Source organism: Pelophylax lessonae (assembly GCF_965119305.1).
Source record: "Pelophylax lessonae genome assembly, chromosome: 12".
Classification (NCBI taxonomy): domain Eukaryota; kingdom Metazoa; phylum Chordata; class Amphibia; order Anura; family Ranidae; genus Pelophylax; species Pelophylax lessonae.
This window is the reverse complement of record NC_138779.1, coordinates 115,346,643-115,635,000: the sequence shown is the minus strand read 5'-3', so window position 1 is coordinate 115,635,000 and position 288,358 is coordinate 115,346,643. Positions and strand designations below refer to the sequence as shown.

Genomic DNA, 288,358 nt, shown 5'->3' with positions numbered 1-288,358 from the left:
ACAGGCAGTGTTCGAGTCGAACTTAGGTTCAACTTGAACACGAAGCTCATCACTAATTCTCACTGCAGTGCCAGCGAGGGACAGATGCAGCATCGGATTGATGCTGCATCTACCTGGGTGAGTATAATTTTTTTTTTTTGAAAGTTCATAGTTCTCTTTTAAAGATTTTGCAGATGCTAAGTGCAGGAAGAAACATATTTTGTAAATATTGTAGTGTGCTGCATAACTGTGATGTAAGACTTGCCCTTTTTAATCACCTGTGTAATGTGTGTTCTTACAGTCAATAAGATTGAGAAAAAAAAATCAAACAAGTGTCTTCTTTGGAACCCAAACTATAAATTTTTTTTAGAACAAACACGGTTGATCATTCATTTCAAATCACTTTTTCTATTTGTCACATAATTGAATTGCTATATTAAGGGGCCCCTAACTTGAAGTGCCCTGGGTAACCCAAGGTCTAAATCTAGCACTGGTCGCAAAAGCGGTAAAACAGGTTTTGGTAACCCCCAACTTAAGATTTATATTTTTGTTTCTCCATGTTGTTTAAAAATATGTTTTTGGCTTGACACACATTTTCATATAAAAAGATAGACTATCTATCTGCCCTCCAGAATGGGATTGTGATGTTAGTTACTTGGAGTGGAGAAGAGGGGGGCAGCCATTTTACAACCAACAAATGGTGCTAATATATCTTCTGTTTTGTATCTGGATTTGTAAGTTTTTACTTTTTCAACAATATTTTCAACATTTGCCATTTGAAATATAAGTAGGTTAGCACCAGTATACAGTAGTTAACCATAAGTATGGTTGGCATATTTCATATTTAGAGCTGAACTCCAAGCAACCCACTAAAAAGAGATAATATTTATGACATGGAATACCTCCTAAAGGATTTGTATTTCTACCCATTCGGTTCAGAGATTTACACAGCACAGCCCTGTCAGGGCAATAGATCTGAGTTTTCTCTACTGCAATAACACTTGCAGGTCTTGTCCTACCCCAAGCCTGTGACTGGACAATGAAAAGAGAAGCAACACACTGATGAGCTCATCTCTACATTACTCTACTCTCTTCTCCTGTCAGCACAATCCTTGCTAGCACATGAGCACTGTAGTGCAGTTGATTGGCTTAGTTTCCCATTCCCAGTCTAAGCTTTGCTGTACAGGGACAGTATAAGGCCGATACCAAGTCAAATAAATGTTTACATTTCAAATAGAAATATATTGCTAATATAATAATGAATAAAGAGTTGTGCTAATTTAGTTTAGGCTGACGTTCCAGTTTAAGATTAGTCTCAGTTGGAGAACCTACACTAACTACTGTATATTAGTCAGAAGTGAAGGAAGAACACAGAGCTGATTGCCACTGCAGTTCTTGAAAAAACATTTTCTTTTTATATTCAATTTTTGAGTAAGTGGACTTTCCCTAATGAAATCCACATGGAAATTTGTTTGAGAACAATTTTTCGTATTGCTCCTTTGAATTTTTTTTGTCACTGCAGTCAAAAAAAGACCATCACTTTCATACAACTAATGATTAGAAAATCGAATAAACATTCTTAACCACTTGCCGACTGCCGCATGACTATTTACGTCGGCAGTCAGCCCCTCAGTAGGGCTACGTCGCTAGCCTGTGAGGGTCTAGGGAGCGAGCGTGCGCCGTCGGAGGCGCACTCCCGCTCCTGCACGGTCACGGACCCCCCCGTGCGTGTGACCGGTGGACCCGATGTCTGCCGGTCACTCACGATCGTCTGTTAGAGCGGGAGAAAGGCAGGCGGCTAATGTAAACAAGCCGCCTGTCATTCTCCCCTGTGTATGAATGGTGATCATACGGTTCTACTACGTTGATCACTGTTCATACACCTCAAGCCACAGCCAATCACAGTTATAATCACAACGCTAGGGACACACATAACCCCTCCCTCTCAAAAAAAGTTAACCCCTTCACTGCCAGTGTCATTTTACAGTAACAGTGCATATTTATAAAAACAAATTGGCCTAAAATGTTAAAAAATTTTGATTTTTACATTTTTTGGGGGGGAATTTCATATAAAAAAATGTGAAAAATATTGTTATTTTTGCAAAATTGACGCTCTTTTTTTGATTATAGCGCAAAAAGTAAAAATCACACAGGTGATCAAATGCCACCAAAAGAAAGCTCTGTTTGTGGGAATAAAAGGACGTCAAATTAGTTTAGGTACAGCGTCGCATGACCACGCAATTGTCCGTTAAAGTCACGCAGTGCCGAATCGCAAAATATGCCCTGGTCAGGAAGGGGGTAAAATCTTCCGGGGCTTAAGTGGTTAAAATGAGAATTGTTCGAAAAATATTCCACTAGTATAAGGCCAACTTTGTTCTTTCACACTAGTGGCTGGTAGGCAGTAAAAATAGGTGGCTTAGCCACCCATCCATGCACTGTAATTCTAACATTACAGCCTGACAGGGCTGTACACATGCTGTGGGTGTGATGCTTTGCTTTATGGCTGCAGCAATTTTAACTTTGGCTCTAGAGTTTACAAGGTGTCACCATATGTCAAACCAACTCAATAGGATCAATGGGGCCACACCACACCCGCAAGGCCAAAAGATTGGCTCACAGTTGCGTCGCAGTTCCTCAATGTAAAATTTCAATTTTGGCAAAACAAGCCTCAAGAGGTGACAATATTGCCTCCTGAACACCTGCTAGCCCAAGCAATTCTGCCTTCTGAAAAACGATCCATCGCTAACATTATTGCCTGCCTGAAAGAATGTTTGAAGGGTGGGGCTTTGCAGGAATTGAGCTGTAGAATATTTATAAAATATCATGTGTGATGGGACATTAGGTGTTGCCTTGGTGGAGGTGTAGTGTGATGCACATATAAATTCATTTCATGCTACCTTTTTTCTCTAGTGTCTATGCCAGCAGCAGCCCTGAGTATTCAAAACTCTGTCGCTTTCATTCACGTCGCTGTCTGCCTATTTCAATCACAATTATTTTCTGTGCTTTGGAGGGGTATGGAATGCTTATTTAGACTGCAGGCTTGTGTCACAGGGTTATTTTGTGACACAAAGAATTAACTTTGGCATAGAAAATGGTGTCACAGCCATTAGGCAAAGTCACATGCCATGGGGCCACTAATAGAATAAAGAGCTGCTCCTTTAGAAAATGAAAAAAAAAAAAATTTTTCAGGTAAATGGTATCCATTATAATAACTTGAAAAGGAAGCTTTTCTTTTTTTTTCTCCTTTTTTTTTTTGTCTGGAGTTACGGGTGTATCCTTAATCAGTAGCAGACACTATAGCCCCTATTACTTCCAGCAGCAAGGAAAACCGAATCCATTGTGGCTGCATAATGATTTATCCAGGCAGCAATAGCATTTGTTGAATGCTTTTGATTTAGGCTAATAAAAAAAATATATATACATATATATATATATATATGCAGCCGCCAAAGTAACACTGCAAAAGTACTAAGTGTTGATTTTAGTTTTCTATACTTAAGAGTGGTTATCTTTAGTAACATGGATTTTACCTTTGGAGAGATCTCAGGGGTCCTATATTGATTTCTTATCTCACCCCATCATATACTATATACTCATCTGTGTGATGTTACTAATTTAGTGTCACTAGTGATGACAGCAACATTCAGTTCTTTCTTTAAATATATAATCAATTTGTTCAGATAATTGCCTGTGTACGTTCCCAAATACTTAGATATGTGTTAAGTTCTTTACGTCTTGCTTAGTATAAAAGGTCACACTGACAAGCAGCAGTCATAATGTTCACACTCTCAGTTTACAGCAGTTGATGGTAGGAGCTGACAGTTTGCATAATTGGGGAATGAATGTGCCATATTATGTAAGAAACCCTGCGGATTTGTTAAGGTTAAAAATGGCAAAAATCTGCATAAAGAACTGCAATAAAGTGATGACTCAACAGAAGAACTCTGAAGCTCATAATTTTTCTGAAGGGCAGCTGTCCAATCCTCCGTGAAAACACCAGGAGATGGAATGGCTCTGGGGAGCAGATGCTTGATGGAAGTATAAGTGGATTCAGAACCAATTAACCATATTTGAGATTCAGCTTTAGCATAGAGCTTTGTGGATTTATTATGAAGGTGAGTAGGGGTCATTCTATTATGGACACATGAAATCCACCTCTCTTATTTTCGGTGTCTCAGGCTTCTCTATTATGAACAAACATGACACTTTAGTGCGCCTACAGAGACTCTTTGATGAAAATAACAAAAAGACGCAAAATAGAGTGCCATTAATAAGGTGACTGGCCAATGCTCACCAAATGTTATAATCCCAAATGCTTCAACTCAGTAGTCTGACAGTCCCAAAGGAAAACAGGTCTGGTCAGAAGTACATCTCCTGCTGAGACGTTCTCATTCAATGCTGCAGCAAACCTAATATAGCAAACAAATATGGCAGCACCCAGATGGCATCTTGCAGTGAAGGAATCAGCTATAGATGATAATAGATAATCTCTACTTTAATCCTTAAGGCACATTTTAGTCCTAGGCTGATCTCAGATGGGCCACTCTGCCACTAGCAATATTGACAAATTGTAAGCAGCAGAATCACTAAGAGGTGGTCTTTTTTGTCCCTATGGAATCGCTCCTTCTGTAGCCAAGATTCAACTGCAAAAGACCAGCATCTTGCTGTGTGTGGTTACAGAGGGACCTATTTCATAGGAGTACACAGGCAGCCTTTTTAGCAAGTCATTAGTCTTACTGCGCATTTTGTTTATTTTTGTGTTGCTGAACTTTGGTTTTACATTTTCTCAGTGTAGGTGTGAAAAAAGGATTCTCTGACACTTACTGGTGTGTCAGGTTTTTCTCATTTGAGATGCCCTCTGCTGTTCCATCTTCAGTCCCTATGTGAGATGTATGTGACTATTGCATTAGGGTGTGCACCCCAAAATTCAATTGCACATGCGTGTGTGTGTGTGTGTGTGTGTGTGTGTGTGTATGTGTATATATATATATATATATATATATATATATATATATATATATATATATATATATATATATATATATATATGCATACACACACAGAGAACCAGTGTGAATGAGTCCTACATGTTTTATTTTTTTTTACATTTCTAATTATTTTTAAATTTTTTTATTATTTGTTGCAATTTTTTTATTTATTTTTTTTTACATTTTTTTTTCTCACAATGATTTTTGGGAGTGGGGGGCTTTGGGGAAAAATCAGGGAGTCTAAATGGACCCCTGAAGTCTCACTTTTGAGGCAGAGGAAGGGACTGAGGGAACACATTCCCCAGTTCCTTTCTGCAGCCTAAGCCACACAGAATGAATGAACGCAAAGAGCTCTACACAGCCTTCCTGTTCATTCATAAACTGAAGCATAGCAACATACTATTTAGTTATGAATGAGGACAGTGAGTGATTGGTACTAGGGATAGACCGATATGTTTTTTTCAGGGCCGATACCGATATTTTGGTCACAACATATCGGTATCGGTCGATATCGGCTGATATTTTGTACATTTTAAGTTTTGAAAAATAAAGACAATTTTTGACACAAATCTGGTACTGAACATGTTCATTTTTGTTTAATGCTTAATGGCTAGCTTGCTGGCACTCTGTGGTGTGTGACTGGCTGGATGGCACCTTGTGGCGGGTGGCTGGATGGCTAGCACCCTGTGGTGGGTGGCTGGCTGGCACCCTGTGGTGGGTGGCTGGCTCGCACCCTGTGGTAGGTGGGTGGCTGGCATAGGGGCTGTGGATGGCTGGCTGGTACAGGGCCTGTGGGTGGCTGGCTGGTACAGTGCCTATGGCTGGCTGGTACAGGGCCTGTGGGTGGCTGGCTAGCACCCTGTCTGTGGGTGGCTGGCTGTCTGGCACCCTGTAGTGGATGGCTGGCACCCTGTGGTGGGTGAGTGGCTGGTACAGGGGCTGTGGGTGGCTGGCTGGTACAGGGCCTGTGGCTGGCTGGTACAGGGCCTGTGGGTGGCTGGCTGACTGGCACCCTGTCTGTGGGTGGCTCGCTGTTTGGCACTTTGTGGTGGGTGGCTGGCTGGCACCCTGTAATGGGTGGCTGGCACCCTGTGGTGGGTGAGTGGCTGGTACAGGGGCTGTGGGTGGCTGGCTGGCTGGTACAGGGCCTGTGGGTGGCTGGCTGGCTGGTACAGTGCCTGTAGCTGGCTGGCTGTTACAGGGCCTGTGGATATGGGTGGCTGGCACCCTGTAGTGGGTGGCTGGCACCCTGTGGTGGGTGAGTGGCTGGTACAGGGGCTGTGGGTGGCTGGCTGGTACAGGGCCGGTGGGTGGCTGGCTGGTACAGGGCCTGTGGTGGTTGGCTGGTACAGGGCCTGTGGGTGGCTGACTGGCTGGCTGGTACAGTGCCTGTGGTTGGCTGGCTAGTACAGGGCCTGTGGATATGGGTGGCTGGCAGGCACCGGGCTGCTATGGGTGGGTGTATGGCTGTGAAACACTCCCGCAAAACTAGTCCCGACTCCAGACGAGGCTGTCCAAGGTGAGGGGGGCGGCCTAGGAAGGCAGAATGACATCACAAAAATATCGGCAATATCAGCCAGTTCCGGGGCCGATACTGATATATCGGGGAAAGTGCATATCGGCCCCCGATATATCGGCCTTGCCGATAATCGGTCTATCCCTAATTGGTGCTGATCACTTACTGTGTTCATTAAGAAAATTAATGGGCTAGTAAATGACATGTTTATTATCTGCTTACAAACTCTGCATCCTGAAGATCCCTGTGTGTCTACAGCAGCCAATGGGAGAGGAGGGAATTTGGCAGTGCTGAGAGGGAGGCCAGACAGTAATGCTAATGCACATAGGGGGATTTCAGTGTGTCCAGGCACACTTAGTACACACTGTGCACACGCCTATGGACAGTGCTAAGAGTAGGAGAGCTGCTTCTGAAAACAGCATCAGCCTATGTGAATGACCAGGCTAAGGCTAAGGCTGTAATCAGGAGGACTTTCACTCCTACACATAGGAGCAGGCTAATAGAAAGATGTGTGAGTCAGGCCTTAGCAACAACCTCTGACACTACTCATAAGGGTCTTTTATCTAATTATGACTTATTTTTTATTATAAATAACTACTGTCATAATAGGTTCTGACATAGTCCTATGCAACACAATACATAGATGCCTGTCAATGAGACTTATAGCTTTCTGGAGGCCCATTGGGAAGCAAACACAACTGTCCAGTCATCTGTTCTTCCAGAGGAATGAACATGACCCCACCATACTGCCGAATGGCCATCTCTCCTAAATGTCACAAGTGGTTAGAGGTCCTATAAGCCTGTAGCTCTGAAAACCAAAAAAAACTGCAACCTCTTCAATCAAATAATTACTAGCTTTTTAGCATAAGGTGCACACGGACAGATCTTTCACAGAACAATAATAAATATGGCCCAGCACATTTAATAGAAGGTACCGAATTCAGAGGTTCTGCCATAATAACCCACCCAAAAGAGCCAGCTAGAAAATTACAGCCTTGGCTTGAGCGCAGGGGGCACCTAATGTGTTATATTTGGTCAAGTATTGGCATGTATTGGAACCATGTAGAGAAGCATCCCTACACCAGCTCTGTAACTTTCCTGCACAGCTCTGCTGTAAAAAGTTTTGTGACACCACTTCTCCACTTTAAACATTTTGAGACTCTTATAAAAATTCAGAAATCTTTTAAGGTATTTAAATGATATATATGCTAATAATTTATTTTTGAATGTATATACAGTATTTGGAAAACATTAACTAAATACATCCAATCAGATTGCAGTTCTGTCCCGTATACGCTGACCTCCGATTTGCAGTTATATTTTACTGCATATTACACGTACATGCTTGTCTTACCTGGTTTTAAGGTCTGGTCTTGCCTGAATGAATGTGCTAGTGATATCACCTCCATATGTAATACTTCTTAAAATAAACATCCTTGAGGAATGATCTGTGTCAGGATTTAATATTTTAAAATGTCAAGATTCATTAATCTAAAACCAATAAAGATACTTTCTTGTTAGCACTCACTCTCATTATTGTCTGCTCTAATAAAAATGTATGCATTATTATGTGTGAGCATAGCTGATAATGCATATAAGAATTAACTCTTGGAATATGTTGGTACTTGCTTTTCATTTGGGTACATTTTAAGCTGCTCAAATGCAAAACAGAGTGGAATTGCTGCCTGTAGCCAACAATCAGCTTTAATCTTTAACTTTAAAATAAAGTTGTTTGCTACAAACAGGTACTTCACTTCCCTTCATGTTGTGCACACACTCAGGATTTGCCCGTAGTCCACTGCTTCCTCCCATTGCTTAAGTTATTTTGTTTTAGGCTTCCAACATGGCCACAGATTGGACAGATCTCCCATTAAGTTTGCTGGTTTATGAGAGTTTTGTCCATCCTTGCTAATATCCTGTGTCAGCAGTGCCCACGGTGATCTTCTTCCCAACCAAGCTGAGAATACAATCAGTCACACATGGAAAATTATTTGTTTCTATTTTGCAATATCAAAACGGAAAATATGGTGTTTGGGCCTACAGAGATTTTCCAGCTTGTCTTTTAAGTGGAACTCAACCCAAAAGGGGAAGGTTCGCTTGTTTGCCCCTCTATCCCCTCAGCTGCCACATTTGGCACCTTTGCTTATGAAGCTGTGTAGTTGCAGACTGGACAGGTTGCCCATGTTGACCAATGTCTACAGCCAGAAGCACCTACAATAGGCACGTGAGCATTGGAACTGGACCACAGAAGCAATGGAAGAAGGTGGCCTGGTCTGATGAATTCAAGAATGGTTTGAATACCACAACAATGAGTTTCAAGTGTTGAATTAGCCTCTAAGTTCTCCAGATCGCAATCCAAAGAACATCTGTAGGATGTGCTGAAAAAAGAAGTCCAATCCATGGAAGCCGACCTCACAACTTGAGACTTGGTGCCAGATGCCACAGCATACCTTCCGAGAACTAGTGGAGGCCATGCCATGAAAGGTTACGGTTGGTGCCCATAATATTATGGCTGATCGGTGTCGTTTTTGAGTTGCACTGTTTTATTTGTTTAGGCAATTTACAATGTACTGTAAACAAGCTCACCTAAATATTACTTCAAACAAATGTTTGGTCCTTTAATTATTTCCATTGTCTGCACGATTTCCAGTTACATTTTTTGATCTCTATCATCATTTTGCATTTCCTAATACAGAAAAGAATCTTAAAAGCTTTTGAAGCTGCAGTTCTGTCATAGAATATTGTCATAAAGTTCATAATTTACAAGAACACCCAAATCCTTCAACATGAATTGACTTATTTTTATCATCTCGCCATGATACTAACTGTTGTCTGCAATATTTTAATGCAGATGCACACATTTTTACATTTATCCCCATTGAAGCTCATTTTGCATGTGGCTGCTCTCAGTCAATATACATGGGTTAGCCTGGAGTAATTAGGCAAGAACTGTTTCTCAAGTCTCAGTTCTGTGTCATCAGCCATCATACTAGTACTTTCCTTCCAAACTCTATCATTTACAAACAAGATAAGGAATAATTAATCCAATACTGAAACTTGGAGTACAGCACTTAAAAATGAGTGATATCAGAATAATAAAAACGAATCTTGAGTTTAAGGCCCACATGGGAACATGCACATGTGAACATACACGGCTATCAAATTGGGAGCAGTGACTGTGCCTGTGCCTGTGCAGTCACTGTGTCCCAATTTACACAAATGGGACGGCAAGAAAAATGGTGCATGGAACACCTGTGCATGCTATGCAGGCAAAACATGGCCTTTACATGGGTATGTGCTTAAGAGCACCTGTGTGAACTAGGCCCAATGCAGTCTTTAAAACAGCATTCAACTCAAAACCAAAAAATGGATTACTATATATTGCAACTTGCCAATCTTTAGATGTGGTTGTTGCATCAGTTTTCTTTTTTTGTTTTTTTTTTTCCCCTCTGTTTTCACCTCGTGATCTGGCCAGTAACATTCCTCCTGTATTGGTGAGACAAAACTCTGGAGGAATCAGCACATGAGGTAAAGCAGACAATAGCATTATCAGTCTCAGGGGGAGGAGAGGAGAAAGCCAGTAACTAGCTAGTGTGAAGACAGACATCTGCTCTAAGAATCAGGGCACTGATCATCAGTGTCCTATCAGTGTCCTAATTATCAATGCAGCCCCAACTCTGCCCATCAGGGATGCCTATCAGTGCCCATCAGTGCTGCCAATCAGTGCCCATCAGTGCTGTCAATCAGTGCCATCTATCAGTGTAGCCTATCAATGCCACCTAGCAGTGCCCATCAGTGCTGTCTATCAGTGCCCATCAGTGCTGCCTATCAGTTCCCATAAGTGCAGCCTCATCAGTGCACATCAGTAAAGGAGAAAAATTACCTGTTTGCTAAATTTTAAAAGAATTTATAATGAATTAATAAATAACATTTTTAAAAAATAAAAAACCCTGTGGTGATTAAATACCATCAAAAGAAAGCTCTATTTTTGTGAAAAAAAAATAACAAAAAAATGTAATATTGGTACATTGCGTTATGACCGTACAGCTGTCATTCAAATTGTGACAGCTCAAAGCTGAAAATTGGCTTGGGCAGGAAGGGGTTAAAAGTGCCCAGTAGGCAAGTGGTTAAAGATGAATTTCAAGAATAGATATTTTTACATAGTTACATTATTCAAAATTGCATTTTCTAAATGAATGTAAAGTGTTCTTTGACTAGACGAGCTGGGGATTGTGCTTGTCCAATCATAGAATACTTTGCATCAACTGAAAAATGCAAGGTGTTTTCGGAATGGCGCCTGTGCCCAGCGGGCAATATCCTGTGTTGTGTAATTGGTAGTAGGGCAGCCACACAGCATGAAGCCCGGTAACTAGTTGAGATCACTGGAGTAGCAATGCTTACTAAAGTGATTTCCAGCTTCCAGGGGGATCGGCCAGGTGTAGTATATGCATAGTTATATTGGTCCAAGCTGGACTAATGTAAGTATTTAAAAAACATCCTTACTTGTGATTTATTTTAAGCTATCAATTTAAAATGTTGGTTCTCTCTCAAACTTCAATTCACACATTAACAGTTAGCAAGTCATTGTTTTAAATGCTTAAGACATTCCAAAAGTACAACATTCACAGCCACCAATCTGCCCAATTTTCTGTTCATTTCCTTATAAAATGATAGCAGCTTTCTTTGACATCTGCATTTCATAAACCCATGCTGGCTATCACTTAAGATATTATCTTCCATAACATACAGTATATTTGTATGCAGTCCATTACCATCCCCTTAAATACCTTTACCAGAATAGAAGTTACAAATACAAGTCTATAGTTACAAGGTGAAGACCTTGGTACATTTTTTTAATATACCATGTTTGCTCTGTGCCAGTTCCTTAGTACAAAGCCAGTTAATAAAGAATCTCTAAACATTACAAACATCAGAACAAGAATAACTAGGCTCAACTCTTTTGAATGTAGATAATATGTATGCTGCTTCCTCTTTTCTACCGCCGCATTTCTTTTTTTAAACAAACATGTTAAAATCTGCATTTTTTTGCTAGAAAATTTAAATACACAAATAAATATAATTTTTTTTTAAAGCAGAGGCCCTGTAAAACAAAATAGTAGTAGTTGCAATTTTTTTTTTTAATGCCGCATGATATTTGGGCAACATAACCATATTTTTAGGGGGAAAAAAAAAAGAATACACTTAAAATAATTTTTTCACAAACACATCATAATACTCATTTTGTTTGTAAAATGAAAAAGATTGGGTTGCATTGAGTAAATAAATACTAAACATGTCAAGATTCAAAATTGCATACCCCTGTGAAATATTGAAAAGCTACAGTAACTAAAATTTTTCCATAGGTGACACTTTAAAAGCCTTTACATGTTACCAGTTTAGAGTTAACCATGAATTATGGCCTTGGAATTATGGCTTTCACTCTGACATTCATGGTGATACCTCACATCTGTAGCGCAATAGCTGTTTATATACACATATGCTTGCTTTTGCTTTATTGTGTATGCATGGGGAAGGGTGGGGTGCTTTTTTAAAATATCGTTTTTTTTAACTATTTTTATTTATTTTATTACCATTTCATTAAAAAAAAAAATACCTTTATTGCTATTAAAAGGAAGCTAACAACACCCCTATGTAATAGCATGGGCAGGTGACAAGCCTCTTTATGGATATCAGTAGTCTATTAGATCACCAATTTACATCCCCAAACCCCAACCCCTCCCCCCCTCCCGCCGCCCTCCACTGCAATTAATCAAGTTTGAGTTCTACTTTTTTTGAGAATCTACTTTCTCAAACCTATTCTTTTATGGGGATTTGTCTCACTCTCTTGAAATAGAGAGTCCATCAGTCTATATCCCTGGTGCCCAACCTGCGGCCTGAGAGCCTCATGCAGCCCTTTGCTATATGATGAGTGGCCCTCAGACTTTAGCAGTCTGTAGTGGGAACATTGATTAGGGTACTAGCATTGATCTCTGCTAGCCTCATGTAACATGTTCTCAGTTTCATATTGTCATGTCCACACTCTCTGATTTTTCTGATTCCATATATTGGACATTATGTGCAGCCCTTTGATGATGTCAGGGGCCACATTTGAGGCCTCCTATAGCTCATAAGTTGACAACCACTGATCTGTATGATGATACTCCTAGCTACTCCTAATCATTAGCAGAATTCATGTGACAAGTGCCTAGGCTAGGGCTTCATATGTCCAGCACTAAAAGTGGTCTGGAACTTTATTTTATCCAGGTAAGGTAAATATATTACCATACTTTTTGCTGTTGTTTGTAGGTTACATCTTAGAGCTTGGTAATAGTACACTATATACTGTTTTTTACAGGTCTTATACAGAGGGAGAAGAAGGTGAACCGGGTTAATATACGGGTCACATACGCAAGAGGATGGGGGTGAAGGGGCTAATGTGTAGAAGGGCAGGATAAGAATTTGAATGATTTACGTAAAGACAGAATGGAGATGAGATGGGCATGAAAGGGTTAAAAAAATGATGTCAGTGTCAGGGAACATAAATGAATTGATCAGTAGCTGCTGCTGCAGAGCCATTCATTTACTTCCCATTCATAGAATACTACAATTCCTCTGTTGTATGAGGAAGGACAGGGATCCTCATAGTAAATAGTAGTATGTGACCACCAGTACTGGCTATCACAGTGATTTCATTATATCAAGCCCTTGGATGGGCTTTGTACACTGTGTCTGTGTACCGAGCCATTTGTTACCTGCTCTGTACTCAGCAATTTGCAAGCGGAATGGTGCTAGGGAAATAATGGTCCACCAATCTGTTGTTTATAAACTTACACTAGTAGAGAATAAATTAAGTCTGACACCCAGGGCTGCTGATGGGGGGGCACCAGTCCTCTTGTAGGGGGCCCAAGCATACAGGAGGGCCCACACAGCGAGGGGGATTAGTGATTCATGACAATTGCAGAACTCTTCCACCAGCAGCTAAAAGCTGGTTACCCGCCCCCCCTGCTGTAAGCTTTTTTCTGCTGAGGGAAAAAACAGTTTTCCTGCCATAATCCCACTCTATGTGTGCCCCCCCCCTCCCAGCACTGGCTCTAATGTTAGCTCTGCTTCTGAGTTTGTTATCTCTGTAACTTTGTTTCTCTCCATCTGTCTCTCTGATCCCAGAGCTCCAAGTGCCCAGCCTGTATATTTTTTTCATCTCATCTTCGTTTTTATTTATTAACTCAGTTTTGTCTTTTAAAATTAACAGGAATTCTGTGAGTTAGGTTCTATTTGTGTCTGCTAATAATGATTTTATTGTATTTTTAGCAAAATAAAGCTTTCATATTTTCTTTGGGGGGGCTGTCAGGTAGTCTGTACGGGGACCCGCAATTTCTATTCTGACATCCTCCTGCACAAGCCCTTAGACTTACAGATAGTATGTGATAATGGATCATAACACAACTGCAATTCAGTTACCCCATCAGAGACATATGTACCTGTTGTGTGGGTGTGCAGTATTTTACCCAGGCTGTTTTCTGCCACTAAACCCTCTGTTCCTGATCTCTTGCTAACATATTGATTTCAGACTATACCAAAATGACCATGAAGGGGATAGGTGAGAGTACTTTTTAGAAAAAGGTAGCGGATAGATGCTTCAGGGAGATGTCCTGTTGGATTACTCAGTCAGATTCCTGTTTGTTCTTGTTGCTTATATGGCCACACAGAGGAAGGGCTCTTTCACACGGTCTGCCTCCGTAGGCGGATCCGTGCTGCTCAGCGGGGATCGATCCGCCGATCCCCGCTGAGCCGGCGGATGACAGCTCCGTCTCCGCTTGCAGTGCGGAGAGGGAGGTGTCACAGCCCCCGCTGCTCTCTATGGGGGATCGGATGAGAGCGGACCGCCTGTCCACTCTCATGTGATCCGATCCCTGAACGGATGGAAAAATAGGGTTTCCATCCGTCCGGATTTCACGGACAGGATCTGATACGGATGGCAGCGGGTGTCAGCGGAGGTGTCTCCGCTGACATTCGCTGCCACATAGAGCTGCATGGAGGATCCGATCAGATCCGCCTAAAAAACTGACAGGCGGATCTGATCGGATCGCCCGTGTGAAAGAGCCCTAACTGAAATGGGTTCCACCTGTTTCTTCTCCCTGCCTAAAAGGACTGAGGAGGGCTGACTGCTTAATTGTAAGTGACACATGGGCTCTGTAATGAAGTTCCTTATGCTAAAGCCACTGTCTTTCAAGTTTCTAGAATTGCATTACTCTGTTGCAACACAGAACTGCCATATCTTCAGTTATTTCTTCATGTACCAGGGAGGATTTTTTTCCCCCGCTGGAGCAAATTGGACCATGCTTTTCTGGGATTTTTCGCCTTCCTCTGGACCAACTGTGGGTATAGGATTGTGTATATGGGATAGTATGGTTGTGTTTTGTTTTTTGTTTTTTATTGGTTGAGCTAGATGGACTTGTTAGTCTTTTTTCAACCTGACTAACTATGTAACTATGTAGCTATGTAACTATTTAACTATCTCAGCAAGAAGATGTGTGAAAGACTGTTATGGTCAAGAAATTGTCAAGGAAAGACTGCTCAGAGGATAAATACAGACAATTGCTTTGCAGTAGTGTCTGGTATATAATGTAAACTGTCTGTGTCTCGCTGCATACTCCACTGGAAACTCTCTACAGAAAATCTATAATTGGCATCTCACTCCCTCAAAACTCACACGGATCTACCCTAATTTTTCGAACACCTGCTGGAGAAACTGTGGACTTCCAGGGACCTCTCTGCCAGTGCTGTATCTTGGCCTAGGCCGACAAGGCCTAGGGCGGCACTTTGCAGGGGGGCAGCAAAAAAGCTACACACCACATGAAAAAAATAGCCTCCTCCCGGCTCCCACAAGAAAAGTGTCCCTGCCGGCTTATGCTACACTTTTAGTTTAGTGCCAGTCCAGGAGTCAAATCAGTCTGGCACCCCCATAAAGCAGTCACACTGCTACCTGAGGGTATGATAGGCTGCACTAATGGGCACTGATAGGTTACACTGGTGGCCACTGATGGGGCTGTACTGACGGCCACTGATGAGGCCACACTGATATGCTGCACTGATAAGACTGCACTAATGGGCAGAAATTAGATATCACTGATGGGCACTGATGAGGCTGAACTTATGGGAACTGATAAGGCTATGCTGACGGGCACCGATAGACTGTGGTCTGTGGTGTACAGATGACAGGGCGGGTCATAAACCGGAGAGGGTGTGGCCTTTACAGGAAAGGGTGGGTCATATTTAAATTAGGGGGTGCACAAACAGTCATGCCTAGGGCAGCACAAAACCTAAATACACCACTGCTCTCTGCATATATGGTGGAACTGCCCAGAGCTTGCCATTTTCTGGTCCTCAGTCAACAAATTTCTTTCCTCTCCCCTCTCTGTTCCTGTGCCACTCTCCCCCACAGCTGGTCCTATTGGGTGTAGGCATTGACTCCTGGTATTACACTTTCCACAGTATACTATCCCATGTTTTCATAGCTGTTAGACTGGCCATTGCCAGAAAATGGAAATCTCCTCTTCCTCCTTCTATTACAGAGGCGATATCCATTTTAAATAATCATTGTCATAAGGTCTACATGTTTCCCAGAGCCCACTTTAAAATTCCAATATTAAATACATATTGGGACCTCTGGCTTACACACCCTAAGTATATAAACTTTAAGCTAAGTTTTCAACTTCCTAGTGGGAAAGTTCTTTCCCCACACCTATTATGACCATCTGTCCACTCGCCTCCTCACTTGGTTTTGCTTTTACTGTTACAAGTGACACCCCTTCTCTTGACCGTAATGTCTTACCACTAGCTATGTTGGCAAGTTTTATTAGCCTATTTTGGTTTATATATTATTTGCTCTGATTGAAAATTATACTCGGATAGTACTCTTTAACTTACGGAGCCTATTCATGTATTTTCTTTTTTTTTTTTCTCTCTCTGTATTGCAAGTTTGTTTGATGTAATGCTGTAAAACCTCTATGAACTTCAAGTTTGAAAAAAAAAAAAAGTAAACTGTCTGGGAAGAGAGACTTTGGTGGATCATCTTGTTGACTGGCTCAGTCCCAGTGCTTTGAAAGAACTTGTATTAAGAAAAAATGCAGACAGTTTACAAATAACCTGGTGGGAAGGCAGCTCTGCTGGGTGCACTCACAGTTCCAACAGCATGTAGACAGCAGAATGCAGCCAAGCTTACCATGTCTGTAAAGAGGGGAAGAATGCGGCCTGACAATCTTGTGCCCAAAGCACAAGATAGCCAGGTGTTCAGAAAAGTTGTGAGCCTCAAACTTCCCCTCCTCATCATGAACCTTTCCCTGAAACTTGTTCTGGCCCTACCAGGCAAGGGTACCTGTCCCCACTCTTCACAATTCACAAATGCACACCAAACCTGGGAGACAGGGCCTTAAATAGGCTCTGCCTTGCCCAAGATGGCTGCCAGGGGAAACATGGGGTGGCAGCTTCAAATTGAGTGCTTCCCCAGTAACTCAAGAAACCATAGGGGAACTATGATTATCTTGAAATCCTCTCCAAATGTAGCGTGCCACTTGCAGTAAAAAAGAAGGCTGCAACTGCCTACAATCTTAAAGGGATTGCATACTTCTTTTAGTGTGTATTATCTTAAAGACACTGTGCATTGGCTGCTACTTTGTTGCTTTTGTAATTGTACAGTTTTTCAGAGCCTCAAGCAGAACAATAAGCTCACCCATAAACAAGTATTATAGTTAGATTAGCTAGATAAATTAAAGTGACCTGCTATACCACAATGGTTGATGTTCCAATATCTATACTGTGACTCCATTTAATTTTAATAATTACCACAATTGTTTCTCTGTTTGTATAAATCATTTCTCCTACTTTTAGTGTGCAGCCTTTACTGAATAAAGTTGAACACTATTTACAATTGTCTGTCTCACAGGATTTTGAAAGTGTCACCATGTTCAGATAAGAGCAGGACCAAAAAAAAGTAGAAATATAGGCAAAACTTTTTTTTTCTTTTTGGATACAGTAAGGGGGAGTTATAACCCCTGTCAGATTTTTTTTTTCCATCTCTGTCCCAATAAGCAGATTTACTTTGACTTCCTGTCCCTTAGCTAAATCAGGAAATGGGTCGGAAATTGGGGGCACAGACAGCAGTAAAAACATAATAGGTGTTCTAATCCATGTCCCCTCTATCCAAATAAAAAAATAAAAAAAACTTTTGCCTTTAGTTAAATTTTAAAGCCAACACATATGATAGCACCAAAAATGCTTAGCTGGTTTTGCCGTGTGTAAATAAAACATTATGAAAGCACCCACATACAGCACACATGTACATCCTTCTTTTCCATTTTAACACTAAACATCAGCACATCATCAATTTTAAAATGCGCGTCAGAGCCATAAATATCTGACCCTGGATTTAAATTAAATTTAATTACAGTAAAGCCCCGCTCCATCGCGGTTCAGTTTTTGCGGTCCCGGTATATTGTGTTTTTTTCTGTAATGTTATTTTACTATTTAAATCATTAAAAATTTTATATTTTTGTGTTTTCCATAGCTCTTGCTATGTCTCTTTAATGTGTTTAAATGAGTTTCTATTGTTTTAAAAGTGTGTTTAGAGACCTCAAAATGCTTTTACACGTACAGTGACAGTAAAAAAAAAAACATGCCTACGGTGTATTTTAATAGGGTTTTTCTATTTCGCGGATTTTCAATTTTCGCGGCTGGGTCCAGAACTTAACCCCCCGCAGTGGAGGGGGGTTTACTGTATTTTAAATATATAAATATATATATATATATATATATATATATATAGTGTATACTAGTAAATGACATACAATGTGTTGCCTGGCATAAGAGATTCCTACTCTTCCACCACAATTTCAAATAACAAACCTCCCATGAGGGTTCAAACATCTCTCACAAATTTTCAGACAGCCAGTAAATTAATACAAATATGTTTGGTCAGTGAGCCAGGAAAGGCCTTGCTGAGACCAACTACTAAAAACCAGAGACTGACCACACATACACCCCGCATTGCTAAATGTATGGATTTCACTTGAAAAGAAACAGACACCTTGCCAGATGTAAGACAGTGGAAGTGAAAATTTATGGCTCATGCATGGCTTTAGTAAAGACAATGTGGAACCAGGTGTGAGAAAACCTAGGATAGGAGCATCATATCAATGTAAAAGAATCTAAGATTTAGAAAACAGTTATTTACTAAGGCAAAAAAGCCAGTTATAACTTACCATAATCATCAGAAATCCTCAGTAGATGCAACTATCATGTAAAACTATTTTTTGAGTATTAGCTAGTGATTCGGGGCTAAGAGCACCACATTCTGAAAATCCAATAACAGTTATTTAAAAAAGGCACAAGAGTGATGTTTAAGGTACTGAGAAAAAATATCAATGCACAACAGATTTTTATAAGTTTATACATTTTTTTTTTTTTTTTTTATTATTATACATTTTATTCCCCCATGTACACTGTGATTGTGATCTGCAGGGTCGTAACTTAGAAAGGCTAGATATTCCAAGATTAAAGTCAAATATTTTTTTAAAAACACCAACGACAATTTTGTTACCTTGCCCTCCTGTTGGCAGCCATCTTGGACATGTGCAGACTGCTGCCTCTTATAAAGATTGCATCATTACTTATCTGCTGCCTGGGTGTTGCACAGTGATGATGCTGCACACCTGACTATATCTATCACCTGATGGGTTGCAGTCCTTGCCCTTGCGTTTGTGCTCCAAGGGGCTTCACTGCTAGCAGTCTTCTGTTCTCCGTGTTCCTCCATGTCTGACCAGGCTATGCTGATGACTCTCCTGCCTCGCGACCCCGCATCGGCAGACGACCAAAAAAAAAAGACCAACAATTTTGAAAAAAAAAACCGCAATATTTTTTACTTTCTACTATTAAACATATTCAATAAAAAAATTTAAAAAATCCAATTTCTTCATCAATTTAGGCCAATATGTATTCTGCTACAAACTTTTAATAAAGAAAATCCCAATAAGTGTATATGGATTGGTTTGCACAAAATTCATGACGTCTACAAACTAGGGGATATAATAATGGCTTTTTAATTATTTATTTTATTTTTTAACTAGTAATGGCGGCTATCAGCGATTTTTAGCGGGACTGCGACATTGCGGCAGACAGGTCGGACACCTAACTGACACTTTTGAGGGAACCAGTGACATTACTACAGTAATCAGTTCTAAAAATTATTGTTTCTGTACGAATGACACTGGCAGCAAAGGGGTTAACTTTATTGGTGATTGGGGTTAACACCAGGGCCGATCAAAGGGTTAAGTGTGTCCTTAGGGGATGCTTTTTAACTGTGTGGGGGATGTACTCACTAGATGAACACAGAGATCTGTATTCCTAAATATCAGGAACACAAGATCACTGTGTTCACCTCTGACAGAACAGCAGTCTGCCTTGTTTACATCGGCAGACCGCTGTTCTGTCTCTCTGGGGAGTGATCGCAGAGAGGCAGCAGACATCGCATCCGCCATACCCACTGATTGGCTCCCCCTCCGGTCAATCAGCAAATGCACTCCCCCGCTAGCTATTGCATGAAACGACGCACAGGTACGTCATTTCGCACAATAGAGCCACTTGCCACAGTATATGTACTGCTGGCGGTCGGCAAGTGATTAAAGTGGTTCTAAAGCCTAGATATTTTTAACTTAATGCATGTCCTGCATTAAGGTAAAAACTGTTTAAGTATAAGTATCGCCCCCCCCCCCAATACTTACCTGAACCCTCACTTGATAAAGTTCTATGCCCGTCTGCAGTGACCCCCCCCCACTCTTATAGGCTTTGCTGAGGCAGTGGGAGACCTTAGCTTCCTTTGCTGTCAGTCAAATCTTGTGACCAGAGAGTGGGGGCGGGCGGGGCTGAGCCACGCTGTGTGTGCCTATGGATGCAGGTGGTGCACCTCAGAATTAAACCCACAGGTGTGCCACCATAGGTACTGGCTTCCTATGGTGGTACATCGAGAAGAGGAGGAGCCAAGCATGATGGGGGGGACCTCAAAAGAGGAGGTTTGGGGCCATCCTGTGCAATTCTTTTGCACGGAGCAGGTAAGTATAACATGTTTTTCCTTTTAACCCCTTAGCACCGGGCGCATGCAAATATGCAGCCTCTTGGCTGGTGGTCTTTGGCACCAAGCTGACGCATATTTGCGTGCATTTATGCAAATACAGCTGTGCTGAGAACGCGCGCCCTGCATGCTCCTGGCACAGTTACCGGCGGCTAACGGAAAGCTCCTAATCGCTACTTGCGTTTGGGAGCTTTCCAATCATGTAACTGCTGTGACAGCCAATCATGGCGGCCACATGATCATAAACCCCACCTGCCAGTATTATAAACCCCCTAAAGGGCCGTGAGTCATCAGCTTCAGGGGGCCAAAAAAAAGTATACTTTACAACCACTTTAATTGATGAATGGTCTGACACAGTGTAAAAATACATATAGTGCCTTCTTTAGCATTGATAGGCCCCATTAACTGGTGTGAAAATGAATGAAGACAATGTTTGTTGAGCATAGTAAGGTATTTCTAGTCAGTCAGGGCTCATGTGAGCTGCAACAACAGCTTAGAACTGATGCATGTGAGGTGCGTGTCTCAGCCTTTTTGTCCATGAGCAGCAACATGGCAATCCTCACTGAGTAATAGTTTGAGATGTGAAGGGACAGAAGTAGTCCCTCTTTTGGGAGACCTCTGTGTCTGAGCTAAACAAGTGGCAGCCTGTGTGTGAGCAGAGTTATTGGTCCAATCTGATAACTGAGGGAACTACTTCAGCATAGAGCCAAAGACTGAGCCACAATTGTTTATAGGAGGATTAGACCGAGTTGTGTGATAAGTAGCCATGATGCAAAAAGATTTTAATGTTCTTTACTATGCTAAACAACCCCATTGTGTTTTTGGTAATTTATAATGTTTTATACATTCTCTCTGAATTAACATTTAAACATGTTGAACTGCTTTATAAGTAATATCAGATGAGCCATATGAGAAATCTTTAACAAGGTTGTCCAATCTTTTTCATAATTGTTGAACTTATCCCTCAAGGAATGATACATACCTTGAAATATTTGTTATTGTGAAGAATGTAAGTATTTTGATATTGATTTGATTTTAATGCCTGAGTTTTGAATTATTTATTACATTTACTTTAAGGCTCGGTTCACACTGGGACGACTCCTTACTACTTTGGGGGCGACTTGTGCATTCCCATGCACCACGACTACGGAGCGACTTGCATGGAGTTCACATAATGGAAGTCTATGCAAGTCGCTCCGAGGTCGCCCCGAAGTAGTACAGGACCCTTTTTCTAAGTCGGAGCGACTTGTGTCGCTCCTATTAGAACGGGTCCTGTAGCGGTCAATGGACCGCGACTTGTCAGGCTGACAAGTCGCCTGACAAGTCGCGCTAGTGTGGATCGACTCTTAGGCCCCATGTACACTGCTGCTGATAAACGAATGTTTAGGAGCAGTTGGGCATTTTTCTCAGCATCCCCTGAACTCTCCTCTATGTTATCTTATCAGTCCATGTACACTGAGACGTTTATAGTCATTTAGAGGCAGTTGAGTTTAGTAGCATTTTTTTTAACCACTTGCTGACCAGCTGCCGTTGTTATGCAATCGCTGATTGCCGCCATTACTAGTAAAAAAAAAAAAATTTACATAAATCTTTCCCCTAGTTTGTAGACGCGATAACGTTTGCACAAACCAATCAAAATACGCCTATTAGGATTTTGTTTTACCAAAAATATGTAGCAGAATACAAATTGGCCTAAAATGATTAAAATTTTTGATTTTAAATTATTCTTTTTGGGAATGTTATATAGCAGAAAGTGAAAAATATTGTTTTTTTTTTTCCAGAATTGTCGCTCTTTTTTTTGTTTATAGCACAAAAAATAAAAATCGCATAGGTGATCAAATACCACCAAAAGAAAGCTCTATTTGTAGGGTAAAATTGTATAAATGCAACTAAACGCGGTAACTCTCATTTAAAAGCATTTCGTTTATAAGTGTTTTCAATGAGGATACATTTCTGACCATTTTACAATGTAAAAACGCTAAGTGCAAATGCCGCTAGACGCGCATAAACGCGGCACAACGGATCCCTCGGTTAGGGATTTGTACAATATTTACCTTATTTTGAAAAACTTTAATTTTCCCAAACTCAGGATGTCCAGTTGCATGGTGCCAGGTTGTTCTTTTTCCTGGAGGACACAACAACCACAAGCAATGCTACATGTCTTTCCAAGAAAACATAAATAAACTATCACATGGCGTAGTGCATACTGATTTTGTTTAATGCATTTTACAGAGCTGGCTTATGAACAACAAGACCTGTTGCACATTCCGATTAGCAATGCTGTTATTATAGAATATTTATCAACAGAATCTACACAGCTCATGGAGGAGTTATGAGATTATAGTTAGGGCTCTTTCACACGGCCGTTCCGTGTGAAAGCTCCGCTGCGGGACTTTTTTTTTTTTTTCACGGAGCGGATGACATTTCTGTCATCTGCTCCGTGTGTCCGCATATCATCCCATCCGTTTGCGGATGATAAGCGGACATAATGTAAGTCTATGGACATTGCGGATGTCAGCGGATGACACCGCTGACATCCGATTTTCCTTCCTTTCCGTTTTTTGAACGGAACAAAAATAGGGTTCTGTTCCGTTCCAAAAAACGGAACAGAACTGAAAGGAAGAAAATCGGATGTCAGCGGATGGTATTCCGCTGACATCCGCAATGCCATAGACTTACATTATGTCCGCAAATCGTCCCCAAAAAAATAGGATGATTTGCAGACAAGCGGAGCGGCCGTGTGAAAGGACCCTTATGCAAAACAGAGAAGCTATCATGTAAGCTCCAACAAACAGGACCCTCTGATTCCTCCTGTATTGAATTGTATTGTAACTGTACTGTCTGCACTCACGTTTTAAAGTGCTGAACAAGCTATTGGCGCTATATAAATCCTAATAAAAAGAAAAGAGAAGGCGCCTGGCCCTTTAAATAAAAGATTGTTGAACCTGCTGCCCTTTTAATTGTAATAAAACAATAAATAGGTATATATCATAGGTAAAAAGGCGCTGGTAATCTTAATATATCACGTGTTATAAAAATTAATAGGTGATTTAAAGTGTAATATATGTGATTAAAAATTGCTACAAATATATATATGATCTACTATTGGTGCAATTAGCAAAGAAAAGTGCATACCAGTGCAATTTCAATTCAGAAGTGTTTGTGCTTCTCAAAGTAAATTAATCCACAAAGGTGTGGATCAGTGAACCAATAAATAGATATATAAAGAATTCCATACAAAAATCACATAAGAATATATAAAAATATAAATATATAAATGTGCTCCAAGTAGTGTTTAAAAATCCAGGCAATAGCATGCAATCAAAATTGTGCTTGGTGGATTCTTATTAATCCCTTCACAGTGCTCCAGGTGCTGGGATGTGACAACCGTCAATTAAGAAGTGCTTGTGCTTCTCAAAGTAAATTAATCCACAAAGGTGTGGATCAGTGAACCAATAAATAAATATATAAAGAATTCCATACAAAAATCACATAAGGATATATAAAAAAATCACATAAGAATATATAAAAAAGTATAAATATATAAATGTGCTCCAAGTAGTGTTTAAAAGTCCAAGCAATAGCATGCAATCAAAATTGTGCTTGGTGAATTCTTATTAATCCATTCACAGTGCTCCAGGTGCTGGGATGTGACAACCGTGGCCTCTTACCAGCTAGCAGCAGGTCACAAGGACCCCCAACGCCTGTGATCCCTTTATTGGGTGGATCAGACCTCTCCTCGATTGCTTGGATCTCTGGCTCCTATATTACTCGAGTTGGACCATGTAGTCCCCCCATACACATAAAGATATAGAAGAACAAATAGCCTCCAATAGTGAAATACTGTTTTATTCTCCAAAAAACATACACTATAAGGTGACAATTAGCCTCTTACTATTTGTTGTGCCCTCCTGGCACTGGGCAATTCGGCAGTACAAAATCGTTTTTTTGGGTCTTAGGAAGATATTCTCCGGGGATCTGCAGCACCCTGTATCTCCTTTCCCCCTTTCTTTGTATTGCAGCGGTGGATGTGTATCCCAGCCTCTGTTCCGAATGCCTCTGTGTGTTACTTCCGGGTTAGCATTGACCACAATGCATTTCGCTTAACGAGCGTCCTCAGGCAGTCTCTGCCTGAGGACGCTCGTTAAGCGAAATGCATTGTGGTCAATGCTAACCCGGAAGTAACACACAGAGGCATTCGGAACAGAGGCTGGGATACACATCCACCGCTGCAATACAAAGAAAGGGGGAAAGGAGATACAGGGTGCTGCAGATCCCCGGAGAATATCTTCCTAAGACCCAAAAAAACGATTTTGTACTGCCGAATTGCCCAGTGCCAGGAGGGCACAACAAATAGTAAGAGGCTAATTGTCACCTTATAGTGTATGTTTTTTGGAGAATAAAACAGTATTTCACTATTGGAGGCTATTTGTTCTTCTATATCTTTATGTGTATGGGGGGACTACATGGTCCAACTCGAGTAATATAGGAGCCAGAGATCCAAGCAATCGAGGAGAGGTCTGATCCACCCAATAAAGGGATCACAGGCGTTGGGGGTCCTTGTGACCTGCTGCTAGCTGGTAAGAGGCCACGGTTGTCACATCCCAGCACCTGGAGCACTGTGAATGGATTAATAAGAATTCACCAAGCACAATTTTGATTGCATGCTATTGCTTGGACTTTTAAACACTACTTGGAGCACATTTATATATTTATACTTTTTTATATATTCTTATGTGATTTTTTTATATATCCTTATGTGATTTTTGTATGGAATTCTTTATATATTTATTTATTGGTTCACTGATCCACACCTTTGTGGATTAATTTACTTTGAGAAGCACAAGCACTTCTTAATTGACGGTTGTCACATCCCAGCACCTGGAGCACTGTGAAGGGATTAATAAGAATCCACCAAGCACAATTTTGATTGCATGCTATTGCCTGGATTTTTAAACACTACTTGGAGCACATTTATATATTTATATTTTTATATATTCTTATGTGATTTTTGTATGGAATTCTTTATATATCTATTTATTGGTTCACTGATCCACACCTTTGTGGATTAATTTACTTTGAGAAGCACAAACACTTCTGAATTGAAATTGCACTGGTATGCACTTTTCTTTGCTAATTGCACCAATAGTAGATCATATATATATTTGTAGCAATTTTTAATCACATATATTACACTTTAAATCACCTATTAATTTTTATAACACGTGATATATTAAGATTACCAGCGCCTTTTTACCTATGATATATAGCTATATAAATCCTGTATAATAATAATAATAACAAAACAACAGAGGGAGGAGGTATCCCTCATATACAATCAGTTTCTGTACAACATTGTGTACCTACGTGTACCTCCTACTTCCGAAGGAGCCCCTGGATGTATTGTGTTCCTTGTTCCTCTGCCCACAACTTTGCAAATTGCAGCATGCACTCTAACACGCCTTGCTGGGTGGTGAATATTTATTGCATATGTACTATATACGCAGTATCCCAATAATAAAATAAATATAAAACAACAGCAATAATGCAGAAAACAGTTAAACTATTGCAAGCAATGTATTGCAAATAGGGGAACAGTAGAGAGAAATAAACAGTAAAAACAAGTACTGGGTGTAGAGAAAAATGTCTCCTAAACCCTATAGTGGGGAAATCCTAGGAATAATTGTTGCAACTCCAACAGTTCAGCAGTCTTTAATATACTCTCCTATGCTGGCCAGTTCATTGGGACCCAATTGTTATGTCAGAGCACTCAGAATAATGTCCCTTTAAGAAATTATGATGACACTGACACTTTAAGCACTGCAAAATTCTCTGGCTATGTGATACTTGCAGGCAACACTGTCCCTCTTTTGTTAAAGTGCAATGTGGATTTAGCCATGGCCTCTCGCCACCTTCTTGTGTTAGCAGGTGGTCTTGCTTTATATACTGGGTAAATCATAGCCGGTCTGTGTCTGCGGCCTCCTTTTCACTTGATCAGGCAGCAGCTCTATCAGCATTCATATTGCTGTTTGAGACGAAAAGAAAAGCGCTCTAAGTGCAGACACATTTATTGTAAAATAAAAACAATAGCTGTAGCGACTCACAAGATGCAGCGGAATTCAAGCTTTTTTGCATCAAATATGATATGAAGCTCTTCTAGGTGGTGCCATCTATCCACTCTACAGGCAGTATACACTGAAACACCGTCCGTCACATGGGAGGAAGAGAGCCGGCTATCTCTTAGCGGCGTCCGGGGAGGCAACTGCGGTGTGGAGATGAAGGAGAGAAGAATGCGGCCACGTCACCAGCGAGCTGGAATGCTTGGTATGATCAGCATGCCGAATATTTATAAAGTTCAAGCCAATTCCTAGAGATGAGTGTCCAGTAGGGGTCTGGAAAGGTGATAAATAGGCTGAATCACTGGAGAGGGTTCCAGAGCCTAATGGAATCCTTCCTTCAAGCAGCTCATAGACTATGCAGATGTTTAGAGCCCTTAGCGGTGTCAGGGATGAGGCCCTGAGTGGACCTTGTTAGAAGCTGATTGCAGGATCGCACCACTAGAGATCTGGTTTAGAGATGCACTGTCTCACTCACTGGACCATGTCTGAAGGAGGTTGGAAGGTAGCAGATGTCCAGGGGAATTGTGAGTCAGGGACCTAAATTGTTTCCTGTGATTTTGTATTGTTCCGGAAATTGCACTGGGTACCAGAAGTTGTGAATTGGCACAAGGTAACCAGATGCCAAAGAGACTTTCCTCATGGTGTTTAGTTGTGAGGCCTTGGACAGCTCAGAGACTTGCCTCATGGTCCCCAGCTGTGAGGAATTAGACTGTCCAACACCCACAAATGCTTAAGAAGAAGACTGTCCGATTTCTAAGTACTAATCGTTTCGGAGTATCCAATGCCCTAAGCCCTCTCCTGTTGAAGTTTCTTTAAAGAGAAAGTAAACTTCCATCTATTGTTTGTACCTTTAGGTAAGCCTATAATAAGGCTTACCTATAGGTACTATAAATATCTCCTAAACATACACTGTTTAGGAGATATTTACTGTTTATGCAACCGATGACGTCATCAGCACATACACTCTGAAGGAACGCCACCCAAGCCGTGACTGGCAGCTCCTGAAAGGAAGACGGGTGAAGATGGATGCGGCCTGCAGCGGTGACAACAAAGGCTTCCTTTGCAGGTAAGTTTCACATAATGTGCTAGTATGCAATGCATACTAGCACATTATGCCTTTACTTTGCAGGTCATAAAAACTTTAAGCAATAAATCTTAAAAAGACATCTCCTAGACTGTGTTATTGGAGAAAATGTAAATGGTCTGGTCACTTGCTGAGATAGGCAGAGTCAATACTTTTACGAATGTTCCAATTCTTACCAGCAGCCCTTATGGATGCAGCGACACACTTGAAAAGTTCAAACTGATATAGCACAACTTATTTAGCATCCCCATGGGCCTCACTGGAGACTGGGCCCTGCGGCAGCTTTTATTGTAATCCATTGTTGTCTACAATTAGCACAAATAGAAAATATTTTGGTGTAAATATGCATATTGGTAACTGTTATTCAAAAATTGCTGTCTGTAAAGTAGACAGACATATTTCTATCAATAATAAGATATGCAGAATACAGTATTTATTGAAACAGACTACCATATGGAAATCGTGTATATTCTTAGAAAAACAGTGCGAAATCAGAAAAACAGCTATTGCCATGTTAATAAATTTAGCATTTGGTCAGAAAATTTATTTTCAATTATCTTTGGATAGGAAGAGGTTAAAGCAAGATAATACTACTTTTTTTTTTTTAAATGACCACACAATGCAATCCCCTGGTAATAGCAGATAAAAACTAGAACCCAAGAGTGCTACTAAAGCTTGAGTTGTACTTTTTTTTCTGAGAGGATACAGAAAGCCTACTACTGTGCATAATGATTTATTCAGACAGAAAGATGACCTGAAAAATTATTTCAGATGAAATGATTATATATACAGTTGACATTCCCTTAGCAGTCGTCTATAAAAGCAATCAGCATGCTATAACCTTAGTTGTTATTTTAGAACAGGAATGTAATGGAATAGTCTTTAAAGCCCAACTGAACTTTTAATTGAATTCAGTTAAATTCATTCCAGGTGCCTTAAAGCAAAAGGTGTGCCGTCTTAGGGCCTAGTCATATCTAATGTGTTTTCTTTTTAAACCAATGGAAACGCATCAAAAGCATGTCAGTGTGTATTCGTATGCAATAATGTGTTGTTTTGCATTTTTTATTGTGCATTGCAATGCACTTTCAGAGTGCATTAAAATGTTTTGTGGCAGGATGAGGCCAAGCCACTATGTGATAAGGCAGTCTGGGCCAGGTTTTGGAGAAAACAGGCCCACTAATGGCATGGGTGTGTGCTGTTCTTTTAGGAAAGATAGGATCAAAGGTCAGTTCCCCACCCTACCAAAAGGGTCAGTAATTGTAAGGAAGACAAGAGGTGCAGGTCTACACCGTGCTGTCCAAGATGGAACAGGCAAATAAGGGGTCTCACCCAGGGGTCAGAGGTACCCCAAACCAGAGGCTAGAGTCTGAGAGAAAGAAGTCAAGAGACAGGGTCTTATCTGGGGTCAGAGGTGTCACAAACCAGAGGTCCAGGTCAGAGAGAAAGAAGTTGAGATACAGGGTCTCACCTGAGGGTCAGAGGTGCCACAAACCAGAGACCCAGGTCTGAGAGAAAGAAGTTGAGAGACAGGGTCTCACCTGAGGGTCAGAGGTGTAACAAACCAGAGGCCCAGGTCTGAGAGAAAGAAGTTGAGATACAGGGTCTCTCCTGAGGGTCAGAGGTGCCACAAACCAGAGGCCCAGGTCTGAGAGAAAGTCTATGCGAGATGGAACAGCTGGGAGTTGTAGAGGAAATACACAGAACTGGCAGAGGTACAGCGTTTGTGTACTAGCACTGGGGATGGGTGCTAGATGGTCAGGAGGACCGAGACACGAGGCCTGAGCCACAAGGCTGACAAAGAGAGTTAAAAGGCTTGTATGTTGTTTTGTTGTATTGCTGGCCCCCTGCGTTGGAAGATATTGATTTAAGAGCTTTTGCTTTCCTTTAAATAAAATTCCTACCAAAATGTGATGCGCCCGAAATATAATAAAAAAGTGATGACTTTCAATACAATAAATCATATCCAGTTCATAAGGCACATAGCAATGTGTGTGCTTCCAATAAAGTGATATGAAGAGTGTCCCCGTATCCAATTGAAGAAAATCCAGTGATGAAAACAAGTTGTAAACACCAATTAGTGAATCCCTCCACCAGGTGAAAGGAGCATTACGCTCGACGTAACGCGTATAGGGGGCCGGAGCGTGCGTGGCCGACGCAGAGTCTCTCTCTGGTAACAGATCGCTGACATCGCTTATACAGCAGGCACGGCTGAGTGCCCAACAAATGTGAGTTGATCTGCCTTTCTCTAATAAAGCACACCCTTATTAGTAAGCAGAGAGCACTAGATTTCTTCATCTGTTTTTTATATGTCCCAGGATCCCTCGAGGTGCAATACCGTGTGGCTCTTTCCTGGAAGTTTGATCCATGATACATGTGATTGCTGGCCCGTTTGGGTCCTTTAGGAAGGTGAGAGGCTAATTCACCTGGTGGAGGGATTCACTAATTGGTGTTTACAACTTGTTTTCATCACTGGATTTTCTTCAATTGGATACGGGGACACTCTTCATATCACTTTATTGGAAGCACACACATTGCTATGTGCCTTATGAACTGGATATGATTTATTGTATTGAAAGTCATCACTTTTTTATTATATTTCTGGCGCATCACATTTTGGTAGGAATTATAGTTTATTGTGATTTGTGAAACACGATTGGTGTATGCTGCCGGATACCATTTATATACTTTCACACACCTGATTTATGCACAGTGAATTGAGGTTGAGTTATTTTATCACATATATTGGGTTTGTGCTGATAGTTTTTTTGTATTTCTTTAAATAAAAGTTGGCAGGAAAAGCCCTGAAATGTACTTCTGGCAGGGCCTAAACTCACTGTATAAACCCATCTACCACAAGAGCTAACTACTCCATGTCAAAGCATGTTAACGCATGTGTTGCCACAAGTTTCCATTGATTTAAACAGAAACTGAAGTTTTACTGTAAGAAACAGTGATCAGGCAGGCTGTTATTGCAGAAGAGACATGCAACGTCTCTTCTGCAATAAAATGCCCCAACCTGATTGCTCAGTATATTCTCAAGTGCAGATCAGCTTACAGCACTGGGCCAGCCTCTGAGTGCTGGAATGACTGTACATGTACATATACACAAGTGGCTTCACCCCTCGCCAGCCAATGAAGAGGCCTGAAGACTGACACCGAAGAAGATGCTGGCACCAGTGCAGGACCATTAGACAGAGAAGTATTGGGCCACTTAGGTATGCTTTAAATGGAAAATGCATCAAAGAAGAATGCATGAGTGTGAATAAGCCATAATAGCTCATTTTATTTAGACAATCTGGTCCCCTGCTAGCATACTGGGTCACAGGAGTGCAGAACTACGAGGAGTGTTTAAAACATTTTTGGAATGGTCAGATAGAAGTGCCACCTAGCGTAGAATACATGTGACAGTCAGGGTAAACCTGCTGCGGCAGTTGAATGTAGTCAGTATTAGAGGAAGGGTCACAGTGCAATGGAGCAATGATTGAAAATCAAGTTCTGCTTTAAATTGGGGAAAACAGGGACAGAGGTGCATGAAATGTTGGTGCAAGTGTACAGGATGGAAGCCGTGAGCAGAAAATGTATTTATGACTGGTTCAAACGCTTTCGTAGTGGGAAGGAAAAGACTATAAGATACGTTTCAGGCCAGCCGTTGACAAGTAGTGATGTCGCGAACCTAAAATTCGCCGTTCGCGAACGGCGAACGCGAACATCGGCAAATGTTCGCGAACCGGCGAACCGGGCGAACCGCCATAGACTTCAATAGGCAGGCGAATTTTAAAACACACAGGGACTCTTTCTGGCCACAATAGTGATGGAAAAGTTGTTTCAAGGGGACTAACACCTGGACTGTGGCATGCCGGAGAGGGATCACGCAAAAAAAAGTTCTTAAAAATTATAATTTTTTGATAGAGAGCCAATTGTTGGAAAAATTAAAAAAAAATAATAATAAAAAATTTCTTTGGATTTAGCATCTGGGGGGTCTAAAAAGTGTACCTGTGAAGTGTCAGCTCTGTAGCATGTCCAGAACCCCTAAAAAACAGCATTTGTCTTATATTTTCAGGAATATGGCTTCTCTGCGGCTGGCTTTTTCTCTTGCAGGCATTTATCGGGCATTTTTTTAGGCAGGCATGTCATTTTTTGTATTCAGTGTCTGGGGGGTCTAAAAAGTGTACCTGTCAAGTTTCAGCTCTGTAGCATGTCCAGAACCCCTAAAAAACAGCATTTTTCTTATATTTTCAGGAATACGGCTTCTCTGCGGCTGGCTTTTTCTCTTGCAGGCATTTAGCGGGCATTTTTTTAGGCAGGCATGTCATTTTTTGTATTTAGTGTCTGGGGGGTCTAAAAAGTGTACCTGTCAAGTTTCAGCTCTGTAGCATGTCCAGAACCCCTAAAAAACAGCATTTTTCTTATATTTTCAGGAATACGGCTTCTCTGCGGCTGGCTTTTTCTCTTGCAGGCATTTAGCGGGCATTTTTTTAGGCAGGCATGTCATTTTTTGTATTTAGTGTCTGGGGGGTCTAAAAAGTGTACCTGTCAAGTTTCAGCTCTGTAGCATGTCCAGAACCCCTAAAAAACAGCATTTTTCTTATATTTTCAGGAATACGGCTTCTCTGCGGCTGGCTTTTTCTCTTGCAGGCATTTAGCGGGCATTTTTTTAGGCAGGCATGTCATTTTTTGTATTTAGTGTCTGGGGGGTCTAAAAAGTGTACCTGTCAAGTTTCAGCTCTGTAGCATGTCCAGAACCCCTAAAAAACAGCATTTTTATTATATTTTCAGTAATACGGCTTCTCTGCGGCTGGCTTTTTCTCTTGCAGGCATTTATCGGGCATTTTTTTAGGCAGGCATGTCATTTTTTGTATTTAGTGTCTGGGGGGTCTAAAAAGTGTACCTGTCAAGTTTCAGCTCTGTAGCATGTCCAGAACCCCTAAAAAACAGCATTTTTCTTATATTTTCAGGAATACGGCTTCTCTGCGGCTGGCTTTTTCTCTTGCAGGCATTTATCGGGCATTTTTTTAGGCAGGCATGTCATTTTTTGTATTTAGTGTCTGGGGGGTCTAAAAAGTGTACCTGTCAAGTTTCAGCTCTGTAGCATGTCCAGAACCCCTAAAAAACAGCATTTTTCTTATATTTTCAGGAATACGGCTTCTCTGCGGCTGGCTTTTTCTCTTGCAGGCATATATATCAGTGGTGGGTGGGCAGTGGCACAGAACACTCTCTGTGGACCTGACAGCAGTCACTGGCACCCAGGCAACTGCAATTTAAAAAATATATATATATTTTTTTACTTTGCAAGCTGCTGTGCCACTTTATATATCAGTGGTGGGTGGGCAGTGGCACAGTACACTCTCTGTGGACCTGACAGCAGTCACTGGCACCCAGGCAACTGCAATTTAAAAAATATATATATATTTTTTTACTTTGCAAGCTGCTGTGCCACTTTATATATCAGTGGTGGGTGGGCAGTGGCACAGTACACTCTCTGTGGACCTGACAGCAGTCACTGGCACCCAGGCAACTGCAATAATAAAAAATATATATTTTTTTCAATTTATTGCAACAAGATGCTGTGCCACCGTATATATATCAGTGGTGGGCAGTGCACTGCAGTGGGTACAGTGCACTCTGTGGCGGGCATTTTTTTAGGCAGGCATGTCATTTTTTGTATTTAGTGTCTGGGGGGTCTAAAAAGTGTACCTGTCAAGTTTCAGCTCTGTAGCATGTCCAGAACCCCTAAAAAACAGCATTTTTCTTATATTTTCAGGAATACGGCTTCTCTGCGGCTGGCTTTTTCTCTTGCAGGCATTTAGCGGGCATTTTTTTAGGCAGGCATGTCATTTTTTGTATTTAGTGTCTGGGGGGTCTAAAAAGTGTACCTGTCAAGTTTCAGCTCTGTAGCATGTCCAGAACCCCTAAAAAACAGCATTTTTATTATATTTTCAGTAATACGGCTTCTCTGCGGCTGGCTTTTTCTCTTGCAGGCATATATATCAGTGGTGGGTGGGCAGTGGCACAGAACACTCTCTGTGGACCTGACAGCAGTCACTGGCACCCAGGCAACTGCAATTTAAAAAATATATATATATTTTTTTACTTTGCAAGCTGCTGTGCCACTTTATATATCAGTGGTGGGTGGGCAGTGGCACAGTACACTCTCTGTGGACCTGACAGCAGTCACTGGCACCCAGGCAACTGCAATTTAAAAAATATATATATATTTTTTTACTTTGCAAGCTGCTGTGCCACTTTATATATCAGTGGTGGGTGGGCAGTGGCACAGTACACTCTCTGTGGACCTGACAGCAGTCACTGGCACCCAGGCAACTGCAATAATAAAAAATATATATTTTTTTCAATTTATTGCAACAAGATGCTGTGCCACCGTATATATATCAGTGGTGGGCAGTGCACTGCAGTGGGTACAGTGCACTCTGTGGACCTGACACAGCACTCACTGCAATTATGACAGAGGAAAAAAAAAATATTTTTTAAAATGCAAGGTACTGTGCCTGTGCCACCCGAAATGAGTGTGGTGTGCACACAGTACAGTCTGTGGTGGGTCTGTGGCCTCTCACACACAGCGGGCAGGCAACTGCAGTGTACAATAGATATATATAGATATATATATAAGGAAAAAACTCTATTACCTTACCAGCCCTTAAAAGGGCTTTTGGGGATACTATATATATATATATGTATATATATATAAATAAAAAAAATCCTCAATTACCAGCCCTTAAAAGGGCTTTTGGGGACACTAGATAGATATAGATATATATATATATATATATATAAGAAGAAACAACTCAATTACCAGCCCTTAAAAGGGCTTTTGGGGACGCTAGGTATATATATATATATATATATATATAAAAAAACCACAAATACCAGCCCTTAGAAGGGCTTTTTGGGGTGCTGATATTACAGCAGTAGTGGACCAAGAACACTGCAAGACCAGGAACACTGACTAACTGTCCCTAGCTTAACAGCAGCAGCAGCAGCAGCAGCAGCAGCAGCAGCTCTCTCCCTACTCTCACTACACACACTGCTTCAGAATGATCTAAGATGGATGCTGCCCTTGCTTATTTATAGGAGGTGGGAGGGTGTGGGAGGGAGGTATGCTGATTGGCTGGAAATGTGTCTGCTGACTGTAAAGTTCAGGGTCAAAGTTTGCCTCAATGATGTCTTATGGGGGGCGGACCGAACATCGCATATGTTCGCCGGCAGCGGCGAACGCGAACATGCTAAGTTCGCCGGCGAACAGTTCTATACATCTCTATTGACAAGCAAACCCCAGACATGAGCGAGCAAGTGTGACAAATGCTGGCACGTGATCGGCGACTGGCTTTATGATTGATAGTGGAGGAATTGGGCATTATCAAGGACACAGTACGCACCATCGTTTGCAAAGATTTGGGTAAGAGGATCTAGACCTCTAGAGATTTCATTACCATGTGTGACCAGGATCCATCTTTTCTGTGAGCCATCCTCATGGGATGAGACCTGGTGCTACTAGTTCATGGCTCAGTGCAGCGTACCTGTTCTCGATCATCCACCGTACTCCCCTGATCCAGCACCTGCAGACTTCTTTCTGTTTCCCCACCTAAAGAGCATCATGAAAGGAGCACATTTTGCAGATGTGGTGGCAATCCAAGAATGTGTGACAGCGGTTCTGTGATCAATTCCTAAAGAGGCCTTTGCTGACAGTTTCCAGAAGTTTTATAAACGTTGCCAAAAGTGTGTTGTGAAGGATGGCCATTATTTTAAAGGCCAATAAAGGTAATTTGTATCTTCTGTTATCTTATCTTCTATTGTATCTTCTGATCCCCGCTGAAGAAGTCCAGGCCCATTCGGACGTAACGCGTACGGGGGATTGGTCACACGATCCTACGACTGCAAACAACCAGGAAGGAACTCGGCACAGCCCAGCACGCTGCACACTCTGCAATCCACATATGTTCTACACTCCGGATACAATGTAAGTGCAATTCCTATCTATATAATACAAAAGTGCAGCGCTAAAGATACCAATATTTACAAAAATTATGAAAAGAATGGGTAGTGTCCAAATAAATGAGTCCCACATAAAATAGTGTAAGGTAAAGATGAATCCGCATGCAGGATATTCCAGGGAGGGAACTCTTTCCCGTGACACCAAGGATAAGTGAAGGAGGGGGACACCTCTGTGATCAGATATAGTAAGCAGCTTACCGAATTTCCGTGGCTGCTCAAATGAATGAGTCAGCCTCTCCCGGCTAATAATCAAACCAATATGGTCAGATGTTAGACAAGTATTCCAGAGCTCCGTAGTTACTTTTTCCAAATAGGAGGAATCGCCTCTCCAGATGTGTGGTGGAATCAGTATGATTAGGGGATGTTAAGCTTAGCACTCCTCAATAAAAATGTAACGGATGATAACAGGCATATCAGAAGCTGAACATAGGGTAAAAGGTGCGGCGTCCCGCAGATATCCCAGGCAGCAAACAGTATGTCACAGAAAGGCCGGCTACTTCCAGGGGGCGTGTGGACGTTGCACGCCCAAACGACGTCTTTTGATGATGAAGCGTTGGCGACTCCAGACGCAATGTCCACACGCCCCCATGGACACTACACATTCTTTTCATAATTTTTGTAAATATTGGTATCTTTAGCGCTGCACTTTTGTATTATATTGCTTGTTTGAGTCACTGTTAGTTGATTTTGTGCTGGCTGCTGTTATATTTTATTTGTTTTTTCTCACTCATTACATCAGCGCGGAAATTTTCTACATTATTTTGCATTTTGGTAATTCGTATCTATGTTAATAAATTCTGGGAATACATACAGAGAGCACTAGATCCCTTTTTTATTCCTTATGTTGGGGGACGTATCTGGAAGTGTGTGTGTATAAGTCGCATGTTCTGCGGTAGAGGATTGCTTTTCTAAAACCTGCTGGTTTAGTGCTGGAAGCTGGGATCCTTGATTATTGGAGAAATAGATGCTGCGTTCCTTGGAGAAATGTATGCTTTTTGACCCCGCAGGGTCGAGTTATTAAGGTGAGAGGCAGATAATGCTTGGTGGTGGGAAGTTGTGAGCACAGAAGTCACACCAGTTGTTATTCACCAGACCACAAGTGGACTTTATCTTTCTCCGCTCTTTGTTCTACATCATCTTAAGCTATGGTCTCCTGCTTTAAATGAATTGGTTTTTAAAAATTGGTTTTAAATTGTTTTTTTGCTGATTTTACCATTCAGATTATTTATTCATCTTAATTGGGGTTCATAAGACTGCGCTGCACTATATTTTATGATTAGGTATCTTCTGTTATGTCTGTTTTCTGATACCATTCACCAAACTTTTTAGACACACCTCATAAGTGCACTCCTGTGACACACAGGAGAGGAATGGCCAAAAGAGCTTTGGCCATACTTCTCCTTTAAAGACCTAAAATGATCCTCATCTGATCTGTTCTGGAAGTACCAGCCGAGTGACTCTGCAGAGACCCTTGAGCATTGATGAGTACATAAAAGAATTGCTGTGAAATTTGGGGGTTACCATCCACAGCCTGGAATGAACATAACCTAAATGCAAAAACAGTAACGACGTTTAAAGTCCTAAATTTGTATTTGTGTGGGTGTCCCTCAAACCTCCTGTCTCCTTGTAATATTTGTATTAGCCAACTATTTTAGAAACATCCTGTTCTGAAAAATAAATAAAATCATTTTTGCACCTGGGTATGTAACCAGGTGCTCCCTCTGTGATTGTGCCTTTTCAAATGTTATCTGGAACCTGACCAAAAACTTGCTCATTATTCAAAGGTTGTCATCTGTGAAAACAGCCATGGCTCGAGAAGAATAGACACTACTAGAAAGAAAAGGTCTAATTCTCACATTTTCTTTGCTCACGCTTTACAATTGAAACACATATTTGTTCCTAGCACACCTGTCTTAAAAGCCATGGTGGTTCTATTGTGTTATCTACATATAAGGATTATATAGCATAACTATAAGAGAAAATGTAGATATTGTTTTAAAAGAGAAATCAGCAAACAAGAACCAAATGAAAACTTTTTTCTACATTGCTTGTAATGGTAAAGAAGGTAATGTTCCAGATTCTGTCAATCTAAAATTCTTTGTCTACAGCAACATACTCTACAATCTACAACATCATGCTGATTGACATACAAAGCTAAATAAGAAACGTAGCCGGAGAATGGTCACGTACAAGTATGTTCTAGAAAGATTATTTCACTGCAACACAGAATATTTCAGATACATTATATATTAAAACAATATTAAAAGCAAATATTTATTATATTGCAGATTATTAAATCTGATGGCTACATTCATTTCCTTTTTAAGCTTTCTTTTTTTCTATTTTCATCTGATGATCCAGCCAGTACGTTTTTTTTTTTCTCTTGGAGTTACAGGAATAGGACTGACAGGGACGCTTTTATTTATTTATGTAAAACCGGTATCCCAAAAGGAAAAAAAAATGTTTACTGTAACTGGAGTTTGACTTCAATTTGTTAGCGTATTTAACTTTACTAGTACATCTAACACTCCCCTCACCCAAGACAGACAATGCTGCTGTCCAAAGATGTCTCTGCGCTCCTTCATCTAGAGCAGGGGTGGGGAACCTGCTGCCCACAAAGTCATCTGGTCCCGTCCCCATGCAGCTGAGTCTGTGTCTCTCAGCTGATCTGTCAGAATTGAGCCGATGCTTCCTGTATAATTCCAGCTCTGTTCTGACAGTCTGAGTGAGTCACAGGTGGAGTGATATCAAATGCACTCTGCCTGTGACCAATACAGGAAACATCGCCTCTCCAGCGTGGCGCACCTACACTTCTCCTAGCCAGCATTTCCCGCCAGCAGCACACACAGCAGTACCAGTCAGAGCCAGCAGTACCAGCCAGAGACTGCAGTACCAGCCAGAACCAGCAGTACCAGCCAGAGCCAGCAGTACCAGCAAGAACCAGCAGTACCAACCAGAACCAGCAGTACCAGCCAGAGCCAGCAGTAACAGCCAGAACCAGCAGTACTCACAGCAGTACCAGCCAGAGCCAGCAGTACCAGTCAGAGCCAGCAGTACCAGCCAGAGCCAGCAGTACCAGCCAGAGCCAGCTGTACCCACAGCAGTACCCACCTGAGCCAGCAGTACCCACAGCAGTACCAGCCAATAGTACAAGCCTGAGCCAGCAGTACCAGCCAGCAGTACCCACAGCACAGTACCAGCCTGAGCCAGCAGTACCCACAGCAGTACCAGCCAGCAGTACCTACAGCACAGTACCAGCCTGAGTCAGCAGTACCCACAGAAGTACCAGCCTGAGCCAGCAGTACCCACAGCAGTACTAGCCTGAGCCAGCTGTACCAGCCAGCAGTACCCACAGCAGTACCCTCAGCACAGTACAAGCCAGCAGTACTGGCCAGCTGTACCCACCAGCAGTACCAGCCAGCAGTACCAACCAGCAGTACCCGCCAGCAGTTCTTTTCAAAACTTACCACCACAAAGAGTCCACTGCGCTCCAGACTGACTGACGCAAACCTGGAAAACCAATTGCAAGTAGCAACATCATCAATACCAGCTAACATCACACACCTCACCAAAGAGAAGCAGTTGCAGCCATCACATTAGGGGTGAGTTAATTAAATGTTTGACCAAATATAACAGGCACGTTTTTAAGTTGATAATTTTGTACAGCCCCTGAACAATTTTCTAAATACCCAAATGGCCCTTGACAGAAAAAAAGGTTTCCCACCCCTGATCTAGAGTGTAGGCACTCTTATACAGGAGTTGCGTTATTGGCCAGATCACCTGGTAAAAATGGAGGCAATAAAGCCTAAAAAAGGAAAACGAATGCAGCCACCACATGTAATGATTGGTAAGTTGCAATATACACTACCTGGCCAAAAAAAGTCGCCACCAAATAAAAAGGTCACACACTCTAATATTTTGTTAGCTTTGATTACGGCACGCATTCGCTGGGGCATTGTTTTGATAAGCTTCTGCAATATCACAAGATTTATTTCTGTCCAGTATTGCATTCATTTTTCACCAAGATCTTGTATTGATGATGGGAGAGTTCTGGGCTCTGTGGTAGCCAATCCATGTGTGAAAATGAGAGAGTAAAGGCAATATTTGCCAAAGCCTGGAGAGGAAGGGACCAACAGGCTAGGACAAATTGGGGGGTGAAATGGGGGGGGGGGGGGGAGGGATTTTTATGGTACCATTTCACATAGAAAAAAGAGCAGATGACTGCAACATGGTCCTGCCCAACGAGTTTCGCGGGTATATACCATTCTTCAGGAGTTGGTCCCTTTCTCTCCAGGCTTTGGCAAATATTGCTTTTACACTATCAAATTAATTGAGATGAGGGTACCCATTATTTATATTGAATAATAACACAAACACAATCGCCTTTTCCTTCCCCATATGTAAAAATTATGTCTCATGCTCCCTGAACCACTCTTTCACACTTTTAGCCCGATGAATCCTGGCATTGTCATCTTGGAATATGCCCGTGCCATCAGGCAAGAAAAAATCCATTGATGGAATAACCTGGTCATTCAGTATATTCAGGCAGTCAGCTGACCTCATTCTTTGGGCACATGCAGTAACTATCCAAAAATTTGAACTGCTGTAAAGAAGAGAAGACTGCAGACAGAAAGGTAAACGTATGTAGGGGGATTTGTGTCATCTTTGTGTATGACATGAGGCCAGTCGCTTCACTGGGTACTGTATATGGGAGGGTTTACAACAACCACTTAACACTCACTAAACCTCCCCCAACACTTAACCTCTAACCTAAAACTCAAGTAGTAAACTTAGCCAAATCTTTATTTTTTTTTTCAGTTGTGGATAGAGAAGGGAAGATTTACTACCCCTATAAGGCTTTCTTTTTCATTCCTGTGTACTGTTGACTTTCATGTCCTGTCCTGAAGAAGCAACAGTAAGGCCCCTTTCACACATACGGTCCGTTTGTCTGTTTTTCATCCATCCGTTCATGGATGAAAAACGGACATCAATGCATCTCTATGTAAAAACGGATGACAACTGATGATCATCCGTTAATATCTGTTTTCATCCGTTTCTGTCAATGTCTGTTTTTTGGAACGGATGAATGCCCTATTTTTCATCTGTCAAAAAAACGGATCAGAAGAAAAATGACAAACGGTCCGTTTTTCATCTGTTTTTGCATTGGTAGTGGATGTAAAAAACGGATTAAAAACAGATGAAAAAAACGGATGGAAAATGAATGAAAAACAGGTGAAAAAAAAGATGAAAAAAAACGGATGAAAAACTGATACATTTTGACGTGAATGAACTGATGAACTGAACGGACCGTATGTGTGAAAGGGGCCTTAGTGAGAGGAAATTACTTTAAAATGAGAGAAACCTCCTCTTAGACAGCTGACACAGAAAAAGATGTCCCTATTGGAAGATTTTGTCTAACCATGTGCACCAGTGACAACTGTCATTTTTTTGAATTTCCCATCAGTTTTTGTCTTGATGTCAATGGTCACCAGGACAAATATAAAGGGTGAATTTCCCCAGTATAGACACAAACAGCAATAGCGGAGTTACAGCCTGTAAAAAAAAATAAAAATGAAAAGTCAGCAGCTAAAAAATACTGTAGCTTGTAACTTTTAATATAAGGACACTTACCTGTCCAGGGATCCCTCAATGTTGGCACCCCCAAGCCAATTCCTTCATCAGCTTTGGGTGGCTGGCAGTAAATCCTTCAGGCTTCACAGCCAGTTTCCTACTCTGCATGTGCAAGCCGTTCTACACTTTCTGAATGGTCCCGTCACCTTCTAGGACACACACAGGTCCCAGAAGGCAGCAGGGGGAAGGAAGAGTGGCTGTACATGATGCAGATTGCCATGCAGCGATCTTACCAGGAAGTTGGAGCGGGTACCTGTCAAAACCAGGTACCTGCTTCCCCCTTCACCCAAAACTTGCCAAATGTGGCAGTGGAGGGGTGGGGGGTACGAACAAGTGGAGCATCCCCTTTTGGGTAGAGCTTCACTTTAACCATCCTCCTTTAACCCAAACAATTGACCCAACTCCTAAACCTTTGATACATAGCCTCTTCTCCTACAAAAACCTAAAATTCAACACTCTAACCTTAACAGTAAACTTAACCCTCAGGCCTCATCCACACTGGACATTTTGCTAATTCTCCTAGACAGGCAGAGGAGTTTTGGCAGCAAAAAATGCTTGAGGCTTGTAAACTTGTGTAACATGTTTAGGCATATTTATGCACATCAAGCCTTTGGGAGTTAACTCATTTATTTGGCAAGAAAATTAATTTATTCTGGCCATTAAAATTAATTATTGTTCACGTGCTAAACATGCGTAGCACTTAGGCGCATTTAGGTTCGTTTACATGTGTTTAAGCACGTCAAGGGTTTTTTATGCCTCTAAACGCTCCTGTCTCTTTAAAAGCCTATGTGTGCATGGAAAAATAGGCTAACATGCAGGGGCAAAATAAAATTGGAATATATAACTGTTAATATATGTCCACTACCTGTGCATCCTAAAATAAGTGACTAATTAAAAATATGACCAAAAACAAATATAATGTGAAGCTGCTGGTTGTGAGGCTAAAAAGCCTAAGTAGATGTAATATCAAAAAATCCATCAATTTATATTAATCATTCTCTGACGTCATTAGGGGTCACATGCAGGGGCGTATAATTGCAAGGGTAAAAAAAATGCCAAACGCCCCTAGGAGCAGCAGAAAAAGGAACATCTAGTGTGTATGAGGCCTCAACCTTTACCTAATACTATAAACCTCTAACACTAACAATAAACGGAGCTAGCGTAAAACAAACTCCTAATGCCAAACTGGGCCTTTAACAAAAAACTTATCCTATCTACTGCTGTTCTAAATCACAAAGTAGGAGTACAAAATCCTGTAAGTAATGCTCCAATAAAAGGACTATAGATACCCTGCACTTTTCCGACAAGTGGGTCTTAACCACCCCTACTTTTTACATACACTTTGATGAGTAACAAACTTGAAATATCAAATGAGCCCTATGCAAATCAAGGACAATAAATAGTAGAATACTCAATGTGTCATAAAGTTAGTCTCATTCTTTGTTACAGGGAAGCCAAAGGCTGTCAGCTTTTTGACTTACACAATATCCCTTAAAGCCAAACTTCAGCAAAGATTGTTGTTTTAGGAAAATAAAGCATTAGGAAATGTCTCTCGTGGTAATACAGACATCAACAGCACATTATTAGTACAGTGGGGAAAGACTTGAACCTCTGTGAGGTTTTTATAGCTGTCTGGGCCTTCCTGTTCAGGTGACCCTATTCCCTCATTTCTTGTCCAGGGAATACAGGGGTATCATTGAGACAAACAGTGAGGCCAAATTTCCCCAATGGAGTCACATATAGAAATAAAAACCTGATAGATATTCGAAACCCACCCCACTATATTCAAAACTAAAAATAATGGGGTGGATTTACTAAAGAGAAAAAGGCTGTGCACTTTGCAAAGTGCAGTTGCTCCAGAGCTTAGTAAATTACATAAAGCTTCAATTTGCAAAGTATATTCAATCACGAGCAGATTTGCAAACCCAGTGTTGTCTGAAGATATCACTGTATAAACAGAATTCTGAGGCTGTTTCCCCGATAACTGCAAAGTACAGAGCCATCCTTAGACAGCTTTGTACACACAGACAGTAGGGATGATTTACTAAAGGCAAATAGACAAAGTTCAGTTGCACTCTGCACTTGCAGTTGCTCCAGAGCTTATTAAATGAGGTAAAGCTTCACTCTGCAAAGAATACCCAATCACATGCATGGAAAATAAAGAAATTGCATTTTTGCTTGCACATGATTGGATGATGGAAGTCAGCAGAGCTTCTGCTCATTTACTAAGTTCTGGAACAAATTCCCTTTGTAAAGAACACAGTCTATTTGCCTTTAGTAAATCCACTCCATTATGTCTGAATTTGGGCTTTTTCCTTATAGAGATAATTTCTAAGCCCATTGCTAAGTCCATAGTGCCCTTGACTTGCCTGATAGCAATGTCTGAGCCTGCGATCCTAAGAAGGAAGGAATTTTTAACCACTTGCCGACCGCCCTATAGCAGTTTTGCTGCTACAGGTCAGCCGCGCAGGATCACATATATTCCTGCATTTCCGGGATCAGGCACGAGTTTGCATCACTGGAAGCTCACTTCTGCTGTAATTCTACACAGTGGGAGCTAATCAGCAGGTCGTTCAGGACACAGGCAAAACGGCGATCTGCCTATGTAAAAAGTAAGGAAGGCATTGATCCTGTGTTCCTGCAATGCAGAGACACAGGTCCATGCCTTAACCTAACTGCAATATTGCGGCAAACAAATTAGACACTAACTGACACTTTTGACTCTTTTTTGGGGACTAGTGACACTAATACAGAGATCAATGCTAAAAATATGCACTGTCACTGTACTAATGACACTGGCTGGGAAGGGGTTAACATCAGGGGCAATCAAGGGGTTAATTGTGTGCCTAGCTGGTGTTTTACTGTAGTGGGGAGACCCATTTGTGTTGAGACTTGGCATGGCCATGTCCAAGAAGTCGTCCCCCATGTATGATAGTAATATTGCTAATAGGAAAGTACTATCTATTATATTTGAAAGAAACTATAAATGCTAGGTTTTGTACCTGCTGGCACGATCCCATTTTTTTCTGGAAAAGGAGCCATGTTTAAACGCTGTGATACCTGTTCATATCAAACATTGAATAATGTAGGTGATCAGTTTCGGTGGACACGGATACATTTCTTATGTTATATTATTTTTAATCGTTTTTATGGCAGATCTGGGAACATGATACCTAATAGTCCAGTTCTTCGATGCAATATTTTTCGATATAATAAATATTTTTTATATTCTAAAAATTATGTGGTCTGACGCTCTGAGTTTCTTCGCTTAAAAGTCCCCTTCTTCTTTTTTAATTATTTGGAAGTCTGGGCATTGTAACACATATAGCCTTATGTTTGTTTAAAATTTGACTGAGAAGAATATTCTGCAAGAGCTCAACCTTCTGTTATACACAAACTTTCGATCCTCACCGGCGACAGGATTGCTATGCAGGGTAGAGAAATATCCCCTTTGCACTGGTCTCTCTCGCTGGCTGGATGAGTGAGATATCGCTGTCTTGCTGGTGAGTGACATCCGTCAGTGAGGGACCTACCCCTCATTTATCCAGCGAGTGACCTGGAACAGGTACAATTTTTAGCGATCCTGCCACCGCCCACCAAAATATTTCTAATCAGAGCAAAAAATTTACAGAGGGAATTTACTTTATGTTGGCTAATTTAAAAACACCAATGGTGTCCATACCTCTCAACTTTTTGAGATGGGAATAAGGGGCACCTATTAGCAAAAGTATGTATGCATAGGAATAGGACACACCCCTGCCCCCCCCCCCCCAAGTTTTTTTTTTTTTTTAACACTACTATTTCTTCATATTGGCTTTTTAAATTTTACAAATACAGTTAGAAATTGGATGAAAGGTTTAGCACTGGGAAACATTTTTTTAATAGCCAAAAAGTGCACTTCTTATACAACTATAGAGTTTAGACCAAAATGAGGAACAAATGAGGAGGACTTTGTCCCAAATCATGGATGCTTCCTCGAAATCAGGGACAGTTGGGAGCTATGGTTGCCACACGTGCCAAGCAATTGTTAGCTTTTACTTTCAAACTTGCACCAGAGGATCAAGACAGCCAGTATCTTATCGGGTTCTGCTGGCGATTCTTTACCTTATCTTTTGCTCACAGCATTTTTCAAACATATTTTTCATGTCATCAAGCAATACTATCTCTTTGACCCTATTGGCTATTACAGTAAAAGACATGCAAATAAGATTAACAGTGTCTGGACCGACAAGCATATGGCTCAGTCAACCGGGAATTATGGAGCTGACATGAGCTCATTCTCCCAACAGTATATTTACAAAACCATCACCTATACTAGTGTTCCCCATCTGTCTTCCTCTTTCAGTATCACCCCCCCCCTTACACAGACACACACAGCTAGAACTCCACCCAGTCCCTCCTGTGATGCAATTACTTTTGTGCCTCTGAATGGTACTACCATCCAACCCCAGTATCAAATAAAACAAACCCTCCTCAATAGGTTGAGCTCTTCAAACATTTGTGCCTAGAAAAGGAATACACATTTCAAGTCTATCCACTACACCCATCCATCCAGAGCCTAAGCTGTGTCAGACATGCTTCCAGAGATGCAGGAGGGAGGGAAATGTTCTGTCCTGAACTCATAGCACAGATATGGGTGATTTAAACCAAATGAGAGAAAATTAAAACCACTAAAATCTCAACATTTCAATGAAAGCAGATGTCAGCAAAATGGTAAGTGACAACGCGGACTTTGCCATGATGTTTGCTGCCAAGAATATACTTTTTAGCTGTGTTTATTTGTTGGATCTTTTTTTTTTTCCTGCCTGTTGCTGTTAACTCCTTCTTGTCTAAGTCCTGAATAAGCAGTGTCTGTCCTGTTTTCACGCCACAGTAAAGAAGTCGGAGTTAATTGCATGTGAAGCACTTTCTTTTCACTTAAATAAATCTGGAGAGACAAAACTTTGTGCACTCATACACACACCTTTTAAAGGTGGAGAGGAATCATTAACGCTTTTTATTGAGTGGTTGCTTCAATGAGATTTGGTTAATGTTTTCCAAAACATACATCACTGTATAAATCTATGCTAATAACCTGCCTGTTTGTAAATCTATTATAAGTGAGATATTTATCACTCTGGAAGTAGAGGAGGTTGTAATTACTTTACTCTTTAAGAAGTTCTATTAATCACAATGTTGACTAACAAACAAAGCTACGGTGTTTTTTTTTTTTTTTTTAACTGAATGGCTTTCAGGGTGCAATACAAATTCATAAATTTAAAATTAAGAAACAAAATAAAACTTCATGGGTATTAACTAATATGCCCATTATACTTAAAGGAATATATATATATATATATATATATATATATATATATATATATATATATATATATATATATATATATTCCTTTAAGTATAATGGCCATATTTTATATATTTTTATAACATAAGGAAATTTACACTATTGGCTTAAATCTTGAATGGTGTTTAATTATTCACCAAATATCTATGTATCTATCTATGTATCTATCTATGTATCTATGTATCTATCTATCTATCTATCTATCTATCTATCTATCTATCTATCTATCTATCTATCTATCTATCTATCTATCTATCTATCTATTTGTGTTATATTTATTTTAAATTTATTTTAAATTTAAAATATACACTATATTGACGGTACTGATAAAATCCTGTTTGACGGTACTGATAAAATCCTGTTGCCCCACTTTACCATGTTTTCTATCTATTTATCTATCTATATATCTATTTGTGTTATAATTATTTTATATTTAAAATAGGTACTCTATTGACAGGACTGATAAAATCATGTTGCCTCACTTTATCCATTTTTTCTATCTATCTATCTATCTATCTATCTATCTATCTATCTATCTATCTATCTATCTATCTATCTATCTATCTATCTATCTATCTATCTATCTATCTATCTATCTATCTATCTATCTATCTATCTATCTATCTATCTATCTATCTATCTATCTATCTATCTATCTATCTATCTATCTATCTATCTATCTATCTATCTGTGTTATATTTATTTTATATTTAAAATAGACACTCTATTTAGAATAATTCGCGTCTCTATTTAAATTATCTGTTTTATTTACCTAAAAAATAAAGCAAGGTAATATCTATTATTTTGATACTTACTAGCAGAAATGTAGCAGGGTTGCTTATACGCACGAACGGTTGCTTTTGCACATCTACCAATAGAAAAACTTGTATTAATTAGCCATTTTTTACGTGACAAATAAAAAAAAAAAAACACTTAATATCCCTATACATTTATATTCTGTATTTGCATGTTCACTAGAATGATGTAAATTCTATTGTTTTAAATGTTCTCGTTTTTTTTTTTTCCACCAAACATGGGCTAATTTGTGAACCAACGCAAAGCTTTTTGGTAATCCTTTTAAGGCTAAAGGTTTTGGAAACTTGATTTTATTAGTTTACATATTAACTGCAATGGGCAGGCAATGTCCAAGCTTCAAAGGGAGAACCATGGTAAACAGTCACTAGACTAGTGTTTGGAAAGCTTGTATTGCTGCCTAATCAAATAGAGTTGTTATGAATGAGAGGTGCTGGAACGATGTTTGTGCTTGGAATTCCAGGCACAGGACTGTGGACTACAACTGTGAATATATTCAGTATATTTATGTGCTAAGGCAAAAATGATTGCTAAGTATATTTTTTATTATGATCACACAGAGTTATGCTATAAAAAAATCTATATACTTTAAGTACAATAAATCAATGGAAATATTTAAAGTTTCAACAGTGCAAAATAAAAAAAATAAAAAATACAGCTAAACAGATAAAATATCAACAGTTAGAAAATAAAAAAGAAGTTTATTATTGATTGGAAATGAAAAATTGACAAGTAAATGAATCATTTCAATATTAAAGTGTAAACTAAACTATATCAAACAGTAGCAGTGCACCTGAATTGTGAAATCTGAATTCTACATGTATTGTAAATTCTAACTTTAACCTACTTGGGTACAGTATAAACAATGAAAGGTGTACATAGAAATGGATTATTAAATATACCCATGACATTATAATGTTACAGATTGTGTGCCTGAATTGTGTAGAATAAAAGAATTAGCATTATCTGCTCTTTCCTTAAATGTACATCCCTTTATTTATGCCATGCATAGAATCCATAAGTGATAGTAAGATCATCCCATAGAATGACCTACTACAGCTCATCTCAAAAGTTTTCCTTGACACATCATAAGTATTAATCTCTCATTTCATGGTAACCAGTCATTTCCCTGGTTCACATGCAGTTATTTTAATTTTCACCACGGTAGCGGAAATACAATTCAGACTAAGTGAGGCAAAACAGCATAAACAGCCAGTGATGCAAAACAGAATACATTATTAGAAAGAATGGTCCTAAAGATGAGCTCTGGTTTTACGTTGTGGTTGTGTGAAGCACACCCAGTAACACCGTGATTTCACAGTCGATCATTCAGAACAATGTTCCGTAACTTGGTAACACAAAAAGCGACCTCAGAAATGGTCTTGTTTTCCTGGTATAAATGTCTCTTGCATGTCCTCACATTCGTTTTCTGCCTGAGAAAATGTACAGTAGTGTAAGCGGGACAGCCCCTTTGAATTCAAAGGTTTCAATTCTCTTTAAACTTGGCAAACATTCCAAATCTTTAACATCCTATTTTTGTAACTCAAGCACTGAGTCTTTTCAAATGGAAAGAGGATGACAGTTACATAAGGGCACTGGACTCTAACATAGTCAGCAACATCAATTCTGTAATCCCAGGCTGCCCGTACTGCTCTGCAAGGTGTCTGCTGCCAATAAAAGGGTCAGTTCTCTTGAAGTCTCTATTATTCTTCTTCTTCATAAAATGTAAAAAAAAAAAAAAAACTATATGGGATCATAAATGTGGGTTTTTCTATCTATCGCTTAGGACGATATATAGCATATATATATTTAAATTATTAAATTAGAGGTTAACGTCTTATACATTAATTACAAAAATGCTCAGAAGAAAGTTTTGGAGGATGTCAAATAAAAAGCCCAGTATTTTAGTTTTCATGAAATTAAAATTGCTACTGGTTTTTTGATCAAACAGTTTAACACCACTTAAAAACATCTGTAAACAAAATGATCACACCCAACCCTATGCCCTAACCATTCCTCTTCCTTTACAATATAACCCTTAGTCTACCCCACCCTCGGCAACCATAAACCCTAACCCAACTATTACATTGGTCTTCTACACCGATACCCACTATCTGTTAAACTATCATGCTGATACTAGTGTCAAACTTTTTAAAGTAAACATAATGCCAAAACTTTTTTTCTTAGTTTCAGATAGAGTAGGGAAGTTAAAGGCTCCTATCAGTTTATTTTTTGCTGCCCATGTTCCACTGCAGAGACTTCCCTTCATTTTCTGTCTTACAGACGCAACAGGAAATGAAAGGTAATTTCTCAAGGGGAAGAAAGTTTCCATATTAAAGAGCTGTCACATGAACAAGTTTACCCACAGAAGGGTTTTCCTGTAGCTCTTGCCCTGGTAACAACTAAAATTGTATTTGAATTTCAGTTCACTATCCCACTCAGTGACAATGGTCAACAGGTCAAACAGAGTGTGAATCTCCCCAACCGAGACAAAGACAGCAAAATAAATTTGACCAAGGTTCTAACTTTTCCCTACCATATCCAAAAGTATAAAAACTGTAACTGCACAATAAAAATGTCAAAATGACGGCAGTAAAATTCAGTATGCAGTTGATCAGTTGTGTAGTTGTTCAATGAAGGACATGCAAAAGTGGAGAGAACATGTGAAAACCATGATTTAGGATCCTGATGACTTTCAACTTCAATATCTCAGTGTTGCATTGAGACATTATGCTTTAGTTTGATATATTGCACTGATCCGTTGTTCAGTGCTTTATGTGTGAGTGGCTTAGATATTAAACATGGTGCCACCAACCTTATCAGAGAACAAGAATTAAATGATAAAATAAATTAAGGTATGAACCATGATTTTATTCCACAATAGACATAAATTATATGGAGCTTTTTTCCATAATATGCAACAATGTAACAGTGTATTTGGGATCTTGGAAATTAGTATCAGTCTGAACACTCTGGGGCCAGCAAAATTAAAGTAAAACTGAAGGCTCCTGTATGACAGTCTAAACAAGTAACACATGATATTACGTTAACTTATGATTTATAAGCATCATAAAGTATCAAAAATCCTTCTTTATTTCCATGACTGAGCCAAATCCTCTTTCATTTATGTCTCAAACAGTCCCCCCCTTAGACACTGCAGCCAAAGCAGATCATACATAGTTCAAATTCAAAAAAAATTTTCTTACGAAAAATCGTATCTAAGAATTTTCTTTCAGATTTCAGAAATTAGTAGGCTGCAGCAACGGCCGATTTTCATGTGGCCATCAAATTTGAATGATTGGTATGTTGGAAATCCTTTGAAAAGTTAACTAATTTCTAATTAATGATGGGAGAATCCTGCGAGCAAATCAATTTATAGAAAGAGATATGCATGAGCTCTGACCTGAAAAGAAAAGAAGATTCCCGGCCACAAAAATTATTTTCTGTAGCAACATGAGGTGAAATTGAAGGCTTGGTCGAATTATAATGAGTATAACATATCAAACTGAAGCATAATGTCTCAATGCAACACTGAGATATTGAATTTAAAAGTCATCAGGATCGTCAAAGTATGGATTTCACATGTTCTCCCCACGTTTGCGTAGCCTTCATTAGAACAATTGCACAACTGATCAACTGTAGACTGAATTTTACTGCGGGCAGTTTGGCATTTTTATTGTGCAGTTACAGTTTTTATCCTTTTGGATATGGTAGGGAAGAGTTAGAACCTTGGTCAATTTATTTTTTTGCTGTCTGTGTCTTGGCTGGGGAGATTCACACTCTGTTTGACCTGCTGACTATTGTCACTGAGTGGGATAAGAAAAGGAAATTAAGAAAAAAATGAAGTTGTTATCAGGGCAAGAGCTACAGGAAAACCATTCTGTGGGTAAACCTGTTCACATGTCAGCCCTTTAGGATGGACATTTTCTTCCCCTTGAGAGATTTCCTTTCATTTCCTGTTAGGTCTGTAAGACAGAAAGTGAAGGGAAATCTCTGCAGTGGAACACGGGCAGTAAAAAATAAACCGATAGGGACTTTTAACTTCCCTTCTCTATCTGAAACTAATGAAAAAAGGTTTGGCATCATGTATATTTTAAAACTATTGTCACTAGTATCAGCATGATAGTTTAACATATAATGGATATCTGTGTAGAAGACCAATATATTGGTTGAGTTAAGGTTGAAGGTTGCCGAGGGTGGGGTAGACTCTGGGTTCAATTGTAAGGAAAGATCAATGGTTAGGGCATAGGCTTAGGTGTGATAATTTTTTTACAGATGTTTTTAAGTGGTGCTAAAACTGTTTGGCACCATTGGATGATAACAAAACACACAACATTTCTGATTCCTGAAAGAAAATTATTTTGGGATTCAACCCATGTATGGCCGGCTTAACAGTGGGAAGGCTTCCGTAACAGAGGCAATTCTGTCAATCTAGAAAGCAATGAGCAGGATTATTTGTGGCCAAGCTTGTGAAGCAGCAGTGACAATGCCTATAGCAACACCCTCACAAAACATTTTTCATCTTACTGTAGTGCAAGCAGACACATTCTACTTGAGAGTGGCAACTCTGTTCTGAATTCAGGGCAGTGCAGCAGCATTGCCTCAACATCAGCTGCATTAGGCTGACTTCACTGGAAAGCTAAACAGGTAATTGTGGGGCTTTGCAAGTGGGCTAAGAGAAAATTGTAAGTACTATAGCACATATTTCTTTCAAGTCAATAGTTTTGTGATATTTTCTCCACAAATTACTGCAATCTACTTTGTTAGTGGAAAAAAGAAAGACCAAAAAATCAATGAGTTTACCTAAATCTCATCCCACCTTCTAATAGTAAGGAGAAGGAATAACAAACATGAAAAGTAAAAACCAATAGAAGCAAACTAAAAATTGTTCTGGACAGGATGTGTTATGGTGGTTTGAGACCTGACATATTAGTAAATAGAGGATTTCTGTCTAAAATGAAATAGATAAAATTATTCCTTTTATTTGCGTGCATCTCTACAATGCACGGGATGGGAAGCATCAACCCTTTTCACTAATAATATACAGCATTGTTTTATATGGCTCACCAAACATTGAGGGATTGTTGCAAAATCTGATTAATTATGGTCTAATCATGTGAAAGACTTGCTGTGTATGAAATATTTCAGCGATGGGCCTTTAGAGACCAATATCCTTCTAATAGGAGCAGTTCTTAACTCAAATGGTTATTTATTTATTTATTTTTTCTTTGCTGCTTTTTTTGCAGATTGAGCAAAGATGCTGCTGTACATATGGGGAAAACAGAAAATTACTTTACTTTAAATATGGAATAAATGTTAGGTGAAAAGTGTTTAAGGCTTTTGGATATAAACTATATAAGTGTGGTTGGCCTAGACCTATTTAAAGTTATCTAATAAACAATAGTGTATGACAGTGCTAACACTGTGTTCTACTTTGTGTGCCATTAAATAGTAAAACTGTGCAATAGATAAAAAAAAAAAACAAATTACAGTTGCAATGTTAAAAATGTAATATTTATCAGTTGTGAATCTGTTATTATTGTACCATTCTTTGCCATTTGAAAAATTATATTTTCTTAATTTATGCTTCATCAAAATCATTACTGGAAAGTACAGATGATTTATCATTACTATAACTTAGTTTTAACACATACAAATGTTCCATCACAATTGGCTCCAGGGGAGTTGAAAAGAAATAACACGCATATAAAGCATATTAATATTCTCAATGTGTGCATGGTAACACACTAGGTCAGGAGACTTTCATTTTACAGATATTACAATTATTCATACTCTCAGTAAATAGGAGCTGATGCTGCACAGACATATTCCAGTTGACTTGTCATTTTTTAAAACTTTCCCCGAAAGCTAAATACTTCCTGCTCTCAGAAATTAGCTGCATCTGCATAATTCTCTAAATGTGATTTGATAAATCAGTATGAGAATAATAATATCAAAATAAATAATAATAAAATAAAATATTTAAAAAATATATTTTTTTCTACTAAAGTACAACCTACAGTTCATGTTCTGCTTCTTTTTACAGAGTTGTACATAAAATAAATAGTTGAATTCTTTCAGATTATTACTTAATAAATCAACTAGGGAAATAAATGTAGCTTTTGTAAACATGCAGGATACTTCCATAAAAGCAGCATATTCTTAACACAGGACAAATATTTTCCAAAGCATACAGCATGTATTTTTCATAAGTGCCTATGTTGATAAATCACAGTTGCATTCTTGTTGTTGTCCGTGTTGTATCAATGTCAAAATCAGCCAATCAAAATCAAACCAACTTGCTTTTAAAGGCAACCAAAGAAATACTAGAGATTTATACTTCCAGGCTACTCAGCACTTTACATGAATTTAATTTGGAAATAAAACAAAATACATCATACTTGCATTGGTAGTATAAACATTATTTGCTAACTGATACTGGTGTCCATTGAAAGTCCCAAGCTATGGAGATTTTTCCCTAGAAATCTCTAATGTAGTAAACAGATATGGTGGGCCTGATTTAGTAATGTAATAATTTCAAACATTCAAAGATACAGAGAAGCTTTTTTTAAAATCACAGGTTGGGATTGCTAAACTGAATACATTTTCAATTCACTTTACTGCATTTCACCTCACCTTTACTAGATGAGGTTCAAAGCTAGTATATAAAGCAGAAGGCTGCAGAAGGAACATGCACCTGTAATAGTTTTGTCAATGATAATCATTTTAATTATTGTAATAAGCTGTACACAGTTACACAAAGATTTACTAAAGACAAATAGACTGTGCACCTTGCAAGTGCAGTTACACTTATTTTCCCCAGAGCTTAGTGAATGTGGTGAAGTTCTGCTGGTTTCCATCACTCAATCATGTTCAAGAATTTTTTTTTATCTTCCTTACACCTGATTGGGTAATCTTTACAAAGTGAAGCTTTACCTCATTCACTAGGCTTTGGGGAAAATGCGTGCAAGCGCACTTGCAAAGAGCAAAGTCTATTTGTCTTTAGTAAATCAACCCTCAGTGTGTTCAGTGTGACTTGTACTTTTCCTGTGCATGTATGATTTTCAATTGTTTTGTAACCTGACAGTTTTAGTCTGTAGAGAAAGAAAAACTTTACCAGTCCATGCGCAGATCCTTAACTTGAGTTTGTTGCATTTATCTAATAAAACGGTTTTATGCTAGGGCGGCTGTGCGCTTTTTCCTTTGTCTTTTATTGCACAGTTTTGTTCTGTACCTACTGGCTTATAGAAACATGGTAAAGTTGAACTCTAGGAAAAATGTAAACTCACCCTTGCGTGTGTGTGTTTAGGGTACTGTTAAAAGGCAGTTTTATTTACCTTACACATTGTTAACCCAGCAGCCGGTGGGTGAGCAATGGGTAAGGTAAATAAAACTCCACTTCCCTTTGATGTTCCAGATGGTGGGTGGGCCCTCACCTAAAATGCAGAACTGCTGGTCCAACAATGTATGTGATGACAACAGAAGAGAGTCCTGAAAACTCTGAATGGTTTGGGTAACCATTTGCATGGTGAAGAGGACGCCTGGGGTGATGACTAGGTAAGTAAAATTGCATATAAAGGTACTTTAGACAAAAATTTGCATTTTACCTTTAAATTGTGGGGCTAGCCCTCCTGCAAAGGTGGCCTCGAATTCAGTCCTAAACATTTCTATTGCTACAACAATAACAGGTTATAAATCTAATACTAAAAGGAGGCCACTAAATTTAACATTAGACAGTAGTTAACAGGTGTTCCCCCTGAAAGATTTCCTCCTTACCCCCTGTTCCAATGACAACTGTAAAATTGTATATTTCCCATCACTTTCTGTCTTGGTGACAATGTTCACAGGACAGATAGAGAGGTTGAATCTCCCCAGCACCAGGCTACAGCAAGTAGGTACATCTGCAATATAATATGACTGAAGTTCTAATCTTTCACTACTCTATCAAAAATGAATAAAAGTTTTGGTTTAAGACGTACTTTAAATATTTGGAAAGAGTCTTTTTTACCAAACTTTTGAAAAATAAATCTATTATTTACTACATGTCAAGTAAGTTCTCTATTACTGCCTTTGGGACAGTTTGTTGTGGCAATGGCTTATGTCTGCTGCATTATCAAATATAAAAGCTAATTGTTGAAAATGTTTCCAGTTTACCAGATCTGCTCAAAAATTACTCAGTGGTGATCAATTGCACCCCACACAAAATGAAATTTTTATTTGACCACTCTAAATCTGCTGCTATCTTGCAATAATTTATTTTCAGGCATGGTCAACCTTTAGACATTAGGAAGACAAGTACATGTTTGCTGAATAGATCATCCCTTGGCTTCTGATTCTTACCTTCCTTTTTCCCCTGTTGCATGTTCCATTAAGATTTGTATGTTTTTATGTTTTGGGTTGGTTATATGTTAGAATTTAAACATGGTTAAGGAACTTATACCTCCACCATGTCACAGTCTTTGGGCTTGCTGATTGGTTACTTACAACACTCTTTCCATACCTGGGTCACCAGATATTTCATGAGGTCCTGGTAGGGAAACAGTTAAACCATCCAGTGAACCTGTTACAATATCCTGAATTGCCAAAGAGCAGATGCACTTTAACTAAAACATTTTACGCCACCCACTTATAAAAAATGTAAATATAATATTGTCACCTTCAAATTTCCCAGAATAGTTTCTTTAAAACTATTACAATAGCAATGTAATAATAAATGATTACTTTGGCTGTCATTATGTCTTGTTCTTGGGAAAAAGGAAATAATATTTTCAATATTTCAATATAAAATTCACTATATAATTATAATTCAAATAGGTTACAAAAAAAAAAATAAAAAATCAGACATCATAAAATGTAGGCTTTCTTTATTTAAACATTTTGAAAACAGGGCAAGAATACAGAATGAAATTGTTTAGACTATGAGATTTTCCTGTATAAAAAGTTTAAAAGTAACACAGGTCAATACAATAGGAAGACACAAACAACGATTGCCAGTATTTGGTTAGGAAAAACTGTGCATCCAGTGAAAACATAACACAATAGACATTAAAGTGCTAATTTTCTAATAAAAAAAATTCACAAGAGCAACAAATCACTGTTTGGTTTGAGTGGCCAATAATATTATTAAAAAGGAAACTTATCTTTAACACGATTAGGAGATTGATGCCCAAGTACGTTTATACAGCTGGTTTACAACATTTATCCATTAGTGAATTATCCCAAATTAAGAGAGTGCCTGAGGAAGGGCTATGTCATGATAGTAGCTTGTAAAATATTCAAATGTATTAAATTACCATTTATGTCAACTGTTTTACAATGTGTTTTTTGTAGAATGTTTTGGATATTTACTGGCATATGTGCAAATGATCAATTATAGGTTTAATTTTTGTATGATAAGGTGAATTTATTTGATGTATAAGTGGATGGCTATTGGATTGCGAGGTTTCTCTTACCTCATGTCTTTTTGATAACAATGCATAATTATTTTATACACTGCTGTAAAGGGCCACATAATACAATACTGCTATATAGAATAGAATAGAATAAAAAAAAATATATTAAGATGTACAAAACTACATTTAGAACAAAATGGATAGAATTATATTTCTCTTTTTAGTACAATAACATAGTAAAACTGTTAATGTAATACCCTTGCATAGTTTCTTTATCACTAAATCTGACTAATAACCTGCAAACTTTGTAATTAAGTGTAAACATTTGCTATTGCCCAGAATATTCAAGTCACAACTATCAGTCTTTTTTACTTACAGTGTATTTAGGAGTATAAGTTGTTTTACACCAGGGGGGTTCTAAAAAAAAGTATTTCTTAAGTATGCTCAAATTATTTATAGAAATTATAAAACGTATAGACATTCACCAATTGATTAATTAAATAAAAGGGAGGTATAAAACACATTTTAAGCAGTTATGTGAATTAGGCTTGTCGCTTTCCTTTCCTTAGCAGCTCAGAGAGCATGTTATCTCAATATCTTCATAGGTCATTTTGCTTCAATTATACTTGCTACCCCGTGATTAGTATCGTTTACTGTTTTCAGTGTTAATTGTTACAGAGTGAATCTGATTTTTGCAAATTTGTAGTAAATGGTAACCTGAGTACCTGGTTAATTAGGAATGCGTACCAGTACTGCTTCCTTATCTATCTTTTAGGCAAACCGTGTAATGTGAAAACAGGAATGAAATGTCAATAAAGGTTAGTTTTACAAACTGAATTAAAATTCTCATGTCTTCAGTACTCAATAATTAGATGGCTCCCTAGTGCAGGAAACTCACCAAACAATCTGTGGAGCATATTAAATGTTCATTACATCTTGTAAGAATAAACACATTTTTCATACTTTTGTCTATTAATTTTTAGAATATTTAAAGTTGAAGATAACAAATCTAATACTAATTACTAATTTTACCTGAATAACCTCTATATAATAAATAATTTATGCACACAGGTACACCTAAGGACCAAACCTATTTCTGACACTTGTTGTTTATAAAATAAAATTTGTATTTTTTGCTAGAAAATTATTTAGAACCCTCAAACAGTATATATATATATTTTTAGCAAAGACTCTGGAGAATAAATTGGTGGTCATTGCAATATTTTTTTGTCATGCGGTATTTGCACAGCGGTCTTTGCACAGCGGTCTTTCAAATGCAATTTTTTGGGGAAAAAATACATTTCACTGCATTAAGAAAAAAACTAGACAATTTTTTTTATATAATGAAAGATAATGTCATGCTGATTAAATTGATACCAAACATGTTAAGGTTTAAAACTGCGCACACTCATGGAATAGCAACAAACTACAATACTTAAAAATCTTCATAGGCGATGCTTCAAACATTTTTAGTGGTTGGTTACCAGTTTAGAGTTACAGAGGATGTATTTTTCTAGAATTATTTCTCTTGCTCTGACGATCACGGCGATAACGCACATGTGTGATATGAACACCGTTTTCATTTGCAGGAGCGACTTACATATGTGTTTTCTTTAGTGTGCAAACTCATGGCAACGGGGCACTTTAATTTTTTTGTTTCTATTTATTTTATTTCAGTTTTTTTTAGCACTTTTTTTTTTTTTTAAATCTGATCACTTTTATTGCTGTCACAAATTCAATGTAAACATCCCTTGTGACAGTAATAGGCAGTGACAGGTACTCTTTACGGAGGGATTGGGGGGTCAAAAATAACCCCAGACCCCTCCATTGTACTTCAATGAATTCAAAATGCCGAAATCTGCATTTTTGAATACTGATATTTTTTTTTTAAATCGGCGCCATTGGCAGCTGAGTAAACTGGAAGTGATGTTGTGACGTCACTTCCGGGTTACATGATCGGAGACCCAATAGAAGCTGAATCCGGCTTTGTTCAGGACTCCAACCAGCCAGTGGATGTGCTGCCTGGTTGCTTGGGTCTCCAGGTGGGACGGGAGAATCAGGCAGAGCTGAGGAAGGTGGAAGAGGGGGGGACGTTCCCTCCTGCTCGCTGGGATAATGGGTAAGCGGCTGCTGAGCCGCATTAGCTGTTATCTCCTAAAAGCCGACCGCCGGCTCTAAAAAACAGTACCAGGTTGATGCCTGCAGCTGCAGACAGTATCATGGTACAACCTCTTCTGCAAGCTGACGTACAAGTACGTCGGTTTGTGGGAAGTTGTTAAGCAAAAGTTACAAAAAGCTATCTATCTAGAAAACCCATATAAATGCAAAATTATAATTTCACATCAAAGATGCAGAAGAAATTTGTATTTATTTATTTTTTGTTATATTTACCTTTTCAGATTGTCTTGTATGTTAATGTGTTGAAAATTGTTCAATGTTGCTACCTCTTTTATGCACTTTAGGCTTTGTTGATGTAAATATGAATATATGTATAATATTAGTAAAAGAATTTACATAAGTAATAAACATATATTCATACTACAAAACCTTTTCAGTGTAGGATGGCAAAGCAGTGTCATTTTATTTAGAAAGTTAGATAGCAAATAATGTATTTGACACAGAGAAGACTAGAGACAAAATTCCTCTTAAAAAATATAGTGTATATGTATATATATATATATATATATAAATAAAAACTTTCTATTCAGATGGTACAAATAGTACTTTCCCTTGGATATAACATGCTTTTGATCTTCTTGGTTCTAAAAGGGGTTTATTATCTTTGCTATTCGCTATTTGTTACCGACATGCCCGCTTGGCTCTCCAAAAATTCCAAAACCCACATATGCATCTCACAGTTACTAGGGGCTGTGCATAAGCATGTTAAGGAAATAAATATGTTTGCTGTTCAAATATTTCCACATGACAACAGTCTGGAAGGACGGAAGATGTCAGCTTCCTAGCTGATGACCCATGAAAACTGTTTTTGATTTTTGTTTAATGAAAAAGGCATTCCTTAGATGATGATTTGCTGTGGTTCAGCTATCTTACACCCTTTGAATTCAAATGTAAATAAAGTAGTAATACAAATTTCAGAATGTGAAGAAGCATCTTAGAACTTTTACATTCTTATGTTTGTAAAAAGTTCAAAGTACATTATCTATTGTGCTATTGTTTGATTTACATGAATTTGTTTATTTTTTGTTCCTTTTCTTTGGGTTTGAAATTAAATGAAATTCACTTTTTATACTACCTGAATTGTTGTTTTAATCCTTTTAGACAGTAAAAATACTTGGTGGATATGGCAGGAGTACTAACTACTAGAGTAAGGGATTGTGTGTAAAAGTTTACTGGTAGCAGTCTCTCTGATTAGGGCAGGCCATAGGTGATACGATTTTCTGAAATTGCCACAGACAATAATCACATCCTAAAAATATAACATGCTGGTTGTACCCAAGTTGATTGATGGATTTGACTTGGGTACAATCAGCCTGCTAATACATGGTCCGAATCTCAGCTGGTCCCTGCCATACTGGCCGAGATTCAAAATGTCTATGGCTGGCTTAAAGCAGAGTTCCGGGCACAAAATTGACCCAATCGATTTTGTGGCCATCCGCTTGCTCTTCTTCAGCTGAAACAGAAATGGGTAGTTAGGATTTTTTGTAATTGAAGAAAGAAAATACTCACCTCTCTTCCACTTCCTCCCTCGGCCGCACGGCCCGCGCCGTCTCTTCCGCTTTGCAATGATTCCTGGGAGCTGAACGTCATCGCTCCCAGGAATCAATGCGACAGCACCGGCCCCGCTCGTCACTTCCGGTGCGACGCCGCATTCCCTGCTAAACAGCTTCTGGGCATGCCCAGAAGCTGTGTAGGAATGCTGCGCCGCACCGGAAGTGACGAGAGGGGCCGGTGCAGGCGCATTTTGGGAGAAGAAGACATGGAAGAGGACGCAGAAGAGGATTGCGCTGGCTTCAGCTGCCCACAACAGAGATGGCAACGCTGGAGAAGAAATTTTATAAGTGAGTATTTCTTCTTGCAGGTAAGTGCGAACCGGGACAGATCAGAGGCTAGCCATTGTGGAATGTACTAGCCCTGACTGTCCCGGGGGTATGTTCATTGAAAAAATGTTTTTGTGCCCGGTATTCCGCTTTAACTAATAAACCATATCTTCCCTCGGAAAGCGTCTTAGGGGATGAAACAAATTAGTGTCATCACTCAGGCTTGGACGGGCGTTGGTTTTAAATAAGCTGTCCATTATCTTTTTCCACATTTAGTGAGTATATATGCATGGTTTAAAAAATATTTAAGCAAGAAATGCTACACTATATGGTTTTCTTTGTTCCTCTCTGCACTGGGGATCTTATAGTGTGCCTTGTGATAAATATTGCTGTATGCTGAGGAGAGAGCTATCCATCTTGCCCAAGGCCAGCATTAGGAGATTAGGTACTGCTTGTGGCTGTTATCATCTTAAGGGCATGAGTCAGTCATTCCAGCCTGGGATTAGTTGAAAACTTTGTAGGAACTCTTTTGCAATGAAGGTTTACTTTCCCGTAAGGTAACACAGGTGGTCGTGCAAGCACTGGATGTGGTGAAACGTTAGCAAGAGTGTATTTTATCACAGTGGACTTTCCTGCATGATTACTAGGGATGAGCTTCGAATTTGAGTTGAGGCTCAGTTCGACTCAAACATTGGTCGTTGAATGACAAATAAATGTGCTTCTTCGCGGGAAATTTGAGTTTCCCATAATGCACTGCACGCGCGATCTCTGCCATGATTGGACTAAAGGCAGGCTGCCTTTATCCAATCATGGCTCAGGGGCCAAGTACACGCCCCACACTACATAAAGGCTGCTCGCACAGCCGCAGCATGTAGTGTCATTGTGCTGGCGATGAGACAGGGACAGGCACGCAATTGAGGCAGGGAGAGAGAAGTTTTTTTTTTTGGAGTCAGACAGTGCAGAGAGACATTCCTAGCAGTATTGGGAGGGCCCGGTTCCTGTGTGAGGTAGGGAGAGATTTATTTCTTTACATCATATCAGACAGTATAGCGCCAGTGAGTGAGTAGCAGTGTAGGGCGGGCCAGGTTCCTGTGTGAGGTAGGGAGAGCTTTCTTTCTTTACATCAGATATCAGTCAGAGTATTGTTCATCGGTCAGTTTCTCAAACATTCTATAATATTCACAGACCTTTAGGAATAGAGATCACTTCAGATATCAGCCAGAGTATTCATTGGTCAGTTATGGAACATTCTATAGGCATCACAGACCTCTAGGAATAGAGATCACTTCAGATATCAGCTAGAGTATTCATTGCTCAGTTGTGGAACATTCTATAGGCATCACAGACCTATAGGAAAAGAGATCACTTCAGATATCAGCCAGAGTATTCATTGCTCAGTTGTGGAACATTCTATAGGCATCACAGACCTCTAGGAATAGAGATCACTTCAGATATCAGCCAGAGTATTCATTGCTCATTTGTGGAACATTCTATAGACATCACAGACCTCTAGGAATAGAGATCACTTCAGATATCAGCTAGAGTATTCATTGCTCAGTTGTGGAACATTCTATAGGCATCACAGACCTATAGGAATAGAAAGTAACTGTGAGGCCTTGGTTACGGTGTTCAGGCACCACCTATGGCAAAGGCCCAATTTTTGGCACTTGTATAGCACATGCAATTTCAAATTTGTATGCAATTCTTACCAGCAGGTCCCGTTCCTGCACCCAGCAAGAGTAACTGCGAGGCCTTGGTTATGGTGTTCAGGCACCAACTATGGCATAGGCCCGATTTTTGGCACTTGTATAGCACATGCAATTTCAAATTTGTATGCAATTCTTACAGGCAGGTCAGGTTCCTGCACCCAGCAAGAGTAACTGCGAGGCCTTGGTTACGGTGTTCAGGCACCACCTACCACAAAGGCCCAATTTTTGGAACTTGTATAGCACATGCAATTTCAAATTTGTATGCAGTTCTTACTAGCAGGTCCTGTTCCTGCACCCAGCAAGAGTAACTGCGAGGCCTTGGTTATGGCGTTCAGGCACCACCTTCCGCAAAGTCCCAATTTTTGGCACTTGTATAGCACATGCAATTTCAAATTTGCATGGAATTCTTACCAGCAGGTCCCGTTCCTGCACCCAGCAAAAGTAACTGTGAGGGGTTGGTTACGGTGTTCAGGCACCACCTACTGCAAAGGCCCAATTTTTGGCACTTGTATAGCACATGCAATTTCAAATTTGTAAGGAATTCTTACCAGCAGGTCCCATTCCTGCACCCAGCAAGAGTAACTGCGAGGCCTTGGTTACGGTTGTTCAGGCACCACCTACTGCAAGGGCCCAATTTTTGGTACTTGTATAGCCCATGCAATTTCAAATTTGTATGCAATTCTTACCAGCAGGTACCGTTCCTGCACCCAGCAAGAGTAACTGCGAGGCCTTGGTTATGGTGTTCAGGCACCACCTACCGCAAAGGCCCAATTTTTGGCACTTGTATAGCACATGCAATTTCAAATTTGTATGCAATTCTTACCAGCAGGTCCCATTCCTTCACCCAGCAAGAGTAACTGCGAAGCCTTGGTTACGGTGTTCAGGCACCACCTACGGCAAAGGTCCAATTTTTGGCACTTGTATAGCACATGCAATTTCAAATTTGTATGTAATTCTTACCAGCAGGTCCCGTTCCTGCACCCAGCAAGAGTAACTGCGAGGCCTTGGTTATGGTGTTCAGGCACCACCAACAGCAAAGGCCCAATTTTTGGCACCTGTATGACAAGTACATGCAATTTCAAATTTGTATGGATTTTTTAACAGCAGGGCCTGTTCCTGGGCCCAGCAAGAGTAACTGTGAGGGGTTATGGTGTTCAGGAACCACCAACAAACAAGGCCCAATTTTTCTGCACCCGTATAACAAGTACATGCGTTTTGAAATTTGTATGTATATTTGTACATGACATTTTTTTGCTTTAGAAATGTCAGTATTGCTGCAGCAGGCTACATACATTGTAGAGATGCACTACTTTACAGGCACATTCAGGGGACCCCCCAGGCACGAACGATATTTGAAGGAATTTTTCATTTTTATAGTTTCACTTTAAGTTTCACATTAAAATCAGTAAATCAGTGCTCATTTAAAAACAAGCGTTTTTAAAAACTTTTTTCCATTGCTACATGTTCCCCAGGTCAGTACCTGGACCCCCATACACTTTTTTGGGGCAATAACTTGCATTTAAGCCTTCAAAATGAGGCCGTTTGATTTTCATGGTTCGGGTCCCATAGACTTCAATGGGGTTCGTTTGTTCGAACAAAATTTTCCTCTGTTCGCAGTTTTCTGGTGCAAACCGAACCGGGGGGGGGGGGGGTGTTCGGCTCATCACTAATGATTACTTTTGGGGATTTTTTTATTTGTGGTTTACACTGAAACTTTTATGGTTATTGTAAACAGTGCAACACATTTTTTTTATATATATGTGATTTTTGGTTTTGAGTTTTTCAAATGTCTGGGAGTGTTGCTGTTAGGTTGATCATGGTTAGGAGGATTTAATTGAATTGATTTGTCTAGCGCTAAGCACAGGTTTTGGTATATTGGAATGGGATGACTGTTGGGTATATACATTCAAAGCCACATACCCACCTGGCTTGAATGAAATTTTAGGTTTCAAGCCTTTTTGTACTTACACATGAAGTTCCTATAAGGACTCATCAATTTAAGGACTAGAAAATAAGCATATATAAACTTGCATTTGCAATTTTAGACAGGGGGTCATCAGTCTATGTTTGCCCCTTTTGGGGGGACACTTTTAAAACAGAAAACAGCTTCAACCATGGTCACTTGTAGGCACACAATGCACAGTGAATATGCTAGTGAGAATGCCAGGGGGTACATTTGTTAAGCACGTGGGCATCATCCAGTATTCAAAGTTTAAGAGTTGTTGGCCATATGTAGTTTAGCTTGCAAAGGTCAAAAAAAAAAACTATCTTCCTTGTGTATATTGATTATACTTATTTTAAGGCATATCTTCTAAAAACTATTCAACAAAGGTTATCTCAGGCCCAAGTAAAGTCAGGAGCATTGGGGCTAATTCCAATATATGGTTGCATTCCCAGAGAGGTAAAATATATATTTTATTTTAGGTTTAATAATTCTGGAGACAACCCCTAATAGAGAAGTTTTAATATATAGTGTATGTAGATTATGTACATATAGGTGTATGTAGATTATGAAATAAAAACGTACAATACTGCGCTAACACAATAAAGTGTACATAAGATAAAAAGCCGCCAGCACTACAATGGGCAAACAATTGTAAGCATAATCAAAATGTAAAAGTGCAGCGCTAATTTATAAACATACAGTATATATTAAAATATATATGTTAAAATGTGAAAGTTCATAATAAAGTCCACATAATTATGACAAAAATAATCCAAAAGATAGAATAAGTCCCCATTCCAACATAGTGCTCAGGTGAAGATATTGAAGAATCAGAATTGCAAACATAAATATCCAGATGTCAGTGGTTACCAGTGTGACAAGCCCACCACCACAGATGTAGAAGTTACGCTTACCAGAGGTATTGGACCCAGGTACCATACAATAAATGGGTCATACAAGCAGGAATGGTTAACCACGATATATGGAACCCCCGGTAGCTCAGAAATCATCAATTGGAATAGTCATAGATGTGTCACCACACTCAGATGAAGATGGATTTTGCCTTAGCTGTACTGTGTCTCCCGGTTTAGGTCCTTCTAAGGTGCCGGTAGTGTGATTCCTTGGCGCCTGGCAGCTCCTCCTTGGCTGCTGCAGGCAGGGGCACTGATACCTGACTGCCATTAGGTATCGGGATGAAATCCTTGGACCCATTGTCAGACCCTACACTGGTGCAGTAGGTCTTGGGTTCCTCCTTGTGCACGACAATGCCTGGCTTCATGTGGCAAAAGTATGGAGCCAGTTCCTGGAGGATAAAGGAATTGATACCATTGAATGGCCCCCCATGCTCGCCTTACCTAAATCCAAAAGAACACCCCCGGGACATTATGTTTCGGTCCATCTGACGCCGCCAGGTTGCACCTCAGCCTTTCAGGAGCTCAGTGATGCCCTGGTCCAGATCTGGGAGGAAATACCCCAGGACACCATCTGCCGTCTCATTAGGAGCATGCCCTGACATTGTCAGGCATGTATACAAGCACATGGGGGCCATACAAACTGCGGAGTACCATGTTGAGTCACTGCAATGAAAATTCAGCAAAATGGACTAGCCTGCTGCATAATCATTTCACTTTAATTTTGGGGGTGTCTTTGAATTCAGCCCTCTGTCAGTTGATAATTTTCATTTCCATCAAACAATGTGGCATCCTTCCCTTCCTAACACATTGCCCAATCCATATAAGTATAGATATCCAGCATGATTTTTTCCCCAATGAGATCTGATGTGTTTTCAAAGTGTTCCTTTAATTTTTTTGAGCAGTGTGTGTATATATATATATATATATATATATATATATATATATATATATATATATATACAGTGCCTTGCGATAGTATTCGGCCCCCTTGAACTTTTCGACCTTTTGCCACATTTCAGGCTTCAAACATAAAGATATAAAACTGTAATTTTTTGTGAAGAATTAACAACAGGTGGGACACAATCATGAAGTGGAACGAAATTTATTGAATATTTCAAACTTTGTTAACAAATAAAAAACTGAAAAATTGGGCATGCAAAATTATTCAGCCCCTTTACTTTCAGTGCAGCAAACTCTCTCCAGAAGTTCAGTGAGGATCTCTGAATGATCCAAAGTTGACCTAAATAACTAATGATAATAAATAGAATCCACCTGTGTGTAATCAAGTCTCCGTATAAATGCACCTGCACTGTGATAGTCTCAGAGGTCTGTTTAAAGCGCAGAGAGCATCATGAAGAACAAGGAACACACCAGGCAGGTCTGAGATACTGTTGTGTAGAAGTTTAAAGCCGGATTTGGATTCAAAAAGATTTCCCTAGCTTTAAACATCCCAAGGAGCACTGTGCAAGCGATAATATTGAAATGGAAGGAGTATCAGACCACTGCAAATCTACGAAGACCTGGCCCTCCCTCTAAACTTTCAGCTCATACAAGGAGAAGACTGATCAGAGATGCAGCCAAGAAGCCCATGATCACTCTGGATGAACTGCAGAGATCTACAGCTGAGGTGGGAGACTCTGTCCATAGGACAACAATCAGTCGTATACTGCACAAATCTGGCCTTTATGGAAGAGTGGCAAGAAGAAAGCCATTTCTTAAAGATATCCATAAAAAGTGTCGTTTACAGTTTGCCACAAGCCACCTGGGAGACACACCAAACATGTGGAAGAAGGTGCTCTGGTCAGATGAAACCAAAATTAAACTTTTTGGCAACAATGAAAAACGTTATGTTTGGCATAAAAGCAACACAGCTCATCACCCTGAACACACCATCCCCACTGTAAAACAGGGTGGTGGCAGCATCATGGTTTGGGCCTGCTTTTCTTCAGCAGGGACAGGGAAGATGGTTAAAATGGATGGGAAGATGGATGGAGCCAAATACAGGACCATTCTGGAAGAAAACCTGATGGAGTCTGCAAAAGACCTGAGACTGGGATGGAGATTTGTCTTCCAACAAGACAATGATCCAAAATATAAAGCAAAATCTACAATGGAATGGTTCACAAATAAACATATCCAGGTGTTAGAATGGCCAAGTCAAAGTCCAGACCTGAATCCAATTGAGAATGCTGTGAATCATTCTTTGAAGTCAGGGACACAGAGGTCCAGTGGAGAGAATTGGTAGAACTTCAAAAAAGTACTTTATAAGAAATTATATCAAGTACATAACATCAAAACTGATTGTAATGTCCAACATCAGTGCATTAGATAGTTTTTACATTTGGAAATAATCTAGGAAAATTACACCAATATTGTATAGGTGAATAAAAAATATACAATTTTTACATTGAAACATTAAGCCATGTCAGGTATAGCCTTGCAAGTGTTTTAGCAAGGCTCATTACATACCTGCTGATGTTTGGTAGAAATGCACATCTGCATTTCATTCACTTTCTCCTGTTGTAAGCTTTGTTCACACATGTGGCTCTCACTGCCACACCTCTTGAAAGTGATCAATGATCGTTTTTCAGAGATCTTTGGCAGACGGCATCCTCACAGCCTAACTGCTGTAAATGCTGTGCCACCGTGCCACAATTATGTGTGTTGCAAAGGGTTGTGGGGCAGTTGCGGAGCTGCCCTAATCCTTTAAATGGGTCATGTGCGGTGGGCGCAACTGAATGTGACAGGAATTGAATTCTAGCCGTGGCCACTAAGTAAAGTATTACGACAGAGACAAGTGTACACCCTCATCCTCTGCCTTGGTACTGCTCCCACCCATCAAAGTATTAATAGGCCCTTAGGGGGGTGGTTTTTCTCCAAAGACCCATGATCAGTTGCAAAGTTACTGCTGGTGAAAGCAGTTTACAAATTTCAAAGGCAATAGTAAAATTTATTTGGGAATTCTGTACTGAGTTATTGCTGACTGCAGATTTATATGGAAAATCAAAGCAAAGGTTTGCTTTAAATTAACCACTTAAGGAACACCCCAAGTACATTTACTATGGCAGAAAGGCCCTAAAGCGCAAAATCACTTACCTGTACGTGATTCAAATTTTCGGCTCTGGGGCACGTACTCGTACACGCAAAAAGAAAACACATTGGCCTAAACTAATGAGGAAATTAGCTTTTTCACATTTTTTTATTGGATATATTTTATAGCAGAAAGTAAAAAATATTGTTTTTTTTTCTTAAAATTGTCGCTCTTTTGTTGTTTACATCGCAAAAAATAAAAACCACAGAGGTGACCAAATAAAACTAAAAGAAAGCTCTATTTGTGGGGAAAAAAGGACAGCATTGCACGAATGCGTAATTGTCAGTTAAAGCAACGCATTGCCGTTTTACAAAAAAATGGCCTGGTCAGGAAGGGGGTAAAACCTTCTGGAGCTGAAGTGGTTAAAGGTATCAAAATGACTGACAGATGTTTTACATACATATATGCTTACTGCTTTACTTGGCAATGATTTTGTAATTTTGGACAGTCATTCTGATTCAAACACCATTGAGAAGGTCGAAGGTGACATAGGAAGCTGAATTGCTCAGCCAGGAAAGGGTAATTGCTTAATCAGGAACTACATGTGTCAGCTACTTAACTGTGCAGAGTGAAAAATATGTGTACATCAAAAGATTGTCTGTACAGAGCTACAAATCCTTAAGAAGGAAAACAGTCAACATATATACAGTATAAAACACAAATACACACATACAGTGTATATGTACCATATATATACAGTAAGTGCTTTAATGTTAATTCATTAGTAACAATATACATATTGCAAACCATACCAGGGTTTTGCTGAAAGTGGTGAGGTCCCACAACACGACAGCCAAGAGAATGACATCTCACAAATGGCATCTCTTACATATAGAATGTCAACATGATGTATGGAGCTTTCACACTTATATTGTATGTTTGTCAATGAAATGACAAAAATATGCTCCAGCTGTATATCTTCACTATATAATTGTCTTTCATGTTAAAGAAAGCTCAGAATATTTAATTTCAAATTAAAATGTTTTCTTATTCCAAGGCTAGCATATGAGCTCAACAGTCTTCAAAAGTCAATTAAAGGAGAACTTTGGACTAGGGTCAACTGACATGACAAAGCAGGGCCGATTACTCACTAGGCGTCATTTACATCAGCAGTGCTTGGAAATGCCCATCATAGACTAGCATTAACACATGGGAATTTATGAGCTTTTCAAGCATGTTTAACATCTTTTGTAATGCTTTAGAAGCATTTCATAAAAATATTGTCAAATTTTTTGAAGCATAATTGAGTTGTGAACATTTCTGTAAGTCCTTGTGACAAGCATTTTCATGCACATTGTGGGCATTCAGACTAAAATGATTGGTAAAAAGGCTTGACTAAGGTATTAAATATGGCTTGTGATAACACTGCTATACCAATACCCCCACCCTTTAGAATAAAAACCACATACAACAGATTTGAGTTAATTGGCTACAGCAACCTTTTAATAACCAAAACATAAATCACAAATAATAACAATCAATAACATAACATGAACACATAGTGCATAAAAAAATGGAGCCACAAGGTCCTAATAGGCATCAAAACCAAAGAACAGTACCTGCGTGCCACTTCTCAGGCCTCCAGCCATTAGAACCCCTGGCTCAGGGAAAACTCACAGATAGGTACAGCAACCTTTTAATAACCAAAACATAAATCACAAATAATAACAATCAATAACATAACATGAACACATAGTGCATAAAAAAATGGAGCCACAAAGTCCTAATAGGCATCAAAACCAAAGAACAGTACCTGCGTGCCACTTCTCAGGCCTCCAGCCATTAGAACCCCTGGCTCAGGGAAAACTCACAGATACACATCCCACCACCAGGGAGCCGTACCTCAGATGGGTCCCTACACCGTACCTTTTTGAGCCCATATTAACCTAAAATGACCTTGCACCCTGCCAAATTCCATACCTGACTTCTCACCACTTCAGATACCCAGCACAGCATATCAACCACCAAATCTAGGGTGGGAGGGTGGGAAGCTGTTCCTTGCTGTCTGTCCTCCAACTGAAGACCACCCTCTTTGTTAGCATAATACTTCCTCCAAAACTCCTCCCTTCCCAAACTTTTCCCCAATCGAATTAATTCTCTTTACCTAAATATATTACAACCTTAACTTCCTTGACCCCCCCATGTCCAAGCCCTTGTATTCCCTGTCATGCCGGTCCTTCGTCTATTGTTTTACTTATTTAACTCCGGGCCTTTCTTGAATATGCTAAAAAAGTTCAGCATAAAGGAGATTTTCAAGATATTCGAAGTACAATGAACTTTAACATTTATATGACTCCTGAAGGAGAAAAAAAGAGGCAATGCCCACAGTGTGCTGTGGCAAGTTGTGGGTGTGAGAATATAGTGCAACCAGTGGAAGGGGCTCAAAATATAAGCCTATGGACTTTCGGAGGTCAGAAATATATAAGGTACAGAATGGAAGTTTTTGGAGTATGTATATATTGTGAGAGTGAAGTGGTCTGATGTATGTAATGTACAGAGCATAGTGGTCAGTTGTATATATGGTACACAGACCAGGAGTCAGAACTACAGTATATACAGCCCAGTACCCTTATTATTTATTTCACCATATATCCATAGCACAGCAGTACCCTCTATCCACATACACACACCGTGGGGGGGGGGGGGATTTACTAAAACTGGAACGTGCAAAATCTGGTGCAGCTCTACATAGAAACCAATCAGCTTCCAGATTTTATTGTCAAAGCTTAACCGAACAAGCTGAAGTTAGAAGCTGATTGGCTACCATGTATAACTGCACCATTCTGAGTGCTTCAGTTTTAGTAAATGTTCTCCTGTATAAACACACATACACACACACATAACACATTCTGCACCCACACCAGTGGCGTCGCTATGGGGGTGTGGGGTGTGGACCGCACCCGGGTGACACCCACCAGAAGTATACTGGGGGGGCATGTGACCAGGCGCCACATCAAGATGGGCTGCACTGGCAGAAATCCCAGGAATGGAATGCGGGTCTTACCCAGGTCTTGCCTGCCATGCACCATTCTCCCCACCACTCCCTTGGGACCGTGCCTTCCCCTCCTTGCCAGGAGTGCCTGATATGCCCACAGTGTTGTCGCTCCCTGCTCCTTGGCGAGTGGGGGGTCCATGGCATCCCTGAGAACCAGTGTCAGGGAGAGCTAGCAGCAGAGTAAGGAACCCACTCTCCATTTTGGAGCAATGCAACTTCACCTGTGAGCCATGCTGCCTCTGCTGTCATCCATCCTGGGGACCGCTGGAAAACATTGCCTGGTTCTGACCACCCTCCCATTAGAACCAAAGCATGTACTGTGTCTGTATGCAGTGCAAGACCCCATGTGCTGAAGGAGGGTCAGTACCACAGCCACAATTTCAAGGCTCTGGGGGCCATGTGGAACCTGTACAAGGTGAAAGGGGGCACTGGGGGAGGGGGAAAAAAGGGGGCACGGGTAAGTTATACAAGGTGGGGATTGCTCAAGGGGAAGGGGGCACAAGGTAAGGTGGCGAGGTGAACCTGCACAAGTTGAGGTGAGAGGAGGGTACACACGTTTGGGAGAGAGGAGGACAAGGTTAGGGGGGGCAAGGGGGAGTTGGAGAAGCTGCACAAGGTTGTGGGGTTGCACAAGGTGGGAGGGGAAGGGAAGTTGCACAAGGTGAAGAGGTGCACAAGGTGGGGGGGAGAGGGAGAAGCTGCACAAGATGAGAGGGGAAGAGAGGGAGAAGGTGAGTGGGGAGGGGAGGGGGGGCACCATGTATTACCATGCCAGGTGATACCAACCCTAGTGATGTCACTGACACACACTGTATACAAACACTGTTAAGCCCATATATACTGTATATACTATGCATATTCATATTTTTAAACACACACAATTACTTCCCATCTAGTGACATGGACATCTGTTCTTTTCCTGGTATTACAGAATGAGGTGGTGGTGCTAAGGAGGAGTGACTTGATGGGCTGTTCCCTGTTTAACCACTTGCCGATCACCCCACGTATATTATATACTGTGGGGCAGAGGCTCTCCTGTGTGAAATCACGTACAAGTACATAGTTTACATAGTACACAGATTACAAAGACAATAGTCTATCCAGTTCAACCTGTGTAGGTGTGTGTGACCCTAATCATCTCTCATACCCCTTAATGTTCTGATCCTTGAGATGTATGTCCAAGAGTCTTTTGAAAGTAGTCATACTTCCCGCAGAAACTACCTCTTGTGGTAGAGAATTCCACAATCTTGTAGCCCCAACAGTAAAGAACCCCCCGCGTTGCCTGAGGTTAAAACTCTTCTCCTCTAATCGCATTGTATGTCCACATGTCCTCATGCAATCCTTGCGACTGAATAGCTTTTTTTCTATGCTGAGATCACCATTGAGGTATTTGTAAATTGCTATCACGTCCCCTCTCAGGCGTCTTTTCTCCAGGGAGAATAAATTAAGTGATTGTAGACGCTCTTCATAATTAAGATCCTCCAATCCCCTCCTGAGGACTGGCAACCAGAACTGGACAGAATACTCCAGATGCGGTCGGACCAGAGTTTTATAAAGTGGTAGAATTATAGTTTTATCTCTGGAAAAAATCCCATTCTTTATGCATGCTAATATTCTTCAGGCTTTGGCAGCTGCCACTTGACATTGCATGCTATTGCCTAGTCTATCCTCTACTAAGACTCCTAGATCTTTCTCCATTTTTGATTCCTCCAAAGGTTCCCCCCCTAAAGTGTATTGTGCTTTTATGTTTTTAGTCCCCAAGTGCAAAACCTTACACTTACATGATTTTGCTCTTCTGGCTCTGCAGCCGCTGGTGACCAGCTCATGCTGTGAATGGACACAATCAGCGGGTCCGCGTGGACCCGATGTTCGCCGGGACCCCTCGATCATTCGAGAGAAAGGCAAAATGGAGGTCTGCCTATGTAAACAAGGCAGATCGCCGTTCTGCTAGTAGGAAAGATAGATATCCTGTGTTTCTGCTACGCAGGAACATGGATTTCTGTCTTCTCACAGCCAAAGCACCCCCCGCACAGTTAGCAAGCACTCTCAGGGGACACATTTAACCCCTTGATCGCTATGATGTTAACCTCTTCCCAGCCAATGCCATTAGTACAGTGACAGTGCACTGATCACTGTATTATTGTCACTGGTCCCCAAAAAGTGTCACATAGTGTTAGATGTGCCCACGGCAATGTCGCTGATTGCTGCCATTACATGTAAAAAAAATAAAAATTCCATAAATCTATCCCATAGTTTGTAAAAACACTATAACTTTTGCGCAAATACATTTTGGCCTAATCTGATGAAAGAAATTAGATTTTTTACATTTTTTTATGTTATAAATATGTTTTATAGCAGAAAGTAAATAATATTGTTTCTTTTTTCAAAATTGTCAATCTTTTTTTGTTTAGAGTACAAAAAAAAACCGCAGAGGTGATCAAATACCACCAAAAAACCCTCTATTTGTGGGGAAAAAATATGGCAAACATTTTATTTGTCTACAGCGCCACATGACTGCGCAATCATCAGTTAAAATAACGCAAAAAAAATGGCCTGGTCATGAAGAGGGTAAACCTCCCAGGCCTAAAGTGGTTAAGGAATATCTCCTCATGTCTATATAAAAATAAAGTAGCTTTCCGGAAACAACATTTAAGGCAGCCACAGGCAACAGAAAAAATGTTTGGTGGTGGCATTGTTCCCTTCCCCAATGTTTAAAGGCATGTGGCCCAGTCTGGTTCAGGAGAAGTGGGGGTGTGCCCTCACTGGCCTCCCAGGATGCATGCCTGGATAAGGGCCTGATTGGAATTCCAAAGAGGAACCGCACACCATTTTTTCATATTTTTTTTTGTCCCTATATGATACTGTTCTATAACAACACTTTCAGGCATCCCCCAAACATGGTATTTGGGGGTCCATAGGTGTGCACAGCACCTCAAAGCTCAAAGTCATATGGGTGTGCACGTTTATATATACTGATGGTGTCAGTAGGGCAGAGATTGGTGTCAGTAGGGCAGTGGATTGTGTCAGTAGTTTTTATTTGCATTATTTTATTTTATTTTTTACAAATTTTGTATGAGCCCATTAGGTGGCTTTGGTGAAATATCAGGGGTTTACACAGGGGAAATTTGCGCACACCTGGCATACCCTGTGCACATGCCTATGTAGGGGTCAGTGTATTTTAAAATTTGCCCTGCTAAATGGTATTTTATTTTCAAAAGTTTTGCTTTGGTATGTGTTCCCCATAACAGTTCCTTGCCCCCAATTCCCCTTTTCAAACAATATCTTGCCTTTTAGCTTTAAAAGGACCAGAAAAAAAGCTTATTTTGTATCCCACAGAATTAAGAGACTTCCCACTGGGTTTGATGAAGAGCGATTACTTAGAAGAATTCAAATCAATATGAAGATCAGTGCCTCATAATGTCCTACATCCCAGTTAAAAACTGTTACTAATCCAGTTTAGTAAGACCTCATCTGTTCAGTTTGGTTCAGTTTTTGGCACAAGTTCTCAAAAAAAGATATTGGGGAACTGGAGAAAGTGCAGAGAAGGGCAACCAAACTGAGAAGAGGCATGGAGGAGCTCAGCTATGAGGAAAGATTAGAGGAACTGAATTTATTCTCTGCTGAGAAGAGCAGATTGAGGGGGGATATGGTCAACATTTATAAATACATAAGGGGTCCATATAGTGACCTTGGTGTTGAGTTATTCACTTTAAGGTCAACACAGAGGACAAGGGGGCACTCTTTTTGTCTAGAGGAAAACAGATTTTGTCTCCAAATACGGAAAGATTTCTTCATCATAAGAGCTGTGAAAATGTGGAATAGACTCCCTCCAGAGGTGGTTCTGGTCAGCTCACTAGATTGCTTTAAAAAAGCCTGGATTCTTTCCTAGGTGTACATAATATAAGTGGGTACTAATATTTATAGGTAAAGTTGATCCAGGGAATATCCGATTGCCTTTCGGTGGATCAGGAATTGTTTTCCCCTGCTGTAACAAATTGGATCATATTTTGATGGGGTTTTTTTCGCCTTCCTCTCGATCAACTGCGGGTATAGGATTGTGTATATGGGATTGTATGGTTGTGTTTTCTTTACAATTTTTTGTTTTTTACTGGTTGAGCCAGATGGACTTGTGTCTTTTTTCAACATGGCTAACTATTTAACTATGTAATAACATGAATGAATAGAAAGGAAAGGTAAGTGGGACTTTCAATGTGCTTGAAGTGTTATCCCCCAGGAAAAAACATGCATGCATGGGGGGGGGGGGGGGGGGTTAGCACCTTGAAAGTCCCTCTTACCTTTTCTTTCTATTTATTTATTTATTTTGCAGAAATGTCTTCACTGTTCAGACCACTGCAGCAATGTCAAGTGCTATGTCATTCTGAGGAAAAGAATGGACAGACACAGGAAATAAAATAAATTTGCAAACATGTATCTCCCAGTTAGCAGCTGGGGAATACTGGGCTCCCTCCAGTCACCTGTCCTCCACCTATCCATCAGATTACATGTTCTCCCATTGTGGAGTCTCTTTAAAGGTAGATTTAGGGACTGCAGATATCAGGGTGCCTTGCCGGGGCCTGCAGCTTACGCATGTTTTTGCAAATGTGCACAAATAAACCCCTGTTGTTAACGCATACCGTTAGACAGATGAATGTGGCTGGTCACAGGCTGGTTGGCAAGTTGTGATTGGAAATCCCTTGGCTTTTTTGACAGACGGAGGATACTTTCAACATGAACTATTTTTTTAATAAAGAATCGGGAAAAGTGTTTCTGATGCTGCATAGTGGTCATCTTACGTAGCCATTTTAATTAAAATGAACATTTAGCCCTAAAAAGTACAAAACTTCTTAGTTCAGAAAAGAAAAGAAATAAATATTCAAAAACCTACAGATGATTTAGGATTATACTCAGTGTAATTTGTAATACATCCCTCCTATGAATCTTCCCTTTAGTAGCCTTCCGTTTTTTTACTGTGAATGTTTTCTGAACAGTTGAAATGCTTTAGTCTTATTATTTAAACAGATGTAGCTTTGGCTGAAGACATTACATTGATTTTTACAATATGTATGTTAACCTTACAAGCCCCAAAGTGCAATCATAAGTCTTTTCAAAGTTCTAATTGTTTTCAATTGGTCAAGTCTGCTAGTTCTCATTGCTTAGTACAAACAGATAACTGTTCTTGTTGCTGTTGCTTACACCAAAGATAAAGGTTGTGACAAAAGTATATTTTTATCAAAATTAACTGTTTAATAATCTAGATAGGTATTAAAAAATTATAGACTTGAACCTACCCTTATGGCACGTACACACGATCCGAAAATCGTACGACTAATCGTCCGTTTTTATGTTGGTTGCAAGTACACTCTAAATAAATCGCAAATGAGAGAGGTTACTAACAATACGAATTTTCTCGTACGATGCTCCATGAAAAATTTCCATCTATAAACTTTTTATTGAACAAAAATTGTATTGGCTTTCAAAGAACATAAAACATAATAGCTTTCATCCAATGAAATGACATTTTGTGATTTATACCTATTTTTTTTTTATCCCTGGCTTTTCTCCTGGATCGCTCTTTCGGTCCTGCCCACTCGCTGTCTACCGCTCTCAATTTTTTTTGTACGAATAATTTCTTTCATGCTTGCCCGATCCAATAATTTCAGATGACCTGTCGTGATCGGTTCTCGAAAGCTGTGTACTAACTATCCGATTATCATACGATCGCTTAGATAGTGGTATTTTTCATACGATTTTTGGATCGTGTGTACAGGCTATTAGTGCCGGTTCCCATTGGTGTGATGCGGGAACCCTGCAAATCCACTGCGGGTTCCCGCATCGCACCCAACTCGCAGGCAGTTCACACTGTCATATGCAAACTGCTGGGAGTGTCAATACAAAGTTAATGACACCCCCAGATCAGTTCGCATATCGCAGTGTGAACTGTCAATTCGGACAGGAATCGGATCGCATAGGTGTGAAACCCATGTGATCCGATTCTGGTGCGGACCAAAAATAGGGTCCTGTGTGTACTCACTTTTGTTGCCAGCGGTTTAGACATTAATGGCTGTGTGTTGAGTTATTTTGAGGGGACAGCAAATTTACACTGTTATACAAGCTGTACACTCACTACTTTACATCGTAGCAAAGTGTAATTTCTTCAGTGTTGTCACATGAAAAGATATAATTAAATATTTATAAAAATGTGAGGGGTGTACTCACTTTTGTGAGATACTGTATATGGGATTGTATGGTTGTGTTTTCTTTTTTGTTTTTTATTGGTTGAGCTAGATGGACTTGTGTCTTTTTTCAACTTGACTCACTATGTAACTATGTACTTATCTCATTGTGGAGTGCATGGAATACCTGATGTGTGTGCAAGGGGGTATTTAAAAAAAGGTTTTTGTTTATTTTATCATGTTTGTTTTTCATATAACTTTATTGCTATCATAAGTGGACTGATAAGCCCTCTATGTGATATCACTTTTTGAGTGATGGGCACTCCTAATAGAGATATCAAGGGTATTTTGGTGCCCTGATGCCTTCCTGGTACTCAGACAAATCTGATCAAGCATCCTGGATCAGATGCATCACCTGGATTCTCTAGCCGGGAACTGACATCTCTGGGCCTGGAAGTACTCAGTGCTGAGCACTTTCACGTTCATACATCACAGGATAGGTGATAAACTGTGATGGAAGGGATTAATAAATAAAATATTAATTACATGGATTTTTTTTTTTTTTTTTGTGAATCTCTATGGATTTAGAAAAATTATAAAATAATTATGGCACTACTATGGGAGGGGGCAGGAGGGGCACATGTTTTGGACACAGTATTGATATGTAGAGGGGGACACATTGGGAGACTCAGTCTGTTCTATTGTGCCTTATTGACAGGAGTCAGTAAGTGGCATGAGAAATAATGCAGAGCAATAATGCAGAGACTTTTTTTCACCTAATACTTTGTCATTGCATAGGTACATAATTCACAAGTTTAAAAAAAGACAGTCTAGCCAGTTCAATCTATGTGGGCGTGATTTTTATTCTCTAACAGTTCTTATAGCCTAGTATATTCTATTTCCTAAGTAAAACATCTACAATTTTTTTGAAGTTGTTGAATCTCTCAGATTTTACCAGTTTCTGGGGGACAGAGTCCCAAATTTTTACTGCTCTAAAGGCAAAGAATCCTTTTCGCAATCTAAAGTCTAACCTCCTTTTTTCTAACCTCAATTTGTGGCTGCATGTTCTCTTTAGGTACCTTAGAGTAAACAGTTTATCACAATTACTGGAGTCATCTTTGATTGTAATCATTTCCCCTCCTAGGCACCTCTTCTCCAGAGTGAATAACTATAACCTATGTAATCAATTTTCATAGCTTAGGTCCTCCATCCCCCTTATTAATTTTGCTGCTTTCCACTTAACTTTCTAATTCAACATCTTTCCTGAAGATTGGTTGACCAAAACTCAACTACATATTCAAGATGAGGCCAGACCAATGTTTTGTAAAGGGGAAGAAGTATTTTTTTTATCTCTGGAATGTTTGCCCTTTTTAACGAACGACAGTTGGTTGTGCTAGCTTTGTTAACTGCAGCTTGTCATTGCATGCTGTTGTCAAGTCTGTGATCTACAGGGCAGCCCCTCCTAATGTGTATTTTGCATGCATATTTTTGTCATCCAAGAGCATAACTTTACATTTCTCAATATTGAACCTCAGCCACTATTTTGTCAAGGTCTATCTGTAGTGATGCGACTGTAAAGTCTTTCCCCTGGATAATTTGGTATCAGCTATTGATTCCAACCTCTTTATCATTAATAAACAAACTAAACAGCATTTCACCTAAGACAAAACCCTGCGGTACACCACTCACGACTTTAGACTATGCAGAAAATTAATAATTTATCAGTACTCTCTGGACCAGTCACGTAACCAGTTTCCTATCCATATTCAGACAATTTGATCAAATCCAACATACCTTATTTTATAGGTTAAACATTTATGAGAAACAGTATCAAATGTCTTAGCAAATACTAGATATATTACATCTACTGAACTTCCATCATCCAGTTTCTCATTTCATAGAATGATAACTAGTTGTTCTTGTACCTTACCTTTCCCTCAAATACCGTACATACTATTGACCTTAGACTGACTGGTCTGTAGTTTCCAGGTATGCATCTCAATAATTTTTTTGTAATTTGGTACCATGCTTGCTCTAAGCCAGTGGTCTCCAAGTTGCGGCCCGCGGGCTAAATGCAGAACTTTGCTTGCCTTTATCCGGCCCTATTCCATTGACACCAACAATGAGGCTCTATTCCTCCCACTGACACCAAAGAAGGGGCAGTTATTCCTTCCACCGACACCAATGATGTGGCACTATTCTTCCCACTGACACCAATGATGGGGCACTATTCCCCCCACTGACACCAACGATGGGGCACTATTCCTCCCACTGGCACTGGGGATGGGCCTCTATTTCTTACACTGATACCTACAACTGACACTATTTAATCTCCTACTGACCAAGGTCACTATGTAATTTATAATCCCACTGACATTTAAACCTGAGGCATCATTTACTCCCACTGATGTCAGGGCATTTTCTTCCACTGGCCAAAGTCCATCCCTCCTAAGGTCTTAAGGACAGTAACCTGGCCCTTTGTCTAGAAAGCCTGGAGACCCCCTGCTCTGTGCCAATCAGTTGGCATCATTCTAGCCATTGACAGACCATTAAAAAAGTTATCAACAAAATAGTTCACTGGAAAAAAAAACAGGGTTTAAAATACACATAGCTCAACGATGAACATGAATATTTACATGTAATATCTATTTTTTTTTTCAGCACAAAGGGAGCCATGCTCCAGTGTCCAAGTTCTGCACCACCGCCTGCAGCACTTCCAAATGATGGGCAGACACTGACCTTCATGATCACAATGCCATTAGAGAAGATGCTAATCTGTTTAGGTACCAAGTGGAAATGGGAGAATTTGGGGTAGCGCATAGCTTAGAGGTCAGGGTGTACACTGAGCCAAGTGGTAACACAGATAGGGTTACTATATGCCAGAAAGAAAGTTAAGCTCCAAGATAAAGAAGAAATGTATGTTTTAAGAGAAAACATCTCCTGTCTTCAATGTGCAGTAACGTTGTAGTAATGTGGTAAAAATTAGGTACAACATGAACCCATCTTATCTTCATCAATCCACCACATCTTATCTTACTGATCAACACGGCACACTAAAGTTGTCAAATGTATTTTGTTTTCAAATTTAGTTCCAAGCTTTGCATGCCTGTCCATAAAATTGCCCATGGGCACTGAAGATTTTTTTTAGTGTAGCCCTCTTTTGGGGGGTTATGATAAATGGCCCTTCCTAAAAAAGATATTGTGCTAAACCTGTAGATAAATAAGAGAACCAGAACCTTTGCTAAGTGGAAGAGTGGGTTTGAAAATAAAGTTGGCAGTGCTTCCACCCAGGAAAGGCCCTCTGTGAACAGAAAGGATTCCCTTTCTGTAAAATTACCAATAATATAATGAAAGTAAATGGGGAAAAAAAGAACTACGGCAACCAGTATATACCATAAACCATAAGTATAAAGATGCACACCAGAATAGCAATTATTGTTAGCTTTAAATAGTAAAAGATTTATAATATTATATACATCAAATATACAAACAGATATTATCAGCAAAGGCACTAATAGTCCTGATGGGATTGTGCACTTATACCTGCGTATATGAAGTATTTTTGGGATACCTCCAGAAGTTTGTTGCAGCAAAGTTCAGTTGCAGGAGCCCCTGAGGATAATCAGAATGCAATATTTGTCTTGGTGTTGGATACCTGAAGACAAGATCTGCAGTGTTGAGGAGACCCTCAAGCTGTTGTCTAACCTGGAAAGCAGCTTCCCACATGAAGAAAACATAGCGTGGCACTGCAATTCAGAGTCAGCCTATCTATCAGAGCTTTAGTCCTTATTAGTTTCTAATCTGACCTACAACTGAACCTCTAACAGATGCCTAAATTGGACTGAGCCAATGCTAGTTATTGAGCCCTGAGCCTAAACTAGCTATAGAATCCTAGACCAGAAGAGACAGGCCTAACTAAAAAAAGAAAAAAATTTCCTACATATAAACTCTATTGCATTAAACAGGTTCACCTAGTATTATACTGGAAGGTGACCATGTAAGATAATAGCAATAGGACAGAGATAATGAGATACAGTCAGATATTCAGATACATGCTCAAGATGTTATCAGCAGCTGCACCTAAACTTCTAGAAAATATAAATAATTGCATAATAGTTCCTTCTGAAATGGATTTAGCAACATGAACAGAACAAGTGATGGAGCTCTTCTCTCTCTCCACTTCTTCCTTCTGAGGTTTTCAAGCCAACCCCCTAGAGACAGGAAGTGCTAATTAGCAGCTAACAGCAGAGGGCAGCAGATCCCTACACCAGAATTACTGTTTTTTAGAATTTGGAGTTTGGTTTTATACTTCTTTCCGGACAGCTTTGTTCATTTGCCTTGTGTCAGTCATTCATAAAGGCAATTTTCAGTATTTTAGAATGTGAGAGTACTTTATTAGGTTTTACTAAACTAGTTTTTAGCAGTGTGCGCTATGGTTTTTTTCTTTGCTTTTTTTTTAGCATTATCTTCTCATTGTTTTTCCCTGGATGGCATTACCATGCTGGATAATTGTTCCTTGTAAGCCAAATAGAGTCATGCTGTTAGCCCATGATGAGGCAGACTTGGAGGGTTATCATTTCTGTGTCCATTACTAAGCACCTTACTAGATCCTGGCACAACAAAAATGTGCGCTGTAACCTTTGTAATGAGGGTCAAACCTTCAAGTGAGTATTTACTCTTAGTCCCGGTTCACATTTGTGCGATGCGGGAACGCTGCGAATATGCATCGTGATCCCGCATTGCATCCGCACCCCTGGTAGTTCACAATGCCATATGCGATACGCAGGGGGCGTCAATTAACAGTTAACGACACACCCAGTTGCGATCGCATTTCGCAGTGCGATCTGCAAGTTCGCACAGAATCGGATCACACTAGTGTGAACCACTATGTGATCCGATTCTGCTGCGGATAAAAAAAAAAGAGTCATGTGCGTGTTTAGTGCGGATGCGGTGTGAATTCAGCCATACAAACTGTATGGCTGAAATTTGCACCGCACATGAGATCGCGTGTAATTTAGGAGCAGTGCACTCCGAATTACATGCGATCTCTGTGATCGCACTAATGTGAACCGGGGCTTAAGGGGAAGTTAGCTGTTACCCCTAAGAGGACAGTGGCAGTTATTCATCACCTTGGAATTTTTTTTTTTTTTTTTTGCACAAGACTTTCTTGATTTCACACCATTCAGATATTATAGCACACCATTTGTTTCACTTTTAGTTTATGAAACTTATAAATATATCTTTGTGTTTGTTTTTTTATATTCACATATTTATGCTTGCAGATGTGCGCTTTTTTTATATATTTTATGTTATTATATTGAATTGAGAGCTTATTAGGCATTTTGAGCGCAGCACTTATCAAAACCCATATCAGAATGATTTTGTCACATTCTGCTAACAGCCTATTATTATTTTGGGCTGTTTGCAATAAAATTATTTATACACAGGATATCAAGATACTATGGCTTGTTATTACTTAATACTTTAAAGCATATTTTATCCTCTGGATTAAATTTCAAGCTGAAAGCGTACACACACTTATCTTGGTAACCAATTGTTTGAACATATTGCTCTTCTTGGTTATTTGCTACACATCAGCTAAATCCCCAAACACAATTTACAATGTTGTAACAGCGTGTTAACATTTAAAGTAATCTAAATCATCTTTCAAATTTCGGTAATTCCGGAGTACGATATTATGGAAAATTATTAAATTCTAACCTCTAAAATCTAATAACTTATGTGCATGTGTATTTCTAATGAATCCTTAGGTATTATTAAAAATGTCAATAGATGTTATTAGCTATGAGGATAGATTAGAGGAATTGAATTTATTCTCTCTTGAGAAGAGGAGATTAAGGGAGGATATGATCAGCATGTAAAAAATACATAAGGGGTCCATATAGTAAACTTGGTGTTGAGTTATTCACTTTAACCACTTACCCACTGGGCACCGAAACCCCCTTCCTAACCAGGTTTCAGCATCAGTGCTCTCACATTTTGAATGAACATGTAAGACTGTACCCATATAAAATGTTCATCCTTTTTTTCACACAAACAGAGCTTTCTTTTGGTGGTATTTAATCATCACTGGCTCTTTTATTTTTTGCGCTATAAATGAAAAAAGACCAAAAACTTTGCAAAAAAAATGCATTTTTCTTTGTTTTGGTTTTAAAATTTTGCAAATTTAGTAATTTTTCTTCATACATTTTGGCCAAAATTTATACTGCTACATATCTTTGGTAAAAATAACTCAAATAAGTATATATTATTTGGTCTTTGTGAAGGTTATAGAGTCTACAAGCTATGGCGCCAATCCTTGAAAATTGATCACACCCGATGTACTGACGGCCTATCTAATTTCTTGAGACATAACAAGCCAGGACAGTACAAATACCCCCCAAAATACCCCTTTTTGGAAAGCAGACATTCCAAGGTATTTATTAAGAGGCATGGTGAGTTTTCTGAAGTTGTATTTTTTTTTCCACGAATCTTTGCAAAATTAAGATTTTTCACAAAATGGTCATTTTACCAAGTTATTTCTCACACACTGTATAAGGAAACTTGCAACTACACCCCAAAATATATTCTGATACTCCTCCTGAGTATGGCGATACCACGTGTGTGGGATTTTTCCACAGCCTGAACACATACAGAGGCCCAACATCTAAGCAGCACCGTCAGGCATTCTAGGAGCAAAAATTACACATATTATTTCCTGACAACCTATCACAATTTTGAAGGCCCTGGAGCACCAGGACAATGGAAACACCAACAAAATGACCCCATTTGGGAGAGAAAACACCCCAACACATAATCTAGGAGCCATAATGCGTCTTTTGAACATGTAATTTTTTTCCACAAGTTTTTGGAAAATGTAGAAAGAAAATGAAAACACACTTTTTTTTACACAGAGTTGTCCATTTATAAGATATTTCTAGCACATAGCATGTACACAGCAAAAATGACACCCCAAAATACATTCTGCTACTTATCCTGAGTATGGCAATACCACATCATGCGTGACACTTTTACACAGCCTGGCCACATACAAAGGCCCAACATGCAGGGAGCACTGTCATTTCCTGACTTCCCATTACAATTTTGTGAGGCACTGTAGGGCACTAATAAGCACTGTAGTGGCACGGATGAGCACTGATGTGGCATGGATGTGGCACAGATGAGCAATGATGTGGCACAGATGAGCAATGATGTGGCATGGATGTGGCACAGATGAGCAATGATGTGGCATGGATGTGGCACGGATGAACACTGACATGACATGGATGTGGCACAGATGAGCACTGACGTGGCATGGACGTGGAATGAATGAGGCACGGGTGAGCACTGATGTGGCATGGATGTGGCACGGATGAGCACTGACATGGCATGAATGTGGCATGGATAAGCACTGACATGGCATGGATGTGGCACAGATGAGCACTGATGTGGCACAGATATGGCACAGATGAGCACTGATGTGGCACGGATGTGGCATTGATGTTGCATGGATGAGCACTGACGTGGCATGGATGTGGCACAGATAAGCAATGCCGTTGCATCGATGAGCACTGACATAGCATGGATGTGGCACGGAGGAGCACTGACGTGGCATGTATGAGCACTGATGTGGCATGGATGAGTCACAGATGAGCACTGAGGTGGCATGGGTGGGCACAGATGAGGCATGGATGAGGCACAGATAAGGCATGGATGTGGCATAAATGTGGTACGGATGGGCATGATTCAGGTATGGAGGAGGCAGACGATGAGTGCAGGTTCAGTTTCTCTCCTCTCCTCTCCGATCACTTTGTACAGCGTGCGAGGAGGGCAGAGAAATGAACTGGACATGCACAGGTTTGTTGACAAGTGATGACTTGTCCAATGACGGAGCGATCACGTGGTAAAGGGCCGCTGTCATTGGCCCTTTACCACAATCTGTGATGCGCCGGGTTCTCGGGACCCGGTGAGCATGGACACTTCCGTGTGCATGCCTCAGGGGGTGCTCGGGAAGGGCGATTCTGGGAGGACATCATTGTACACCCTCCCAGAATAAGCCTACCGCTCTGCAGCCGTCATTCGGCTATGGCCCCGCCGGCCAGTGGTTAAGGACAACCAAAATGACAAGGGAGCACTCTTTATGTCTAGAGAAAAATTGATAATATCTCCAAAAACGGAAGGGTTTCTTCACAGTAAGAGCTGAGAAAATGTGGAATAGACTCCTTACAGAAGTGTAAATAAAAAATATATATATATATATATATATATATATATACAGTATATATATATATATATATATATATATATATATATATATATATATATATATATATATATATATAAATAAAGTGCTTTGCAAAATTATAAGTAATTAATAAATAATAAATATTGTGTGATATATATATAGCATCTATATATCGAGTGCCAAATAATTCTAAAATACACACCACATCTATATATCAAGTGCCAAAAAAATTCAAAAAATCCATAAACTGAATATTAAATATTGTTTGTACCTCTAAGTGTATCAAGTATACAGAATACATTTATAAAAATATATTATATATGCATAAGTAAGATTCACAATGGTGTTGAGAAAAAATAAATATAAATAAAAAATATTGTCTGTGTTTCCAAGATGAAAAAAGTTATCCCATTCACTAATGCTGCTAAACTAGATAGAAATAAATTTTGCTATCCATGAACTGTAACTTGTAAAACATGTTTCCAAAAGTGTCACCTCTACTCTTGTGACTCCCCTCAAAGTGTGTTTTCACCTTAAGAAGCATGACCTCGCTAATAAGCTTGGTCAAATATCGCACTAACAAATCCCTGAGGATAAAAGGTGGATCGTCTCCACCAGTGTGCTGCCGATCAGCTTAATTAGACGGGCCTAGCAGTTCACATATATGGAAGAAAAATATATAGATCCATAGTGCAAATACCGTTGTGCTTAAAAACAATTGTTTATTAAAATATAAATAGGTCACACACATTTGTGAGGTGCATAGAGCGCACCAAACTAAACAAGCGGGATGAGGTTAGATCTTTACAGTGACACAAGAAGCCTGGTAATCCAATCACTGTTAGGATTTGGCTTTCCTCTCACTGCCGAACAGCGGTTCACCGACGTGGACTTGGCCCCTCCCCTACGCGTGATGACATAGGGACTACGTGTCTTCCTCAGGGAGATGTGGACTCAGGGGATTTTGGCCATTATTTTCATTCTAAAACATGTGTGCATAATTTAGACAATCATTCGTATTTAGCAAATGGTGGAAATACAAACAATGTAGAGAGAGCAAAATACTCAGAGAAAACAATAGGTAATTATATGAGATTTTTAACATTTACATTTACTTTGATCCTTCATTTTGGTATGTCTGATGCTGTCCACAACTGTCTGAAATAGACAATGATCATCCTGCATCCCGAAAAAGAAATACTTGTCCTCTATCAGTGGAGGAGTTTAAGACTGGATTCACACTTAAACTAATTGGAAGCGGGTTTCGCATGACAGGAGATATGACATAGCTCCGGCTGTGGTCCGCACTGGAAAAGGGTCATGTGCATCTTTGGCTCTGTTCCAGGTCCGAATGCCGGCAAAAACTCAGACCTTATTCGCATCTGAAATGGTGAATAGGGACGCACCGGACCCCCTGCTGTGAGACGTGGCCGCAGTTAGTTTGAACCGGGCCCTAATAAAATGACATATATGTTGGTGTGCCATTTATGTCAACTAAGTGGGCCATACAATTGCAAAATATTTCAAATCCATATTAAAACAAGTTTAAACTATAACTCCATTTGACAGTTAGACATTTTTCTTCTATTTTTTAACTTGGTTTATTTCAGAACATGTTTATTTGCAGTGTACAAACAAAAAGGTTCCATTAAAACTCAAGGCTTCAAAGCAAGTGAAAAATGAGTGGCCTCTGCAGAAAGTTCTGTTTTTTTTTACATTGAAGGAGAGTGCAATAATGTCTTTGCCATACTATTTTTGCTGCTCATGCTTTATGAACCACAGCTTGTGCAGTCATGTTTCTTTGTGTATTCTAAGCCAGCTTTCCATTTAAATGTTATTCAGGTTTGCATGGCTATGGATGATTTATTAAAGCGAGCACATTAATTTCAGCCCTCACAATTTGAGAATGTCTGCTCTTTTTAATCTTTTTACAGTACAGATGTAAATGGATTGTTTCCATATATTTAATAATGTAAGGACTGAAAAAATATCAAGTCAAGTAAATATGAATTATAGCAATGTAATATTTCACATTCTGCCTTTGAGCCAACAGATGGAGCTCTAGTTTCCTTTGCATGTCTCTCAGACACTCCGTTTGTTTCTTTAATGTAAAGCATGAAAGAAGCCCATTGTTTACAGAACTCGATTAGAGTTTTATAGTCAGAGGGTCTGCAGAGAATCAGTTGGCTAAACATCACACTCCTTGTTCCTAGCTTCAGCACCAGGTCCTTCCCTCTGGGTGCAGCCACCAGCTTCCAGCCAATCCCAACTGGGGGTACTGTTTTAAAAGGCTAGCGGGTGGATTTCTCAGTGTTCAGGCAACATTTCTACATGCTAGCAGCCAGGCTCCCTGGGTGTCCCAGTGATTGATTCTGTGTTTTCACTCTGCTTCTCTGTATTACATAGTTACATAGTTAGTAAGGTTGAAAAAAGACACCAGTGTGTGCGCTATAAATAGTACATCATATACCCCTTTATGTTGTGGTCGTTAAGGTGCCCATCTAATAGTTTTTTGAAACTATCGATGCTCCCTGCTGATACTACTGCTTGTGGAAGAAAATGCCACATCCTTACTGCTCTGATGGTAAAGAACCCTTTATGTAGTTTAAGGCTTTGTTGCCCTTCTCTGGACTCTCTCTAGTTCCAGTACATCCTTCCTGAGGACCGCTGTCCAGAACTGGAGGGTATACTCTAGATGCAGCTCTAGAGGTGAATTCCCACGAATCTCAAAATAAGGTGCTCACATAGTACAGTATTGCCATGCTAAATACGTTTATTTAAATAAAATATAGTACACTCACAAACAGATGAAGTTTCTTTAGCCTTAATCTGAGTACAGACAGCCACGGACCTTACTTCCGCATTCAAACGTCACTTCCGGTGCTCTGCCCTGAAGAGATTTGTGGGAATTCTGGAGGGATCCAGACATAAGAGGTGACCACCATCCCCTGATCATGGAAAGAGAAAAGAGAGGAGATGAATGGTATATCCATATAATAAAGAGGCGCATTTCCATATATTTTGAGGTGAGCGGCTGGCACATATAAGGATTAAGAGGCACCCCATATTTCCACACAGTGAAAGGTGGAGGTTGAATACCTGAAAAGAGGAGGGACACCGTTTTGCGGTTTCCGTGTTTGGGACACTTTAAGCACTTTATAAATTCTATAAGCACTTTATGTTAAGATTGTACAATAAGAATACTCACCTGCGTATGTATTGAGCACTAAACACTTTACTGTCACGTATATGAACATATATTTTTTTTAAGATATTAGAGATATTACTTTTTAATTAAGATTTCCCTTTTATTATACAAGCACTGTTGCACTTTATATCTATATATTGATTCCGATTCACAGAATATCTTAACAACATATTATTGGATTTGCAAGTACTATTGTGAAATTTTAAAAGATATTACATATTTATTTAAGCACCACCACAGGAACTTAACTATTGATTTGGATTGTTTAAATTATTATTTATATTAATATATCATTTCCCTGAAGTGCGGTACCCCTCCCCTTCAGCACTTTATTGTAAACTGTATGGTTCACAGAACTGGTACACGCTGCACTAAGGGGTGTGTTACCCACATATTCTCCAGACAGCGCGAGACTCACACCATTATACATATCTAGCCACCATGCCTAAGTAAGCTGCAATATATAACATTTTTGTTCTTGGGTTCAGATATTTCAGATAGACTCCATAAATCCAGGCAAGCAGCAAAATACAAAATGTATACATCCAGGTGACTCTCCAAGTTCAGTTATTACAAAATAGATGGGGAGTTGATTTCCCCCTATCTGCTTCCACTCTCTATCCTGACAGCATTTCCTGTGGTCCCAAGCTCTCTTAAAGAGCAAAAGAGCCCAAGACCATGGAGGGTGGCAGATTTATGGTATCGTAAATACAAATGCTGAAGCCACCTGAAGGAAATTTTACCAAGCTCATGACTGCTGCTTTAAGCATTTGAAATTTTTCTTTCAAGATCAAATTAATATAATTTTGATCTTTTGTCACAGGGCCCCTAAATTATGTGGGACCCATATGTCGGTGCCTGCTCCTCCTTTTTGGTAATCCGGCAATGCCTGCAAAGTGCACAGTCTATTTGCCTTTAGTAAATTAACCCCATAGATTTAGAAGTCATCCTTTGCAACAAAATGCTTTTTTGTGCTTTTTTTTTTTTTATCTCACAAACACTATTGGGGGCAATTTTTTTTTCACTTCACATTTCATCTTTTAAATCTCTATTCAGTGATTATATTTCCCTAGACACCATATTAACAATCTATCATTGGGGGTTGGAGCGGGTGGCACCGGGGCCATGTATTACACCTACTTTGCATCTTGGCACTGACTCTGTAGCCACCACCTGGATAACATAAAAAGCAAACCCTGGATGAAAAAAACAATACAGCAGCTCCTGGTAGCAGCCACTAGCTTGTTCTAACCCCTTGAGTACCAGGTTGTTTATAAATGTACTTTGGTAGACAAGTTATTAAAGTAGAAGGAAAGGTTAAACTATAAACTGACTTTTAAATGTGGTCCCATTGCCCCACATACATTTTCTAATAAAATACAATACAAATACTTTTCTCAAAGTTTTTCTATGAGATCACATGACTGCAAAGCTCTGAATTTCACTTTTGCTGCAGCTGGTGGGAGGAAGCTAAAGGCTGATAATGCCTAGAGCAGTGGAAAACTGTGGGCGACTTCACTACTCTGTGGATTCAGCCCCATTGTTGGCCACCCACATTACACAGACAAGTTGGGACTTGAAAACATTATATTGAAGTTTACACAACTTGATTTATAGCTTAGATTTACCTATGTTAACTACCTACCAACCATACTATAGACGAATGACAGCTTCAGCGGGATTATCCAGTTCTGGGAGGGCCTCTAATGATGTCCTCCCAGAACCATAACCCCCCCTTCCGCGTGACTAGTGTGCTCTGTGTCTAAAGGACACTGCTGATCACAGATCAGGGTAAAGAGCCAATTACAGCAGATCTTTACCATGTGATCAGCTGTGTTCAATCACAGCTGATCACAATGTAAACACACTTGTCAGTTATCAGAATCCTGAGAGAGCCATTAACTGGCAAGTATGAAATGGGATATCTAAACTGAGAATAGCAGCACTGCTCAATGGTGTCCTGATTATCAGTGCAGCCCCAACAATGCCCATCAGTGCCGCCTATCAATGCCATTCAGTGTCCATGAGTGCTACCAATTATAGCCCATCAGTGCTGCAAATTAGTGTCCATCAGTGCTGCCAATCAGCGCCCATTAGTGCTGCCAATCAGTGCTTCCTCATCAATGCCACCTATCAGTGTCCACTGCCCATCAGTGCTGCCTATCAGTACCCATCAATGTCACCTATCAGTGCTCATCAGTGCTGTCTATCAGTATCCTTTAGTGCTGCCTATCACTGCGCCCATCAGTGCTGTCTATCAGTGTCCATTAGTGCCACCTATCAGTGCCCACCGCCACTCTAGTGGTCAAGTGACCAGCCTGAAGAGATCTGAAAAAAGGTATTTAGAAGCTTAGTTTTCAACAACACTTATACAGTGTGTTATGGCTGGATAAAAGAGAGGTGCTGGCAGTAAGATTTTTTACAGTTTACTTTGCTACTAATAGCAGCAGGTGGGGGCGGCAGAGACAACTCACACACACACACAGGAGCTGACAGGCAGGGAGGGAGGGGGAGAGAGGAGATCAGCGGATGATGGAGGCACATAAACTGATCAAGGTAATCAGGGCTAAGCAGCCTTAATTACCATGGTCAGTACACAGAGGGGGACACAGAAACAGGCAGGATCAACCAGGTATTTTACAGCTTAGTAAGGGCAGATTAGACAGCACAAGCACTGTGCTGTTTAATCTGCTATAAGGGAACAGGATCTCTTTTTTTGTTGGGGGGGGGGGTTACAACCAAATTTAAAAACTCCCAGGAGCAAACATTTGGTAGGTAAAGGAAGATTGTATGCACAGAAGTTATAAGAAAACGTGTCAATGGATGTGCACACAACTCTGTATGGTGTGTTCAAGGGCCATCATCTGTTTTCTATAACCTGCAGATTTAGAATCTACATCTTACATTGCTGAAGGGCTACAACCATACTGTTTGGATCAGATTTCTATAAAAATAAAGAACACATATCTAAAAATGAGTACGACTTGGTAAAATGAATATTTATTTCTCTGCGTAGAGATATTAAGCCACATAAACCATAAAGACAGATAGATAGATAGATAGATAGATAGATAGATAGATAGATAGATAGATAGATAGATAGATAGACAGACAGACAGACAGACAGACAGACAGACAGACAGACAGACAGACAGACAGACAGACAGACAGACAGACAGACAGACAGACAGACAGACAGACAGACAGACAGACAGACAGACAGACAGACAGACAGACAGACAGACAGACAGACAGACAGACAGACAGACAGACAGACAGACAGACAGACAGACAGACAGACAGACAGACAGACAGACAGATAGACAGATAGATAGATAGATAGATAGATAGATAGATAGATAGATAGATAGATAGATAGATAGATAGATAGATAGATAGACAAATAGACAGATAGACGATATATGTATATCTTCAGCAGGACAATTGTAATAGTTGCAGCTAGTCTCAAAACTTCTCAGTAAAGGCACATACTCTGCCTTCTTGATAGTATATGTTAGCTGTAAGATTTAATTATTTCTTGAGTTAATTATTCCACCCATCATTCTTAAACAGTAATATATATATATATATATATATATATATATATATATATATATATATATATTATGAACCCGGTTTGCTTACAGGTGGGTGGGAGGATGCAACAAAAAGCCTGTCCACTCGCTGCTGCTGTAATTTTGTGATTAATAGAAAAGGCCTTGAAGACTCCTGGTAAGTATGATGATGATATCTCAGGAGTCTGATGCCTTGAGAAGTGATATAATTTTGACTTTGGCAGGAAAGGCTGAAGTCGGTCAAAAAACTGCCTTCAAAAATAATTTAGGAACAAAAAATATATAAGTACTTATCGGTTTTTAAAAGAGAAATTGAATATTTATATAAATAATTCTGCAAGATTTAAGCCCCACCTTAAATCAACAATCATAAAGCCAATAAATATATTGTTGAACAGTTAAAATATATGTATTAGAAATCTGTAATTATTTCAAGTTCTGTTGATTTACTGCATGTCATGATATATATATATATATATATATTATGAACCCGGTTTGCTTACAGGTGGGTGGGAGGATGCAACAAAAAGCCTGTCCACTCGCTGCTGCTGTAATTTTGTGATTAATAGAAAAGGCCTTGAAGATGGTAAGTATGATGATGATATCTCAGGAGTCTGATGCCTTGAGAAGTGATATAATTTTGACTTTGGCAGGAAAGGCTGAAGTCGGTCAAAAAACTGCCTTCAAAAATAATTTAGGAACAAAAAATATATAAGTACTTATCGGTTTTTAAAAGAGAAATTGAATATTTATATAAATAATTCTGCAAGATTTAAGCCCCACCTTAAATCAACAATCATAAAGCCAATAAATATATTGTTGAACAGTTAAAATATATGTATTAGAAATCTGTAATTATTTCAAGTTCTGTTGATTTACTGCATGTCATGAGCAAGATGAGGATAGCCACGAGGCTGAGTTAATCAGGCGTATTGAGTGCTGTCGATCTGACATTGGAAAATTTCTTCCATCAATGTGGTAGGCCAATAAGGATGTATAGTGTGTGAGAAGGAGCTGTCAAACTTCAACATTAACAGGAAGTGGGACATTTTGGCCTGGTAAAAATGGCCATGGCATCCAGGTGCAGCAAGAAGGAAGGGAATAGGGATAGAGAGAGGAAAGGATCAATGAAAACTGCAGCAGGTGTATGAAGGCAAATTCTTAATACTTGTCCACACATTTTTATTTTTTTTTTAAATGCCACATATGCATACACTTATTTTGTTTATAATAGTATAATATCTAGCTCCCGTTGTTGTTTAGCTGGTTGGTGAGCATGGAGGAGGAGGGAGGGAGTGGGCTGTCATTTACCACTGTGTATACGCCCACATGTGTGACTCTATAGTCACATCCCCAAATTTGATAGGGAGGAAGTGCTCAGCATAGAAACTCACTGAAAAATGAGCATGTACAGAGTTGCCACGACAGCTGAAAAATCCCTAGCTGAATTGGGACATGAACAGAAGGTGTAGATAGAGAGCAGCAGGATCATCCAATTTTTTGAAAAATACAGAAAACTAATCTCATAGAGTGAGTATGAACAGCATGTAATACACCATTTATTGATATTTTTTTTATTATGTGGGTTTGGTGACACTCTAAGGAAAACAGCCTCTTTTGTGATTACTCATTAGAAAACCTATAGTGTTCTATATAAAGCATAAAAATGGAGAGAAATCCAGAACCAAAATATTGTTTTTAGTTTTGGATAAAGTAGGGAAGGGGTGAAATCCTTTTTTTGACATTTATGTTTCAATGGGGAGATTTCTTATCACGTTCTGTCCTGGGGGCAGACCAAAGGTGGAAACCAAAGGAATGCAATCTAAAATGCTTATCACTGGGCCATTTTTCCCAGCTAGAACATTTTCTCTTTATTCCTGATCTGGTGACAACTTACTAAACCAACATTTTCCCACATTATTTTTTCTAGTGACAGTACTAACCAGGTCAAAAAGAGAGGGCATATTTCCCTAATGAGAACATAGAAAGAAAAAAAAACCTGACAGGGCTTCCCACACACGGCAAAAACAGCTAAAGTAAAGTTTTGTTTTTAGATAAACTTTACATAAAACAGCTTCACAGTATTGAAAACACTAGTCAATCTCTATCGAACAAACAGATTACAAATGAAACAATCGCACCTAAAAAAAAAAAAAAAAAAAGAAAAGTTAAACCTCCAAAAATAAATCTTGAAAGTATAATTACAGAAGCACACACTTCTCATTTAAAAAAATCTCAAAGAGGCTTAAAGTAGCTGGAAAGCTAATCCTCAAAACTTACCAATGGCACTTTTCCCAGTGCTTTGTTGAGTTTGTTATACCATTTTGAAAACAAAAATTAACTTTTATAGATCCTTCTTTTATTCATTGATTTATGTGCAGTAATGTAGCCAAAAACTCTCTGTTAACTGTCCCTTCCTATGAGGATGGTTAGCCAGGATGAAAAAAAATAGTAAGTGGCCTAATGCAAAGTAAAAATAGCTAAAGGGAGAGGCAGACCAGACCTGATACTGCTGGAGACTTCTGAATGAAAATGCTTGTTTGTTGGAAAAAGCGTCAACCTTGCCTTTTCATGACTTATGCAAAATATACAGGGATCACTGGAACATACCTATTGTCCCCGGTATTGGGGAATAAGTGGCTGAAATTAATCATATAATGAGAATGGAGGAGCTCACTGCAAGCCTACAGGAACAGAACCCAAAATTTACAGAACCCAAAATTTACAGAACCCAAAATTTACAGAACCCAAAATTTACAGAACTGGATGTAATGCATAGATGGTCGGCACCAGAGCCTTTGTCCAGACCCAGACTCCCCCTTTTCTTTGTATTCTACTCCCCCATTACTTCCCTCTTTCTTTTTGCCTTTTCTTTCATCTTCTCTTCATTCTATCCCTTTTTCTTTTTTTTTCACGCCACTGTTTTATGTCTCAGTTCACACTGGTTTACACCAGATGAATGCACTTCAATATTCTGGGTTTTTATTGCTTGTTCAATGTTTGTGATCATGTTAAAGCAAGAGATTTGTATGCAGACAGGCACACAATGACCACAGAAACATAGAAAAGTGAAAGCAGAAAAAGATAGAGTAGTTCATCGAGTTTGCCCAATTCATTTTTTTTTCTATATTTCTATTTCATTTTTTTTTTTTGTTAACTTTATTGTGTGAGTACAGATCTATGTTTGTCCCAAGCATGTTTGAGGTCATTTACTGTTGACTGTATCACTGCCTCTTTAAGTAGTTTAATCTAAGCATCAGCTACCTTTGAACTTTCCTCCAGTTAGTTAGAGATCATGTTGTTGATATTGGTTTCATATTGAAAAAACTGCCCTCCTAAACCTTATTCATCCCCTTGATATATATAAAGGTTTAAATCATGTCTCCCCTTTCTTTTTTTTCCTCCACACAAGGGGTCTCCAAACTATGGCCCTCCAGTTGTTCAGGAAGGACTATTCCCATCATGCCTAGTCATGTCTCTGAATGTCAGAGTTTGACAATGCCTCATGGAACATTGGAGATCCCTGCTCCAGACTGTACATATTAGGTTCCTGAAGTTGCTGTTGATATTTTGCATCCCCCAGACCTTTCACCGTTTGTGTTACCCGTCTCTTGACTCGTTCTATTCTATCAATATCTTTCTGTAACTGAGATCTTCAGAACTGGACACAGTATTCTAAATGAGGTCTTTCGAAAGATCTATATAAAGGAATCAGAACCTCCTTCCTCTTGCTGGCTTGCTTGCTCTCAATATGAGATCCAAAGAGCTGTCACTATCAGTGAAGCAAGCCATCATTAGGCTGAAAAAACAAAACAAACCCATCAGAGAGATAGCAAAGACATTAGGTGTGGCCAAATTAACTATTTGTAACATCCTTAAAAAGAAAGAATGCACCGGTGAGCTCAGCAACACCAAAAGACCCGGAAGACCATGGAAAACAACTGTGGTGGATGACCGAAGAATTCTTTCCCTGGTGAAAAAAACACCCTTCACAACAGTTGGCCAGATCAAGAACACTCTCCAGGAGGTAGGTGTATGTGTGTCAAACTCAACAATCAAGAGAAGACTTCATTAGAGTGAATACAGAGGGTTCACCACAAGATGTAAACCATTGGTGAGCCTCAAAAACAGGAAGGCCAGATTAGAGTTTACCAAACAACACGGTTCTGGAACAACATCCTATGGACAGATGAGACCAAGATCAACTTGTACCAGAGTGATGGGAAGAGAAGAGTATGAAGAAGGAAAGGAACTGCTCATGATCCAAAGCATACCACCTCATCAGTGAAGCATGGTGGTGGTAGTGTCATGGCGTGGGCATGCATGGCTGCCAATGGAACTGGTTCTCTTGTATTTATTGATGATGTGACTGCTGACAAAAGCAGCAGCATGAATTCTGAAGTAATTCGGGCAATATTATCTGCTCATATTCAGCCAAATGCTTCAGAACTCATTGGACGGCGCTTCACAGTGCAGATTGTCAATGACCCAAAGCATACTGCGAAAGCAACCAAAGAGTTTTTTTATGGGGAAAGAAGTGGAATGTTATGCAATAGCCAAGTCAATCACCTGACCTGAATACGATTGAGCATGCATTTCACTTGCTGAAGACAAAACTGAAGGGAAAATGCCCCAAAAACAAGCAGGAACTGAAGACAGTTGCAGTAGAGGCCTGGCAGAGCATCACCAGGGATGAAACCCAGGGTCTGGTGATGTCTATGCATTCCAGACTTCAGGCTGTAATTGACTGAAAAGGATTTGCAACCAAGTATTAAAGAGTGAACGTTTGATTTATGATTGTTAATCTGTCCCATTACTTTTGGTCCCTTAAAAAGTGTGAGGCACATATACAAACTGTTGTAATTCCTACACTGTTCACCTGATTTGGATATAAATACCCTCAAATTAAAGCTGAAAGTCTGCAGTTAAAGCACATCTTGTTTGTTTCATTTCAAATCCATTGTGGTGGTGTATAGAGCCAAAAATATTAGAATTGTGTCGATGTCCCAATATTTATGGACCTGACTGTATGTGCCCTGGGTCCCTATGTCCCACATGGCCACCTGATATTTTTTCTATTTCACCGCCTATCAGACCTACAGTACAAAGCCAAGGGGAGTGCCCTGAAATGCTTCTTTAGCTGTCTAAGTTAGCTCAGATGTCTAAGTCAGCTCAGATGTCACCTGCCTGCATGCTGCCTAATTGTTATGAGACCAAGTTTGGTGACTAAGACTCTTCACGGAGAAGTACATAATTGGTGGAATTTGGTACCCTAAGATATCTCCTCCCTTTCTCCCTTTTCCCCCTCTCTCTTACCTCCCACCTTTCCACCTCCATATTATTCTCTCACCCCTCTCTCTCTGTTTCTCTCCCCTTTCCTCCCCCCCCTTTTCAGAATTCTCTCTATTTCACCCCCTTCTCTTTCTGTCTCCTCAACCCGACCCCCATTTCTCAATCCCCCATTCTTTCCCTATCTCCCAATCTCTCTCTCTCTCTCTGTAACATTATCTTTCTCTTCTCCAAATCTCCCCCTCTTTTTCTGCTTCTCTCTCTCCCCCCTACCCCCCCATTTCTCATACCTCTTTCTGTCTCGCCCCCTCTATCCCCCCTTCCTTTTCCCTCTCTCTCTCTTTCTCTCACCCCCTTTTCCCACCTTTCTCCCCCTCCCAGCAGCATCATTTATCTCCTTAGTGTGATTAAGTGTCTTCTGGTCTATCACTATCCTAGTTTCACCCTGGTGTCAACAACACTGAGGCTAGATGTAATTCTAGAGAGAGCAGTGTCAATGGAACAGGGGTAGGCAATTGTTGATCTGGAGACTGCTAGGATCAACGAGTAATTGCAAATCATTTAAATAGTAAGCATATTACTAATGTTTTCCTATTAAGGAGTTTTATTAATCAAGTGATTTTCATCTCTACTTGGAATGACACTTTAAGTTAAAGATACAAATCCATTTAAGTTATAAAAGGAGACATGCACTATGCAAAGAAATCAGCAGCACAGATGAGTGATAATGCCAAGTGAAATCCAGAGAGCCAACAAAAAAAGAAAAGAAGAATGGTACAGATTAAAAGAGTGTGAGTGTTCAAAGGTTAGTCTGTTCAGTTGGTTAGAGCATTGAAATCACCAGCTTTACAAATATAACCCATATGGTGAACTTACAGCATTCCAAAGCCCCTCTGTGCTTTGCTAAGCCACACACAGTACTAAGCTTTAAATATCGTTTTATGATTTCCTCTGACAAATACAAATACAGGTTCTTGCACTGTCCGTGTGGTCTTTATTTTTCTAAAATTCTGGGGTAGAAACAAACACTGCATGTTACTTAAAATCAGTCTTTATAAGCAGTATAGGATAGTCTGTGTGAGCCCAGTGGCACTCTAAATAGTAAGTATAGTGTTTCTGATGAAATGCGGATCGCAGCAGGTAGCTGGCAGACATTCAATACTATCTTTTGTCATCTTTTACTTGGCATGTGATTGAGGCTAAAAAAAAAAAACTTGTAAAGTGTATCAATGGGTACTCGTTGCTTTTCACAACTATCTGGTATAGATTACACATTTTGGCATTTGTTTGGAGACAACAATGGGCTAAAACACAAATTATTTTATATTTACACTCATATTAGATATATCGTATACAAAATATTGTTGTATTTTTTTCAGTAATGACTATTTGGGTAATGAAAGATTAAAGCAAGCTAGAAAGTAAAAACTACATTTCACAAAGAGCAACCCTAGCAATCCATGCGCCCATTATAGAATAAGGTGTATGTCAAACCAAAACTTTGTTTTTTAATTTTAGTAGGGAAGGATTAAAACCCCTGTGTTGTTTTGCCCACTATCTGTTACCCAGATAGAGAAATTTCCCTTACTTTATGACCTAATGGCCATGGCTTTACCAGACAGAGAACAAGCTAAAATCAGTGATGGGGACACAGCAGAAAATCAGACCTGATAGGGGTTCCAGCTTTCTCCTGATCTACTAAAAAAAATGTTTTATTTTTTATTTAATTATATATATTCATTCTTTATCATTTTCCACAATATACAAAATACTGTATTTAATGACATCCATCTCCCCCTCCACCACAACTGAAGACAAAAAAAAATGGTCCTTCCTACACATAGGATGATGTCCCAAAGATTCTCTCACTTGTTCCTTAACACTTCCCTGAGACACTTCCCAAGGGATCCTAATATTGCCCCCCCCCCCTAAATTATTTACAAATTACTATTGAGGTTCTTGAGTGCTCCTCTTTCCCAAACTACTTACTTTAAGCTATCCCATTATAGTCCTCATTTGGCTCCCCTCCTGCCTTCCTGCTCCCCTCCTGCCTTCCATGTCTGCTGCACCCCCCTAATACACCCTTATCCAATCCAATCTTTAATTAAGGTAGACAGAGAAAATCACACACACAAAACCAACCCCCTTCATACACCATTAATACTCTCCTAACATTAACTTATCAAATCTGTATAAGCTTCTGACCTCTTAAAATGCAACAATGCTGCACACATTTAAAAAAAATACATCAACAGAATATTTTTGCAACTGCAATAATTCCTCTTTAAAGATAAATAGTCTACTTTTGTGAACCATTCTTTTACAGGAAGAATATCCTGTGAACCCCAGTGTTTCAGAAAAAGTCCTTTTGTTGTATTAAGAAAAATTGGAATGAATGATCTACTATACTGTGACACCAAAGCCCATCTGATCCTTATGTATCCATTGGGTCATCATTGGCTTCAACCTGATTTCGTTCCTATATTCAGGAGAGATATTGGCCTATAACTCATACCATGGGGTCTTTGTCCTCCTTTAACCACTTGCTGCCCATCCATAATACTGCGAGCGGGTGGCAGTTACAGGCTCAACAATGTACTGGTACATCACTGAGCAGCAGTGCACTGGCGTGGCCACTGGGGCACGCAGAAGTGCCATCCCATGACCACTGTTTTGGACACAATGTATCATGGCCCTCAGTACCCGACCACTGTGAGCTCATATGATTGCTATGACCAATTGTATCGATCACATGATTACAATGTAAACAAAACTATTGTGATGCTGTGTTTGATCTGCTACCCTGTACCGTGTGATTAGCTGTAGCCAATCACAGATCACAATAGTAAGCAAGCGGTCATGAATTAAAGCCATTCATGACAACGAAAAAGAATTGCTTATAACAGTGATCATCGCTGTAATGAGCAATAGCAGAGTAAAAAAAAATCCCTGATCAATATTGAAAATTGAAATATATATATATATATATATATATATATATATATATATATATATATATATATATATATATATATTTTTTTTTTTACATACGGTCACCAGTCAAATGATGATGTTGTACTGCACTGGTGACAGTATGTAAAAAAAAATTCTTAATTTTCCATATAATTGTGACAAAAAATTACAACTTCAAAAACCTTGCAATGCATTGGCCTGTCTACTTTGCAAAAAAGGGGTCTTTCAGGGAGTATTTATATTGTCCTGGTATTTTAGGTCTCAAGAAAGGAGATAGGCCATTAGTACACCAGGACTGATACATTTTCAAATAAATATACATATACACTATTGTTTGTAAACTCTATAACTTACTTACAGACTAAATAATATACACTGATTTGGGTTATGTTTACCAACTGCATTTTGGCCTAAATTTATGATTATTTGTTTTGAAAATGTTTTTTCTTTTTCAAAATGTTTGGTATTTTTTTAGTTCATATACATACAACCCAATACAACCAAATCAAAGCTCTATTTGTGTGAAAAATTTATACAATTTTCATTTGCATACATTGTTTCATGACCAAGCAATTCCCAGTTAAAATATCATAGTGCTGAATAACAAAAAATACCTTGGTCACGAAAGGGGTAAAACCTTCCAGTGGTCAAGTGGTTAATAAGATAGTAATACATGATAACAACGATTTTCTGTGCATAGTTGTTCCTTCTAAAAAGTGTTTTGTTTTTCTCTGTCGGTATTGCCGTTGGAGAGTATTACGCACTTTCTGTCTCCTAAAATATTACTTAAAAACGTTATCTTTTTGTAAAGTAGAGAAAAGCGTAAAGAAGCCCTGGATAGTATTAAAATTTGACAAGGGTACTATTTCCCTGCTCTATCCAAAACTAAGAATTTTTTTTTTTAACTTGCCAAATACTTTAGGCCATATATTTGTTTTGTATATTATAGTGTGTAGCTAACTGCAAATCACAAAATCGATTTTTTTAATTTAGTGGCAACTATGTTCTGATAAGATACTGGTAATAGATCCATTCTTCTGTATTTTAGTAATGACAACAACAACACTGCTGAGCATCTCCATGGATTATCTTAAAAGTTGTATCAGATGAGGCCACACAAGGCTTACTAAAATACATCAGACTGACATTTCCCCCTAGCCATCCCCTTGGGTAGAAGGGGTGTTTTAACCTGGTCCATGATTACAAAATGTCTTCACTTTTAAGTGGGCGCATATTTAAAGTGTTACTAAATCCAGTAAACAGAAAAATCAGTCTGTACAGTATATGCAGTAAAGCATGTTTGTTGAACTCACTGTGGAACCTAAGGGGTTAATCCTCTGAATTGTGTATAAAGCCTGTTTGAGCCTGTCTTCTCTGTTCCCCCCCCCCCCTTCTTCCAGTGTCTCCAAATGATATCCAGATATTATAGAGGCTAGGGGACAAGCTGCACATGCTCTGTTTGGTGTGTATTGCTGGAGAGTTTTTTTCTTTGGAGAGTGCATTTGATAAGCACAGGGCCAATCAGCACTGTCCAGATAGAGGGTCAGGGGTCCTGCAGTCTTATAGGACAGTAAGAGCAGAATGAAAACTCCTCCTGCAAGTTTTAACCAGACACTGATAGAAGTCACAAGACTGCTATATATTTCTGATGAGAAAAGGTATTTAGCAGTTTATATTTACTAAAATAATTGCATTTCCATGTTCTGTGTACTATGGGAGACCAGATATAGTGAATGCAGGGTCCTGGGATTAGTAACGCTTTAATTTATTATTTAAACGTGCATGTTTTTCTACAAGTTACTGTCAGGAAGCTGATACTTCATCTGAAAATCCTTTTTTCTGTTTAATGTTACACAAGCCAACATTAATATTTTTTTTCTGTGATCGTATTCTCGTGTGAATACCTAAAGAACAACTTTTATTATTTATAAATTAAACAGATCTGTCTTAAATTCTTGTGAACTTCATTGTACTACAGGTGTCGCATATAGTAAGCTGCATTTAACCAACCGAATCCTAACATAAATTGCATTTACCATCTGCTTGGATTGATTTCACTGTAAATTGTGTATGTATAAAATGTTATTATCCATGCATGCCTATAACTTCCATGACAAAGGGATCCAGTTGTTTTACTGCTGTCAGTGCTGTATCTCTTGCAAAAACAGTAGACATTATATAGTACTCAGACACAATACATGAAAAAGCTTTGTTTTTTTATTGTTTCATTAAAATTAGTGAAAAGTTAGAACTACAGCCAGTGACATTTTTATGAACAATGCTGGTAGTTGTTAAAGGGTTTAACACTTTTTCACAATACACTAAATTGTATATTCTGTTATACGGTTGCAATTGTATATTCTGAAAAGCTTCACAAATACCAGCAAACTATTTCAATTATTATTATTATTATTGGTTTTATTAATCATTTATATACTGTGTTCTCCAAAGTTCAGGCCTCGCTTCACAAATTTTCTCTGTCTTTGAATGGATTTTTGTTTTGGTCTCCAAAACCATCTAGCCTGGTAACTAATAGAAGACCACGCATGCATTGTAGAATTAAATGTAAACAGCATATATGATTTCCAAACTGTCCAGAGATGATCAGAGACATGTGTACCCTTCATTTATTAGAGAAATGAGATAGGGTTGGAAACGAAGTCCTGAGAATTTAAATCTAATAATTGTGACTAGCTATCAGGAGAATTACCAACTATAGTTTATTTTCTTTTTGAACTTTCCTTCATCATTTTCCAGTGCCACACACATCTGCTATTTAGGATCTGTGTAGCATCCTTTATATTTACTGCACTGACTACTCCTGTGTATTTTATAGCTGACCCTTGTAAAAGATGGTGTGGATGCCAAATTACGCACATGCTGTGCTGTAAGAGGAAAGTGAACAAAGACAGTTCCGTGTCAATACTGTATAAATTAGCCTTAGGCTACCTCACGCTGGAAATTGTAGTTTGATTGATAAAAGGGGATGGACATAATTAAAGGAGGAAAACCCTGTATTTAAATAGCAGTAAAACCAAGATACTGTATAGTCTCATCCATACTGTATTATGCTAATTTAGCATTCTTTGTGATTTAGTAAAATCCGTCATGGAGAATGAACCCCCTTTATAAGAGTCCTCTTGTAAGATGTGTCAGGGATTCAAAGGCAGAGATCACAATACTAGAATTCTTGACATGTAAAATATGTATGTGGGGGTTTTAGCTTGCAAAGCATACAGAAAGTTGAAATAACAAATAAATTCTATTTTATATTGTCACTAAGAGATACTTGTAAATAATTAAAAATCCGTTCCACAGGCATTTGCCTAATCAGTTCTCAGGAGTCCATATGCTGAATGTTTAATCCACTCTTTTTTATTTTTATTACATTTGTTTTCGAAGGTAAATTCAATTATGTGGTACAGGTCATGTGGGGAAACATATTGTAAAAGATCCCACTGTCCTAAGAAAAGTCCTAAGAGATCTCACTGTCCCAAGAAAAGTCTTTAGAGATCCCACTGTCCCAAGAAAAGTCCTTAGAGATCCCACTGTCCCAAGAAAAGTCCCAAGAGATCCCACTGCCCCAAGAAAAGTCCCAATAGATCCCACTGTCCCAAGAAAAGTCCTAAGAGATCCCACCGTCCCAAGAAAAGTCCCAAGAGATCCAACTGTCCCAAGAAAAGTCCTAAGAGATCCCACTGTCCCAAGAAAAGTCCTAAGAGATCCCACTGTCCCAAGAAAAGTCCCAAGAAATCCCACTGTCTCAAGACTTCCTATCCCTCTCTGGTAGGATCCTTTAAACTCACAGGAGTTGTTTTCCTAAAGGCAAGTAGGGCATCGTTTGCAAGGGAACTTTCACTTTACAATGGAATTTTCTCTTAGCTTAGTGAATGTACTAAAATTTTACTTTGGAAAGAATATCCACTAACATGCAAAAAAAAAAAAAAAGTAGTATTTTTTCTTGTGGATGTTTGGATGATGGAAGCTAAGGGAAAATTCCCTTGCAATTTGAAAATCCCCTTGAAAAATGAACAGCCTATTTGCCTTTAGTAAATCTACCCAAATATCTCTGCACTACAGCATAAGTAAAGTAAAAGAAAAATACTTTTGCTGGCCATACACTATATCAAAAAATTATTCAAACTAATTTTCGAAAAACGAACATTCTCAGCCGTGAGAGCAGACGATCGTGCCATCATGTAATGACCGAATTGTGAATGATAAATCATTCAATGGACATAAATGAATAAATTTTTCCTTCATTTTGTCACATGTGCTTAGTGCAAACAGTTCGGACGAGAAACACATTAACCTTTCAATTTATCGTTCGTTCGGCAGAATTTTCCAAACTGTTCCTTTGATTTTTCTGCTCTGAAAAGTTAAGACTGGTTTTCTATTTGTGCTTGTTACCTGGACGAAAAATGAATAAACTGACCAAATGACAGATTTTCGAACTATTTTTCGGCTAGTGTATGGCCAGCTTAAAATTAGCTTTAATAAAATAAAATAAAAATAATAAAAATACTGCCCACGGTATTGTAGAACTTTTGGGTTTTCTAGCTTTATTGTCAAATACCAGGTCCATTATTTATTGAAAAAAAAAGTTTGAATACACATGTTAACTTTCAGGAGGGCAACCTCCTGAAAGCCTACCCAACAAGGCATGCTCACCCATCCAGGCTCTGTTGAACCCCTTGCGCTGGCTGCAAGCTGGGGACTGCTGTCTAAAATGGAACATGTGACTCTCCCTATGTGCAAGGGTTCTGGCCTGAGCAACCAATTACCAGGTCTAAACAGTAACATGGTGGAGTAGTAAGGTCATCCACCTATGTCATCCATCTACTCTAATACTATTCAACATTAGGGCTTAGTTATGTAGCTGTGAAGTGGTGAGGGTGTGAATGAGTGGGGTGGGGGGGGGGGGCTTTACCTTGAATGGGTAGGTGAAAGTATCTGTTTACATTTGTGAGAGCAAAATTTCCACGCAGTAACCAGATTTTTTTCACAACCACAAAGACTGATTTGAGGGTCCATGTGGCATCCAAATCCGCAAGTGATCTTAACAAAATATTTTTATAGTAACTTCTCTTGTGCTTTTTCTCAAATAATACGGATACTTTGGTTCCAATTCATACTGGTTTAGGTAAATATGGTATCTTTTTACTGGTTGTTTTAAAAAAAAAAAAGCGATGTCTAAAATTGTCACTTTTTTCATTAGCCAGGAGATGCTCCATTTCACACCAAAAGTCTGATGGCAGAAACACGAATGCTGAAAGACATAAAAAGATTTGTTGGAAATTCCTGTAAAACAAACATTACAGGGCTGTAGGTGCTGGTGGAGATGTCTGTTATGGTGCGGGACTTGCTTTTAGTGCAGTTCACCATGTCTGTTATCCTTTTAGACAAACATCATTTGCAAAGAGTACGCTGTTTGCTGGTAAAATAAACCATTTACAAGTGCACTTTATTTGTATATGATAACATGACAGTGAAAAGTGTACTGAAAAAATGTTTGCAATTTTCAATTAAACATCCAATAGCACTAAAGGGAATTGTAATTTGCATTTAGTTCTTTCTACCTGATTGAGATTGAAAGGAGGTGCATATTTGCTTGACTAGCGAAAAAAAAAAAAGGTTATCTTGTAATATATTTTATTGATCCTTCAGTGTCTTGTCTTACGGATTGTTGAAATAGAAAAATTACTCAACTTATAGATAGAGAAGTGTAATGCAAACTACCTAAATGAACCATGTAATATGCTGTAAGTACAGAAGCAACATAATTACTGCATTCTTTTCAGTGATAACATATCTTAATAGACAGTAAAATAGTTTATACCAAGTTCATAACTCATATATAATTTAATTCATTCATATCCTTACAGGCAGCAACATCTGTTGCACAGATAAAAAAAAAATCTGTTCACATAAATGCATGAAATGTAAAGGGAAAAGAGCGAGCTGGAATTCCTACAACTGATAACTTTCTACATGCATGAGGCTTATTTAAAATAAACACAGACAGCCTCATCACTTGGGGAACAAGATTTTCTGTGCCTGTCAAAGAAATATTCCTTGAAACAGCCACAATCTGCAATTCATTTTACTATTTAGGGAAGGTCCCATCAAAAAAAAAAAAAAATGGCATTTCTTTTTAACTTATCTTTAAAAAAAATATGTTATAAATAGTGTTGAGCGAACACGGACTGTATTATTCGTGTTCGTACCGAATAATTGGATTTTTGTTACCCGAACACGGACCCGAAAACTTTACTGTATGTTCCGATTTAAAATCCGTGTTCGGTCATTTTATTTCCTGTTTTGTATGTAATGGCGCGCTTTTAATGGCGGGCTTTCAACAGCCAATCAACAAGCGTTTAACTGGTGTGCGCCATCACAGCCATGCCTACTAATGTATTAGTAGCTGTGATTGGCCATCTGAAGCATGTGACCATGTCTTTATAAGTTCGAGAGCCCCAGCGCGTCGCGTCATTCTGCTGTAGTTTAGGGACAGAGCACACATCATACGTGCTGGCTGCTGATTAGGGACAGACAGTGATTCTGTGAAAAATTGTGTCCGAAAAGAATGCAGGGACAGGTCAGAGTGCAGGCAGGGAAAGTTATTAGAGCATTTTAGGGCCAGGCTGGAGATTAGGCAGGGTCAGGCTACATCGATTTTGCTGTGTGGGGGGTGGTGCAGTGAACGATCTTATTGAGCATATTAGGGCCAGGCTGGAGATTAGGCAGGGACAGTCTACATCGATTTTGCTGTGTGGGGGGTGGTGCAGTGAACAATCTTTTTGCCCTCACTTGAGCCCACTGAGGAGGAGGAGGGAGAAAAAAATCTATTTTTATCAGTCTGTTGTGTGCAGCGTTCAGCTATATTTCACTACAGATTGCTGTTCTAATCTGCTATTAAAAAATTTATTTAAAGGGGAATTATTTTTAAGAGCACTTGCCATGCTCTTAACTACATTTTGCTGCCATTTGCAGCACTCTAGCCCTTTCCATTGGTGTTTTAGAGCCATTTTAGTGCCTGAAAGTTCGGGTCCCCATTGAGTAAAGTTCGGAAAAAGTCCGGGACACGGACCCGGACTTTTTTTTCAAGTTCGGCCGAACCCCCCGAACATGGACATCCAGGTGTCCGCTCAACTCTAGTTATAAACACTTGTGTGTAATATTTTGTATTAGCTGTGCCCATAGGCTTTGGAAGTCCTGGCCGTGTCCAGTAATAAATGTTAAAACATGGAAGTCTTTTTATAAGCGTCCACAGCAGTGTGTTTTTTTAACCTTTTTTTTATTATTTATAATTAACCGTTAATTTTTGGATACTGATTCTGAATGGGAGAGCCTTTTCCATTATTGATCAACTGTTGCACTTGCAGGGCTCTAAGGAAAGCTGGAAGGTCTGCAAGCTTTTGAGTTTATTAACCCTTTAGGGGTATCTTACTAACAATAAAATTTTAGTTGCAGAGGATGCCTAAAATCTGACTAACTTAACCACTTGGCGCCCGCGCTATAGCGGAAAGATGGCTACAGCACAGGTTTAAATTGCTGGGAGGGCGTACATGGACATTCTCTCTTGCACGGTGCACTCTGTCCGAGTCCTTGGGACTTGGCTGATCACAGATAAAAATAAAGGGCCGATAATGGCCCTATACCACGTGATCAGATTTCAGCCAATGACAGCATAAGGAGAAAGAATGCTTTTCCAGAACTGGTCTGGCCTTTTTAGATTTTAAAGCCTTACAATGGCCTGTTTCACGTGCATGGAAGCTCCTTTGAACACATATTGTAAGTTTACAGCAAAATATTCCAAACACAAATATCAAACCTAAAATCAACTCCAGATCTTTTACCTGCTTTATTGATGAAGAAATAATGAAGGAGTAGCCCAAACCTGGCCATGAAACAGCTTTTGATTAAATTGTCCAATTACTTTTGGTCCCTTGAAAAGGGGGGAGGGGGGTTGTCTTTTCTTAAGAGCTGTAATTCCTAAACCCTTCCTCTGTTTTGGATGTACATACCCTCAAATTAAACCTCAAAGTGTGCACTTTCAGCCCATATCCATTATATAACTATAGTTTGAATATGTTTTGGTAAATACCTGAAAAAATCTAAAATTGTGCCTGTGCCCACATATACAGTATCTCACAAAAGTGAGTACACCCCTCACATTTTTGTAAATCTTTTCATGTGACAACACTGAAGAAATTACACGTTGCTACAATGTAAAGTAGTGAGTGTACAGCTTGTATAACAGTGTAAATTTGATTTCCCCTAAAAATAACTCAACACACAGTCATTAATGTCTAAACCGCTGGCAACAAAAGTGAGTACACCCCTAAGTGAAAATGTCCAAATTGGGCCCAATTAGCCATTTTCCCTCCTCGGTGTCATATGATTTATTAGTGTTACAAGGTTTCAGGTGTGAATGGGGAGCAGATGTGTTAAATTTGGTGTTATTGCTCTCACTCTCTCATACTACATATTACATTGTAGCAAAGTGTAATTTCTTCAGTGTTGTCACATGAAAAGATATAATAAATATTTACAAAAATGTGAGGGGTGTACTCACTATTGTAAGATACTGTATATGGACCTAACTGTAAGTGCCCAGTAAACGAGTGGTTAAATCAGACTTCTGGGAAAACCAGCCAGCCAAACACACAAGCAGGAGATTACATTTCTTGGGGTGTTCCATACATCAACTGTGTATACAACACCTCCAGGTTGCAAAAGTGCATTGAATTTTACAGTACTTACTGTGCTGCAGATTGAAAAGGAAAGGTAATTTTTTAATAGCATTCAATTACAATATGGTTTGTGTTGCAATTATACATGTTAGATTTTTTTTTTTTTTAATTTGCTAATTTTTTTACTCAAGTCAGTGGAGTTACTTTTTTTAAGGGTAAAAGAGGTTATGTTTTTTTACTATGTTATATATGTCTGGTAACAAAATGCAATAAGAATTTTCTTGGCAATACAGAGAGTTAAATTAAATCACACTAAAATTTAGGGACAAAAAAATATGTAAGATTCAGTATATCTATAAATATTTTTTCAGGGACTGCTAATCAAAATCAGAATAAGTCTGTCTGGCGTGTCTCCAATGTGCTTTGAAACCTTTACCATGAGATTATTTTAGATTTCTAATATTCTATGCAGTTTTTTGACTTAACAAAAAAAACAGCAAATGTGAGTCAACTCTTGCTGTTTTTTTTTTTTTTTTTTGACACTTACCTTAGTAAACTTCAGTAACTCAGCCCTGTGCAAGTAAGACTTAAAGATTTTCAGTTCCTGCCCAGGTGAGCTATTGTTAGGAATGAGTATAGGTTTAATAGAAGTGTTTGCTTTTTTAACTTTTAACCATGCCCCTGTGAGTTGATTTACTAATGGGGCAAAATGCTTCCTTTCCATTTGATGTTGTGTATACTTCAACAATCATGTGATAGGAACATTCCATTTTTTATCAATTCCTTTGCACGTAATTGTAATTTGGCATATCAGCTTCCTACTTCTTGTGTAAATCATACCCCTGCATTCTCAGCTCTCTCGCATGAGTGGCAAAAGTATAAATAATTCATGAATAGAAAAAAAGAATGTAATCATGTAATCAATATTCGTTATAAAATTATTTTATTATCCTCCCTTAGAGTATCAAGTATGCCACGGAGGTAGAGTGCACCTTTAACCAGTTGCAGATTTACTGTGGCAGGGCGGCTCGGCTGTGCATATTCAGGTAGTACTACATGATTATGTGCATGCGCTCCCGCTGTGTCTAATCAGGCAGCCGGAGGAGTGGCATCATTTTAACAGTAACAGTGCATATTATTTAGCACTGATTACTGTAGTAATGTCACTGGTCCCCAAAAAGTGTCAAAATGTCAGTTAGAGGTCCGATCTGTCCGCCACAATGTCGCAGTCCCGCTAAAAATCGCAGATCGCTGCCACTAATAAAAAACGAAAAATAGATAAAAAGTTCAAAAATCTATTCCGTAGTTTGTAAACTTTTGCGCAAACCAATGAAAATACGCTTTTTGGGATTTTTTTTACCAAAAATATGTAGCAGAATACCAATTGGCCTAAACTGATTAAAAAATTTTGATTTTTGGGAATGTTTTATAGCAGAAAGTAAAAAATATTGTGTTTTATTTTTTAAATTGTCGCTCTTTTTTTGTTTATAGCGCAAAATCTAAAAACCACAGAGATGATCAAATACCACCAAAAGAAATCTCTATTTGTGGGTAAAAAAAGGACATCAATTGTATCTGGGTACAGCATCGCACGATCGCGCACTTTGTCGTTAAAATAACGCAGTGACGAATAGCAAAAAATGGCCTGGTCATTAACCCTCTTAGCGGTATTCCCGAGCGTGGCTCGTGGTTAAATCTCAGAGCCAAAAGCGGTAACCCTGAGCCACACTCGGGGTACCGCCAGAAGCATCGCTTGATCCTGAAAGCAGGGTTACTTACCTTGTCACCGGGATCTAGCGATGTGTCCCGGCGGTGTCTCGCGGCGGATCTTCCTCCCGATCGTCTCCGTGCCCCGGCTTCCGTCTCCTGCGACGTGACGTTCGCAGTGGGGTGGAACCGGCGGCAAATTCAAATGTAAAAACACACCAAATACACTGATACTATTCAAAATAAAAAAAAAATCATATTAGTTTGCCCGCCAGTGCCCTTTCCTGCAGTTTTACTGTACTTTTTATGTATATATATATATATATATATATATATATATATATATATATATATATACGTATATATATATATATATATATATATATATATATATATATATATATATATATATATATATATATATAATAAATGTATACAGTTGGTTTGGGCTTCTCATTCACAAGAATTACATGCAAAATAATGGTACCGCTTTCAGCACCTAAAATCCAAAAGAATCATATCTCCAGGGAGGTTAAGGGGGTAAAACCTTCCAGAGCTGAAGTGGTTAAAGCAAGGAAAAAACAAAAAGGCAATATATTGTAGCTTACTAATGATTGGATGTGGTGGCTACATTTAGTTGCCTTTTTTTTCAGACTCTTATTTCTTTATTTTTACAATAGAAGACAAGTATGGGTGGTAATACAGGAATTGCAGGCTGTACGGCCAGGATAGTGTTATAATAAGATAAGATACATGTAAATGCAATATTGGTCAAATAACCTGACAGAGATCAATATAGATAAACAGAAGCCAAAGAATTTTTTGTTCATAACCACAAAGCAAGTTATCCTGTTGGCTACCATCCAAGCATAGGGTCCCAAGTGTAGGGAAATAGGGGATGATGAATGGTGGCAGACCTAAGTATGTGATTGTAAATGTATGAAGGGTAGAATAGGAACATCATGGAAGGGAGGCATTTCATTTCAGAAAGCAAAGATAACATTTTTGTGCATTCTATGCTAAATAAATTCCTTTATTTTTACCTGTAATCAGTCAGTAGCACATCTTTCTGTCTTAAGAGAGCCACATTCACTCCTCCACTGCTTCTATGGAGAAGCAATGTAGCCACCCTTGGGCAGCAGCGTTGTCAATCAGTGGAGAGGGTGGTGCTGAATGAAATAGTACATTTAGATAGACTAAGGCTGGCCATACACTATACAATTTTCTTATTCAATTTCCTTTAGATTTACCTTAAACTATGTAGTGCAAGGGCCTGCCTGACTGCATACAAATTGACAGTGTTTAGGTTTGACCCTATATTACATGGTTTTGGTAAATCTAAAGGAAAGTTGAACAAGAAAATTGTATAGTGTATGGCCAGCCTTACATTAGTGACTTAGGATGCTCTCACACGAGCGGTGCACCCGGCGGACTCAGTTTTGCTCAGCGGGGATCGATCCACTGAGCAGGCGGATGACTGGTCTGTCTCTGCCTACTTTGCAGAGACAGAGCTATCAGAGCCCCACTGTCCTCTATGGTTATTCGGATGAAAATGGACTGCCTGTCTGTTTTCATCTGATCCTATCCGATCCTCCAGACGGTTGGAAAATAGGGTTTCCATCCGTTTAGATTTCACGGACATTATCGGATTGGATAGCAGCGGGTGTCAGCAGAGATGTCTCCACTGACATCCGCTGCTCCATAGGGCTGCATGGAGCATCCGATCAGGTTCACCTGAAAAAGTGACAGGCGGACCTGATCGGAAAGGCGGTGTAAAAGGGGCCTAAGAATGTAAAGCCCAACCCTAGCTAATACTTATTAAGCAGTTACATTTATTTTTTTCTCCTTTTGAGATAAAGGTTTTACATAAATGAATAAAAGCTGAAGACTGCAAGCACCCCGGTCAGCGTTAAATGGTTTGTCTCAACCCTCTAACTGCCACTTTGCAGAACAGTTTGGTCTGTTAAAGGAAGCTGAAATCAACAGATATATTAGCTGGATCACCAGGCAATAAAACTATGTTACAGTTGGACTAAAAAAAAAACTAAAAATTGCTGGGTTAATGCTACTGACAGATTGTATCACATACAGTATGTCATTTTGCCCATAGTGTCACTTTAAGTATTGAAAAAAAAATAAAGTAAGCAAGCAAATGTGTGTCCTTTTATACACTGAATTAAAATAAAAAGCTTTAGCTTTTAAAAAAAAAAGGCTGATACATTGTTTAAATTCCATCTCTGGATTTGTACCCTAAAATCTCTAGCAGAAAACCACAAACCATTAAAAAAAAAACCTCATCTTTCTCCATTTGACAAGGATTGTTGGATCAATGCACCAAGCCTTAGGAAATAGCTCAAATTGATTTTTCATGTTGCACTGAAAAATTCTTTTGACCAATAGAGTCTAAAGGATTAGGTTTCAAAATGTTTTACTAATTCAATATATTGTGAATCACAAGACGTTCTGAGCGTATTCATTTCCATTGGATATATAAATACTACATATTAAGGGAAAATGCTTAAACATTCTTTTGTCAATGACATAATTATATTTAATTGCCAAAGCACCGAAGTGCAGCTTAGAATTTCTTGGCAGCTTAATCCTGAAATATCATCCAAGAATAATAATCAGAAAAAACAATTAAATCTAAAGTAAGTGATAGGTATACACTGGAGCATGTATGGGCTGTTTAGTCAGCTGTTTATTTATTATAATACACAATCTTTGTGGTTTTAAATGATTAGGCACTTATTGTAAGATAATTAAAGTAATATTAAAGCGATAGTAAAGTTGTGACAAAAAAAAAAAAAAATCTGGTCCCTGAAAGATAATGTCATAATGTACGAGTATGGATCGCATACTTGCATATTATCAAAGACTTACCCTAAAACTAAGCCCTCCAGCAGCACACTATCACCAATGACAGGGCTTCCATCTTCACCCAGTCCTCCTTCTGGGTTTGCGGGCTACGGCCATTTGAATGCCTGAGCTGTGATGACATTACTCCCAGGTATCCCATCCATTATGAGTGCAGTGCACATGTGGTGTTAACATCACCGGCTGCATCTAAAGTAAGTATCTCCTAAACTGTGCATTTACTGTACCTATAGGTAAGTCTTATTACTATATAGGCTTACCTGTAGGTATACCTTCAAAAGCTGGATTTCACTGCCACTTTAAAGCTTGGTAGATGTCTACTGCTAACCCAACTGAAAAATGTATGTAAATATATGCTTTCTGAAGGATATCTGCATAAATCTAGGTATGCCTCTGCTAAGTGACCTTGTCCGAGCCTGGTGGTTAGCTGCTCAGGGCTAACTGCTCTGTAGGAGGTAGTTAAATATTTCACTAACATGTTTCATAAATGCTTTTGGGCTAAAGTAGTGAATTAGGTCATTACCACAGGGAGTGCAGACATGATAGGAAGAGGAACACTGGATTGATTTACTAAAGGCAAATAGACTGTGCAGTTGCACTCAGCAAGTGCAGTTGTTCCAGAGCTTAGTGAATTAGGTAAAGCTTAACTTTGCAAAGAATACCCAATCACATGCAAAAAAAATAAATAAATAAAAAATAAACAAAAAAGAAAACAGCTTGCTTGCTTGCACATGATTGAATGAGGGAAGTCAATAGAACTTCTGCTCATTTACTAAACTTTGGAGCAACTGTCTTGCAGAGTGTAACTCCACTTTGCAAAGTGCACAGTCTATTTGCCTTTACTAAATCAACCCCTCTATGTCTTTGATAAACTTGTAGCATTACTTTATCTTTTTAATGAATGAAGATTAATTTTTAATGTTTTGCCTATACTATACTCCTAAAGAGCTATTTAATCACAACATCTTTCTAATTTCTGTATGCTGCTGATATATATGGCCCACCAGACCCCTTTTTTTTATTTTCTTAAACAGGTGTGCTGATTTTGACAATCAGTTTTAAGGCTCACCCACCTTCCATGCAAGTACAAATAGGTTTTCACACATTCCACCAAAAAAAACAAAAAGGGGAATTCACCAGCCTCTTACATTACCTCATATACCATTTATCGTATAAAAAACAGTTCGAAGGGCCTGATAAAGAGGGCATGTCCCTGAAACGCGTAGGCTACTGCATCTGCCATGGAGTGTTGGCTAAGTCTGTCTCATCACCAGGGTATGTGTGATCCACAGCAATGCTGACTTTTCTGATTTTCTATACGTTTGTAAGGTGATTTGTGAGTATACTTTTTATGTTATCTATAGAATAAATGGCATCCAATGTAATTCACAAGGCTAGTGTGCCCCCTTTTTGTTTCTCTTTAGTTTAAAAGAGTCCCTGATCTGGAGAGGGCAGCAAGGCCGGAGGCTTCCCTGGCTACCTGTTGAAATAGATGGATGGTAATATCTGTTCTGCACATTCTTTAGTGCTTAAGTTTTCCTTCTATCCTTTCACATGGTCCAATTCACATGTTTGATGCATTTTAATAATATAGCAAATGTAGAAATATAAGTACTAACTATTCTTGCAGTTGCATATTCCATGGGGTGTAGGTGCTTAGAAACTTGAGCAGATAGACTTTGCCACCAATGCAAGGATACAAAAAACGAAAGTATTATTTGGGTTAGAGTTAGGAAACTGAAAGTGTTAGGGATAGAGTTAAGAGGTTTAGACCAATTTCCCTGCTTGTGCTTTGTATGGTACAACATTCTACATTGAAACCATGTACCCAGCCTGTAACTCAATGTTATCTTTAGGGTCCATGCACTCTGGGCTTAAAAAAAAAAAAAAAAAACACTGGTTTCCTTGGCAGGAAAAAAAACGAATATAGAGGTTTTTGTACAAGGTTTTAGGAGCAATTAGGAGCATTTAGTTAGGCGAAACACAAAACTCCTGTAGAAGCAGTATGTTTAAAGCTCGGTATGCATAGACTTTTAAATTGGTTGTAACCCGCCATATAGACAAATTATGGCAGACGGGATGCTCTCTTATTCTGGGATGGCTTCTAACCGTGATTGCTTGCCTGGGACACGTCGCAATCCCAATCTCGGTAAAGAGCCAATAATGCGGCTCTTTACCTATGTTATCAGCTGTGGCCTACCACAGCTGATGTCAGGTAAACAAGGAGATGTCATTTATTGGCTCTCCTCACCTCACACTGACAGAGTGTGAGGAGAGGAAAGCCGATCAGCAGCATCTTCTTTACAGGGTGGACCTGTACGTATAGTCATGTGGTGGCAGTCAGCAGGAAGATGTAGTAGCGAGCAGGCTGGTAGAAGGCAGCTGGAGGCAGGACTGGGCTGATAGTTGTAGAAGGTCGGATGAGCAGGAAGCAGGGTCAGACAAGCCGGGTTGCTAATGGTCGGGCAGATTAGACATAGACAGTAGACAGCAGGCTGGTCGGGTTACAAGGCAAGTCAGTGCCAGAAGAACTGTAAAGCAGGATCAGAAAGTAGAAGAGAAATCCAGTAGACAAGCCGGGGTCAGAGTATGAAGCAGACAAGCACAAGTTAGGGATAAGCTGGATCAAGATCAGAGGTCACAGGAACAACACACAGAAGCTGCAGGCCAAACAGCAATGAGTCCATGCAGAAGGCCTGTTTAAATAGCCCGCCTGCACCATCATTAGTGACGGGTGCGCGCATTGATGTGCGAGTGTGCATGTGCGTGCACCGATGCGCCTATGCGCGCACCCTAACCCACGAGTAAGAATGTCTGCCTGACCAGTTGCTGGTCTGCGCGCGCCGAGGAACTCCATCTACCCTATGAATCTGACTTCTCTGACAGTTTTTCCAAAATTTCAGTAAAATGTAGACTCAATTTTGCTCAATTCAAGTTACTAGTTAGAATTGCTTTTACCAAAAGTCTCTTTTAAATGTATAATTTCAGCAGGTCTGTGTAAATGAAATATGCACTTTGCCAATGTGCCTCGTTTTATATTTGCACATTTATAAAATCTTGCTTACTCAATAGTGGTGAAATGTGAGTAAATATTCGGCAAAGAGCATTTCTGTGAAATTGAAACAAAAAAGATATAACTGCAAAAAAAGTTAAAGATAAAAAATGTGCATATTGTAATGCAGTGAATGAAGTAATGTGCGCAATCAGATGAATTAATGGTAGAGCAGATTTTAATAGGTTTGCTCATTACTGCTAGTTAACTCCATTTTTTTTTTTTTTTTTTATCGTATGACTCTTTTGATAACTTATAAGACATAAGAAAAAGTTTACTTGTAAGTAGTTTACCATCAACTAATTTGAATTCAAAAAAGCCTTTGTTTCATTAAGAGATGCAATTAACATTCTGCCCGTACTCAGAGCAACATAAGGACATCAGCTCATGTCTTAGCTTTCTAGACAGTGAAATTAATACACTCTCCTTCTTTGAAAGGAGCATAAGGCTATGAAGGCCAAGGCAAACTTAGCCAATTAATTCCATTAACAGAAGGGGTGTAAGTATATGTTTTATCCTACTTTATTGCTTTACTATAATCTTCAACAGATCAACATGTTTTACACCACTCACGTATTAATTTTTAAATCAGTGGAGTTAACACGTTTACCCAGAATTAAATACACATACCATTCATGAAAAGCACACAAAGCATTTGGATCTCAAAAGATATGTCTCTTGTACTCTACCGTTTCTTTTTATAATCCTTTGCATGTGGTCCAGCTCTTACAGCAGAAACTCTTAATTAGTGTAAAGCAAAAATCAAAGGAAACCGACACTGTGCAGCTGCTAAACTGACATCCCCCAGCATGCTAATGGCTAATTGTGAAAAAAATAATAATTTAATGCAGTGCTAAAAAGTAGATGTTGGTAAACTCTGAACTAATTTGGAAGATTTATGGACCTGATGATGCATAATCCAAATTAACTAACGTCCAATATGTTTCTCATTTGATGTAATTAATTTAATTAATCTCCACAATAGATGCGGTTATGTAGCTAAGTTTGAGTGCTTAGGATACCTGTTGATGTAAAGCATTTTACACAGATCTTTCAGAAGCACAATTAAAGCAAGGCTTATGAACACAAAAAGCTACTCTACGGTCAAATATAGTACAATCTAATAAATATATATAAAAAAAATTATTAGCTCAAAGAAATATTCTTTTCTTAAATACACACTTTTTAGAGGCTAGTACTTTAACATCAAAATGACCTGATAAAGACTGTGTAACTCATCCATGCCCTTCCTGTACCCCAACTAACAGAAGCAGGGTTGTTTTTTTATGTTCAAGAAAATTATCAATTTGTTCCAACCATCACAGATTTGGTTCTGAAAAGTTAGATCTGCACAGAACTCTGCTACAAAACACAGCAGCAACAATGTGCATATAATTACACACAATTCTTTAAACTTGGCATTGTTGTATTTACATTGTTAAATTATAAACCGGTATGAAGCTGGTTTATAATCTGGCAATGTATTGCCACCAAAATTATACAAAAAAACTCCAAGAGCTGCAGGGGTATGCAGGTATCATTTTTTTTAATTAATTCCCAAACCATACCCTTACCCAGGCATGCAGGCCGCATGGCCAGGAAAGGAGAAAGCTTGCAGCACCCCTCCCTGTACTATACCATGTATTTTGGCTTGTAAAATTGGATGGGTACCTTGCAAGGTGGGGAGCAAAGTCTATCCCCTTGCAAAGCACCCTGTTTCACTGTTGAGGGATGAGGGCCTTTTCCCCACCTCAGTTTGCCTCATAAAGGAAGTGAGGGGTTATAATAAAATAGCAAACTTATGGTAAAATCTGTAAGCCCCTTTACCGGGTGACCAGATAAGTGCCCCCTCCCAGTGGAATAGGCACAGGTAGAGCTGCTGGACATCATCCTGCATAGCAGCATCTAATATATAACTATCAGGGCTTTTTTTCAGCTGGAACTTGGTGGAACTCAGTTGCACCACCTCTGGCCCAGGCCCTCTGCTCCTTGCTCACCACTATCACTTGTAAAACCAGAAGTCCAGCTTCTGGGTTTACAAGTGACAGCTTGTCTCCCAATGGCTCCCACAGATACTATCTCCTGAGCGGCTCTTACTGAGTGCAGGATGGGGACAAGGGGGATGCAGGTGCCGTGCAGATGCCGACACCCCCACTGGATAATCTCCCTGTAAGTGAGAGAGTTGGAACCACCTACCATGTGGTCGTGGTTGAGTTCCTGCACCTATTTTCTGAGAAAAAAAGCCCTGTAAATAATATATTATATTTTATATATAGATATATATATATATATACTGTATAATGTATAATATACTATTATAGTTTATATAGCGCTACTGGTAATATATAGCTGTCTAACCAAAATATTAAACTATGAGGTTGCTTTACTAAAACTGGAGAGTACGAAATCTGGTGCAGCTTCCATTTTTTTTCTTTTGTCAAAGCCTAAATGAACAACCTGAAGTTAGAAGCAGATTAGCTACCATGTACACCTGCACCAGATTTTGCTCTCTCCAGTTTTAGTAACCCAACCTCAGTGTCTATAGATGTACATCAAAGCTGTAGATTGCAGTGTATATACTGTAGATGCAGATCAGAGTGTCTATAGATATTGAGATCACAGTTATACAAAATGTGGTTTGCAACATCTGTGGATTTAGCAGTGTCAGTGGATACATGACAGTGGATATATAACATGTTGCGGTTATAGTGTAGATCACAGTGTCTATAGTTAGACATATCACAGTGTCTATATCTACAGATCACTGGTATAGATCACAGTGTCTGGGGATATAGCAATCACAGCATCTGTGGGCCACTGAAAATGGGGTAGTGCCAGCCCTCCTGTCCGGAGCCCAGCCCCGTCAATTCAACTGGAGCCCATAGGCAGAGAGGGGGCTCCCCACTTTTGGGCACTGGCAGAGTAATATGTACTCTTTAGCAATTAAAAAGAAAACTTTTTGTTCAGTAAGGGGCTGGGGCAGGAAGGGAACTATTCAATTATTTTTGGGTGCAGATGCACTAATCTGCTGTGTTGCGTTTCCTGACAATTAAATTAAAGTCCTTGCCCTGGTGGATTGATATAAAAGAGGCTGGGGCAATAAATAACAAACGTGATCATTTCTGAAATATCAAATGATAGATATAGAATCATAGCAAAATCCATATACATAAAACTTATGAACAAGAATATTCACTAAAAGTCCAAAGTAATGAAAAAATAAATAAATTGTGCTCAGGAAGGAAGAAGAAAATCTTAACCCAAAGTGACACCAGCACGTGCTTATATAATTCATGCATTAAGAAAATTCCAACTGATAGGGAAGAAAGCAACACCCGGTGTAAGGACATTCACTACAGCTCCTTACCATATTACAGTGACCCCTGTGTACACAGATAAGTCTGGCAGAGCTTGTCTAGATAGAGTGGTCACATCTAGTGCTGAGCTGAACACCCCCCTGTTCGGTTCGCACCAGAACATCTTGAACAGGGGAAATGTTCCAGCGAACATGCAAACTCTATTAACCACTTGCCGACTGCTGACAGTAATCCTACTGTGGCAGTGCGGCTCCCCTGGGTCCAGCGGCATAGACCTACGTTGCTGAACTCCTAGTGGTCTCGGCGGCGCGCTCCCGCTGTGTTTAGACACAGCGTGAGTCGGGCCGGAGGAGGAGAGGCGGCGATCGCGCCTATCTTCCCCGATTGTCAGGGAAAGTGTGAGAAGACCCGCTTGCTTATGTAATCAAAGCAGGCGGATCTTCTCAGTGACAGGCAGGAAGAGATCACAGGATTCAGCATAGCTGAACCTGCAATCTCTGTCTGTGTCACAGAAACCCCCCCCCCACACGTCAGTAAGCATGATGCATACATTTAACCCTTTGAGCACCCATAGGGTTAACCTCTTCCCTGCCAGTGTCATTATTACAGTAACAGTGCATATTTATAGCACTGATTACTGTAGTAATGTCACTGGTCCCCCCAAAAGTATCAAAAATGTCAGTTAAGGGTCCGATCTGTCTGCTGCGATGTCGCAGTCCCGCAAAAAAATCGCAGATTGCCGCCATTACTAGTAATAAAAAAACAATAAAAATGACATAAATCTTTCCCATAGTTAGTAAACACGATAACTTTTGCGCAAACTTATCAAAATATGCTCATTGCAATTTTTTTTACCAAAAATATGTAGCAGGAAACAAATTGGCCTAAAATGTTAAAACAATTTCGATTTTTAATTTTTTTGGGGGGGGAATGTTATATAGCCGAATGTGAAAAATATTGTTTTTATTTCAAAATTGTCGCTCTTTTTTTGTTTATAGCGCAAAAATTAAAAATCGTACAGGGGATCAAATACCACCAAAAGAAAGCTCTATTTGTGGAAAAAAAGGACGTCAATTTAATTTGGATACAGCGTCGCATGACCGCGCAATTGTCCGTTAAAGTACCGCAGTGCCGAAATCACAAAATAGGGCCTGGTCAGGAAGGGGTTCAAATCTTCCGGTCTTAAAGTGGTTAAAGTCTATGGGACACGAACATGACAAATCAAAAGTCCTAATTTTAAAAGCTTAAATGCAAGTTGCTTAACCAATAAAGTGTATGGGGACCTGGGTACTGCCCCCCTACTGTGGGACATGAATCAATGAAAAAAAAACAAAAAACGGCAGAGATAGAGGTTAGTTAGTTAGGCAGGCAGGGAGAGTGTGTTCAGCTTAAGCAGGCTTGACGGTGGTGTAGGTGGTAGAATACCAGGCATACAATTGAGAGGTTGTGGGTTTGAATCCCTTGGCCAGTGAGTGATTTATAAGTGGAATTCCTTCAGGGAGAGTGTAGGGAGTTTAACAGTCGCCCCTGAGCCATGATTGGCTAAAGACACCTGCGTTTGGCCAATCATGGCACAGATGTTTTGTTTGGCCAAAGCATGGAGGGCAGAGTCCATGCTTTGGCCAATCACATAATGCACTGCCAGTGCGCAGTGCATTATGGATGCGGGAACTCGAAGTTCCCGCAAAGAAGCCAATTGTTCGTCATTCGGCGAACGGGCTGTGTTTGAATCAAAGCCCATCCCTAGTCACATCCGATGTTTAACATCCTCTAACAGATAGACCCAGAAACATGTCTCCTAATTCTCTCAAAAACAAGATGCAAGAGATGCAAAAACATTTCCCAAAATGTTTTAAAAATGCAAATAATAATATAACTCACATTAGGCAAATATGACAATCGCATTTAGATAGTGGCATTCCTGTAGGTTGCGGCAACCGGGACTTTGAGACATTGCCCGTCAGCAATTTAGACTCACTGTATGTGATGAAATCAAAGTTGTAGGCCCCACCCATCCTGTTTGACCACTAAATTATGTATATTACACACTCCGGCATTCTAAGCATTGCCCACTCCTGACCTCTTCTGAACTATGTACATTACACACTCCTGACCCCTGCACTCTATGCGCTATCCATTCACCATTCAGGACCCCTGAACTATATACATTACCAACTACTGACCCCTGCTATCTTTATATTACATACTCCTAACCCCTGAACTATGTACACTACTTACTCAGGACCCCTGCACACTGTACAATACATACTCTTGACCTCTATATGCTGTATATTACCAACTCTTAACTCCTAAACATTACCCCCTTCTGAACCCTGCACTTTGTATATTAAACACTCTCAACCCCTGAATTATGTACGTTACCCACCTATGACTCCTCCACACTATACAGTACCTACTTCTGAAACCTGGAAAAAAGGGGGTGCCCCTTTTTTTTTGTACAATTATACAGTGCCTTGCGAAAGTATTCGGCCCCCTTGAACTTTGCGACCTTTTGCCACATTTCAGGCTTCAAACATAAAGATATAAAACTGTGATTTTTTGTGAAGAATCAACAACAAGTGGGACACAATCATGAAGTGGAACGAAATTTATTGGATATTTCAAACTTTTTTAACAAATAAAAAACTGAAAAATTGGGCGTGCAAAATTATTCAGCCCCTTTACTTTCAGTGCAGCAAACTCTTTCCAGAAGTTCAGTGAGGATCTCTGAATTATCCAATGTTGACCTAAATGACTAATGATGATAAATAGAATCCACCTGTGTGTAATCAAGTCTCCGTATAAATGCACCTGCACTGTGATAGTCTCAGAGGTCCGTTTAAAGCACAGAGAGCATCATGAAGAACAAGGAACACACCAGGCAGGTCCGAGATACTGTTGTGGAGAAGTTTAAAGCCGGATTTTGATACAAAAAGATTTCCCAAGCTTTAAACATCCCAAGGAGCACTGTGCAAGCGATAATATTGAAATGGAAGAAGTATCAGACCACGGCAAATCTACGAAGACCTGTCCGTCCCTCTAAACTTTCAGCTCATACAAGGAGAAGACTGATCAGAGATGCAGCCAAGAGGCCCATGATCACTCTGGATGAACTGCAGAGATCTACAGCTGAGGTGGGAGACCATAGGACAACAATCAGTCTTATACTGCACAAATCTGGCCTTTATGGAAGAGTGGCAAGAAGAAAGCCATTTCTTAAAGATATCCATAAAAAGTGTAGTTTAAAGTTTGCCACAAGCCACCTGGGAGACACACCAAACATGTGGAAGAAGGTGCTCTGGTCAGATGAAACCAAAATCAAACTTTTTGGCAACAATGCAAAACGTTATGTTTGGCATAAAAGCAACACAGCTCATCACCCTGAACACACCATCACCACTGTCAAACATGGTGGTGGCAGCATCATGGTTTTGGCCTGCTTTTCTCCAGCAGGGACAGGGAAGATGGTTAAAATTGATGGGAAGATAGATGGAGCCAAATACAGGACCATTCTGGAAGAAAACCTGATGGAGTCTGCAGAAGACCTGAGACTGGGACGGAGATTTGTCTTCCAACAAGACAATGATCCAAAACATAAAGCAAAATCTACAATGGAGTGGTTCACAAATAAACATATCCAGGTGTTAGAATGGCCAAGTCAAAGTCCAGATCTGAATCCAATCAAGAATCTGTGGAAAGAACTGAAAACTGCTATTCACAAACGCTCTCCATCCAACCTCACTGAGCTCGAGCTGTTTTGCAAGGAGCGATGTGCAAAACTGATAGAGACATACCCCAAGCGACTTACAGCTGTAATCGCAGCAAAAGGTGGTGCTACAAAGCATTAACTTAAGGGGGCTGAATAATTTTGCACGCCCAATTTTTCAGCTTTTTATTTGTATAAAAAGTTTGAAATATCCAATAAATTTCGTTCCACTTCATGATTGTGTCCCACTTGTTGTTGATTCTTCACAAAAAATTACAGTTTTATATCTTTATGTTTGAAGCCTGAAATGTGGCAAAAGGTTGCAAAGTTCAAGGGGGCCGAATACTTTCGCAAGGCACTGTATATCATGTCTTGAACTCATATATTATAGAAACTCGACGCGTTTCGTGAGTCTTTAGTAAGCTCACTCATCAGGAGTATATACGAGGAAGTGTATCTATGAATAAAACAGTAAATCGCATGTTAATATGCATGAAGTAAAAGCAGCGAGTGTGAGATTTCAACATTTGTATGTAAAAACCCAAGTGGGGAAATCGCACTCACATGCGGCCCTAAGAATGGTGGATGCATACTACCATGAGGTAGGGCCTTCCAGAGTCTAATCCGGGAGCTGACAGGACATGAAAATATGGGGGGACGTGGCTTGGCGCGCAGCGAGGATGGCTGCCTGAAGAGAGAGCTCCGGACCCACACGGCTCTTAACACACTCTGCGGCCGCTTAAACAACCTGATCCACTCAAATATGGGCAGATTATCCAAGCCTATTTCCCAGAGCAAACAAATAAAGTCCGCTAAGGCGGTAAACGGCAAGATCATAGCCGATATTTTCAAGACACAAGCTCCGGCCCGGAAGAACACCTCAGGCCTCAAGATGGCGCGGAGACAGGCGCGGGAGGAGGACGAGGAGTACGATGCGGAATCCATTGCAGCATCGGAAGACACAGTAAGTGACTCCCCACTAATCGATAGACAGCTTACCTATAATGACATGACCGCTATAGCGGCGGACATTAAGGGGTCATTTGCTGCAGCCATCACCGATTTGAAAACTGATATAGCCAGACTGTATGAACAAATGGCGGGGGTGGAGAGGTCGGGCAAATGCAGGGATAAGGCGATAAAAAGACTAGAGGAAGTAACTAACACACATTCCAACCACCTCATCTCTATAAACAGACACCTCGAGGATTTGGACAATCGTGGGAGAAGGAACAATATTAGGATCAGGGGTCTGCCTGAATCTGTGGAGGGGGGAGACATCAGGCATGCTCTGACATCAATTTTCAACAACCTACTGGAAAGACCAGCGGAATCCCCAATAGAACTGGAAAGAGCACACAGAGCATTAAGACCGAAGGCCCCTGATCCTTCTCCTCCCAGAGATGTGATATGCTGTTTACTGAGCCACACGCTTAAGGAGGAAATTCTCCACAAGGCAAGACAGAACGAACAAATTTTATTCAATGAGGTACAGATACAACTCTTCCAAGATCTATCCCCAATCACTTTAAAAAATAGAAGAGCTGTCAGACCCATTCTGGACGTTCTCAGGGAGAAAAACATCCCTTACAGGTGGAAATACCCATTTGCTGTCCAAGCCACATATCGTGGTAAGCAGTACCTGCTACGCACGCCAGAGGACTTGCCTGCCTTCTGCACTAACCTACAAATCGACCTGATCGCCTTACCAGATTGGTATGCCGAATTCCTCTTACCGCCATCCCCTGCTATGCATTCCAATGGCCCTGGAACTCCCAGTGACCACAGATCGCCTTTTGCCAAAAACAAAAAAGCAAAGAATAAGGGGAGTCATCTCCCCTTCTCCTCCCCGCCAAAAACACCCAGATCTAGAGACTACAACTGAGAGACATTGGATCACGTTATCCTAGACGGGACCTATGGTCTCGCTGGATGAAGGTTGCTTTCTTCTTTTACCCTAGAGCACTTGATCGATCTTACTTAACTCAGGGCCTTTTCTTCCTCTGATATCCCGAAGACAATCTCTGACTTAAGCTTCTGCCATATCAAAAGGATATATGATCTCGTCATGGAAGCTTTATCTTATAGAAGGATCGCATACTTGCATGTTTGCCTTGTAGTTATGCTGGAATTACTTGCCTCTGATAATGACATTTTTATTTTCAGATGAGTTGTTAACTTTCTCCAGCAGATGGCGCACTTTCATAACATATTGTTCGGATTCCTCAGACAAATCTAGCCTCACACATCCAGCCGAGAACAAAGGGATTTGGACTGATGAGTCGAGCGACCCTGGAACCTCCAAAGTGGACAACCACCATTAATCCGGACTATAGAGGTACTTATGTATCTGCCCATCTCACGACACTTAGACACTGAGGTGCCTATGTTGTAATTTGCACCCACACAAGGACGCAATCCGGAATAGGTACCTTCTATTTGAGGTCTCTCGAAATGGCCCTATCATAAATGTTACAAGTTGATCTACAATCTTATTGTATTATGCAGTGTATACAAGCCATATCATTATGGTCTCATTCTTCATGTGCTAGTTGCCGACATTCAGTTTTTCTTGTTGGCCCGCTCTATGTTATTTTTGGCCGCAGAGTTCTTTTTCTTTTTTTTTTTTTTACTCATTATGCACTCGCTCATTGAGCCGATAGTGTGGGTTTGGACTAAATGTCCTATTGTTTGTTATCTACCTTGTTTTGTGGGACGCCTCCTTTTTGCGCTTCTCCCGCTGTCCCCAAAAGGCATTTTTGTCGGTTTTTTGTATTTTTTCACAGAAACCCCGTAATATCTAAATAACTTACGTACAATCTTGCCTGCTGATTAGTGAGCGTTTGGGCTTTTTTCCCCAACCGCCCACTTACTACGATATTTGTCTTTACTTCCTTCCTCTCTGTATTTCTTTTCTCTTACCTCTCTGTGTCCTTTCTTTCCCTTACCCCCCATCCCCATCCCATCACTCGAGATATAATCATGGTTTTCTCACACCTGGGTAGACATCCCTTGATCATATCTCTCAACATTAATGGTCTTAATATCCCCGAAAAGAGGAAAAAAGTTCTTACCGAACTCAAAAAGAGCAAAGCACAAATAGTTTTCCTTCAGGAAACCCACTTTAAAAAAAATGCTGTCCCTAAAATGACAGATAAATACTTCACGGTAATATACGAGGCATCAAACCCCTTAGCCAAGACCAAGGGTGTAGCAATATTGATGAGCAAGGACGCTCCATTCGTGTTGGAAAAACAATATCTAGACCCGGAAGGCAGATTCATCTTCCTCTCGGGTACACTTTATGGGCGTCCTTGCACATTGGCAAACGTCTACTTCCCCAATAGAGCACACGTGTCTTTCTGCAACAATCTCATATCTGAACTTAAAAGCTTTGCCACGGGTTGTGTTATCCTGGGGGGGGACTTCAATGTCCCACTGGACCCTATACAGGATACCTCCTCTGGCAAGACTTGCATAGCGTTCAAATTGTTGAAAAGAATTAAAGATATGTTGAGATCTATGTGTCTAGTCGATACCTGGAGAACCTTGCATCCCACTGAGAAGGACTACACACATTACTCGGCTCCACACGATAGGTATGCAAGGATCGATCATATATTTATCATTTAAAGAGACTTACCAGATTTGATGGGGGCTGAGATTGGAATCATCTCAATTTTTGACCATGCTCCGATATCAATCTCCATCTCATCTAACTCGAACTGTAAGCCTGTGTTCAATTGGAGATTAAATCCATCTCTCCTAATTGACCAGGGGATTAAGGCAGACATTCACGCCACCCTGTCAAACTACTTCCGTGAAAACACTTCTCCTGAGACCTCCCCGATTACACTTTGGGAGGCTCATAAGAGTGTGATCAGAGGGGAATTTATCAAGTTCGGAGCCAGAAAAAAGAGAGAAAATGACAAACATATCTCTGATTTAGTGTCTAACATTGCCCGTTTGGAATCTCAGCACAAGCTTTCATTAGCCAAGACCCTACACAAAGACTTGATCAGACTCAGAAACGAACTAGCAGATATTTTAAATAAAAAGACCAAAAGATCCTTATATCTAAACAAGGCGATCTACTATGAACATGGAAACAAGAGTAGCAAGTACTTAGCTAGAGCGCTTAAAGACTTACAGACAGCCTCACACATACCATGCATCAGAGACAAAAACAATAGCAAATTCTATGACTCCAAGAACATTGCGGATTCATTCCGCCAGTTCTACGAAAAACTTTACAATCTACCCCCCCACGCTCGACCCCCCGACTTGGTTGGACCTAGGGACCAACTAATCCGACGATACATTAGAGACAGTGGATTACCTATTCTGGAACATTCAGACATATCTGAGCTAGAAAAAGACATTACCCCAGCCGAAGTCCAATCAGCCATTAAAGACCTCAAAAATGGAAAGAGTCCAGGTCCGGATGGGCTAACGTCCCAGTATTATAAAGCATTCGACACAACATTAGTGACCCCCCTTACTGACGCACTAAACATCCTCTCTAAGCAAACCAAACCATCCGCAGATTTCCTCACCGCACATATAACAGTCATCCCAAAAAAGGACAAAGACCCAGCGGATTGCGCCAACTTCAGACCCATCTCACTTTTAAATATTGACGTAAAGCTTTTAGCGAAAATTCTAGCCAACAGATTAAGACCCCTACTGCACCTTATCATCGGACCTGAACAGGTAGGCTTTATGCCTGGCCGCGAGGCTAGAGACAATATTATAAAATCCCTCAATCTGATCCATGAAACTCGTAGAGGTGGACTGGAAGGCCTTATTTTATCCACAGATGCCGAAAAAGCCTTTGACAGGGTGGCCTGGGACTACCTGTTGGCCACTTGTAAGCACATAGGTTTGGGCAATAACATGATGAATTGGATCGGATCTCTATACACTGACCCAATTGCAAAGGTCAAAGTTAATAACATCCTTTCATCTCCCATACACCTGCACAATGGGACGAGACAAGGATGTCCTCTTTCTCCGATCCTCTTTATCTTAGCCCTAGAACCCCTGATCAGACATGTAAATGCCGAACCGGCGATTCATGGTTTCCAAATTAGAGGTAGAGATTATAAGGTATCAGCTTATGCGGATGACCTACTATTTTACATTACCCAACCCCATATTTCTATACCTAATTTGAACCTCAAATTTCGAGATTTTCGCTATTTATCCAATTTCAAGGTTAACCACTCAAAATCGGAAGCCATGGATATTTCTCTGTCCGATAAATTAAAAAAAATGACTCAAAGTAATTGTCCTTATAAGTGGGAACCCAGATCCCTTAAATTCTTAGGTATTAAGCTCACCCCCCATATTGAGTCCCTCTATGGTGCGAATTTTGAACCACTTTTGAAGAAAATTAAGGGAGATCTACACAACTGGAATTCTAAGAATTTTTCCTGGTTCGGAAGAGCCGCAATATTAAAAATGGTTATACTACCCAGGCTGCTTTACCTGTTTCATGCGCTCCCCATTAAAATTCCCGCTGCGTTCTTTAAGAACCTCGCTCACACCCAGAGACAGTTTATATGGGCACATAAAAAGCCCAGAATTAAATTACAAAGACTGCACATACCTAAACCCAGCGGAGGCCTAGGTTTACCTGACTTTATGAAATATTACCATGCCACTCATATTACCAGGGTAGTAGACTGGCATTGCCATGCTCACCAAAAAGACTGGGTGGATTTAGAAAGGAAGTGCTCGAAATTTCCAACCCAAAACCTGATCTGGTCGGACCCCTCTAATTACCCTGTCGAGGTCAAGCATCACCCACTAATATTTAACACGCTATCAATCTTCAATGGATTAGCTAACAGACACCAACTAGCCACGAGTCCAGGCCCCATGACGCCAATTATTGGCAACCCAGATTTCCCACCTGGCGCAGACTTTAATTATAAAAATTCAGAGGCCCCCATATCAGATTCCATTTTACGGGTTAAAGATTGCTTTCAAGGAAATAAGGTACTATCTTTTGAGGAGTTTAATAGAAGTAGACCTGTGGACAACAAAATTTCTTTTTGGAAATACCTCCAAATCCATGACTTCATACGAAACCACAAAAACAGACTTGCTCTAACAAAACCTCTTACGGCTTTCGAAAAACTTTGTGGGGACCAGTCACCTTGTTACAAAACCACTTCACAAGCATACAAATGGATTATGTGCAATCTGACACAGACTCCAGACAAATATAAAATAATGTGGGAAAAAGAGTTAAATTGCTCAATTTCAGACAAAAAATGGGAAAAAGCGTGCGTTTTTACGTACAAATGCTCACTGAGCACGAAAATTCAAGAAACATCCTTTAAAATCTTGGCACAGTGGTATATCACCCCGGTGAAGCTACAAACCTGGTCCCCGCATCGTTCCGATCGCTGCTGGAGATGCCTGAAACAAAAAGGCACGTTTGCACATCTTTGGTGGTCATGTGATTTGATTAAACCCTTCTGGAACAGGATCATAGATCTTATTAAACATATAACTGGCACTTCTATAGTCCTTGATGCTGCCTGTTGCCTACTCCATGTAAACAGCCTCTCATACAAACAATATAAACACTCCTTGGTTAGGCATCTACTAAATGCTGCCAAAGCGGTAATACCCATTCAATGGAACACACAAAACACCCCTTCTGCCAAAGATTGGGCTGATAAGGTAAAACTTATACATGATATGGAAGAGACCGTTGCTATTAGAAAAGAATCAGATGCTGCCTTTCATGAAATGTGGAGACCTTGGGTAATTTTTACACTGTCTGCTGATTTCCGCACAATGATTCCACACTAATCGGATCTAACACTTGACCTTACTGTAGTTTGATCCACTGTCACTTTGCTTATTGATCATATAAGCTAAAGATTGAAATTTTGCTATGACTTTACAAGATTACTTTGATTAGAACCCCCGACCCTCTTACCTGCTCTTATCACCTCCTCACTCTCACCCATCTTACTCCTTCTCTCTTCAATCCTTACCTCTTCTTCTCTCTTTCTTCCTTCCTTCTGGCCTTCTAGGCCTCCTGGTGTGGTGGTCCTTACCAATCTACACCATTACTGGTCACGTTGGTTGCCTACTGGTTGACTATACTAGACTTGTCAGTGTACAACGCTAATATTACATATTCCTCATTTATTATGTACTGAAACGTCTAAATATTTTATGCTGATGTGCTACCATACTGTTTACATCATTATTTGTTACTGTTGACTAATTTTCTCAATAAAGCTTTTATTGGAAAAAAAAAAAAAAAGAAAAGATGGCGAAAAAAATGGGAAGCCAGGTGAGGAAACGTGGATTGTAGAGTACAGAACTTCTGCTTGATAGCATAGCATTGGCTGGAAATAAATGAATATACATCTCAAAGAGGTATGAAAGTAGGATCATTGTATCACATAGTGATATCAAAAAAAGTGAAAATGTATATGTGTATATGAAAGATCTCAGTACATATGAAAATAATCCAGCCAAAGCAGATAGTGAAGGAGAAAGGAAAAGGAAAAGCTAAAAAGCCGCCAAAGAGTGCCAGGCTATAGGAAAGCCAGTGAACAGATGTGAAACAGCGAGGGAAGAAGGGAGAAAGAGAAAAAAGAGAAGAGAAAAAGAAAAAGGGTGAGGTGAATAAAAAGGGGGTCAGGTATAGATTGGTATGCAAAGGTATACTATGTTGGCTTTAATGCTAATTATGCAGGTGGAGTACTGTATCACTGAAGTGATACATGAACAGTATAAGACTATATAAAGATATGGAAAAGAAGGGGGTTTTAAAATCAGGAGTGATAAGAAAATCAATGAAAAGAAACCAAATGGGGAAAAGTGATGGTTGAAACAAAAAGTGGATAGTAGGTCAGCCAGAAGTAGACTAAAAAGTGAAAAGGAGGGTGAGTCTCAAATGAAAGAGGTAAGGGAACAGAACACATCCCTCTGACGTGAAACACCATGGTGAAAAAAAGAGAGAAAGGAAGGGGGCAGAGATAGATGGCAATTGAAACATGATGTTGATCCTCACCTGAAAACCCACAGCATAAGCACATAGATTCAGTCCCAGAGCGCCATGTGTGTGGTATTACCACACATGCCGTCCAGTGGTAAGAGCCAGCAAAGCTGGCAACCACAACCACTGATCTAAAACACCCGCCAACCTGTGCGAGCACCGGGACGGCGTTCACACGTGGGGGGAGGCATGGCGCCGATATACAGGTGGCCCTGCCCCAGGGGGGGAGGGGGCAGCCAGGGAGAAAAAATCTCCCTGTTCGTATATCGCAGCTCCCGGAGTAGATCAACAACCACCACCAGGGGGAGCACGATCATCAAGAGAAATGTGTTGAGTATATAATGTGTTGCTGAATAGCTATGTGTGTCAGAATAAGACAGTGCAGGACCATAGGCGGGCAGTGGGTGTCTTCCACCCGGGTTCAGGCAAATAAATGGAATGGTCTCGCACTGTCAAATGTAATCACCTCCATCCCGAATTAAATACAAGGATTGGGACTTTAAATGAGGTAATGACAATAAGTAACCATGATTGTAGAATGGCAGGTTTTATTGATGCAACCATACAATAAATATAAAATATAACAACAATCATAAATATACAGCACAATGGGCATATAAAATAATAACATCAATGGTACGATTATATATCATGTCTTGAACTCATATATTATAGAAACTCGATGCGTTTCATGAGTCTCTAGTAAGCTCACTAATCAGGAGTATATACGAGGAAGTGTATCTATGAATAAAACAGTAAACCGCATGTTCATATGCATGAAGTAAAAGCAGCGAGTGTGAGATTTCAACATTTGTATGTAAAAACCCAAGTGGGGAAATCGCACTCACATGCGGCCCAAAGAAGAATGGTGGATGCATGCTACCATGAGGTAGGGGCTGCCAGAGTCTTATCCGGAAGCTGACAGGACATGAAACTTCTGAAACCTGCACTGTGTACATTGCAAATTCCTGACATACTTTTTACCCCTGTGCACTGTACGTACTGTAAGTTTTAAACCTCTCCCATTATTAGCACAATTTTGCCACACCCACATTTCTTTACAGTGCACAGTGCATTCTGCCTTCACCTTCTCTGCTGGCTGCCTGCTGGCTAGAGGGAGGGGTGGCCAGGATCAGGCCCTGGTTCTGTATGTGGGGGACCCTGTCGGGTAGGTTTACAGGGCCCTGTGATTTCTAACAGTGGTCTTGTGTAGTGTTGAGCGAACACGGACTGTATTATTCGGGTTCGTACCGAATAATTGGATTTTTGTTACCCGAACACGGACCCGAAAACTTTACTGTATGTTCGGATTTAAAATCCATGTTCGGTAATTGTATTTCCTGTTTTGTATGTAATGGCGCGCTTTTAATGGCGGGCTTTCAACAGCCAATCAACAAGCGTTTAACTGGTGTGCGCCATCACAGCCATGCCTACTAATGTATTAGTAGCTGTGATTGGCCATCTGAAGCATGTGACCCATGTCTTTATAAGTTCGAGAGACCCAGGGCGGTGCGTCATTCTGCTGTAGTTTAGGGAGAGAGCACACATCATACGTGCTGGCTGCTGATTAGGGACAGACAGTGAAAAATTGTGCCCCAAAAGAATGCAGGGACAGGTCGGAGTGTAGGCAGGGAAAGTTATTTGAGCATTTTAGGGACAGGCTGGAGAGATTAGGCAGGGACAGTCTACATCGATTTTGCTGTGTGGGGGGTGGTGCCGTGAACTATCTTTTTGAGCATTTTAGGGACAGGCTGGAGAGATTAGGCAGGGACAGTCTACATCGATTTTGCTCACTGGGGAGGAGGAGGGAGAAAAAAAATCTATTTTTATCAGTCTGTTGTGTGCAGCGTTCAGCTGCATTTTACTACAGATTGCTGTTCTAATCTGCTATTTAAAAATTACAAATTTAAAGGGAAATTTTTTTAAGAGCACTTGCCATGCTCTTAACTAAATTTTGCTGCCATTTGCAGCACTCTAGCCTTTTCCATTGGTGTTTTAGAGCCATTTTAGTGTCTGAAAGTTTGGGTCCCCATTGACTTCAATGGGGTTCGGTGTCCGGGTAAAGTTCGGAAAAAGTCCGGGACACGGACCCGGGCTTTTTTTTCAAGTTCGGCCGAACTCGCCGAACACGGATATCCAGGTGTCTGCTCAACTCTAGTCTTGTTTACATCCACCCTTTTCCATAAAAAGTTAGAAAAAAAAACCACCAGCACTAAGTTAAAAAGCCTTTCATAAAATAAAAAACAATACATACCTACCAGCTTTTTAAATAACGTGTCCCTAGAAGTAAATCCAGCATCAATAAAGGCAACCAGTGATGTATCAATTAAGTTTTCCAGCGAGGTTATCCACATCAGTCACAATGACATGTTGTCTGCAGATTCATAGATGCTGTACTCTAGACAAATTCTCTTTAATATTCCAACCAGGCCTTTATCCAGGCATGCAGCCTGGGAAGCCAGCCCTGGCTCTCACTGAATCATGATTCTCTCCCTTGGATCTTTTCTCCTCTTTGCCATCCTTATCTTAGCCAAATCCTGAGTCAAGTCTGGGACTCCCTTAGGTTTTACAGCTTCTTAATCTCAGCGCAGCTCTATGAACACCTTTCTGGGAAATCCTATGTTTCAGCCTGCCCTGGAAAAATCTAGGGCATATCAATGAGGGTCAGATAATAGCCTCACAACTTTACACCAATTAGCTACTTGAACCTCATATACTGGGAGGTCTTGAGACATCATCATCAAGTTCCTTGAGAGGAGATTTTTCGCTTCGCACACATTTGACACTGGGTTCCTTATAAGTCTCTTATTCCCTTCCCCTCTTATCTCAAATCTTTTCACATATTGCAAACTGTCTGCTCTGATGACCCTTGTTCCACCAAACTAATCACTACCTTATTTGCCCAGTTTATGGCCCTTTCCTCTCCTCAGGCCCAGTCTTATGTTAATGAATGACTCTTGAACTTCACTGCCACTAAAAGCAATGAGGACTGGTCTTAGGTCTAGCTGAACATTTCTAAATGCTCCTCTGATGTTACTTCCAAAGAGTCTGCATAAAAGATTTTGACCTGTTTTTAACTGGTCCAGTCTTGGGTAGGGCATTTTATCCAACTGTTTCAAATAAGTAATTTAGGGGCTAGTCACATTTATATTCTCAGCAGCAAAACAAACTATGAGACCATCAGGGGCTAAAACGAGGTTGGGGAAGTTAAGCGCATCTGATGGACTTGCCCATTGCTCACACTCTGTTCTAAATGTTTTAAGCTCATACAAACCCTAGTCTATCTGAGGATACAGCTTGATCAATTAATAGCTCTCCTGCATGATCACATAGATAGCCTATTGAAACACCACTGCTAAATGGCCACATTTATTTTCCTTGTTTTAAAACAAATTGTAGCGTCTGCGTAGAAATCACAATTACTTTCCTCCTATGAGGTCAACATTCACGTATACAGATTCATGATCAATGAGAAGCTATCTAGCATTTTTCAGACACAGATGACAAATTTCTTAAAATGTCATCCTTCTGGGTTATATATGAACTCACCTCCATGGATCCAGCCATTCTCACTGTACTATAGTCACTTCTAGAAATGAAAAAAGATGTTATATTTACCATACTCCTTACTCTGGCAGATTTCCTGTTCTCTGTACAACTGGTCCCTTAAAAACTCTTCTCTAAAATGCTACAGCAGAAAGTCATTGCGATCTAAACCCTCTGTCCCATTTCTCCTTTTCTTTTCTGGTTTTCTTTTCCCCAACCTCCCCCCACCCCCTTACTTCCCCCCCTATTCCTTCAGTTCTTCTACTTAAGTTCTTCTCTGTCTCTTTTTTCTCTGACACTTCTTAGCCCGTTGATTTACAGTTACCACCTCCAAAACCCATGGTATATTTACCTCACATTACCTTTGGAGCTGATTGCCACCTCTGTTATTATGTGACCAATGCTAGGATTATAGTTTGTCAGCTAAGGTCCCAGGCTCCAGACTTAAAGGGCTATTTTTCAGGCTTTCATCTCCAATGATCAAGAAAAGTCCCAATTGTTTTAAATTCACATTAAGACAATGTTGTTTCATTAATGTGATCTATGCATATTTGGGAGGGCCCTACATCGTTTAAGCCCTCCCTTCTGCTTTGTGTGCCACCTGGAACAATGTTTTGATGATTTCCAATGTAAATTGTTTTTAAACCAATAAAAATGTTGAAATAGAAACAATCATAAATGAACAACCCTTCACATCATGTGTCAATACAAAGGCATTGCTGTGAATATAATTGCCACTATAACCCTCCCCTTTAGAGATATCACCATACTATTTATATAATTATGTAAATGCTTTAAAAAAATCCCTTAGATTTTCTTGATGAAAGGGTAGCAGTCTTTACTTGAAGCGTTTCACAATGTAGCTTCCTCAGGAGGATGGGAAGAAGTTCATACTTGGGTGATGCTCTTCCAAGCATGACATACGACTTGGGAGGAATCTGGTATTCCACACAGAGAGGGAGAAGCCACCAAGGATACCTTAAAAGAACCTGCAATCAATGAGCAAAATGGGTTTTGTAGACCAAATTAAATGTTTAGTGTTTTTTTGGCACAGCAATTCCTCATTTAACATACAGCTGTTCACTCATTCTCCTTTCAATAACATGATTCCATATGATAATCCTTAGTTACTGGTTGGTTGTTTTTTTTTTTCTCACTATGGAATAATGAATAATAATATGCTATCTCTTTAGGGATTTCAAAGCTGTTTGAAGACATAAATAATCCCCAGCTTTGAACTAAAACGACTTTGAACTTGATGGCCACTTTTGCAAAGAGTGGATCAAAGAAAAGTTGCTTGCACAGTAGGGACGTAATGTGAAGAGGACAATTCGCAACAGAGAAAGCAATTAGCAACACAATTAGGTTCCATAAATAACAAAAGCAATTGGCAGCATGTCATCCAAACTTCACAGGCTAATTCGATTAGAGAAAAGCTGTAATATGAAACATTTTATATTCACAAAACAGCAGATGACACTAGATAACAAAAGAAAACTCATAATATGCATAAGAGATTAAACTTTTAATGTGTTCTGCCACTAATTATCATATTCTGGTAAATGTTCCTAATGGCAAGTATGTCATATTAAAATAGAATTATCAGTGTAACATGGCTTGCTCATACCGTAAAAATAACTACAAAACTCTGGAAATCAACAGAACAATTATTAAAAACATTGAATAAAAGAAACACCTTTAGGCCCCTCTCACATGGATGTTCCGTCTGTCCATTTTTCATCTATCCTTTGACGAATAAAAAACAGATAACAATGCAAATTTTTGGGAAAACGGATGTATGATTTGATCAGGTGTGTTTTTTAACAGAACAAATCTCTGTCCTGTTCCATTTAAACAGACCTAAACTGAGGTAAACTGATGTAAACTGACAATTTCTGTTTTTACATTTATTTTTGCATCCGTTTTTGCATTAGTTGGAGCCAGCAACTCTCATCAGCAAGGATGAGTCACTGGTTGTTAAGATCACTGGGTGACCCCACCCTTTAGTTTATTTCAGCCATGAGGGGAAGCAGAGTGTCAGTTAGCAAAAGCCAAGCGACTGAGCCATTTGGTGTAAGCGGGCAGCGTTTTTTTATCCTGTGCGGGTCAGCGTCTATCATTCATCATGATTGATGATGGATGTACATCATTAGACTTTTTTTTAATAAAGGGCTTGTCAAAAACTGTCTTTATGTTTATATTTACTACTGATATTTTTTTAGGTGAATGTGTAGGGGTAACCTCTACTAATTGACATGGGGTAGCGGTGTCTGGGGCCCCTGGATTCCGATAAGTCTCCCCCCACACCCCACAACCATGGAGCCAGGGTTTTTAGGGAAGAGGCCCCTGTCCTCATTAACATGGGGATAAGGTGCTTTGCCAGGGGGAGGGGTCATCCCCTGCAAAGTACCCCCCAATATTGCGGGCATCTGGCCTGGCATGGTTCAGGAGTGTGGGCCGCACGCTTATACCTCTCTTTCCTGACCTGGAAGGCTGCATGCTCGAATAAGGGTCTGGTGTAGATTTTTGGGGGGAACCTCAAATCATTTCTTACATTTTTCATTTTTGGCATGAGGCCTTCCAAATCCATATTAGACCCAAAGAGCCTGGTATGGATTTTGGGTTTGGGAACCACATTTCTTTTTAAACAAAATGTTTAATGTTGGCTCTTTTGCCTACATTCTGCTGTCTGCGGAGAATCCCCACTAACCCCCTCCTGACTGCCCCAAAGCAGATTTACTTATTCAAGCTGACCACTTTGTGCAGAATCACGTATATACGTATACAGTTCATGATTCTGCAATTCCCCCTAGAGGGTGTGCATGTGCATTGTGCGATCTGCTTCTGCTTTGATTAATCAAATGGTGAATGGATGTCATGCCGACATCCGAGGACCACCAGGAAGAGAGGCTGGATGGAGCTCTGCCTATGTAAACAAGGCAGAGCTTTGTTCTGACGGGGGCGGAAGTGATGGGTTTTCTTTCCCTGCAAAGCAGGGAAAGAAAATCCATCACATTCCCTAGTAAAAACACTGCACACAGTACACAAAACAACTGGCTAGGTACACATTTAATCCTTTGATCTCCCTAGATGTTTAATCCCTTCCTAGCTAATGCCAATAGCACAGTGCATATTTTTAGCACTGATCGCTGTATTAGTGTCACAAGATGTCAAAAGTGTTAGCTAGTGTCTGAATATTTGCCGCAATATCACAAGCTCGCTATAAAGTAGTTTACAAAAATAAATTAATACAAATTTTAGTATACATACCATAGTTTGTAAACATTATAACTTTTGCTCAAACCAGTCAATATATGCTTATTGGGATTTTTTTACCAAAAATATGTAGCAGAAAACATATTGGCCTAAATTTATGAAGAAATTTGATTTTTTTTTTTTATAGCAGAATGTAAAAAGTAAAATTAATAGCGCAAAAAATAAATAACCCAGTGATGAACCACCAAAAGAAAGCTCTATTTGTGGGAACAAAGCACATAAATGTTGTTTGTGTAGAGTGTTGCACGACTGCACATTTGTCAGTTAAAATGATGCAGCACTGTACCACAAAAAATAGCCTGGTCATGAAGGGGGGGGATGTAAATCTACTGGAGGTCATGTGATTAAATAATGGGCGGGTCCTTCTATGGTTTTCCACCTCACTGCCTGGATGACATGGATACCTCCCATGTATTTTAAGGCCTTCCAGATTAAAAAAGGAAAAGAAGTCAGCAGTAGGGCTGGGCTTAGTCATGGGCTGGACAGCTCTCGTCCTGAACAGGCGGCCACCAATACACCCCCAGGCAGCCGCCCAGGGTTCCCAGATGCTACTACTGCAAGCCGGAAGTTATCCCAACCCCATTTTGCTGCTCCCCAATGACCGCAAATCTGCCAGGCTCCATCCCCATCCACACATCCATCTGGAAAGGATAGCCTGCAGTACAGCCACAGGAAGTAGACAAGAAGCCATCTTGGAGGGGGGCAGCCAACCTAACAACAATGCCAGCATTTTGCAAGGGAAACAAAACATACACAGAGCGCCAGACTAACCAAATAGGGTGGGGGGCCACAACCCACCAGGGAGGAGAGACTGGTTCAGTCCCAACAAAAAACAAGGCAGAACTGTTTTACCTGCATCCAGAGACCAGTTTCCTGCACCCCAGTACCTGGACCTGGGGGAGGCCACCCTCGTATTGGTGGTTTACACCTGAACAGAGGGAGCTTAGTCACAGGAGAGGCTGAACCTGTGTGGCTGGCCAGATGAATCCGGCAAGGTGAGGGCAAAAATGAAAATCTTCTTTCCATACTTAAAACTAGGGATGAGCTTCGAGTATGAGTCGAACGTAAGTTCAACTCGAACATTGGCTGTTGGCTCGTTTGTCGAATAATGAACAAATGAGCTTCTTCGCGGGAACTTTGATTTCCCGCATTATCATGGACTCTGACCTCTGAATTCCAATAAATAAATCACTGGCTGGCTGGGGGACTAAACTCACAGCTCTCTCATTGCAAGCCTGGTATTCTACCACCTACACCACCTTTAAGCCTGCTTAACCTCCCTGGCGGTGATCCCGAGCGTGACTCGGGGTTGATTTTTTCTATCAGGAGCGGTAACCCCGAGTCACGCTGAGAGCGCAGCGGTGTCTCTTACCTTCTCCTGGCGATCCAGCGATGATCTCTCATTGCTGTGATCGCCAGCCGAGAGTCCCGCCGCTCCTCCATCCTCTGTCGGTGTGATGACTTCCTAGTTCCGTTCCCTGCAGCAGCAATGCTGCATGGGAGCGGAACTAGGGAGGGAAATTAAAAAAACGTTGCACAAAACACAAACACATAACACATTTTATATTATATATATATATATTATATATATTATATATATTATATATATTAATTGTAATTACTGTTCCTTATGTTGACTTTTTTTGTATTATTATTCATTTATATATATACACCGGTATATATATATATATATATACATATATATATATATATATATATATATGCATATACAGTATATATATATATATATATATATATATATATATATATATACCGGTATATATATATATACATATATATATATATATATATATATATATATATATATGTGTATATATGTATATATATATATATATATGCACACACACACACACATATATATATATATATATATATATATATATGTATATATATATATATATAAAATTATATTATTGATTCAATTATAATTCATGCGTTATATATTACATATATATATATATATATATATATATATATATATATATATATATATACACACACACACACACATATATATATATATAATGCATGAATTATAATCTAATCAATAATATAATTTTATTATATATATTATATATTAAATAATAAAATTATATTATTGATTTGATTATAATTCATGCGTTTGTGTTTCAAATTTATCACATCTGGGATGTCTACTAGACTCTTGTTTTGGTCATTTGGTCAGGTTTAAGTCAGTAATTGCTAAGAATTGTAGGCCTATAATACATAACGCCAAATTTCCATGAAAAGAATTGTACCACTTTTGGTATGTAATTCCTGACAGAATTATACCGCCAGGGAGGTTAAGCTGAACACACTCTCCCTAACTTTTATCTCATCCACTGTGTGTAGGGCGAGATAGGAGTTAGATAGTTTGGCAGGGAAAGTGTGTTCAACACAAGCGTACTTGATGGTGGCGTAGCTGGTAGAATACCAGGCCTGCAATTGCAATGGTTGTGGGTTTGATTCCTTGGCCAGCAGGTTATTTATAAGTGGAACTAATTAACAATACATTGCTAGCAGGGAGAGATATTTTTGCTTTTTTACAGTTTGTTGACCTCCGATAGTGCAGTGTATAGCACAAAGTTATTATATATATATATATATATATATATATATATATATATATAGGCACTTCAGTTTATATCAGTTTATGTCAGTATTACTGAAAAAAAATGGCGTGGGGTTCCCCCCCAGTCCATATCAGGCCCCTCAGTCTCGCGCCAAAATTAAAAAAAATGGCGTGGGTTCCCCCTAAAATTCATACCAGACCCTTATGCAAGCACACAGCCTGGCTGGCCAGGATGGGGGTGGGGGCGAGCGAGCGCCCCCCCCTCCTGAACCATACCAGGCCAAATGTCCTCAACATGGGGGGGCATGTTGATAGGGACAGGGGTCTCTTCCCCACAACCCTGGTCTGAAGTTGTGGGGGTCTGGGGGGGAGGCGTATCAGAATTTGGAAGCCCCCTTTAACAAAGGGACCCCCACCAGATCCTGCCCCCCCTATTTGAATGGATATCGGGTACATCGTACCCCTACCCATTCATCAAAAAAGTGTACAAAAAAATAAAGACAAAAGCCAGTTTTGGAAAAGTCCTTTATTAAAAATAAAAAAATAGTGTCCCCCGATGATGAAAAAAAAAAAAAAAGAAGAAGCTCCTGCTTCTACGGATGCTTCCCGCGGAATGAGCTGTTTTGATTTTGACAGCTCTTTTATAGTGACCTGACGTCACAAGCCACCCCACAATGCACTGCTCAGGTGCAGTGAAAAAATGACATGACATCAGTAATTTATTCACTGCACCTGAGCAGTGCATTGCGGGGCGACTTGTGACGTCAGGTCACTATAAAAGAACTGTCAAAATCAAAACAGCTCATTATGCACAAAGCGTCCATAGAAGCAGGAGCTTCTTTTTTTTTTCAATTTTTCGGGCGGACTGATCATTGGGGGACAGTATTTTTTTATTTTTTAATAAAATACTTTTCCAAAACTGGCTCTTGTCATTATTTTTTTGTACACTTTTTTGGTGAATGGGTAGGAGTACGATGTACCCGATATCCATTCACATAGGGGGGCCAGTATCTGGGGGTCCCCTTGTTAAAGGGGGCTTCCAGATTCTGATAAGCCCCCCCCGCAGACCCCCCACAACCACAGCCCAGGGTTGTGGGGAAGAGACCCCTGTCCCCATCAACATGGGGGCAAGGTGGTATTGGGTTGGAGCCCCCTCCTGCCCCAAAGCACCCACCCCCCCATGTTGAGGGCATGTGGCCTGGTATGGTTCAGGAGGGGGGGCGCTCACTCACCCCCACCCCCATCCTGGCCAGCCAGACTGTGTTTCAGATAAGGGTTTGATATGGATTTTAGGGGGAACCCCACACCGTTTTTTTTAAATTTGACGCCGGGTTCCCCTTAAAATCCATACCAGACCCTGTTAGAGATTTTCTGTGCGAACCGAACAGGGGGGTGTTTGGCTCATCACTACTTATAACCAGTTGAGCATTTGAGGAACAAAAAGAGAATGGGGAGGCAACTCATTTATATAGCATAACCAGTCCTGATTGGGCAAGGGGCAGAGCCTATACCCATAGATGTATGCTGTCATGCTTGTGTCAGGAAAGGTCTATTTAAAAATATGTTCACACAACTTTCAACTAATATTCATACATTTTTCTACGTATAATTATTTGGAAAATGTATGGATTTTGGGTAAAAGTTGTTTGAGTAAAAATTTACAAATAGATCCATTAGGGTTTCTCTAACATATACTTGATGATTTAATAAAAAATATGTTTTAGAGTAAATTTAAATGAAGTGAAACTAGATTATACCTTTTAATTATGGGCAGGAAAATTACATCTTTTTCTTAAATTCCCATTCACAATATTGGATGTTTGGAAGAAACTTTATTTCAGTAGACTGCCTCAGGATCAGTAGATTAGCTTCAGTAGATCATCCTCATCATATGGTAAGATTCTTACCAGTTTCTACCAGAAAAAATCAGAAAAGGTATTTCACTTTCTGTATAACAGCCACTGCATGCATTATGGATCAAGACAGGCAATACATGTTATTACCAATCTTTATTATCACTTTGCTTTGCCTTACAGTATGATATTTGTGAAAGTATGCAGAAAGTAGTGATGAGTCACTATTAGAAAGATCACTTTATGTCACTCGATGTCATTTCAGGTCTCCTCATCTAATCTACAGAAAAATACTTGTCCTACTTTAGCGGTCATGTTTCATGGACTGGATTATGCTCTCAGTGTTTCTTTTATATTGCAATCTGTTTTGATGTGTACAAACTTCCATTACTAACTGGAAAACAGGAAGCAAACAGAATGTACTGGAAAAGGGCTGATGGAGGGTTATGAGGAACACGATATTCTAAAATACATTACAAATGATCAATTTGATCACAGCATATAGACAATCAAAAGTCTTCTTGTTTTTAAAGACTCCCATCGCATGTTAGGTCATGACACAAGCAAACTGTTCACTTTCAAAGGCCAGCGTAAAAAGTGATAATGTGCAGGTTATGTGATGTTCAAGTTGACCCTTGGGAGAGTAGAATTCAAAAATTTGTCTAGGAAAGATATGCTCTATTGGGGAACTGAGTTGACTGCTTGGGAATGGGTGCCTCCACATGTTTCAGAAACCTGCCCCTTCATCATAATGGAGACATGGCAGGTACATTATACAGGTTACACTGGGACTTACTACTAAACTACATTGGAAGGGTGAAAAGGAGCAATAAATAAAATAAAATCTGACCATGTAGCATCTTCTAAGTACTACATCATACCACCAGGGTACATTTTTAAATGTCAGATTTGCAAACCAATATTCACCCAGTGTTGTCTAAAGATTTCACTGCATAAACAGCATTTTGAGGCTGTTTCCCCAATAACTGCTAAGTACAGAGCCATCATTAGACAGCTATGTACACACAGACAGTAGGGATGATTTACTAAAAGCAAATAAACTGTGCACTTTGTAAAGTGCAGTTGCACTCTGCACTTGCAGTTTCTTCAGTGCTTATTAAACGAGGTAAACCTTCACTTTGAATACCCAATCATGTGCAAAGACAAAAAAAAATAGCATTTTTGCTTGCACCTGATTGGATGATGGAAGTCTGAAGAGCTTCTGCTTGTTTGTTAAAACATATTGGACTAGGTGGGACTTTAAATGAGACCCAAGCTGGTGTTGCCCGGCGTCTCCATCCCTATAACAAGAAACAAAATGAGGTTGAAGGATTGTAAGAGGTGCATGAAAGTCAGCCAGCCCCCAGTCTGATGTACTCACCCTCCAGTCTGTCACCAACCAAATAAAACCTGTCTCTTGGTACAAAGAACAGGGGTTTAGTTGACACACATTTGCAAACGCATGTGAAAGCTGCAGAGCCACTTCACGGCACCCTGTTAAATCTGCAGTCCTACACTCTTAATTTAGTGTCCTCACACTGGAGGCACATGGCCGCTAATGGGTGGATGGGGGAACAGGTGAGAGGGAGACAGCCCAACCTCCCCCAACCCATCCTCATCCACGACTGGCTGTCGTCTCAAAGACTCAAATAATTAGGTTATAACCATGGTGCAAACTGGAAAAGACCAGCTGAAAAGCATTACACCTCCATCCCCTTGGTGGATGCAGTGTATAGATAGGAAGGGATTTTATGCATGGGGCATGGCCTGTAAAGCCCACTGCCTTTGAAATCCCTAATTTCCTCTTTGGGACTTTATATGAGACAAGCAGGTCATGCTATTGGTCTCCATCCATGTATACGGAAAACACTAAGGTCAAATCAAAACTGCATGCACCTCTTACAATCCTTCAACCTCATTTTGTTTCTGCTTGTTTGTTAAGCTCTAGAGCAACTGCACTTGCACTTTGCAAAGTGAACCGTCTATTTGCCTTTAGTAAATCCCCATTGTATCAAGCCGATCCGAGGAGCGCTGTACCTTCTGATTGCTGTGATTGGTCTTCTTAGTGATGATATGTTATTGTTTACATCAGCCTTTCTCAACTTTTTCATCACAGAGGAACCCTTAAAATACATTTCTGGTCTCGGGGAACCCCTGCTAAAAACTAAAACTCATGACACATTAGTGTGACAGTCAGTGGAAAGAATGCTCCTTACTCTTGTCATCACTGAGAAGAATTACCCCCTTACAGATACCTAAAAGGAACAATGGTGTCATTGAAAACATATCTGAGAGGCAGAAATTGCCCATTGCTGAAGGAACCCCAAGCAAACCTCAGGAGGAACCCTAGGGTTCCACAGAACCATGGTTTACATATTTGCCCCCCCCCCATTTCATCTTACAACAGAGGCGGGGGAGAAATCACAGTCATTTGTGAACAGAGAAAGAATGACTAGATCAACTGCAGATCCATCCATCCAGTTTTACCAACACTGGGATCATTTTTAAACTCTTTTGTCACTTCTCTTCTCCTACACAGCTGATTGAAATGTTGTCTCTGTATATGAACTGTATTCTAACACTCCACCTCCCTTATTCCTGCACATGATTTATTTATTATTTATTACAGTTACTTACATGGCGCCATCAATTTACACAACACTTTACATGTATATTGTACATTTACATCAGTCCCTGCCCTCAAGGAGCTTACAATCTAAGGTACCTAACTCACATTCATACATACAAATACTAGGGCCAATTTAGACAGGAACCAATCAATCAACTTATTAGCATGTCTTTGGAGTGTGGGAGGAAACCGGAGTACACAGAGGAAACCCACGCAGTAACAGGAAGAACATGCAAACTCTGGGCAGGTAGTGCCGTGGTGGGGCTTTGAATGCTATCAGGCAGAAGTGCTAACCACTTAGCCACTGTGCTGCATCATCTGCACATTAATCATCTAATCTCCATCCTTCCACTGTATGTGACCTGAACTCCTCTGTGTATAAGAACTGATAATAATGTGTCTTGTGCATTACTACCAAGATTCAAGTTTTACCCTTTCAATACCAGCATGTTTCTTCATATGCATATAAACAAATTGCAAACATTAGACCACCTCGAGGCATCATCTTTACAAAAAAGGGTACATTTAGGGGTGTTCTTACAGTCCTGGCATTTTTATCTGGGCACAGTGAGTGCATATATGTACAGTATGTACATGACTGTGGTAGGAGTAAAAAAAGTATAAACTCCACTGGGCTGTAGCTGATATTAATGCATGCTTAATCTCCATAACTCAGTTTCATCTGTGTAATAAGTCAGGAATTAAATTATGCACAATTTTCAAACAAGTTGTTTAATGTTATTCACATATAGTAAAAAGTATGTTAAAAATTACTTTTAAAAGTGGATTAAATGCAGTCTTGGGCTGGACAGCTCTCGTCCTGTTCAGACCTATTAAAACTGTACAGCAAAAAGTACATTCTCTGCAAGAAAAATAAAACATTTGAGTAGGAAGGCAAACATGAAAATGGGATATAGAACAGATGGTGAAACAGAGGGGAAGTCAGAAGTGTTTTGAGGGGGTGGGTTGGAAGTCCCGAAGGATAAGAACTCTAGTACAATACAAAATCCAACTGTGCGGCTTATTTTCCTTTTCTAAACAGAATAAAAATCCTGCAGAGCCAAGGCAAAGACTAAGCATGGTTGACATGTTAGTGGAGGGCTTTGCAATACATTCCTTTGACTGATTTATTTTCTGTTTTTTATTTTTTTTATAATGAAGTATTGTCCATCACATAACAAAAAAAAGTATAACTAAGAAAATCTGATTTCAAAGAAATTAGTTACATAGTTAATCTGGTTGAAAAAAAGACACAAGTCCATCTAGTTCAACCAATAAAGTGGTTTTACATTGGTGTAAACTACCACATAAACTGTATATCTCATTTTATATACATAAATGTTTTATTCATCCCTTATTGAAGCACTCAGAAGATAGCAGGACAATACTTCAGTATTTGTGTTGTCTTTTCTCTGCCACACTTAACTCCAAACTAATGACTGGCTCTCTTAATTAAATAAAAGCCAGTAAAAAGAAAAACTGTCATGCATTTTTACATTGCAAAACCTTTAGGGAAAAATTTTTACTGTAACTGCAGTGCTCACAAAGTGTTAGCTGGAGTTTGGGTTTAATTTGTTTGTGTATCTAAATTTATTAGTACATCTAACGCCTCTCCTTCCCCAGACTGACACTGTTGCTGTCCAAAGGTGTCTATGTGCTCCTTCATCCAGAGTGGGGACATTCTAGTACAGGTTGTGTGTTACTGGCCAGACAGAACACAAGGTGAAAACAGAGACAAAGCAACATCCTAAAAAAGAAAACTAATGCAGCCACCACATTGAATGATTGGTGAGATGAACTATATACTATACGAAATATACTATTTAATACCACTTTAAGTCGGGGGGGGGGGGATTAAATGGAAATAAAAACAGAAAAAGTGCAGAAAGAATGAGTGCAAAATAGAAAACATTGAGGGGGGAAGGAGAATGAAAGAAGCAGTATCAGAGTTAGAGGATTTTAAAAGATGGTTCCTACTCTTTAATGTAGCCAATGTTTCAGACTGTTAGCTGTAATTTTAGGAAAATCACTCTATTGCCGCACATTAAAACTATCCCATTGATTTTGAATGTATGGCAACCTCAGCCTGGTCCCCGTGATTAAGCTCCTAGGGGCAGAGAGAAATGCGTTGAGGTATGGCCTGGTTGGAGTCCAGGCTGAGGTTGTCATACACTCAAGATCAATGGCATAGTTTTGATCTGCAGCTATAGTGTGATTTTCTATACACAGTGACCGTATAGAAAGGGTTGAGCTCCCCCAAGCCAGCACTCACAGCAGTAGACCAAGGACTTGCACCCCTTCAAAAGCCTGAGCAGCTCACCTACCAGTCTCTTCTGGGTCACAGCTGTAATTTTAACTTTAATTTAGGAAGGCACCAAGCCTTCCAGAATATTCTATTATTAGACTAATTTACATTCAGTAAACCCTTACCTTCTGGAAAACTTCCTTAGAGCAGTTATTTGTGCTGTGGTATCTTCTGTATTTTTATTGTCTTAAACCCTGGTGAACCAGGGACCTAATTAATGCCAAGACACTTTAATGGAGGCATTTGCTCCATTGACAAACTGCATGATCCTGTTGTTGAAAACAACTTGTATTGAAAAGGAAAATAGGGTTATTCTGAAATATAATAACCTATATTTTGGACACAGAAGAAGATATGCAGGATTGTGACACCTGCTACTCCATGATGCCAAGATTTTGTTTGGGATCACAGGAAAAAGGTCTAGAGGATTATCAGGTACCAGTGAGCGGGCAGTTTGTAACTTGCCTCCTGCCATATATAATTCAAGGAGAATTTTATGGGTGAAATACAGGATCCTCTCATTTTGATCTTGAGAGAATAATTTTCGTAAATCCCTCTCTGTCTTATTACAAACACCAATTTTGTGTATGCTTTAGAACATTTCATACACACCTCTTGCACACCAATAAGATATAATAATCCCCCACACCTGTATACATTTAAAATGATATACAGTATGTCATATTGTATTACATTTATTATGTTTACTGCAGAGAGAATGGTGATCATTGATCACATGTCCTTTAGATCAAGCCGCATTTACTGCCACATATCACGTATCTGAATTCCTCACTTTACAATGAGCTATCCAGATCTCAGTAACATAAAACATACTTTTTAGTGTTTTATAGTCACAAATGGGAGACAAGTGGCATTTTAATTGCTTTATCATCAGTAAACAATGCAAGGATGGCAAGTCAACAATGTCATGGATCACTAGATAAAATTATAATTTTTGGGGGTTACTCACGTTAGTTTGAATCTTAAAATTCAGATTGCCTTCCTTGATGGTGGTGTTCGGTACAGCATTGCTCTGGTGATTTTATACCCAATATAGGATGGGAAAGTGTAAGTGAAGCATAGTAGTAGTGCTACAACCTCTCTTGTAATACTAGTTATAATGTGCCTAAACATGGTTCAGGTTGTGATGTGGGATAAAAGTAGTTCATGAATCAGGATATTGATGCAGAGGAGACATTGATGAAGGGCAAACTGTGCAGGCAATGTCATAGCTGGACAGGATGGGTACATATCATGACCCATTCAATTTTCGTGTGTGAAGCACCGACTGGCAGGGTTGTGAATTGTGTACAGTATATTTGACACCTAGGTTTCTCATTTATACATGGTGAAGGGCTCAGGGTTTGTGTCTAATATGGAGAAAATTAAGGTTGTGTTTTCTCAGATGTCAAAAAGTTCTGGTCTATCTTCTGGTGCCCAGAGTCTTTCCCATTCTGAAAAAAACATTTGATATACATTTGTGGGTAATTGGCAGGCTGCATGTGTCCCGCACAGTTTGGAAAAGACAGTGGGAAATTATGCTAGGCATATTAAAATGCCCGTTAAAGCCCAATATGCATGACTCCTTATTCTCCAGAAGCCTCCTCACTTTGATCCATGCCATTCTAGTGATCTATCTATCAAGGACTCTATCAAGCTTGGAACAGACTGATTGGAAGTACTGGGAAGGCATAGTGGTGCTACGAACTACTGAGCTGCTCAAAGTGGAGATGCCTAGTGAAGCCGTAAAGCATGTCATGGGTGCGATTAAAAACGTACTACATAGTTTAGTACTAGGCTATTTTTTTCTGATGTTTTAAGAACTGGGGGGGGGGGGGCTGAACTGGCTACATTTTAACCCATATATGGCCAGCTTAAAGTGTTATTAAACCCAGGATCCTGCATTCACTATATCTGGTCTCCCACAGTACACAGAACATGGAAACTCAATTATTTTAGTATATGTAAATTGCTAAATACATTTTCTCATCAGCAGTATATAGCAGTCTTGTGACTTCTATCAGTGTCTGGCCAAACGCTGGTTAAAGCTTGTAGGAGGAGTACTTTTCTAGCACAGTGACAGGGCAGTGATGTCAATTACTAGGTATACCAGCCTGGAAAGAGAAAGCACCTCCAAATATTCTATGTGAACCTAATCAAATTCTGGGAGAATCGGGAGGTTCTCTTAGTAGAAAGTTACCCTAAAGTGTTGCCAGTAAAAGGTATACCAGAGGTTAGGATCTCAAAGACCCTATCTGCTACTCTGATTGAGGGAGTAGGAGAGAGTTCTTGCCGAAAAAATGAGAAGCTTTTTCAGGTAAAATATAATTTTCACAACATTGGGACTGAGTCTACCAACAAAGTAAAGTTAAAACATTATAAGTTACCTGAGATAAGGCATTTCATGAGATGTACAGAAAATGTTGCCAGGGACCTACCAATAGGTTTCTGATGGCCTGTCACATACAGTATCTACTGTATGTTGGCAAAATGTGCTTCTTTCTATAGGTTATAACAGAGGGGGAGGCTATGGGAGGTACTGGGTTGTGGATAATCTTGCGTCACCTAGATTTCTCACCTCCACATTTTGAGTGGCTTCAGGATGTGTGTTGGTTATTGAGAAATTCAATGTATTTATTTTTTGAGATTGTATTAAGTTCTGTTTTGAGTCCTGGACAGTGGATGCTTTGTAAAGCTTTTGGTGTGACAAAGCCTCTATCCTTAGATTCACACAAATTCTTGTAGCCAGACCTCAAATAATTTTGTTTTTTGTTAATGCTATGGACTTGCTGTACAGAGACCTCTCACATTGATAATGTTTATTTTTACTACTTTTCTGAAAAAAAGTACAGGACCAATATGTTCCTGGGTATCCCTGTCTCGTGCATGTCTGCCATTCTCATTTAGGCCTGTCCCTCTTATGTAAGTCAGCACACTGGCTATTAGTTCTATTGGAATATTACAGAAACGAAAAAAAAAAAAAAACATACTTTTTCTCCTCTTCTTCATCATCCCTTAGTGGTGCACCACAAGGCTCTGTACTGGGTCTTGTTCTATTCAATCTGTTCATAAGTAATATCACTGAATGTTAGGAGGTCAAGATATGTCTATTTCTTGTTCAATGGAGGACTATCTTTGCACTTCTAAAAACCTTTCACTTATCACCAATTTTGTACTTATCATGATATGCTTATATGGGTACGGCTAGCACAATACATTTGTATTGTCATTGTTTGCTATGCTAATATCACATGGTATGTTTCCTGCTTTCACAATTTTTATTCACTTTTGGCTCATTTACATTACTAGTGCAGTCCACATCTTTTTACTATTTCTTTTTGCTGATGACACAAAGGTGTGGACCAGAATTAATATTTCTGGAGGTGTTTGTAACATGGGCATTGCTGAAAAATCTATGGAAACTGCAGTCCAACATTTCTTTTTTTTTTACATACTGTCACCAGTGCAGTACAGCGTCATTATATGACTGTTGTGGTGGTGATCAGCGATACTGACTGCTGACAGTATGTAAAAAGATAAATAAATGCATTTTTATTCAATTTTGTAAACATTTTTTTTTTTATTTTATTTTATTTAACCAGTTCAAGGCACTTTCACCCCCTTCCTGCCCAGGCCAAAATTTAGCTTTCAGCGCCGTCATATAACATTTTTGGCATTTTTTAAAGACAGATAGAGCTTTCTTTTGGTGGTATTTATTCACCACTGGGTTTTTTATGTTTTGCTAAATAATTTAAAAAAAAGTGAAAATTTCTGTTTTTTGTTATACAATTTTGCAAATAAGTAATTTTTCTTCTTCACTGATGTGTGCAGATGAGGCTGCACTGATGGGCAATGATAGGCTGCATGGATGGGCACTGATAGGCTGCATTAATGGGCACTGATGAGGCTGCATTGATGGGCACTGATGAGGTTGCATTGATGGGCACTGATGAGGCTGCGGAGGAAGCAAATTAGCAAAGCTTCAACAATTGGGTGGAACTCTGCTTTTAAGTCTTCACTCTTGTGGTGTGTTATGGGCTAATTAATACCTCCAATAATGTGCATACGTGCATGACAATGCACAGTAGAGCATTGCTTTGTGTTGCAGTATACTACAACACACAACTTTTAGCAAGGTGCATTAGGGTGTCATTAATATTGAATATCACCACAGTACACAAATAAGCAAAAATATATATATATATAATATATATATATATATATATATATATATATACGTAATTCTTGTGAATGACCAGCCCAAACCAACTGTATACATTATATATATATATATATATATATATACATATATATATATATATATATGTATATATATATATATATATATATATATATATATATATATATATATATATATATATATATATATATATATATATATAATGTATACAGTTGGTTTGGGCTGCTCATTCACAAGAATTACATGCAAAATAATGGTACCGCTTTCAGCACCTAAAATCCAAAAGAATCATACCGCAAGGGAGGTTAAATATAATATTCAGAGTAAAGTATCAACATGATTTACTAAAGGAGTTGCAAATCCTAACACAATAAAGTGTGCAAAAATGCAATTTTTATATTTCAATCAAATGAAAAGCAAATGTATATTATTAGGATTTTAATTGAACAGGAATTTGCTTTTCACATGAATGGATAATTGAAGTAAACATTTGCATAATTTATTGTGTGCAAAGTGTTAACACCTTTAGTAAATCAGTCCAAATTATCACTGAAATAAACAAACCTGTTTTGGTGAGAGAAAGTGCATTTGTGTCCTATCTGATTTTACATTTAAATATATACACCAAGAGTTTTAGCCAATTACGGGGTACATATATATTGTAATGAACAATAAATACATGTTATTAGAAAATGTTTTTTAAATATCGGATTCATTTAAAAAAAAAAGCAACCCAAATGATGAAAAAGTAAATAAATCAGCTTAATCTAAGAACATTAGGTACATTGTTTTTTTTTTTTTTTGAAAGCCTATATATTGTTATGACTTTCATCTGTCACTTTCACTTTCTCAACAGGGGCAGCGTTTTTCCTCATCTTTTCCAGTTAATTAAAGATAATGCAAGGGGATTTTTAGATTAGCTGTGTTTAGTGCTGAAAATAATGTGTTAGCAAAACAAGTTGCCCCGTTACAGGGAAGTTAAGTAAACTTTAAACCTGCTTAGAGAATGCCAATATTGCAGACCAAAGTGTTTTAATTATAAACTATTTAAAAACGGAAATAATGTTTTCCTTTACAGTGTCTTTCTTTCTTTGCAGACTGTAATACAAGATAAGCTCAGGACATTAGCATAATGATGTGTTTCCCTTAAGTATAATGCTTTAACCCCTTTGAAATGCTAACTGTAGACTGAGCAGATTTAATATTTGTTAAGTTTTATTTTGCTTAGAAATAGAAATAACTAAACTAAAAAAGAAATTATTCATTACTTTTAATTAAAAAAGCACAAAGCTTTAAATCCTAATCAAGTATTAAATACAAATAAGTAAAAGGTTCATGTACATTTTCTAATCTATCAAAATGTAATTTAAAATTTAAAAAATACAACTTTTTAATAATTAAGTAGTGTCTGTTGAAACCGGATTATACATGATGATCATTGGGTGTTCATATTGTTTTCTAATTAAATGTATTTATTAGCTAAAAAAACAATATATTTACTTATTAGTTAAAAAAAAAAGGCTATAAAAACATAGACGCTCTAAGTACATCTATCTATTATTTTAAAATGGCTAGGATGACATATTTATGGAAAAGAAGATATGTTATGTGTTGTTCACTTGGCTTGAGTTAGATCATTTATACAAATTCCTAATCCACTTGGCAAGAAAAGGTCACTAGGCCTCTTGGGGTCATCCCCTTTTAACATACCATTTCACCCTCCTAAAATCTAATTCCTCCATCAACACATCTTAAACAGCAGTTTTTATTCTCCCTAACCATCCATCATAACACCAGCTATACAGTGCCCTTGTAGTCATTCTCTTATGTTCTTTTTTGATTTTATTTATGACTTATCTTCTCATCCTGTTCTTTTCAATCATAACTGGCACCAGCTAATCCTTACCACCTACACCGCTACCAGAGGTAAACAACTAAGCCCAAGCAATGTGACATATGGCACTAGAGTGCTGTAAATTTCTTTCTATAGATGTACAGACATGTGTATTTTAGGTTTGAACAGTTTTAAATTTCCTTTAAGGACACCTGCACAATTGAAGCACTAAAGTATAGCCATAGTAATTTTTTTTGTGTTTATTTTCCTGGTCATAAATTCAAGAGGAAAATGTAATCTCTGTGCAACTTGGCACATCTGTTGTATGTCCGCATCCAACTGTCTCCCAGTAGATTCAGGAAGGTTGGTTAAATGGTTTTCAACATACTCAGATTTACAAAATGTATTGGGTTGGTTTTAAGAGGATAATTTTTAAACTTTCCATTTTTTTTTCTTTGATATGATTACCTTGTTTTAATTTTAAAATAAACCAATACCAAATATGTAAGGTATGCTTGGTATACATGATGGACAAGACATTTTACAGGAGTAAAAATACCCTGTCACCAAACATTTCAGTTCAACTAAAACCTTCCCATAAGATTATATGTACAGTTAACATATTCTATATGCTGCCTTCTTGGATTGTTGTCAGCAGCTCCAACAGACTCAAATCTGTCACCTGAGTGACAATCTATAGAATTCTCTTTGGCTCCTTCCTCTAAAGCTATATAAGAGGTGAAGGACTCTTGCTGTTGTTGCCAAATTTTCTAGCAAGCGCAAAGGCACATTGCAAGTGAATATAAAAATAAATTATGGAAAGTAAAAAAAAAAAGTAAACATTTAAAATATAATTTAAAGTAAATAAAAGTGCAAATGCAATTTATGCCCAATGTCCATACAAATGAGATCCTGTCACCATCTACCATGTGAGATGATAGCACACAACACCAGAAGTTCTCTATAGGCTCTTAGGCTGGTTGTGATGCTGGTACGCTTTTTGAGCCGCGGCCATGGACTTTACCTTCAAATGCTCGATATGCTTTCTATGTTTGTAAGTACTATATTAATAAATATTTGAAGATATTCCAAAGGGGCTTCACTATTATTAAACCATTGTTTTTTGGTGATGGCTCTCTTATCTATGAGAGCCTAGGCATCCCATTCCAAACTATATTGACATCCTGAGGAGAAGAGGAGAGTGGGTGAGAGGATTCGGATGGAAGTAAATCCCTTCACAGCTGATTTCCCCCATCTTTGATTTTCCAATATGCTCCATACCTATGGAGGTCTGGTAAGCAGCCTCTATAGAGCACTTCTGGTGTTGTGTGCTATCATCTTACACGACAGATAATGACGGGATCTCATTTTTATGGACATTGGGCATAAATTGTCTTTTATTTTACTTATCTGCCATCAACAGATTTATGCTGGCTGCTTTTTTAGTGAATTGTACTTTTTAATGACGAGCACAGATTTTTTTTATTTACATTTCTTATAATTTAAAGGCCTTTAAAATATGAGTTACAATTTGGAAGGTCAGAGAAAGTAAGTGGTTTGCATAAAAAAAAAAAAAACAATTTAGCATTCAGGATTCCTCAATTTCCTGACTGCCTCATCTTTTGAAACCAGTGGCCATTTTCTTTACTTTTCTAATATTATATACTGACCACATGTAAAGCTATAGGGAAAGGTGTTGTCTAGCCACAAATCATGGATGCGGAGCAGTCAGTGGAATGGGGATTGGGGAAATGCAAATGAGTAGCATTTTACATGATAATCTCTTGTCTTGTCATCTCTTGACATAATCTCTCAATAATTGCACTCAAAGAAACTAGTAGATAATTTCAAACCATAACTTTGTCACAAGCAAAGTATGGAGTTTGCCATTTCTGGTCTCCTTCTAAAAAAAGCTAGTTGCCTAGCTGTGCCTAGCTTTAATACTTTAATTCACAGACCCAGAATAAGCATAGTGGACACAAGTGTTTTATAAAAAAATGCAGAACTCTTTACTCTGTACTTGTTCTGACTGAAAAAACTAAATATGAGTATCTGAGCCATGGAACCTCCATCCCCAAATGTAAGGGTCAGCAAAAGAAGTCTACATATTTATTTCTTGAGAGCTGCCTTTTATTAACAATAATCATATTAAATATAGACAATAAAGCTTGCATTGTGCTGTCACAAAACCATTTCCTGCTGTGGAATTCATTCACAAAATGATTTTTTCTGTATCATTGGCTTGGCCTCTTTCCTGGGAATTATAGTTGGCTGTAATATTTTGAAATATTGGAAGAAGGGTAAGAATAGATTGGACTCAATATACAGTACCTATCATTACTATCAGCATGTTTTTGGTCTTATTTAGTACACTAATTTCTCCAAACCTTGTTTATAACTTGGTGTGGTCTCATGGTTGATCGGTAGGGTAGATCTATCATCCTCATGGTGTTGCCCTAAAGTGTTACTAAAGTCTCATTTTAATTTGGTTAAAAATAACAAACCTGTCATACTTACCTACTCTGTGGAGTGGTTTTGCACAAAGCAGCTCTGATCCTCCTCTTCTCATTGGCACTCCTGGCCCCCTCCTCCTGCCAAGTAATCACGCAGTAAGCAGCTTGCTTTGTGGACACCTAAGCCGCTGCTCTGTGTTTCCATTCAGACATGGAGCCGTGGTTTGGCTGTGCCCCCTCTCTTTTCTCATTGGCTAACTGACTTTGATTGACAGCAGTGGGAACCAATAGTGCACACTGCTGTGTCTCAGCCAATCAGGAGGGAGAGCCCTGGACAGCTGAGGCACTCATGCACATTGCAGGATTGAGATGGGGCTCAGGTAAGTATTAGGGGGGCTGCTGCACACAGAAGCTTTTTCATCTTAATGCATAGAATGCATAAAGGCCTCTTTCACACTGGCTTTCTGATCAGGTCCGCCTGTCAGTTCAGGCGGACCTGATTGGATGCTCCATGCACCTTAATGGAGCTGCGGATGTCAGCGGTGACAATTCGGCTGACACCCGCTGCTATCCGATCCGATCCTGTCTGTGAAATCCAGATGAATGGAAACCCTATTTTTAATCCATCTGGAGAATCGTATAGGATCGGGTGAAAATGGACAGGCTGTCTGTTTTCATCTGATCTCCCATACAGGAGAGTGGAGCTCTGACAGGACCATCTCAGCACAGGGAACAGAGACAGAGCTGTCATCCGCCTGCTCAGCGAGGATCGGCGGATCGATCCCCATTGAGCAAAACAGAGTCCGCCAGGTGGAAAGCCTCTGTTCTGCCTTTAAACTTTGATAGTGGAAGCTTAGGGTGCCAAATTAGGTTTTTATACATACATGTTCATGGGCCAGGGAGGTGACAGATGGGCAGCGGGATGCTGGTCCATTGATGTGTATTGAGCTTATCGTGTCGGGCTGCCATTTGGGGGATTTCCATGATATATCCTATTCTTGGCCATCATCTACATCCCGCCGAAATCTACTGAACGCTAGTTGTGCCATATAGGCTTTAATCTTACTACTATTTGGTAAGCAGCTTTATTGTCGGTGGTGGATCACAGCACTTGTGGTGGACTGCACTATTATTTGTTTACCACACCAGTCACCTTATTGATTTATGGACACTTTATAGAAATATTTATTGTGCGCACTATTTATTTTATGGACATATTTTTTTATTGAATACTTATTCATCAATTTATGTAATTTGGATATTCACTTTCATTTTGACACTTTTATTGTTTATATGGTCACATATTCTTAAGAATGATTCATATTTTTTAGCGCAGCTTGTTTAATAAATATGTTTATATTTTTGCCTTCATTTTCAAAGTTTCCACAAAGGTTTAGTGAAAGTTCTTACTATAATTTTGTTACAACATATGTTATTGCTACATCTGTTACTTACTCTAAGCTATTAAAAATAACATCTTTAATTAGGCCCAAAAGGAAAGTGCATATTTTTAACCACCTTTCAAGGCTTATAAATATTTTTCAAATTAATATTTTACATGTTGCAGTACTGTAAGTTGAGCAGTACAAAAATATGTAGGAACATTCGTTTTTGCTTAATCCTTTGCAGTGAAAACAAAATCGGTCACTTAGCTAAAAGCAGGTGTGCGTTTTAGAAATGAATGTCTTTTGCAGTCTCAAATAAATATCTTATGTTCACCGAACCATAGAGAGGATTCACAGCACACTCTGAACCGGACAGTCAGGATCAACAGAGTAAGACACACATGGTGGTGTTCTCTTTGAAGAGTAGGAGAGCTTGTATTATGTGAAACAAATTAGGCATTGGAACAGGATTTGAGAATGGAGAAGGAGGAAGAAGAGAGAAAGCATGTGGCAGCACACCAGCCCAAATATTTTAAATAACCTGAAGCAGCACTTGATTTATGTATTTTCCTCATGCATTGGACAGGTTGTCCCTAAGGGATGTGGAGAACCTACAGCTGGACTTTCATAATGTATAATCTATTTTATTCAACTTTTTTTTAAAGCCAATAGTTTTAAGATCATATTTATTATTTTTAGCATTGCATTCTTGGTAACATAAAGCTGATGTTATTGACGTAATGGAGATACTAATGTCTCATATGTCTTTAAATGGTATTTTTTTTCACTTGAATTAAGGTCATCATCAACTCATACATTATTCTTACTATTCAATCAAAATATGTGCTTGATTGTTTGGAAAAAAATGTGCTTGCATAAATAATCATTTAAATCCTGTAATATTTTATTAATAATAATAATAATATTAATAATAATTTGCTTGGACATAATTTTAAGCATGTTTGATAATAAAAGGAAATTTGACTGTCATTTAGTTTGCTAAACACAGTGTAACACAAACATTTGTCATATTTTTTTTTCACTTTTCTTTTTTGCTTTACAAATTCTGTTTTCACTTTTTCATTCTTCTCTGCATTTCGGTGATGCTGATTTCCTCTAACATCTTTTAGTAACTTCCTATATACTGCATTTCATTAAAAAACAATGGAACAGAGACTATACAATGAGCATCTGTACAGCCTTTTAAAGTCTCCAATAAACAACATAGAATGACAATGCAAAGCATAACTTGGAGACAGGGAAATGCCTACACCAGAACTTTCATGGCAGGATTAACAGGAAATATCTTAATACAAATTGCAGATATTGTATATAGGATTTAAAATTATTTTTCAAAATAGATTACCATATTAAAAAATATATGAAATTTTAGTGAGTCGTTTTCCACGTTTAGGGTGCCTCTCTGTCAGTTCATTTGCCTTCTGGTCTTGTCAGAACTTCAGATTTTAAACAATGAATATTTAATGTCTTTTGGTGCATTATTTAGCTACTATCATATATCAGTGGTTGCAAATGAAATAATATTTTCCCATATATGTTGTTGGTTTCCCTTTTATGACTAGTTTTTTGAGAACTCAAAAAGAAAAATTTATATATATATATATTTTTTTTTTTGCTATTACCAACTAGTGACGAAACTCATTGAAGCCTTACTGCTTTATGGCTGTAGTTAAAAAAATATATATATATTTTTTAAAAATGTTAATTTAATGCTCGAATTCTATTAGTATAAAACCATCTGCTAAAATTACCAATTGGATACCTCCTCCTGGCATGTCTGAGACATACTCTAGGAAAGTATTTCTGTTATATACAGTATGTAGATGCATTTCATGAATAGTAGATGTATATTTTAGTTAAGTAGATCTCTGGATTATTACCAATTGTGGGTACATGATATATTATGAACTTAGGCAAACTATACCAGTATCCCAGAAACATAAAGCAATCTAAATATGCATGCTACAATTTTCATATAACTACTTTGTTAACCACTTCAGCGCCAGAAAGTTTTACCCACTTAATGACCAGGCCATTTTTTGTGATACGGCACTGCGTTAATTAAACTGACAATTGCGTGGTCGTGCAACACTGTTCCCAAATAAAATTGAAGTCTTCCTTTTCCCACAAATAGAGCTTTCTTTTGGTGGTATTTGATCACCTCTGCAGTTTTAATTTTCTGTGCTATGAACAAAAAAGAGCAACAATAAAAGCAAAACAAAACAATATTTTTTACTTTCTGTGTAAAACACATCCAATAAAAAAAATCTAATTTCTTAATCAATTTAGGTCATTATGTATTCTGCTACATACTTTTGGTAAACAAAATTGTAATAAGCGTATATTGATTGGTTTACACAACAGTTATTGCGTCTACAAACTATGGGATATTTTTATGGCATTCTATTTATTTTTTTTTTTTAAGTGATTCCCAGCAATCAATGATTTTTGCGGGACTGCAACATTGCAACGGACAAATCGGACACCTAACTGACGCTTTTGACACTTTTTTGGGCACCAGTGACATTATCACAGTGATCAGGGGTAAAAATATGCACTGTTACTGAACTAATGACACTGGCAGGGAAGGAGTTAACATCAGGGGCGATCAAAGGGTTAAATGTGTGTCTAGGGGGTGCTTGCTAACTGTGTGGGGGTTGCTCCAACTAGGGGAAGACAGAGATCCGTGTTTCTGCTTAGAAAGAACACAGGATCTCCATCTTCTCCCCTATCAGAATGGCAATCTGCCTTGTTTACATAGGCAGACCGCCGTTCTTCCTCTCTTGGGAATGATCGGAGGGGGGGCACCCAGACCCGCTGATTGGCTCCCCCCCTGTCCAATCTGTGCACGAACATGGCTGCAGCTGCGGGCGCGCAACCCCCTAATAGCTATTGCCTGAAATGATGTACAGGTATGTGATTTTGTGAAATAGAGCCGACCTACCGTAGGACATATACGGTAGGCGGTCAGCAATTGCTTAATGAATTCAGTTATTCTTTCAACTATTACACTTTCTTTCTTTTTTGTCTTTCTAAAACAAAATGTGGCCAAAATCTATACAGGACAAAGCCATCTTTTTTGCCAGCCAAAGGCCAAGACTTACTTATCTAATGGCTACGCTGACCCTGTCTGCTCTTATAAAATTATGGGACATGTAAAGCTTCTTGTGTAGATGATTGGATTTGGTCTATAAAATTAGTTCGCAACCTTGCTGTAGAGTGGTGGGAGAGCTAAATAAATGTAAGACCTGGCATGAATATGGACATAATTAAACAGTAGCTTAGTGGTAGTTTCCTAAAGAAAATCGAAATGTTTATTCTTCCTATCAGATCAAAAGAGATATGAAATATGGAATCTATGTATAAATAATTTGCCGTACAGGTGCCTTAAGCATTCAAACAGGTATAATGAATAATCATAGTATTATTTGTAATATCATTATTAGCGCCATCTAGTGGTCATGATGTGGTATTTTTCTAAAATATTGCACAGTGGCCACTAGATGGAGCAGACAATCATAGGAGATAATCATATTACAGCAATATGGTGATCCCTATCTATAAATCTACTATAAATTGTCCATGTAAAATATAATAATTTTCTTAAAACACACAACATTTATTGCAATGGCATAGGTTTATATAGACTCTATTATCGTATAGATGGATACCTTGATTTAATTATGACAATTACAAATTATTTTACCTTAAACTACACTCAATTGTTTGTAGTCATAATATATTTAGAACATATCATTTTCGATTGTAAGCTCTAATGAGCAGGGCCCTCTGATTCCTACTGTATTAGCCACTTAAGCCCCAGAAGATTTTACCCCCTTCCTGACCAGGGCGTATTTTGCGATTTGGCACTGCGTGATTTTAACAGCCAATTGTGCGGTCGTGTGATGCTGTAGCCAAATGAAATTGACGTCCTTTTTATCCCACAAACAGAACTTTCTTTTGGTGGTATTTGATCACCTGTGCGATTTTTTGATCATGCGCTATAAACAAAAAAAGAGCGACAATTTTACAAAAATAACAATATTTTTCAAATTTTTTTATATGAAATTCCCCCCCAAAAAATGTAAAAATCTATTTTTTTTTTAACATTTTAGGCCAACTGTGCACTGTTACTGTAAAAATGACACTGGCAGGGAAGGGGTCAACTTTATTTGAGAAGGAGGGGTTAAGTGTGTCCCTAGGGGTGTGCTTCTAACTGTGATTGGATGTGGCTGTGTGTGTAACAGCAGAGATCTACGGTATTACATAGCGGGACTGTATGATCTGTGCTGTTACACAGGGGAGAATGACAGGCGGCTTTGTTTACATTAGCCGCCTGCCTTTCTCTCGGTGTAACCGACGATCGCGAGTGACCGGCAGACATCGGGTCTGCCGCTCACACGCGTGGGGGGGGTCCGTGAGCGAGCGGGAGCGGCGCGCGCTCTTTCCCTAGAGCCTCACAGGCGAGTGAAATACTACTATGTCACTTTGCCTGTGAGGGGCTGACTGCCGACGTAAATCGGTCGTTAGGCAGTGGGCAAGTGGTTAATGTGTATTGTATTTGTACTATCTACCCTCAAGTAGTGAAGCGCTGCGTATACTGTCGGCACTATATAAATCCTATATAATAATAATAATTGTGTCTGTAAATACATCTTCATTTAGCCTTTTGCTCCCATAAATACACCCTCTAACTTTCATCATTCCATTCCAGATGACTACTCTTTGAGACCATGCAAACCAATATACCCTTTTAATACAATGGAGTGTACTGAAAGAATAATAAAATGTACAGGGGCTATGTAACCTTTCCACAAATCCACGCTGAGATATACACCAATCATGGATTTGCCAATCAATGTTCAATATTTCCATAATTTTTGAGTGAACTGTCTGAACGCCATTAGTAAATCAGCCCACTTTTAATTTTTCACTGTGTATGCTGAAATGCAATATAGTGTGTGTGCAAATAGGGGGGGGGGATGAGGATAGAAGATATTCAAAATTTAGGAGCACTAAGATACTTTTCTGCAAACTGGAATAAGTTGCCAAAGTTAAAAAATGAATATACTTGAAAAGTTAAACAAAAGAAAAAAAAACAACATACAGAATATCTATTGCAGTCAAGCAGCTGGAAAGATAATGTTAAACAGAAAGCAATTGCAGCCCATACGCTTGTGCAACTGGACTAATTCTGTCCGTGCCTGCTCCGTGAAGACAAACTTTATGTCTGTCATCACATGCCCATTAAACCCCTATCTGTGTATCACACAAAAAAAATCCACCGCCAGATTCCGAACAAATTAATTGCCAAGCTTGGGACGGAGGAAAGAGCTGTCAGTGAAATGCTCCTGTTTTGTTTGTTGGTAAACTTTCTCAGGATGTGGCAAGATAATCCAACTTACATGATTAAACGTGGAGCTGCTGCTACAAGATGTTCTTTCAGCACTTTACATTCAGAGGGAATACACGTCTCGCTCTTTGGCAGATGAACATGTCCTATGCTGGGACAATGAGCCCACAGTGCTACTTACTGGCTAGAGCTGAAAGTAAGATTTAACTAGAGTATTAACATTGCAGAATATGAACTGCAATGTGTGCTCTTCTATTTATGTGTTCTTTTTTTTCTCCATAAAAATGTATGTCTGGATGTATTACATAATAGTAATAAAACATTATAGGAAATAAAAGTGGTGGACACAAAAATGTTCTTGCTTAACCACCTAAGGACCAGCCCTTTTTCTCACACTTGTTGTTTACAAGTTAAAATCTGTATTTTTTTGCTAGAAAATTACTTAGAACCCCCAAGCATATATATATATATATATATATATATATATATATATATATATATATATATACATATATATATATATATATATATATATAAAATATATATATATATATATTTTTTTAGCGGAGACCCTAGAGAATAAAATGGAGATCGTTGAAATAGTTTATGTTACACCGTATTTGCGCGGCGGTCTTACAATCAAATTTTTAAAATTTAAAAATAGGAAAACAGTAAAGCTAGCCCAATTTTTTCCTATAATGTAAAAGAGAATGTTATGCCAAGTAAAATGTTACCTAACATGTCATGCTTCAAAATTGCGCACGCTCGTGGAATGGAGACAAACTTTGGTACTTAACAATCTCCACAGGCAACACTTGTGTCTACAGGTTTTCAGTTTAGAGTAAGGGAGGAGGTCTGGAGCTAGAATTATTGCTCTCACTCTAACGATCGCAGCGACACTTTACATGTGTGGTTTGAACACCATTTACATATGTGGGCGCGACTTGCGTATGAGTTTTCTTCTACGCGCAAGCTCGGAGGGATGGGGCGCTTTACATTTTTTTCTATCTTATTTCTTATTTATTTATTTTTTCTGTTATTTTTTATTTTTACACTGTTCCTTAAAAAAAAAAAAAAAAAAAAAAAATTTGATCACCTTTATTCCTATTACAATCAATGTAAACATCTCTTGTAATAGAAATAAGCAGGGCAGGTCCTCTTTAACCACTTATGCCCCGGAGGATTTGGCTGCTCAAACACCAGGGCCTATTTTGCGATTCGGCACTGCGTGAATTTAACGGACAATTTAACGGACAATTTAACGGACAATTGCGCGGTCGTGTGACACTGTACCCAAACGAAATGAATGTCCTTTTTTTCCCACAAACAGAGCTTTCTTTTGGTGGTGTTTGATCACCTGTGCGATTTTTACTTTTTGCACTATAAACAAAAAAAGAGCGGCAATTTTGAAAAAATAACAATATTTTTCACAACGAGTAATGGCGGCGATCTGCCATTTTTTTTGTGGGACTGCGACATTGCGGCGGACAGATCTGACCCTTGACTGACATTTTTGACACTTTTGGGGGTACCAGTGACATTACTACAGTAATCAGTGCTATACATATGCACTGTTACTGTAAAAATTACACTGGGAGGGAAGGGGTTAACTTTATTGGAGAGGGAGGGGTTAAGTGTGTCCCTAGGGGCGTGCTTCTAACTGTGATTGGATGTGGCTGTTTGTGTAACAGCACAGAGAAACGGTCCTACATAGCAGGACCGTATGATCTGTGCGATCGCGAGTGACTGGCGGACATCGGGTCTGCCGGTCACACGTGCGGGCTTCTTAGGGAACGAGCGGGGGTGGGAGCGCGCCTCTGGTGGAGCGCGCTCGTCCCCTATTGGCTCCGCCGCTGTATATAGTCGGGTGGCGGTCGGCAAGTGGTAAATAAAAATACATTGCTTAAGCTTTAATCCCATCCGATCACCTTCATTTCAAGACTGTGGCACAGCCTTGGTAATGTCTTCAACTGTACAACAATTTGTTTTCATACCTAGGTAGCCTTATGGCATCATTTAGACTTCTGTTTACTAGCATGTTATTACTTTTAAACATTAGCCAAAATAAAGATGATAATATTGCCTTGTATCTAGTTATGGTTCTAAAAAAGTTTAGGTGTTTATAAAACAATACTGCAGTTTTAATAAATCAACTACATTATTTGTAGATGCACATCCAGTACTTGTAAAATGATATACAATTTGTCCACATATGATACACAGGTGGGTGGGACTGCTTGGGGGAGCTGCAAAAATGAGAGAGGCATACACTGTGAGCAGATTAAATTTTAACATGATCATATTAACTTTTCGGTTGTTATAAGGATTTTTGTTCACTGAACACACGGTAGGGTTCAGTATGAGTAAGTAAAGTGTATTAAAGGCTAAGTTTACCTTCAGGGAAAAAATAATAAATGCACATATTTTTTTGCTGGAAAAAAAATGTGCATTTATTATTTTTCCTGCAGGAGTCTGCAAAGCATGGTACCCAATATCAATGGATCGGGGGGGGGGGGGGGGTAACATGTCAGTCTCCTGAAGACACAGCCTCTAGGTTTTTTTTTTCCCTTAGCTAATTTACACTAAATGTACAATAAGGCTTCAAAGGCTAATTTCACTTTTATGGAAAAAATAATAAATGCACATATTTTTGCAGGACACAAATGTGCATTTATTATAATCTACAGCAGGAGCTGGCAAAACATTGCAGATGTGTCTTCCAGCTTTCTGCCCATTCCTCCATACAGGCTTTCAGTTGGAAAGCTGAAGGAAGTATCAAAGGTCAATAAGTACACAGTTGAGAAAAGTGAAAAGATAGCGCTGGACCCAAAGGGTTATCTTACTGGTATTGTTAACTTAAGGCAGCCCTTTTCAACCAGGGTGCTCAGGCACCCTGGGGTGCCTTGAGGTTTCTTCAGGGGTGCCTTGGCAAAATGCCTAAAAATTGCCCAAAAATTGTTTACAAGCTGGCGTGTGGATAAAGGCTGCTTTTTAGTTATGCAATGATCACAAGATTTCATTGTGCACCATTACAACCTTCAAGCTGCCGGCGACACTCAATGGCGTCATCAGTTGATAAGAAGGATGTCAGATGCCTGCATAGCATCCTTGTTTGACCCTCCCCTGCCCCTCTTCATCAGCGGTGGGGTCACATTAGCTGAATGATGGAGAAATATTGGAAAATTAGTCAGTAACAGTTTACAAAAGTGCATTTGCTTTGGAAGAATAAATCACCTCTAATGTTGGGTGTCCTACTTGGACTAGTGGATGTTTCTGCATTACGTAAAACTGTTGAAATAGTTTTTACATTTTAGAATGGGGTTCCCCAAATCTGTGCCTCGAGATTGTCCATAATTTTTAAAGGGTGCTTTGTCTGAACAAAGGTTGAGAAACACTGTCTTAAGGTATCGATGTTGGATGTTGGTGTAAATTACCTGGTTCCTGGGCAGGCAGCTTCTACACTCTAGAGCAGTGGTCCTCAACTCCGGTCCTCAGGGCCCACTAACAGGCCAGATTTTAAGTATTACCTTGGGGAGATGCAGACTAGAGTACTGCAATCACTGAGCAGCAAATTATATCACCTGGGATGTATTTCAGTTATCTTGCAAACCTGGTCTGTTAGTGGGCCCTGAGGACCAGGGTTGAGGACCAAGGCCCTGGAGCACCAGGACAATGGAAACGCCCACAAATTGACCCCATTTTGAAAAGCAAACACCCCAACGTATATTTTATAAGGCATGGGCTGCATAAAGGTACTCTAATATAGGTACCCGGGTAATCTAAGGCAGTGTTCCTGAACTCCGGACCTTGGGGCCCACTAACAGGCCAGATTTTAAGTATTACCTTGGGGAGATGCAGACAAGAATACTGCAATCACTGAGCAGCAAATGAGATCACCTGTGATGTAGTTTAGTTATCTTGCAAACCTGGCCTGCTAGTGGGCCCTGAGGAACGGAGTTGAGGACCACTGCTCTAGAGGGTCTCCACAGTCTCCTTGGCTTGTAGTGTAATGTAACAAGAATTGAAATTAAAGCGCCGCACCACTGCTTAGAGGTCCAGATACAAGTTTATTCCATTAAAAGTCAGGGATACAATCCAAAAAAGTAGGCTACGGTTTTGGATTGTACATCTTATCAGAAATAAAGTTGTGTGGCACTTCAATTTCAATTCTTGTTATATTACAAGAGCGTAGTGGCAGATGGGGCAGATCCCTGTTAATGAATGATGCAGTTTTGTGAGTGGAGCCTAGGATGGGAGAAGGGGGGTGCTAGAACACATTACTTATCCTTTAAGATGCAAGTAAGCTGATTCTCCTTTTGCACTTAAAGTTGTCATTTAAATTAGAATAAATTATTACAATAAAAAAACATGTGCAAAAAGATATCCAGACAACTTAGAATTGCGTTTTCTTCTTGATCTGTGGTATGACACTGATACAAATTTATAGATAGATATTTTGAACAGCTTGAATAAATGAGCGCTATGAAAAATAAGAATATATAACTGTAACACTGACATGGGCCATAAACGAATAGTCATAACTAATTAAACTTATCATTGGGCAGATACAACTACAACAAGTGTGTCTACATCAGGCATGGTTGAATCACATTTCTTGTAAGATCCTTTCTTGTAAGCTCCAATATCAAGTATCATTACTATGTCATTATCATCAACAATCTTTGTTTTTTAAAATCTGATAACTGCAGGCTTAGCACTGATTGGCATGAGGAGTAATAGCTTCTATTTTTGTAACTCAGATATATAGTAGTGTTAAACTTCCCATAAACATGAGATGATTTTGATTGAGTTGGGCGACAGTCATTTCGATAGGTAGCTGCAGAAAGTCCCAAGCAACAAATCTTGGAAAGAAAATAATTGGACAAGTTAGAGAACATTGTCCAATCACTGTTATTCCCTTGGGATAAACTGGTACTTGGACTGTCAGCAGCATGCCTCCTACTTGTGTAAAGCAAAGAGAGAAAAACACTCATCAACCTAATCTTGTAATTCATTTTCTTAAACCAGTCAAGAATTTTGATTGCACAATTTGACAGGCAGGCAGTAAAAAAAGAGCTTACATATAACTAAATTGAACATTAAACATATTATGATGAAAAATCAAAAACTAAATTGCTTTCAGTTAAGGTTGAAATCACAACTGAGAGCGTGTTGTTGCTGAAAATACTGGAATCTTGAGAATCGCTAGTATAGGGAATAGAAGATTATGTTGTTTACTGATAATGACCTCATTCAAAGATAGAACACTTTATCTTTAGGTTATCATTGATTAATAATTAACGTTCTCTTTTGAACTGCTGTCACATTACATTAAGGTTGACAAGAGGTCTGTGTTTTTTGAACAATAGAGACTTGGAGATTGGTTACTAGACAGGATCTCATCAAGGCATGGATGTCAGATAACATTATTGTGTCTAATGAGTTTGGAAGGCTGCTCCATAAGAATTCACACATTTACATTCCTTTAATATTTGGCCAGTAAATTTCACACCAGAATGTGAATATACACACTGTTTGCGCTGGAAAGCATGTGAAAAAGAAAAGTAAAATAGTGTGAAGAAACGTGGATAAAACGAAATAATGCCAAACAAAGCTTTCAGTTAGTACTGAAGTGTAGAAGATGGATAAACAATGCTCCTGGCAAATTGACTACTTTCCTTAAGTCATTGCACAGGATATGTGCCAAAAAAAGTTACGGTATATACAATTCATACATATATTTTAGTAGGCATGCAATAGTATGAGGTTACATTCAAACCAAACATGGCAGTAAAGCAGTGCAGACAGTGCAGCATGGTAACCTAGTATAAACAAGCAAACTATCTTTACAAAATTCAACTGACTCTTTTGGGCTAGAGGAACTTTCTTTACTGAGCACTAGGGATGATCGATCTTTTGAAAAGTTCGGTTCGACCAGAACACCTGAAACTTCCCGAAAGTTTGGGTCCGGATTCCAGAACCCCATTGAAATCAATGGGACCCGAACTTCGGTAATCAAAAAACACCATTTTGAAGCCCTAAAACCCAATAAATGCCCCTAAAAAGTGCCTAGGGTTCTGGGTCATGCCCCAGGGACTATTAATCACACAAAAAAAAGTTCTTAAAAATTGTCGTTTTGATAGAGAGCCAATTATTGAAAACATTATTGAAAAAAAAATGAGATTTAGTGTCTGGGGGGTCTAAAAAGTGTACCTGTGAAGTTTCAGCTCTGTAGCATGTCCAGAACCAGAAAAAAAAGTTTGTTTGTATTAGAATTGCAGTAGAGCAGGCATAGGGCTCCGCAATTTTCACACCCGGCCGTTTTTGTTGCAGGCGTTTATTGGGCTTTTTTTGTGGACGTCTTTGGAGGCAGGCATTACAACTGAACTTCTGTGTAGGGGTATATATACACACACACATATATGTATATATACACATGTATATATACACATACACACATATAGGTGTGAAAGTAGCAGAACCTTATGCCTGCGCTAATGAAATTATTTGCAGGGATGTGGCTCCGCTCCTACCACACCTATATGTGCATATGTGTATATATACATATATATATATGTGTGTGTGTATATATACCCCTATACCCCTAAACATATATATAAGTTCAGATGTTATGCCCGCCTGCCCACCTCTGTGTTTTTGTTGCAGGCGTTTTTTTGGGCATTTTTTGGGCGTCTTTGGAGGCAGGCATAACATCTGAACTTCTGTATAGGGGTATATATACACACACACACACACACACATATATATATATATATATATATATATATATATATATATATATATATATACACACATACACATATATAGGTGTGATAGGAGCGGAGCCACATCCCTGCAAATAATTTCATTAGCGCAGGCATAAGGTTCTGCTACTTTCACACCTATATGTGTGTATGTGTATATATACATATATGTGTGTGTGTATATATACCCCTACACAGAAGTTCAGATGTCATGCCTGCCTCCAAAGACGTCCACAAAAAAGCCCAATAAACGCCTGCAAAAAAAAACAGCCAGGTGTGAAAGTAGCGGAGCCATATCCCTGCTCTACTGCAATTCTAATACAAACAATCTTTTTTCTATGGCGGTCACCCTGACATGGAAGGGTTTGGTCACCCTGCCATAGCAGTCAGAGTCAGTTCACCCTACACTACACTACAGTTACCTGGCACTTAACACTTTCTCTACAGAAACTAGATTATTGAATCTAACTATTGTGGAAAATAGTACCCTAACTACACTAGATATCCCTTTCCTCACACTAATAATTGCTAAATGACACTTTGAAGCAGGAGTAACACAAATCCCCTGTATTACAGTGCTAGAGATTTGGCGGCGATATCTTATATACTGGGGGGCGTATTCACTACTGATTGGCCTCTGGACCCCCTAGTCACTCCAACTACATTCCTAGCATCCTCCTGCCCCCTCAATTGGCTTTTACTAATGGTTCTGGTCCAATCACAGGCTTTTAAAGCCCAGTTCCTGTCCCATTGCATTTTGGTCGGTTCTGGTTGACGAATTCCGAACTTTTTCCGCAAAAAGTTCGGAATTCGGACGAATTTCGAACAGTCAATGTTCGGGTTGAACTGTTTGATCATCCCTACTGAACACGCCTGCTAATGTCACAGAGAGATAGTTCTTGCACAAATATAGACTTCTTGTGTGCCATGTAGCAGGTAAAGTATGTTTAAGACCCCATTTACACTGCTGAAAAAAATTAAAGGAACACTTAGGAAACACATCAGATCTCAATGGGGAAAAAAATCATACTGGATATCTATACTGCTATGGACTGGGTAATGTGTTAGAATCAAAAGGATGCCACATCGTTTGATGAAAATTAAAATTAAAAAACCTACAGAGGGCTGAAATCAACGACAACCGAAAAAATCAAAGTGAAAAAATGATGCAGCAAGCTAGTCCATTTTGCTGAAATTTAATTGAAGCAACACAAAATGGTACTCAGTAGTTTGTATAGCCCCCAAGTGCTTGTATGCATGCCTGAAAATGTCCGGGCATGCTCCTAATGAGACAATGGGTGGTGCCCTGTGGTATTTCCCCCCAAATCTGGACCAGGGCATCACTGAGCTCTTAAACAGACTGAGGTGCAACCTGGCGGTGTCCGATGGACCGAAACATAATGTCTATTGAATTTAGGTCAGGCGAGCATGGGGGCCATTTAGTGGCATCAACTCCTTCATTTTCCAGGACCTGGCTGCATACTCTCACCACATAAGGCAGGCCATTGTTGTGCACTAGAAGGAACCCAGGATCCACTGCACCAGCGTAGGGTTTGTTAATGGGTCCAAGGATTTCATCCCGATTTCTTTTTTTTTTTTTCTCAATATAAAACTTTTATTCATGAAAATTAACAAACAAGTAAAAGTATGCATTACAATAGTAAAGTGCATGTTAAGTTCAGACATTTTGTTCAGTAACATTCAGGAAAGACTGATGAACATTCACATACGGCATCTACAATCCAGTCTCAATGAGAAGGTGTGAGATGCATAAATGAAAACAAACTTGCATATAAATTTCCAGATGTATACACTTTATAAGTATATAGTCTATAAAGAGGAGTGTAAATCGGTTACTGTTGTGATATTATCAAGCAGACGAGTCACATGGCGTGGCTCGTCCATATAACAAAGAGAGAATATAAAAAGGGAAGAAAAAGAAAGATTAGAAATGAAGGATATAAAGGAGTGAGAAGTAGAGATATTAGAAGAAATGGGACGGGGTGGGAAGGGAATAGGGTGTGGGGTAGGGGTGGGGTAAAAGTTGTTAACGTGTCCAAGTTTGAGTGAATGACCTATCAAGTCTTATTGAGCTGCCATAAGGTCTTTGTACTCTGATGAGACCATAAATGTTTGCCAGTGGGACCACATTTTTTGAAAGATATCGTTTCTCTCCAGTTTTATAGCCAAAGTCTCCTCCATCTCATATATGTAGCCAACCCTGGCCAGCCAGTCTTTTGTCGTGTTCATCCCGATTTCTAATGGCAGTCAGGGTACCATTGTCTAGCCTTTAGAGGTCTGTGCATCCCTCCATAGATATGCCTCCCAGATCATCACTGACCCACCACCAAACCAGTCCTGCGGAATTATGTTACAGGCAGAATAACGTTCTCCACTGCTTCTCCAGTACCTTTCACATCTGTCACATGTGCTCAGGGTGAACCTGCTCTCATCTGTGAAAAGCACAAGGCGCCAGTGGCGAACCTGCCAATTCTGGTGTTCAATGGCAAATGCCAATCAAGCTCCACGATGCCAAGCAGTGAGCACAGAGTCCACTAGAGGATGTCTATAAAGTTTGTTTCTGATTATTTAGACATTCACACCAGTGGCCTGCTGGAGGTAATTTTGTAGGGCCCTTGCATTGCTCATTCTGTTCCTCCTTGCACAAAGGAGCAGATACACATCCTGCTGATGGGTTAAGGGCCTTCTACGGCCCCATCCAGCTCTCCTAGAGTAACTGGCTGTCTCCTGGAATCTCCTCCATGCTCTTGAGACTGTACTGGGAGACACAGCAAACTCTCTGGCAATGGCACATATTGATGTGCCATCCTGGAGGAGTTGGACTGCCTGTGCAGCCTCTATTGGGTCCAGGTATCACCTCATGCTATCAGTAGTGACACTGACCCTAGCCAAATGCAAAATTAGTGAAAAACAGTCTGAAAAAATAAGTAGGAAAAAACATTTCAGTGGCCTCCACCTGTAAAACCATTTCTGTTTTGGGGGTTTTGTTATTGTCCATCTAGTGTATCTTTTGTTAATTTCATAAACACCAAAACAGCTGAAACTGGTTAACAACCCCCTGCTACTTAACTGACCAGATCAATATCCCAGGAGTTGAATTGACTTGATGTGGTACTCTGATTAAAAAGTGTTCCATTCTTTTTTTTGAGCAGTGCATACCATCCATACTGTAGGGGGTAACATCGTCATCCCTCAGATGAGATCCTGGGCATTGCTGAGCACCTAAAATATTCTGAGAAGACGCTCCAGTGCAGAAGCATGTTCTAAATTTCAAATACTCAGGATGACCCAGGATCTTAAAAAAATGGTGATGTCACCTTTACCTGGGCACTATGGGTGGAAGCCAGGAGAAGGTTTTTCTTCCTCACAGACATTTTTTTTTTCCTTTTCCTACATAGTTTTGAAATTGTAAGGGGCCATAAAAACTGAATGTTGCATTTTAAGGGACGCTTTAAGGAAGAAATGGCAGTACAGCAGCGTTCACTTCTTACACTGGAAATAATGCCAAATTGCACATGATACTGAGAGCAATAAAGCAGTAATCTCTCTACTGTGACCTGAAAGTAGCAACTTAATCATGGTTAATTGGCTACAATGGGTGGTTCAGAGAGGATGATGGTATGACCGACTAATCTAAAAGCAAAAGCACACATGGAAGGAAAATGGTGAAAGTCAAGATAGTGTTGGTTGCTAATATTCTGCAAATAGTATGCCCATTCGTGTCAATACATACTATGTACAATGTTGACTTTAATATATTAGTTTACAAATTTGAGCATATTCTTTAGAAAATACAAAGATATGGGGGTTCATTCACTAAAACTGGAGAATGTAAAATATGGTGCAGCTGTGCATGGTTGCCAATGAGCATCTAACTTCAGCTTTTTCAATTAACTGCTTTAAGACTGCCCGCCGCACATTTACTGTGGCAGGCAGCCTCTCCTGTGGGAACCGACGTAGTCTTACGTCGGTCGCGCACATGGTGCTGGGGGGGGGGGGGGGTGAGCGTGCGCTGCCGTTGGTGCGCTCCCGCCCCTCATTAGGCAGCGGCCATGATTGCTGCCGGGCACCCGCGATCACTCCCCGCTGAGAGAGAGAACGACAGTCTGCTGTTGTAAACACAGCAGACCATTGTTCTCTCTGAAATGATCACAGAATACCTGTGATCCTGCTATACAGGATCAAAGGTCTCTATGATCATTTCACAAGCCCATCCCCCATACAGTTAGTAAACACTCCCCTAGGCTCATACTTAACCCATTTATCACTCCTAGGTTAACCCCTTTCCTGCCAATGTCATTATTATAGTAACAGTGCATATATTTAGCACTGATTATTGTAGTAATTTCACTGGTCCCCCCAAAAGTGTCAAAAATGTCAGTTAGGGGTCTGAACTGTCCACCAAATTGTCGCAGTCCTGCTAAAAATTATAGGATTAAAAAAATAGATTTTTACATTTTTTGGAATGTTATATAGCAGAATGTGAAAAATATAGTTTTTTTTCCAGAAATGTTGCGGTTTTTTGTTTATAGCACAAAAAAAAAATCACATAGGTGATCAAATACCACCAAAATAAAGCTCTATTTGTGGGAAAAAAAAGGACATCAATTTTATTTCGTTACAGCATTGCATGATTGCACAATTTTCCATTAAAATAACGCAGTGCTGAATCACAAAAAATGGCCTGGTCATTAAGGGGGCAAATCCTTCCGGTCCAGAAGTGGTTAAGCTATGATAAAAAACCTGGAAGCTGATTGGTTTCTATGCAGAGCTGCACCAGATTTTGCACTCTCCAGTTTTAGTAATTCAACCCCATGGCTTCATGCGCAATACCTTCCATTTTTTATTTCCCACATAATTTTGTATTATTTTGGTTATATAAATTCTAAGAAACTCTGCAAGTAAATGAAAATATATGACAATATATGAAGTGTAGCCTTGTAATCTGTTGAGTATATTTATTAAATATATAAATCCTACTTTAGTTTTTTATTACATAATTAATATTGTTTTTTTTTTTCTTTAAGGTAATGTTTCCAACATCCTGATTGTTCTGTCATGCCTCGAATATTGTGGGGTTTTCTTCCTTTTTATATAATCTCCTTGCTGTGCCTAGTGCCCAAGGGACAGGAAAGCAATTCCAACAAAACTTCAACCCACCGTGGGACTCCAGATGGCCCCTGCTTGGATGCCAAACAGAGGCCGAAGTACTGCATCCCTGATTTTATCAATGTGGCTCTTGGACAAGAGGTGATCACCTCCAGCACTTGTGGACGAACACCACAAAAACTGTGTTATTTTCTAGACTCTACAAACGTGACATCACGCCGATGTCAGCTTTGTGACCAGAAAAAACCTGATACTTCTTACCCACCTTTATATATGACTGACACAGATGCTCAAACATGCTGGAGGTCAGAAAGTGGTTTAACATTTCCACAAAATGTGACATTGACCTTACCATTGGGGCGTAGATTTGAGCTTGTTTATGTCAGCTTGCGTTTCTGTTCCCCCCGTCCTGATTCTATGGCAATTTATAAATCCATGGACCATGGAAAGACTTGGATTCCTTTCCAGTTTTACTCTACTCATTGCCGTCGTGTTTATGACCAAGCTACTACTAGTGCCATTACAAAACCCATGCAGCATGAAGCCACTTGTACAGATTTCCAAACAGGAGTTAAACCTCTCACTAAAGGACTTGTAGCCTTCATGCCATTGGCTGGTCGCCCATCAGCTCGTAGATTTGAATACAGTCCAGTTCTACAAGATTGGGTGACTGCTACAGATATCCGCATAGTCTTTAACCGTCTTCACCATGGCAAGAAGTTGGGCATCCGTAGGAAGACTGCTTTTTATGGAGTTTCTGAACTTCAGGTTGGTGGAAGGTGTAAATGCAATGGTCATGCTTCCCGTTGTACTGCTACAAAGGACGGACTTATGTGTGACTGTCAACATAACACTATTGGTCCAGAATGCGATGCTTGCAAGCCTTTTTTTTATGATAGGCCCTGGCAAAGAGCAACACCAAGTAATGCACATGAATGTGTGGGTAAGCGGAGAAGTTTTATTAACATTTATTAAAAGTACACTTACTAGAGTAAATATTTTGTTATATATGAGCAATGACATTTATCTGCCTACTTCTATATGTCTAGTTTTAAACGTGTCTAATTTGCAGCAACAAGTACATGCAAATGTAAAATGCCTTAAAAATCACAAAAGATGATCATTGTTTGAATTCAACAAGAAAAACTGAACAGTAGGGGGTGAGCAAATCAGGCCAGGATTAATTGGCAATGGGTTCCATGTAACCCAAACCTAAAGTGGTTATAAACCCTCACATATACCACGTGAAGTGAAAAGACTCAGATGATACACAGAGATTAAACCAATCCTCCTATATACTGTAAGTTTTACTTTTTATCTTTAGTCTTCTCCTTTTTTACATCCCTTCAAAAGTGTTGAATTTAGATAAAGTCGTACTTCATCTGTCAGGAGCACAGTGGAGGGGGTGGGGAGCTGCAATTAGAGCTCTTGTACAGTGTATGAAAGATGATTGGAGGAGAGGAACACACCCCCTTCACACACGCCACAAGAATGAAGGAATGATGCAGAGATGTGTTGTGAGCAGACAAGCTGTGTGCTGAGCTCCCTACCCTATCACCATTTTATCTCTGGTGTCAGGATAATTTGTCAGAAGTGACACATGCTGATAACAGAGAAATGAAGCACCAGAGAGAAATGAAACGTCGAGCTTTGGAGAGAAACCAGTACACTACACTACAGATATACAGTCTTTGCTTTGTTCAGATTTCATGACTAGGGTTGAGCGGACACCTAGATGTCCGTGTTCGACGGGTTCGGCCGAACTTTAAAAAAAAGTCCGGGTCCGTGTCCCGGACTTTTACCGAACTTTTCCCGGACACCGAACCCCATTGAAGTCAATGGGGACCCGAACTTTAAGGCACTAAAATGGCTCTAAAACACCAAAGGAAAGGGCTAGAGTGCTGCAAATGGCAGCAAAACATAATTAAGAGCATGGCAAGTGCTCTGCAAACAAATGTGGATAGGGAAATAACTTAAAACAACAAAAAAAAACCAGAAAAATAAAACAATGTTCTTCTTCATCTCTGAAGGACGAGGCCCATATGGAGTAGGAGGGAGGTTGAGGTGGTGGTGGATGTGGCGGTGACATAGGCATGCGCACAGGGTGTGCCGGGTGTGCCTGGGCACACCCTAATCACCTAGGGCACATAGCATTGCCAGTGAGGAGATGGGAAAGATCTCCCTCGGACCTGCTCTGCTCTATTTCTCTTTGCCTACAGGTACATGGCCCCGATACATTACTCTCCCTGCTGGCAAACACATGCATGTGTATTTCAACTTTGGGGTGCACACCTTAATGCAATAGGCTGCGCACACCTATGGGCGGTGTAGGTGGAAGCGGCGGTGGAGGAGGACCAGGGCCGGATTAAGAGCATCATGGGCTTGGTGCTGAGGATTTTGAAGGGCCTTAAGGGCCGTGCCTTGCCATGCACCCAGAGGAGGAAGGGTGCAGCCATGCATGCCTAATTCAACATGGGATGCTGTCTCTGAAGCCCATAAACACATCCATGCATCGGCAACTGTCCCTCCTTGTCCGGCCTTCGCGCTGTGTGGGGAGGTTCTGAGGGTGCTGCCTGGGGAAGCGAGCATAGAAGCCAGACTTCTGTGTTTACAAGTGACAGAAGAGCGGTAACAGTGAATATGGCCAACCCGGGGCCTATATAAAAGGTAGGGGCCTGGAGCTGCAGCTCCAATAGCCCCTACGTTAATCTGGCCCTGAGGAGGAGGACGAGGTAGCCAACACTGCTTCTTTTCACAAATTTTAAATGAGGGTACACCCCAAAAGAGTGAGAAAGAGCAAAAATGGAACAATGGGTGGGTAAGGTCGGTATCCATTGCTATTCTGCATAAGGTACGGAAAAGTCCCGTGGGATCCATGCCTGGTTCATTTTAATGACCGTGAGCTTGTCCACATTGTCTCTGGACAGGCGGCTGCGCTTGTCTGTTATAACGCCCCCAGCCGTGCTAAATACCCGTTCAGATAATACACTGGCTGCAGGGCACGCCAGCACCTCCAAGGCGTAAAGGGCAAGCTCAGGCCATGTGCCCAATTTGGAGACCCAGAAGTTGAAGGGGGCAGACCCCTCATTCACTACATGTAGGCGTGTGCACACATACTGCTCCACCATGTTGGTAAAATGCTGCCTCCTGCTAAGACGTTCCATCTGAGCTGCTGGTGCTGCTGTTTGTTGTGGCGTGCTGACAAAGCTTTTCCACATTTCCGCCATGCTAACCCTGCCTTCTGAGGTGCTGGCGGTGCCCTGGTTGCGTTGGCGACCTCCTCCTCCTCCTCTGCCTTGTGCTTCCACTGTGGCCCCGCTGTCAGATGGGAATGCCAGCAGCATGGCGTCTACCATCGTGCGCTTGTACTCGCGCATCTTGCGATCGCGCTCCAGTGAGTGAATTAAGGACGGTACGTTGTCCTTGTAACGGGGATCCAGCAGCGTGGCCACCCAGTAATCAGCACAAGTTAGAATGTGGGCAACTCGGCGGTCGTTGTGGAGACACTGCAGCATGTAATCGCTCATGTGTGCCAGGCTGCCCAGAGGCAACGAAAGGCTGTCCTCTGTGGGAGGTGTATCGTCCGTGTCCTCTGTATCCTCCCAGCCACGCACCAGTGATGGCCATGAGCTGGCCTTGGCGCCACCCTGCTGTGAACATGGTTCCATCTCCTCCTCCAGCTCCTCCTCCTCCTCATCCTCCTCATCCTCCAGAACTGTGCCCCTGCTGGACAATTGTGTCCCTGGCGTTTGTGTGTGCAGGAACCCACCCTCGGAGCCCCTTGCGAATGACTGCCCTGAAAGCCTTGGAAATGTTACCTCTTCATCCTCCTCCTCCTCATCCTGTGCCACATCCTCTTCCATCATCGCCCGAATTGTTTTTTCAAGGAGGCATAGAAGTGGGATAGTTAAGCTGAGAACGGCGTCATTGCCACTGGCCATGTTGGAGGAGTACTCAAAACAGCGCAACAAGGCACACAGGTCTCGCATGGAGGCCCAGTTATTGGTGGTGAAGTGGTGCTGTTCCGCAGAGCGACTCACGCGTGCGTGCTGCAGCTGAAACTCCACTATGGAATGCTGCTGCTCGCACAGTCTTTCCAGCATGTGCAAGGTGGAGTTCCACCTTGTGGGCACGTCACATATGAGGCGGTGAGCGGGAAGGCCGAAGTTATGCTGCAGCGCTGCCAGGCGAGCAGCAGCAGGGTGAGAACGCCGAATGTGCGCACAAACGGCCCGCACTTTCTGCAGCAGCTCTGACATATCGGGGTCGTTTTTAAAGGAACCTCTGCACCACCAAATTCAGCACATGCGCCAGGCAAGGGATGTGCGTCAAACCGGCTAGGCCCAGAGCTGCTATGAGATTTCGCCCAGGCCGGGCTTGAGGCTCGCTGGCAGCAACCACTCATTTATCTGCTGTTCCATGCTCCTCCACAACTCCTGCGCGGTGTGTGGTTTGTCCCCCAAACAGGCAAGTTGTAAAACTGCCTGCTGTCGTTTACCCCTGGCCGTGCTGAAGTTGGTGGTGAAGGTGTTACGCTGTCCGGATGAGGAGGCGGTAGAGGATGAGGAAGCGCAGTAGGAGGAGTTAGGAACAGGAGGCAAACTGAAGCGCCCTGCAATCCTCGGTGGTGGAAGGACATGCGCCAAATTGCTATCCGCCTCAGGCCCATCTGCCACTGCATTTACCCAGTGTGCCATTAGGGAGATATAACGCCCCTGACCGTGCTTACTGGTCCACGTATCGGTAGTTAGGTGGACCTTGGCACAGATGGCGTTGCGCAGTGCACACCTGATTTTTTCCCCCACTTGGTTGTGCAGGGAAGGGATGGCTTGCCTGGAAAAGTAGTGGCGGCTGGGCACGACGTACTGTGGGACAGCCACCGACATAAGGTTTTTAAAACTGTGTGTCTCCACCAGACGGAATGACAGCATTTCAAAGGCCAATAATTTTGAAATGCTGGCATTCAGGGCCAGGGATCGCGGGTGGGTAGGGGGGTACTTCCTCTTCCTCTCAAGTGTTTGGGAGATGGAAAGCTGAACGCTTCCACGGGACATTGTGGAGATGGTTGTTGGTGACCCAGGTGGTGGTGTTGCTGACAGATCGTCTGTTTGCGGGGTGGCAGGTGCCGGTATCACTACAGATGTGGCTGGAGCGGCCGAGACTGCAGCAGAAGAGGAAGCAGGATGAGCCAGAGACGTTTCTTGGTTTTGAAGGTGTGTACTCCACTGCAGCTCGTGCTTTGCACTTAGATGCCTGATCATGCAGGTTGTGCTCAGGTTGAGAAGGTTTATGCCTCGCTTCAAGCTCTGATTGCACAGGGTGCAAACCACTCGTGTCCTGTCATCAGCACATTTTCTAAAGAACTTCCATGCTAGAGAACTCCTTTGAGCTGACTTTGGTGCGCTCGTTCCCTTGCTGCGTTGGGCAGTAGCGGGCGTAGTGTCTAGGGCACGGCCGCTCCGCTTCTGCACCCTGCTCCCTCTTCTGCTGTGCTGGTGGCTCTGTGCGACCACCGCCTCTTCCTCCAAACTACTCAGGTCACCTGCATGACGTTCATTCCATGTGGGGTCGAGGACCTCATCGTCCTCCACATCATCTTCCACCCAGTCTTCACCCCTGCCCTCCTTGTCGGTCTCCACAATGCTGAACGCCGCAGCAGTTGGCACCTGCGTTTCGTCATCATCGGAGACGTGCTGCGATTATCCTTGCATGTACTCATCTTGAGAAATAAGTGGTTGGGCATCGCTGCACTCAATCTCTTCCACTTCTGGGGCAGGGCTAGGTGGATGGCCCTGGGAAACCCTGCTGACAGAGTCATCAAAAAGAAGAAGAGACTGCTGTATGGCTTGGGGCTCAGACTGCTTGCCTGATTTGCAAGGGGGTGAGGTGAAAGACGGTTGGACATCGGCTGCAGGTGCCAACTGTGACCTTTCTGCAGTAGACTGGGTGGGAGACAATGTGAAGGAACTGGAGGCACTGTCGGCAGCAAACCAATCTACTATCGCCTCCACTTGTTCTGGCCTCATCACTTCTAGGGGCGTATGATGCCCTACCAAATACTGATGCAGGTTCTGTCGCCTACTAACACTTGAGGAAGGTGTTTCACTCGTGCGTGTAGCTGGCACAGATCGACCACGTCCTCTCCTTGCAACAGGAGCTCTACCAGCAGCACCACGACCCAGGCCACGGCCCTTATTTGACGGTCTCCTCATATTTCTGTAATTTAAGATCTTGCCCTAGAAAGGTTTTTATTGAATAGCGGAATAGGAAATATGATCCAAAAAAGTGTATGTATCTCGCACGTACAAAACCACACTAGGCCCCAATTACTATTGTTTCTACCCCTAAAAGTATGGATGAGGAGTAGGAGGAGTATGGAACAGACAGCACCCTCAAATCTTCAGAAGTATGAGATGAACCTCAAAAACTTGGAAAGGTGGATCTCACACGTACCGACACAGACTATCCCGCAATTCAATTGATCCTCAAAGGTTTTTATTGAATAGCGGAATAGGAAATATGATCAAAAAAAGTGTATGTATCTCGCACGTACACCACCACACTAGGCCCCAATTACTATTGTTTGTACCCCTAAAAGGATGGTTGAGCAGTAGGAGGAGGAGTATGGAACAGGCAGCACCCTCAAATCTTCAGAAGTATGAGATGAACCCCAAAAACTTGGAAAGGTGGATCTCACACGTACCGACACAGACTATCATGCAATTTAATTGATCCCCAAAGGTTTTAATTGAATAGCGGAATAGAAAATATGATCAAAAAGAAAGTGTATGTATCTCACACGTACACCACCACACTAGGCCCCAATTACTATTGTTTGTACCCCTAAAAGGATGGTTGAGCAGTAGGAGGAGGAGTATGGAACAGGCAGCACCCTCAAATCTTCAGAAGTATGAGATGAACCCCAAAAACTTGGAAAGGTGGATCTCACACGTACCGACACAGACTATCACGCAATTTAATTGATCCCCAAAGGATTTAATTGAATAGCGGAATAGAAAATATGATCAAAAAGAAAGTGTATGTATCTCACACGTACACCACCACACTAGGCCCCAATTACTATTGTTTGTACCCCTAAAAGGATGGTTGAGCAGTAGGAGGAGGAGTATGGAACAGGCAGCACCCTCAAATCTTCAGAAGTATGAGATGAACCCCAAAAACTTGGAAAGGTGGATCTCACACGTACCGACACAGACTATCACGCAATTTAATTGATCCCCAAAGGTTTTAATTGAATAGCGGAATAGAAAATATGATCAAAAAGAAAGTGTATGTATCTCACACGTACACCACCACACTAGGCCCCAATTACTATTGTTTGTACCCCTAAAAGGATGGTTGAGCAGTAGGAGGAGGAGTATGGAACAGGCAGCACCCTCAAATCTTCAGAAGTATGAGATGAACCTCAAAAACTTTTAAAGGTGGATCTCACACGTACCGACACAGACTTTCACGCAATTTAATTGATCCCCAAAGGATTTAATTGAATAGCGGAATAGAAAATATGATCAAAAAGAAAGTGTATGTATCTCACACGTACACCACCACACTAGGCCCCAATTACTATTGTTTGTACCCCTAAAAGGATGGTTGAGCAGTAGGAGGAGGAGTATGGAACAGGCAGCACCCTCAAATCTTCAGAAGTATGAGATGAACCCCAAAAACTTGGAAAGGTGGATCTCACACGTACCGACACAGACTATCATGCAATTTAATTGATCCCCAAAGGTTTTAATTGAATAGCGGAATAGAAAATATGATCAAAAAGAAAGTGTATGTATCTCACACGTACACCACCACACTAGGCCCCAATTACTATTGTTTGTACCCCTAAAAGGATGGTTGAGCAGTAGGAGGAGGAGTATGGAACAGGCAGCACCCTCAAATCTTCAGAAGTATGAGATGAACCCCAAAAACTTGGAAAGGTGGATCTCACACGTACCGACACAGACTATCACGCAATTTAATTGATCCCCAAAGGATTTAATTGAATAGCGGAATAGAAAATATGATCAAAAAGAAAGTGTATGTATCTCACACGTACACCACCACACTAGGCCCCAATTACTATTGTTTGTACCCCTAAAAGGATGGTTGAGCAGTAGGAGGAGGAAAATGGAACAGGCAGCACCCTCAAATCTTCAGAAGTATGAGATGAACCCCAAAAACTTGGAAAGGTGGATCTCACACGTACCGACACAGACTATCACGCAATTTAATTGATCCCCAAAGGTTTTAATTGAATAGCGGAATAGAAAATATGATCAAAAAGAAAGTGTATGTATCTCACACGTACACCACCACACTAGGCCCCAATTACTATTGTTTGTACCCCTAAAAGGATGGTTGAGCAGTAGGAGGAGGAGTATGGAACAGGCAGCACCCTCAAATCTTCAGAAGTATGAGATGAACCCCAAAAACTTGGAAAGGTGGATCTCACACGTACCGACACAGACTATCACGCAATTTAATTGATCCCCAAAGGATTTAATTGAATAGCGGAATAGAAAATATGATCAAAAAGAAAGTATGTATCTCACACGTACACCACCACACTAGGCCCCAATTACTATTGTTTGTACCCCTAAAAGGATGGTTGAGCAGTAGGAGGAGGAGTATGGAACAGGCAGCACCCTCAAATCTTCAGAAGTATGAGATTGTGTTCACTGTACCCCACAAAGATTGTGTTCACTGCACCCCACAAAGATTGTGTTCACTGCACCTCAAAAATGATTTTGTTCACTGCACCCCACAAAGATTGTGTTCACTGCACCCTAAAAGGATTTTGTTCACTGCACCCCAAAAAGATTGTGTTCACTGTACCCCCCAAAGATTGTGTTCACTGCACCCCACAAAGATTCTGTTCCCTGTACCCCACAAAGATTGTGTTCACTGCACCCTAAAAGGATTTTGTTCACTGCACCCCAAAAAGGATTTTGTTCACTGCACCCCAAAAAGATTGTGTTCACTGCACCCCAAAAAGGATGTTGTTCACTGCACCCCAAAAAGGATTTTGTTCACTGCACCCCAAAAAGATTGTGTTCACTGCACCCCACAAAGATTGTGTTCACTGCACCCCACAAAGGATTTTGTTCACTGCACCCCAAAAAGATTGTGTTCACTGTACCCCCCAAAGATTGTGTTCACTGCACCCCACAAAGGATTTTGTTCACTGCACCCCAAAAAGATTGTGTTCACTGTACCCCCCAAAGATTGTGTTCACTGCACCCCACAAAGATTCTGTTCACTGTACCCCACAAAGATTGTGTTCACTGCACCCCACAAAGGATTTTGTTCACTGCACCCCAAAAAGATTGTGTTCACTGCACCCCAAAAAGGATGTTGTTCACTGCACCCCAAAAAGGATTTTGTTCACTGCACCCTAAAAAGATTGTGTTCACTGCACCCCACAAAGATTGTGTTCACTGCACCCCACAAAGGATTTTGTTCACTGCACCCCAAAAAGATTGTGTTCACTGTACCCCCCAAAGATTGTGTTCACTGCACCCCACAAAGGATTTTGTTCACTGCACCCCAAAAAGATTGTGTTCACTGTACCCCCCAAAGATTGTGTTCACTGCACCCCACAAAGATTCTGTTCACTGTACCCCACAAAGATTGTGTTCACTGCACCCCACAAAGGATTTTGTTCACTGCACCCCAAAAAGATTGTGTTCACTGCACCCCAAAAAGGATTTTGTTCACTGCACCCCAAAAAGGATGTTGTTCACTGCACCCCAAAAAGGATTTTGTTCACTCCACCCCAAAAAGATTGTGTTCACTGCACCCCACAAAGATTGTGTTCACTGCACCCCAAAAAGGATTTTGTTCACTGCACCCCAAAAAGATTGTGTTCACTGCACCCCACAAAGATTGTGTTCACTGCACCCCACAAAGGATTTTGTTCACTGCACCCCAAAAAGATTGTGTTCACTGCACCCCACAAAGATTGTGTTCACTGCACCCCACAAAGGATTTTGTTCACTGCACCCCAAAAAGATTGTGTTCACTGTACCCCCCAAAGATTGTGTTCACTGCACCCCACAAAGATTCTGTTCACTGTACCCCACAAAGATTGTGTTCACTGCACCCTAAAAGGATTTTGTTCACTGCACCCCAAAAAGGATGTTGTTCACTGCACCCCAAAAAGGATTTTGTTCACTGCACCCCAAAAAGGATGTTGTTCACGGCACCCCAAAAAGGATTTTGTTCACTGCACCCCAAAAAGATTGTGTTCACTGCAGCTCACACACAGAAAAATGGATGTGGATCACTGACACCTGCCTATCTCCTATCCCACACCACACAGCAATATCGATTGTAGTTTGTAGAACACAGTTTCCCTAAAATTCAGCAGCAGCAGCCTCTCCCTAACAGGATTGAGAAGAGATCGTAGATCAGGATTGAGTGCAGAGTCACCCCACCCCCCACACAGCAATATCGATTGTACTTTGTAGAAGACACTGACCCTATAATTCAGCAGACTCTATCCCTAAAATGCCTACAACTCGCCCTGCCTAAACACTCCGACCTGTCCCTCAATTCTATCCGGACACAAATGTTTTTTTCCTGCCTGTCTTTCCCTAATCAGCAGCCAGCACGTTGATGTGTGCTCTGTCCCTGATCTAAGCAGCAGAATGAAGACGCTGCGGCTGCCTGGAACTTATAAAGACTTGGTCACATGCTTCAGACGGCCAATCACAGCTACTGAGACATTTGCAGGCATGGCTGGGATGGCTTAAGGCACACCAGTTAAACGATTGTTGATTGGCTGTTGAAAGCCCGCCATGAAAAGAGTGCCAAAGCATGCAAAACCCGGAAATAAAACGACCGAACACGGATTTTTACCCGAACATACAGTAAAGTGTCCGTGTCCGTGTTCGGGTACAAAAAATCCAATTATTCGGTACGAACACGAATAATACAGTCCGTGTTCGCTCAACATTATTCATGACTGAGGTTTACACCTACTTTAACATTAAACCTCACTAACTATGTTTAAATGTGAATGCAAGTCTCCTGGACAGGTGAGACATTCTCTTTCATATAACATTAAACTACTTCTCACAGAGACCTCCTGGACCCCACTGGGCCTTTTAGATCTATGGGAGAAAGACTTCCAGATTACTCTTTCCCCAGAGGCACGCATCAAAATCTTGACTCTTTTTTTACAAGTCTTCCATTAGCAATGGGTATCAGGAATCAGGGTGTAAGATCCTCACCCATTATGTTGCATGCCATATATCCTTCCCTCGCAGACACTTTTTTGATATATGATTCTGGGCTTGGTGACGTGCTTTATACTTTTTGGACTTTTTTTCATTTATAAATTTACAGACCACAGTGCCCCAAAAATATAAATGTTCTTCCACCTTCACCACAATACAGTGCCCATTTCTGAATACAAGAAATTTGTAGTGTGACACCTAGGAAATGCAGCCTTCCCTTGTATGCCAGCTGAGTGGAAGTCCCCTTCACCACAGAAGATACTAAATGGTTGTGTCGTGTTGAGGATATCAGGCTTATGGAGGACTTGACTAGCTCTTTTAAAAGCACCAGATTCAGATTCCATGATAAAGGCTCTAGTGTATGGCATTTTCTTTTCAAGAATTTAAAGAAACTATTGCTAACCCAAACCTTGATTATCTTGCCTGATTCTGACTTATCTATCCTTTAATGACGTGCCAATCTTTCTTTCAGCCTATCTGTTCCCTTCTCCTCAACCTGCTTTCCTATTCTGCCTCATCCTTTTCCCCCCCTTCTCCTCAACCTGCTTTCCTATTCTGCCTCATCCTTTTCCCAACAGATCCCACCTCCTACCATCACATCACCCCCTTTCTACTCCGTTTCCACCACTGTACCCCAACAAGCTATTCTGGTTCTCCCCTTCCTTTTCTTACCATTTTCACAGTGATTTTCCTAATGCCTCCAATATCTGCTTATAGTATTACCCTCTTTTTTCTGGTGAGTGATATCTCTATTATCGATATCTGAATAGATCAATTTGTCTGTTTTTTTCCATGACAAGTCATTTTCAGATATAAAAACTTATAACACCCAAGATGTCATGGACGTTAGTCTGCTTATTTGCCTTTCATATGTAATTGAACCACATTTTTAAACTTGTTTACTGAGAATGTTTATGGTTTCCTGATCTAATGTAGCCGCAACTTTGTGATATAGACTGTACAGTTATTTTCTCCCACATGTATATCTTGTTGAAAACTATAAATAAAGAATGCATAAAAAAGTCCCATTCCCTGGACCCACATCCATCCCATATCCCCAATTATTCTTAAAATATTGAAATGATAGACTTCATGTATGTATTTAGCAGAAATTAGATAGCATCCGGACAGCGCATAAGTAATTAAACAGATAGCAAACATAAAAATAAAATAAAGGTTTTATCTTGCAAAAAAAACACAGAGTATATTACCTGTGAGACAATAGCCAGAAATACTGTTCTGTGGCTAGATAATATGTAAGCAGCTTACATAGGCCACAGAATAAGTGAGAGGGACAAGACAGGTTTTATCTTGAAATAGAAATAACAGTATATTATTTGGAAGACCATATCCAGGAATACAGTGCTGTACGTTGCAGCTCCAGATAAGCCATCTGTAGCCACAAAAAAGAGTTCCATTATAATGACCTCCAAGTCTGACACTTTAAGCCTCACTTTGTCCAAGCTCTTTCCAGTGCAACACCTCCCCTTTATAATCTAGTGGTCATTTCCTGGCCTAGGTTTCCCCAGATTGGCTGATACACTGCAACATTTTCATATATGTTATTTTTAATTAGTTTTTTTTTTCAAATTCATTTATATCCTTTATTTTTATTATTTTCTGTATATTTTGTATTGATGTGGTGGTTAGGCTGCGCACAGCAGAGGCAAGATATATTTTCAATTTATTTGCTTTGCTAGTTTATTATTTTCATTTCCAGACACTTTGCAGCCATTTATATTTTTCTTTAATATGCATTTATTTTATTATAGTCAGGGCATTGGAGGAATAGTTGCAGGTGGGAAAACTATGTCCATAGGATGCCTGTCCTTTCACAACACAGGTGGAAGGGCATGCAGCAGCAAATGTAGGAGGGAAAGTCTTTAGCCAGGGGAAAGAGCAGGCAGCAGCAAAAAAAAAAATGAAAGTAGAATCCCATGGTAATGGGCTTCCTACTCTTCCTCAAATGAGGACTATTCAAAAGAAAAATTAGAAGCAAATATAGATGTAGAGGTGCTGCCACATAGAAGGCAATGCTAATGTGACCTATTCCTCCTACTCTTTCCCTCCTTCTACTCCTCCTTCCCTTTCTCCTCCACCTGTTCCTTCCTCAACTGCTTCTTCCCTATCCTTCAATGTGATTATGGTGCAAGAAGAGACTCTAGGGAGCTTGGGTTATATGCGGAGAATATTGCAATAGGGTCAAGAAAACAGGCAGTAACAGCAACAGAAACTGGGTAAAAATAATGGCAGGAGAAAAGTAAAACCCTGTCTGGAATTTTGTGGGGCTTCCTGGCCCTCATTATCCCAGGACTGTCTGCCCTTTTCCAGAGTAAATGCTTGAAATTTAAAACAGCACTTGCCAGCGCCCTCAGCATCAATGCAGTAACAATATCCCCATGCCAGTTTTTTTTTGGGCAAAAATAAAAAGTTCGTTAACTCGGAAGATCCAGGACTGTAGAACACTTGACTCCTTACACTCAATTTAGCACAAAAGTCACTGAACAGCTCCCTTCTGCCCTTCACTGACCGAAGTAGCTTCTTGTCACTGCTTGTGCCACTGACTGCGACTCTTAACTCTGTACACTACACACTGTACACATTAACTATTCAGGGCCCACCTGCTGGCACCCCCTCTAACACTTCAGGGTCCTCTGACTAGGTACCCCCTCTGACACTTTAGGGTCCTCTGACTAGGTACCCCCTCTGACACTTCAGGGTCCTTTGACTAGGAACCCCCTTTTACAGCTAGCTGGCTCCTGGATCCCTAGAACCTTCTTTGGAGTGGTCCCCTCTACATTTGGCAGACCCCTAGGGGCAGTTCACAGTACTCATGACCTTGGCAGGCTTACCTGGAACTGAACCCCTCTTCCTCCACTGGTCCTCGGCACACCAGATCCCTCCTGCAGCTCAACCCAGCATCCTCTGGATTCCCAGGCAGCCACCCGGAACACCCAATACTTCTGACAGGAGGAGAGACAGCCGTACTCTCCCTCCTGGGACTCTGCTTCCCGCCAAAGATGCTGCGTCATGCGCTCCCTCAAACTTATACCCACTCCTAGAATCCTCTGCGGCAGAATCTGCCTTCTGGGGTAGATACAGGCCTGATTGGATTTCCTCCACTGCCCAATGAGAATCCTCTCCTGGAGCCAGTGGGGAAACTCTCCTCACAGCAGACACACCTGGGAGACATGACAGCGCAGCTGAAATGATGGCCCTGCTGTTAGGCAACCAAGGTCCACTATACTTTTACCTAGCACCTACCCTGAAGGGTGCTACATTTTGAAAAAAAAAAATCTTTCATTTTCATAAATCAAAAGTTGTTTTTTTTTTACATTTTTAGAGAAACCTGCCAACTATTGAATCAGTTCTGACATCTTCATCTGCCTTTGAAAAACTTTCCTATATGGATAATCCCTTTTTGATCTATTTTACAATTCATTTTAATTCATATTAGTCTTCTACAGACATAACACTATCATGGGTTAAGGAAGCTATGTTAGTTTATTTATTAGAAGTGTACTTGATCGATAATTCTCACAACATTCATTGGAACTGGTACGTAAAAATGAAAGAACTAAATTACATTAAAGGAGATTCAGGGTCATGCTGAGCACTTATAAATAATTTTACAATACTAAACTACATGGCAATAGTCCAGGCAGACAATTAACAGCTGAGAACTCTGCAGAATACCATTATGCCTGTCATGTTAAAAACTCAATAGATGTACAAACTCTAGCTTTAACCTCTCGTGGCTGCACTAACTCTTCAGGCTTCTGAAAGGAATTATAATTTACATGTTGCTTCTTAACTTATAGCTACTAATTTAATGTACAGCAAGAGCTGGAGGTCAGAGAAGAAAACATAAGATACATTCCAAGACTTAGCTATTGATTTTCCACTGCAATGAAGCATGCTCCTCTTTCACCTATAGTATAATGCACAAATCCTACAGCAGGGGAGCTTTCCTGGGACTGGTAAGAATAATTGATTTCAACTACATTTCCTTAATCTTTTAGTGTTCCTGTCACAGAGAATGAAAGAATAAAGAACTCAGAGGGTACAATGAATTTTCATTGTTTGGTTTATAATGAATTTCTACAATGCATTATTCATCAAACAATTCAATTAAAGAGCCTAGATCCATCATTCCTCATCAGCACTTTTAATTCCAGTAGGCAAGACTTGCATCCAATATGAACACATAATTTAAAAGAAAATAAGAAAAAAAAAAAAAACAAAAAAAAAACGACCTACCTTTTTGAGGAAAAGCTCACCTTTAATGGAGTATTTGTGTTTCTAATTTGTTAGGTACATCATGAAAAATGTTGTTCCTATGTGTCCACTTCTCTAAGAATACCACAACTGAGTAGTACCCATCTAGAAGAAAAAATAATTCCATTTCCATATTTTCAAATGACCTTTGTTGGCTCTGTGCCATCAGTCAGGATAATGTACTGCAAGGAACAGTTCTGATGCCTAGTTAGTGTGGGTGTTGGTCATTCTCTAGATTCGCACATTAGCTACACTATCAAATCATCAGTTCACATTAATTACATCCATACCGGGTCTATTCTGGCACTCCTCTCCTACTGAAATCTGCATAAGTGTGAACCAGGTCTTATTGAACAAGCTGAAGTTAGAAGCTGATTGGCTAACATGCACAGCTGCACCAAATGTTGCCCTCTCCAGTTTTAGTACTGTAAATCATCCCCAAATGTCCTTGTTTTGCACTTTGTGTCATAGGGTAAAAAAATGCTCTGCCCCATTTCCTACTATCTCCTGCCTGTTGATCACCATTACATTATCCCCCAAAAGAAACTATAGGCTGTTGTGCTGATGCACATTGTCCAGTCATATTCTACTGTTATTACCATTTAAATCATACCTTCCATGAAAACAGAAGCCCTCTACCACCTAAAGCCAAATCATCTGTAAAGGTGATTTAAAGTGGTTTTAAACCTAAAACCAAAATGTAACATATTGCAGCTTAACAATCATTAAAAAGATTGGTTGTATTCGTTTTCTTTTTTTCGTTTATTTTCCTTTTGTTTTTCCTTGGTGATCTGGCCAGTAACACGCCTCCCGTATTATACAGACACCACTGTAGATAAATGAGCACAGGGGGCAGATTTGGACAGCAGCATTGTCAGTCTGGGGGGTGGGAGTGTTAGAAATGCTAGCACATTTAAATACAGTAAAAAACCGAAGCTTAACTCCAGCTAATACTTTATAAATAGTTACAGAAAACAGTTTTTTTCCTTTGGGTTAAATGTTTTACATAAAAAAGCTGATTATTTTAAGCACCACTAGCAATGTCTGTCTCATTCTTGTACTGTACTGTACTGTACTGTACTGCAGGGTCAGTTCCTAAAGGGGTCAGTCTCTGTCTCTAGCAACAGATAGTACTCTAAATCTACCCACAGCAGCTCACCAGCCCCAGTGATATTGCAGGTCACATATGGTCATACACAGCGATTAGTCCCCATTCTACTCTTGCTGTCCGCACTCCCAGACTCAGCACTCCAGATCCCACTCAGACCGCCGTCATGCAAAAGTGATGGTGCAAATTAGATAGCCATGTGCCCTCTCCAGTCTCCGTCTCGGCAAGAGGAAGCTGTGTCCTGCACAGTCTGAGAAAATGCTGCTCTTTCCTCTCCTCCTGGCTATCTCATCCTGGGAAATGTTTAAAAGCACTTGATTACAGTAGAGTCTCTGTCCTTTTGACTACAGTTCCGACAGTGCAGAGCTGTCTGATTGTCCACTGAACTCTTCCTGCTCAGCAGCTCCCTTCTTCTTACTGTTGAACCAAAGGGCAAACTTTGCAAATCCTGAGATTTTTTCTTGAACTCATGGTAGCAGTGAACCCAAACCTCCTGCCTACTCCTAATTAAGTTTAATTGGTTTTATTTATGTAGTTGTATTTTAATGCCTTATTTTGAAAAAATCTTTAATTTTCATAAATCAAAAGTTGCATTTTTTTACATTTTTAAAGAAACCTGCCAACTATTGAATCAGTTTTGACATCTTCATCTGCCTTTGAAATGCTTTCCTATATGGATAATCCCTTTTTGATCAATTTTACAATTCATGTTCATTCATATTAGCATTCTACAGACATAAAGCTATCATGGGTTAAGAAAGCCATGTTAGTTTATTTAGCAGAAGTGTACTTGATCGATAATTCTCACAACATTCATTGGAACTTGTATATACAAATGAAAGAACTAAATTACATTAAAGTAGATTCAGGGTCATGCTGAGCACTTTTTAAATAATTTTACAATACTAAACTACATGGCAATAGTCCAGGCAGACAATTAACAGCTAAGAACGCTGCAGAATACCATTTTGATTATATTTTTTTATTTTTACACGTTCCCTTTAATTTTTTTTTATTTTTTGATCACTTTTATTCCTATTATAAGGAATGCATACATCCCTTGTAATAGGAATAGGGCATGACAGGTCCTCTTAATTGAGAGATGTAGGGGTCTATAGGATCCTACATCTCTCCTCTAGGCAGGAATCATTCAGATATCCCAAATCAAAGTCCAGGACGTCATATGATGGCCTTGGATGGGAAGTTGTTAATTTAAATTTTTGTGCAAAGAAAAAGATCAGGCGCTAAGGTAATCAGAGGTTGTGTGTAATCAAAGGGAGACAAAAATGCTGTTAATCTGCTGCAGGTGTCCTACATATGAATGAAGATATGGAATAATCAGCGCAAATTTGTAATATTCCCAAACTGGCTAAAATGTGAAAAAAGTGCTATTGTGCAAATTGGATATAATTAAATAAGTTAAATGAATACTCCTATATAGAATAAATAAATAAATAAATGAATGATGATTTAAGAAATCAATATGTGCACCGTGTGTAGAAAATGTTTAGTATGATCATATATATAACAATACTAAATAGGATGTGCAAAAATGCCAAAAAAAAGTGTACAAGTGCATGAATGTTGTAAACTTCTATAGGTATAATAGGAGACGGTTTTTAAAAAGTGCAAGAGCAAAAAAAAAAAAAAAACTGTGCAAAAAATGTAACAATGTTGCAATTAAATACATACACAATTCATCAGACTAGTGATAAAAACAGACTAAATTAATATATATGCAATAAATAAATAGATAAAGAAATCCATCTAAAAAGTCCCAAGTGAAAAAAGTGCCAAAATATGATCTGATAAATTCAATCGATAAAATATCCTCAGTGGTCACTCTTGAAAGAAATAACACGGAATGTGTTTCACCGTTTCCCCAAATCTAACTCACCAGATGGGGAGCTGGTCAGATTATAAACCAGCAATCGCACCTGATAAATATTTCCCAGCAGGATGGTCTACTTCTGAAGCTCCAAGCTTAAAATCTTCATGTATCCATTATACTCAAGATGTAGCAAGGTAGGGGTAATAGATAGGAAAAGGAAGGATGCCAAAATAGTGAAATTCCGTAAAAATTCCAAATCATTTATTAAAAATAATTATATTGCACTCACATAATGTTATGTCTAACTGACACTGGGACCGCTCACAACTGACTCCTACACTCTGACTGTGGCTCCGAGCCACGAGTGTGAAGTATGACTCATGTAGTGTTTCTCAGCGTCCTAGCGCGGGGCTTGAGTAACGGGCAGTTATTATCCCAGTGCCACTGTCGATAGAATGGCACATTCTGCAGGATTTAGGGGCTTCCATTTTTATTCCTCTTCTCTTCATTTCCTTTAGAAGATTCCTTTATTGTAATTTTGTATTTAGTTATAATGCTGGAGCTGTACAAAGTAATTTTCATATCTTGCCTGTGTATACGTTTAAGTTGATAATATACTGTATATCTCAAGGTGTTTTTAAAATAGTTGCTAAGTTTAACTTGACCATACATAAAAGTCCCTGAACTCCTTTTAATGGATTTTGCCACTGTTTTCAATTTCTTGCTGTATTGTGGTAACTGTTAGCAGTGCAGTGACAAGGTCATCTAGCGCCCAGGGCAAAGTTGGCAAATGGCGCCCCCCCAAAATGCATAAGAATTATGTGTCAGCCAAAATTCCCTCCCTCACCCTCCTAAAAAAATGAGCACTAATGTGCACATTTTTATCCCCAAGCATAAATCCCCCCCCTAAAATTCCCCCTTTTTACAGTACCACTTCCACCCCCCTCCCCACTAAGATCCCTAACTCAGCACACAGCTTGGCCCTCACCATTCCCCTCATAGTACAAATCCTCTACCACTACCACTACCACTTAAATTTACCCTCTGAGCATAAATACTTCCACCCCCATCTCCCTCCCTAGCACAAACTCCCTAACCATCCCTACTAGCATGAATCACCCCCCCCCCCCCCCCATCTCCCTTCATAACACAAATCTCCCTTCCTAGCACAAATGCCCTCCTAATTCACCCCTTCCCAAATTTAGCCTCCTAAATAAATCGTAGACCACTGTCATCCACAAATTTCCACTTCTCAGTACAAATCCTCTCCCCCCCAATCCCCCCTCCAACCCCCCTCCTAGCACTAATCCTCTCCTCCCTCCTTCTCCTAGCACAAATGATCTCAACCTCGGCACAAATGTTTGTTACTCTAAGGCCTGGTTCACACCTATGCGTTTTTGGTGCTTTTTTTTTAGAAATGCACTACAGTCCATTTAACATGGCTTCCTATGGGACATGTTCACATCTATGCTTTTTTCAGCAGCTCCATGGAAAGGTTCAGGAATTTTTTTAAACACAAAATAGAGCTTTTTATTTTTTTTGGGTTGCATAGACTTCCATAGAGAAGCGCAGAAAAGCATGTAGTGCATTTTTGCCGCTATTCTGTTGCAATTTTGCCATGATTTTTGTTTTAGGTTTTTTAATCTGCCCAACAACAAATTAGCCAAAAAAAAAAAAGCATAAAAAGGGCAAAATGCAAATCACTGCAAAAAATCATGGTAAAATTGTTTGTACAAATATGCACAGGAAAATGCACCGCAGATTGCACCAATCGCAAACTGCATAGATGTGAACCAAGCCTGAAGCTACTGTCACTAGTCCTGCCAGCTGGTAGGTAGAAACTCTCCATGAAGAGCCCCTCCACCTCACATGATACCACGGCGCCCAGGGCAGCCGTCGTCCTGCCCACCCCTTGTTAATTAGAGGGAATGTATTGTGGTTTTGATTAAATTACTTATTTAATATTGTCAGAATATACAAAGCAAAAATGTATTTTAGCTTTTTTTTTTTTTTTAGACAGTTAACCATAAATATTTCTTTGCCCTTTTGTTGTAAAAGTAATATTGTTTTAGAGTTCAGTAGCTCAAGATGAAATTTACACACATTCACACACACACTCATGTGAATGAGTCAGAACACATTGGATGACTATGCCTGAGGTTTTGCTAAGACAAGGGGAGGCATTTATTGCTGTCATGTCTCTTTGTGTAACCTGCAGTGCTCTAGAAATCCTTTGTCAATGATTAAATATGTATTTGAAAAAAAACAATTGCACCTGACTAAAAAGGGAACGCAAATACATTTTTTACCATGATAAACAAAAAAACTTACTTCAGTACATTGCTTGTAACTAACACAAGGAACTCGAACCAACAATGTATTTTTTAGGTGCAAATGCCCTCAGAGTGTATTATACACCAACTATGAACTTCCCTTGTTTGTAATAAAACAGGTTTCAAACATTAATTTAAATGCCTTAAAAAGTAAAATTGACCCTAAATGCTATTGCGTTTTCTTTAAAGCGGTTTTATTCTTTGCATTGTTAGAGCCAAATGTCTAATTGAATATTTATGTTTGTCCAAAAAACCTATTATTAGTGATACAAAAGATTATTAATCAATTTGGATCTTCCTTTTTAGCTTGCGAGTGCAATCAACATTCTCATCGCTGTCGCTTTAACATGGAACTCTACAAGCTGTCTGGTAGGAAGAGTGGAGGCATATGCCTAAACTGCCGTCATAACACTGCCGGGCGCCATTGTCACTACTGTAAACAGGGTTACAAACGGGACTTGAGCAAAGTTATATCCAGTCGAAAAGCCTGTAAACGTAAGTACAGATGTCAGTTTTCACTGTTCATGTTGTGTTTGGATTTAGGTTAAGACATTTGTTGTAGTCAGAGTCTTTAGGTAAGATTTTTCAATGATAAAATGCCCAAAGACATTAGATAACAGTGCGAAAAAACATTTCATCTAAGAAATATCTTTGGAGAAAAAGTTTTCTGAGATTTAAAAAAAAAAAAAAACTGATTGGTGGAGCTGAAATTATTTAACCATTTTCTGTAAAGGGAACATCAGTTTTTCAAATTAATTTTTTTATATGTACATAATCGAACAAGCATACAAAATGAAGATGTATGAAGATTTTCCACATCTGCTAGCATTATGTTAATATCATTTGTCACCATCCTATGTGTTTTTTGCAAATAAATATTTTTTTTTGATAGGTGGCATTGTTACAGATTAACCACTTCAGCCCCAGAAGGATTTACCCCTTAATGACAGGCCACTTTTTTGTGATTCGGCACTGCGTTACTTTAACGGACAATTGCGCGGTCGTGCGATGCTGTACCCAAATAAAATTGATGTTCTTTTCTTTCCCACAAAAAGAGCTTTGAATTAAGAATAAGAGCTTTCTTTTGGTGGTATTTGATCACCTGTACGATTTTTATTTATTGCGCTATAAATAAAAAAAGAGTGACAATTCTGAAAAAAAAAAAAAATATTTTTCACTTTCTGCTTTATAACATTCCCCCCAAAAAATAATTTCAAAATCAATTTTTTTATCCTTTTAGGCCAATTTGTATTCTGCTACATACTTTTGGTAAACCCCCCCCCCCCCTAATAAGCTTATTGTGATTGGTTTGCACAAAAGTTATCGCGTCTACAAACTAGGGGAAAGATTTATGTCATTTTTATTTATTTATTTTTACTAGTAATGGCGGCGATATGCGATTTTTTGCGGGATTGCGACATTGCGGCTGACAGATCGCACACATAACTGACATTTTTGACACTTTTGGGGGACCAGTGACATCACTACAGTAATAAGTGCTAAAAATATGCACTGTTACTGTAATAATGACACTGGCAAGGAAGGGGTTAACTCAGGGGCGATCAAAGGGTTAGGTGGGAGCCTAGGGGGTGCTTTCTAACTGTGAGCGGGATGGGCTTGTGGAATCAACACAGAGACCTGTGATCCTAAATAGGAGGATCACAGGCGCTCTGTGTTAAGTCCAGAGAGAACAAGGGTCTGCTGTGTTTACAACAGCAGACCGTCGCTTTTTCTCCATGGGGGGCGATCGCGGGTGCCCCACGGCAATCCCGGCCTTTGGCCCCATTGATTGGATTTCCCGCGGCCTAATGGGGCACGCGGGCACCCCCAGGAGCTCTTCCACGAACGGCCGTACCAGTATATCTGCGGCGGGTGGTCGGCAAGTAGTTAAAAGATAAGTTCACATGTTACATGTTCCTTCTGTTTTTCCTTCCTGCTCCTGCAGCTCTCCTATCCCCCCTCCCTATGACAGTGGGTCGGGGATCTTCTCTCTGCACCCGCTGCCGCTATTTGAAAAGAGCGCGGTCATCTGAGGCTCTGCCTACACGCCCGTGTCATTCTTTCACAGAGTGCTGTGAATGAATGAATTACAAGTACCACTGTTGAGTGCTCTAGATAGTTCATTGAATCTCTCTGTCATTGTGTAACAGCATGCCCATACAAGCAGACATCTTACATCTACAGTCTGCAGGAGCCCTGCATTGCAGCTGCTGATCTACATCACGTGTGCAATGCTTTCCTGGCTCCTACAAAAATAAAAACTAAATGCACATTTTTTTACCTGCAAAAAAATGTCCATTTATTTATTTATTTATTTTTTAAAGGTAAACTTATCCTTTAAAAGAGAAGTGTGAGGTTTCAAAATAACAAACAATCATACTTAACTAGGTGCTATCAGTCTGATGCTGCAACTGTCCCCTGCTGAGACAGAGAACTGAGTGACCAAGGATCACTGATTGCTCAGTTTTCAAACTTCAGTGAGTAGAGATCGGTGACTATCAGTCACTGGCTCTCTGTTCTTCTCCTCCAGTGCTCACTGGAGTGTCAGATTGTGGAGTGGGAGGAAGAAGCTAGCTCAGGCTCTCAGTGACGTAAAGAGAGGCCGAGCCAGCTGCCCCTCAGGCATCTGGGTGGATCCTGACATTGAAGATTCTTCCAGAGTCTGGACTGAATGAGTGATGTCAACTAACAGTGGGCTGTCCGCGATGGCTGAATCTGGGTCACAGGAGTGCAGAACTAAGTGCACTCCTGTGACACAGAGAAATAGGGCCAAAAGAGATTTGGCTCTACTTGTCCTTTAAGCCCAATCCAGACAAACTATGACCCCCCCCCCCCATCCTTTCCATTTTCATCCCCCTTTTAAGTTATCCAGCAGGGTTTTTCATTTTCCTTACCTGGTTTGAGAAAGTGTACTCACCCTAGTTCCCTCATCCACGTCCCTCGCCGGTGCCATTTCCAGATGCAGGGGGGGGGGGGCGCTACTAATCTAACACTGCAGTTATGTTATCACTGCTCTTATGGATCCTGAGAGAACCCCACTGCTGGACAGCCAGTAGGAAGTGTCTGCTTCAGTGATGTGAACACTGGCAGAAGGACCTTGTCTGATGTAAACAAAGGAAGACAAAATACTGGAGGCTCACGTAACCCCAGCTTTTCTTTTTTTTTTCTAATGCCAGATATGAGTCAAAGGGGGTGGTAGGGGGCTATTTTAAAAGTCTTAGGACAACAGTCCTGGATCTAAAAAAAAGCCCTACTGCCAAGGCAAAGGTTGAATAACATGAGATTATTTTTTCTATTTGTCACACTAAAATTCGAAGAAGCATAATGTGTACCAAGCAAGCAACTTCAAGGTCCATCGTTTAGTTATACCCAAGGCAATCATTTTATAAAAGGTACCCATAGTTGTGAGGTGATTGTCTAATTTGAACACAATGATTGTCCAATTAGAAAATTACTCTAAGTTTCTCAGAACCAGCAAATGTTCAAAGTCATCCTTAACAGAACAATTTTAAAGATGGCATTGGCCAATTTGGGTAAGGTGGTGCAAGAGCATGCCTCTTTGCTTTTCCCTGTGTGTCCTCCATAGCTATGAGCAAACCCATTGTAGTGATCTAAGAATGCATTTTTTATCGGAAGACTTTTCAGAAGAACAATATTTTGGCATGTTTTGCACATCTATCCTTTTTTTGATGTCCAAGTCAGCTTGATGAAGCTTTGTACAGATTTGAATAGTACTGAAAATAAAGGATTCTTCAGATTTAGCACAGTTATTTTTTTCCCTTCCTTGTCTTATACTAACCTATCCCTTATCCAGTGGTTTCTTGTGAATATTTCTTCCATATGGCCTGTGCATGAATGCTGTTCTCTCATTTCAACCCTGTGGAAATTTCATATACCTTTGAATTATGAAGTATAAACCCTCCATAGAACTGAATAGGGCTCTGGCAGAGAGGAATTTGACAATGAACTTTGGAGCACCCAGAAGGCAGCACATCTGAGATGGTTGGGAAAATGTGGCACTTTCTAAAACAATAAAATCTTGGTCTAGGTATTCTATTATATTTTTACTAATCATGTAAATGTACTGAAAAAAGCCAAAATAATTTCCAGTTAAAGACTTGGAATGTTTTCCAAAGCACATACCTTCTAAAAAATACAGACTGTTACAGATAGATAATCTTTGTGTATTCGTCAAGAAAACTCTTTCTAAAGGATACAAAACTGCAGATGAATTATGTTTTTCTTATTACTGTTTTTACTAATACTAATATTTTCTTTATTACTGCAGCGTGCCAGTGTCACCCAATAGGGGCTGTCAATGGCATGTGCAACCAAACAACTGGTCAATGTCCATGCAAGACTGGAGTGACTGGCCTAACATGCAATCGCTGCGCTCAAGGATACCAACAAAGCCGATCTCCCCATATGCCTTGTGTCCGTAAGTAATTTTAAGTAATACAGTAAGCAAGTGGATTTTTTAAAAAGTTGTCTTTAACACCTTACCACCCAGCCTATAGTACATTGAAGGCACTGTTGTTCTGGGAGAATGTCATATGACGTTCTCCCAAAACGCGCCTCTTGTGCGACCGCAGGACCACGCAGCAGTGCGATTTGTCACCGGCTGTGTCCCCGAACACAGCCAATGACTAATCACTGTATTGGCCCACTGCCAGTACCATGTATTTGCTGTGATCAAACACAGCAGATCACATGAAATTTGTAAACAATGGATGGCTTCCTTTTGTGCCATTCACTGTATACAATTGTGTTGCTAGCTGTGTGATTGGTCACAGTGATCACATGGTACAGACAAGGCTAATCACAGCCCAATGAACCAGTTTCATTCAGTAAAAATGGTTGCTTATATTAATGTGTTAGAAATACAAATCATAAAAAAGAAAAAAAAACTGTAATAAAAAGGGAAAAAAATGAAAAAATTATTAAACTTTTTTTTTTTTTTTTTTACATACTGTCACCAGTCAGTGTCCCTGATCAAACACAACAGTTATATGATAATGCTGTACTGCATTGGTAAAAGTATGAAAACAAAATTGTGAATTTTGTTTTTTTAATTCTTCATTTTCCAAATAATTGTGACAAAAAATTATAACTTCAAAAAACTCACCATGCCTCATAATAAATACCTTGGACTGTCTACTTACAAAAAAGGGGTCATTTGTGAGCATTTGTACTGTCCTGGCATTTTTGGGTCTCAAGAAATGAGGGTGTCAGTACATCAGGATTGATCAATTTTCATATAAAGTGGGTACGGAAAGTATTCAGACCCCCTTAAATTTTTCACTCTTTGTTATATTGCAGCCATTTGCTAAAATCATTTAGGTTCATTCTTCTTCCTCATGAATGTACACATAGCACCCCATACTGACAGAAAAACACAGAATTGTTGACATTGTTGCAGATTTATTAAAAAAGAAAAACTGAAATATCACATGGTCCTAAGTATTCAGACCCTTTGCTCAGTATTTAGTAGAAGCCCCCTTTTGATCTAATGCAGCCAGGAGTCTTTTTGGGAAAGATGCAACAAGTCTTTCACACCTGGATTTGGGGATCCTCTGCCATTCCTCCTTGCAGATCCTCTCCAGTTCTGTCAGGTTGGATGGTAAACGTTGGTGGACAGCCATTTTTAGGTCTCTCCAGAGATGCTCAATTGGGTTTAAGTCAGGGCTCTGGCTGGGCCATTCAAGAACAGTCACGGAGTTGTTGTGAAGCCACTCCTTCGTTATTTTAGCTGTGTGCTTAGGGTCATTGTCTTGTTGGAAGGTAAACCTTCGGCCCAGTCTGAGGTCCAGAGCACTCTGGAGAAGGTTTTTGTCCAGGATATCCCTGTACTTGGCCGTATTCATCTTTCCCTTGATTGCAACCAGTCGTCCTGTCCCTGCAGCTGAAAAACACCCCCACAGCATGATGCTGCCACCACCATGCTTCACTGTTGGGACTGTATTGGACAGGTGATGAGCAGTGCCTGGTTTTCTCCACAAATGCCGCTTAGAATTAAAGCCAAAAAGTTCTATTTTGGTCTCATCAGACCAGAGAATCTTATTTCTCACCTTCTTGGAGTCCTTCAGGTGTTTTTAGCAAACTCCATGCGGGCTTTCATGTGTCTTACACTGAGAAGAGGCTTCCGTCGGGCCACTCTGCCATAAAGCCCCGACTGGTGGAGGGCTGCAGTGATGGTTGACTTTCTACAACTTTCTCCCATCTCCTGACTGCATCTCTGGAGCTCAGCCACAGTGATCTTTGGGTTCTTCTTTACCTCTCTCACCAAGGCTCTTCTCCCCCGATAGCTCAGTTTGGCCGGACGGACAGCTCTAGGAAGGGTTCTGGTCGTCCCAAACGTCTTCCATTTGAGGATTAAGGAGGCCACTGTGCTCTTAGGAACCTTAAGTGCAGCAGAAATCTTTTTGTAACCTTGGGCAGATTTGTGCCTTGCCACAATTCTGTCTCTGAGCTCTTCAGGCAGTTCCTTTGACCTCATGATTCTCATTTGCTCTGACATGCATTGTGATCTGGAAGGTCTTATATAGACAAGTGTGTGGCTTTCCTAATCAAGTCCAATCAGTATAATCAAACACAGCTGGACTCAAATGAAGGTGTAGAACCATCTCAAGGATTATAAGAAGAAATGGAAAGCACCTGAGTTAAATATATGAGTGTCACAGCAAAGGGTCTGAATACTTAGGACCATGTGATATTTCAGTTTTTCTTTTTTAATAAATCTGCAACAATGTCAACAATTCTGTGTTTTTCTGTCAGTATGGGGTGCTATGTGTACATTCATGAGGAAGAAGAATGAACTTAAATGATTTTAGCAAATGGCTGCAATATAACAAAGAGTGAAAAATTTAAGGGGGTCTGAATACTTTCCGTTTTTCACCAAAGAAATGTAGCAGAATACTAAATTTATGAAGAAAGATTATTTATTTATTTAATTAAAACTTCAAAAATCTCACCATGCCTCTTACTAAATTCCTTTTGATTTACTAAATGGTCTTCCATCTATATCATGGAACACGAGTGTGCTGTTTCCTACTGGCCAATGAAGTATTTCTATGCTGTGTGTGAAAAATATCTTATAAAACTGACAATTTTGAAAACAATGTATTTTAATTTTCTTTCTGCATTTTCCAAAACTTGTGGCAAAAAAATGAAATCTTCTAAAGACTCACTATCCCTCTTAAAATATTTTGGGAGGTAACCCTTCAAAATGTGGTCATTTTGTGGATGTTTCTACTGTCCTTAAGCTCCAGGGCCTCTAAAAATGTGATAGGTAGTCTTGGATTTGGGCCCCTCTATGTTGCAAGGCTACAAAAAAAGTCTCACACATGTGGTATCCCCATACTCATGAGAAGTAGCAGAATGTGTTTGATGTGTGAAGTATGCCTATGCTGTGCATTAGAAATTTTCTATTAATTGCCAATTTTGTTTTAAAAAAGATTACCGGTAAATAAATTGTCATATTCTTGTGGCAAAAACCTGTGGCAAAAAAAAAAAAAAATTACAATTTCAAAAAACTCATTATGCCTCCTTAAAAACCTTTTGTTTATCGCTTTCCAAAATGAAAAAAACTGTATCTTAAAGTTGTAAAAAATAAATAAATAAATAAATAAAACAGGCACAGCCTTAGTATAAAAGCCTGTATCCTGACAGCTTCCTGTGCAATGGGACTCTTGCCCTTTGTGTGGAATTAGTTATCTTTTTGAATGCAGGGCACATGTTGGACCTACAAAAAAACACAGAGAGAAAGGTCATTCTCTGCAGCTGCTTAATTTTTTTTTTTTAGACATCGAATGTGCTTACGTGATTTAAGCTGAAGGCTCAGTTGGACTTTAACAAAGAGACCAATGCAGGACAAGATAGAAATGTTCATCAAAGTCAACCATATTTATTTTTAATTTATTTATGTCACTACTTGTTGTCAGGGGACTTGGAAGTCCTAACAAAGTTCTAATTACTAACTAAGTTCAGTCACAATAGCTAAATGGAGCCCTCTTGCACCAGCTGAGTGGAACTTAGCTCTTGTATCATGCAATTCCTTCAACAACTGACACCGATGAGGGGGCACCATTCCTTCCACTGGCACCAATGGTGGGGAACTATTCCTCCCACTAATTCCAATGGTGATGCACTATTTCTCCTACTGACACCAGTGGTGGGAAACGATTCCTCCAACAGACGCCTATGCTAACTATGGGGGAATTTGCCAACAATGGGGCACTATTACTCCCACTAAAATCAATGATGGGGCACTATTTACGTTCACTGAGGCTGGGGCATTTTCTATTCAGACTGGCCACAGTCCGGTCCCCTGAAAGTCTGAGGGAGAGTAAACTGGCCCTCTGTTAAGAAAGTTTGGAGATCCCTGCTATAGAAGATCATGCTTCAGTTGGAATTTGCACCCAGAAAAAGAGTATGCAATTCTACCAACCCATTTTTTTCTTTTACACACCTCTGTTAGGCAGCATAGGCAGGAAGGTGATACCACATTCTCTGTTAATGTTTATGAATATAGTGATGTCACAACTTTGGCTGCAGACTGCTGATTGGTCAATGCAGAAACAGGCAGATAATTTGATGTGCTCAGTCTGCTCTCTTTGCCTATCAACACATGTGAAAGCGGCAGAGTCTGATTGGCTACTAGTGTTGTCCATTGTTCTCCCAGACCTACTGCTTTGTACAGTGGATGACAGGTGACTGATGTCAAGACATATTCAGGTACTTATGCTAATATGTAAAAATGCATGATAGTATTTTTAATAGAATCAAAAGCTACATTCAATCATTTTTTTATATTTGCCTGGAGCTTCGGTGCTAACATATTTACATGTTGAGGTTGAGAAAAAAACATTTATCTTTTGATTTGAACCAAAAGACAATAATAATAAGCCTTGCGTTCTCAGAATCTTAAAGCGGTGTTCCAGCCTCCCGCTCCTAAAAAATTAAAAGTCAGCAGCTACACATACTGCTGACTTTTAATATTAGGACACTTACCTGTCCTGGAGTCAAGCAATGTCAGCACTGCAGCCGATGTTTCCATCGGCTGTCGAGTGCTGCCCCAGCTTTTGCTAGTAAGGGAACCCAGCAGTGAAGCCTTGTGGCTTCACGGGCAGGTCCCTACTGGGCATGTGCGAAGCACGAAGCACATTCAGATTGACTCGGTGGCCAAACATCCGAGGGACGGCGCCGCCGCACCATCTCCTGGAAGTGGGGAAGGGTACTTGTCAAAAACAGGTACCCGTTTCCCCTTCCCCCCTGAAAGGTGCCAAATGTGGCATCAGATGAGGGGAGGATGCAAATGAGCAGAAGTTCCACTTTTGGGATCGATCAACTTTTTAGTTGATCAAAAGCTAGGCAAAAAACACTTTTTTAAAAAGCATGGTCCACATTGATTAAAAAACTAAAAATATTACTTCCTGCTCCTCTAAGGCAATTAATTACTCATTGGATCAACAATCTACAGTGTTTGCAGCATAAAATGTAATAAACAATACATCACATTCCATCAGACTTCAACATAATGGCGGCTGTCTGCACATACACTGAACTCCTGTTGCATGAGTGTGAATGAAATGGGTAAAAGATGACTTCCGCTTCTGTTCTCCACCTGTCAAGAACTCTTCAGATACATTTTTTACTTTTCAGGGCTTAATCGTAGGGGCCTCTATGATTAGGCCCTGAAAAGGGTGAAAAGCATCTGAGATGTTCTCTACAGGTGGACAATAGGAGCTGAAGCCATGTTTTACCCTTGTCCTTTCCATTCATGCAACATGGAGTCAGTGCTTGTGTAAAGATGGCCTCCATTTTGTTGACGTGTACTGAAGCCTGAAAAGCTGATCATGTCTGTCTTGAACCAGTCTATCCACATGCTGATCTGAATGATACAGGTTTGGGGGGCATTTGAACAGTACTATTTTCATTATTGTGGGCTACATCACATTCATGTTGTACACAGACCTATCATTTGTCTACTTGTTTGGCATTACTTTCTTGGAAAAAAAGAATACATTTTTCTGTGTAAAGGATGTGTTTCTAGTTGTTGTGGATTTACCTTAGGGAGTTCATTGACTGAGTACTTGAATGGTACATTGGGCTCCAGTTATACCTGGAAAATAGATAATTTTCACATGATTTGGTACATTTTATTAATATATTTTACTGCAATATACTATTATTAACATATTTATTTTTGCCAAAATTAGGGATCCAAGAGGAGATGACTACGACAGCAGCATATCCCGTAGAATGGAAAACAGGATCAGGTATATCAAACTTACTGTATAGTATTAAAACTGTATCTGAGTTTTGCTGTGTTGCAGGATTTAGATTTGATAATATATATATTTTTTTTTTTTAGTCTCTGAATGCCAGTCTTATTGTAAGCCATCCCACAGTCGTGTGCACATGAATCTACGCAAGTATTGCAAAAAGGATTACGGTATGTAAAATGATTGTGATAATATATCATTTTCAACAAAAGGGAAATTTTGGCAATGCTCACATACACAGAACAGCAGGGAATTTGTTTTAAGCCTTTGTAAAGCAGCTCCAAGCTTGCTATGAAGATTGTTCATTGTTTTTGATGAGATGCAGCTCCAGGCGTGGAAACCCAAAGATCTCAGAGGCCTAAATAATTAGCCTATGTAGGCATTCCTACCAACCAGTTCGGAGCTATGTGTAGTAATGAAGGAGCACACAATAACATTCTCCGGTCTAGTACCATATAAGATAACACTTAGGTGTCTATAAAAAAAATTTCCATGCAAATGTGTCAGTCATTTACACAGCTGTCAGGAATCTTCACTATAATTTGTCTATTATGTTTATATCATTTGTCACCTCCATCTGGAGGCTGTAATGCAGTATTTTCCTGAAAATACCTCATTATTGACACAATATGGGCCTCAAAATCCTAGGAAATAAACATATTAGGCAAATTACAATGCTGATTTGTGACAGCTGTGTGAATGATTGACTCATTCGCACAACCAATTTTTTATAAATAGACCTCTTAAATTAATGTGGATGTGGATGTAGATTTTGCTTCCCTGTATTGATTACTAATGTCCATACTAGCAGAAGATGATGGAGGAAAAAACAAACATGGTGAGATTTTTATTTCATAGCCTTATTCGAAATTATATATCATATAAATATAAATGATGGAGAATCTTCGATAAAATGATTTACTTGTATTGTGGCCAGAATGAACTTGCAAGCAATAAAGAACCTCCGTGTGCAAAATAAGGCCTCATGCACACTAGAACATCAATAGAAAGCTGTAGCTGTAGAATGAGTTTTTCAGCTTTTTTGCAGTAGCGTTTTTCAGCTGTTTTTAGCTTTTTTTCAGCTGTAGCAATTATTAGCTTTTTTTTATAACAAAACTATACTCCCACAAAAGCTTATGGCTCAAAAACATTGATAAACGCAGAATAGCAGCATTTGTCAGCATTGTTTGGTGTTTTTCAGCTTTTATCAGAGTTAGAGCGTTTTTACAGCTGAAAAACACCTCCTATAACCCGCTAGTTCTGTTTTTTTTCCAGCCAGAAAACGCAATTGCCAAAAATTGCTAATAACAGCCTATGTGTGCATGGACACATAGGATAACATGCCGGGGAGTTTACTGGCTGTGGAAAAAAATGTCTGACGCCAAAAACAGCAGCTGTAAAAACGTCCGGTGTGCATGAGGCCTAAAAGGTTCATCCAATGCCCCGTACACACGTACCGATTGTCGGCCGTAAATATTCGACCGACGACCGATCGGCCGATTGTAGGCTTGTTAGTATGATGCTTCCGACAGCCGACAGCGCATTTTCGGCCGAACAGAATCTGTCGTGCAAGCATTAAAATTTTTGTTGGCCAACACCAGAACGGCCGATTGTTCGCCAGTCAGTACAGATTTCGGCCGACAGACAGCAGATTTGCAAGACTGGGCATGCTCAGAAAAGAAAAAAGACAAGGAAAGTTAACCATCACATGACATCACTTCTGCAGTCGGCTGTTGTTGGCCGACAAAATTAGTGTGCAGTCTTTTTCACTTTTCAGCGGACAGGACAGCCCTGGACAAAAGACGGCCGATCGGTCGGCCGACGATCGGTACGTGTGTACGAGGCATTATTCACTGATTTACTGTTTTAAGGTGAACTAAACCTGAATTTATCGGTTCTACAGAATTTGATTACATCCTTCCACTCAGCAAGTTTCAAACTTAAAATTTATGGTAACTGTGTTAAAAAGGCATGTAAAACCAACAGTTCACATCAGCAATGAATTTCAAAATCATTCTAATCACATTTAATCACATAAGCAAAGCAAAAATCTATTTTATTAAATTTTTTCCTTATTGCTCCATTGTTCCAAGCTTGCTTGAGACAGAAAATTGATAAAGTAGAGGTGCATGGGGCATCCCTGTTTTAGGTAGAGCTTCTTTTTGTTAGTATAGAAGCATGCCCACCCTTTCCTGCAAGGTTTTGGATTCTGCCACATGTATGTACAATTACTTGCACTCTATATCTTCAGTGCCCACCCAGTTACTAAATCTTTTTAAATTTTGCTGTTTTTGATACAAATCAATACTGCCACATTAGTTATTCATCATCATATAGTTTTACAGATCTCATAATACAATTATCTGGGGATACAAGGCAACTTAAAGCAGAAATCCAGGTACAGTTCTTTTAATAGTCCCAAAAAAGTTCTATCTTTTCCTCGATTTTAAGAGTTCTCTAAGCCAGTGGTGTAACTAGAACCTTCAGGGCCCCGGTGCAAGAAACCATGAAGGGTCCCCCGGACCCCTGGTCTGGGCCCTTTCCTTCAAGCCTGGGGCTCTTCTTCCTGGAGCATGGGGCCTGGTTGCAGTTGCAACCCCTGCAACCCCTGTAGTTACGCCCCTGCTCTATGCTCCTCTGAGCTGTTCTGTTATGTACAGTGGGGAGGTGCAATTCTGGCTCCCTGCTGCACTTAAACAGTGTCACAAAGCAAAGTGCAGTTATGATGTTTGTGCGCTACATATAAATACACATCAAATGATTGAACCTGCTTTTCCTGAACATTTTCCTGCATATTACCTATTTATCCAATTCCCTTTGATTGCACCCGCGGTTTCATTTAAAGTCGCAAACTTCCCCTTGTTTTTATTCATTTTCCTGCATTGTTTTTTCTTTATAAAAATTTCAACCTTGCTTTAATTGTCACCCACCATTGAGCATTTCTCATTACAATAATTGAACAGAGCTGGTAAAAAGCAAGAGTAAGGTTCCATTTTATCAGCATAGCCATGCTGTGCTTTTTTTTTTTTTTTTTTTTTTTTTACCATGGTCAGTAAATGAGATGTGATAGACCTCCAGTTTGAAGGACCTTTTAGATGCAAATAGATTAATTAGTAGGACTGAAACACTGAATTCCATGGCTTTTATTTTACTCCCTGCTTGCTTTGGGTCACTTTCCTCCCAGCAGGTCCTTTTCTTGATCCCACGGGCACAGCTGGGATAAGATGACTGAAGGATCATCATTTCATGGGATTAGTTAAAGCCATGGCTTCAGAGAAAATGGCAATGTTAGGCTGGGAAGGAAAGTGAGCACTGAAAGCGAGAGATGAGATAGAACTATCGGGTCCAAGCCCCGCTGCGTAAGAAGAATGTTTTTACCAGCACAAAGGGAATTATCAAGTTAAGCTGATTTCCACTTGCTTCTTTTAAAGAAGTGAGGGCAAAGAAGAGTAAAAACAGAAGGCTAGACTGGAGACTAGATTTAAGATGACTGCAGCAATTATTTATAGACATACATCATAAATAAATGTTATGTACAGGAGTCTTCACCTGCAAAAAAAAAAATTGTTGAGTACCTTTTTATCTTTTCAAAACTATTGTAACATGTATAATGCACACGTATTCTGATGAAGGGTTAAACATCTTTCGGGGTGGCCTATTGTGCATTAAAAACACAGTGAGTTCCAGGGCAAGCACCCTGTAAAGAAAGGGAGAAGGGGCCCTTAAGCCCTAGTCAGTGGTAAGAGAATGAGAGGAAAAGAAAAGAAGTCTCTGTGATTGATCGTCTTTATGTCATGGCCAATAAAACTAAACAGTCTTCAAACAAATGATAAGCAACAGAGCAACAGCTCAAATTAAAGGCAAGAGGTCACAGGTTAAGTGTGTGCAGCCACCCAAGGTGTATGTATACATTCAGAATAATACTGCAGAGCCCTCAAGCTTGCTGTCTTAGAAGACTGTTAAAGATATTGTAAGACAATTATAATTGTAAAATTACATTGGCATAAGTTAAACATATATTTTAATAAATAGTTCTAAAACCATTCCTCTGTAGGAGTGCAGGATAACAGGAAACAACTCGGACCTTAGTTCATAGGAATCCACCACTAGTTAAGTAATGATATCCCACTGGAATACCGAGAGAGGAGCTGCATCAAATTTCTTGTTTGGAAAAGATTTGAGTGCATTGGCACCAAAGGGATTTTCAACTTTTTGAAGAGTGGAAAACCTATTTCATTGCAATTATATAAGCTATTATTCTTGCTAGTAAACTTGAATAGCCAGGGCTCCTATGTCCTTCATTTTTCTAGTCCTGGATATGACTTATACAACAAGCATCAGTAGCAATATTCAGTATGTGTAAAAATGCATAATGGAAAAGCTCTTAGATAAACTATCATCTTATATAATACTTACACAAATTGGGAGTTTAACTCCTAATCAAAACTCTTTGAGAGCAGGTAAATTAGATTTGCCTTTCCATGGCCAGGCTACTAGATTTTTTATGTTAAAAAACAATTATCTCCAGGGTCCAATGAAAAACGAATGGGTATACGTGACTCAATTAATGCAATCCAATTGATCTGAGTATTTCCGGCTATAATCTTGCCATTAAGGGATTAACAATAAATAAAGGATTACTGGCTAAAGTGTACTGTATGTAAAAACAAAGCTTTAGAGTGTAAATCTTCCTAATTTGGATGCAGATAGCAATACAAAACTGTTAAGGGCTTTAACACTTCCATATTCTACCTAAAATAAGAAAACAAATTACTTTAGACATATTTTAATACTGCAGGAAGGAATCATTATCATAAGCAGTTTTTTTGTGTAATCAAGTCTGAAAAGTTTTACAATTTCTACACTGCCCTGATTTAATCTAAGGAAGCGAGAAAAATATCTGATTTTGATTAAAGTCATCATTATCCTGCTGGTAGATAGCCACGGCCGCATTTCCCCTTGATTCAAAAAAAGACAGCTTCATTTGTTGAAGGTATACCGTAACTACCAAAACATTCAGTCTTCTGGATTTTTTCATGCATTTTATGTTCAGCATTTTATGTGTTTGCTGCAATATAAAGCAAGTATAACCTTTAACATAGAGTAATTAGTGAGGAAATTGTTTCTTCATATTCAACTAATACATCAATTAAATCCAAATGAATGCTTTCATTTTCAAGTCTTCACAGGTGCCTTTTTGGTTTTTGAGGTTAGCAAGCATCATATTTTGCTTGGGTATAGTAAAGACATTTTACCCTATAGATATAAAGGTGTCAAAATGTATGTAGCCAGGTGGCCCCTAGAAATGGGGCCATTATAAAGACACTGTGCTGCAGCTGCTTTGTATGCCTTTACAAGACTCTTATGCTTGCTCTCAGTGCCATTGAGCACCTATCCAGCAGAGGGAGCCTATTTTTGGTTTGCTTTTGTGAGTTTTATTTGGTACAGCCTGCAGCGACAACTATTACTGGGCATAGGACACATTTGTGAAAAGGCACTGACCTGGAGCTTGCAGAGGGTGTAATTTTCAGCTTAAAAGACCATACTGTATTTGTTAAACCTGTTGTAGCACAAGAGTTTGGTGAGTCTATTTCGTAACGTGTGTGATCACTCACTGATAGGTTTGCAGACAAGTTATATCTGATGGTGGAATTGGCTTTTTTTGCACACTTTGCTGAACTTAATCTTTAACCAATTCTGACTAGAAGGATTTGCCCCCTTAATGACCAGGCGATTGTTTGCGATTCGGCACTGCCTTAATTTAACGGAAAATTGTGTGGTCATGCGATGCTGCACCAAAGTAAAATTGATGTCCTTTTTTCCCCACAAATAGAGCTTTTTTTGGTGGTATTTGATCACCTATGCAAATTTTATTTTTTGCGCTATAAACAAAAAAAGAGTAAAAATTCTGAAAAAAAAAATATATACATTTTTCACATTCTGCTATATAACATTCCCACAAAAAAAATTTAAAAATCTAAATTTTTCATCCTTTTAGGCCAATTTGTATTCTGCTATATATTCCTGGTTAAAAAAAATTTGCAATACGCGTATTTTGATTGGTTTGCGCAAAAGTTATCGCATCTACAACATTTTTATTAGTAATGGCGACGATCTGTAATTTTTAGCGGGACTGTGACATTGCGGCGGAGAGATCGGACCCCTAACGGACATTTGTTGACACTTTTGGGGGGACCAGTAACATTACTACAGTAATCAGTACTAATAATATGCACGGCTACTGTAATAATGACACTGGCAGGGAAGGGGTTAACCTAGGGGTGATCAAAGGGTTTATTGTGAGCCTAGGGGTGTGTTTTCTAACTGTATGGGAGAGGGACTTGTGAAATGATCATAGAGACATGTGATTCTATATAGAAGGATCACAGGCGCTCTGTGGTAATTTCAGAGAGAAGAACAGTCGGCTTTGTTTAAAACAGCTGACCGTCCTTCTCTCTCAGCGGGGAGCGATCGCGGGTGCTTGGCGGCAATAGCAGCTGCTGGTCCCATGGATCGGCATCCCCGCTGCCTAGTGGGGGTGGGAGCACGCCACCGGCGGCACGTGCTCACCAATCAGCACTACTCTTGCAACCGACGTACCCCTACGGCGCTTTCCACACCCGAGCCAGCCAGCCACAGTAAAACTGAGGTGGGCGGTTGGCAAGTGGTTAAAGATTTTTGCTGGTTCTTGAATAAAATTTTTTAAATAGTTTATAATGTTGTACGCACTTTTTTTTGTTACTGTAATCACTTTTGTTTTTATGTTTAACATGGTATGTTGTTTACTGAGAGTTTTTAAACTTAGACATGCTCAGTCATAAGGTCTTACATTTTCACAAGTAATCCAATCGTTTTGAAGATTGTTTTTATGTTATATGTTATAAATAGTATGAATTTTAGCTTTTTAGAAGTAATGTTATAAATGGTAAATGTAAAGCTTTAGCAGTCTTTCCAACACTTAGCTTTTACATTATTGTTTCGTAAGCTTTAATTTGCAAAGTGTGGGTATAAGAAATGGCATTTCATGGGCTGTGAAAAAACGTATTACAATTATTTCTTTATCGATTTGTGTGATAGTTGGTAAAAGTAGAGTAGTGGTTCCATTACCAGTGTAATACCCAGGTCAATAGTGTTCAACATATTAAATTTGCTTGAGACAGTGGCTCCAGGATGGCAGCCAAAAGCTTTTGTTGTGGCACTGATCAGATGAAATGGCCTGTAGTACCATATGATACTCTATTTATGACTGTGTCATAGGAGTTCTTTATAACAGTCCTGACATTGTCATACATGAAAGGTGTTGTAATAAACATACATATATGTTGATAATCACTCATCAGAACAAACTTGTTGAGTATGAAAGCCTTTTTTAGCTAACAAAATATCAAGATGATATTTTGGGGCAGCACAGTGACTAAGTCGTTAGCACTTCGGCCAAACAGCAGTAGGATTGCTGGTTTGAATCCTAAACACGCCACTACTGGACTTTGCATAATCTCCCTTTGCCTGCGTGAGTTCAGCATTTTTTGTGTCTGCTGCAATATAAAGCCAGTATAACTTTTAAAATCGAGTAATTAGTGAGAAACAAACATGTTAGTGAGTTTCCTCCCACACTCCAAAGTCATGCTGGTAGGTTAATTGGCTCCTGTCCAAATTGGTCCTAGTATGTATATGTATGAATGTGAGTAAGGCCCCTTTCACACATGCGGACCATTCAGATCCAGCTGTCAGTTTTTCAGGCGGATCTGAATGGATGCCCCATGCATCTCTATGGGGCAGCAGATGTCAGCGGAGACATGTCCGCTGACATCGGATCCTGTCTGTCAAATCCGGATGGATGGAAACCCTTTTTTCCATCCTACCAGCGGATCGCATCGGATGAGAACGGACAGGCGGTCCGTTCTCATCCGATTCCCCCATAGAGGACAGCGGGGACCTGACAGCTCAGTCTCCGCACACAGATCGATCCCCGCTGAGAAAAATGGAGTCCGCTGACAGAGCGGACAGTGTGAAAGGGGCCTTAGGGACCTTAGATTGTAAGCTCCTTGAGGGCAGGGACTGATGTGAATGTATAATAAATATGTAAAGAGCTGCGTAAATTGACAGCGCTATTCAAGTACCTGTAATGAATAAATAAAGAAGATGCTTAAATAGTGCAGCAAGAAGTAAAGACAGTGATGTTTGTGCCCTGTGTTGGCATAGACCTGTAACAGTCACTATTTCTGGAAATCTTTTGTTACACAACAAATACCAGTTTAGCAAGCATTCTACCAGCATAATATTTCAAAACATGAGATGATACTATGTCTACCTTATTTTTTACAGTTCTCCGGGCCCAGCTACTGTCTATGGAGAAATCTGGAGAATGGTGGCAATTTACAGCTAACGTACTTACAGTATATAGACAGCGGAGGGTTCCTATCAGACGTGGTGATCAACCAATATGGGTTCCAGATCAAGATTTGGCATGTGACTGCCTCCGGGTTCTAGTAGGCAAGTCTTATTTGATCATCGGTAATGATGAGGAATCTCCAGATCCTGCTCGTCTGGTACTGGATAAGAACAGCCTGTCACTGCCTTGGCGTGATGTTTGGGCACACAAACTGAGACGGTTTCAGCAGCAAGATCGGCGAGGAAAATGCAAGGCTGGATAAATAGATCTTAGTGCCATGGATATTGTTTAGTGTCAGTTGTCGCAGAACAAGAACCCATTTAGAGTGAAACATTAATGATGGCCTGCTAGCTGCAGTTATTGCTACCTCTATAATACCACATTTGTCAACTGGAAAACACAGCAAGACACATACAGTAAGAAAAAGCAAAACCTGTTACAATCTATTATATAAGTATTTGTAGGAAAAATATGCTGCTTTTTCTCCTTTGCTGTCTCAAATACAGAATATAATTTTTGTGGGTGTGATAAATACTTTGCCTTTTGTCTCTGAGTCATTTACTTTTGATGTATGTCCAATAACTTTTCTTACAAATCAAAAAATATCATTTTTATTTCACATTTGAAATGAATGTAGCAATCCAGTTGCCGAAGCTGAAAAGAAAATGTGAAGAATGTTGCTGAACAAGACCAGAAATACCGAATGGCAGAGTGTCATCAACAGAAGAAGGAATATTATTTTGTATATAGTTAAAAAGACACTCTCACTTTGCCAATTCAGGGAAAAGTAACAGGGTCTATGTAAGGGGGCTCCCCCAAGTCACTGATCATCACTTTAGCAACCAACCCCTGGTGCTCCGACCTCCAGGCAGAATCAGAATCCTCACTGTTAGTTGGTTCTGGACACCTAGGAGAGCAGTGATGTCATGGCCTTGTATTTCAGTACTTCCTCTTTCATGTTTCATTTCATTTTATTGCTAGACCTGTACACTGGAGGGGGACACATGCTCCCTCATACCTGGAAGTACTGTGTTTTTCTTAAATTGTTACTAAACCCTGGACCCTGCATTAACTATATCTGGTCTCCCACAGTACACAGAACATGGGAATGCAATTATTTTAGTAAATATAAACTGCTAAATACCTTTTCTTATCAGCAGTATATAGCAGTCTTGTGACTTCTATATGTTCCTGGTGAAGCTTGTAGGAGGGATTTTCTTACTGCACTGAGCTGTCCTATGAGGCTGCAGGGCTGCAGACCCTCTGCCTGGACATGTCTGGGCAGTGCTGATTGGCCTTGTGCTGATCCCATGCACTCTTCCAAGAAACAAAAAAACTCTTTAGAAATACACACCAAACTGAGCATGTGCAGCCTGACACCAAAGGCTTGTTCTTATCCAGACATGTTTTGGAGTCAGTGGAAGAAGAGGAGGATCTGTGCATACAAGATCAAGCATTTTTACACAATGCAGAGGATTGACCTCTTAGGTTCTACAGGGAGTATAACAAGCATGTTTTACTGCATATACACACTGATTTTACTGTTGTGGGTTTAGTAACACTTTAAGTTGAGGTAGCGGAAGGAGCAGCACAGGAGCACCTGCAAGATAAGTAAGTGGTTTGGGGGGCCCTTTACATAATGAATCACCTTGCCCTGAATGGGTGTCTCTTTAGGTAATACCTTAAATGTATAAATTGATTTTACTGCAGGCTTTTGAAACATCCAGGCAAAAAAAATTGACAGAGCAGTATCTCACTTTAGAACACCAGAGAACTGAACCTATTTGTCCCACTTTCTGCAACTTGTAATTGATTATTCAGAGCTAACATGTGTTGATTTATTAAAGACAAATAGGATGGTCACATGCAAGAAAATTTCCCTTAGTTTAGTAAATGTGGTAAAACATCCACAAAGCAAAGAATATACATTCACATGCGAAGAAAATACAAAAACAATATTTTTGCTTGATTGACTATGATTGGAAGACAGAAGTCAGCAGAGCTTCACCACATTCACTAAGTTAAGGGAAAATGTCATGGCAAAGTGAAAACTCCCTTGCAAAGGGAACATCTGGCTTTAGCAAATGAACCCCTAAGTGTCCATTAAGGAGCTGAGGGAGGTGCAAAGTAGAGTCAGACCTCTGATTTCTCATCAGAAGTCAAGATCTGCATATTGGAGGGCCCCTGATTTAGAATGGCCAAGAACTTGTGCAAAAAAAAGGAAAGCTTTAGGATGACTGCATGTTATTCAAGACACTACTGCTTGCTGTTTAATGAATGTACTTGAACTTTCTGATACTCACCTAATTGGTGAAAGTATAGTTAATTCCTATGAGTCAATAATATTAGAAATTATACTAATGTTAAGATAGAAAATATACCCGTTTAAATGCAATTGTACGTTAGAATATGTTGATATTATATGAGTGGTTCTCTTGTTCTTTGAAATGTTCATAAACTTATTTGGACAATGGGGTTGATTTACTAAAGGCAAATGGACTGTGCACCAGAGAAGAGCAGTTGCCCTCTGCAAGTGCAGTTGCTTAAGAGCTTAGTAAATTCACTTTGCAAAGAGTACCCTGTAACGGAACCTCAACCCACACTACTTGTGGACTTCCATCAGTATACAGCTTCCTACAGTCACAAACATAGATACCAGATTTTCCCAGCCACCCTACATACAAAGCTAGCTGACAACTTAGCTTGTACTGGAATCCTCTGTTTATTGAACAGTCACACATCATTTATATACAGCATGGACCTCCCCCTCCTGATCTGGTTACTACACACAGGTCAGGGGTTGCCTGATTACATTATCATTTGCAGACGAAATTGTATACAGAAATAGAATTAACATATCTAAAGAACAACCAATACAAACAGTATACTATTTCCACTCAGCAACTAACAGATGACAGTGATTCAATCAACCTGAGCCAATTAACTAGCTGACGATCCTTCCTCAAGCTACTAAAATACAATACTCATTATCTCAATACACAAACAATAGGGAAAGCCTGTTTCTGACATTGAAGGACATGGAACAGAAGCCAATGTGATTAGCTCTTTCAATGAACATGTTCAGAATCAAACAGGAATAGTCCTCACATATTTCTTGAGAGATATTGTTGATAAATATTACTCTCCCATTTGAAGTTATCCAAACCATAAAGTATCTGTCGTTCACTCCCAGTGACGGTGAGTACCGTCACATACCCAATCACGTGCAAGGAAAAAAAAAAACAGCATTTTGTTTGCACATGATTGGATGATGGAAGTCAGCAGAATTTTTGCTCGTTTACTAAGCTCTGGAGCAACTGCACTTGCAGAGTGCACAGTCTATTTTCCTTTAGTAAGTCAACGCCAATGTTCCAAGAGAGCCAGTGTAATCTCCTCTAGCCAGCCAAATCTCCTCCAGCGTATGCCCAGAATCTTAGAGGGCTAATTTGGAAAATGCCTTTTATCCGTGCAGTAATTTACAGCAATTTTGCCTGACCAAATTTAAATAGGATGCCACTGATGGTATTTAATTAAAAAATGTTAAATTGGTTTTAATTATAGTAACACTTCTCAAGTGCAAGAATCTTGGCTGTCCCTGCTGTTTTTGCCTTTTGAGCTGAATAGATAAGTACAAGTTCTTGCTATGTAATGGCTAAATAATTACAGAGTAATTTGCCAGCATTTAGCAAATTAACCTGCTCACACTCAACCTACTTGATTCTGAAATCCACAAGCACTCATAAATGATTATTATTTCCTGATACTTGCAATATTAAAACATATCCAAAACCAAGAACAAACATTTAATATTTTAAAGCTTGCCAGTCTTTAGATGTGGTGGTTGCATTCGTTTTTTCTGGCTTTTTATCACCTTTATTTTAAACAATTTCTCAGTGCACTATATGCAACGGCTTAAGTAAATCTCCCCAAAATGTTTTAGCTCTGAAAAACTTCTAGCTTCTGCTCTCTTTATCTCCATAACATATGGGGGTTGCTCTTTAGTTCAGGAAGGTAGGAATAATTCAAACCAATAACAAGGAAGCAAAGATAGAGAGCTCAAGTTATCAATTTAACAGATTTCTGACAGGATCAATGGTTATTTTGTTTTAACATATACCGTATTTATCGGCGTATAACACACGCCAATGTATAACACGCACCTCAATATTAGGAGAGAAATTTCAGGAAAAACGCTTAGTAAATTTAAAATAAACAGCTTTGAACTCAGAGCATTTTTTTAAATCAAATAACATCTCACCAGTGCCCATGAATGCAGCCTCATCAGCAGTGTCCAACAATGCAGCCTCATCAGCAGTGTCCAGCAGTGCAGCCTCATCAGCAGTCTCCAGCAATGCAGCCTCATAAGCAGTGTCCAGCAATGCAGCCTCATAAGCAGTGTCCAGCAATGCAGTCTCCAGCAATGCAGCCTCATCAGCAGTCTCCAGCAATGCAACCTCGCCAGCGCAGTCTCCAGCAATGCAGTCTTGCAAGCGCCATTGACACTATCCGAATCAGTTTTTACAAAGACCAGGAAGCAGCGGCGAGAGCAGAAGGGGGCAGGCCGGGCCGAGGAGAAGGGAGAACAAGCGCTCGTTGTCATCGGAAGTCCCGCCTATGATAGAAATCACAAGTCTCGGCAGAGGAGGCGATACTTCCTATGACAGTTTGTCCTTCCTTCTCCTCGGCCCAGCCTGCCCCCTTCTGCTCTCTGCGCTGCTTCCTGGCCTTTTTTTTTAATATCGGTGTATAACACGCACTATTGCTTTTTCCTCCATTTTTTAGGAGGAAAAAGTGTGTGTTATACGCCGAAAAATATGGTAACTAAAATATAATAAAATTCATTCGGTGATATATTTAGCAGACCAAAGGAAGCAAATATGAAAAGTTCAGTTGGAGTTTACATATTTTTTTAATTTTCCAATGTGGTTTGTTGTCAGGTTTTTACTAAATAGGTCTAAAGGAGTAAAATATGTAAATTTGACAGAAATGATCAAAGTTCTGAAAATAATTCCTAATTGTTTCAGAAGGTGGATAAAGGGGTAGTATAATATGAATTCCAGTAACAAGACAGCTCCTTTCCTTATAGCATATCTGAAGCAAAACTTTTTAAAATCTTGGATAGAACAAAAAATGGTTATACAGTTGTGCTCATAAGTTTACATACCCTGGCAGAATTTATGATTTCTTGGACATTTTTCCGAGAATATGAATGATAACACAAAAACATTTATTTCACTCATGGTTATGGCTGGAATACACGGGCCAAATATCGCCCGATCATTCGACCACCGACTTATGAAAAAGTGTTCCTTGGTCGAAAACGTTGCCAACATACACAGGCCGAATATCCCCGGATGGTTTGACCGCCGACCATCGAAACAGTGCATGCGTGATGATGTTCTACATATTTTAAATGAACGACCTTAACACCAACGTATAGAATATCGTTCATTCGCAAACGAGACGACAGAATTTTTTATTTTTTTCAAACGGGATTTTTCGTTCACAATATCTATATCGGTCACTGATGGCTGGGCATTAACGAGTAGAATATCGGCCGATACTTCGCTGAACGGAAATTTTCGGCCAATTTTCTTTTCGTGTATTCTGGCCATTAGTGTCTGGCTGAAGCCATTTATTATCAATCAACTGTGTTTACTCTTTTTAAATCATAATGACAACAGAAACTACCCAAATGACCCTGATCAAAAGTTTACATACCCCATTCCTTAATACCGTGTATTGCCTCCTTTTAACATCAATGACAGCTTGAAGTCTTTTGAGGTATTTGCGGATGAGGCTCTTTATCTTCTCAGATGGTAAAGTTGCCCATTCTTCATGACAAAAAGCCTCCAGTTCCTGTAAATTCTTGGGTTGTCTTGCATGAACTGCACATTTGAGATCTCCCCAGAGTGGTTCAATGATATTGAGGTCAGGAGACTGAGGTGGCCACTCCAGAACCTTTCACTTTTTAGGATCATTGTCATGTTGGAATGTCCAAGTACGTCCCATGCGCAGCTTCCGGGCTGATGAATGCAAATTTTCCTCCAGTATTTTTTGATAACATACTGCATTCATCTTGCCATCAATTCTGACCAAATTTCCTGTGCCTTTGTAGCTCAACCATCAACAAAACATCAACAATCCACCTCCGTGTTTCACAGTAGGAATGGTGTACCTTTCATCATAGGGCTTGTTGACTCCTCTCCAAAGGTAGCCTTTATGTTTGTGGCCAAAAAGCTCAATTTTGGTCTCATCACTCCAAATGACTTTGTGATAGAAGGTTTGAGGCTTGTCTCTGTGCTGTTTGGTATATTGTAAGCGGGATACTTTGTGGCATTTGCGTAGTAATGGCTTTCTTCTGGTGACTCGACCATGCAGCCCATCTTTCTTCAAGTGCCTCCTTATTGTGCATCTTGAAAGAGCCACACCACATGTTTTCAGAGTCCTGTATTTCACCTGAAGTTATTTGTGGGTTTTCTTTGCATCCCGAACAATTTTCCTGGCAGTGGTGTCTGAAATTATAGTTGGTCTACCTGATCGTGGTTTGGTTTCAATAGAACCCTTCATTTTCCACTTCTTGATTAGAGTTTGAAAGCTGCTGATTGGCATTCTCAATTCCTTGGATATCTTTTTATATCCCTTTCCTGTTTTATACAGTTCAACTACCTTTTCCTGCAGATCATTCCATAATTCTTTTGCTTTCCCCATGATTCAGAATCCAGAAATGTCAGTGCAGCACTGGATGAAAGATGCAAGGGTCTGTCAATAGTTCAGAAACTCATTGACCTTTTATACACACACACTAATTACAAGCAAACAGATCACAGGTGAGGATAGTTACCTTTAAAATCCATTCAAACCCCTTTGTGTCAACTTGTGTGCATGCTACCAGGCCAAAATCACCAGGGTATGTAATCTTTTGATCAGGGTCATTTGGGTAGTTTCTGTTGTCATTATGATTTAAAAAGAGTAAACACAGTTGATTGATAATAAATGGCTTCAGCCAGACACTAATGGCCAGAATACACGAAAAGAAAATTGGCCGAAAATTTCCGTTCAGCGAAGTATCGGCCGATATTCTACTAGTTAATGCCCAGCCATCAGTGACCGATATAGATATTGTGAACGAAAAATCCAGTTTGAAAAAAACAAAAAATTCTGTCGTCTTGTTTGCGAACGAACGATATTCTATACGTTGGTGTTAAGGTCGTTCATTTAAAATATTTAGAACATCATCACGCATGCACTGTTTCGATGGTCGGCGGTCAAACCGTCCGGGGATATTCGGCCTGTGTATGTTGGCAAAGTTTTCGACCAAGGAACACTTTTTCATAAGTCGGTGGTCGAATGATCGGGCGATATTTGGCCCGTGTATTCCAGACATAACCATGAGTGAAATAAATGTTTTTGTGTTATCATTCATATTCTCGGAAAAATGTCCAAGAAATCATAAATTCTGCCAGGGTATGTAAAATTATGAGCACAACTGTATTTATTTATTTTTATTTTTAAGCAGTCTGTGTGTAGGAAGGTGCAGTCTGCTTCCTCCACTGTAGGTGGTGCCTACAGCCTGGAGAGTAAGTCAAGGGAAATTTGGTTTCTCTGTAGTCTCCTGGTTTTGGAGGAAGCATTTTGGTTGGCTGTGCTGCATCCAGGTGACCCTTGGTGGCCATCTTGGGTCAGCAGAGTATTTTTAAGTCCCTACTCCCCAGATTTTGGCGTGCATTTGCATGGGGGTAGTGTAGGCACAGGTTCCTTGTCTGTCATGGACAGTATTAGAACAGGGAGAATTTCCAGATGAGAAGGGAAATCTTAGGGCTCTCAATTGCCTTGGATATCTTTGGGTACGAGACAGCAAGACAGCATTTTGCCCATGCAGACAGATGCTGTCAGTTCAGCTGATACCTCCTTCTCTACATGCTGTTGGTATTTGTGAGTGCTACTGATTGGGCCTTCTCCCTCCCAGTTTGTTGTAAGCAGTTTGCCTTTACTACAATACAATTGCTGCATTTTCTGCAATACAAGTTCTGCCTGTGCTGCAATACAAGTTCTACTAATTGCACCTGGACTGTGTGTGAATTATTATTGCCACACCACGCTGCACTCACCCACATGTGTAAACACTGGAGAGGGTCACACTAATTTCCTCACCTTGTGAGACAAATGTGTGTATTACAATCTTCAACATTCTGAAACATGTAATAACTCATTACTCCCATATCATACAGTACATAATTATAAAACTTCCTGCAAAAACCTTTTTGCTCAGAGATGAAATGTTAGACATCAAACGTGCCAATGTTATGGAAACATATGGGAGAGAAGTGGTTCTATACTCTAAGGCCTCATGTACACTGCAGCTGCGGACATTTAGGAGCAGTTGGGTGTTTTTTCAGCAGCTCCCGAACTCTCCTCTATGTTATCTCATGTGTACATGTACACTCGGTAGTTTAAAGTAGTTTAGAGGCAGTAGAGTTTAGTCTAGTTTTTTTTTTTTTAAATGCAGAAAAATCGCGTTCAGGACTGTAGTTTACTGGCATTTCTACTCCAAATGCTTGTAACTGCTTGTAAATCTGTATAAAAGCTGTACCCAAGCGTATGCGTTTTTTTTGTTTATAAGCGTTCTAAAGGGGAAAATGTAAAATATGGGAAAAACACAATTTTCATTACAGGCTGTTGCATGCAAGGGGGAGAGAGGGGGAAACAGACAGAGAGAGACAGACACAGAGAGAGAGAGAGACAGACAGACAGAGAACAGAGAAAGAAAGAAAGAAAGAAAGAAAGAAAGAAAGAAAGAAAGAAAGAAAGAAAGAAAGAAAGAAAGAAAGAAAGAAAGAAAGAAAGATGGAGAGAGAGGGAGAGAGAGGGAGAGAGAGGGAGAGAGAGAGAGACAGAGAGAGAGAGCAGACAGAGAGGCAAAGAGAGAGAGGGTGAGATAGAGACAGGGAGGGAGACAGAGAGAGAGAGAGAGGGAAAGAGACAGAGAGCGAGAGAGGAAGAGAGAGAGAGAGAAAGAGACAGTGAGAGACAGAGACAGACAGAGAGGGAGACAGAGAGAGAGAGAGAGAGAGAGAGAGAGACACACACACAGAAAGACACAGAGAGAGAAACAGTGGGAGAGAGAGATAGACAGAGAGAGAAAGGGGGAGAGAGACAGCGAGAGAGAGAGAGAGAGCGAGATAGAGAGAGATAGAGAGAGAGAGAGATAGAGGGAGAGTGAGACAGTGAGAGACAGATACATAGAGAGAGAGAGAAAGCAAGATACAGAGAGAGACATGGAGAGACAGGGAGATAGACAGAGACACAGAGATAGATAGAGAGAGAGAGAGACAAAAAGACAGAGAGAGAGAGAGAGACAGAGAGAATCCATAATTAAAGCACAGCGCTCTCTCTGTTGTTGCCCTCTCTTCTCTCACAGAATGGCTGAAATAGATAATAATTTACTTGTTTTTCATGCATTGTGGGCATTTGGGGGCATCTCCTGATGTTATCTTTAAAAAAACACTTCTTGCCTCAAATGCTCATAACTAGTGTTGAGCGAACACGGACTGTATTATTCGTGTTCGTACCGAATAATTGGATTTTTTGTACCCGAACACGGACACGGACACTTTACTGTATGTTCGGGTAAAAATCCGTGTTCGGTCGTTTTATTTCCGGGTTTTGCATGCTTTGGCGCTCTTTTCATGGCGGGCTTTCAACAGCCAATCAACAATCGTTTAACTGGTGTGCCTTAAGCCATCCCAGCCATGCCTGCAAATGTCTCAGTAGCTGTGATTGGCCGTCTGAAGCATGTGACCAAGTCTTTATAAGTTCGAGGCAGCCGCAGCGGCGTCATTATGCTGCTTAGATTCAGGGACAGAGCACACATCAACGTGCTGGCTGCTGATTAGGGAAAGATAGGCAGGAAAAAACCATTTGTGTCCGGATAGAATTGAGGGACAGGTCGGAGTGTTTAGGCAGGGCGAGTTGTAGGCATTTTAGGGATAGAGTCTGCTGAATTATATAGGGTCAGTGTCTTCTACAAACTACAATCGATATTGCTGTGTGGGGGGTGGGGTCTGCACTCAATCCTGATCTACGATCTCTTCTCAATCCTGTTAGGGACAGAGTCTGCTGAATTTTAGGGAAACTGTGTTCTACAAACTACAATCGATATTGCTGTGTGGTGTGGGATTGGAGATAGGCAGGTGTCAGTGATCCACATCCATTTTTCTGTGTGTGAGCTGCAGTGAACACAATCTTTTTGGGCTGCAGTGAACACAATCTTTTTGGGCTGCAGTGAACACAATCTTTTTGGGCTGCAGTGAACACAATCTTTTTGGGCTGCAGTGAACACAATCTTTTTGGGCTGCAGTGAACACAATCTTTTTGGGGTGCAGTGAACAAAATCTTTTTGGGGTGCAGTGAACACAATCCTTTTTGGTGTGCAGTGAACACAATCTTTGTGGGGTGCAGTGAACAAAATCCTTTGTGGGGTGCAGTGAACACAATCTTTTTGGGGTGCAGTGAACAAAATCCTTTTTGGGGTGCAGTGAACAACATCCTTTTTGGGGTGCAGTGAACACAATCTTTTTGGGGTGCAGTGAACAAAATCCTTTGTGGGGTGCAGTGAACACAATCTTTTTGGGGTGCAGTGAACACAATCTTTTTGGGGTGGAGTGAACAACATCCTTTTTGGGGTGCAGTGAACAAAATCCTTTTTGGGGTGCAGTGAACAAAATCATTTTTGGGGTGCAGTGAACACAATCTTTTTGGGGTGCAGTGAACACAATCTTTGTGGGGTGCAGTGAACACAATCTTTTTGGGGTGGAGTGAACAACATCCTTTTTGGGGTGCAGTGAACAACATCCTTTTTGGGGTGCAGTGAACACAATCTTTTTGGGGTGCAGTGAACACAATCTTTGTGGGGTACAGTGAACAGAATCTTTGTGGGGTGCAGTGAACACAATCTTTGGGGGGTACAGTGAACACAATCTTTGTGAGGTGCAGTGAACACAATCTTTGTGGGGTGCAGTGAACACAATCATTGTGGGGTGCAGTGAACTCAATCTTTGTGGGGTACAGTGAACACAATCTCATACTGAAGGTTTGAGGGTGCTGCCTGTTCCATACTCCCCCTACTCCTCATCTAGCCTTTTAGGGGTACAAACAATAGTAATTGGGGCCTAGTGTGGTTGTGTACGTGTGATATACATACACTTTTTTGGGATCATATTTTCTATTCCGCTATTTAATCAAAAACCTTTGGGGATCAGTTAAATTGGGGGATAGTCTGTGTTGGTACGTGTGAGAGAGATCCACCTTTCCAAGTTGTTGGGGTTCATCTCATACTTCTGAAGGTTTGAGGGTGCTGCCTGTTCCATACTCCCCCTACTCCTAGCCTTTTAGGGGTACAAACAATAGTAATTGGGGCCTAGTGTGGTTGTGTACGTGTGATATACATACACTTTTTTGGGATCATATTTTCTATTCCGCTATTTAATCAAAAACCTTTGGGGATCAGTTAAATTGGGGGATAGTCTGTGTTGGTACGTGTGAGAGAGATCCACCTTTCCAAGTTGTTGAGGTTCATCTCATACTTCTGAAGGTTTGAGGGTGCTGCCTGTTCCATACTCCCCCTACTCCTAGCCTTTTAGGGGTACAAACAATAGTAATTGGGGCCTAGTGTGGTTGTGTACGTGTGATATACATACACTTTTTTGGGATCATATTTTCTATTCCGCTATTTAATCAAAAACCTCTGGGGATCAGTTAAATTGGGGGATAGTCTGTGTTGGTACGTGTGAGAGAGATCCACCTTTCCAAGTTGTTGGGGTTCATCTCATACTTCTGAAGGTTTGAGGGTGCTGCCTGTTCCATACTCCCCCTACTCCTAGCCTTTTAGGGGTACAAACAATAGTAATTGGGGCCTAGTGTGGTTGTGTACGTGTGATATACATACACTTTTTTGGGATCATATTTTCTATTCCGCTATTTAATCAAAAACCTTTGGGGATCAGTTAAATTGGGGGATAGTCTGTGTTGGTACGTGTGAGAGAGATCCACCTTTCCAAGTTGTTGGGGTTCATCTCATACTTCTGAAGGTTTGAGGGTGCTGCCTGTTCCATACTCCCCCTACTCCTAGCCTTTTAGGGGTACAAACAATAGTAATTGGGGCCTAGTGTGGTTGTGTACGTGTGATATACATACACTTTTTTTGGATCATATTTTCTATTCCGCTATTTAATCAAAAACCTTTGGGGATCAGTTAAATTGGGGGATAGTCTGTGTTGGTACGTGTGAGAGAGATCCACCTTTCCAAGTTGTTGGGGTTCATCTCATACTTCTGAAGGTTTGAGGGTGCTGCCTGTTCCATACTCCCCCTACTCCTAGCCTTTTAGGGGTACAAACAATAGTAATTGGGGCCTAGTGTGGTTGTGTACGTGTGATATACATACACTTTTTTGGGATCATATTTTCTATTCCGCTATTTAATCAAAAACCTCTGGGGATCAGTTAAATTGGGGGATAGTCTGTGTTGGTACGTGTGAGAGAGATCCACCTTTCCAAGTTGTTGGGGTTCATCTCATACTTCTGAAGGTTTGAGGGTGCTGCCTGTTCCATACTCCCCCTACTCCTAGCCTTTTAGGGGTACAAACAATAGTAATTGGGGCCTAGTGTGGTTGTGTACGTGTGATATACATACACTTTTTTGGGATCATATTTTCTATTCCGCTATTTAATCAAAAACCTTTGGGGATCAGTTAAATTGGGGGATAGTCTGTGTTGGTACGTGTGAGAGAGATCCACCTTTCCAAGTTGTTGGGGTTCATCTCATACTTCTGAAGGTTTGAGGGTGCTGCCTGTTCCATACTCCCCCTACTCCTAGCCTTTTAGGGGTACAAACAATAGTAATTGGGGCCTAGTGTGGTTGTGTACGTGTGATATACATACACTTTTTTTGGATCATATTTTCTATTCCGCTATTTAATCAAAAACCTTTGGGGATCAGTTAAATTGGGGGATAGTCTGTGTTGGTACGTGTGAGAGAGATCCACCTTTCCAAGTTGTTGGGGTTCATCTCATACTTCTGAAGGTTTGAGGGTGCTGCCTGTTCCATACTCCCCCTACTCCTAGCCTTTTAGGGGTACAAACAATAGTAATTGGGGCCTAGTGTGGTTGTGTACGTGTGATATACATACACTTTTTTGGGATCATATTTTCTATTCCGCTATTTAATCAAAAACCTCTGGGGATCAGTTAAATTGGGGGATAGTCTGTGTTGGTACGTGTGAGAGAGATCCACCTTTCCAAGTTGTTGGGGTTCATCTCATACTTCTGAAGGTTTGAGGGTGCTGCCTGTTCCATACTCCCCCTACTCCTCATCTAGCCTTTTAGGGGTACAAACAATAGTAATTGGGGCCCAGTGTGGTTGTGTACGTGTGATATACATACACTTTTTTGGGATCATATTTTCTATTCCGCTATTTAATCAAAAACCTTTGGGGATCAGTTAAATTGGGGGATAGTCTGTGTTGGTACGTGTGAGAGAGATCCACCTTTCCAAGTTGTTGGGGTTCATCTCATACTTCTGAAGGTTTGAGGGTGCTGCCTGTTCCATACTCCCCCTACTCCTAGCCTTTTAGGGGTACAAACAATAGTAATTGGGGCCTAGTGTGGTTGTGTACGTGTGATATACATACACTTTTTTTGGATCATATTTTCTATTCCGCTATTTAATCAAAAACCTTTGGGGATCAGTTAAATTGGGGGATAGTCTGTGTTGGTACGTGTGAGAGAGATCCACCTTTCCAAGTTGTTGGGGTTCATCTCATACTTCTGAAGGTTTGAGGGTGCTGCCTGTTCCATACTCCCCCTACTCCTCATCTAGCCTTTTAGGGGTACAAACAATAGTAATTGGGGCCTAGTGTGGTTGTGTACGTGTGATATACATACACTTTTTTGGGATCATATTTTCTATTCCGCTATTTAATCAAAAACCTTTGGGGATCAGTTAAATTGGGGGATAGTCTGTGTCGGTACGTGTGAGAGAGATCCACCTTTCCAAGTTGTTGGGGTTCATCTCATACTTCTGAAGGTTTGAGGGTGCTGCCTGTTCCATACCCCCCCTACTCCACATCTAGCCTTTTAGGGGTACAAACAATAGTAATTGGGGCCTAGTGTGGTTGTGTACGTGCGAGATACATACACTTTTTTTGATCATATTTCCTACTCCGCTATTCAATAAAAACCTTTGAGGATCAATTGAATTGCGGGATAGTCTGTGTCGGTACGTGTGAGAGAGATCCACCTTTCCAAGTTGTTGGGGTTCATCTCATACTTCTGAAGGTTTGAGGGTGCTGCCTGTTCCATACTCCCCCTACTCCTCATCTAGCCTTTTAGGGGTACAAACAATAGTAATTGGGGCCCAGTGTGGTTGTGTACGTGTGATATACATACACTTTTTTGGGATCATATTTTCTATTCCGCTATTTAATCAAAAACCTTTGGGGATCAGTTAAATTGGGGGATAGTCTGTGTTGGTACGTGTGAGAGAGATCCACCTTTCCAAGTTGTTGAGGTTCATCTCATACTTCTGAAGGTTTGAGGGTGCTGCCTGTTCCATACTCCCCCTACTCCTAGCCTTTTAGGGGTACAAACAATAGTAATTGGGGCCTAGTTTGGTTGTGTACGTGTGATATACATACACTTTTTTGGGATCATATTTTCTATTCCGCTATTTAATCAAAAACCTCTGGGGATCAGTTAAATTGGGGGATAGTCTGTGTTGGTACGTGTGAGAGAGATCCACCTTTCCAAGTTGTTGGGGTTCATCTCATACTTCTGAAGGTTTGAGGGTGCTGCCTGTTCCATACTCCCCCTACTCCTCATCTAGCCTTTTAGGGGTACAAACAATAGTAATTGGGGCCCAGTGTGGTTGTGTACGTGTGATATACATACACTTTTTTTGGATCATATTTTCTATTCCGCTATTTAATTTAACTGGGCCTCCATGCGAGACCTGTGTGCCTTGTTGCGCTGTTTTGAGTACTCCACCAACATGGCCAGTGGCAATGACGCCGTTCTCAGCTTAACTATCCCACTTCCATGCCTCCTTGAAAAAACAATTCGGGCGATGATGGAAGAGGATGTGGCACAGGATGAGGAGGAGGAGGAGGATGAAGAGGTAACATTTCCAAGGCTTTCAGGGCAGTCATTCGCAAGGGGCTCCGAGGGTGGGTTCCTGCACACGCAAACGCCAGGGACGCAATTGTCCAGCAGGGGCACAGTTCTGGAGGATGAGGAGGATGAGGAGGAGGAGGAGCTGGAGGAGGAGATGGAACCATGTTCACAGCAGGGTGGCACCCAGGCCAGCTCATGGCCATCACTGGTGCGTGGCTGGGGGGATACAGAGGACACGGACGATACACCTCCCACAGAGGACAGCCTTTCGTTGCCTCTGGGCAGCCTGGCACACATGAGCGATTACATGCTGCAGTGTCTCCACAACGACCGCCGAGTTGCCCACATTCTAACTTGTGCTGATTACTGGGTGGCCACGCTGCTGGATCCCCGTTACAAGGACAACGTACCGTCCTTAATTCACTCACTGGAGCGCGATCGCAAGATGCGCGAGTACAAGCGCACGCTGGTAGACGCCATGCTGCTGGCATTCCCATCTGACAGCGGGGCCACAGTGGAAGCACAAGGCAGAGGAGGAGGAGGAGGAGGTCGCCAACGCAACCAGGGCACCGCCAGCACCTCAGAAGGCAGGGTTAGCATGGCCGAAATGTGGAAAAGCTTTGTCAGCACGCCACAACAAACAGCAGCACCAGCAGCTCAGATGGAACGTCTTAGCAGGAGGCAGCATTTTACCAACATGGTGGAGCAGTATGTGTGCACACGCCTACATGTAGTGAATGACGGGTCTGCCCCCTTCAACTTCTGGGTCTCCAAATTGGGCACATGGCTTGAGCTTGCCCTTTACGCCTTGGAGGTGCTGGCGTGCCCTGCAGCCAGTGTATTATCTGAACGGGTATTTAGCACGGCTGGGGGCGTTATAACAGACAAGCGCAGCCGCCTGTCCAGAGACAATGTGGACAAGCTCACGTTCATTAAAATGAACCAGGCATGGATCCCACGGGACTTTTCCGTACCTTATGCAGAATAGCAATGGATACCGACCTTACCCACCCATTGTTCCATTTTTGCTCTTTCTCACTCTTTTGGGGTGTACCCTCATTTAAAATTTTTGAAAAGAAGCAGTGTTGGCTACCTCGTCCTCCTCCTCAGGGCCAGATTAATGTAGGGGCTATTGGAGCTGCAGCTCCAGGCCCCTACCTTTTATATAGGCCCCGGGTTGGCCATATTCACTGTTACCGCTCTTCTGTCACTTGTAAACACAGAAGTCTGGCTTCTATGCTCGCTTCCCCAGGCAGCACCCTCAGAACCTCCCCACACAGCGTGAAGGCCGGACAAGGAGGGACAGTTGGCGATGCATGGATGTGTTTATGGGCTTCAGAGACAGCATCCCATGTTGAATTAGGCATGCATGGCTGCACCCTTCCTCCTCTGGGTGCATGGCAAGGCACGGCCCTTAAGGCCCTTCAAAATCCTCAGCACCAAGCCCATGATGCTGTTAATCCGGCCCTGGTCCTCCTCCACCGCCGCTTCCACCTACACCGCCCATAGGTGTGCGCAGCCTATTGCATTAAGGTGTGCACCCCAAAGTTGAAATACACATGCATGTGTTTGCCAGCAGGGAGAGTAATGTATCGGGGCCATGTACCTGTAGGCAAGGAGAAATAGAGCAGAGCAGGTCCCAGGGAGATCTTTCCCATCTCCTCACTGGCAATGCTATGTGCCCTAGGTGATTAGGGTGTGCCCAGGCACACCCAGCACACCCTGTGCGCACGCCTATGTCACCGCTAGGCTTGTGACGGTATCAGATTTTCATGCTGCGATTAATTGATTAAGGTTTTGCCACGGTATACGGTATTATCACGGTATTCTATTATTAAATTTAAATTATTAAATTTCCACCTCACTTCAATTTCATTGCTGAATTTAGGGGCTTTGGTTCACTTATGCACATTATTATATAGTCAGTCAGTACAGACTCTGTGAACCAGGCCTAAAATAGGTCATCAAGCAGTGTCTGGCCTAACTGGTGATAACTGGTTCTGGCGCTCGGCTCCGATCCGATGGCCTGGTCATTAAGAGGGCAAATCCTTGTGGTCAAGAAGTGGTTAAACCTGAAGGAGGTGTTGTTTATAAATTACTTTACTATTGCTTTAGGCCTGGTTCACATGTATGCGGGTTGGTGGTTCACATTTGCACAGGCATAGCAGCCCATTGATTTGAATGGGCTGCTATGCCCTCATTTTCCGCAGAAAAAAGGTGCATGCAGCATTTTTTTAAAATTCAGTGGCCTTGAAATCCATCCTGCTTTTGCACCATGCGACTAACCTGCAGTTCCTGCTCTGGCAAGCTTTCTGCATTTTTTGTATACGTGGGCACGGCATTTAAAAATAAACAGTTTGCGTGTGCAGCAACGGCAGGTAAGTCGCATGGTGCAAAAGAAGGATGGATTTCATGGCCACTGCATTTTTTTAAATTCTGCATGCACCTTTTTTCAGCTGAAAACGCAGGCATAGCAGCTCAAGCCCATTCACATCAATGGGCTGCTATGCCTGTGCAAATGTGGGCCCCCAACCCGCATACATGTGAACCAGGCCTAAAGCAATAGTAAAGTCATTAATTGGTTAAACCTGCAGGAGGACCGGTGTTTTTATCTATTAATGACTTTACTATTGCTTTAGGCCTGGTTCACATGTATGCGGGTTGGGGGCCCACATTTGCACAGGCATAGCAGCCCATTGATGTGAATGGGCTTGAGCTGCTATGCCTGCGTTTTCAGCTGAAAAAAGGTGCATGCAGAATTTAAAAAAATGCAGTGGCCATGAAATCCATCCTTCTTTTGCACCATGCGACTTACCTGCCGTTGCTGCACACGCAAACTGTTTATTTTTAAATGCCGTGCCCACGTATACAAAAAATGCAGAAAGCTTGCCAGAGCAGGAACTGCAGGTTAGTCGCATGGTGCAAAAGCAGGATGGATTTCAAGGCCACTGAATTTAAAAAAAATGCTGCATGCACCTTTTTTCTGCGGAAAATGAGGGCATAGCAGCCCGTTCAAATCAATGGGCTGCTATGCCTGTGCAAATGTGGGCCGCCAACCCGCATACATGTGAACCGCCAACCCGCATACATGTGAACCACCAACCCGCATACATGTGAACCAGGCCTAAAGCAATAGTAAAGTCATTAATAGATAAAAACACCGGTCCTCCTGCAGGTTTAACCACTTCTGGATCGCAAGGATTTGCCCCTTTAAAGACCAGGCCATCGGATCAGAGCGCCAGGACCAGTCATCACCAGGTAGGCCAGACACTGCTTGATGGCTATATAATAATGTAATGTGGGCTGCTAGGCGTGTGTGTGTGTATATATATATTTATTAGAGCTGCACGATTCTGGCCAAAATGAGAATCACGATTTTTTAGCTTGGAATAAAGATCACGATTCTCTCACGATTCTCTGTGTAACAAAAAAAAAAAAAATTGGGATAACTTTACTGTTACGTTTTTTTTTTTTTTTTTATTCATTAAAGTCTAATCATTGCGTTTGAAAGACTGCTGCGCAAATACAGTGTGACATAAAATATTACAACAATCGCCATTTTATTCTGTAGGGTCTCTGCTAAAAAAATATATAAAATGTTTGGGGGTTCTAAGTACTTTTCTAGCAAAAAAAAAACTGATTTTAACTTGCAAACAGCAAGTGTCAGAAAAAGATCCAGTCTTTAAGAGGTTAAACTTCCTTTCTCCCTGGCAGAGGGAAGGAAAAGATACAAATGTAATCATTTTTGTTTATAGTTAGGAGACTTAATGCTGAAAGGTGTTAGCTGAGTGAGTGAATGAGTCATCCAGCTCACTGAAATGTATCAATTCACAAGTCAGGCAGACTTGACAGAGAAACTCGGTATTTTAAAAATGCCACAATAACAATACCGTGGCTATGCAATACCGCGATATATTGAATTACCGAAAACCGGCATATGTCTAGTCACCGCCACATCCACCACCACCTCAACCTCCCTCCTACTCCATATGGGCCTCGTCCTTCAGAGATGAAGAAGAACATTGTTTTATTTTTCTGTTTTTTTTTGTTGTTTTAAGTTATTTCCCTATCCACATTTGTTTGCAGAGCACTTGCCATGCTCTTAATTACGTTTTGCTGCCATTTGCAGCACTCTAGCCCTTTCCTTTGGTGTTTTAGAGCCATTTTAGTGCCTTAAAGTTCGGGTCCCCATTGACTTCAATGGGGTTCGGTGTCCGGGAAAAGTTCGGTAAAAGTCCGGGACACGGACCCGGACTTTTTTTTAAAGTTCGGCCGAACCCGTCGAACACGGACATCTAGGTGTTCGCTCAACCCTACTCATAACCTCTGCTAAACTTGCATAAATTCAGTATGTAAAAGCTGTAAAACTGACATTTTTCACTGTCGGTTATCACTTCAGCTGTCAGTTTCCAGTGTTCTGTAGAGGTATTTAACTGCCCTGTGTACATGAGGCCTAAAAGTTTTTCACCTTTATACATTCTCTGGATGAAGGTAAAAGGCCTTCCATGCCTAATCCCCCACCCTCCCTCCCTAACACTTTCCTGAGTCCTGTATCAATCCACAGCTGTGCCCAGCTGCAGTTCTCTCCCCTCTCCCTGCTCTCACAGGCTGCACTGATAGCAGTGACAGCAATTGGTTCTTGCTACTGTCAATCAAATCCTTAAAGGATGGAGCAGGGGCATGGCCGAACCACACTGTGTATCTATAGATGAACACAGCCCAGCTCGGGAGCAAGCGCACACATATGACCCTATAGCAAGTGGCTTGCTATGGAGGCACACTCAGGAGAGGAGGAGTATATAGTGCAGAAGGAGGACCCCAGAAAAGGAGTAATTGGGCTGCTCATTGCACTGAGCAGGTAATTGGAGGATCTTTTTTATTTTAGGAAAAAAACAAAGGTTTACAATCACTTTGATTTTTGTTATCAGTGGTTGGTGTCTATGCATAGCAGATAAACAGCTGGAACCATTACTCTTTCTTTCAGATCCACAATTTATAACTTGACACAGAACTTTTGAAGATTGTGCTTACCAGAATCCTACCTGTGCCAATTAGGCAACATGCAGTAGCCAGCCCATTTGTCATGGTCTTACCTTCTTGCTGTTCTCCTTCGTTTGACATGTGCTGGCGGCCATCTTGGTTTCTGGGTTTCTTGTAGCCTCCCACCCTGCGGCTCCTCCTTCCCACTGGGAGGAGCTGGATGCCTAGCTCATATATATAGAGGTCTGTGGCTTCAGTTCCTTGCTTGGTCCTCCTGTGTTCACATGCTTCTAAGACTGCTGCTGCTTCTGGTCCCTGATCCTGGCTTCGTCTGACTACCCTGCTGGTTCCTGATCCTGGCTTCGTCTGACTACCCTGCTGGTTCCTGATCCTGGCTTCGTCTGACTACCCTGCTGGTTCCTGATCCTGGCTTCGTCTGACTACCCTGCTGGTTCCTGATCCCGGCTTCGTCTGACTACCCTTCTGGTTCCTGACCTCTGGCTTCGCAAGGACTCTGCCTCGGTTTCGCCATCCGTTTGGACTTTTGCTTTACAGCTTGATTTTCAATAAAGCCTTCTTATTTTCACTTATCTGTTGTTGTACGTCTGGTTCATGGTTCCGTGACATTAGGACCAAGCCATGAATTCTGACGGTACAGGGCCATCCTCGCTACCCACGCTGGTTGCCAGACTTGATCAGCAGGATCACCTGTTGGGTCGGTTCGCCGTGGCGTTGCAAACCCTGCTTGAACGCACGGCTCATTTCGCTCCCGTTGCCGAGGGGTCGGTTGTCGCTCCTGGGCCCGCTCCTACTGCCGCTCCGGTTGTTGCGCCAGAGTCTACCCCGACACCTGTTGTTGCGCCTGCGGTGTTTCGGGGTATGACCGGTTCTGCCCCCCTTCCACAGCGCTTTGGGGGAGAGCCAACTCAGTGCCGAGGTTTCCTTAACCAGGTGGGCATTTATTTCGAGTTGCTGCCACATGCCTTTCCTACTGAGAGATCAAAGGTGGGCTTCTTAATTTCGCTGCTCTCGGACAAGGCCTTGGTCTGGGCCAGCCCTTTATGGGAGAACAACAATCCGGTGGTTGCCGAGTTTTCCGGTTTTGTTGCTTCTCTTCGGAGGGTATTCGATGTGCCGGCTCGTGCTGCCTCTGCTGCGAAGCTCCTTATGTCCATCAGACAGGGTTCACGATCCGTAGCTGAATACGCCATTGAGTTTCGTACCCTGGCAGCAGAGGTGGGCTGGAATAATGAGGCTCTGGTCGCTGCTTTCTCTCATGGTCTCTCGGATGCCTTGAAGGATGAGGTTGCAGCTAAGGACCTACCAGTGGAGCTCGAGTCTCTTATTTCTTTCTTGATTTTGATTGACACCAGACTCAGGGAGAGACCTTCCTTTAAGGAGAGTCTGCGGAGGCCTCCTAACAGATTGGCGCCTACCTTTGCTGTCCCACCCGTGCCTCCCTCTCCTCCCACGCCTCCTGGGGATGACTTGGCTGGGGGTGAACCCATGCAGCTGGGCTTTGCTCGCCTGTCCGAGGGGGAGAGGGTACTCCGAAGACGCGAGGGTCGATGCATGTACTGTGGTCTCGGTGGGCATTTTCGGTTGGCATGTCCGAACCGTCCGGGAAACGCTCGCACCTGAGATCCTGTCGGGGGCAGATCTTGGGTGGAGTCTCCTCGTCCCCGGTTTCCCGTGTTGACAAACCACTGATCACTGTTGTCCTCTCCTGGGTCGGGGGCTCAGTGACGACCCAGGCGTTGGAGGACTCTGGTGCTGGTGGTTTGTTCATTGATAGTGTGTTCGCTGCCGCCAATTCCATTCCTCTGCAGGCCCGAGGTTCTCCACTGGCTCTTGAGGCGATAGACGGCAGACCCCTTCTGCCGCCACACGTGACTCATGAGACCCTTCCAGTGGGGATAGCCATTGGTGCCGTTCACAGAGAGTCGGTCTGCTTCCAGGTTATTTCGTCTCCACACTACTCGGTGGTCTTGGGGTACCCCTGGCTCCAGAAGCATAATCCGACTTTCGATTGGAGATTGGCCGAGATCCTCTCGTGGTCACCGCAGTGTGGGGCTAGTTGCATTCATGGGCCTGTCAAGTTGCTGTGTACTTCCTCGGACTCTCTGTTGCCCCCTGAATACGAGGAGTACCGGGATGTATTCGATAAGGTGCGCGCGGTTGCCCTACCTCCACACCGCCCATACGATTGTGCCATCGAGTTACAACCTGGTGCCGTTCCTCCTCGTGGCAAGGTCTATCCACTGTCGGTAGCGGAGAATGAGGCCATGGAGGAGTACGTGAAGGAGGCGCTTTCACACGGACACATTCGCAAATCCTCGTCCCCGGCAGGGGCTGGATTTTTCTTTGTGAAAAAGAAGGGCGGTGAGTTGAGGCCTTGCATCGATTACAGGGGTCTCAATCGCATCACGATCAAGAACGCTTACCCGATACCCTTGATTTCCAAGCTGTTCGATCGCCTTAAAGGGGCCACGGTCTTTACCAAACTCGACCTGAGGGCGGCATATAACCTCGTAAGGATCAAGGCGGGCGATGAGTGGAAGACCGCGTTTAACACCAGGACCGGTCATTATGAATCCTTGGTTATGCCCTTTGGGTTGTGCAATGCGCCCGCAGTCTTTCAGGAATTCATTAACGATGTTTTCCGTGACCTGTTGCAGCAGTGTGTGGTGGTCTATTTGGATGACATCTTGGTATATTCTGAATCCATGGAGACCCACATTCTGGATGTCAGACGAGTGTTGCAACGGTTACGAGAGAACAAGCTGTTCGGTAAGCTTGAGAAATGCGAATTTCACCGATCCCAGGTAACCTTCTTAGGTTACATCATTTCCGCTGAGGGGTTCTCCATGGATCCTGAGAAGGTTTTGGCTGTCTTACAGTGGCCCCAGCCCAGTGGTCTTCGCTCCCTGCAGCGCTTTTTGGGCTTCGCCAATTTTTATCGGAAGTTCATCAGGGACTTTTCCATGCTAGCCAAGCCTCTCACGGATCTGACCAGGAAGAACAGTAATTCCCAGGTCTGGCCGCTCGAGGCCATCTGAGCTTTTGAGGCTCTAAAGTCCGCCTTTGTGTCGGCTCCGATTCTGTCGCATCCCAACCCTGGGTTGCCCTTTGTCCTCGAGGTGGACGCGTCTGAGACGGGAGTAGGCGCCCTTCTGTCTCAGCGTAGAACACCAGAGGGTCCTCTGCTTCCTTGTGGGTTTTACTCCCGGAAACTGTCTTCCGCGGAGTGCAACTATCAGATTGGTGACAGGGAGTTATTGGCCATCGTGCAGGCCCTTAAAGAATGGAGGCACTTGCTCGAGGGTTCGGTGGTTCCGGTCCTCATCCTGACGGACCACAAGAATCTGACCTACCTTTCTGAGGCCAAGAGATTGACACCACGTCAGGCCAGATGGGCTCTGTTCTTGTCACGTTTTAATTACGTGGTCTCCTACCTACCCGGTTCCAAGAACATCAGGGCGGATGCCTTATCACGGCAGTACTCCGACCTGTCCAGGGAGGAGTCGATTCCGACTTCGGTCATACCTCCGAATCAGATCCTGGCCGCCATTCGCACCAGCCTGACCTCTCCCCTGGGTGAGCAGATTTTGGCGGCTCAATCTGGTGCTCCCTCTGGGAGACCCAACGGCAGATGTTTTGTGCCTGAGGAGTTGCGCACTCGGTTGTTGCGAACCTACCATAACTCCAAGACCGCGGGGCATCCTGGAAAGAATCAGCTGTCCTGGGCTGTTTCACGTCTGTTCTGGTGGCCTTCCCTACGTTCCGACATCACCGCATATGTAGCGGCATGCTCCGTTTGTGCCCAGAGTAAGTCCCCTCGGCACCTTCCGTTGGGCCTTCTGCAACCCATAGCCACCGGGGAGCGCCCATGGTCACACCTGGGGATGGATTTCATTGTGGACCTCCCTGCATCCCGAGGCCATACGGTCATTCTCATGATTGTGGATCGATTTTCCAAAATGTGCCACTGTGTTCCTCTCAAGAAGTTACCCTCTGCACAGGAGTTGGCCACGATTTTTGCCAGGGAGGTCTTCCGGTTGCACGGTTTGCCCAAGGAGATTGTGTCGGATCGGGGGAGTCAGTTTGTGTCCAGGTTCTGGCGCGCCTTTTGCTCCCAGTTGGGGATTCATCTCTCCTTCTCCTCGGCCTACCACCCTCAGTCCAATGGGGCCGCAGAACGATCCAATCAGGCCTTGGAGCAATTCCTTCGTTGCTATGTCTCCGATCACCAAGACAATTGGGTTGACCTCCTGCCTTGGGCTGAGTTTGCCAGGAACACGGCGGTGAACTCTTCCTCTGGGACGTCTCCCTTCATGGCCAATTATGGGTTCCAACCTGCCGTGTTACCGGAGGTATTCTCTCCCCAGGATATTCCGGCTGTGGAGGATCACCTTTCCGTCCTACGTGCTTCTTGGGTACAGATCCAGAAGTCCCTTGAGGTCTCTGCGCAGCGCCAGAGACTCCAGGCTGATCGCAGACGAGCGCCTGCTCCTTCCTACCAGGCCGGAGACTGTGTATGGTTGTCCACCCGCAACCTCAACCTTCGAGTGCCCACTCCCAAGCTGGCGCCTCGCTTTGTTGGTCCCTTCCGAGTGCTTCGCAGGGTAAACCCGGTAGCCTATGCCCTTGCGCTTCCTCCTGGCAAGCGGATCTCCAACGTGTTTCATGTCTCCCTGTTGAAGCCACTGGTGTGTAATCGTTTCACTTCCTCGGTTCCTCGGCCTCGTCCGGTCCAAGTGGGCAATCGTGAGGAGTATGAGGTGAGCAATATCCTGGACTCACGCCTGGTCCGCGGTTGGGTGCAGTTTTTGGTTCATTGGCGTGGTTATGGTCCAGAGGAGCGTTCCTGGGTTCCCTCTGCAGATGTCCATGCTCCTGCCTTGCTCCGAGCCTTCCACGCACGCTTCCCTCAGAAACCGTTCTTTACTCCGTGGAGGAGGGGCCCTTGAGGGGGAGGTACTGTCATGGTCTTACCTTCTTGCTGTTCTCCTTCGTTTGACATGTGCTGGCGGCCATCTTGGTTTCTGGGTTTCTTGTAGCCTCCCACCCTGCGGCTCCTCCTTCCCACTGGGAGGAGCTGGATGCCTAGCTCATATATATAGGAGGTCTGGGGCTTCAGTTCCTTGCTTGGTCCTCCTGTGTTCACATGCTTCTAAGACTGCTGCTGCTTCTGGTCCCTGATCCTGGCTTCGTCTGACTACCCTGCTGGTTCCTGATCCTGGCTTCGTCTGACTTCCCTGCTGGTTCCTGATCCTGGCTTCGTCTGACTACCCTGCTGGTTCCTGATCCTGGCTTCGTCTGACTACCCTGCTGGTTCCTGATCCCGGCTTCGTCTGACTACCCTTCTGGTTCCTGACCTCTGGCTTCGCAAGGACTCTGCCTCGGTTTCGCCATCCGTTTGGACTTTTGCTTTACAGCTTGATTTTCAATAAAGCCTTCTTATTTTCACTTATCTGTTGTTGTACGTCTGGTTCATGGTTCCGTGACACCATTCCACCCAACTGGATAGTCTGAGCGGCTAGTAACTCGGTTTGATCAACAAGGTATAAACTTTAAGATCGCTATGTGGGGGGGGGGGGGTCGTTCACATTTTCTGTCCAACCTCAGGAGCAGGATAACTACTTTTTCTTTAAGTTTTAGCTCTATTGTTTCAATACTTTTGTAACGTTTTCTGTCTATGCACTGCTAGCCTAGGAAGATTAAATAAAAAATGAATAAGCAGTTTGATTACTCTAAAGTGGAGGTCAGCAACCAGTCAATCGTGATTTATTTATCGATCGTGGCCATCTGACAGGCAGATCGCGAACTGACATGCCACTAGCTCCTGACTGCGCCACCTCTCTGATCTCTGGTGATCTACAACATGTAAAGCGGAACAAAGGGAAGTACTAAGAAAGGGGCAAGGTGGGGCTGGACAAGAATGTAAGAGATGGGGTGTCTGTGCTAAGCCACAGGAAGCCACAGGAGTGTCTAGTTGTACACATGCTGCAATGCAGGTAACTGAAGGCTGGATATGGGTGAAAAGACAGCAGGGGTCAGTGCCAGGTGGCAGCAGGCAGTAATAACAGGTCCTTAGTGTGGCAGCTCTACTATGTAGGGCTGCTGCTGCCTACAATGCACATGTGTGTATCTGCAAGACATCTAAATGTATTTTGCATTATAGTGGCAGCAGCACGAAAGTAGGAAATTATTAATGGCCAAAGCTGTAGATACCAAAATCCAGCTGCTTGTTACACACCACTGACTGCTTCACTGTGACTTATGTACACCTGACCTCTGCTTACATTCCAGTGACCCTTTGTTCTGTGGTACTATTGATCTTTGCTCTACTAACCCTTGTCCTCTGCACTGCTGATCCCTGCCCTCTGGCATATTGATCTATGTCCTCTGCTCTACTAACCCTGTTCTTTGCCCTGCTTACCCACATTCTCTGTCCTACTAGCCCCATTCTCTGCTCTGCTGACCCCTGTCCTCTGTCCTGCTGACCCTGTGTCTTCTGCCCTGATGACCCTGTGTCCTCTGCCCTGATGACCCCTATAATCTGCTCTACGAGTGGCTGACCCCTGTACTTGCCCTCTAAACTACTGACCTCTGAACACTGCCCTGCATACTCCAGCATTAGACTTGTGAGGGTGACCAATTACTCTCCAAACATGAAAAAAAAGGGGAATTAATGTGAATGGCAAGTTTATCACTGAAGCTATCATTTAAAGTGTTTCTAAAGGATTTTTTTTTTTAAATAACAAACATGTTATATTTACCTGCTCTGTGCAAAATCATTGCCCTGATCCTCTTCTTTTTGGGTCCCCCACTGAAGGTTCTGGTTCCTCCCTGCTGAGTGCCCCCCAATAGCAAGCCTTTAGCTTTAGGGGTACTTGAGCAGGCTCACTCCTGTGACTCCTGTGTGTGAATAGACATGTCCTGTGACAATGTCTATTCACACACAGAGCGTGGTTTGGCCCCGCCCCAGCTCCCTTCTCATTGGCTCACTGGCTGTGATTGACAGCAGCAGGAGCCAATGTCTCCCACTACTGTGAGAGCGAATGTGGAGAGAGAGATCTGGGAGAGCTGCAGCACATCGCTAGATAGTTGTGCTTTTTTTTCCTTGCCTGCAAGGCAAAAGGTATAATATGCAAGTATGCATCGCATGCTAGCACATTATGTGAAACTTACCTGAAAACTAAGCCTTCCAGCAATGCAATGTCATCGCTGAAGATGGCCTCCATCTATACCCAGTGACTAGCCAGAGCTGCGATGACGTTACTCCCACACATGCATTCTCTGTTTGAGTGCACCAGAGAAGGGCTGACAAACATACAACAATTCACCCCATAAACTTTTTTTTTCTGTTTTCACATGAAGAGAACATCAAAGAGAACTTAACTAGAGAAGCTGCAGCTCTATATGTGTCCTGGTGGAGACACAGGAGATGCCAGTGGTGGAAGTGAAGCACAGACAATGGAGATTTCTAACTCTGGCTAGGTAATCCTATCATGGAAAGTGTGCTACATCTAACAAGCTTTCAACTCCACCATGTGGACTGTGTAATGGAACTATCAGGGAAAGCGAAGAGAGGTGACATCTATTTGTACATAAACAGAGGTTGGTGTACAGATGTCACAGTGTTAAAGAAAATATGCACTCCTTACGCAGAGTCTCCCTTCATAAACTGCAAGCCTTTTCTTTTACCTTGGGAATTTTCCTCCTTTTTTATTGTTGGTGTTTACATTCCACATTTCAAGACTGTGTCAGGGAGATATTAGAACATCTGGTTGAACAGATAATAAGCATAGAGCAGATCTTCCCAGACTGCTTCCTCAATATACTTGGGGATTTTAACAGAACACAATCCTGATCACAAACTTCCAAAATACAGACAACGCATTACGTGTTCAACCAGGAACAAAAACACAGTGGACCATTGCTACACTGTAATAAAGAATGTGTATCACTCTGTTCCCCCATAAATCCTTGGTCTCTGATCACTGCATGTTTCATCACCTTCCATCCTATAGGCAAACATTAAGTTAAAACTGTTAAGTGATTGACTAAGCTAGAGCTACAGGCCTGTTTTGACTGCACAAACTGCAGTGTTTTTGGGGCTGCAGCCAAAGACCTGGAAGAAAATATACAAAAATATCTAAAAACCCTTAAAATCTCAACAAATACATTGGAAACAAGAGTGTGGAGGAGTCACCGGTGTAACAAATTCCAATAAATTATTGTTAAAAACCCTGGCTTTGACTCAAAAACCCAAAAAATAGTTCAAACAAATTGTATAACAATGATTTTTAAGAACCACCTGCCAAATGATTAACCAATCATACATGAATGTTAAATCTACAAAAATACATTTTAATCTATTATGAAAAAATAAAAATCTAACAAACACACATGTTTAAAAAAGCCTAGTGCAAGCAATAATATTGAAATGGAAGGAGTATCAGACCACTGCAAATCTATGAAGACCTGGCCATCCCTCTAAACTTTCAGCTCATACAAGGAGAAGACTGATCAGAGATGCAGCCAAGAGGCCCATGATCACTCTGGATGAACTGCAGAGATCTACAGCTGAGGTGGGAGACTCTGTCCATAGGACAACAATCAGTCGTATACTGCACAAATCTGGCCTTTATGGAAGAGTGGCAAGAAGAAAGCCATTTATTAAAAGATATCCATAAAAATTGTCCTTTAAAGTTTGCCACAAGCCACCTGGGAGACACACCAAACATGTGGAAGAAGGTGCTCTGGTCAGATGAAACCAAAATCAAACTTTTTGGCAACAATGCAAAACGATATGTTTGGCGTAAAAGCAACACAGCTCATCACCCTGAACACACCATCCTCACTGTCAAACATGGTGGTGGCAGCATCATGGTTTGGGCCTGCTTTTCTTCAGCAGGGACAGGGAAGATGGTTAAAATTGATGGGAAGATGGATGGAGCCAAATACAGGACCATTCTGGAAGAAAACCTAATGGAGTCTGTAAAAGACCTGAGACTGGGACGGAGATTTGTCTTCCAACAAGACAATGATCCAAAACATAAAGTAAAATCTACAATGGAATGGTTCACAAATAAACATATCCAGGTGTTAGAATGGCCAAGTCAAAGTCCAGACCTGAATCCAATCGAAAATCTGTGGAAAGAACTGAAAACTGCTGTTCACAAAAGCTCTCCATCCAACCTCACTGAGCTCGAGCTGTTTTGCAAGGAGGAATGGGTCTCTCAATGTGCAAAACTGATAGAGACATACCCCAAGCGACTTACAGCTGTAATCGCAGCAAAAGGTGGCGCTACAAAGTATTAACTTAAGGGGGCTGAATAATTTTGCACTCCCAATTTTTCAGTTTTTTATTTGTTAAAAAAGTTTGATATATCCAATAAATTTTGTTTCACTTCATGATTGTGTCCCACTTGTTGTTGATTCTTCAGAAAAAAATTACAGTTTTATATCTTTATGTTTGAAGCCTGAAATGTGGCAAAAGGTCAAAAAGTTCAAGGGGGCTTAATACTTTCGCAATGCACTGTATATATATATATATATATGTGCAGCACTGTCCCCATAGGGCTTTCTGTGTAATGACTTGTTGGACCCCCTCCTATTACCTGCAGACAGTCACTTAGGGACAATTCACGCATCCATCCTTACTCCTAATGGTTCTTTACTCAATAAACAGTCCAGGGGTTTGGGTATTTGTTATTTATTGTGGAACTTGGATGGGAGAAGGGAACAGTGGGATACTCCAACTTGAACTATTTACAGTTGATAAGGACAACTCTCACTTGGGCTCACAAGGTTACTTGTGGAAGCAGGCACACTGCTTTAATCATACTGCCACTTGTATGGGAAGAGTTAGACCTTCTTGCTCTCTCTCCAGCAACAGACTTGATGAACTACATTATCTTCAGGACACAGCATCCCGTTTTATCGACAGCTTTTCATGGACTCTTCTAGCTGAAAGAATGGTCCCTCAGGACAGGCCCCTCAACACAGATCTGTACTCATTGTATACAGAATCAGATCCTTTCCTATGTCTCCCTTCTATTAAGCTCTGCAGGACCTCTGGGTTCAGTTCCTCTTTAACTCTTAGGCCCTCAGGTCGACCACCTGAGGCTGCAAGGCAACTTCTACATTGGAGGGGCAGTCTCCCCTCCGGGACCCCACTCTCCAGCTGAAAGACCCCGAGCACATGTGCCCTTGGCATTTCATACAGTATCTTAGCATACACTGAGGCACTTTCATCTGCCAATCACCAGGGCTGTACTAAATGCCTGTGCACTCATTTTTCAGGTTTCCTCCCACTGTCCAATATGCCTCCCTATTGGGCCAGTGTGAAACACTTCAGACAAACTGAGCTGCACCTGAGCACCATGAGCAGACCGCACTAGCAGATCCTGCTCTCTGGTAGGCAGAGAACAATATAGATTTACCTGGCAGTCTTTCTGGTAAGAAGAAAAGATCGAAAACTATACTCTTCTACCTAGGAGGGTGCTACATACAGTAAATCCCTAATATATTGAGTTTATCTTGATCTCTTACAGTATATGAGCCCTTGGGAAATTTCTTGGTACTTAAGTTATGCAGGTCAATGTGATAAAAAGGATGGTAAAATGACACTCATGCAGTACAAATTTTTTTCATCTTGGATAAAGTAAAGGAGGTTAATAACCACTGTAAGATTTATTTTTGCCATCTTGCATTTATTCAGGAGATTTTCCTTCACTTCCTGTCTCATAGCCAGAACAGTAAGTGAAAAAAAATCTTCAAAAGTGGAGAAAACCCTGGTTTTTACCAGGGTCACCAGAACTAGTGTTGTAAGACTTTCCGTCTGTTCTAGTTCTGGAGACAGCCCAAAATGTGGGTTTTTCCTTCACTTTCAGCGATAATGGTAAACAGGTCAAATAGAGAGGGTGAATCTCCCTAACAGGGACACAGACAGGAATAAAAACCCAACGGGTGGTCAAGTATATCAGACAACTAAAGTGTAACCTGGTCTGTTCTTGTAAATACCCCACAGATTGTCTACTGTAAAGTTGAGTAATGTTATATGGCAAGCAGGCTTTTCATCTTGAGGGTACTGGTCTGTTTATTATAATAATCTGTGCACGTTAGCCAAAACACTTTTAACATTTGTTAATTTATATATTTTTTTCTTTTATGGATAAAATGCATTTTTTAGATTTACTATGCATGTATAATTGGTTTATCAGTTGGCAGGTGGTTCTTTGTAATTATTGTTACACAAGTTAATTTTCTCTTCTCTTTTTGAACTATTGGTGGGGTTTTTGAGTCAAAGCCAGCATTTTTAACAATTTATTCAGCCAAAGACCTGGATGAACTTATTGATGCTCTGGCATCATACATAAGCTCGTGTTAGGATGTGTGTGTGCCCACCAAGTCTTTTTAAAATTTAACAATAACAAACCCTGGTTTAGGGCAAAACAAAAATATCTTAAGCAGGCCAAGGAGGCAGCTTTAGAAGGTGGGACAGAATCCTGTACAACCCAGACAGAAAGATGATGACAAAGAGATCAGAGAGAAGCTACTCTGACAAACTGAAAACTATGTTTACTGCCAATAACCCAGTGTTAGTATGGAGAGGCCTGTAGGACATTACCTGTTACAGGAAACCATCCTTACACTGTAGAGAACCATCAACTGGATGTCATACTAAAGGCATTTTATTCCAGGTTTGATAACTTCACATTCACAACCCCCACCAACCCCATCTCAGACATCATCACATCTCCAACCTTACATCTGATAAACCTTCTTCTTCTCCATCATGGTCTCCCCTTCACTGAGGGTCTGTGAAGATGATGTATGTCAGTCAAAGGATGCAGAAGGCATGGGGCCTAAACAGAACAACACCCTTCAGCACCCATTTTCACACAGATCTTCAAAAGATCACGCAAGCAGTATGAAGTCAACTCACTTCACAATTAGCCCACCATCATAGAACTAAACGACTAAAAGTCTGTTGTAATGATGTCAAAAGTCACAAAGTCCTTTGAGAGACTAATGTTGTTGACCCACTTGAAGGACATAACAGGCCTCCCGTTGGACCCCCTGCAGTTTACCTATAGAGGAAACAGGTCAGTGGTGTATGCTGTCAAGTTGGGGCTACACTACATTGTACAAAATTTTGACCGCCCAGGGATATACACATGGATCCTGTTTGTCGATTTCAGCTTGGTATTCAACACTATCATTCCAGAAATCCTCCAATCCTAGCTCGCACATCTAAATGTACTCGCCTGTATGAGGATTACCAGCTTTCTGACAGATAGTAAGCAGCAGGTGAGGCTGAGAAAAAATCATATCTAGAACCTGGTCTTTCGGTATTAGGCTCCCCAAGGGTGTGTGTTCTCTTCACTGATTTTGTCCCTGTACCTGTATATCAATGACTGCAGCTCAGGGAATTTGTCTGTTATAGAATTAAAATACGTGGATGACACAACTGCCATCAGTTTCATCTGAGATTGGGATGAGTCAGCATACAGATGTGAAATAGATCTACTGCCTCTGTGGTATGTTGAGTGGAACTCAGGAGAAATCCCCCACACTATACCTTCTTACCATACTCAACAGTGCTCTGTCGACTATAAAGACTTTTACATTTCTGAGATCTATAATTTCCCAGGACTAAAGCTGACATCCAACATTGATACAATTATCAAAAAAAAAAAAATCTGAAAAGGATGTATTTTATGAGTCTGCTCTGGAAGTTCAACCTACCCCAAGATCTGTTGATTCAGTTTTATACTGCAATAATCAAAATTGTTCTTTGCGCTTTTATCGCGGTTTGCTTAGCTCAGCCTTCAAATGGAACAAGAACAGACTACTGAAGAGAGTTATTATAGGTCTGCAGAAAGAAAAAACCCTGGTGCTGACCAGCCCACAATCTAATAATTACAGTATGTATCTCCAGAGTCTGAAAATGGCCAGAGAGGATCACTACAGATCCCTTACATCCTGAACATTATCTGTTGAAACCATTCTAATCATTCTTCGCTCTATTAAAAAAAAATAAAAATAAGTATATGCATGTTAATAAACATAATTTTTTAATTTGTATTTACAGATGTTTGTTTCTACTGTGCCCTGTTTGCTTAACTCTAAGTTCCTCCCAAGACCGCTAACATTTAGTCTTCTACTGCCTGTATTCTAATTTCCCTTTGTTAAATAAAATATTACCAAGGCATACTTCATTTTGGTGGAACAACCAATCATCATGTAGGTTGCATGCCCCATGTCATTTGCTGCACCAGAAAAGATCCATACATGGATTAACGTGTTTAATTATTTGCCCAGTGAAATCACTTAGCTAAGGTTTCCAGTATTATTTAACATGTAAACTAGCACATTATTAGGATATGTCCAAATACAAGCCAAATGCATTTTTTCCTTGAATTCAGCATTGTTTATACAATCTAGCCTCTAGGTGTTTGAGACTTGGCAGCTCCAAGCATTTTTCTTCAATTTATTTGAGGAGGTTCACTCTTGTTTTTAATTCCAAGGAAGTTAACATTTTCATTATAATTTGAAATACCAAATGTTGGCCATTACTATTGGTAGCATATGGTGTTAAACAACCTGCAATTATTTCCCCTTTTTTCATTTTTCATAAGAAGTTTTACCACAACTGCTTCTGTTTTGGCTAGCAGAAATAATATTGCTTTCCTAATCTGCTATTCAAATGGACAAAACCACAAGTCACATTTCATGAAGCCTGCTAGACATGAGTCTTTTGAAACCAATGCATGGAAAATCAACTTTATATTTGGTCTTACTTTTTACTACTGTCAATATATTCTCATCCAGTGCCATAGATGAGGGGGTATATGGGGTGTAATGTACCTCTAAAAGTCCTTTTACACAGGTGCAACAGCTAGCATAGAATGCCACAGCCAGCAGGCATGTGTTAATTAGGACTTAAGCAGTATCAATGGCAGCACTGCTCACTTGTCCTGCCACCTACCTGCCCACATTCCAAGTGGTGGCGGTAGCTGTGCCTGATGGTCCTGCCCTCCACCAAACCTCATTCCCACCCCACTTTGTATTGTAAGTCTATGGTGTGCTGAGCTGGTGGAGAGGTGAGGTCTGTATGCAGATGGAAAGGTGGAGGCTTTGAGACTCAGTCAGATCCCTTGACTGGGTCAACTGCTCAGTGAAAGCTGCCCCTAAATAACATGGGCTAACATGGGTGAAATCAGAATGTCAGTAAAACCTTTATCACATTCTTCACTGATGGCCAATGTGTTTGTAAGAAAGGGGGGGGGGGTCAACAAAACTGCGATTGACCCCCAATGATGGGGGAAAGGGAATTACTTATACCGCCATTGGCTACTGATCTGGGGGAGGTAGGTTATTTCCATTGTCACTGATCATTAATATGGGGAGAGGGGGGTTAAATAATACTATCAATGGCCTCCAATGTGGGGAGAGGAGGGCAAATAACACTGCCATTTACTACCAATGCAGCAGAAAGAGGGTTAATCAACACTGCCAATGCTGAGGGTTATTATTGAATTCACTGATTTTAATGCAGGAGATACAGTGTTATTGCATCCACTGAAACCAGCACTTGGGATTATTACAGCCATCATTGAAAATGCTACAGATATTTTTGCTTCCACTGACTTTAGTGCAGGGTTTATCATTACGTTCACTGGAACCTATGCTGAGGATTATTATTGCAATCATTGAAACCAATGCTGGGGGGTTTTCTAGCATTCCCTGAAAATAATGCTGGAGGTTATTATTGTGTCCACTGGCACAAATGTTAGGGGTTATCCTTGCATCCATTGACTTCAATGCTGGGGGGTTATTATGTGTCCTCCGACTTTAATACTGGGGTTACTAATGCATTAACTGAAACCAATGTGGTGGGTTTTTACTGTGGCTACTGACAGCAGTGATGGGAATTACTATTACTGCTACTGACAGGGACTATGGGGCTTTTTTTACAATCACTTTCTCTTCAGCTCACATTGTGGTAAAAAATACAACATGATCAAAAAAGTTCAGCTGCTGAGATATGTTACAGCTAATGAGTGGACTGCCTATGGCCCCTTTCACACTTGTGCGACCTAAACATTGTGCGATTATGCCGCAATTTTGACTAAACTTGAACCAATGCCCGTGTAATCTTGAGGTCTATAAACCTCAAAACACATTAAATTCAGACCAAAGTAGTGCAGGGACTACTTTGAAGTTATTGTGACTTGAAGTCGCACAGATATAAATGGTACTCAATGGAAATCATGGAGTACGACTTGTCATGCGACTTTGCAGTCCCAAGTTGCAGCACAAGTCGCATAAGTGTGAAGGGGGCCTTACTCGGTGCAATGTGCTCATAAAAACAAGCTGCTATTGTGTGGCACTTAACCCTTTAAAACTTTCACTTGTCAGTTTTGGCAAGATGTACCTGCTATCAATAAACCACTTATGGCTGTTGATCTGCCTGCTAACCCTGTAGCCTTTTTACATTTGACAGAAAGACCGGTTAAAAAATACAAATCTTTTTTCACAATGCAACTCCTAACGCCACTCAGGCCTGTATCCCGCTTCGCTGGAGAGATGCTGAGCCCCCTCTGAAAGCTCTGTGGTTTGCTAAAGTCAACAACCTACGATACATGGAAGAACTTACAGTCACACTGAGTAACAGTGGAGAGGTGTGTTCCAAAACCTGGAGACCGTAGAATTACATTGTGTATACTGATGCCTACCTTAACAAGCTTTTCACCACCCAATGAACCTCTGCATACTCGACCCACCCCAGGAGAGGGATGGCTGGGTGACCCTTCCGCCTCTCCTCCCCCCCTCCCCTTTTTTCCCCAGTTGGTACTTCTTCCCAGTTTCCTTTTTTCTTGTGTTTCTTCCCTGGTCTCATCCTCCCTCCCTCTGCTCTGCTTCCTTTCTCCCTCCTCCCTGTTCCTCCTAATTTCAGGCCCCTGGATATGTTGAACCCCCTTGCTTCCTCAAGGTCTTCCCACCTGTCTCCCTCTTTTTGCTGCATTTTCCCTAGTTTCTTTTCCACCAAATATTGTCAACATCGCTCAGTTTGTGTACTGATGGTAAATTTGTTTACGTGATCCTGCCATGTGTGCCTTTTCCCATTTCAAGGCCACTTGATGTCTGCTCCCTTGCAAAATAAGTAAGCAGTACTATCTATTACGTTGTGGTATTGAATTGTTTTATCAAATATCTCTTCTGGGACCGCTGTCCTAGTGATCTCGGTTAGCTGTTCTTATGTTAGAGATTCTCTTGATGATGTACTCTCGCTAATGTCTGTATTTTTTATGACTCTATATACAAATAAAGGAAGTACAAAAAAAAAACTTTCACTTGTTTCTTGCAGGAGCTGTGCATTTGTTCTGCAAAGGGTGACATTGTAACTAGTAATGTTGTTTGATGGGGACAGAAAGGGAAGCCCCCAGAGCCACCAACCTGTGCATCTAGAAAAAATATATAGAAAATGAATAAATAAAATACTATGGTTCAAAGTAACTCACCTATGGTGTTGATGTGTGCATATCAAATTAGCCCACACAAGCACATCTGAGCATCATGTATCTAAGGCACTCACTAAACAAACCACAATTCTATTTGCCACTACCTACCAACAACAGAGTTTTCAAGCTGTAAACTCACACTCAGGTATTATTTGTATCTACCTGGACCTTAACAGCTTCCTGCCCGGCCTATAGCAGAAAGACCGCCAGGCTAGGGCTCCATTGTCATGACTGAAAGTCATATGACATCCTTCAAAACAAGCCATTATGGGGGCACCCGAGGTGTGACGATTAATGGCAAGGTTTGTCTTCCGGACACTTGACTTCACATCTCCGATCATGGTGAAGTGTAATGTGTCCAATCACAGCTCATCACAGGGTAACTAGGAAGTGCCGGTTATCGGCATTCCTCTACGTGCGCTGACAGGATAGGAGTAGAGGAGAGGCGATAAGCAGCTCTCCTGATGGGGGGGGGGTGGCTGCACTGATAATCAGTGCATTGATTATCAGAGCAGCCTCATCAGCGATGCCTGGCAGTGCCCCCTCTGATGCCCATATGTTCCCACAAGTGATGCCCACCTGTGGCCACCAATGATGCCCATCTGTGCCCACCAGAGGTGCCAATCAGTACCCTTCATTAATGCCAATCAGTGCCTATCAGAGCTGCCTGTCAGTGACCATCAGTGATGCCTGTCAGTGCCTCCTGATCAGTGCTGCCAATCAGTGCCACCCATCAGTCCTGCCCATTAGTGCCACTTATCAGTGCAGCCCATTAGTGTCACTTATCAGTGCCCATCAATGCCGCCTATCAGTGCCCACCAGTGCCAATCTGCGCTGCATACCAGTGCCGCCTATCAGTGCCCATCAGTGCTGCATATTAGTGCCTCCTCATCAGTGCCCATCAGTGCCACCGCATCAGTGCAGCTTACTAGTGCCTGTCAGTGCAGCGTTATCACCACACATCAGTGAGGGAGAAAAATTACTTATTTACAAAATTTTGGAACAGAAACTAAGAAAAACCTTTTCTTTCCAAAATTTTTGGTCTTTTTTCATTTGTTTAGCAGAAAATTAAAAAAAATCAGTGGTGATTAAATGCCGTCAGAAGAAAACTCTATCTGTCTAAAAAAAAAAAAAAATGATAAAAAATGTCGTTTGGGTGCAGCATTGTATTTCAAAGTCGACAGCTCTGAAAGCTGAAAATTGGCCTGGGTTGAAAGTGCTTGGTATTAAAGTGGTTAAAGTAATTGTCAAAATAGTCATATTAAAGGTATATATTTAGAATATTTGTTAAGAAAGAAATACCAAGAAAGATATTAAGTTATTCAGAAGCTCATTGAAGCGACTTTAGCTTTTCTCATGATTAGTTGACTGTTGAATGTGCAATATGTAAGTGTGTTGCAATGCAAGGCCAAAACATAAATATTATATATATTTGGGAAAGAAAAGGGTGCTCTGATTATATGAAAGGCTGCAACCAGAATATATAAAGTAATAATGTTTAAAGGTGATGGTGCGCTTTTCAATAATTGTGAAATATACCCAAAATATATTGTACACAGTAAACGTATAAATGTTGTGACAGTGGAAAAAACCACAATGATATCCAAATAAAGTTGAACAGTGAACAAATAGTCCCATAAAATTCAACCTATAAGTGAATCAAACAAATGATGCATGAAAAATAAAGTCCATTTAAAGTAAAGTGATGATAACAAAAATATAAGTGGAGAGTCCAATAATAAATCTTTCAAGTGATTGTGATGTTCCCTCCACCTGGTGAAATGCCTCCTTACCCGGCGGAAAATAAGGTAAGTGCCTGATTGAAACAATTCCTGTGAAAGTGATGTCGATATCCTAATATCCACCTACCACACGTGCACGGTCACACCGGTGATAAAATTGATGCAAGCCTCTTACCAGATAATAGAGAAAAAACAACCTCTAAATTGGTAGATGACGTTGTAGGCACTCTATTTATCCCTTTATGATGTGAAAAAAAGGGGGTTATGTTTGTACTAAGGTTAGACAAAAGGGTACCACATCCCTGAAATGTATACTATGAAGTGTGGGAAAGATTCCCAGAATACACCCACGGCTAAAGCCCAAGGTGCAGAGGCATGGGCCTGGGTGAAAGAGAGGAATGTACGACAAGAGGGAAAAAAAGGAGGAAGAAAGAAGAAAGGGGGGGAAAAAAGAAAAAGGAAAAGGGGGGGAGGGGGAAGGGTGAAAAAGAGAAGGGAGGGGAGAGGAGAGAGGGCCAGAGGGAATCACAGGAAGAAAGGAGGGGATGAAGAAAAAGAAGAACACAGGGGGAGTGAAAAAGCAAGAAAAAAAAGAAAGATGAAAAGGCAAGAAAAGAAATGAAAATAGAGAGTAATCAAGGAGATTGTTGAGGGCTGGTGGGATTTTTTACTTTCAAATATTTTTATTGAAGAAAATAAAGCAATACAAACTGTTGAATGCAGTCACTAGCAATAAACAGTGAAACAAGAGATCAATCTGAACAATGCAGAGTAGCAATGAAATATGCAGAAGAGCATGTGCTGGCCCACTAAGAGCAACAACCAAAGAAAAGGCCTGTTATGTATACCAATAACCAGGGACCAGTGGTGGAAAGACTTCCCCAGATCCTCCTGGGAGCCAAGTGGAACCATGTGGGGATGAGGAGTTAATATACAATTAATTGGCGAGGGAAACCTCGGCCCCAAGCACCCTGGAGGGTTGCGACACATTTGGGGACCAGGTCTCTCACCAGTACGCTACAGGGATCTCAGCAGAAGAATCCCTGAGCAGGTACAGAGGCAAATGCAAAGGGAAGAGGCTCCACAAGGAGGAGTGGGGGGAAGCCCCACGCCTTAAAACAATATACATAAAAATAAAAGGTAATACAAAAAACAGACAAAAGGAGTAGAAAGGTAGGGGTAAGGAAAACAGAGGGAAGATGGGGAAGGAAATCAGGAAGAGGAGGAAAGAAGGGAGGGCAAGTCACCGGGGTACAGTAGGTGCGGTAAGTCAGGGAAGTCTACAAGGTAATATGCAGATATTGAGCCCATGGATCCCAAACAGCTTCGTATTTAGCTAATCGGTCTTGGAGGATTGCCACCATTTTTTCCTGGGCCATGATCCAAGAGATCTTACGTTTAGCAGCATTAAGGGAGACCGAAGGTCGTTTCCAGGACTTAGCCAAAGTGAGCTTCGCTCCCAGGAGCATGAAAAACAATAGGGCTGACAAACTCTTAGGGTATGTCCGTGGGACGTCATGGAGAAAGGTAACATGTGGTGTTTGGGGGACCTGGAGATCCGTGACTTGTCGGAGCAGATGGAAGAATTTATTCCAAAAGGAACGGATTCTAGGGCATGACCACCAAACGTGAATGAAGGACCCCTGGTGTTCACAACCCCTGAAACACAAAGGTGATGTGCCGGGGAACATAAGCGCTAGACGGGTCGGTACCAGATACCACCGAGTCAAAATTTTTACGTTTGCTTCAATGAGAGTCGTGTTAATGACACCTTTGAAGGATCTATGAAACATACGGTGCCAATCGTCTAGCGAGTAAACTGTCTGTAAATCACTTTCCCATTTGAGGGCATAAGAGGGCTTATCTAAGGGATCCATCAGGGCTGTGTATATAGTTGAAATGCCCCCCCTCAACTCCGATGATTCAGAACACCACCGCACGTAAGATGTCAATCTTGGAGGTACCTGTTTGTCCGACCACATTGCGTGCAGAAAATGGGAAATTTGAAAAAAATAGAACTTTTCCGACGCCGGCATCTTAAGTTTGTTAATGCAATGGGAGAGGGAGAGTGGGCCAGAGAGTGATAGGAAATGTCCTATGCGGTACAGACCTTTGTTTGTCCACCAGTGAAAAGCTTTGATGTCATGTCCGGGCAGGAATTGGGGATGATGGAATAAATGAGTCAACGGCCTCATGGGTGAGACCAAGCTAGGGTGTCGATAGAGCTGTCTACATAGGCTGATAGAGTGCGACAGGGTGGGTGCCAAGATCGCAGGTTGAAGCCTAGGCGGGCACCAGGCGACATAGTCCAGTGTGTAATTAGGGATGGCCTGCCTCTCAATATGAATCCAGTCGGGTTTAGGACCGCGAGTATAGATCACCGAAAACTGGGCAAGCTGAGCTGCCTGATAATATTTCCACAGATTGGGTAAAGCCAATCCGCCTTGTGTCCTTTGTCGGAATAGCACTGAGCGTGAACAACGGTAACCCTTCTTGCCCCAAACGAATTTCACTACACTGGATTGTAGGGTGTTCAGATGGCTTTTACGAAGGGGGATGGGAAGGGAATGGAAGAAGTACAGCAACCTTGGTAACAAGGTCATTTTGACCGAGTTTATCCTACCCAGCCAGGAGAGATTCTGATAATCCCAACACGACATATCAGCTTTTAACCTTCTGTACAAAGGGGGGTAATTAGTCTGGTATAGAGTGGCGATGGACGAGGCATGACACCATATAAATGGAAAGGAAGGTTTCAGAGCCTCGAAAACAGGTGTGGGAACCGTGATGTTGAGAGCCATAGATTTGGAGAAATTTACCGTGAGGCCCGGAGGCAAGAGAGAACGTCTGGAGTAAGCGCATAACGGTAGGGAGCGAAACAACAGGGAACGTCAGGAAGAGTAGGACATCATCTGCAAAAAGAGCGCATTTGTGCTCCGTCGGACCACAGCGAACGCCGTGGATGTCGGGGTGGTGGCGGATCGCAACCGCCAGGCATTCTATGGCAATTGCAAATATAAGGGGTGAGAGGGGGCAACCCTGTCGCGTACCCCTCTTAATGGGGATAGAAGCAGAATAGTGTCCCAGTAACCGGACCTGGGCCGAGGGAAGCGAATAGAGGGCTCGTAAAATATTAAGGAATTTGGTGCCAAAACCCCACCTTTGGAGGGTCTCAAAGAGATAAGGCCAGGAGATGGAGTCAAATGCCTTATGTAAGTCGAGGGAAAGGAGTAAAGTATCTTGGTGAGGGCCGCCATCCCATCTGGAGTTGGTCAAAGAGATAAGATCTACAGCTCTCCTAATTTGGTCGGATCCCTGTCTCCCCAGGATAAAACCCGATTGGTCGGTCTTTGTGTACATATGTACTAATGAAGCTTGACAGCCTGTTGGCGAGGACCTTCGTCAATATTTTAAGGTCCACGTTAATGAGAGAAATAGGTCTATAGTTGCTAACATCGCTGTGGTCCTTGCCCGGTTTGGGGATGACCGAAATGAATGCTGAATTTAAAGCCCTATCAATAGGCTCCCCCTTTTGCAGCTCGTTGTAAAATCTGCAGAGGTGAGGCGCTAAATTGAGCCCGAAATTTTTATAATAGAGCGAGGAGAACCCATCGGGCCCAGGGGCGGACCCTGTCCTCAAATGCTTGATTACCAACAAGACTTCCGATTCGGAAATAGGGTCCTCCAAAATATCCCTATGTTCTCGACTGAGACAGGGGAGCGAAAGCCCGTCTAGGAAGTAATGCGTTTCCCGGGAGGGGGATCCGGTTTGAAAATCGTATAGTTTTGAATAAAAAGAGTGAAAGGATTGCAAAGCCTATTGGGGATTTTGGGAGAGAGTGCCCTGAGACGTTCTAATTTTGGGGATTGTGTGCGTACGCTGTCTGGGGGTCAATTTAACCGCGAGTCTGGGGCCAATTTTGTCGGTGGAAGCATAAAATTTTGCTCCCGACCAACAGAGTTGCTTCTCTGCCTCAGTCGTCAATGCGAGATTCAAATGAAGCCTGGATTCCTCCAGGCGAGCTTTTGAAGTCGGGGTAGGGTTCCGTTTGTGGTCTTTACTAAGCGCAAGAAAGTCTGATTCCAGTTTAAGCAGATCCACCCGCCTCTGACGCTTGAGGTTGGCGGAAATTTGAATCAACTTCCCCCGGATAACCGCCTTGTGAGCAGCCCAGATAGTCTCGGGGGAGACCTCTGGAGTGACATTGGAAGAGAAGTACTCCTCCAGTGCTTTAGATATAATTGTGCAGTGAATTGGATTGCTTAAGAGCGCCTCATTAAGACGCCACCGAAACGTACCCTCGGAAGCGTGAGTGCGATGCAGCAGTAAGACAAGCATGGCATGGTCAGAGATAGGTGAGTCTTTAATAAAGGATTTAAGCGTGTGTGGGACCGCCCGCGCAGAAATAAAAATATGATCTATCATTGATAAGAGGTTGTGTGGGGCAGAGAAATGAGTATAGTCTTTGGCATGGGGATTATGTTCCCTCCAAATGTCCACCAACCCTTCCGAGAAGAGAAGCCTAGCTATCCTGGTACTCTGCCTGGGAGGACGGCAAAGAGAGAGGTTACCCGGGCGGGATTTGTCCAGACTTTGGTCCAAGGCTACATTAGAGTCCCCCCCATGATTAAAGTGCCTTCTGCCTGGGGAATGATGTGGGTGGCCAAGTGGCAAAAAAACAGATCTTGACGTTTATTCGGGGCGTAGTAAGATAGGAGAGAGTATTTTAAACCCCCCAGTAAGCCTATGAGTAATAAGTACCTCCCCTCCTGATCCTCTATTTTCCGGATCAGTTCAAAGTGAACGTGGCGCCCAAAGAATATTGCAACTCCCCTGGTTTTATCTGTAGCAGTGGCCAAATAAAATTGAGGATACTTTGGGTGGACAAACAAAGGTCTGTAAGATGCCGGGAAGTGAGTCTCCTGAGTGAATGCAATGTCAATGTGGTGAGAGTGGTACAGGTAAAAAAGCTTACGTCTCTTCGACGGGGAATTAATCCCTTGGACATTGTGAGAAGCAATCTTCCAAGGTCGGGAGGCGGTATTAGGTGTCGTCATCGGTTCCGCAGTATTTGAGGAGCTGAGGGTGGAGCAAAGCAACAAGTCCGGAGCCTGTCAAGGAGGGCAGCGAAGCTCAAACATGGCGACGGCCCTGGAAGACGTAATCCCTGTAGGGAAGAATGAGAGAGACCCCCGGTGACCAGAGGGGGGGGGGAAGAAAGGAAGGGGGAGAGAAAAGAGGAAACAAAATGAAAATGAAAAAAAAGAACACATACTGCAACGTTAGCCCACATTCATTGCAAGAAGTAATCCCCCCCCAATTCAGGAGAGGTGGGCCAAATCCCACCAACCCCTGAATCCCAGAGATGTCTTGGAGGAGCGAAGGCATCAGCTCCACTCAACTGGGGGAAAAATTCCCAAGAAGAGACGGAGCGAGGCGCAGCAGGAATCCCGCTGTGACCAGACACCCCAATTAAAAGAAAAAAGCAAAAGATAAAATTACATGTTTCAAAAAAAATAAAAAATTTCCAAGAAGCCAGAGTTTACCACCTGAAAAGTCCAGTAGTAATAACCCACAACGGGGGCGGAACCCCCAACAATATAACCAAATCAGCATATTATATATAAAAAAAAACAGTATTAGAAGATGTCCAACACCTTTGATGATAAAAAAAAAAAATATTATTATGCAAGAAAAAACAGGAACGAGTCCTGCAAGGAAAAAGTGGAGAGAAAATCCGGACGTGGAGAATGTCTAGGGTGGTTTAGCATCCTTGGCCCTCTTGAACTGCTGCTTCTGCCAGGCTGGAACCAGGGGGCTCTGAGGAGAAGGGCGTTTGGAGGAGCCGGAGCTTCTGTTAGGAGCGGAAGAGTTGGGGTCTTGAGTGATGAGACCAAGTTTCAGGAGGAGCTGTTCGCCATCAGGAAGAGCCGAGAAGCTATAGGTACGTTGTTGGTGAAGAAAAGTAAGGCGGAAGGGAAAGGACCACCCATACTTGATCGCCTTCTGTTGCAGAACTTGAAGGAGTGGTTTGAGGGATCGCCTTTTCTGAATAGTAGTAGGCGATAGATCCGCGAATATTTGAACGGTGTGTCCTTGGATAGACAGATGGTCGGAGCGTCGTGCGATCCTCATGACCGCCTCCTTCACCTTATAAAAGTGTGGCTTAACGATAATGTCCCTTGGGGAACCGTCAGGGAGGGGGGCTCTGAGAGCCCTATGAGCTCTATCCAGTTCCAGGCGGTGAGGCGGTATGTCAGGGATCAGGTCCCGGATGAAAGCGGTAACGGCATCTTCAACATCTTTAATATTTTCAGGTAATCCCCTGATCCTGAAATTGTATCGCCTGGAGCAATTCTCAAGCTCATCAATTTTGGATAAAGCAGTGTCCAGCTGGTCATGTAATTCTTGCATCCTGGCTGAATTTTGGTTCACTTTAAGGACAGTCTGGTCCGATTTAAGTTCAATAGCCTCCAGTCTGGATCCCAGGTTCTGGAGATCATTGTGGATGGCAGAGGTTATTTGTGAAGCAGTCTGTGCCAGACCCTGTGAGAGCATTTGGGAAAAGGTATGCATGAGGTATGAGAAATCCTGCTGGTGTGGTTGAGGAAAAGGCAGGGGGCCCTGTGAGAGGCTCTGGACAGCTGGGCAGGCCGCAGCAGGGGACTTTGTTAATTCCTCCAGGGTCCTGTCCAGAAGGGAGACTGTGGAGGCTGAGGATAGGATTTGAGGCAAGCCCAGGGGGGTGGTCGGGCTGTCAGTAACTGACCTGATCGTCAAAGCAGGCATTGGGACATCTGTTATGTCCTCCTCTCCCTCGGGTCCCGTGCTGTGAGGTGGAGCGGCCGCGGCGGGAGGCCGCCGAATCCATTTGCCAAGAGAGGTCCCTGCGGACCTAGGAGCCGGACATCGGGGATCCCGCGATGTGCACCGGGCGTTCCACGGTGGATCGGCGTCCAGAGGTGGCGGTAGTATGCCGGCTAATGCTGCGGGGCTGTCTGTGCGGTCACAGCGGGACGGAGCTCCCGGACTAAGCGGCCATCCAGGGAGCTACCGCGCATGCGCCTCCCCTGGTGGGATTTTTTAGGTACCAAATAGAAACAATTGAGAATAGAGTTATATTAAAACCATGAAAAATATTTATTAAAGATACATATTAAAAACAAGATGGGCAATACAAATAGAGGTATTCATTGTATACACCTGACATGTAAACAAACTGGATGTGTGGAAAGGCATATAGGCATAAGGCAATAATGTACAATATATTCAGTCCAATGAGGAACATTAGACAGATCCCAACATGTTTCGCGGGCGTTAAGGGTCCGCTTCTTCAGGGGGATAGAAACACATTAGACATGGAATGCCTTGAATAGCCTGTGCAATATAACAACAACAGTCATTAATACATATAAATCTACATTCATCGGCATAAATACATGTAAGTGTGGAACACCCAGATGCACCCAAAACATCCACCGTGAGAAAGCTCACCAACGCTGAGACTAGATAGAGGTGCCCCCCAGAAGAAACGCCTCCCCAGCAGATGTGGAGGGATAGTCAAGGCGGGAGACTGCAAAAGAGGTTATTCCAGTAATAAGGTAAGGGTAATAGACATGTAGGAAAAGGGGAGGATATCCACCATCACCATAGGAAAGGGGAGAATTTCAGATGCTTAAGTAGGAGTAACCTTATTGGATGTTTCCGTAAAGAAAACTTACACCTCTAGTATAAATAAGGAGACCAGGGAGAATTCAGCAATGCAGCTATAGCTGGGGTCCAAAGGAAGAAAGTATCCTGTACGGGCAAGGATGGAATACGTAAGTGTATATAGTTCAGTTATCCTCAGCTGGAGAGGCCTGAATTGGGAAGGAATTTACCTGTTCGGAGCTATGTCAGGAGACTAGGATATGTTTAAATTGTATGGTGCTGATTAAATGGACAACGGCATATAGAGCTGGAGAATCAATTGGTGCACCAGATGCACGACAATCTGCCTAAGCCTTTGGAGGATCTATGGGACATAGCAAAAGAAGAGGTGATTAGGGAGATGGATCCGGTATTTAACCGGGTCCGTAGATGATGTGGCCGATGATCTTACCCGCAACACGCTGCAATGCCGACAGATGCCGTCTCCTGAGAAACAGCATGGTGAAGCCCCGCCTGATATGGCCCTCAACCCGACGCCAGATGCGCATGACGTAATGCGCAAACTGGGCGGGTCAGGTCCTCAACTGCGCGCGCATATGGAGGTGCGCGCGCAGTGCCGCTCTTGATTGGGCCACAATAGGCAGCCCAGAGCGGCTGCAACAGAGGCGGAGCGGACACAGAAGTGTCCAGTCAGCAACGTGCGAGAGGACCACACATCCGCTAAGAAGTCAAGGAGGCACGCCACCGCTCGGGCGGAGGGAGCAGTGCAACGGGGGATGTAAGCAGGGTGCAAAATAAATATGGGAGTCCACACGAACATGCAGTACAATCACGTAATATAAAGCAGTTAAGAGTGCGAAAACAAAAATATGATCACAAAGAGCAACACCTTCTAACACAATGTATGCATATAGTTAGACATAAATGCATATCAAAGGAAAAAGGGGGAACATATAGATCCCCCGATACTTCAATATATAGGCTCATTTGTGGAAATCAGATGAATCAGATTCCCTAAAAAGGAGCCAACACAAAATAAATGAAATAAAAAATTCCATAAATACTGATGCATCAGCAAAGCAAATGCTTAGTTTTGGAGAGACATTAATTGACATCTGTGTAATGTACAGTTGAATATGGGGAGCAGTATTCCAAAATTGGAAATTGCTAGTAACTCACCTAACTCCAGAACCAGGATGCAAGTACCAGTGGGCGCAGACTAGGGAAGCAACAGGCGCGGTACGCCAGAGAGATGGATAAACTGGGCAGGGGTTTCAATAAACTGCAGTAATTGAAAACGACTTAACCTAAGAACGGTTTGTACGTAAGAACTTCATTGATCCCCGGAGGTATTGTAGCCTCAAGGGATTCAATCCAATAGGATTCTTTTTGTAATATGCGTTTATCCCAGTTTCCCCCGGGTCCTGGGGGACAACCTCTAACACAAAAAAAGAAACCACAGAGTTGTCATACTTATGACGAAAGCCTATGTGGCGTGTGACACTCGTCTGTATGGTGCCCCCTTCTGAGTGATAAATGTGGTCTCCTATACGCTTACTGAGCTTTCTGATCGTTTTACCGACATAGAAAGCTCCGCAACGACAGGTCATGAGGTAGATAAGTCCCTGTGTGTTGCAGTCAGCATGGTGTCTAGAGTGAAACCACTTCCCATTGGGCAGGCGTATGCCTGTGCCAGTTTTTACCCAAGGGCATTTATCGCAGGAACCACATCGGTAAGTACCTTTTTTGAGGTCATGGGTGATGGTTGAGTTAGTATAGTGACTTTTAGTGAGACAGTCACGGAGAGAAGTGGCTCGTCTGAATACCAGACTTGGTCTGGTATTTAGGTACTTACTTAGAGTATAGTCTTGGGTAAGAATAGGCCAATGACGATTCAAAATGTTACATAGAATGTCATCGTGTGCAGAATAGGTGGTGATGAATCTGACGTTTGTGTCATTCTTTTTGGAAGTGGTTTTATACAACAGGTCGGCTCTGGAATGAGCTCTAGCCCTGTTGTAAGATTTTCTCAACAAGGTTTTGGAATATCCTCTGGCAAGGAGTCGCTCACGCAACTGGTTCGTCTGAGCATGAAAATTGGCTTCAGCAGAGCCTAAGGTATTGGGCGTAAGGGATACTTGCGACCAGGGGGGCGGGATGGGCACTAGCTGCGATGCTGCGCATCGGAGATCTCCCATCTCAGTCGAAGCCCTATTGGAGGAAATGCGTCAGAGGGGAGGCGTGCCGTCATTGCGTCACTCGGAGTCCGTGCTGCAGCCGGACCCGAGGCGAAATAGAGATCCTCTGCCTGTCATTCAAATAATTTCCTGCTCGCAAATACTCAACGAATTGTAAGTGCAATCTTGTTTTTTAAAAAAACCATACCAAAGGTAATGCACCATTAGTCCTCTTTATGCCTTACATGTATACTGGAAAATCGTGGGAAGCATTTATGCTCATCTTAAAGGATCAAGAGGCTACCTTTGTTTGAGTAATGGGAACAAGTGTGAACCATCCATCCACATCATAAAGGGATAAATAGAGTGCCTACAACGTCATCTACCAATTTAGAGGTTGTTTTTTCTCTATTATCTGGTAAGAGGCTTGCATCAATTTTATCACCGGTGTGACCGTGCACGTGTGGTAGGTGGATATTAGGATATCGACATCACTTTCACAGGAATTGTTTCAATCAGGCACTTACCTTATTTTCCGCCGGGTAAGGAGGCATTTCACCAGGTGGAGGGAACATCACAATCACTTGAAAGATTTATTATTGGACTCTCCACTTTTGTCTCCATTTTTGTTACTTTGTTATTTTTGTTATCATCACTTTACTTTAAATGGACTTTATTTTTCATGCATCATTTGTTTGATTCACTTATAGGTTGAATTTTATGGGACTATTTGTTCACTGTTCAACTTTATTTGGATATCATTGTGGTTTTTTCCACTGTCACAACATTTATACGTTTACTGTGTACAATATATTTTGGGTATATTTCACAATTATTGAAAAGCGCACCATCACCTTTAAACATAATATATATATATATATATATATATATATATATATATACACAATCAGGTCCATAAATATTGGGACATTGGCACAATTCTAATCCTTTTGGCTCTATACACCCCACAATGGATTTGAAATGAAACAAACAAGATGTGCTTTAACTGCAGACTTTAAGCTTTAATTTGAGGGTATTTACATCTAAATCAAGTGAAAGGTGTAGGAATTACAACAGTTTGTATATGCGCCTTCCACTTTTTAAGGGACCAAAAGTAATAGGGCAATTGGCTGCTCAGCTGTTCCATGGCCAGGTGTGTGTTATTCCCTCATTAACCCATTTACAAGGAGCAGATAAAAGGTCCAGAGTTAATTTCAAGCGTGCTATTTGCATTTGGAATCTGTTGCTGTCAACTCTCAATATGAGATCCAAAGAGCTGTCACTATCAGTGAAGCAATCCCTCATTAGGTGAGGCCAAAAACATTAGGTGTGGCCAAATCAACTGTTTGGAACATCCTTAAAAAGAAAGAACGCACTCGGAAGACCACGGAAAACAACTGTGGTGGATGACTGAAGAATTATTTCCCTAGTGAAGAAAACACCCTTCACAACAGTTGGCCAGATCAAGAACACTCTCCAGGAGGTAGGTGTATGTGGGTCAAAGTCAACAATCAAGAGAAGACTTCACCAGAGTGAATATAGAGGGTTCACCACAAGATGTAAACCATTGGTGAGCCTCAAAAACAGGAAGGCCAGATTAGAGTTTGCCAAACAACATCTAAAAAAGCCTTCACAGTTCTGGAACAACATTCTATGGACAGATGGGACCAAAATCAACTTGTACCAGAGTGATGGGAAGAGAAGAGTATGGAGAAGGAAAGGAACTGCTCATGATCCAAAGCATACCACCTCATCAGTGAAGCATGGTGGTGGTAGTGTCATGGCGTGGGCATGTATGGCTGCCAATGGAACTGGTTCTCTTGTATTTATTGATGATGTGATTGCTGACAAAAGCAGCAGGATCATTTCTGAAGTGTTTCGGGCAATATTATCTGCTCATATTCAGCCAAATGCTTCAGAACTCATTGGACGGCGCTTCACAGTGCAGATGGACAATGACCCAAAGAATACTGCGAAAGCAACCAAAGAGTTTTTTTAAGGGAAAGAAGTGGAATGTTAGGCAAAGGCCAAGTCAATCACCTGACCTGAATCCGATTGAGCATGCATTTCACTTGCTGAAGACAAAACTGAAGGGAAAATGCCCCAAGAACAAGCAGGAACCGAAGACAGTTGCAGTAAAGGCCTGGCAGAGCATCACCAGGGATGAAACCCATCGTCTGGTGATGTCTATGCATTCCAGACTTCAGGCTGTAATTGACTGCAAAGGATTTGCAACCAAGTATTAAAAAGTGAAAGTTTGATTTATGATTGTTAATCTGTCCCATTACTTTTGGTCCCTTAAAAAGTGGGAGGCACATATACAAACTGTTGTAATTCCTAAACTGTTCACCTGATTTGGATGTAAATATCCTCAAATTAAAGCTGAAAGTCTGCAGTTAAAGCACATCTTGTTTGTTTCATTTCAAAACCATTGTGATGGTTTATAGAGCCAAAAAGATTAGAATTGTGTTGATGTCCCAATATTTATGGACCTGACTGTATATACAACATATATATATATATATATATATATATATATATATATATATATATATATATATATATATATATATGTGTGTATATATATATATATATATATATATATATATATACAGAATATAAAAATATCTATATATAGAATATAAAAATATCATCAAAATAAGTCTAAACTAAAAAACACCATAACTTTTCCAAACAGGCAAGTCCTGTAGTAGCAAGGTAGTCAAATGACATTGAAAATGCTCCAGTTGCTTAAATGTTTTTGCACTTTAAGCAAACTTTTTATACATGTTTTACTCGTTTTGGCAACCTATTACAAATGCCTAAACCTTGGAATACCATATTAAAGATAAATCATATTTTCAACCGCATGGTCTTACATTTTGCTGCATACAGAATATCTTTGTGGCAACAAATCTTATTTCAGTCACCATTAGAGAATGCTGTTTGGAGGTGTGGGAATTGCTCTACATTGACCTGAATTAGCAATATATTTCCTAAGAACACAGTAGGCAGTTCTCAGAGCCAGGAGATTGCAGGCATTATTACTGAAATCAGACCTTCTCTTCTATAAAGGTTCCACAATACACCTGCATTGCTTCAGAGGATGCTGAGTGTAATGTAAAATGCATATTTCAAGTAGAGTAATATTGTGGGGTCTCCCCGCACTGCATGGGTTAAATGTGTGCTATGTCTAGTGGGTACAGGAACAAGTATTGTTATTTATCCTATCCCCCGCTCCAGTGCTGCCCTCTTCTCCCCAAAGCTCTGGCCTGTAGGCAGTCCCTTGGCATCATCATATACAATGAAGGGCTATTAACCTTGCATTATATGGGGGGGGGGGGTAGAGGTGATTGTGTGACTGCTAGCAGCTTAGAGAGGAGGCTGTAGGGGCAAGTCAAATTACTGGAGGGACCCTGATTGAGCGTGAAATAGGATAAGTATTTATTCTTAGACCTAAACATAGTGATCACTTAACCCCTGCACTGTGGGGGTGGCCACTACAACAGTATTTATTTTTGCTGGGCTTGAAGGGTATGGGGTTCGGTGCTTCCAAGTGTGAAATGGTTTTGCTTGCATTGACTCAGCTGATACTGAGTTTTATTTAATTTCACATCAAACCTTGGCAGCTCTAGTTAACACAATCTCATGAAATTATTATATTTATAGGAATACATTAAATCTGTCAACTGTCCTCTGTTTTTTGTTCATGAACATTCAGTTTAATTTGTTTGCTTGTAAATCCTTCCAGTCCATTTAAACCTTTCAGTATAAATAAGCTAAATATGTTCCACAAAATCAAAAAAGATTTTATGTTACAGTTACATGACCAGTGTAGAACAGATGAACCCAACCTTATACCCTAACTGAAAGGCTATACTCTACCCTATCCCAAAACCACTTCATGTTTTCTAACCCAATAAAGGAGACCACACAACGAGTGGAGTAAAAATTGGTCAAAACAGCCTTTTATTAACAATTTCAACCTAAATCAACATAAAGGAGAAAAACATTTCCTTAAAACAGAAACAGATCAGTCGCTAAACTTGTTGGTCTTTGAGGCACCCCCAAAATGCTACAATCATACTCTGAGGGACCTTTATCCTAATAGGCCTCCAGCCGAAACACACCGGATCAGAGACAACACACTACCCGCAGGGCAACCATTTCAAATTCCAGTTAAACTGGCAATAACTGGAATGCACCAGAGGGACACATACCAATGATGGGTCCTGAACCATTCCATTCACTTATTGTAAATTTTTTAGCCCCCCGCCAACAAGGACCAACAAAAAACGCCCAGCTGCCACGACATCCACTCAAAACAATGAAAGAAAAAGGAAGAGGGAAAAAATAACAAATAACAGGGAGGGTGGGTGGGAAGCTCCTTTTTCTGCATCTATTGATCTCCCTCTGGATGCCAGGACAGGAACCAGCCCTCCTAGACTGCCCAAACCCCACCCAGCCATCACCCCCCCAATCAGATAAGCCCCCCTTTTTCCTCAACCATACGTTTCCCTAATTAACTCTTTCTTAACCTGTCTTCCCTCTTCAGCTGGTCATGTCTGCCCTAGGCTATAATTTTTTTTTTTTTTTTTTTTTTATGCTCCGGGCCCTGCTGTTTCTTTATTACTTAAAAAAAAAACAAAAACAAAAAAAACAGGAAAAGCCTGTTCCCTGCCAGCATGCTGTAAAGAAGGATCCTTATTCTCTGTGTGGAAGCAGTGGTCTGTCCCCAGAACTCCAATACACAACCTGCTGGGTCCGAGCAAGACCACTCCAATCAGAAAAGCTCATGGCCCCTGCATATTGGGCATTTTTAAAATATATGCCATTCACTTGCAATTGCCAGTGGCATACTACTGAACTGTAATACCAAATGGTTTTGAAATTAAAATACTAAATAAGATATCTACAGATTTTCTTAGCATTCAGCTCTCGGAGGAAAAACAAGAATAACATGTTAAGCTGGTATGCCAGAAGACAATAAACAGGTGGTAGAAAATTGCAAAGTCTTTAATGTCTTGCTTAACATTTCAAGAATTTTCTCAGTGGCAAGGAGGGTTGGCCTTAACTCCAAAATGCCACACATACACAAACCGGCCACTTTATTAGGTACTCTTGTTCAATTGCTTGGTAATGCAAACTGCTAAGCAGCCAGTCGCATAGCAGAAACTCAATGCATTTAGGCATCTAGATGTGATGAAGATGAAGTTCAAACCGAGCATCAGAATGGGAAAGAAAGGGGATTTAAGTGACTTTGAACGTGGCATGGTTGTTGGTGTCAGACAGGCTGGTCTGAATATTTAAAAAACTGCTGATCTACTGTTTTTTTCACACACAATCATCTCTAGGATTTACAGAAAATGGTCCAAAAAAGAGAAAATATCCAGTGAACGGCAGTTGTGTGGACAAAAATGCCTTGTTGATGTCAGAGGTCAGAGGAAAATGGGCAGACTCGGTTCGAGATGATAGAAAGGCAACAGTAACTCAAATAAGCACTCATTACAACTAAGGTATGCAGAATACTATACAGAATACAGAATAAAAATCAGTAACTTTGAAGAAAATTAGAAAAATAAATAAAATGAATTTGGAATACGAATTCCAAATACGAATCCTGAATATGAATTGAACGAATCAACCAAATTTAATGAAACAAAATAACTAGAATAACGAATCTAAGCAAAACAAAACACATTTTTTTGTCTAGTGCACCGGGTTAATGAGCAAACAGTCTGTAGGAGTGTAAGGCAAGAGCGGCAGGGCTAAGACACAGGGAAAGAGATGTACACCGGTCAGGCAGTTGGAGCTTCACAGCCAGCTTTGGGTGCAGGACCTCGGATCGCCACCGCAAACAGGATACAAGAGAAATGGCCGCACACCAAACGATGGCTCATGATGAAAGGCTTTATTTAGCAAGGATGCAAGGTACAGCAAAATGGATGATAGACATGTATCACACGACTCACAGCGTGCTTGTTCACTACTAGAGCGGCAGGGCTGCAAGTGCAAGCCAGAAGGGCTGAATGCCATTTATTTTGATGGAACAGAAATGCTGAATACCCCCGCGAGGGAAACTCATGTTTTATGTTTTCTCTGTAACTTTTTTTTTAAAATAAAAATGGGCAAGAAAAGCCCTTAAAAAGAAGAAAAGCGAGTGGAGGTGTCCTTAAAAGTTTTACACTGGATGCTACTTTATTTACAGATGATGTGGCACCGCTAGCAATCATGGACAATAGATAAAGTTAATTTCGGAGGGTGTGCATTTTTCTAATTGTGCACTATTTTCAAATATTTTTAAAGTATCCAGAAGCCTATATTCTGCCAGATAAAACATACTACAACATTTTTGCAATTCCGCAGTATTTATTAGGAACAGGCAGTTTCAGATAATGTGTGTTTATTCACCATAGAAATACGTGAATTTCATTCCAGTAGAATGTTCAACAACTTCACTGTCCGGAATACCTTCAACCCAGTAAAGCATGATTCAAGTTGCAGAGTAATTGATCCACATTTTGCACTGGGTATAACATTTACAATGAGAGAGGTGGAGAAGAGTTATAAATGTTACACCTTCTCAGTTACTGATAGTGGGAGTGTTGAGAATGACTTTGTTTGAAATGGCACAGTTTCTTTGATATAGAATGCCTGCCAGCGTACAAAGCTTTTCTGAAGCTACATAAGAAAGAAAGACATATTTAAACATTCCTTGCCAAACGTCTGTCAGTTTTCTTTCCCTGGATTCAGTAAGAATTTTTTTTGGCATGGGAGGAAATAACTACCAGTGTCCACTTAACAAGCAACAGAGCTGATGCTTACTTTATCACAATGCCAATGAGAAAAAAATCCCTCACTCACAGTTCCTTTTACACACAATGAGCAGAAAATCATTTTTTCGGGCTTAATTAACTGATGGGAGTAAATTCAGATAGCTCACCTTGCAGGTTTAAGACCCCTAAAATTAATGTAGCACATTTGCGTTATGCTGCTACACAACACCCCATTTCCCATTTTCCATAGCCCACCTTATATTATACTTTGGAACCAGTGCCCTTCTCTTAGCCAGCCATACTTAAAACCCTCAGTTGATTAGAATTAAGCCCAAATCAGCATAATTACCGTGTTTCCCCAAAAATAAGACCTGCTCTTATATTAATTTTGGCTACAAAAAACACACTAGGGCCTATTTTCAGGGGATGTCTTATTTATTTATGGTATGTACAAGGACAATATTGAAGTGCTTGTAACCCTAAAACAAAAAAAAAAAATCCTGATCTTTTTAAAGCATGATAGACAGCACAGTGCTTGTGCTGTGTCATTTACGTCTCTCTATGGTTTAAAAAAACCTGAAATAAAACAGTAAAATATTTTTTAAAAGGTTTTTGTGTTCCCCTGCCTTCTCTTCTCCTCTCCCCCTGTCAGCTCAGGAGTCAGCATTATGGCATTCTGTAATCCCAAAAATAAACCTTGGTTAAAGTCATTGTAAAATTATGTAATCTGTTTTGTAAAAAGATTATATAATATCCAGGGAGTCTCCATTTGTAAGCGGCACTGTAAATAAGGTATTTTCCACAAAAAAGTTACAAAAGGAGTTACACTGCACATTTTATAATTTTTTCTACTTAACGGATTACATGTTTTTACAAGGATTTTAATTAGGACTTTTTTTCGGGGTAGGGCTTATTTTGCAGCTGAAATGCCGGCTGAACAACGACCCAGGATACACAGCAAATCCCAGACAGAATATAATGCAAGGAATGGTGCAGCGCAAATCAATTAAAACACATAACAATTGTAATAATAACAATAAAATAAGAAATGTCCATAAAATGTAGAAAAGTCCCAAAAGACCATTATATGCCCATAGATCCGCATAAGGTGATGAAAAAAGTAGATTACACAGGATGCAATTAGTGAGTTCCCTTCACCAGAAGCACACAAATGCGCTCACCTCAAGGTTTGACCCCTGTTTCCCCAGCAAGTCAAACAACGCAGTGTTTCATTTCTTCCAATAGAATCATAGAACAGCAGGCCTCCTGTGCATCAGCCACTAAGGCAGAGAATGAAGGTAGGTTTAAAAGCGCAGTAAAACATCGATAAGATGAACAGCGCTGCGGGCTCTGCACAACGGCATCCAGCAACGCAGACGTTGCTGCGTAATAGTAAAATTACTAGTAATAGTATAGAAGTATTGCAATTGGAAAAGTTGCCTTAAAAATTTTTTTTTTTTTTAAAGCAAAAAATTCTTTTTTTTTTTCATAAATCAGCCAAAACTGACAGCAGCCGGTAAATACATGTCTAACACATCTTCACACATCTGTAAAATGGGTCCGCATCCATTACGCAATTTGGCGGAACCTTTACAGACCCATTGATTTTCAATTCCGGTCTGAAAAATTAGGCATTCACAGGATAAAGAAGTAAGTGTCGGCCATTCCAGGCCCCAAAAATTAGCCCACATGCGTTTACCATGACAGCTAAGAACGTAGTATTCTGTGGCTTAAGGTTCATTAGGCATATACAGGATACAGAAGTAAGTGTCGGCCAGTATTGGCCCCAAAAATTAGCCCACATGGGTTTACCTGACAGCTAAGAATGTAGTATTCTGTGGCTGAAGGTACATTAGGCATTCACAGGATAAACAAGTAAGTGTCGGCCATTCCAGGCCCCAAAAATTAGCCCACATGCGTTTACCATGACAGCTAAGAACGTAGTATTCTGTGGCTTAAGGTTCATTAGGAATTCACAGGATACAGAAGTAAGTGTCGGCCAGTATAGGCCCCAAAAATTAGCCCACATGCGTTTACCTGACAGCTAAGAATGTAGTATTTGGTGGCTGGAGGTACATTATGCATTCAAAGGATACAGAAGTAAGTGTCGGCCTGTATATGCCCCAAAAATTAGCCCACATAAAGGGGCACTCTGACAGGGACACACTGTCAGCCTGTGTTCCCGCCCTCATTCTGCCTGTGTCCGTGTCCCCATCAGAGTCCTCCTTTACATCCAGTGTGTCCCTGTCAGAGTCCCTCCTTTACATCCATGTCCCCATCAGAGTGCTCCTTTACATCCAGTGTGTCCCCATCAGAGTGCCCCTTTACATCCAGTGTGTTCCCATCAGAATGCCCCTTTATGTGTCCCGCTCAGAGCCCCCCTTTATTATTCCAGTCAGAGTGCCCCTTTAATATTGTGGTCAGAGTTCCCTTTTATTACTCCCATCAGAGTTCCCCTTTAATATCGCGGTCAGAGTGCCCCTTTAATATTGCGGTCAGAGTTCCCCTTTATTATACCCGTCAGAGTGCCCCTTTAATATTGTGGTCAGAGTTCCCTTTTATTACTTCCATCAGAGTTCCCCTTTAATATTGCGGTCAGAGTGCCCCTTTATTATTTCCGTCAGAGTGCCCCTTTAACCACTTTACCACCGGAGGATTTTGTTGTCTTCCGTCCAGGCCACTTTTTGCGATTCGGCGCTGTGTGACTTCAACTGACAATTGCGCGGTCGTGCGACGCCGTACCTAAACGAAATTTATGTCCTTTTTTTCCCACAAACAGAGCTTTCTTTTGGTGGTATTTGATCACCTGTGCGATTTTTACTTTTTGCGCTATAAACAAAAAAAGAGCGTTTATTTTGAAAAAATATCAATATTTTTAACATTTTTTATATGAAATTCCCCCCAAAAAAGATGTAAAAACCAATTTTTTAAAACATTTTTGGCCAATTTGTTTTCTGCTACCTATGTTTGGTAAAAAAAATCGCAATAAGCGTATTTTGATTGGTTTGCGCAAAAGTTATTGCGTTTACTAACAAAGGGAAAGATTTCTGTCATTTTTGGTGTTTTTTTTTTTAACGCGTAATGGCGGCGATCTGCAATTTTTTTGCGGGACTGCGACATTGCGGCGGACAGATCGGACCCTTGACTGACATTTTTGACACTTTTGGGGGTACCAGTGACATTACTGCTGTAATCAGTGCTATATATATATGCACTGTTACTGTAAAAATGACACTGGCAGGGAAGGGGTTAATTTTATTGGAGAGGGAGGGGTTAATGTATGCCTGGTGCTTACTGACGTGTAGGGGGGGAGGTGACTGAGTGAGTCATGGACAGATCGGATGTCCAGCTATGCTGAACACTCCGATCTGTCACTCCCTGTCACTATGGAGATCCGCCCGCTTGTGTTTACACAGGCGGGCGGATCTCCACACTAGATCCCCGGCGATCGGGGCAGAGCAGCGGCAATCGCTGCTGCTCCTCCCCTGGCCCGACTCCCGCTGTGAATGAAAACAGCGGGAGCGAGCCTCCGGCGGCGCGCAAGCGCCGCCCAGAAGGGGGAGTGTCTGACGACGTAGTACTACGTTGTCAGACGACAACGAGCCACTCTGCCGCAGTAATATTACTGTGGGCGGTGGTAAAGCGGTTAATATTGCGGTCAGAGTGCCCCTTTATTATTCCCGTCAGAGTTCCCATTTAATATTGCAGTCAGAGCGCCCCTTTAATATTGCGGTCAGAGTGCCCCTTTATTATTCCCATCAGAGCTGCAGCAACGCTCAGTCACCACACCTGTCACACTGCTGCACAGTGCACAATAATACTACTAATCTACTATAATATGCTTTCTACAAAGTATATTATACGGTGGATTACCCCCCTCCCCCCCCTATATAGTGCACTGCACAGCAATACCAGCAAAAATTGCAGCCCTTTAAATGACTTTTGTGGACATTAACAGAGCGATTTGTGTGACTGCAGCCGATCTCTCTAACTGCCCCTAAAGCACAGACTGGATACCTGCCCCTAACCTGAAAAGAGACTGGACCTATACCGAAATACCAGCCCTGAAAAGGACTTTTGTGGACATTAACAGAGTGATTTGTGTGACTGCTGCCGATCTCTAACTGCCCCTAAAGCACTGACTGGGTACCTGCCCCTAACCTGAAAAGATACTAGTAGACCTATACCGAAATACCAGCCCTGAAAAGGACTTTTGGGGATCTTCAAAGAGCTATTTGTGTCTGGCAATCTCTCCCTCATGAGCACAGGCAACCTCTCCCTACGCTGGAAAAAAGCGGAATGTGAAATGGCCGACAGCTCAGGTCTATTTATAGGGTAGGGGGCATGTCCATGTGCTGAAATGTTTTAATTGGCTGTCCCGTTCCACCTGACAGCTGTGTCATGGGTCAAAGTTCTTCTGAATGAAAAAGAAAATGGCGGCGCGTACATATTCGCAAACATCGGCAAAAGTCTGACTTTTTGCTAATTTGCTAACAAGCAAAATTTGCCGCGAACCGACCACCAGGTGAACCGCAAGGCCATCTCTAACAATAAACACAACCATAGAATCCCATATAAACAATCCTATACCCGCAGCTGATACAGAGGAAGGCGAAAAACCCCAGCAAAGCATGATCCAATTTACTACAGCAGGGGAAAAAAGTCCTTCCTGATCCCCCAGAGAGGAAATCGGATATTCCCTGGATCAATTTCCCCTTTAAATATTAGTACCCAGTTATATTATTTACACCTAGGAAAGAATCCAGGCATTTTTTTTTTAAAGCAATCTAGTGTGCTGGCCAGAACCACCTCTGGAGGGAGTCTATATCACATTTTTACAGCTCTTACTGTGAAACCTTTCCACTTTTTGTAGAAGAAATCTCGGGGGTTCCCACAGACTCTAAATTCCCATCTACAACTATCACAGTTACAGTATATGTTTACAGTTCCAGTGCACTTTGAGTCTACCCCCCCATCCATCCACCCCCATGGCATTAGATTTCATGTGCCACTCCCATCAACTCTTTTTTACATTATTGTACTCTTCTTTGTTTAAAGGGGAAAATTAATTTTGAGTTACCCTTAAAGGTGACCCAACTCCAAAATACCTGTCTTTATGATGTCATTATTTTTTTCTCTGCATAACTCGAGTTTGTTGTCCTATTTTGTTTGCATGTGGTCAGCTTGGAGATATTCAGTATAGGAGTTATCTTCATACCACAGTTGTGCTGTATAGACATAATCAAGATAGGATCCTACAAAAAAAAAACCTCTGGTTCAGTATAGTGTATGATGACACAACATGATTTGAGAATGAGTACATGGCATGGTCATCTTTAATGCATTACAAATGCAGCCTGTTGTGTGTATACAAGAGGAAAGCTACTGCTGTGCTTTCCCTTTAGAAAATTATGAATGTTCTTCAAAACCAGTTTCATAGATATACTCTGTATTCATTTTTTGTTGAAGAAATAAAGATTTTATACAAATGATAAAACAGATTAAATTGATTAAAAAATGTGTGCAAGTGCACAAAATGACCCATAATTTTTTCAGTTCAATAATGACATTTTTGGGGGGTGTATCTTGGGGACATCCATGCTCACTCACAGAGACAAACTATCACATATTTTACATTCTACAGATGCAAACTCCTAATGGATAGGAAAGTCTGCAGGTACTTCATTGTTTGCAGACGTATTCCTAACTGTCAGCAAGTATTTACTGCAGATAGTGGAAAACAGATTTAAAAGACCTCCTGTATATAGAGACAGAAAAGGAAAATATAAATATTGCAAATGATATTGTTATGAAATACTGCATATGCTTTGCTTATCTGACCTTCTGTACTGAAAGTGTACACAAAAGTCAATTTGCATAAAAGTGCCTGCTGTCTACTAGATTTCCCATTCTGGTTTCTAATACTTTTGTGACCAGAGGTCATTAATGGCTAGATGCTGGGGTCAAATTTAGCAGTGTCAGCATATGTTGGTTAACTTACAGTATACAGTATGTCAGGGCAAAAAAATTAAAATAAAAATGCACTTAATTTCTGCAATACAAGCACTCCCACCCATGTTTTATCCCTTTAAAGACCCTGCAAGTACACAAAAAAATACCTGTTGATGTGACAGACATGAACTCAGCTCCTAAGTCAGTTGTGAACCAACAACAGACAGCAATTTGTAGACTTATGGCTCGTTTCCACTGAGCGGTACGGTATGGTTCGGTTCGGTACGGTACGCTATTTTTGCCGTTTCCATTGTGAATGGTACCCTAATTCCGAACCGTACCACTTTTTTGGGACCCTTTCGTTGGGGTACCAATCACATTAGTACCGTACCAACAGGGTGGAGCTACACTCTGCAGAACTTTGATTGGTTGACAGAGAATCATCTATCACAGCTTTCCTGCTACACCACGCCTATCATGAAAGGGTACTATTGGCAGTGGAAACGCAAGGTGTACCATTCCGAACCGTACCGTACTGAACAGAACCGTACCGTACCACTCAGTGGAAACAAGGCATTAGTGTTGTGATGCCTGCCCAGTCTCACCAACTTTCTCATCTCCACAATATAAAGGTTAATCATTCTGTAGTCCCAAAATTAAAAACGGGGGGCTAATTACTATTCTTGAGATAACAAAAGAAGTATGCACTGGACACAGAACGGCTCTAAATTTCTGACACGATCAAGAGGTATTTTTTGCAATTACCAAATAAATATTACAAAACACTTTTAATGTTATATTTAGCAGACCAATTCAGAGCAAACAGAAGAAGTCCATTTTTGGATTTACATATACTCTAACAATAACTCTATAACAAATTTGCGCACATATATCATTTTATGCATATTTTTTGGGAACGAAAGAAAGTTTTTCTTTTACGCTTTTTTTTTTCAAAAAATGGCTCTGTTTTTATTATAGGCTGACTAATGCACAAAAACTTAACACCACAAAAAGTATGACATTTTTTTTAAACTTAATTTATTAATAATGAAATAAATTTTAATAGTGAAACTGTATCTAATAGATGCCCTAGAAAAGTGTTTCTCAACCTTTTTTTCAGTCAAAGCACCCTTTCAAATTATAGACAATCTCAAGGCACCCTTTCAAATTATAGACAATTCCAAGGCACCCTTTCAAATTATAGACAATCTCAAGGCACCCTCAAAAATTATGGACAGTCTCAAGGCACCCCATACTAAAACCAAAAAAGCTATTCTAATAGCTTTACATAATGCAGCAACATCCACACGTAGGACACCTATTGTTAGAGGTGATTTATTCTTCCAAAGCAAATACACTTTTTCACACTGGTACTAACTAGTATTCCAATGTTTCTCTTTTCCCTCATTTTCTGTCCATCAGTCAGCTAATGTGACCCCAGTGCTGAGGGAGTGGAGCACTGGAGGGTCAAACAAGGATGCTGTGGAGGCAACAGACAGCCTCCTTTTTAACTGATGATGTCACTGGTTGTAAGGATGCGAGTGTCTAGAACAGTCTTTATCCATCTTTTTAATACAGAGGAACCCTTAAAATAAATATCTGGTCTCAGGGAACCCCTGCTAAAAATTTGAAATCTACAACTTATGACACATTAGTGTGACAGTCAGTGGGAAGAATGCTCCTTACTCTTGTCATCATTGGGAATAATTACCCCCTTACAGACAGCTAAAAGAAACAATGGTGTCATTGGAAAATTATCTGAGAGGCAGAAAATGCCTATTGCTCAAGGACCCCCTAGCAATCTCAGGAGGAACCCTAGGTTTCCACTGAACCCTGGTTGAGAAACCCTGGTCTAGAAAGTTGTAATGGTGCCTAATGAAAAGCGATGGCTTTGTGTAACTAAAAGGCAGGGCGATCCACCTGCTTGCTTGTATATGATTTTTGATAATTTTTTGATATTTTGCCAAGGCACCCATAAAGAAACCTCAAGGCACCTTCTTTGAAAAAAAGCTTCTCTAGAAGGTAGATGGAACTGCAGATGAACACAGTCAAAATAAGGTAGTGTACGCTCGCTGCTGGCTCTGAAAGGAGGGCACATAAACTGTATTAATGCTTCCTCAACATGGAACGTTAAGTAAGGGAATAGTAATACAGAATAAGAGCAGGAAAGGGTACAATTGCATAATATTTTGTCAATTTCAGTCTATATATTAACCTTAATAATCCTAAAGTGATTCTGACAGTTAAAAAAAAAGAAAGAAAAACATTCTACAGGAAAAAAAATGTTCTGGTACCTAGGAGGTGGCTGCACATACCTGCAGCATTCTCAGAAAGCCTGCATTTGCAGCTGAATTTTAGGACTTCCTTGTAGTGAGAGAGTTTGGTTCTACATCCACCCACACATATTCTTATGGGCCCATGTCAGGGTGCTATTCAGAATAAACATGAGCATGTGCTGAAAAGGAGACAGTAGAATAAAAATATGTAGGTATTGAGAAAAAGACCAGGCATAGTTGTCAATACTTTACATGGTGGTGCTCGTTGCGCAGAAATGCACACATGCGCACAAACATGCTAAATGATCTTCAGCAACCAGTACTCTTTGCTCCTGTATTCTTTGGATTGCCTGTTACCGACCCAGGTTGCCTCTGGACTTCTCTGCTCCCTGTTTCCTGGTTTTGACCCTGGCTTGCTCTAAGGACTTTGTTTCTCTTGTTTGTGCATGACCCTGGCTTGCTCTTGACTACCCTTCTGCCTACTCCCTGGCTTGCCTTCCTGTGTATGACTTTGGCTCCCATCTTGACTATGCCTCTTTAGTCCGGCCCTACCAGCCTGTTTCTGCCTCTTTCTTGGGTGCCACCTTGCCTGTGGTCACTGCACTCCTGTCATCCCTTCTGACACACCAGCTGACAGCTATCCAATTCCTCTGTGCTAGAAGCAGCTTCCAGCAGATCTGCCTTAACAGAACTCATGCTTTTTTGAGCCTAGAACTAGCTGTTGTTACCTTCAGGGGTGCTTGGTAGGGATGATCGAACTTTTGAAAAGTTCGGTTCAGCCAGAACATCCGAACTTCCAGAAAGTTCGGCCCGGATTTCAGAACCCCATTGAAATCAATGGGACCCGAACTTCGGTAATCAAAAAACACAATTTTTAAGCCCTAAAACCCAATAAATGCCCCTAAAAAGGGTTCTGGGTCATGCCCCATTAACTATTAATCACACAAAAAAAAAGTTCTTAAAAATTGTAATTATTGATAAAAAAGCCAATTATTGAAAAAAAAAAAAAAAAAAAAGAGAGATTTTTTATTTTGACTTTGGATTTAGTATCTGGGGGGGGGGGGGTCTAAAAAGTGTACATGTGAAGTTTCAGCTCTGTAGCATGTCCAGAACCATGAAAAAAAAAAAAAAGATAATTTTTCAGTAGAACAGGGATGTGGGATCCTCCTTTTACACCTATATTATCTTTTTTTTCTGGTTCTGGACATGCTACAGAGCTGAAACTTCACAGGTACACCTTTTAGACCCCCAGACACTAAATCACACAAAAGTTCTTGATTTTTGATAAAAAAAAGCCAATTATTGAAAATTTAAAAAAAAAAAAAAAAAAAAAGAGATTTTTTGATTTTTACTTTGGATTTCGTATCTGGGGGGTCTAAAAAGTGTACATGTGTAGTTTCAGCTCTGTAGCATGTCCAGAGCCATAAAAAAAAGATCGTTTGTATTAGTATTAGTATTAGTAGTAGTATTAGTATTCTGAACATCTGAACTTGTGTATAGTGGTGTATATACACACATACATATATTTATATACTCACCTAGACATATATAGGTGTGATAGTAGCAGAAATATATGCTTGCGCTAATGAAATCATTTACAGTAATATATTTCTGCTACTATCACACCTATATATGGCTAGGTGTCTATATACATATAATTATGTGTGTATATATACCACTATACACAAGTTCAGATGTTTTGCCTGCCTCAAAAGAACCCCAAAAAATGCCAAAAAAACGCTAGCATCAAAAAAAAAAATGCCCAGGTGTGTTTTTGCTGGCATTTTTTGGGAGTTTTTGGAGGCAGGCAAAACATCAGAACTTGTGCACAGTACCACTATACACAAGTTCAGATGTTTTTCCTGACTGCAAAGAACCCAAAAAAATGCCTGCTATTAAACCGGCAAGGTGTGAAAACCGAGAAGCCAACCCCCTGTGCTGAAAGTGTTCTAATACAAACAATCTTTTTTTTATGGTTCTGGACATGCTACAGAGCTGAAACTTCACAGGTACACCTTTTAGACCCCCCAGATACGAAATCACACAAAAAAGTTCTTAAAAATTGTCATTTTTGATAAAAAAGCCAATTATTGAAAAAATTAAAAAAAAAAAAAAGAGAGAGATTTTTTGATTTTTACTTTGGTTTTCGTATCTGGGGGGTCTAAAAAATGTACATGTGAAGTTTCAGCTCTGTAGCATGTCCAGAGCCATAAAAAAAAAGGATTGTTTGTTATAGAACACTTTCAGCACAGGGGGTTGGCTTCTCTTCTCGGTTTTCACACCTTGCGGGTTTAATAGCAGGCATTTTTTTGGGTTCTTTGCAGTCAGGAAAAACATCTGAACTTGTGTATAGTGGTACTGTGCACAAGTTCAGATGTTTTGCCTGCCTCCAAAAACTCCCAAAAAATGCCAGCAAAAACACACCTGGGCATTTTTTTTTTTGACGCTAGCGTTTTTTTGGCATTTTTTGGGGTTCTTTTGAGGCAGGCAAAACATCTGAACTTGTGTATAGTGGTATATATACACACATAAATATATGTATATAGACACCTAGCCATATATAGGTGTGATAGTAGCAGAAATATATTACTGTAAATGATTTCATTAGCGCAAGCATATATTTCTGCTACTATCACACCTATATATGTCTAGGGGTATATATACAGACATATATGTGTATATATACCCCCTATACACATGTTCAGATGTCATGTCTGACATCAAACATGTCCTCAAAAAAGCACTGGCAGTGGCAACCCCTGCAGCATGAAAAATGCTTGCTGGTGAGAAGCCATATTCCTGTCCCGAAGCAACTCAGAGAAATGATCATTTCTCTATAGCGGTCACCCTGCTATGGAAGGGTTTTGTCACCCTTCCATAGCAGTCACTGTCAGTTAACCCTACACTACGGTCCCCTTACACTTAACACTTTCCCTACAGAAACTAAATTTTTGAAGCTAACTTAAGTGTAAAGGAGCACTCTAACTACACTAGATATCCCTTTCCTCACACTAATAAATGCTAAATGACACTTTTAAAGTAAAATTAACAGAACTGCTTCCACTCTCTTCCATGTCCAGTATAACAATGCTAGGAATATGGCGGGGGCTATCTTATATACTGTAGGGCGTATTCACTAATGATTGGTCTAGGGACCCCCTAGTCACTCCAATCACATTCCTAGCATTCTCCTGTCTCCTCAATTGGCTTTTGCTAATGGTTCTGCTCCAATCACTGGCTTTTAAAGCCCATTTCCTGAAGCATTGCATTTTGGTCGGTTCTGGTTGCCAAATTCCGAAATTTTTGGGCAAAAAGTTCTAAATTCGGCCGAACCTCGAACACCCAATGTTCGGGCCGAACCGATGGTGGACCCGAACCGTTCGATCATCCCTAGTACTTGGTACTTAGCCACAAGAGAAGCCTTATCATCAAATCGGCCTCAGACCAGGTATGTGACAGCCCATCACTTTGAAGGGATTTTTCCATGAGCAGTTGTTAAAAGTGTGTCTCACTGCCCATCTTTACATTTCCAGAACATGCTCTTTTGCCTCCCATATCTGCATCTCCAGGATTCCCAGGACCTCTAGGTCCACCAGGGCTTTCAGAACTCGTGCCAGTACTTCCAGTATCCCTGCTATTATTTCCAATAGCACTCACAGAAGCTCTGGCAGTACTTTTAATGGTGCTTACAGCATCTTTGCCAGAAATTCCAGTGTTTCTTGAAATTATTCTGAGCATGTCCTCTGATCCAGAGGGTTATTCAAACATCAGCTCTAAAAGTGACTATAATACTTACCTTAGAGACTGCCTAACCATTTCTGAAATGGGTTGTTCTGACTACACTTGTTTGCCACTCTTCTTCTGATGACAACTGTAAAACTTTGGATTTCTCATACATTTCTGACCTGATAACAACAGCCACTAGAACAAATATATTGGATAAATCTACCCAGTAGTGACACAGACATCAACTCAACGGGGGGAAGTTCCCCCCAACTATTAGTTCTAATGACTACTGTCACTGGTACCAATACTGAGACAAAATCCAGAAATTCCAGCTGTTGCTGGGACAGGAATAGAGGGGATATATTCTAGTTGGGGCACTTGCTCTGCTGCCAGTTCTCCAAGAGGGGAGTTTCCTTCCTTTGGAGAGATCTTGTATCTTGAGACAAGAAGTTAAGAAAAATATCACCAAAGGGAGAAAACCTGACAGGGTTTCAAACATCCCCTACTCACTTCACAACTAACAAAAATGCAGCCTGTGCATTAGCTATATTTTAAAAAGAAAAGTAAAGACAAATTTGATTTTAATTTAACTGATGTGAAAATATTTCAGCAGATAACATAATCATTTATAGACTTTCTGCTTTTCCTTTGTAGAAATTCTATTGATTTAAGCCACTCTAAGACAAGCATAACCCTTCATTTGTAAAAGGAATGATTCATTTTCCTGAATGTAGCATTTTTTCTTTTTTTTTTTAGCCAATTTTAAATTTGCCAATTTTCATTCTGTCATCTTTTCACCATTTTTCATTCCCCTTCAACATTTACAACTTTTCATTTTAGACAATTACAAACTGGAGAAATTAAATTAGTGGCAAAATATTAAGTAATAAAAAGACTGAGAATTTCAAATGAAACAAGTCATTTTGCCGATCTTTATAAGTAGGCCCCATATTTTGTTTGCATTACAGCAGCTGACCCCATATTTCAATGAGCTAACACATTCTGGCACATTATTTTTCACAAATATAATTACCACTGACATTTCTTCCAGACACCAAGAGCTGAGGCATTTTGATGAACCATATGGGAATACAGATATTTCCCCCAGTGCTCAAACTTTTACATTTTTCTTCCATTTCGAAATTTTTAGCTTATTTTTAGTGTCTGTTAAATCCTTGCTGCGTGGGTTACTGTGGATACTTTGAAGCTTGTCAGCTGGACATAAAAGTGTAGGGATGGTTTAATGCTGTTTGTCTGTTAGGCCTTGCAGCTGTATTCCTTTGAGTTTCATGCTTCAAAAACTTGCAGTGAGCCTTTTACAATTTGTCCCCTGTGTATAGCCATGTAAAAATCTAGCAAGAAATAAAATATAGAAGATTTTCCATGCATCAAATATCCTGTGATTTTCTAGTCTTTGAAAACAGGTACAATATTTCACATTTTTATTCCTTTACTACGGTTTGTTCTTTCACTGTAGACTACTGCAAATAAATTATATTGTAGATTTAAGCCTTTTCAGACATGAGTCTCTTACCTTCAGTTCATTAATTCTAAACACAAGTCGATGTTACTTAAAGGATTTAAGGGACACAGATGCTCGTGAGTCTATACAAGTAATTCCAGGGTGCAGGTTTTAATTCTGAATTCCCTGATGTTCAAAGGATCTGCTGGACTTTCACCTTCTTCAGTAAAAAAAGAACTTGTCTTTACTCAAAATAAATATGATTAAGGTTCAGAAAAGAAAACGAAAGAACTCAAGTTGTTCGGTGCAAACATAATCCTTATTTGACCCATTTTGACCATGAATTCATAATTTCAATGCTTGGTTTTTCAGTGTAGTTATCAATTTTCTAAATTATTTTTGTCTGATTTTTAGAGAAACAGACTGAAAGAAATAAAAACAACATGGAAATTGCCACAACTTTCTGTAGACTGCAATGCAAAAATATAAATATAAATATAATATAAATATAAAAATAAATATAGTGAAGTGTAAAATTTGTCCAAAGTCCAACATTTTTTAAAATTTTGGGTAGAGAATAGAAACATTGTATTTATTACTATTTGTGTCACTTTGGGTAGATTTACGCTCACTTACAGTCCCTGAGACAGTAAGAAAAACACCCAGGCAAATTTTGGGAATACAACAAGTGTCCAAATTGGAGTATTCCTCCTCACTTCCAGTTCAAGAAAAAACTGGAAAAACCTTGGATTTTCCATTACATTCTGTCCTCAGGACAATGGGAGAGTATATTTTACCAGTGGGGAAACAGTGTAATGCCACTAATACTAAACATGTCAAGGGAATCCCTACTCTCCAAAATAAGCATTACCTACATTGGTACCACAGTACCAATGCTCACTTGAAATCTAGAGGGGTGGCAATTGCATTTCATAAAGCTGTTACTTATCATTTGCAAGATATCTGTGCAGACTCTTAAGGGTAGATACTTATTTTTGAAACTCACTGTCAGTTTTAAGACCTATACCCTTGCTAATATGTATGTACCTAACCATGACCAAATCAATCACACTCTACGCTATCTCTCTAAACTGCTAGAATTTGCAGAAGGGGTCATTCTCCTCGGAGGGGATTTTAATTGTGTTCTCAACACCATGCTAGATATCTTTGCGGGGCAGAAGCTCCTTTTCTTTGTCGCAACTTAACAGGCTGAAACAATTCCTTGGGCAATGTAACTTAATGGATGTAAGGCTACTCTCCCATCCCACAGACAGGGACTACTGTACTCCATTCTACTCATCTGCTCATAATTCATACTTCCAAATGGATTTCTTCCTAGTAGGTCATTTTGCCCTGACCTTCTATCCGCAGACTATCATTGGGAACATTTTATGGTCTGATCATGCTCTGGTATATATGTCCCTTTCCCTGCCAGACTTTTCCTCTCAGGAGTGGACATGGAGGCTAAATGACTTGCTACTCTGTGATAATTCTTGTATGGCTGAGATTTGTTCTACTATTGCTAACTTTATTATAGATCATCAAAATAATGACACCTCCACTCCTATCCAATGGGAGGCGCTGAAATGCGTGACGTGTGGCATCCTTATTAAACACGGGACACATCTTAAGAAGGCATGCGCGACTCAAATTCGGGAATTGGTGTCCCATATCTCTTACCTGGAAATCCCTGGGTACTAGGCCTAAGCTTTCTGAGGCTTGGCTCCAACTCATGCAGCTCCTTGATCACAAAACTAGGTCTATTAGAGACAAGATATGGTAATTGTACAATATCTATGCCAACAAACTGGGCAGAATGTTAGCGAGAGCCTTACATGCTAGGAATAGCCTTGCCTCCATCCCGGAATTGAAAGATTGGACAGATCAGGTGATCCATTATCCTAAAGAAATAAATGGCTTGTTTTGTGCATTTTATAATGACCTTTATAATCTATAAACAATATAATAGTGCTGCGCAAATAATAATCTGTGAATAAATATATAAAAGTGAAAATAAAATAAATATAAATATATAAATAGAAAAAAGTGTATATAAATATCAACCAACAAATAAAAGTGTGTAAAATTATGGCATTGGTAAAAATCAGTGCTTAACCTTCCTAGCGGTATTCCCGAGTGTGACTCGGGGTAAGATTTTAGAGCCAAAAGCGGTAACCCCGAGTCACACTCGGGGTAGCGCTAAGAAGATCGCTGGATGCTGGAAGAGGTTTTACTTACCTTTTCTCCGGGATCCAGCGAAGACTGCGAGCGGTATGCGGCGGCGGAGCTTCCTCCCGATCGTCTGCGAGCCCCGGCTTCCGTCTCCGGCGACGTGACGTCCGCCGGGGGGTGGAATCGGCGGCAAATTCAAATGTTAAACACACCAAACACACTGATACCGTTAAAAATAAAATCACATTACATTGCCCCCCAGTGCCCTTTCCTGCAATTTTACTGTACTTTTTATTTAAATATATGTATATATATATATATATATATATACACACATATATATATATATATATATATATATATATATACACACACAGGTATATATATATATATATATATATATATATATATATATATACGTAATTCTTGTGAATGAGCAGCCCAAACTAACTGTATACATTATATATATATATATATATATATATATATATATATATATATATATATATATATATATATATATATATATATATATATATATATATATATATATATATGTATACATACATATATGTATACATACATATATATATATATATATATATATAATATATATAATAAATGTATACAGTTGGTTTGGGCTGCTCATTCACAAGAATTACATGCAAAATAATGGTACCGCTTTCAGCACCTAAAATCCAAAAGAATCATACCGCCAGGGAGGTTAAAGACAAAAAAGTGCAAAGTGCAAAGCATAATAAAATATGCAACAAGTCCCAGTGATTAAAGTCTATATCAATCCATACATATTATAAGTGCAAAATAAAATGATGATAAATCATCCACAAAACGTCTTTAGTGATGATAAGTGCAAAGTAGTAGAAAAATCTTCTATAGGTGCTCAAGCCACATGGATGTGGCTGGTGTATCCCAAGCAGAGTGAGTGACCAAAGTGTCACAAATCAATATTATCCGTGCACCCCCTTGTGAGTGGGTGCTCACCTTAAAACTGACTCAGTTAAGCTCAAATGCAGGGGGTCTTATGGATAACACTTCCGGTTGGTTCCATCCCAGTATCACAGACCAAGTCAGCAAATCTCAATCCAACAGCCAACGTAACATAAATAAAAAAGCTAACAATAGTGCTTATACCTTTAAAACCTTTAATTCATGTAAAAACATAAGGTATTGCACTCACATGTAATGGTGCATCCATGCACCTTTAAAACGCCATACAAGATAAGGTTTAACAACCATAGGAATACCGTGGTGGTGTAGTGGGAGATGCCGCAGCTGTGTACTTCCTTCTGAATTTCAGAAGAAGCGGTTGTTACTGCAATCTTTTCTCTTAAAAATAATAAACATCCGGGTCCGATGGTTTATACTGCCCAATTTGAATAAACCCTCCAAGAGTCTTTGATACCGATTCTTCTCAAAACATATGTAGCACCCTACAGGTAGGTGCTAGGTAAAAGTATAGTGTTCCGTGGATGCCTAACAGCAGGGCCATGATTTCAGCTGGCTGTCATGTCTCCCAGGTGAGTCTGCTGAGAGGGGAGTCTACCCACTGGCTACATAAGAGGGTTCCCATTGGGCAGTGGAGGAAACCCAATCAGAGACACACTCAGGCCTGTATCTACCCCAGAAGGCAGATTCTGCCACAGAGGATTCTGGGAGAGGGTATAAGTTCTGAGGGAACGCATGACAAAGCGTCTTTGGCGGGAAGCAGAGTCCCAGGAAGGAGAGTACGGCTGTCTCTCCCTCTCAGAGGAAGCGGGTGTCTCGGGTGGCGGCCTGGGAATCCAAAGAGTGCTGAGCTGAGCTGCAGAGGGCATCCGGTGTGTGCCGAGAACCAGCTGAGAGAGAGAGGGGTCCAGTTCCAGGAAAGCCTACAAGGGTCGTGAGGACTGCCCCTGTGGGTCTGCCTAGTGTCAGAGGGGACCACTCCGGAGAAGGTTCTAGGGATCCAGGAGTCAGCTAGTGTAAAGGGGGTGCCTAGTCAGAGGACCCTGAAGTGTAAAGGGGGTACCCATGGTTGGGCCCTTAAGAGTCTGTGTACAGTGTGTAGTGTACAGAGTTAAGAGTTGCAGCAGCACAAATAGTGACAAGGAGCTACCTCAGCCAGTGAAGGGTTGGAGGGAGCTGTTCAGTGACATTTGAGCTAAATTGAGTATCAGGAGTAAAGAGTTCTACAGTCCTGGAGCTTCTGAGCTAACAAACAAGTTAAAGTCAAGGTTCCAGCACTAATTCAGTCAAGCAGTATTGAAGCGTCAGGAAGCGCTGGTCGGCATTCAGCTGGCACCAAGACAGCGCTAGTGAGAGACAGCCCTAGAAGAGCCAGGGGAGTATCCCACTCATTCCCTTCTCCCATCCCCAATATACAATAAACAAAACAAACCAAAGATGCCGGAATGGTCA

At 40.6% G+C, this 288,358-nt stretch overlaps 1 protein-coding gene across 1 annotated transcript; it reads left to right on the top strand.

Annotated features, from left to right (window-relative positions):
* The first annotated feature begins 45,867 nt into the window (after window positions 1-45,867).
* Window positions 45,868-215,834, top strand: LOC309568124 (netrin-1-like). Its single transcript, XM_082273727.1, has 7 exons — window positions 45,868-46,162; window positions 175,762-176,786; window positions 196,949-197,137; window positions 200,931-201,080; window positions 206,860-206,919; window positions 207,015-207,095; window positions 215,251-215,834. The coding sequence occupies exons 2-7, from the start codon at window positions 175,793-175,795 to the stop codon at window positions 215,577-215,579; spliced, it is 1,803 nt and encodes a 600-aa protein (XP_082129853.1). The 5' UTR covers window positions 45,868-46,162; window positions 175,762-175,792; the 3' UTR covers window positions 215,580-215,834.
* Window positions 215,835-288,358: the final 72,524 nt, after the last annotated feature.

Coding starts and splice junctions, on each gene's coding strand:
- LOC309568124 (XM_082273727.1), top strand. CDS start 175,793: ATGCCTCGAATATTGTGGGGTTTTCTTCCTTTTTATATAATCTCCTTG. Junction 176,787..196,948: donor TAATGCACATGAATGTGTGG/GTAAGCGGAGAA, acceptor CTTCCTTTTTAG/CTTGCGAGTGCAATCAACAT. Junction 207,096..215,250: donor GTATTGCAAAAAGGATTACG/GTATGTAAAATG, acceptor TATTTTTTACAG/TTCTCCGGGCCCAGCTACTG.